Here is a 243793-nt window from a genome sequence, read left to right on the forward strand (position 1 = left end):
ACTAGTGTGATGCCCATGGGGATCCACAGGCTCTAGATTGGGTAGTGTTTATAAAATAGGTAACTGACATTTTTTGAAGGGTGGTAATAAATTATGCAAAGTTTTTATTATGATTTGGAATGGCATTGTCAACGTCCATTGTTCACTGTTGTTCCATGGTATCTGTAATTTCTTAAAAAATATTAGTTCTTTCAGTGTTCCGTTTTGGCGGTGTTCATCCTTGACCTAAAATATATAAGCGTACCAAATGTCAGCTCTCCCAGTTACTCCGCACACGCACATACACAGAGGCCGCTTCACTTTTAATATATACAACCCCTGGCAAAAATTATGGAATCACCGGCCTCGGAGGATGTTCATTCAGTTGTTTAATTTTGTAGAAAAAAATCAGATCACAGACATGACACAAAACTAAAGTCATTTCAAATGGCAATTTTCTGCCTTTAAGAAACACTATAAGAAATCAGGAAAAAAAATTGTGGCAGTCAGTAACGGTTACTTTTTTAGACCAAGCAGAGGGAAAAAAAATATGGAATCACTCAATTCTGAGGAAAAAATTCTGGAATCATGAAAAACAAAAGAACGCTCCAACACATCACTAGTATTTTGTTGCACCACCTCTGGCTTTTATAACAGCTTGCAGTCTCTGAGGCATGGACTTAATGAGTGACAAACAGTACTCTTCATCAATCTGGCTCCAACTTTCTCTGATTGCTGTTGCCAGATCAGCTTTGCAGGTTGGAGCCTTGTCATGGACCATTTTCTTCAACTTCCACCAAAGATTTTCAATTGGATTAAGATCCGGACTATTTGCAGGCCATGACATTGACCCTATGTGTCTTTTTGCAAGGAATGTTTTCACAGTTTTTGCTCTATGACAAGATGCATTATCATCTTGAAAAATGATTTCATCATCCCCAAACATCCTTTCAATTGATGGGATAAGAAAAGTGTCCAAAATATCAACGTAAACTTGTGCATTTACTGATGATGTAATGACAGCCATCTCCCCAGTGCCTTTACCTGACATGCAGCCCCATATCATCAATGACTGTGGAAATTTACATGTTCTCTTCAGGCAGTCATCTTTATAAATCTCATTGGAACGGCACCAAACAAAAGTTCCAGCATCATCACCTTGCCCAATGCAGATTCGAGATTCATCACTGAATATGACTTTCATCCAGTCATCCACAGTTCACGATTGCTTTTCTTTAGCCCATTGTAACCTTGTTTTTTTTTTCTGTTTAGGTGTTAATGATGGCTTTTGTTTAGCTTTTCTGTACGTAAATCCCATTTCCTTTAGGCGGTTTCTTACAGTTCAGTCACAGACGTTGACTCCAGTTTCCTCCCATTTGTTCCTCATTTGTTTTGTTGTACATTTCTGATTTTTGAGACATATTGCTTTAAGTTTTCTGTCTTGACGCTTTGATGTCTTCCTTGGTCTACCAGTATGTTTGCCTTTAACAACCTTCCCATGTTGTTTGTATTTGGTCCATATTTTTTTCCCTCTGCTTGGTCTAAAAAAGTAACCGTTACTGACTGCCACAATTTTTTTTTCCTGATTTCTTATACTGTTTCTTAAAGCTAGAAAGTTGCCATTTGAAATGACTTTAGCTTTGTGTCATGTCTGTGATCTGCTTTTTTTCTACAAAATTAAACAACTGAATGAACATCCTCCGAGGCCAGTGATTCCATAATTATTGCCAGGGGTTGTAGATGATTCAAGCTTCTCTACTATAGATGATCTAGCGCCCCCTGCTGGAATGGCGTGTGAGTCCGGTATGTAATTATTACAGTCCATTGTTCAGTGTTGTTAGCTAATATCCATAGTTTCTCCAAAAATATTAGTTCATAGAAACTGAGTCGGAACTCGGAAGCAATAAAAGGAGGCGTGTTCTCCATTCAAACATGCATGCCATGTGCTTCATTCAAAGAAAATTGAAAAAAAAAGAGCAAAATCACTTTTCAGGCTCACATCTTAAATACTGTTTGCCCGTCTTGTACTCCACAGGGGGTTTAAGGACAAACGACCGGGCTGCTCAAACACACATTTCTCGGCTGCAGTCTGCAGTTGAAAACAAAGTAGGCGAAATCAAAGCTTTGCATAAAGCGTATGAAAACCCCTTTTTGTGGTAATCCACAGAACCCTGTGTCTTTGAGCACTGAGTTGTGAACAGGTTTAATCAATCAGCAGCAGCGGCCATTAAGATGTGAAGAAGTTTAATCAACAGACATGTGTCCCTGTGTAAGGCAGGAAACCCAGTGTTATTGTAAGTGGCTGCATTTCCTTCTGAACAACGTCTGACTTGGTGAATTATGTCCAAAATGGTCCTTGTGTGTGCACAAGTGCGTGCACGCTGCAAATTCTATCAATGTTCCCTTTTGGTTCAGGCAAATGTCAACTCTCCCCAGTTTGTCCATGATCCACAGGTGTCAAATCCAGCTTGAGAAAGTAAAAACCCTCCCATGTGTTGCTTCTACCTGTGCACCTAAAACAGGTGATCTCAATAATTAGCTCATCCACCTGCCTGAAGAGTTGAACTAATTAAAATCAGCTGGTTTATTGGGAAGATGGAACAAATATATGGCTGGACTTTTACTTTCTCAAACTGGATTCGACACCTCTGCCATGATCAAAGTTATACACAGGCACACATGCACACACACATACACAGAGGCCACTTCGCTTTTAATATATAGCTGATATACCGCCCCCTGCTGGAATGGTGTGTGAGTCCACAGTAAATAATTGTGTCATCAGCATAAAAATGCATTTTAGCATCTAAAACGCATCATATTTACGAATGCATTTTAGACATGACATCTGATTGGACATAACCAGTGTTGTGAGAGGATGGTCCACTGACTTTATTCACAAAGTTTGAGTGGAATTGCTCTTAGCATTTTGAAAATATCACTACAGACAGACAGACATGACCATTATAGTGGCCTCGTTCTGCTTCACGGAGACACTAATAATTGAGGAGATGTGTGCAAAATGTTTTACTGCTATAATGTGAACACAGCTTTAGGCGAGTGTGGTAGCTGCCAAAATGATGTATAATAGTGACAGTGTTATTCTCAGAGAACAGGAAATGCTGTCCTTTTGAAGATATGTGCACAAAATAATCTACACGTTTCTATTATGGACTAAGCAGCAGTGTTTTATTTGTTTATTTAGTCATGCAAAGCAGAGCAGCTGGGTAAGGATGAAGTCTGCAGCCACGGGGGTAGAAGAGAAATGCAAATCTATCAGGAATTAGTCCATGTGGAAATAAATCACAAAGCACTTACATTAATCAGTGGTATTCCTGATTTTAAAGTACATTTAATTAAAATAATTTCTGTATAAGCTTCTTAACAGACAACTCACTCTAAGAAATGAAACACAGAGGTTTTGAATGTAATTAATACTATTATTTTCAATATACTTGCAACTGTTCATTTTAGGGATTTAAGTAATAATGTTTCATTTGATTTAACTAATTTCAACTGCAATATTGTTTTGCACTTAATTGACAATGTTATGTGGAAAAAGTTACCGTAACATTATCAGTTAAATTCAACCTTTTATTTCTTAGAGTGCTTAGTCTGTGCTTTCTTGTTTATTCCATTGCAATTTGAAAATTAGTCATTATGTCCGAGTAAGAAAATCCATCCATCCATCCATCCATCCAGCCTCTTCAGCTCTTGCCACACTGGAGGGGGGGGGTCACTTGAGGTCATAAAGCTTGCTTGTACAAAATGTTCCTCCTTGCGATGATTTTTCAAAGAAAATTTTTCAAATGTTTTCTAATAATTTCTCATTAAATTAAAGACTGCATCCTGATAACGATAGAAGTTCTTCACCGTGCATCCTTGTCTTTAAGAGACTACCTGAGGTGACAGACTGTTCTGGGGGAGGAGGAGGAGGACTTTTAAGCATGTCTGTGGAAACACACAGAGGTAGAAGAAATATTCTCCAAACTCTGAATGAGTTAATGAAACGCTGCAGATGTAATCGTGCAGGGATAATGTTTGTGGTCGATCTCATTAGAGATGAGCTCATATTTTCCACTCAGCACAATAGTGCCAGAAATGAAAGTGATCACAATAATGAGATATTTGGCAATTGGAAAAAATGCAACAATCTCTTCCATCAGCAGAGGGATCACACAACAAGAAGGGGCACTCACCCGATAAAACTGTTATCTGGAACAAGATCAAAGGCATGTTTAGAATCAAAGGATTCAGGACCAAAACTCAAACGCCAAAGATTAAAGATCAAAGTCTCGATCCATCCATTGATCGGTATCAAATCAGACAAATTCAAAGATCCCCTTGAACACCCCCCCCCCCCCCCCACCTTTAACCTGAATATACTCCAGAATTTAATCAGCGTTTTCTTTCCCGAGGACCTACCTCTTCTTGAAAGTCCACTGAATTCTGTTTATGTCTTTTTAAGATATCCTTCTGTTGGACAGACAAGCAGAAACAAAAACAAAACTTCCTTAGCAGAGGTACAAAAAGTGGCAGCTTTTCTTTTTGTGATATCTGAAGTGTTTGGATGTTTTTAGGAGACAGAGGGATCACACAACAAGAAGGGGCACTCAACACCCGAGCCTTGCCTTTGATACAAATCCATACTGGCTCCAAGGCCTTGGAGCTGAAGAGTTACAATCTGGACTTTGACCTTTCAATGCCACCTAGGTGAAAGGTCATGTGACCAACACAGTGTCCATATCTGAATTGATATTATTATTTAATAGTGAACATCAAAATAGTCATTCTAAATGACTTTGACCTTTTGTGGTTAACCAAAGTCAAGGTATCTTAATGGAACTATGGTACTATATATATATATTACTTTATGTTAGTGTTTAGTGGTCGGCACAGGTGTTTATTTAAACAATTTCTCAAAATGGACATTTTAAATGTTTGCTCTTTCAAGGTCACCTAAGGTCATTTGGCCAAGAGATTGGTGATAGTATGTAACTTCATATTAGTGTTTAATAGTAACCACAGATTCCTCAAATATGTAAATATGCCTGATGGGTAGGCATTGAACCAAACATCTGACCTTGACCTGTGACCTTGACTTTCCACCAATCTTATTCAAAATAAACTCACTTTCTCCTCGACTGGGCCTCAATCATTCCACTAGGTTTGGTCCAAATCAGATCAAGACTCTGAGTTATTCTGTTCAAACATGGACAAATGGAGGCTTGAACACGAGACTGAAGATGACAGAAGCAGCATGCAGTACCTGCAGTGTAATTACAGTGCTTTCACTTTGCCGTGCACATACTCTAATGACACTCACCCACATTTGTTTTTATGTTGCATTCAAGTTCACCTTAATGAAGTGGTAATCGCTGAGGTCACGTGGCGTTCAGTTCACAACCCTTACTAAGAAACATTGAAGCTCTGTGTCCACTCATTTCTTAACTTCACCTTAGATGTGAAAGTTCCGGTCTTTTTTGTTCAACAGTGTGTGGTGCAAACAGTAGAATCTCCTGTGTGGTTTTATCAGGTAAAGTCAGGTGAAGACAGCATTCCTCGGAGGAAAGCTCCCGGCATTCCCATAAACAAAGATAAACCAGCCAAGAAATTTGGTAAGAGAATGAGAGAGAGTCTAATCCACTAATTTAGAGATGAAAACACATTGTTAATCTTGCAGTAGCTTTTCATTTGCTTTCTGTCTTTGTGTCTGTCCTTTAGCCCCAGTGGTGACAACTCCTCCACCCCCTGCTGGAGAGGTGGTGAAACACTCAGCTCGTTCTGCAGAGACCATCATTCCCAGCCAAGATATCAAAGGTAGTTCATTTGAAAACCTGCTAAATGTTGCTGTTGTTTTCTGTCAAACACATTTTTGAAATACAACCCCAATTCCAGTGAAGTTGGGATGTTGTGTAAAATGTAAATAAAAACAGAATACAATGATTTGCAAATCCTCTTCAGAGGTATGTTCTCCACTGTGTTACATCACATTTCCTTCTAACAACACTCAACAAACATTTGGGATCTGAGGACACTCATGGCTGGGTATAAAAGGAACATCCCCAAAAGCCGTTCACAAGCAAAGATGGGGCGAGGATCAACACTTTGTGAAAAACTGCATGAAAAAAATAGTCCAACAGCTTAAGAACAATGTTTCTCAAAGTTCATTTGCAAGGAATTTAGGGATTCCATCATCTACAGTCCATAATACAACCAGAAAATTCAGAGAATCTGGAGAACTTTCTACACGTAGAAGGCCGAAAACCAACATTGAATGCCTGTGACCTTCATTCCCTCAGGCAGCACTGCATTAAAAAACAACATTATTGTGTAAAGGATCTTACCACGTGGGCTCAGGAACACTTCAGAAAACCATTGTCAGTTAACACAGTTCATCGCTACATCTACAAGTGCAAGTTAAAACTCTACCATGCAAAGCGAAAGCCATACATCAACAACATCCAGAAATGTCGCCTTCTTCTCTGGGCCCAAGTTCATTTGAAATGGACAGACGCAAAGTGGAAAAGTGTGCTGTGGTCTGATGAGTCCACATTTTAAATTGTTTTTGGAAATCATGGACGTCGTGTCCTCTGGACAAAAGAGGAAAAAGATCATCTAGATTATTACCAGCACAAAGTATGGTATGGGGGTGTATTAGTGCCCATGACATGGGCAACTTACACATCTGTGATGGCACCATCAATGCTGAAAGGTACATCCAGGTTTTGGAGCAACACGTGCTGCCATCCAAGCAACGTGTTTTTCAGGGACGTCCCTGCTTATTTCAGCAAGACAATGCCAAGCCACATTCTGCACGTGTTACAACAGCGTGGCTTCGTAGTAAAAGAGTGCGGGTACTAGACTGGCTTGCCTGCAGTCCAGACCTGTTTCCCATTGAAAATGTGTGGCACATTATGAAGCGCAAAATACGATTATATACGGTTATATGTTTCCTCTGTGAAAGACTACATTTTTTTCAGCTGATGTTGACTATATCCCCAAACTTATTCAGACTTAAAACTGTAAAAAAATATGACATGCAGTGAACACCTCGATTTGTTCTTTTCTTTTTTAAAGAAATCATCAGACGCTATGATACTCCACCTCCACCACCAGATCCACTGCCACCCGGCAAGAGGTGAGATTTCACATACTCACACACACACACACATACAGGAGGAGTGTGCACGGACATCATTATATAAAAGTGGAACAGCATTTTTTTATTATTCATAGAGAAATTAGGTTTAATCTCTGAAACATTTGTTGACTCTCTGTAAGGCAAAGTCAAAAATCATTAAAGGTATATAACGTGATTTTTCTTTCCCCACAAAATAACAACAGTAATTAATATGAAGGTGTAGTCACACTGTGACGGTTTGAGCAAACAAATTAGTAATGAATTGAAATAATTTGGCCAGGGACATAAATGGCCTAATCCGTTGGTCTCAGGTGGATTTGGGGCTCTGATTGAATGAGTGGACGGCGACTGAATGCAAATCTGCAGCACTTCCAAACACGAACAGAAGCGGCTACTGACCGATGACTGTTTGGGTTGGTGCACAAGTGCGGGCGTGTAATTATGCCTTTCATTTTGCTCTTAGGTCCAGATCGTTGGTCTTTGATCCTCCTGGTTGACTTTGGATCTTGATTGTACTCTTTGATCCTAAGAACGCCATCGGCCATTGAATTTTATCGAGGAGGTTGTGTTTTCATTTCGCTGCTGTACTTTTATCCTCTAATCAAGATCAAACAAATCAGGATCAAATGGCAGATTCTGAACTTTTATCCTTATTGCTGAACTTTGATCAAGCTGATTGCTTTAAAACTGTTATCTGGAACAAGATCAAAGGCATGTTTAGAATCAAAGGATTCAGGACCAAAACTCAAACGCCAAAGATTAGAGATCAAAGTCTCGATCCATCCATTGATCGGTATCAAATCAGACAAATTCAAAGATCCCCTTGAACACCCCCTCCCCACCCCCACCTTTAACCTGAATATAATCCAGAATTTAATCAGCATTTTCTTTCCCGAGGACCTACCTCTTCTTGAAAGTCCACTGAATTCTGTTTATGTCTTTTTAAGATATCCTTCTGTTGGACAGACAAGCAGAAACAAAAACATAACTTCCTTAGCAGAGGTACAAAAGTGGCAGCTTTTCTTTTTGTGATATCTGAAGTGTTTGGATGTTTTTAGGAGACAGGAGGGTAAGTTTAAGAAGACACAGACCGCTCGTGATGAAGCTTTACAGATCCTCAAACCTCAGATGGAAAACCCTCCGGCGCCACAGGTGAACACGTGCAGATCAACACAGAGCGCAATTTCAGCATTACCACATAGATTTACAAACGCATCACGGCCACATCTGTCTGTGCAGCCCAAACATCCTGCTGCCCCCTCACCTTCTGCATCCGTGGTCAAAGAGGCAGGGTTTAAACCCACCAAGACCACGAAGTCCAGAGCACGTGACCTCCCCGTTCCTCCTCCAGGTACTCACACTTAGTTCTTCATATGTCCTTACACACACGATTGCATCGGTTTCACTGTTAAAAGTTGTTCTGTGAAGACATTTCGTCATATATAGGCCCTGAGGTGCCCCTTATTGTTATTTCACATGGGGTGGGGTTGAGGAGTGGCGGGGGTGACTAGCTGCAAAGTGGCTTTAATTAAATTCCCTAAATACATGACATGATAGATTTTAGCTGAATTCACAGTGTCTCTCTGCATTGTCCTTGATGAATATACAGATCAAGTAATTAGTTTGTCAGCACCTGCTGGGCAGAAACAAGTCCTTACTGCACCATCGTCCTCTAACCCAACCAGCTTCCTGATTATTATTATTATTTTTTGGCCAGAGGGTTCATAATTCAAATATCAGAGGAATGTCTTTGAGTCTCATCACCTATTTTCTTTGAGGCTGTTGTTGTACTTCCGACCTTGTCTGGAATGTGCCTGTTGTTTTCGAACATATGCCTCCTGGATGACATTTTGCAGGAGGCCGTCGCACATTATGTGGCATCATTTCTGACTTGACATTGTCCAGAGTGACAGTTCAGCTCATTTACTCAAAAACCACTGGCGGAAAGTGTAACGCGTGTTAGATAGGGATCGACACATCCGAGATGAGGTTAAGCAGGGGCACTGATCTGAAAACAGATCTGCACTGGCACTGACACTGCATTAGCTTTCCTTCAACATTTATTGGATCATACAGTGTATTTTTCTTTTTTTATATCATCCAAGAAAGTTGTGTTTTCACTGCCATTTGTCAGTTAAATCGTTAGTTATTTAATCAGCAGGATATCCGAAAAGAATAATGAATTTAAACAAAATTTATTGCAGTCGTACACTTTGGGCTAAAGAAGTCAAGTCAAATCTGGCAACAAATGCTTGTGCCGTGTGTTGCCACATCAACCACAGCAGAGAACCACCCTGGCAGACAACTGGTCCATCCCGATGTAAAGTAAAAATTTTTCTGATCCAGGCACGTGAAATGTGGGCATCTTCTTGGCCTCCTCCATGGGGGCACCTGTGGGCTGGATCATGCCCAGGGAGGGATAATGCTAACACGTCATGGCTGACGCTCCCTCATTGGGCCTCATTCACACATGGTGCAAATCTGTGATTCGTCAATATGTTCATACCTAAATGTTTGTTTGTACACTGCAAACAATGAAGGACCAGTTTTCCCAAAATGAGCAGTATATTAAATACACTATTCATGCTTTTAAAGGTTTTATTAATAATATAATGTAATAATTTAATTTGCTGTTGCAGTGGTCAAATGTACTTGTTCAAACATATTACTTAACAATGAAATTGAAGCTTTTTCATTATCATCATTAAAACCTTCAGCTACACCACTTGAGTAAGTTTACATCATTTAGAGTGGAGTTTATAAGAATATTTATATTGCCATGTTACAGTCTTGGTCTTTGTCAAATTGTATATTGGCCTATAACTGATCGATCCCTTCTAGTAGTTCCTGACGCCATTAAATTGTGCATCTGTAGATGATTTTAAATTCTGAATTTGGAGCTTAGTCAACGGCATTTGAGGTATACAAATAATATTGTTTAGTCTAATTACTTTGCTTTTGCAAGCAGTAATGCAATTTTCTTTTAAATAGAATTATGTTCTGATTTAATTGTGCTTGTTAATTACAGCAGACACAAGCAACTGCAAATATCATCTTAACAATTATGAAATAAATTACGTCCTCTGCATGCGGATGTTCTTGAGCGAATCCCACCGAGTGATGGCTGTCCAATAACTGCTGCCAGCCTCACTATCATCCTCCTGTTATTTTTATTCTGGTCTGAGCATGAACATTGATGTCAAACCTTTTATTTAATTTATATATATATATTTTTTTCTTTTTAACTCTATCTACCACACCTTTTCTGTTTTGGGGTCCATTTTTTATTCATAACTCCAGCTTGTTACACTTTCGGTGTACAACGCTCTCATCATGAGACACCAAACGGAAATAGAGGCGTGGCAGTGTGCAGATTAACATGATTCTGACAGACATATGCGATGTGGTGAGAACAAAACTGGCTGGTACGTGCATGTCATGAATCCGGTGGTGATTTGTGCATGCGCTTATTTTGTGCAGATAATGAGGTCCATTGATACAAGTGCCAAGTGATACTCATCATCTTAGCCTCTATAAGTAATCATTCATTTGACATAAAATGGTTCCCAAAGTAGCCAAGGATTCTACAGAGGGACATGGTACAGATGTCCCCTTGGGTCACTGGTTGGTGTCCAAGACTCCCAACCATACAGTAACACATGGAGCAACAGGACCCTAAAGACCTCTCCAGCAGCTAAGGAATTACAAACTAAATTTTGATTCAGATCTTTCTTTGATCTGGATCCAAATTTGGTCTTTGATTCTGAAAACTTGAATCACAACAAGACCACATGACTGATAAGTGAAACAAAAGAAGGCAAAGAGGGTAAAGCTGAAAATTCCTGTATTCCTGTTGTTGAGGAATCGGAAACGCTGTGGGTGAGCAAGAAGTCACCAAACATGAAAAAAGATCAGCATGTTCAATTTAATTTCAATCTATTTAGATTGTATAGCACCAAATCTCAACAAAGCTGCCTCAAGGTGCTTCACAAAAGTAAATTTTAACATTTCCAAGCCCTAGAGCAAGCACACAGGTGACAGTGGTAAGGAAAAACTCCAACTGATGATACTGAGGAAGAAACCTCAAGCAGACCAGACTCAAAGCGGTGACCTCTGCTTAGGCCATTCTAAGAGCTACAAGATTTTGCAAAATTTCACAAAACAGAGTTTAACACAACAAAAGAAAGTGTATTTGATGAGAAGTTCATGCAGGTGTTCAGTCCATAGGCAGGGGTCAATCGGCAGAGCTCATGCCATTCAGTGGTCCTGTTCAGTGCGTTCCACATTCCAGAAATTATGCAGTCATCAAATCCAGCACGTGACATTGTGATGTCATCCACACCTCGGACAGAGAGACAAGTTCTGCCAAACTGTTCTACACCAGCTGACTGGATCATGAAATACACTTAATTTTGTCTGATTTGCAACAGTGATTAAAGTTTAAACTCAGATGTAACACAATGTATCTGACACAGTTTCTCGAGAGCTTCCAGTGGAGACAGAAACCACCCAGACACAACTTCATCAAAGCACCAATGAGGAGCACTACACATACACCAACGTTCCATGGAGACTGTACCTCAGGAAGGAGGTGTGTATGTAGACACACACAAACACACACACAAATCCTCAGATCCTCCCTCAAATGTATTGTTTGATTTTTTTTTTTTATGTTTTGCTTTTCCTTTTTTTTAACAGGTTTTCTACCCTAAAGATAGCTTCAACAATCCATTGGTGTTGGACCTCATTTTCAAACAGGTAAATTAATGCTCTGATTGCATGAACAAAATGAGCTTAATAGTGTATTTTACTGATTCTGTACTTTGTGGCCGTACTACTACAAACTAGTACAAGAACATGGGGTGAGTTTTGCACTTAACCATTGTACTATTTCAAGATGCTGCAGAGTTTCCTTGCTAACAGTCACCACACGGTTGGTTTTATTCATGAGCTCCTCCCTTCAATTTATAGTTGTGATCATCTGTGAAATCACCTCTTGTGGTGTTCGGTAGCAAAGACAACCTGCAATGTCTTGGCCCTTCATGTCACCCCTGAAACCAGTCCTTGTTCTACTGGCCTTTATCAGTTTAATCACATAGAACCACATCACAAAAATAAAGTCTTTAATGACCAAAGGCCAACCACAGTAGACTGTCTAAATACTGACTGCGTTAACAAGGGCTTGACAGAATCCAAGAGTAGTAATATCACATTGGTACTTCAGTGAGACCAGGAGTTGGGCTCCCAATATGTAAACCTATGTTTGATTCCCTGTTACACCACTCATGTGCCCCTTGGACAAGACATTTCATTTGCATCATCTCAGTCCACTCAGCTATAAATTGGTACCAACCTTGGGTAGGGAAGTATCCTGAGACTGACTGGTGTCCTGTCCAAGGGGAGCTGTAGACTCTCAACTGCTTCACACTGAGGAATCAGGGAATAAGCACTGGCACCAATGAGACCTGAGGTCTATATAGGACATACGTCTTCTTCTACTACTGATGATGGATGGTGGAATGATGTAAAAGGTTGTGACAGTTTTCACAGTGGAAGAGTCAGAATTTGATATAAATGCATAATGGGATGAAGATGAAATGGACTTCATGATTTATTAGTGTATCAGACCTCAAAGTTGAGTCAAAGATGACTCTTCTACTCTTAAATTCTGCCGAGTTACATTAATTCTACAGTCAGTGTACGTGATACCAGTTAAAATAGTGTTCAGCAAAGTTGATAAGCACTAATACTTCATTTGAACTATGATGAGTTGATTTAACACTCTGACATATATTATTTAAGGACCATATGCGGTCATTGCGGTGTTAATTTAACACCGCAAAGTGCCCTGTGACAGAGATGATCTGTGATTGTTATTTTTGTACGTATCCATGGAGATACAGGGTAAGGTTGTGTTGACTGAGATAACCTTACGGTATTTTTACGGTTGTTCATGTGGGTAAAATCTGTGCAGCCGACCAGATAAATGGATAAAACGGGCTGAAACCAATAAATGCTTTCAGCCTGTGTCCATGCTGTAATTTATACATTTTTGCTCATGTCAGTGTCATAAAACTAGATAAAAGGACTCTTAAAACAAAATCTAAGAAACTAATTTGGACCCCTAACACATTCTCCTCTCCTTTCTCCTGTCCTCCAGATCGTGAATGACACTCTCACAGAGTCGTGCGTTCGCATCACCCGAGAAGAAAGGCAGAAAATGAAAGCTCTATTTGGTAGTCTGTGTGTTCTTCCTGCACGTTTGACCTCCTAATTCAAACACGTCCCTTTATTTGAGTTTCTGTGTCTGTCTGTGTGACTGACAGCTAAGCACAGTGTTGAACAGAACATGGATCCAGTGGAGGATCCCGTGAAGAAAACCATCGTCACGGCAGCCAGGGAGACCTGGGAAATCTACTTTTCTCGACTATTCCCTGCTTCCGTGAGGGAGAGTGTGTTGCTTATTAGTCTTTTGGTGAAACTGTATCATTTATTCACTACTGAGTACTTTTATTTGGTGTACGTGTGTATGTGTGCGTGCGTGCAGGGGAGTGTAGGAACAGGAGTCCAGGTGTTGTCGGTGTCCCACAGCGGCATTAAGCTGTTAAAGACTGTGAAGAGCAGCGCCGCAGCTCCAGACTACTTCAGAGTCCTACGACCGTACACGTATGTTATCAGAACTGTCTGTTATAAAAGGAATTCTATGACTGCTGTGTCATATGTTTAGGAATACTAACTAGGTCAGCAAGGTAACACTGATGTCACCCATGTGTCCGTATGAAATTTATACTATATATCTATATACATAAAGGGCTACGTTTGTCTGTCTGTCTGTCTGTCTGTCTGTCTGTCTGTCCGGAATAAACTCCCAAAGTGTAATATGTTGCCCTAAAAACTATATATATTCTGAATCCTCATGACATGGAGAACAAACTGGTACCATTTTAAAAAAAAGTTGAACTGAAAATTACCCCCAAAATAGCCGGCTGTGGTTATGACCAGGCATATTCAAATTTCCAGCCCTGTATATGTGTTGGCCACCTCTGTTTATTTAATCCCTTTCTACAGCACACTCAGCACAGCACAGCCACAGCACACTCAGCAAAACAACAACATGCTTTGGCTGAGGCTGTGGGTATGACCAGGCAGATTCAAACTTCCAGCCCTGTATATGTGTTGGCCATCTCTGTTTATTTAATCCCTTTCTTCAGCTACTTTATGTTCTCAACTGTTAAGCACCTGACTGTCCTGTACAACCCAGTTTGCCTTCCTGTCTGAATACATTCATTTTATTTTTGTAAAATTGAAATGTAAATAAACAGGCATAGAGTAACACGAGAGTCCCCATTTCCCCAGAAAGATAGATTTGGATGCAAAGGTGGACATCACATAAAACTGGCAAGGTGTAAGGAGCACAGTGATTTTTAGTTAGTTCTTTATTAATGAGTAAACTGTTAATCAACATTTAAGGAAAACAATGAATTGGTTGGCTGTCACAGTTTATATTTGAAATGTTTGAGAGTTGGACTTTTTCAAACAGCTGGTAGGTAGTTTAGAAGCCGTATTCGTCATGAATCTTTGACTCTGCAGAGCATGAGAAGCATCAATAAATACAAAATTTTAGTTAAAGACAAAACTTGGAAGAATGCAAATGAAAAGTTTCCAGTCATGCATTAGAGCACCTTCACACATAGTGAGAATTTGGTTGAATTGTGCATAAAGTGTGCATGAAGCAGGAATCATATGCAAAACATGTAAATTCGTAGCTGCTTCCAACACCTCGTACATCTGTTGCTACAAATATCTGTGCACACCAGCGGCTGAAAGACAGAGTGTGCCCTGTGAGAGCCCATTGAACTCTCTCGCGGCAGGTGTCAGCTAAATTCCAGCTGACACACTCAAACATCTAACACTGCTCATTTGGCACTTAGAAAATGTTGCACTGTTAACAAGAAAATAGTCAGCAGATGATCACTGTTGAGCTGGCAGTGAAATTTGTCTAAGTGCCCCATGAGTGTGGCTTTACAAACAGACACAGTGACACGTTGGTGTGTGCGCTGAACTGACAGGAGGTCTGGCTGCAGACAGAAGTGGCTGTGGAGATCTGTAGATCTAGACGTCACAGCTGGACAACACCTACTGTGTTTGGACGGACATGTACTAACAACTGCCCACTGTGATGCGTGTGTGTCTTCATGTGTACATAAATAAAAACAAATATCGCTGTGGCAACGGGCTGCAGCGAGCTTGCACGTACACGGCACGCACATTGACAGGCAGCGCCAGGTTGAAACGGACCATCAGATCAGAACACGCAGCAGGCGATCTGACTGTCATGTCACCCATGTGAGCTCTGTTCCACATGATGTGGTGTCAGTCCTGTGGCGCGCCATCCACAAGACACACGTGTCAGGCAGGACACAGCAGATGGACATGATGAGACGAGCGCGCTCCTCTATTCATGTCATTTCTTGACTGTATGTCTGTGACCATGGGTCATCTACAACAAACAAACAGATCATATTTGTATTGTCCACTTGATAAGAGGGATTCAATAAAATGCGGTGTTTTTATATGGTGTGTAGTTTTATTTTTTAAATATGTCCATATCTTTCCTGATATCAGGCATTTTCCCACACCCTTCACAGGACAGCGATAGTAGCTCAGTGGTAAAGTTTCTGACTGGCAATTAGAGCTTTTGGAAAGTGCAGCTTCGAGTACCATGGGTGGCATGTAATTTTTATTTTTTTATTTTCACAGCAGCTGTGTTCCTGCATGCACAAAAACATCGCAGAATGTTTTTTTTTTTTTTCACAGCAGCTGCGCGATGTGTAACCTAAGATGAGTCACCCTGAGTTGTACATATTCGCACTGTGTGAAGGGGTCCTTAATAATGAGCCTTTTAATTAAACAAAAGCTTATCATCCAACCACACGCTGAAAATTTACTCGTTGTAGCCATTTAGAATTAAATCAGGCATTCTCTGTTATCCAAGCCTTTTACGTATACTTCATCATAGATAACACATTCTGGACTATTTCCACACTTACCTTTATTGCTGTATTAATATTATAATTTCATTGCTCTTTTTTATATGAGTTTTAGCTGTTTATATTGTTTATCTTTGGGATTGCTGGTTCATACTGCATTTTGTTCTACAGTGCCAAACGTCTCACCTTTTGCTGTGTTTCAAATTAAATGCTTTGAGAGTAATGGAGAGAGCAGTGGAGAGGTGAAGAAGAGTGTGCAGGTAGAGGGGAGCAGGTGGAGAAAAGTGGCTTTGTGATCAAAGGATGTCTGCAGGTGAAAGGGAAATGTTGTAAGATGGTTGTGAGATCAGATGTGTTATACGGCTTGGAGGCAGCGGTACCACTGACAAAAAATACAGGAGGCAGGGCTGAAGAGGCTATGTGTCAAATTATAATTTGAGAAATGTTTGTGTGTTTGTTTGTTCCACTACTCACACTTGATGTGTGCATGTAGGTTTGTTTTTTTTCCACTTCAGTGTCCACCAAATGTGGATATTATGATATGATACTATTATGATATTAATATTTTGATATTACTATGGTTTGATAATATGATGATTTAAAATATTTTCACCAGGTTGGGTTTGTTGAATCCAGTATATTCATTAAGCCTGTCTTTGTTTAGTCACATTGTGAGGCCGTACGCACCATCCATCTGATTTATCTCTCTGTGTGTTGCGCTCCTGTTCAGTTATGCAGACATCCTGTTTGTTACCATCCCGTCTGAGAACATGCTGGAGTTCAACCTGACCAACGAGAAGCTTATCCTCTTCTCGGCCAAAGCACCACAAGTAAAACATCTTGTCGACACCTTCATCAGTGAGATCAAAAAGGTGCAGTACACACGTGCCACCACAAGGTGTGTTTTGGTCATTCTGGGGCATTACACCGATTTTTAGCCACATTATTACCCCCCTTTTCAGCCCTTAGTCTAACTCTTACAAAAAAAACAACAACAAACTTTGTCTTAAAGCTCAAGTAACGTTTGTCCCTGCAGCATGTTTACTTCCATGGAACGAGGTCCATTTGAACTTTGACGGCTTTTCAGAAACAGTGTTACACTGTTCAACAGTCACACATTATAGGCCGTTTTTCAGATCACACCTTCAGTGTAGGTTAGACCCAAACTTTTCACCAATTTTAAAGGCCAAACAAGTCCATTCTATCTATGTTAGACAAGCCCCCCAAAAATTTTAATCAAAGTATTATGTTGACCTATCTTGCTGTTTTGTTGCTGTTTGTGTGTGTCGAATGCCTTGACTCTACCCTTTTATCCAGATATGCCCATAAATGTCAGGAATTTCTTCAGGATATGTCAGAATTAACCTTTACGCTTTAAATATTTTTGGATTTATTCATATAAGCTTGCAGTATTCTTTAAATTTTTTGGGATATGCCCTTTTTTTTTTTTTTGGAGATTCATTTTCAAAAAAAAAACTCTTTCTGGGATTAAAAATGTCACCTCCTTGATAAAGGTGTAACAAAAAAAACTATCCATGGGTGGTGCATATTTAAATTTGATGGTTTGATGGTACACTGATGCCCCCGAGACCCAACCCCGGATGAAGCGGAAGAAAATGGATGGATTGGATGGATGGTTTATTTTTTTCAAACTACAGTCAGCATGACATCATATCTGTTGTTGTCTTATGACCGCAAAAGTGTCCATATAAAAAAAATAATAATAATAATAACAACAAAATATGTTCAATAACATACTACATACATGCATTAAAGTCTGAACAGGCAACTTATGTTTACTGGACTACATAAAAAACTGTACAATTTCTCAGTCCTAATAATGGTACACTGTTATGAACTGCATTTATACAGCATTTTTATGGTCAAAACGCTTTACAGTGATGCCTCATATTCATCTATTTATGCACACACTCATACAATGTCAGGGTGCTGCCATACAAGGCGCTCACTACACACTGGGAGTAACTTGAGGATGAAGGACCGTGCCCAAGGACCCTGAGTGAATTTCCTGGTGTTATGGACCGCATTAACCACTTGACTCAACATCCCCTATATATATATATATATATATATATATATATATATATGCCAATAAAATATTACCACTTTTTGATTGTACACAAGGTTTTGAAATGAGAACTTATTCAAAAATTTTATTTACAGACTTGTAACAGAAGCATCAAATTAACGTTTGATACCAAAGTTTTCCCACTTTGTCTCTTATTTTCCACACAGTTCAATAATTGATGACATGTTCAATCCATGCTCCTCTTCTTTGGATTACAAAAGCGGTAACATTTTATTGTGTGTGTATATATATATATATATGTATATATATATATATATATATATATATATATACACATATAGTGCAAATAACTGGAGGTATAACAAAATGAGAATTTCTGGGGGTTCTTCTTTCTTGTCTCCAGGATTCAGACTACGTGATCGCAGAGCGTAATTTCGTAACAGACGACCACTCAATGCTCAGTTTCCACAAAGGTGACATCATCAGGCTGCAAGTGATGGATGGGCTGGGAAAAGGTGAGATGCTGCAGACATGAACGTCTCTTCATCGTCTTTTCAGTGAACTTGTGACCAACACGGGTGCACGTGTGTGTCTACGCCAGGTTACAGCTACGGCTCTGTGGTGAGAAAAAAAGTTGTGTTTTTGGAGGAGCTGAAGCAAGACACTCGAGACTTTGGTGAGTGTTCATTATGTTCGTATGTTTGCATCTGAAAAGTTAAGTGATTTTTGACAGCATTTCACTGACAGCTTTCATTCATTTCATTGCATCACTGCAAAAACTGATATCTATGAAAGTAAAAAAAGACTTGCTTAAAGAAAATTTGAATTAATTTTTGTCTAAATAGAAAAATAATCTTTTCAAGCATTGTGTACATAAGAAAAAAAGCCTTATTTTAGGAAAATGTATCACATTTTCTTAAGTTTTTCCAGCTAATATCAAGCTGTATTTAACCAGTAACAAGGAAAGGCACTGGATTTCAAATCATCCAAGGAAAGGAACAAGATTGTATTCCTTATTTTAAGACAGAGGCTAATCTTAAAATAAGAATTCTGTCTAGTTTTAAGGCACATTTTGATTATTCAGTGCCTGGACACTTTGTTAGTTTTGAGAATTCTAACCAAGTAAATTTTTCTTACCCCACTGGCAGATTTTTTGACAGTTTGGCTAGATTTGGGATTATTTGGTTTATTTTGAGAGGGACAGTTTTTGCATTGATAATAACTATATGTGGTCTTTGAAAAATGACTCAAAATGTTGATCAATGTAATGGAATGACTTGCTCCTCTAAATATATAATATTGATTACTCCAACATGTTTTGTGGAGATCATGTGAATATATTTGAGGAATATCAAAACATAACTTACTTCATCTCATGATGTTAAAATTTAAAAAGAAAAGTAATGGGTTCTTCTTCTTGATATGGTTGGTCACTGTTTCTTGGAGATCAGTGTGATTGTATGTTTTGATTTTATGTACTCTATGGACTGGCACCAACAGGCCTCACAGGACTTTCCTTCTTCTATTTTGTGTGCATGTGTGTGTGTTAGGTTGGAAGTTTGGGGCAGTGTTCGGCCGGTCTGGTGCTTTCCCAACAGAGTGCGTTCACCCCGTTGCACCCCCTGACTTCCTTTCCCTGCCACTTGACCGTAAAGCAGAGCCACGAGGAGGAGCGGGTCAGTTTGCTGCATCATCAGCCATTGCGGTTGCTGTGGCGTCCACCATGGCCGCGCATGAGATCGACCAAACTCTGGAGGTAACTTGTTCACACAGTCACACCTACACGTGCGGTACCATTGTATTATGTGTCAAACTGGAATTTCTTTTGTGCCACTGTCACTTGCAGAAGGTTTCACTTGATGGCTTCACTGACAGAGAGCTGGACGAGAGGACTCTGCAGGACACTAAATACGACATGCTGGAGTTTGCTAAGAAGTACTTCAGACAGAGATGCAGCGGGAAAGGGTGAGATGAAGTAATTAATGTTCATATGGAAACGTTTCATCATGTGTGCGTCTAAACTCGTCACATTTTGACTGAATGCATTCTCAGAGATTCCCTCAAGAGCAAGAACAGAGATTCCAGGGAACCTGCTGAAATGATCAAGTTCTCCAAGGTGCCACATTTGACCACATATACTCTATTTTTTGCACCTTTTGGGAGCAGCCACTTGTTTCTAACTGTTTCTGGGTGTTTTTGTCCCCTGCAGACTCCCCTGTCTGTGTCTCTGATAGATTTTACAGATACGACTATGAACAGAGTGGCAGCTGATCTCTTCCTGTGTGAGTTCAGACCTTCTGTCATCTCTCCTCTACTATTACATGATCCTGTTGCGTTGCAGGTATTACATCTGGCCTCTGACCAATCATCTGGTGAGCCTTCTCGTGTCAGACTTTAATCACCTAAAGATCCTGTTCAGCAGAAACAGAAATTTGTATGGAGATGCCTTATATAGGTTAGAAAACCAAAGGCTGCTTCTTGGAGTTTCACACCCAGCTCTGCAGAAGGACACAGTGTGAAGGACACAAAATCCCACACTTTGGAATCAGAATGAGCCCATTTATATGACCATAAATACAGCACCGCACTTGTAGTGCACAAACCTCCATCAGCACGAGTTTCCAATTCTGCAAATTTTTACCTTGGAAAAAATTTTCAAGCTCAAAGTCCTGTTTGAAGTGACTTTTGAAGCTAAAATATAATGCAAAATGTAGCTCAAAAGGCACTGTCGTGGGTTCAGTTCCCGTGGCCTTTCTGTGTGGAGTTTGCATGTTCTCCCCATGTTTGCGTGGGTAACTGGACTGAGCGGTAGAAGATGGATGTAGCTCAAAAGGGCTTTTCAATGTTAAGAAGAATCAACTATCTATTAAATTTGCAATATGGATCAGATGCAGATCAAACTTAGTCTATTCATTGAGAGTGCCAGTTTGCACCTCACTGTCACAAAGGACTCTGGCTGAGGCACTTTTGATTGAGGTAAAATGCAAAGTGTACATCAAATGGGCTTTTCAATATTAAATTCAAATGTCCACAAAATCCACCATCTGGATCAGACTTTGTCAGGCATTGATATGCCAGTCTGCACCTCACTTTCAAATATGAAAGTGATTGGGGCACATTTGATTAAGATATAATGTAAAATCTACATTTTGAAAGTTAAATTTAAATGGCCCCAAAAGCTGTAATCTGAATCAGATCCAGATCAAACTTTTTCAGTTGATAAAGGATACCATCCAACATGAAGCTCTCAAATATGAAATAAATTTGATCCTTTTTGACAGAGTTATGAATTTTTAAAAATTTGTTCAGGGATTTTTCCTGATTTTGCCCTTTCACCCGTGACCTTGAAAATTGAATGACTTCTTGCCTGTCAGGGTATTTTGGGTACAACAGCTCTGTTTAAAATGTACAAAGTGAAAATATACCACATATCTGTTAATTTTAAAATAACGCACTAATTCTGAAGATTTGAACATTAACACATACAGATGCCCAAAGGGATTATGGATAAACTCAGCCTCTGCTCACACTGATTGGTTGACTAATTCATCCTATGTAAAAACCAACACAAGTTAATGTAACGTCTGTGTGTTGGTGTTTACAAATAAGCGGGTTTTGTAAAATATGTAATTTTTGTCATTTGTTAAAAAAAAAGGCATTTGCAAAACCAAAAAGTTTGTTTGTTAAGTTCTGATTCAGGTCAACAACTGTGTGATATAACTGGGATCAAAATGCATAGAACACTGCCATTTACTGGCGCCCAGCTATATCATAACTTACCCATAATCCCTTTGGGTATCTGTGTATGTGTTCAAATCTTCAGAATTACTGCATTATTTTAAAATTAACAGATATGTGTTATATGTGTTTTGTTTTGTTTTTCAACAACTTTATTAATCCCACAAGGGGCACTTTCATTTGAGCAGTCCGTTTAAGAAAAAAATAAAATACAATAACAATATTAACAACAATAAAACTAATAAAAAAAAACAAATAAAACAGACTTAAGAAGTTAAAATGAATAGCAAGAATAAATAAATAAAAACATGGCAGACCTACGGAGCATTTAAAAGTCGAACCGCCGAAGGTATAAATGACTTTAAAAACCGGTTGGTTCTACACACCGGTGACGCATAACGGCGTCCTAAAGGAAGTAGGGAAAACTCTCCTAAAAGAACATGACCTGACATAGACAAGATGATTTCAGCCTTCCGGAGGATCTGTTGATTACAAAAAGAGTGTAAGTCTCTTTGTTTCACTATGTTATGTGTGTATAGCAAACACAAACTGTGCCACATACATACATAGATTGCCTTTTATATTTATAGATAATGTGATTTATTGTGGTTTAATACTCGAATGTAGTTCTAATAAAATGTTGACTGATGCACTCTGTTTGGGAAGTATCTGTGACTCGTATCTGTGTCTTAAATTTAATGAGGAGACCAAAAACCATTCCGGAGCCATCATTTTCACAAAATCGGTCACATGCAAAGATCTGCACAGAAAGCTTGATGGCTCTTTTTAACAGGTCAGAGAGGAATGACCAGACCAGTTCAAGCTGATTGGACAGTAACTCAAATTAACACGGCGCTCCAAGCGTGCCAGCTGGAACCACCATCACACCCTCAGCAACACCTTTGATCCTTATGCTCTGGCACCTGAGTACATTAAAACTCTGAGTACTTTTATGTAATACTCTTGGATGGACATAAATGTGTGTCTGCTCTTTAGCGGTGATGCGCTTCATGGGTGACTCTCCATTAAGAGGACTGACAGAACAGGAAGTGGTCAGCACTTTCCTCAAGGTAACAACACCCGGTCACCTTGCAGGCTGCTTCTTCGTCTGACATGACGCTAACGTGTGTTTGTGTGGTTGTGTGTTTGTGTGCCCGCCCCTCAGCTCATTGGGGAGTTCTCTTTGATGAGGGACGAGGGATATTGCCAAATCCTCAAACAGCTCACTGCGAACACCAGCTCCAAACTGTGAGTCTGCTCGCACACGTTGGCATGCGCGGCGTGCACCACATGGCTGAACCTGTGAGTGACTGCGCGCTCTCCTCTTCCACAGGGACAGCTGCCAGCGGGGCTGGAGGCTGCTGTACATCCTGACCTCTTTCCACCGCTGCTCTGAAGTCCTCAAACCCTTTCTGGTGAAATTCCTGCAGCAGGCTTCTCGCGGTGCCGGCGCGCAGTATCAGGGTTAGAACACAGAAACAAGCACGATATAAGTGGGACTGTAAGGTACACGTAGCTCACACTTCAGCTCGGTGCAGAAGTGAAGATTTGACACAGTTTGAACTGTAAGGGCACAAATTCAATACCTCCAGGAGCAACCAAAGCAACCGATCTCACAGAGTTACAGAGTGAGCTGGTGGATTAGAGACTCATATACTCAGGGATGGTGGCCAAGTGGTTAATGCGCATGGTTTCAGTTCAGAAGGTTCCGGGTTCAAATCCCACTCCTGCCACATTTCTCCATGTAATATGGAGTTGTGTCAGGAAGGGCATCCGGCGTAAAACTTGTGCCAATTCAACATGCAGATCCACCTTGGATTTGCTGTGGCGACCCCGAGTGCAAACAAGGGAGCAGCTGAAGGGACTTACTATACTGTAAGGAGCAGGTTCGAGCCCTGTCAGTAGTTACTGTTCCAGGTTGGTTGCAAGGTTGAAGAAAAAAAATACTGTTTAGCAAATAACCCTAACTTACATATTAAACTATGTTTTTAATTTCCTAGGTTTACTCCATCATTATCAAAAAAAATCCATATTTTATAGGACAGTGACTGACTTGTGATGGTTTAAAAAACCTTTTTCACCATGAAAAGTGGTTGTTTTTTATGTTTTATTTTATGTTTCTCAAATAAATGTCACATTTCATTGCTCCATCCCTTTTAGGTAATTCACCACAACCTGCCCGCCAGATTTCATGAAAATCATTTCAACAGCTTTTGACGAATCTTGCACATACTCTGACATAGGCAATAACAAACTATGACCTTTTAAATTATGACCCTTTTAAATACTTCAAAAGCAAACCCAGTGTTCTTAGTCTTTATGGGGAAGAGCGTCTATGTTGCAGTATTGAGTCTTTTTAATGAGTTTATTTTGGCATATTTTGTAACTTTTTGTTGCATTTCACATCTTTTACACACTGGTCTCATTCTCACAGCCTTGTAATGTATGCCAGAAGTCACATTATTTTAAAGAATTTGTTGTGCCGTTGTAGTTTCTCTGCTTTGTTGCACTCTTATTCACTAGGTATGTTTCGAATGAATGTCATTTAACATTTGTTTATCCTGTGTTAGGCATAGCTAAAGCATGTGAGCAAAACCTGAAGAAGACTTTCCAGTACGGTGGACGTATTGTCCCACCGAACAGTATGGAGCTCAAGGCCATGATGGTCAGTGCTTGTATTTAAGTATTAAACGTAAAAATGCTGTAAAAGAAATTAGTTTTGATGTGCTATATATATATGTGTGTGTGTGTGTGTGTGTGTTTGTGCTTCCTCAGGCGGGACGTAGTTCCAAACGCCAGCTGTTCCTGTTCCCCGGAGGCATCGAACGACATGTGAAAATCAAAACATGCACGGTAAATGTTCAATCACTACGTGTTCACCAGCGCTTAAGGAAATGTAATGATGTAGTTGTGTTTATTTTATTATTTTTTTTTTTTTGAACTTCAGGTTGCTCTGGAAGTGATTGAAGAACTGTGTTATGAGATGAGTTTGCACAGACTGGAAGCCATGGAAGAATACGCCATATTCGTGGTCACCAATAGAGGTGTGCTCCACCAACGCATATATGTGATGTCTCTCACTCGCTCACATGCACTACACATTGTGTTAATGCACGTAGGCAGTATCCTCCTCGTTGGCCGGGAAGCCAGTGTGCTCACAGATCACATATCGGGCTGCTCTCTGGATTCTCTTCTTCATGACTGTCATGACATAATTACTGAAGACAGCTCATTGTCACTTTTTAAATTCAAATTCTGGTAGTTTGATTAGAAGCTAATGCTGATCCCATTCTAGCACCTAGTTCGGCTTCATTTTCTATTATTTTAGCCAGTCACATGGACTTTAATCAAAAATGTGTTGATAACCTAAAGGGTATCTGCATATGAGCAAAACCTTTGTACATAAAACATTATGACTAAACCAAATTATTGATAAACGTGATGAAAAGAACTTAATTTCTTCATTTTCAGCAACAGTTTTGGTTGCTCTGACTCGACTCTTCGATGCTCTTTATTTTACAACTTTGTTGTGCAAATTTATATCTATATTAAAGCTACAGTGTGTAGGATTTATTGCCATCTAGTGGTGAGGTTACAGATTGCATTATGCCATTGTTGGTCATGACTTTGTTTCCTTTCACGTTTTCAGCGATGGGGATTCAGGATCTCTTACCTTCTCTTGTGATAAGCAAAATGTCTGATTGCCCATTTTAGGGCAGCACGGTAGCTTAGTGGTTAACACTGTTGCCTCACAGTGAGAAGGTCGTGGGATTGGGTCCCACCTGTGGCCTTTCTGTGTGGAGTTTGCATGTTCTCCCCGTGTTTGTGTGGTTTCCCTCCGGGTGCTCCGGCTTCCTCCCACATCTAAAGACATGCAGGTTAGATGAATTGGAAACTTTAAATTGTCCGTAGGTGTGTGTGAATGCATTTGTTTGTCTATATGTGGCCCTGTGACAGACTGGCATCCTGTCCAGGGTGTACCATGCTTCATGCCCTATGACTGCTGGGATAGGTTCCAGCCCCCTGCTAACCGATCTTGGGTAAGCGATTGAAAATGAGTGAGTGTGAGTGTGTTCCTTTTACAAAAAGGAGGGTTCTCAAGCTTGTTAGTATACAAATAATGAATGTTTATGAGTTCAATGGTACGAATATTTCATGAGGTGAAAGCTGGAACATACCACTCGGCTTCACGTCGTTGGATGGTATGTTCCAGCTTTCACCGAATGAAATATTTGTTCCATTGAAAGAATGGAAAAACATTCATTATTTGTTTTATATAATGGCAAAAATAGATCCTTGTTGATATTTTATTAATTTATAAATAACAGAAAAGGGGCTTACATTTTGGTGTTCGTCACTGCTCCTTAACAGTCCAACACAAACTTTAAATAAGAGTCCAAAATAGTTCTCAGTAGTCCACGGTGCCGTCCACTGACTTCGTGTACAGACTGCTGTCTGCTTTCCTCACTCCAGCGAAAAATCGCAAATTAGCAGCGTCAGTTAGCTTCTTCAGATCGTCATCCACCAGCAAAACAAACTCCACCTTGTTTAGCTAAACGCCGTCCCGGTAGTGTGAGAATGTGCGGTGGTCGAGGTGTGCAGTAGCACATTTCATATAGCACCAAAACTGCACGCTAACAAAGAACTATTGCACGGACAATGAAACACCACGGCAAATGGTACAAATAATCCATGTCACGTGACATACAAGCCACCAATCAAATGACAAAGATCCACTCAGCTGTTATATAATCTGTACTAGCAACCAGTTGACAGTGTACAGGGGAGCAACCGCTGATTCCTCTTCTTTTTATCTTTAGCCTTCTGGCTGTGCTGCAAAATGCAAAATACAGTGTAAATACAGGTCAGCCTCGTTAACTCGCGTAACTCGCGCTTTGGCTTTATTCATGGTCAACTTGTGGACCCTGAAAATTTAGACTATAATTGATAAGTATTTTTTTGGTCAACCTCATGAGCTCGCTGTTTCAGATAATTCACAGTATGATTTTGTGGACCCCAACTTGCGCGAGTTAACAGGGTTCACCTGTATGTCCCTTTTGGGCTACCGTATCAACATTTCGGTGCAACATGGTGGTCTCCATGAGGGGCCCCTCTCCCATGCAGATATGGAGCACTCATTCTAAGCTTATGAAAACACAATCACATATTACTGCAGGTAAATTATACACTAATGAACTCATAGTTATGAACATTACATGACAATTTTGCATTCTCTAATTTGCCTACATTTGTATTAAAAAAGAAAGCTATATGACACCAGTGACACAAGTGGCTGTATTTGTTTATGTGACATTTCCAGGTTTATGTAGCTACAGAGTCCAGTAAATGTCACTGAGAAAAAAAATTGTGTTGTTGAATAATTAACAACTTAAATCTCACTTTCAAATGTATTAATTTTAGAAAGAAAAGAATAATGAAATGAAAGTGATGAATTCAGGCTGTTAATTCTGCACATGAATTATTAACTCTGCAGCAAAATTTTACTTAAATTGCACTATCACATTTATTCATTTGTGTTCCCGAATTAATAATTCATACACACGAACCCACCTGAAATTATCACCTACATTTCTTCACTTTATTGCTTCACATTATTTTCATATTCATCCCATCCTGTTTAATTTGTATTTTGGACTACATGGCTGTAAGTCAGGTTCTGGCTCTGAACCACAAAGTTTTGTAATATTAAATGTATATCGTGCATGATGAACTGACAGTATTATCCAGTGAATGTCTTATCTTGTGCATCCCTCCAAAAGATGATGACAGCTGGTCTCAAATTAATCAGGTGGAATTATTCACTAAAACAGACACTTCATCTCTGTGAAGTTCAGGACTTTTTACAAATGTTACGAATCTAATGTCTTCTGCAATATTATGAACATTTATAAAAAATGATGTCCCATAAAATACATGGGTCTACATTAAGAACATGTGATCATATTTGCAAATAAGTTGGTTGCACTCCTCCAGCCAATGCAAAGGAGTCGGTATCGGGTTATTTGGTCACGTGACTTTTAGTCAGGATTCTGACATTTTGCTGATTGGCTGAGACACGATGCTCTCTGATTGGCTGCAGCCTTTGTTTACAACGTAGCACTGGTACTACAGTCTCTGGAGGAGTGGAACCAACTTACATTTTCGGCGGTTACACCACAGCCAATCACAGAGCGTGGCATGATAGCCAATAGCGGCCGACGTATCAGATGGACCAATCACAGCCATGTTTTCAAAAACACGCTACCAATCTCTTTGTATAAGAGACTGTGGTACCAGTGCTAATTTGCAAATAAAACGCAATGCTAAAATGCCCTCTGCCATATGAGCATTGTCTTCTTTATAATTTGCAGTTGTTTAATTAATTTTTAAGATCCTATTGTCTTACGTACAATTTGTACATGTTCAATAAATCCCCTCTATCTATTAATCAATCAATCAATCATAAACAATATTTATGTTTTAACAGCATCTGCAGGAGCAGGTATGTCTGCGTGTACATGAGCTTTTGACAAGAGCAGAAGTTAGCTTTGAGTTAGCGGAAGTTAGCAGGCATGCTGATGTCTGCGAAATGTCTTGTAAATCACTCCAAAGGTGTTATCAGGTTACACTAACAGCATTTTCAGTTTTAAAAGTGTTTGTTTCTCTCTAGCTTTTACATAATACATGACAAAGAGGTTATATTTACACACAAACAAAACAGAGTTTTGCAGCTAGCTAGACCAGCCTGTGACGTTACCATGCTAACCTGTGCGAAATGTCTTGTAAATAAGTTCAGAGGTGTTATTAGGTTTCAAAAACAGCGTTTTCAGTTTTAGAAGTGTTTATTTCTTGTGAGCTTTTAATAATATAAGAGAAACACGTATATATAATAAACACACAAAATGAAGTGGTTTTGGAAAGACCAGCCACTGATGTCATGGTGCAGCTCTACTGTGATTGGGTGTCATCCCCACTACTCAAAACAAAAAAAAAAACGGAAAAGATTGAAACAGAATGTGACTTTTTAACGCCAAAACAGCTGGTCACGCAAATAAGTCTGACGTCACTGAAAATGCTCTGTTGAATGCCAGTGGGTGATGTCCCATAGACTTTGTCCAGTGTATATATTCAGTCTATGGGAGAAACATGATGCGCTGCACCCAGCTAACAAGCTAGCAGTTGTGGGGAGAAACATGATGCCCCCTACATGGACAAATGCTGGATGAAACAAGCCACAAAAACCGAAAAGTAAAACCAAAAATCAAGAATTGATAGAATGTGGAGCCAGGGATTCTGCAGAAACCTTTTGTCACTACTGCAAATTAGTGATGGTAGATTCTCCAAAATGTTTCCAAACATTTGCAACACATATGCTTCATATGCTTTTTTCAGAATGTCTAGCAAAAGGAAAACAATGCCAGCTGTGCGAAATGGAATCTCAATGTGTCACCAACTGTTTTGAAACAAATGTTTCCAAATGTTCCATTTGATCTCCCTGATGTTGAAAGATATTGCAACACAAGTAAATGAGCAAGGATCACACTTGGAAAACGACACTTGTTTTCTTTAAAATAATAATTTCGCCCCATGTACTCATCCTAAGGCCAGTTAAGTGGTTTGTGGTGTATTGTGCAATATCATCAGATTCACTTAAATTTCAGTGCCTGTAAATCTGCAGTCTTGTCCCCCTTCTTCTTCGGTGACACACACTAATGTGGATATTTTCAACAGCAAGGCATAAATGCGTGAAGGTATTTCAGCTTGCATCAGGCCATGATTGACCACAAGAGTAATGTGCTGATCACCATGTTGCTGCTCCTCTGCTGCTTTGCAAACAGCAGAATTTACTGAAAGCTGTAAACTAAACTAAACATCCCCAGGCTATGTAGTCTGTTATCTCAGGAAAACAAAGTTTTGTTTTCGCAAGACTGCAGAAAATTATTCCATTATCTTATGAAAACAGGTGAAGGAAACATTTGCTAACTGATGCCCACTCCTGGATTTTGTACAAATTCTCTGGCTGTGTGTGTGTGTGTGTGTGTGTGTGTGTGTGTGTGTGTGTGTGTGTGTGTGTGTGTGTGTGTGTGTGTGTGTGTGTGTGTGTGTGTGTGTAGGTCAGAATGTGCGTCCTCTGAACAGGCACGAGTACATTCTAGATGTTGCCAGTGAAGCAGAGTCAGTAGACACCAGCTACAGTTTTTGGTTCAGACGGGTCGTCTGGACTCAACCGCTCAAGTTTGACAATGAGCTCTGTGTTGCTATGCACTACAACCAGGTACGCTGCGTGCGTGTGTGTTTACTGCACCTTAACTGAAACTATTCACTGTGAGCACAGTACAGCCTTGAAAGTGTGTATTTGAGTGTAACTACAGTGTGTTTGTGCATAAACAGCTCCTACCTGACTACCGTAAAGGTCTCCTAAATGTTCTTCCACAAGGCAAAGTGAGCGATCAGCAGTTCCACCAGATCTCCAAACTGGCAGCTTTACAGCACCGAGCCAACGACATCGTCTTCATCCCCAGCATGTGAGAAAACAGTTACAACGAAACAAATGGTCGACGTTCAGTTTGAGGACACAAATCACATTTGAAAAGTTAATCATTTGTGCTGCACTCCATGTGAAACATGAAGGGCTCTGTGGTCCACCTGATGCACCGTGCAGTGCTAGTTTCTAACTGATGTTGGTTGTGTTAGTCTAAAGATGTGATTCAGTGCAGAGCTGATGGATTTAAATCATCTCACCAGAAACATGCTTGTATTTATACCAAGAAAAACCTGGTTTTAACTCCAGTGAAGAGTGTCGCTAGTATTTAAAGAGCACAATAGTCCGAAAACCTCACATGGCCTCACACTGAAATAAAAGTAATAACTAATGTAAAAACAGAACTTTTAACTCATTGAGTGCCAGCCATTTTGGCCACCCATATTGGCCTCTCTTCATTGGCTTCCTGTTAATTCCAGAATAGAATTTAAAATTATTCTTCTTACTTATAAGGTTTTGAATAATCAGGTCCCATCTTATCTTAGGGACCTCATAGTACCATATCACCCCAATAGAGCGCTTCGCTCTCAGACTGCAGGCTTACTTGTAGTTCCTAGGGTTTGTAAGAGTAGAATGGGAGGCAGAGCCTTCAGCTTTCAGGCTCCTCTCCTGTGGAACCAGCTCCCAATTCAGATCAGGGAGACAGGCACCCTCTCTACTTTGTAAGATTAGCTTAAAACTTTCCTTTTTGAAAAAGCTATAGTTAGGGCTGGATCAGGTGACCCTGAACCATCCCTTAGTTATGCTGCTATAGACTTAGACTGCTGGGGGGTTCCCATGATGCACTGAGTGTTTCTTTCTCTTTTTGCTCTGTATGCACCACTCTGCATTTAATCATTAGTGATTGATCTCTGCTCCCCTCCACAGCATGTCTTTTTCCTGATTCTCTCCCTCAGCCCCAACCAGTCCCAGCAGAAGACTGCCTCTCCCTGAGCCTGGTTCTGCTGGAGGTTTCTTCCTGTTAAAAGGGAGTTTTTCCTTCCCACTGTCGCCAAGTGCTTGCTCACAGGGGGGCGTTTTGACCGTTGGGGTTTTCTGCAATTATTGTATGGCTTTGCCTTACAATATAAAGCGCCTTGGGGCGACTGTTTGTTGTGATTTGGCGCTATATAAATAAAATTGATTTGATTTGATTTGATATTTGATTTGATTTGATTTGATTTTCAAAGTTCAGAAGATCCCAGTGCCAGGATTTCTTCAGCATTTGAGTGTTTTTTCAAGATCCATAGAAAATTGAGTTCTATGTCCATGTCAACAACAAAGATACCACAAGAAAAGAAAAAGAGAAGAGAAGAAACTGGCTCGATGACGCATCTTTGGCGCGGGGCGTTACTATTGGAAAAGACGCGTTTTAGAGTCAATGGCATCGAGTGAGTTAAGAACTGAACACTCTTCTCCCTTCTTTTGAGTGGAGCGGGTGGAGCAACCAGGGGTGAGTTCTAGAGGTGGGCAATACCGGGAATTTTGGTATTGATCAGATACCAAGTAAATACAGGCCCAGTATCGCCGATATAGATACCGATACGTTTTCATATTTAAGCTTCATAGATCCAAAGGATCCAAAAGACCTAGGATAGAATTTCGCCAAACATTGTACGTGACAACAAAGTACTTTATTATCACAATCAACATTTTTGTTTAAAAAAATATCACTCAACACAACTTAAAACAAAATCTCCTGAGGTAGAGGGCTGACAAACCACAATACAAGGGTGCGCTGCTCCGTGTTGTGTGAGACAGCGAAGCACTGCTCTTACAGACAGACAGTAGACTTTGATGAATCTGCGTGCGCAGCAGTCAGTGCGTGCAGGAAAGAAAAAAAGCTTGAGTATCGATCTTTTTACACGAGGATCGTTCAATATCAATACCAGCGTTGGTATCGATATTATCGATATTAGGATCGATCCGCCCACCTCTAGTGAGTTCAATTTTTGCAGGGATTCCGGAGTTTAAACATGGTTTAAAACAAAAATATAGATTGCTGATAATACATCTTTAATAGACATAACAACCCGTGCTGTAATATATAATCAAATAACAAACACTAATTATAAATAATTATAATTATAATAATTATATAATATAATAATTATATTATAATTATAAATAATATATAAACACATAACAAACACTGAACCAAACAAAAAAAAATGCACATATAACACAAAAAGATACCTCATATTTGTCCCAAAGTGCACTGCACACATGACAGACCAAACAGTTGCTTTTCTTTTTTGTTTTTCACTTCCTTTAACAAGTACTGCAGGTGACGGGTCACAGTATTCTGATTTATTCAGGAATGTCCACGTGAGCTCAAAGACTGAAACAGCTGCACCTTGGACAGTAAACAGCAGTGGGTGACACGGGTGTTAATCACAACAGTCACTATAATTTTCATCATCATGTGTCTTCTGACTGCTAATTCCACATGCACGCATTGTGCACACAAATCCATTTGAAAACCAGTGACTTTTGCAGTCATCCTCTGAATAGAAAAGCACCACGTTCCAGTGCACGATTGGTTCAGTTCAATTCATTTTATTTATACAGTGCCAAATCACAACATACGTCACCCCAAATTAATTCACAAGGGTAAAGTCTAACCTTACTCAGCATGTCGAGCAAGAACATAGGCAATAGTGGTAAGGAAACACTCACAATGTTATTTTTCAGGAAGAAACATCAATCAGACCAGACTCAGAGGGGGTGACTCACTGCTTAGGCTGTATTGACAATAACAGAAATCAGGTGAACAAACTACAAGAAAGAATTGTCAAACATGCAAACAAAAATAATGTAGAAAGTCCCAAAGATAGAGTTCAGAGGGCACTGTGACCCACAGTTCATCCAGCAGCTCCAGTCCAGACACGACGTGGTCAGGCAGGGAACCACCATGAAGTTCAGCCATCTTTGAAGATCATCAACACCTCGAAAAAGAGAGACAGAGCAGAAATCACTCAGCTGGCACAAACGACTCAAAGTGACAAACAGACAGGATGCTAACGTGATCGCTGTCGGCTCGCCCTTTACTTCACTAACAGTCCCAGAATTTAGATATGATGAAACTGAGTCCTGCTGTATGATTAGATTTAGGGTGATTTCATGATGTACCTACAAAACTCCCCTGAATAATGAGGAACATTAAAACAGCCCCTTTGTGCCGAGCAGTGCTCCGCTCTGCATCTTGCTTTACATGATATCTCCCACCACTTAAATACCAGTGTGCGCTTAGACGCTCCTCCAAATTCATTTATACATGCACCATTAACATCGGGCCCAAAATCTGATGTGGCACATTTACTGTTATGTTACGTCACATTAAAGCACCTCAGCTTCAGTGAAGAACAGTGCAGCCTGAGGGACAAATGGATTTGTCAAGTTCAGTGCTGAAAACACCACAATACTACAGCACAGCCACAAAATTATGTATTAAACAGGACTGACTTTTTTTTTTTTCCTTTCTCAGTTGGAGAAACACTTTTGTAGTTTTTTTCTCCTCTAGCTGTGGCTATCACCACCTTTCCACCCACCCACACACACACACACACATGCACACAGCCAGCAGCAGCACAGAACGGTTCACTGAGTTGTGGAAAATCATTCTCAGAAATGTATGGAATCGGTGAAGTGGACTTATCTTCGGCCCTGTTTCTGTTCCTCTCTCCCAGACATGAGTTATCGGAGTATATCGCCGCACCTCTGTTCAAAAAGCAGCCTCCCCAACAGTGGGTTACAATGGTGACGCAGCACATGCAGCAAGTACAGACCCTGAGCCCACATCAGGCCAGAGCACAATTTCTGGGTAAGATCCCTGTTTGCACTCTGCCCATGTGGGTAAAAACAAGTAGTATTTCAGATGACGGTAACGGTGTGTGTGTGTGTGTGTGTGTGTGTGTGTGTGTGTGTGTGTGTGTGTGTGTGTGTGTGTGTGTGTGTGTGTGTGTGTGTGTGTGTGTGTGTGTGTGTGTGTGTGTGTGTGTGTGTGTGTGTGTCCCACCCCACTGCGCCCCCCATTAAATGTGAGTGTTTTCCTCCTCAGAAACAAGCGTTTAAACCTGCAGAGCGTTGAATGTTATTCTGATGTTACACTGAAAAAAATGCTACTTTGGATCAACTTTAAAAAAATTTATGTAATTTGTTACAGCTATTTTTTTTTAGTTTCTTGCAATGTATATTTATGATTTTGTAAAGTGATTCCAGCAGATTTAAACTGGAAACCACAATTTTACATTAGACTAATGTAAATAAGTACTTTGAATGAAGTGCACCGTGTTTCACTTTTTTCAGTGTATTTTGAGTGTAAAGTTGAAGCACATTTGTATGTTTTGGCTCAAAATAAATGTGAAATGACAGGACATGGAGACAGCTCATTAAAAACACATTTTTGAGGAATTATTCCGTTACATGTAATCATCTAGGGGAACTGATACGGCTGATGATGACGGGGCTTTGGAAAGGCACGCTGTAAAATGTGTTGTTTGAGCGGATAGAGAGATAAATACTTAGATGAGTCTGTTCCATCCAGTTTGTTAACATGATCATTCAAAAAGAGTTAATGCTATCATCTGGTTACAATAGCTCAAAACTCAACAGACTCAAAGGGCATATAATGAGGACAAATTCATTCAACTCTGAAGAAGAATCGGTTTCATTGAACATTTCTGTCCGTCTGTGGTCCATTCTGAAAGCGGCTCATGGATGGACAGATCTTCTTTCGAGTGCATTCCCTCTGCCGTCTAAACTGATGCTTGAGAGCTCCTGCTGCTTTGTGGTGGCTTCAAACTGTTCATTATCGTGTCTATTTTCACGGTTTGCTTCACTCCTTGTAGTTTCTGTACTCACATCAGCTTTTGTTTTATCCTGTCTGGACTTGTACCATTGTGTTGTTCTTAATATGGAGAGTTTATTGACTTTTGATAAAAGTGCACACTCCTTTCCAATGTGTCCTACCACCTTCTCTTCTGGTTTAACCTCACTTTTAACAAGCATCACTGACACCTAGTGGTCAGCGGTAAAATACCTTAATCATCACATGCCTTTTCTTTGACATGAATACTTCTACAGCACTGTGTGATGTGGAATTATTAAGAGCCTTATTAAAAAAATCTGCTTGTTTGTTTTATTAAAATAAATAAAAACTAAAATAAAAAACCATGGAGAGGCAGCTTGGACTGCAGGTTCAAGCAGATCCACTGGATTGAGTTTATTGTGCTTGCAGTTTGTTCTGTGCAAGTGTTTTATACTAGAATGCCCCATAAAAAAAAAACATGTTTATCACATGCCTAAAGGGGAAGTTTAATTTCCCCACCTCAAAATGTTACTCTGTTGTTTGTTTTCTGTTCCTAATGAAAAAAAACTGCCCTCTTCATCACTTTTTTTCTGATGTCAAGGATGATAAACTAATGTTGGCTTTTTGATGGAGCCTAATTCATGAAACTTTTGTTTGATTGTTCCCGAACTCCTCCCAGCTCATTTGGCAGATTTCCAACACACTTGATATGCAGATGACAGTCAACCGCATAACTGCCCTTAAAGGGTTTGTTTTGGAAAAGGTCAAAGTTGTTGGGGCATTGGGGGGGGGTTCAAATAGTTTTTTTTTTACTTTATTTTTCAATACTTTTGATGATTTGTATCAAACTTGGGAAGCCAGTGAAAGTTGACCCCAAATTATCCTTCAGGAATTAATTTTTTTCACAAATTCATCAATGTCAAGGAATTTGATTTTCAACCTCAATTTGGACCCAAAGTGGCGCACACTTAGGTGGTTAATGCCAGCCAGAGGTCAAATACATAAATTTAATTAATCAGAGAAATAAATTGGCATTTTCTGATTAACAGTGGTTACGAGCTTAAACTTAAGTGGCACCGTCACGTCGAACCTCGGATTCAGGAAGAGCAGTGTGGTTTTCGTCCTGGTCGCGGCACACTGGACCAGCTCTACACGCTCCATGGGTGCTCAAGGGTTCATGGGAGTTCGCCCAACCAGTCCACATGTGTTTTGTGGAACTGGAGAAGGCGTTCGACCGTGTCCCTCGGGGCACCCTGCGGGGAGTGCTCCGGGAGTATGGGGTCCGGGGTCCTTTGCTAAGGGCTATCCGGTCCCTGTACGACTGCAACAGGAGCTTGGTTCGCATTGCCGGTAGTAAGTCAAACCTGTTTCCAGTGCACGTTGGCCTCCGCCAGGGCTGCCCTTTGTCACCGGTTCTGTTCATTATTTTTATGGACAGAATTTCTAGGCGCAGCCAGGGTGCAGAGGGGATCTGGTTTGGGAACCACAGAATCTCGTCTCTGCTGTTTGCGGACGATGTGGTTCTGTTGGCTTCGTCAAATCAGGACTTTCAGTGTGCACTGGGGCGGTTTGCAGCCGAGTGTGAAGCATTTGGGATGAAAATCAGCACCTCCAAATCTGAGGCCATGGTTCTCGACCGGAAAAAGGTGCTTTGCCCTCTTCAAGTCGGTGGAGTGTCCTTACCTCAAGTGGAGGAGTTTAAGTATCTCGGGGTCTTGTTCACGAGTGAGGGACGGATGGAGCGTGAGATCGATAGACGGATCGGTGCAGCATCTGCAGTGATGCGGTCGCTGTATCGGAACGTCGTGGTGAAGAGAGAGCTGAGTAGGGGGGCAAAGCTCTCGATTTACCTATTGATCTATGTTCCGATCCTCACCTATGGTCATGAGATTTGGCTCATGACCGAAAGAACGAGATCGCGAGTACAAGCGGCCGAGATGAGTTTCCTCTGCAGGGTGGCTGGGCGCTCCCTTAGAGATAGGGTGAGGAGCTCGGCCACTTGGGAGGAGCTCGGAGTCGAGCCGCTGCTCCTCCATGTCGAAAGGAGTCAGAAGAGGTGGCTCGGGCATCTTTTCCGGATGCCCCCTGGACGCCTCGCTGGAGAGGTGTTCCGGGCACATCCCATTGGGAGGAGGCCCTGGGGAAGACCCAGGACACGCTGGAGGGACTACATCTCTCGGCTGGCTTGGGAACGCCTTGGGGTTCCCCTGGAGGAGCTGGGGGAGGTGTGTGTGGATCGGGAGGTCTGGGCAGCTTTGCTTGAGCTGCTGCCCCCGCGACCCGACTCCGGATAAAGCGGAAGAAAATGGATGGATGGATGGATGGATGGATGTCATTTCCAAACTGACATCTAAATTTTCCACCCTTTAAAGAAGCCATTGCCTTGTTTCTTTTTGCCAGTGATATTTTACAGCCATGTTACACAAAGTCTTCTTAATGATACAAAGTTTTATTCTGACAAAATGAAGAGAACTTTTGTCTTTCTGTGTGCAGGCCTGGTCAGCGTGTTCCCCATGTTTGGCTCCTCCTTCTTCTACATCCACAGCAGCAGTTCCACCACTTTCTACGCCCCATGTATTGTTGCTGTCAATCAAAATGGTCTCCATTTCCTGCACAAAAATACACACGTAAGAAACCACATAGACAAGTGCACATGTGCACGTTCATAACCAGGATTTGGTTTTGTCTCAAATTAGGCGTGGCTGAAAAATGAGCCCAGAAATGGTCATAATTCATTTCTGCTGCAACGGTTTGAGTTTTAACAGACGAGAGATTATTATGAAACTTTGATGTTCATGAGAATAACATGTTAACGTTGTTGGTGAAGAAGAGCGAGCTATAATTTTTGCACATTCTGAGACTGAACATTTTTGTCACTAACTACATTACTCTGAAGTTTGTTTCTGTCGTGACTGAGTGACTTAAAGATTTTGCACAAGTTGGCTTGGTGCCCTTCCAAAAACAGCTGGATCCAGGTCCAGACTCCAGTTCCCACAATCTGAAACCTTTTTGAGGATTCTTTAACACGAGATAACACACTGGTTTTGGTTAGACAGTCTCTTCTCTGACAAAGCAGGAACCATTTGAGGCGAGTGTCTGCATCTCTGCAGGATGAATATATGTTTTAAAATTCATCCAGCATAATGTCTTTAAAAACCGTAAAAGATTTTCATGCAAGATGAAACCCAGAAGGTAGGTTTTGCAGAAATATAGCAAGGTCCATAATTATTTCAACAGTAACACACTTTTTTTGTGGTTTTGCCTCTGTGAGCCAGCACAGGTGAAACTATCATGTTGTGCTGCTTGCAGTGCAGACTTCCGGCTTTTATTCAAAAACTATATTAAATTATCAGCAGCTCAACTATCAGGTCTGAGATGTGAAGCAGAGCAGATCATGATTTGGAGGTTTTTCTTGCCTCAAAATGAGGCTGAGGTGGTAACCCACCACGGGGGGCGATCTAGTTTATGGCACAGGTACATTTACAGCCTTAATTTTGCATATTATTTAAGGAAGTGGAAAACAAGTGAGAAATTACTTCAAATCATTTTATTTAAAAATTGAAATTGCCTTGTACAATACAGTAGATAAAGGAAAAGCCACCAGCAGTTAATTTAACTCGGTGCTAGTTTACGTGGAGTCGTTTTATATATATATATATATATATATATATATATATTACATATGGATTACATGTATGTACATACATGTAATCCACATGTATTCTTTCAAAGTAATCCTACGCAACCTTGTATATTTTATATTTATATATATATATATATATATATAAAATATACAAGGTTGGGTAGGATTACTTTGAAAGAAAACATGTGGATTACATGTATTTTTTTTCATGGCTGGCTGGCCCTTTGTCTCCACTATGTGTCCTAGTGAGGTGATACAAAGCACTGCTTCGTGAAACATTTGGGCTCATCGAATGCAAACTTCAAACACTGATTGAAAATAAAACTCAGGATTTGTGTCATGAGCTGCGTTGTTGATAAATTCGCACATATGTCCAGAGAAATCCCCTATATGCCCTGAGGGCCATTGCCACCCATCTAGGAGACGTCCTAGACTCAAAGTTCTCTGTTGCCAAAGCCAAATTTTAGCAAAAACCTCTGCTGAAGAAAATTCTGCCTTTGGTTTGGAGCCTTTATGTCAGAGAATTCTAACGTTTCTTCACCGCTTCTTCTAGTGCCTCCTGTCAACGAAATAAAGATTTTAGATAGTTAGAACATGTTTGCATTGAATGCTGTGATAATTATTTTCCTCAACTTAACTCCACCACTAAAGTATACATGGACGTACCAAAAAAAACAGTTTTCATTCATATATTTTGTCCCATTTTCTAAACAAAGGTATCAGATTTAGCAGATTACAGATTAAACGTGTTCTGCCTTTAGCCTTTGCGATACTCCACGGTACAGTGTTTGTCTTTCTGTGGAACAGGAGACCATGGCGGTGGTCCCCCTGGGGGAGGTACAGTCCAGCCGCACCCAGAGGCCCACCGCTGGCAGTAGTTACCCGTACGTAGACCTCACCCTCGGGGATGTGAACACACAACGGGTCATTCAGATGCAGTTGGAGCAGGTATGACACGGGTGCACGTGACCGTTTGGGGAGGAGTGGCAGCATTGGCAGTGTCTGTGTCTGTGCTGACCACGTTTGTCCACAGGGGCTGGAGCTGTGCCGAGTCATCGCCATGCAGGTGGAAAACATGATGTCTGCGCGGGAGAAGAGACTCACGCTGCCACCCAGTGAAATCACCATGTTATAGCACGTGCACGCTTTACTGAACACACGTGCAATTGTGCATGCAGATGCACATGAAGTAGTGTACTACCTCTTCTCACCTTCAGGTATTTGTGTGTCGGTCTTACGCACTCATATAAACTCCAACATCAGTCTCACAACACTTATTTAATTGTTTACTGCAATGACTGAAAAAAGTGTCACATGTAGACACTGACCTTCTGATATTAGATATTTCTTTTCAGGTTTTATCCTTTACACGTGCATGTTCTATCCTTAAATGTTAAAATGTAAAAACCATTTTTATCTGTACAGAAGTTGTTAATGAACAGTGAGATTTCATCACATCGTTTTGTAGGAACTTATTTTTTTTTCTAACTGACTGTAAAAAAAATGTAAAAAACTGTGTTTTTTTTTTTTTTGCTGTTGTTGATGCTGTAAATGACTTATTTTAGAAATAACATTTTGTCAAAGTAAAATGAGCAATATTAAAGAGAAAATAATGAACACCTCTCCACTGATTTGTATGGTTAAATACGTTATTCTAGTCACATGAATGAGAGAACTTTATATTAATACAAATTATTTTCTGGCCTTAGCCTTGAATAACCATAACATTTGTTGGAGCTGAAAGAAGAAACCGCACCACAAAATCTTTAAAAATGTACATTTTTGCTGCAGTGCACAACCTGCTGTCATAATCATCAACCCAGAGATTTTTGGACGTGTTAACTTTAACATCCATGTTTGCGTTCAGCTGTGATTTTTTCTGTTCTGTGAAGCACGTGGCAGACATGGGGTCAAATTCTTTGCATTGTATTTAAATACAAATGCAAATACTTTAGATTTTCAAATACAAATACAAATACTTTGTACTTTTTCAAATACAAATACTTTATATTTTCAAATTCCAAATACAAATACTTTAGATTTTCGAATTCCAAATACAAATACAAATACTTTGTACTTTTTCAAATACAAACACAAATACTTTATATTTTGAGTATTTTAAATACAAATACTTTCTATGAACTATATATAACAAATCAACACAAAAACTGATAAACCGGTGACAATTTATTGTGAAAATAGCATGACCAAGTATTATTGATAAGTAAAGGCTTGAATGTTTTATCACAAATTCACTATTATAATATCACAGGCAATAATCAAACTATCACAATATATATTCAACACGGTGTCACAGAGATTCCAAGTTTGAAAAGTATTTGAAAAAGTATTTGTAAAAGTATTTAGAAATACTTGGGATTGGCGATGTATTTGAAATACAAATACAAATACTTTGAATTCAAAATCAGAAAATACAAATACTCCGAAAAATTGTATTTAAGTATTTTCAAATACAATACTTTTGTATTTGGTCCCATGTCTGGCACGTGGTATTCAGATTTTGCAAACATCTTACGGACAGACCATCTGAAGAACAGACAGAACTGTGTCCACTGTATGTCATTTATTTGTCAGTATGTAGATTGTGCAACACTGTAGATTAAAGCTGATTCGACTTTGGTGGAGGAACACACTCAGGCACACACCCTTGTGCCAAAGTTCATTCTGTTAATGTTTGTTATTTTTACCCATCAAGGAGGAGTATTATATAATGGAGGTGAGAGGCCTCTATTACAATGTCATTAGATTGTGAGTGGAGAAGCACACACCTCTTTTTGTGAAGGATTGATTCTGAGCTAGCCTAGCGTGTAGCAGTAAACATACCATGACTTTAAAAAGTTAGATATTTTTGAAGATTTTAGTGTAATTCTAATTTGAAAAAACTGAATATTTGATTATTTAACAAGAACAATCTCATTTTTTTCCCAAGAAATTTTACTCTGTCCTAGAAAGTGGGTTAAACACATCATATATATATATATATATATATATATATATATATATATATATATATATATATATATATATATATATATATATATATATATATATATATATAAAACAGCTGAGTGGATCCTTGTTATTTGACTGGTGCTTTGTATGTCACATGACATGGATTATTCGTCCCATTTGTGTTGCATTTAGAGGGCAGTTTGGTTCCATTTAGTGCAAATTTGGTTCCATACGTTTGTACCATTGCACTCTATACACATGCACGCACACACACACACATGTCCTCGCACATGCACGCACACACAAAACAAATCCACTGTGCTGTCTGGAGGCTGTTGGAATGAAAAGCTGGACTAATTTGTGATGTGATTTTTTTTTCACTGCACTGAGGATGTACACAGTCTTTTTTTTTTTTGGTAGTACACGCGCGCACAAGCACCGACCCGGTTGCATGTGTGTGCGCGCACAGGGGACAACAACTCTACCGAGACGATGTGATTGAGCTAACTGACACTGCTAATTCTTGTAACACACACACACACAAAATCCACTCCGCTGTAAGTCGTCTGGATACATGAAGAACTGTTCGGATGAAAAGCTGACGTGATTTTTGGCTTCGCCTCGTTGAATGCTATGTTCCAGCTTTCACCTCATGAAAGAAAACGTCATGTTCTAGTTCTGCGTTTAACTCTATTCAGCCACATATTCTTCTTAGGAAGTTGGCACAAATGAAAGTTAACCCCTTTTTAATTAAGTGGTATCATTCATTTTTGACAGATCGACCACAGCAAGTGAAAATAAACCGAACACTTTCAGATACAGTGGTGAGCTGTACGGGAGCGGCGCAGGGGTATGTCAGCTTACCATTCCTGTTTACTTTTGTATACTAACGACTGTGTTAGCTCTGGGCCTGATCAGTATGTGGTGAAGTTCTCTGATGATACTGTCATTCTGAGTTTACTTTCCAGGTCACTTTATGTTTCTTCCCACAAGGCTGCTGTGAATGATTTTGTGGTTTGGTGTGACAACCATAAACTCCAGATAAATACAAACAAGACAGTGGAGATGATGCTGGATCCCAAATCAGCCGGTGACAATAGTCCTGTTGTCATAAACAACCTCACAATTAAACAGGTGACCTCTTACAAATATCTTGGTGTTTACAATGACAGTAACTTAAGCTGGCAGACACGTTACTTCTGTCAGGGTCAGAATTCACCAACGGTTGCACTTTTTGCGCAGACTCCGTTTATTCAGGGTCTGCAAGAACATTATGCTGATCTTCTATACAGCTACAATTGAGTCCATTTTTCGCTATGGTATCACCAGCTGGTCTGGGAACCTTCCAGTCAAATTGAAAGCACAGATCCATGCCCTTATAAAGACTGCAGGTAAGCTCATGGGCCACACTCCTCCCAGTTTTCAAGAACTTTCTGACAGAGCAAGCATTACACAAGCAAAAAACATCTTAATGGACAGCTCACATGTTCTGCACTCAGAGTACACCTTGTTAAACTCGGGAAAGAGATATCGTGTTCCTTTGTGCAAATGTAACCGGTACAAACACTCATTTGTTCTGTTGTCTATTTTTCAGTTGTATGGCGAGTGGTAAATGGCTGTGTGGATTTAGTAGTATATAGTGGGTTGATTACAGTGATTTTTAAGGTTATTTTTGGTTATTTATGTTATTTTATTGTTGGTGATATTTATTTTTGTGGCTTTTATTGTGTAAAGGCTGGTCCTGTTTTTATTGTCTGTGCAGGTGAGCCCCCTCATGCACCAAACTAAATTTCTCCGAAAGGAGACAACTAATAAAGAACTTTGAACTTTGAAATTTGAAATATTCTTACATTTGAACTCATAAACATTCATTATTATATAATGTATAATTTATGTTACAGCCTTATTCCTAAATGGAGTAAATTAATTTTACCTCAAAACTCTACTCACAATAATAATGACAACATGAAAAAAAGGTTTTGCCAATGTATTAAAAAAAATAAATAAATAAGAAATCACATGTACATAAATGTTCACACCCTTTGCTTATTACTTTGTTGATGCACCTTTGGCAGCAATTACAGCCTCGACTTCTTGAATATGATGCCACAAGCTTGTCGCCCCTAACTTTGGACAGTTTTGCCCATTCCTCTTTGCAGCACCTCCCAAGCTCCATCAGGGGAAGCGTCAGTGCACAGACATTCTCCAGAGATGTTCAATCAGATTCAGGTCTGGGCTCTGGTTGGGCCACTCAAGGACATTCACAAAGTTGTCCTGAAGCCACTCCTTTGATATCTTGGTTGTGTGTCTAGGGTCATTGTCCTGCTGAAAGATGAACTGTCACCCCAATCTGAGGTCAAGAGCGCTCTGGAGCAGGTTTTCATCCAGGATGTCTCTGTACTTTGCTGCATTTATCTTTCCCTCAATCCTGACTAGTCTCTCAGTTCCTGCCACTGAAAAACATCCCCACAGCATGATGCTGCCACCACCATGCTTCACCGTAAGGATGGTGCCTAGTTTCCTCCAAACATGATGCCTGGCATTCACACCAAAGAGTTCAATCTTTGTCTCTTCAGACCAGAGAATTTTGTTTCTCATGGTCTGAGAGTCCTTCAAGTGCCTTTTGGAAAATACCAGGCAGGCTGCCATGTGCCTTTTACTAAGGAGTGACTTCTGTCTGGCCACTCTACCATACAGGCCTGATTGGTGGATTGTTGCAGAGATGATTGTCCTTCTGGAAGGTTCTCCTCTCTCCACAGAGGAATGCTGGAGCTCTGACAGAGTGACCATCAGGTTCTTGGTCACCTCGCTGACTAAGGCCCTTCTTTCCCGATCGCTCAGTTTAGACAGGCAGTCAGTTCTAGGAAGACTCCTAGTGGATCCAAACTTCTTCCATTTACAGATGATGGAGGGTACTGTGCTCACTGGGACCTTCAAAGCAGCAGAAATGTTTCTGTACCTTTCCCAGATTTGTGCCTCGAGACAATCTTGTCTCAGAGGTCTACAGACAATTCCTTTGACTTCATGCTTAGTTTGTGCTCTGACTATGAACTGTGGGACCTTATATGTAGACAGGTGTGTGTCTTTCCAAATTATGTCCAATCAACTGAATTTACCACAAGTGGTCTCCATTTAAGCTGTAGAAACATCTGAAGGATGATCAGTGGAAACAGGATGCACCTGAGCTCAATTTTGAGCCTCATGGCAAAGGCTGTGAATACTTACGTACACGTGATTTCTTAGTTGTTGTTTTTTTTTTTTTTTTTTTTATAAATTTTCAAAAATCTCAAAAAAAAATTCCAATTGCCATTATGGGGTATTGTGTGTACAATTTTGAGAGAAAAATGATTAAGGAGGAATAACGCTGTAACATAGCAAAATGTGGAAAAAAAATGAACTGCTGTGAATACTTTGCAGATGCACTGTACATACGTATTCATACTTAGTCTGCAGTGGTTTGAATTAAAGTGATACCCATTCAAAAAGGTGAACTCTGTCAAGCTAACTCTGGTTTTCGGCTCCATCACATTAAACACTGCATCTGTTCCATGCAGTATGGGAACTGAGAGAAACTTTTACTTTTCTGACCACCATTTTTGGAAGGGCGCTGTGCACTCAATGATGGTGCAAAGTGCTAAACCTGACATCTCAGTTGCCTACCAACCAAGAATGACTATCTTAAATGGTTTAGGGTTAGGATTAGGAATAGTTTTAGGATAAGGCTTTGGGTTTAAATTTTCTGAAATGCATAAAAAGTTCACGCACTTGGACAATACTTCCACTTCCGAGCTACAGCTTTGTGCACTTCCTGAGGTTTTGCACTGTAGCAGAATTCCAACCTGCTCCAGGTCCGATTCCAGAATATGTGCAATTTCCAAATGTGTGAAACGCATCAATGGCAATTGTTTAAAAACTGAAACACTGCTTAGGGTGTAAAACTAGAATCCTTCAGTAAGCAAAATTGTAACAAAAAGGTTCATTTTAGACTGGAAAGACTAAATTGCTCTGCGAGACACGCCCACTGAGGCAGTATACACTGAGAAACAAGCCCACGTGATGTCTGAGATGCACAAGATGACTTGTAGCCATTGGGTGGAGCAGCTCTCACAACCAGGTCCAGTTTTTGTCCTATTGGGGAGATCGCCATGGTGCTCAGCATAGGTCAGCACAAATTGGAAAAACATGCTTTAACTCATGCACTGGCCACCTTGTGTTTTCATGATGAGCTCAAAGACTTGACGCAAGATTTCAGGAGTCGAAAAGTCCCCTTGGAGTGGCATTGGGCCATGGGTGGGGGTGTGGTGGCAGGGAGCCCACTGAGCTGTGGGTGTGAGGCGGGTGGACACGTCTCCCTACTTTTACAGAAGTATTTACTCTTTACTAGTTGATGTTTTTGGATGCATAATATGAAATTCTATGACTAAGATAAACCTATAAATAAATAAAAAGCCACCTAAGCCCGTTCTGTAGTGTGGTGGATGGTGTGAAGCACAGCACCAGTGTATGTTACCAGAACTGTCCTGACCTCACTTTTTTCCTAACAACATTTAATATCTGCTTGTGAGACCTGCCTGCTGCTCTAAATTAGCTCACAGACAACCTGCATAACATTATCTATTAATAGGTGTCGTGCTTTTTGATTTTTTTTTTATTACCATTTAAATCATAAACAGGGTTTTATTTGGCACCACAATCATTTTGTTCCTTAGTATTCAAATAAGGATGCACAGTCTTCTATCACAACTATGATCAAAATTCATCTCATTTGGAAACAATTTGGAATTTTGACCCACATATAATGGCAAGACACCACGGAATGCTTTCTGTGGTGATATAATGGAAACCATGAAGAGCTTTTCTGACCTTTGAAAGACACTGTTAAGCTATATATGCTCATGTGAAGAAAATAAACTGTAAAAATGGGTTGTGGGGCAGGGGGGCTGATGACACAGCGAATAAACAAAGGCAACCAGAGATTTTATTTGTAAAAAGTCAGGGGTCCATGAATATATTTCATGTGAAGGTTTTGCTGGATATCTGCTGGACAGGTAAGACAACACTCACACAGGTTGACTGTGTCAGTTTTCAGGACTAGCAATAGTTACAATTGCACTGGTTTTACTTGGTTTGCTAAAATGAGTCAGTGGAGAGACTATTTTATCCTTATTAGCCTCAATTTTATCTAAAGTCTGGGTCTTTTAATGAAGTTTAGGGCTAGTAGCCGGCGATCACCTTAGTGTTTCTTCTGTTTTTCTTATTACTTAATGTTGACAAATGATGCTGTATTTATTGTCTTTCTGTCGCTTGATTGTGTTTTTTCTCTCTGTTGAGTTGCAGCTCCATCCAGAGATGGGTGTGGGTGTCTTCTTCTGTGGGCCTCCTGTCCTGTGCACCAACATGGACTCCCAAAATTTCCTGTATATTTGTATTGTCAATTGTGTCAGTAGCATGGCCCAAGCAGACGGTCACCCCTTTGAGTCTGGTCTGCTTGAGGTTTCTTCCTCAAATCATCAGAGGGAGTTTTTCCTTACCACTTTCACCTGTGTGCTTGCTCTTGGGGTCGGTAAGGTTAGACCTTACTTGTGTGAAGCGCCTTGAGGCAACTTTGTTGTGATTTGGCGCTATATAAATGAAATAAATTTAATGCATTTTCCCTTGTTATAAGTAGGATATTCTAAGTTCCTGTTGTTTATAGAATGCAGCATGAACTTCCTCTTTCATCTTTATTTGCCATAGAATCCCTCAAACGACATGAATGAAAAAAAATAGCTGCAATTTTGTGATATGTCACAGAAATGAAAGCACTTGTTAATAACTTGAGTTAAACACAGTAAATTTAGTCAATTTTATGAGGGATTACATCTTTAATAGTGGATGCGACTGATGTTATGATTAGTCATGTTAGCACTTTTTATGTATATTTAGCCCACTGGTAGATTAAATATTGTACAAAAAAGCCAATGTGACTTTTAGGCATTGGTTTCTATATTTTCTATGAATAATATTATATATTCATAAAATATTGTGAGGGCTGCACAGTCAAGAAAAACAATGAGTTAATATAAATGTGTTAACTGTAATTGCAAAAATCACCATAGGTTCTTAACTATGTGTTTGAATAAAAAATGTGAGTTTTATGGCTGTAAATAAGAGGTCAGTGAGACAAAATTAGCCTGAAGTTGTCTCCTCCTCCTTTTGGGGGGGAAACGTGATAACTCCGCCCCCTGACTGGCAGGTCACCACTGCGCATGCGCAGAGCGTTGGCAGGTTACACGAGTTTGTTTCCAGCTTTTTCTTGGACTGGGTTCGGGGTGGTGTGTGGTGGAGCTTTGTTGTGTTCTCCAGGAGTGTTAGGACACGAGTGGAGACGCAGAAACAAGGTTTGGAGTTTAGTCGGGACGCGTGAGATGTTGCTGCGTGGTTTGTGCGACGGTCAATCCAAACCAGGCTAGTTTTGCTAAGAGTTAGCAGCTCGGCTAGCTGTCGTATTTACTTTTTTTTAACCACCTCTGTTTTCCCTGAATGAAGCGCGTTGTATCGACGCGAGGTTTTATCCCAAGCCTGCTTGTTTATAACCATCCGTAACCGTCGGCTGATATCGGCCGCGGCTCGGTGAGTTTTTGTGATTTCAGTGCTCGCACACGACGGCAGAGCAGCTTGGCTAATAACGTTAGCTACTTTTGTGCTGTGAGTGAGGGCTGCCACAAGCTAGCCGCATTAGCGTTCATTATTTAGAGTCGTCGAGTCACGTTTACCGTACCGGTGCTGAAATGTGGCACTAATCCGTGGCTGCCTGATTGCTAGACGTCGAGTTGTTTTGACTGATATGGCAGCCAGCGGCTACTCAGACCTGAGGGAGAAGCTGAAGTCCATGACTCCACACAGGGATGAGTACAAAAATAAATACGCGGATGGCGGCGAACGAAGTCGAAAACGAAAGTATCGGGAGTCCGATGAAGATGATGTGGACCACAGTGATGACAGCACGGAGCTCAGGGAGCAGGAGGCCCGCCGGGTGAGGAGCAGCATCCAGCAGAAGAGCATCTTCACGCCGGAGGAGTGCGTCCGCATCGAGGAGAAGATCGACGAGGTGGTCGCTAAAGCAGAGGCTGGACTCTACCGTGAGCACACAGTGGACAGAGCGCCCCTCCGCAATAAATACTTCTTCGGGGAAGGCTACACGTATGGAGCCCAGCTGGAGAAACGTGGACCTGGCCAAGAGCGGCTGTACCGCAAAGGAGAGGTGGATGACATCCCAGGCTGGGTGCATGAGCTGGTGATCAACCGGCTGGTGTCTGATGGAATCATCCCAGAAGGGTTTGTCAACAGTGCTGTCATCAATGATTATCAACCAGGCGGCTGCATTGTTTCCCATGTAGATCCTCAGCACATCTTTGCCCGGCCCATCGTCTCTGTGTCCTTCTTCAGTGACAGTGCACTCTGCTTTGGCTGCCGATTTCAGTTTAAACCTATCCGGGTGTCCGAGCCCGTGTTTGTCCTGCCTGTGAGAAGAGGCAGCGTCACAGTACTCAGGTGACTGGCTGAATTTGCTGACATGTTGATTAACTGTGAAGTCTGTGTCACTGTTGTCACTTAAAGCATTTCTCTGTCTTAGTGGCTATGCTGCAGATGACATCACTCATTGTATCCGGCCCCAAGACATCAAGCAGAGGCGTGCTGTCATCATTCTTAGGAAGTGAGTCTTTGTGAAGCTATTTTATTAAACAATACCTTCACTTTTTAGTGTACAAACTAATGCCACAGATCAACAATCCAGTCAGGTCCACAAGTAGTTGGACAAACACTCAAGATGTGCTTGTAGTGTAGTGTAGTGTAGCTTGTAGTGGCTTTCAGCTTTCATTCAGAGGGGGTTAATAAAAATCACAACTTATGGCTATTTGTTTGCACAGTCTTACAATTTTCAGGTCCCATAAGCACAAATGGATAAACTACTGTTACTGTGTCTCATCACTTTTACAGCTAATTTTCTTTAGACAAGTCAGGGATGGATATGTGAACTTAGTCATGACCGTCATCATTTAGAGATCTGTCTGGAGTAGCTAGTTCTCAAAAATGAGTGTCTTTGCATGAAGGAGACTGAAGAGGGAATCTGAAGGTAGTTGTACATACCCCTGTTCAGCTTATGGTTGGCATGTGCCAGCAAGTTGCCATTCCCCAGTAAACTCTACAGAAGAAGAAGAAACTCTTTAAGGCAAAACTAAATAAACAAAAATCTACTGTGAGGAGCAAAGCAAATTCTTAAAAACAGCACAATAATAAATTGTTTGAAGCCACTGGAGAGGCTGAAGCTAATGGGGAATGTCAGCTGCAATTGGCATCAGTTCCATTGGCATCTACTGCAGGTTAATTGGGATAAGACTCATGTTTAATAAAGCCCATACCGATCTGTCAAAGCAATGCCTTCACTGGACCCAGTGCTGACTCCTAACAACCATGCTCATATTTAATTTGACCAGTTATTTATGGCCTCTGAAAATGGAAGGATTGTGTATACAAATGACTTTAATTTCTAAACAGTTAATGCAGTGTTTTTGTTAAACACATTATGGACCTATGTCCTTAAATAAAGCACTATGAGGATCCTGGCCAGTTACTTTTTGCAAATAACTGGTTGTACAAATCACATACATTCCAACATTATCAAGCTATGCAAGTGTGTTTAGTTAAACATAGGGCTTTCCTTGGTTAATCATCTTTGTAATATCTAAGCGTCTCAGTCGTTAGGTAGAAGATATGTTGAAGTTGAATTAAAAACAACACAAAAAGATGCCACATTGGTTAGCAGTAATGCGTCCTGAAGACTTCATGGGGTGTCCAGTTGCTTTTGACTAAACAGCGAGTCATTCATCTTTTAACTTCAGCCCTGTTTGATGATTTAGTTTCTGATTAAGCTAATGGGCCACTCGACCTCTATGGTCGAGTTCAAGTTTATATTGTGTGAATATGTATCTGGTCACATGCTCCTACTTCAGCTCCTTTTGTGTTTTGTTTTGAGCAGAACCAGACCTGATGCTCCTCGACTGGATTCTAACAGTGCGTTAAGATCCTCCCATGCAGAGAGACACGTCCCTCTGAAAGCCAAACGTTCTCATCGTAAAGCAGACCCCGATGCCGCTCACAGGTATACACTCCCACAAGTCCTAGGAACTGGCAAAGAGGAAGGATGTCACGATGCATTTCGGCTCAGTTAAAAATCAGTATAAATGTGTGATGAATCAAATCGGTTGAGATGAAAATTAGAGCATTAGTAATGTGAAATTTCAAGATGTAATCCAATTTTACAGCGGTGCTCGAAAGATTGTGAACCCTTGAGCTGTTTCATGTCTGAATTTTGTAATGACATCCTGTTTAAAAAACTTAACTCAGTGGTATGCAAAAGTATGCACACCCTGAAGTATACGAACTAAATTATCACATTTCAGTCTTCTTTCAGACAAATGTATGTTGTAAAAATTAGCTTGCAGGCCATGGGTTGGAGCACTGGAGCACCATTGCATAAAGCACTTAAACTTTTCTCCTGACCTGTCATCGCCCGTTGGTTCAAAAGCATCACGTGATAAAAGGGTGTACTGTGGGGAAAATATAAATGGCAATTATATTTCTATTTTATAGAAATAATTCACTGTTTGCTGTCCTTTTTTTTTTTTTCTTTTTTTTTTTTCTTCAAAATAGTAGAATGCTGGTCGTAGTAAATGGTGTGTGCCTTTGTTACTATTTTTAATGTTTAAGAATAAAGTGATGTAGTTTAAATTAAACCACAAGATATTACAATAGTAAGTGATTGTGATTGATATATATTTGTTTTTAATTTAAGTCAGTGGTGTGGCAGCATATTCTTAATTATTTTGAAGGATTTTTTTAAGTCCAATTTTCAAAATTTTTATCTTTTCGAAAATTTCATTTTTGAAAAGCTAAAAATTTTTATTTTTATATATATATATATATATATATATATATATATATAAACTGCACCTGGAACTCAGAACATCCCCTAGCTAACATTGTACTATTTCTTCTTTGTCATGACGCAAAGTACAGTCAATCAGGATAAACTGTGACCGCTGTTTATCTGGGCGTCTCACCTTTCTCCTTCCACCAGGCCAAGGATTCTGGAGATGGATAAAGAGGAGAACAGACATCCATCACTCTCCCGCCACCATCGCCACAGCATCAGCTCAGAGAACTACTGGGGACGTGGCCATGATGACGACAACGATGATAAACACACGGAGAGTTCAGGACGCAAAGTCAAAATGAGACGTCATTGAGAACTTTGCACAGGCGTGCACACATACCTGATTTTTTGTTTTTAATATATAATTCAAATTTGCAACATGCTCTGATCAGTTGTCATTTTCTTGCTCTGATTTAAATCTGCACAGGGAGCATGCTCATCTGCAGTTACAGAATCTTACGCTGTGCAGCTTGGCGATGACGTTAAACTCTTAACATCCCTCAAACATTTGACTCTGTGGTCATAGATACTTGGATTTTTCTTTTCTTTTTTGTAAGTCTTTGAGAGGGGAAGGGGGAACCAAGATGTACAAACCTTTTGTGAGCTAAGAGCATGTATGGATTTGTACAAAAAGACAAACCCCACCTGTAATGTAACTTGTTATACTGTACAATAAGTTTGTATAGATTTTGATTGGGGGGGAATGTTAATGCAGGAAGAAATTTTAGTTTCCTAGATGGTGCCGTTTGTTCATTTAGACCTCATTGCAGTTTTAGTTGGGGCTGTCAGGTTTTTGCTGTAGTACATCGGTTTTGTGCATGTTGCAGTCTGGTCACCTGATCTGATGCTTCATGGAGTATTTAAAAAAAAAAAAATGCTGGCCTTATTAATACTAATTTTAACTTTTAAGGTTACTTTTGTGACAGGTGGTATTTGATCATGTCTGGTTCAGTTCAGAACATAATTTAAGCGTTAGTGCCCCTAATGTCTTGTCTAACTGAAGTTTAAAGTCTTGACTGAGGGGGAAAAAATAAATTTTCAGAAGTATTTGTCATCATGGGTTTCACTGTAAACACAGTTATTGATTGTCTCAGCCACTTTTTGCAGAAGCACTCATTTGTCTGGAGTTGCACATCAGCAAACTAACCTTTGGTTTGAGGGCAAATGAGTTTCTAAAAACGATTTGGATTTTTGTGTCTTTCTGGGCTTATGAGCATAAATAGGTTGACAAAAGAAATTGCTGTATTAGAGACAACTTGTGTTCTTTGGTGGATGATTTGATTTATTTTTTTATTGGAACATTCTTTAAAAGCAGGTTTATCTGCGTTGGTGGTCAAAGGTTACATAAGGAAATCAGTTCACCAAAGGGAACAAAACAACACTTGCAGTAAATAAGTCTCTTCGGCTGCTTCCTTGTTTTCACTCAGGGTCACCACAGCAGATCTTAGGTGGATCTGCATGTTGATTTGCTGTAAGTTTTATGCCGGATGCCTATATTTGGTGAGGAGTCAACTGAAGATGACACAGGGATCAAAATTTATAAAGAAGCTACAATCTATGGCCACAGATTGCAGTGTTACAGGATAAAAAAAACATGCAGAAATGGTTAGTGAGTTTCACTCTACCATTCTGTATCCTTGGATCAGGTACCATTGTATTCAAAATAATAGTAAATGTGAATAAAGCTCAATCCTTTATTATATATATATATATATATATATATATTTTTTTTTTTTTTACCCTTATTTAAGGACAAAGGCAGCAAATGTTGCATATGCTGGTTGATGTGCATTTCTCTGAAAATCTGACTAAAATGGGTTGTTCCAGACTTTACAAAGAACAGCATACTTGTGATTAAAATGTTGATTGGAGAGGGGAAATGTAGAAGTGCAGAAAATGATAGGCTGCTTAGCTAAAATGATCTCAAAGGCTTTAAAATGGCAACAAAACCAGAAAGAGGTGGAAGAAAACAGAAAACTGCCATTCAATGGTTTGAAGAATGGCCAGAATGGCAAAGACTCAGCTGATGATCAGCGCCAAGGTGATCACAGAAGGTCTGAAGTTACCTGTGAGTACTGTAACAATTAGAAGACGCCTATACGAGGCCAAGCTATGGACAAGAAGCCCCTGCAAAGTCCTGTTGTTGATAAAATGAAGTGCTGAAGAGCTTACCGTTTCTTAACACATTGAAAAAATGGGAAGTGGATGCAACATGTTATGGACTGATAAAAGCAAGATTGTTCTCTTTGGGTCTACAGGCTGCAGAGTTTGCCAGGCAGCTTATGTGACTTGGGAAAAAAAATGCAAACCAGGTCAAGATCCATTGCATTCTATGGCATAGAGTGAGGAGATTCCAGAATGTGTGCTGCTTGTTCAGTTTGCAACAAACTTAGCACACATTTTGTTGCGTTCCTGGAATGCCCAAAAAGTTGACTGCAATGTTGCCCGGGAAAGGGAAGTTTGGGGTCCCCTCCTGGAGCTGTTGCCCCTGCGACCCGATCCTGGATAAGCGGTTGAAGATGAGTGACCCATGTTTCAATGAAAATGCACGAACAGTCTATGTTGCAACTCGACTGTCCTTCAGGGGGCGGTATTGCATCCTAATGTTGAACAACCAGTATACGGACGAAGAAGAAGAAGGCAGCAGGCGCTGCTAGCTAGGTGGCTATAATAAATATCGTTTGAAAGTCATTAAATAACTGAGAAGACTTTGCTGTCAAATAATAACATAAGTGTTTTAAACCACGCCAATGGTTTGCTGCCGAGTTATTTTGTTTTTGCTGTCCCTGAGTGGTAAGTCACCAGCTGCCAAGTTACGCTAACGAGCTTCACTTTTAGCTAGCTGCTAGGCAAGAAATGACCACTTAAAAATAACTTCTTGACTGTAGCTGTAAAATAGCTAGGTTAGGTCATTTAAATAAAGTGTTTCTCTAACTGAAACACGGTTTCGAGAAGACAGTTGCATTTGTTAGAGCGCATAAGCCAAGAGCCAGCAGCTGGCACAGTCCACCTGTGACAGTTGCTTTTCCATTACGGAACTGAGCAAAATTTTTGTTCTGAATGTAGACCGATGTTCCTTATCACCGTCTGTTCAGCTGTATGATAGTGGCGTGTGAAAACTGAAAGATTTGGTGTCGATCAGTTGCAAAGTAAATACAGGGCCAGGACCTTGATGCATCATCAAATTGCTAAATCTGAATTAATTTTCATGATCTTTAAGTGTTTTGTGATTCCCCTCTGGATTATTAATTAGTTAAAACCTAGGAAAGAATTTTGGCAAAGTTTGTAGATAAATAGAAAATATTTCATAATAAGAGTTTTTGTTCAGAAACTATAACAGTAACAAAAGTTTTCCGCATACATTGTAGTGTCTTTTTTTTTTTTTTTTAACTGCATAAAATTATCACTCGAACAAATTAAAGCAAATTCCCCCCCCAAGTAGAATGTTCAGAAAGTACAATAAAAAATTACAAAATTTCCCCCTTTGTTGCACTTCTTTTATGGATTTTTTTCCTTAAATAAACGAAGTGCACAAAATGATCACTGCAATAAATGTTTCAAAACAAGTAGAATTTCAAGTAGAATGTGTGTTCAAGAAATACAATACAAAAATAAAGCAATTTCTCCCCTTCAGTGCACTTCTTTTCTGTCTTTTCTAAATGTAGCAGTGCATGCAGGAGAGAAACACAAACTAAAGTATCATCATTACACTGGAATCAATATTTGAATCAATCCACCCATCGCTAATGTCTGAAGGTGCCCTGACACGAGCATGTTTTTGATTCACGACACAGCACGATATGTGTCATGCTGGAGAGTAAACTCATGTTTAACTGATGCGACAGGATGCCAGAGGGGTGCCAGTGCATGCTATTGCGCACAGAGAATTTTGAAATGTTCAAAAAAATCTTTCACGCACAAATGTCGTGCTATGTGGTGCGATCTAATCTCCAACATGACATGCAGCTCGTCAAGTGGAGTAAACAAGAAGTGAACAGAGCGAGTGGTGACGTCAGTGGATCGCAACAGAGCGCAGGTCATCTGAAGGATTATAACAAGACGTTAAATCTGTTACAAACATAAAAATAAATACTTTAACAGCTGCACACAAGAAGGAAAAAACATGCAACTGTTTTATCAAGTCATGACAATGTAAAAAAATCAAATAATTACCTTTTAGATGGCTCAAAATGCTTGCTGCAGCTTGGAGGCTGCAGCCGGAGCCGTCCGCGCTCCGGCTGCAGCCACCACAAAATAATTATTTTATATACGTAGCATTAAACATCTATGAATTGATTACATCTCTTGTCATTCACTTTGGTATGAATTTACTGAGCAATGTGTAAAGTGTCATTTTTTTTGTTTGTGTGTTTATGTCGTGGGACGTGGAGCCAAACTCCCTTCAATAGTTTGTCAATTTTAAGTTTGTTTTACTTTTGTGCAAATGAAGGCTCTTAAATCTCATAAAACATCAATCTGTACCGATTTGAAATCATTGTATGCGGTGTCATTATTCGGTGGCCATCATCAGACGTCAACTTAAAACACACGGGCGTTTCACAGACTTTGCAACACCTGTGCTTCGAACTTTGGTCCAGAGTACATATAAAAGAAAAACATCATACAACCCCTGGCAAAAATTATGGAATCACCGGCCTCGGAGGATGTTCATTCAGTTGTTTAATTTTGTAGAAAAAAAGCAGATCACAGACATGACACAAAACTAAAGTCATTTCAAATGGCAACTTTCTGGCTTTAAGAAACACTATAAGAAATCAGGAAAAAAAATTGTGGCAGTCAGTAATGGTTACTTTTTTAGACCAAGCAGAGGGAAAAAAATATGGACTCACTCAATTCTGAGGAATAAATTATGGAATCACCCTGTAAATTTTCATCCCCAAAACTAACACCTGCATCAAATCAGATCTGCTCGTTAGTCTGCATCTAAAAAGGAGTGATCACACCTTGGAGAGCTGTTGCACCAAGTGGACTGACATGAATCATGGCTCCAACATGAGAGATGTCAACTGAAACAAAGGAGAGGATTATCAAACTCTTAAAAGAGAGTAAATCATCACGCAATGTTGCAAAAGATGTTTGTTGTTCACAGTCAGCTGTGTCTAAACTCTGGACCAAATACAAACAACATGGGAAGGTTGTTAAAGGCAAACATACTGGTAGACCAAGGAAGACATCAAAGCGTCAAGACAGAAAACTTAAAGCAATATGTCTCAAAAATCGAAAATGCGAAACAAAACAAATGAGGAACGAATGGGAGGAAACTGGAGTCAACGTCTGTGACCGAACTGTAAGATACCGCCTAAAGGAAATGGGATTTACATACAGAAAAGCTAAACGAAAGCCATCATTAACACCTAAACAGAAAAAAACAAGGTTACAATGGGCTAAGGAAAAGCAATTGTGGACTGTGGATGACTGGATGAAAGTCATATTCAGTGATGAATCTCGAAACTGCATTGGGCAAGGTGATGATGCTGGAACTTTTGTTTGGTGCCGTTCCAATGAGATTTATAAAGATGACCGCCTGAAGAGAACATGTAAATTTCCACAGTCACTGATGATATGGGGCTGCATGTCAGGTAAAGACACTGGGGAGATGGCTGTCATTACATCATCAATAAATGCACAAGTTTACGTTGATATTTTGGACACTTTTCTTATCCCATCAATTGAAAGGATGTTTGGAGATGATGAAATCATTTTTCAAGATGATAATGCATCTTGCCATAGAGCAAAAACTGTGAAAACATTCCTTGCAAAAAGACACATAGGGTCAGTGTCATGGCCTGCAAATAGTGAAGAAAATGGTCCTTGACAAGGCTCCAACCTGCAAAGCTGATCTGGCAACAGCAATCACAGAAAGTTGGAGCCAGATTGATGAAGAGTACTGTTTGTCACTCATTAAGTCCATGCCTCAGAGACTGCAAGCTGTTATAAAAGCCAGAGGTGGTGCAACAAAATACTAGTGATGTGTTGGAGCGTTCTTTTGTTTTTCATGATTCCATAATTTTTTCCTCAGAATTGAGTGATTCCATATTTTTTTTCCCCTCTGCTTGGTCTAAAAAAGTAGCCCTTACTGACTGCCACAATGTTTTTCCTGATTTCTTATAGTGTTTCTTAAAGCCAGAAAGTTGCCATTTGAAATGACTTTAGTTTTGTGTCATGTCTGTGATCTGCTTTTTTTCTATAAAATTAAACAACTGAATGAACATCCTCCGAGGCTGGTGATTCCATAATTTTTGCCAGGGGTTGTATGATGTGCCAAATGCTGCCTCATTATTTCACCAAGTTTTTCAAAATAGAAGTTTTGAAAAGTTGATTTTCCCCCTCTGGTATTTAAACATAATAAAACAAGTTAATGAACTCAGTGTTGCGATTCATAAACCATACTTAGGTAACAATGAAAAAGTAAAGTTGAATATCATATTGAAAGGCTACAGCCGGCTCAGGGTCTGTATGTGCACTAGCATGCATGTTGCTTGTGTATAATCTGTGGGTAAAATGTGAAGGTACACATTATTTTTGGAAAGTCAGTATAGTGCCATGTATATTGCCAGTCTCCATGTTTTTTTTTTTGTTTTTTTTTGTTTGGGGTTTTTTTTTGTTTTTTGGGCAATTTTAAAATGGCGCTTTCATTTCTGAGTGTCCAACATTGTTGTTTTGTGCTTTTCTCTGTCTTAAAAAGGAATTGCATTGAAATCTTTAGATTTTTATTACACTTTTTGTTGGGGAAAGTGTAGTGACACGGACCCACAACAGGGGGCGCAAATGAACGGTCAATAGATGAGCCAAAAGGTAACAATTTAATGTTGTGAATGTGCACAACGATGATACAGACAATCACAGAATCTGACAGCAGTCAATACACCAAGGTGACGTGTGGGCAGGCTTGAGGATAGAAGTCTGTCCTGATAAGAGCCGGAACCACACGATTTCCACCGCCACAGAACCCGGAGAATACTGGAGCCGCCAAGTCCCGAATTCCCAGGTGATCACCGTCCCCGACTGTCGGATCTGGTACTGCTGGCGAGGAGCACAAACAGTGAGATGTGGGTGTGTGCACACCCAGTAACAAAAACAGTCAGAAGGTGGAAAGTCACCTCCACCTCTAATCACACACACTTGCAGCTTCCTTCAACCACTTATCTGGTTGGGGTGTGAAGCGAAGCCGTTGCTGATCACACCAAAAGCCAATCCCACAGATAAGGAAACACTTACAGGAAAACGGCTGCAAAGAAGTTCAGACTGTTAGTCAATGTTTTAAGTTTAGCAGAGAATTACCTTCACAGGTAGATGATATCTCGGCAGCGAGGTGGAGATGACATCCAGCTTTTATTGAGTGATGAAATGATGGGTGACAGCTGTCATGAGTTGATGTGTGACAGCTGTCACTCCCGTTTGTGTCCGTGGCGGCAGCGCCCTCTCGTGCCTGAAGCCCGCACTTCAGGCAGGGCGCCCTCTGGTGGTGGGCCAGCAGTACCTCCTCTTCTGGCGGCCCACACAACACTTTTAAAGAGGTCGGACTGTGTAAAAAATATGATTTGTCAATGTTCTGACATTTCACAGATTACATAATAAAAAAGTAAACACTGTATTCACCAATAATTTAAATAGGTGTTTTTAAAACTGTAGACAAGTGTGACTGTGTTTTCGTATTTGTTGGCAACCAACAGCACATTGCTTAATTACTTGTATGTCTGTCACTTGCTTCAGACTGGTGTTGTTTGTGTCAGTAATTAACTCAGTCATGTTTGGTAGCATTTCTCAGCGTGGATCTTTCTTTGGCTGGCCTGTTTTTGTAGTGATGTGGGAGTAAAAACCCTGATGTGGAAAGTGGAAGCACCAGTACTATTGGTGCTGTATCTGTTTTGTTTGACTTGAAGGTTGTGTTGCATTTGCGCAGGCCAGTGTGACTCAGGCATGTTTGCCTCTCTATAAATAGACCACATCACCATTCTTGGAACTTTTGGCAGGGAGAGAGGACACATTGAAATGATCTCCTGTGTATATTTCTGGTTCTCAGGTGCCAGGAGAGTAATATACCAGTGAAGACGCACACAGTCAGTATTTGCAAACTGTGTTTAAAATCACTGTCTGTTCTGGAAACAAGAAAATCCAACCTGCACTTACGGGATGAGTTGCAAGGTTTTGGGGTTGCTGCTACCATTTTCTTTCGTTATCAGTTCTGCTGACTGATTTGTAAAAATTTGTCACAGTCCACAAAATGTCAGTTATCAGAACGCATATGTATAATTTCCCAAAGCTATATATTCACTCAAACAGTGATATAAAAACAGAGAAGCAAACTGCAGCGATTGATCCATTAATCAAATATTTCCTCACCAAAAACAGCCCCAACTACTTTGATAATCCAGTAATATTTTAATCCACCAAACCTGTAAGTGTTTCCATTGTTTTGTGGGAGGATTTCTCCTTTACTTTTCTTTTATAAAATGTAAGGAAAAAAGGCAATTATAGAGCAATACTCATGTTTTTATTCTCCAATAAGCACAAGGTTCCTGGTTTGAGACCACCCATGCCCTGTTCTCCATGTATGGCTGGAACTGCATCGGGAAGGCCATCCAGTGTAAAACATTTGCCAAATCGTCTTGTGACCTTATACTGGTCCCACTGAGCAAAAAATAAGAAACGCCCAAATAAATGACTGTCTTATTAATGTCTCAAGTTATTTCATTATTTTTAATGTTTGATAAATTTTTATTTTAAAAAATCCCAGAAAATGCTGATAAATGTTATTAATAATCTGGAGTAAGTGTCTTCAGTTGCTTTTTATTTAATTTAGTGATTTAACAGGTTTTTTTTGTGTGTGTGTGTGGGTTTTTATATATTGTAGCCTTTAGTTTTAGCACTCCTAAATACCTTGTTTAAGAAAAGGTTTCCCATTGTTAATGTTGGCAATTGCGTCATTAATAGCTGTAATTTTGAGAAAAGTACTGTTCTGTTACAGGTTTTTGTTACACCTTGTCCTGCTTGTCAGCCATTCAGGTCTTCAAAGTCATTTGTACACGTTGTTGGGAACACAGGATGAGTCCGGTTTTCTAGAAAATGACAGGACAAGAACATATTCACAAATGTACAGCCTTTAATTGTGCAAACCAGCATTTCAGCACTACTGTGGCCTTATTTGAGTCAGTGGACCAAGACATGAGGTAAACGACGTGTATAATTAACCGGCACCCGGTGTCCAGGATCACATGACCACTCAAGTGGATTGTGTCACTGAGAGACTGGAACAGAATGTTGACTTTCTCCAAACTTCAGTTGTCAGTGAGGTCATCAATCATATTTTAAGTATCAGTGGGGGTTTTTGTTGTTTGTTTAACAATTTGCAGCTTCACTGTTTCAAAAGTATTTTTAGCAGTAACAGAAATACAGCACAACTTATTATATTAATTGCTAATAATAATTAAAATGACCACATTTAATGGATTAATCATGCCTTTTATTTAAAATGTTAACATTCTGAGGTTCCAGTTTCTCAAATGCGAAGTTTTGATGATTTTGTACATTTTATACTGTAAGTTGTATAAAAATATGCTAACGTTCACTTTGGTTATGGGCATTTTTTGGTATTTTCTGGCATATTGATTATTAACTTAATATGAAAAATCAATAGATCATTGTAGCAGCTTTACAAATATTAAATATATGCTATAATGCAGCAATTCATGATGGGAACTACTGAGTTTTGTATTCTTATCTATTTTTAAAAAATCACAAGTCATTCAGCTGTAAACCTTCAAAATACTGTGTTCAAATTGGTTAATGATGATTTGCCTTTAAAACCAAGTGATTGACAAAGACTGACTGTAAATTGTCTTCACTGTTGGTTATTTGTGTCTGAATTGCATTGTTACATTTTAAAGTTGTTAAATAATGTGCAATGTGTCCACCTTGTTTTATTAAAAATGTATCTTATCCTCAGTGTTTTTATCCAATAAATTAATTGGTAATAGTAGTGATCATTTGTTGAAGGGCTTGACATGAGTTGTGCAGTGTTGCTGCTGCTGTTTGTTTGATAGAACAGCGGTTATGGTTGAACATGTGACACATTATTTGTTGGGTATGGGTGTTTTTTATTGGAGAAGAACATTATCGTTCATTTGTCATGAATGGTGAGTTTATAATGGTCAGGTTTTGTAGCTACAGAAAGTTGCAGGTGCTTATGGTGTCACTGGTTTGAGGGTGGTGTCTTACGTTCTGCTCTCCTCTGTTTGTCCATTCTCACTTCCACAGGCTAAGTGCAGAAGCGATGAATTCCCAGGGTAGTCGGAGTCGAGGAGAAGATGGTGTTGCTAAGGTGATTGACTTCTTACTGTCCAATGCCCGGCTGGTTCTGGGAGTCGGTGGGGCGGCTCTGCTTGGCATTGCTACCCTGGCAATGAAACGGGTGAGTAATTTGTTTTTTTTGTTAGCATTATATATACGGGTCGTGTCCACCAATCTGGTGAATACAGAGAGTTTGGGCCTAAATAAAGACAAGAATTGTTGTCACCGTGTTGATCTATGGGTCTAACATGTGGCATATAATAACTTTGTTTAGGCTATTCCCAAGTAAAAAAAAAATACTACTAAAGATTAGTTACATTAGTTGATAGAACATATGAAATATCAGTAACTGTTAAAGGCCTAGCATTTTTTTTAACAGCACAATTGGCAGTGCAAAATCTAAAAATATTCCATTTATATCTACAAAACATTCTGATTATTCTTGATTTCAGGTTATCCCCATAATTTCATCAGTTCCAAAAATCTACTGAAACTAAATAAATAAATGAATAAATAAAATATCATGTCTCTGCTGTAACTTATCCTGTCAACATTTATTTATTTATTTACTTACTTACTTACTTACCTTTCCGGTGAAGTCGAGCTACAATCAGATGTTCTGCCTTCATAGACTAAACAAGTGTTCAATTTGCTGTGTTCTACCAAAGTGGCCACTGTATGTACAAAGCGTTTCCCTACACGTGTGACCAGTCTTTGTCTTTAGCTTATAGAATACGCTGGCCGTGCAGCAGAGGAAGAAAAGGTGGAGCAGAAGATGACTGAGACCTGGGAGGAGTTGAGTTTAGTCTCCTCTTCACCCACACTGCTCAGGAAGGGCTTAGGGGGCGTCGTGATGAAACACATCGCCAAAGCAGCCAAACAGCAGAAAGGTAACGACTGCACCAAAGAAAGCCAATATGGTCATTTTGTACTGTCTGCACGTAGCCTGATCACAATCCCACATCACAGCTGTTTGAAAATGTTTTTTATTCAGCTGATCTGTGCCAGCCACCGCAGAAATCCATGCTCGAGGTGCAGACTGAGTCGAAGTCCAAGCAGCTCCAGCTGTGTGTTCTCAGCCTGCAGGTATTTGTGACATTTTAGTTCCTGAACAGAGATGGAATATAATGCAGCTCCTGTCTGTGCACAGTTGGCTCATGCATTTATGCAGAAGTAACGTGTTTGCACCTGCTGGGTAGCATAGTGTCCTGTGAAAGAGACATAGTGTGCGTTTGTGCACCAGCTTTAGGCTGTCCGCAGAACATGTTGGTATGTCTTCACGTTGTCACCACATCACTTGGAGCATTGTTAGTTCAGACTGAGTGCTGAACTAACACTTAAGAGGGGAATGGACAATGTTTCGCAGTTTTGGATCAGCGTTTACATACATATTGTGGATATGATTGTCATGGCGATACAGGGTTTTCAATGATTTCTTTGAACTTTTTCTGTGGTAGAATGATTTTTACTGAATATGATTGATTGCTGTGATTGTGTTCTGTTTTTTCTGGTGTGCACAGTCTAGTTGACAAAACATCTCTGGCAGTAGCACGTGGGAACAGTTGTTGGTATCATTCAGCAGCATGTTTTGCTGTTTGGTAATGACATTTGTTTGTAAGGAGCAAGACTAGATTGTATTTTATCTCTGAAGGCTGATGATTCACAAAGATATGAGAACATCAAAGTAGTGATCATGGCCATTCCCATTATGTCTGTATAGGGGGGAAAAATGGTGCACAAATTCTCATTTTTTCTGAAATCACATTAAAAAAAAAACAATCGTATATGTGATCATTGTTTGACTATCCCGTAAACTTCACTCTGATTATCCCTTTTTACCATCAACAAGCCTTTGGCAGAGTTGTGGTTGGATATTAGACCACTGATCTTGGTGGAATTTGTACAGTTGAGTTTTTAAGCACAGTACAAATATTTTCAATATGGTTGAGGTCAGAACTGTGGAAAGATCATTTCAGAAGCTTGACATTAACTTGCTTTATTTGTTCCACAGCCAGCTTTGATGTGCATTTGTGGGCATTGTCCTGTCTGAACACCCGGCTATGTACATGTTTTGACCGTCTGATGGTTTGATGTTTAGCTGAAGAGCTCTTAAGGTTGTTCACCTTCTGTATTCCATCCACTTTGTGCAACACACCAGTTCTGTTGACAATAAACAACTCCAGAGCAAGATGCTGCCACCACAATGCCAAGCAGGTTTTTACAGCATTCCTGCCATTGAATGTCTCACATTTCATCCTCCAAACATACAATGTGTGTTCACTGTGGCCAAACTGGTTTGTTTCATGTCATCGTTTTCCTTATCAGCTGCAAACTTTAATCTAGCTTGAAGGTGTGGAGGGAGCTTGTTTGACTAATTCTGATTCTTAACAGTATATTTGTCATGTGGAGGTGTTGCTTTTCTTTGCTGATCCCTCGCTGTTGCTTCAGTTGTTTTGACCTCTTTTGCACCAAATCGAACTGTTAATGCTGCATATAACTGTACACTTTACATAATTATATACTTTGTTTAGCAAGGATTTATGATGGAGTACTTTGTTTTGCCTCTTGTAAAAGTGAGATGTGATCAAGAAAAGGATTTGAAACAGTGAAGTTTACAATGACATGAAAACTAATTATTTGCATAGCACATTAATGGTTTCACCATTATTTACTTTTTTAATCCTGAATTTTTCGTACAGTGTGTCCACATTTGGCCACTTTTACTATCCAGTAGAAGGTAAGTCAGCGTGCATGCTAGGCGTGTGTGTGTGTGTGTTTGCAGGACTTGCTGATAAGCAGTGTAATCAGAGATGATTACTGACTAGAGCTAAAGTTATTTTAAGATCAGTAGCAACAGTAAAACAAACTTCGGTACATTTTACAGCGACAGTCCGTTTTGCTGCTTTCATAACTCTGCTGCTGTGATGCTTTTTCTGTTGCATTTGGTTGTAGCTCAGCTACTGTTCTGTCAAGTCACACACACACACATCAACTGTCGTTTGAGGCGAACCCTTCAAAATAAAACCAGCATTCTGATGAATAAGGCAAAAATAGTCATAAATTAAACTGATGCCTGTCTGTGCGTTTAGGAGCGTCTGCAGCAGTACTACCACACGAGGGCAGCACTGGCTCCACAAGAGGTCCTCAGGGCTCAGACCCTGGCTGTGGACATCTGCACTGAGATCCAGGGCTTTCTGCACAGCCAGCACCCTCAGATGCCGCTGGGAGAAATGAGCCTTGGGGGTTCTCTGCTGGATGACCTCCAGGTGTGCATGCAGATGTTGCTTTTTCTTATTTCCAGCGGTCAAGATACTTGTGAAGACTTTTCACCTCAGTGGTTTAATTCAGTGCCCTTTTCTTTTTTTAAGGTGGTCAGTGCAGACCACGCATGTCTGCTGGTTCCTCTTCAGTTGGAAGCGTCACTGTGGCGTCTCATCCCTGGAGAGGAGACGCTGCTCACACACCCATTGCACTGGATGGTCCGACGGATCAACCTGGAATACTTTCCCAGAGGCTGTAGCTACTGGGACAGGTGCTGACACAGATTTTTTTTTTTTTTTTTTTTCCCTTTGGGAAAGCAGCAATGTTTAAAGGTGTTGTTCTTTTTTTATAGTCCCGTTCTGTGGTGCCACTATCATTTTATTGTTTTAGCACTTAAATAATTTACACTCTTCCATTGCCAGTATGGTCAAACTTCGCCTTTGTATGGAAACAGTTTAAGGTTTTGAGCCATGTGGATTAAAATACAGTGACAAGATGCCACGACACACATTATGCGGTGTTGCAGCCCACATGTTGGTTTTTCCGACCCTCAAATAGCAAACATGGTCACCGTCAGCTAGGGCTGGGTAATGAAATGATCACAGTATTGTATCGCAAGAACATTTACATCTTAATGATCAGCTTGAGACAATTATACTAAATATGGGCAGATCTGTCAGCAAAATAAACACGAGAACATCTGTGGTTTTTAGCAAACATATGAAGGTGCACGAACTCTTCTTGCCACAGAGTTTTTTTTTACTGTGTTGAAGTTTCTAACAGAAAAATTAAGTACTTTGATGAATGTTGATCAGTGTGGAACAGATATCATTGGTATTATTTATTTATTTATTTTAAGTTGGACATATCGCCCTGCTCTCACATCAGGATTATGGAGCTGAAGAAATGTGGTAGAACCTCAGCTGCAACTGAAAGTGCCAAAAATGATTTAGAGGTGGTCACGTTTTTATTTTGGTTTTCATATTATACAGTGATTGTTTCTTTAGCTTCATCTCTTACTCTTTTTCTTCCTCTGTATCGCCTGTGAGCACATTGACTTTCAGTGTGTCTGATGCTGCCATTGCCCGTTCACATGATGTGTATAATTAGTCGGACTTGAGGAATGTTTATTAATGAAAAAGTAACTCTCACTGAGAGAGAATTTTCCTGTAGCTGTGCATCCGACAGAAATGAAACTGTGAGGTTTTGACTAAACTTTTTTTTCCGTTTGTGTAATTTGGTAGGTTCCTTGTAGGGGGTTACCTGTCATCAGAAGCTGTTGTGATGATGTTCAGCAAGGTTGTCATGGAAACCATGAACTGGCTTTCCATCAGCAGCACTCTGGACTGTAAAATCAGGCCTGTGTTAGGAGGACCGGACCTTCGACTGGAGATCAGGTGTGTGTGTGTGTTTAATCAGTTCAGTATTGATTTAGAACACAAACGCGTCCACTAAAAATGCTCGCAGTGAACCACTGCTTATCACCACTGAACAGATGTCTGGTAGCACTGAGAGGATCTGTGCGGCTCGTTCTCTCTGTGCTACCAAACACTTGTAATGCAGATTTGGAGATCTGGTCATCAGTTTGACACCTAATGGAATTATGTCCTGTTTTTGATGCCATAGGCCAATAAGAGGTGGAGCAGACGGCAGCAACCAATCCCTGTTCATCTCCATACTGCCTTTACTGAGGGAGGATGACGTGGTTTTGACGGCACAGCCTGAACTCACTGACCCCTGGGCCAACGCTTGGCACCTCTCTCTGTATCCGTGGGAGACACAGCGCCTCGCCCAACTCGACGCCGCTGACGACGGCTGCCGCAGACACGTCCTTAAAATCCTCAAAGCGGTCTGTCGGCTAAACCCCGCCCTCAGACCGCTGGAAGCCGCCCCCCTTGCTAACCTCCTCCTGCACCTCAGTGACAGCGAGACGGACTGGTCGGAGCCTAGCATAGAGGCGCGATTCCAGCAGTGCATCATGGAGTTGATCGGCTACCTCGAACAGGCAGCGCTGCACAGTTACTTCAAGCCGGCTGTCAATCTCTTGAGTGGTTTGTCAGAAGACCAGGTGGACCAGATGGGCTTCATGCTCTACTGCGCCGTGTCAGAGCCAGAAATCCTGCTCATATAAAATTGCCACATTTCCTGTTGCCTTGCCATCACAGCCTGATGTTTTCATGGTGACTGAAGGTGAAGACACACGGAAGCAATTGATCTGCAGGCTGCGAGTAACCGCTGCATAAGTGCAGTCTTTACTCCAGTAGTGTGCATGCTGCATTTTCCTTTTTATCAACTTCAAAAGTTCTGTCTATGCAGAATAATGAAGAAGCTGCTGCAAACTGTCCAACTTGAGGATAAATTCACCCCCACCCCAAAGTCCTCGTTAAATTAAATGTTTAGTGACTCCTCTTTGGCAATTCTGTTTTCCGCAAATTTGTTCGGGAAGGAATGAACGAGAGAACGGGGCAGCCGCCTTAAGAGCTCCAAATAATCTCAAACCACATTTTCCCAAACATTCCTGTCGCTTAGTGGCGTTATTCAAGTATTTTGTGGTTACTGCTGATATTAAGGTTTTATAGGAATAATTCACCCAGTGGTGGTAACATGTACTGTAAATTTTTGCTGACACTTTAAAAGTATAGTTGGGGTGGTTTGGAGTGAAGATTGGCATAACATGAGGTCTGTGCACGACATCAGCAAGAAACAAACTGGCACTTACGTCTGAGCCTGTTCAGGGTTGATATTACCTGGTTTATTAGACGCAAAAAAAAAAAAAAACTACTGCTAATATTATTTCATTGCTAGTTTGAGCATGTCTTGTAAATGTCTGGATGGCTGCCTGGTTAATGTTCATTCCTTAACTCCCACCAGGTTCATTAGTATTTGGACTAACTTTAAATAATTGTGCCTCTGTACTGCACTCCAACAAAGTTGACAAAAAACAATACAGATGTGCTTGAAGTGTATAATTACAGGTTTTAATTCTAGATGCTTAGCAGACCAATAACTCAAGGGATAGACACGAACATTTTGAAATCATTGTTTTGCACTTCATTTTCATCAATTATTAAGAAATGTGAACAGGGTGGTACTATATGGTAAATTTTATTTAACCTTTATCTGTCTGTCTGTCTATCTGTTAGAAGTGGTTCTCAAAAGCTGAGTAGCCACACATGAGGTAGACTAGTGAGGGAAGCCACCAAGAGACCCATAACAACTCTGAAGGATTTATAGGTTTCTGTTATTGTGATTGGAGAAACTGTCATAGTGCAACTTTTGTTGGTTGCCTCACCAGTTACATGTTTCATGGTGGAGTTGTACAGTAACAGATTTTCTTAAAATTAACGCTTGACGCTTCAGCTATAGTTTTCTAGAATGCACATGGCGAGTTGACCCTAGATTTGATCTGTTTTCTTGTATGAAAATCATTAATTCCACTGCACCATGTTGCTGTGTGTAAGTAGTGATGCAACACGTTAACATTAGATTATGTGCTCCAGTCACAGCCACAGAACCTTGCAGCTCCTTCAGACTTGTCACGAATGTCTTGAAGGCTCCCCTCACTGGTCTTTATGTACAGTCACTCAGGATCTGAGAACTGCCTACTCCACACAGATTTATCCTACAGTACCAACACATATTTGGTAATTTAGCAATGTTCGTGTAGCTGTTTCCTGACGCGGGCTGTAAAAGTAACTGTTTTAAAAATAATCTTCAAGTTTGGCTCTGAAAATGGAGGTCGGTTGTAATTCCTGTAATTAAAACCCTTCAATTAATGCTGAAAATCGATAGCAGAAGCACGTCTATATTGTGTTTTGACACATTGCAGTGGTGCGCAGAAGCAGATTTGCTCACAGTCACTGTTCAAATACCTGTCCTTTTTTCAGTATTTTTCCCAAAGGAAACAGTCATTATAGTTGAGTCCAGCGCTCTGAGGCTTGATTGTAATCTTGGTCATATTAAAACGTAGCTCACACACAAATAAAAAAAAAAGCTCAATGGGTCCTTAAACTTGTGCTTGTATGAAAAATAATCACGTATAATGTGATTGCATTCAGCAGTCTGGAATAAAGTGTATAAAGCCAGTAAGTTACAGTTCCTACTGAAACTCAAGTCAGTGCTGCTGGTATTTGTGTGTATTTTTTTTCTAATGTTTAATCTTTTTTGTTTTATGTGCAATCTTTAAATACAACACATACACACAGAGAAATAATCTATTTCAAAATAAGGCAGCACTACTGCATCGTGCGTAGTTATGTGGTACGGCTGTCTCAATTTCCTGGATGCTGTGTATCTTATTTTGAAGTGTTTGGTTTTGTTTGTGTTGTTTCCTTAGTTTGTGATTTAAGCTTCCTCTGCTTGAGTGAAAGTCATTTTGTTGTAGCGAGTGAAAAACCATGATCATTGATTGAACAAGAGCAATAAAAGGTAAAGGTGAATCAACACGTTGTTGTTCGGCTGTTGCTGTTATCTGACTGTCTTCTGTATTGTTGAGTTAGTAGGCGCGTTGGTGGAACCACTGTCATACTGTCACCTGGCTCAGTTGTACAGAGACTGTTGCTGGTGCTCACATGATAATGCACAAACTTGTACAAAAAAAAGTGATTAAGTACACCCCAATTAAATTTCCAAAGGGTAAAAAGAATTCCATGCACATGGTCATATATTTTATTTATAACTAAATACTAGACGTCTTTTCGCTACTTTTGAAGATGTTTTGGCATACATAATGCACATAAAACCGTTGTGCTACACTGTACATGGTTCCTCTGATTTATTTATCGGGGCGTATATTTTACTGATTTTCTTCCAATAATTAATTTTCGGGGAAAATTGTTTTACTTTCCAGCTCACGACCGGAAGCTCTTCCTAATGTAGCTGCTAACTTGACATGAATTCCCGCTCTGGGTTTTTCCTTTTTCCGCGAAGCTCCTCTTTCGCAAGAGAGGCGCGCCGATGGCGCGCGCGGGGTCGGCACGCGCCTGTCACGTGGCTTCGTGTGGAGCAGCGGCTCCACTTTTATTGTCGAAATGAAATAAAAATGTGTTATAAAGTGAGGCAGTGAGTTAAAGCAAGTGTTTGTTAGAAAGAGGAAGACGAATCCCGAGACAAAGGTTGTGGAAGCGTGTGACTGCAGCCTGACAGCGACTTTCACTTCTCACTTTTGGAGGAGAAACAGAAGTATCGGTTCATGTGTGAGACCGTGATCCGGTTTTGAAGTTTTGGAGTGTGATCGGACCCACTAGGACTGCAGTACATGGAGCTTCACAGAAGATCCTCAACATGATCGCCTCACCGGACCTTTTGGCCTTTACGGTGGCTCAGGACATTGTGGAAGCAGAAGAGGACCAGGATGGACTTTGTCTTCCTGAAGAACTCTCCGTCCCCCTCGTCCCTCCTCGGCACCCGTGGGAGTCCAACGCCTACTTCCACAGAGACTTCATCCTGGTGGCCGAGTTCTCAGAGCAGGTGTCTGTACCAGGAGACATGACCCGAACAGTTCAGATTCTCACCTGAACCACTCCAGCAGGAAATCCACCAAATTCTAAATAGAATGAACTGAACTCAAACCAAACCGCTTGCCATTTTTTCCAGAAGTGGCACAGAAATGTCGGATTTGTGAGTTGGCGTGTAGCATGTAAATGATCCGTAAACATTAACAAAGAACCAAATGATCTTTATAAATAGCCAGATTTTAAAGAGCGGGATCAGATTAGCTACAAATCTTTGTGATCTGATTTTAACTTTGCAATGGTGCCATCCAGTGGCCTGAAGGGGTACAAGCATCCCCCCCCCCCCCCCCCAATGGCTGCTTATCAAAGACTGTAACCTATGTAAAGATCTGGATCATCCCAAAATCTGATGCCTTGTTTGCACTTACAAAACCCACGTACATTTGCAAAAATATTTAAAAACTCCTTTCTAGCTGAGTGTGGATCTCAAACAATTAATCCACAGAGCATAACTGTCATTCTATATAATTTATTTGCATTTACAAAGAAAAAAGTAAGAATTTGCTTACTTTCTGTTTTGATTGGCACAAACTAATTTTAAGTTGTTATGATTGCGGACATTAAATTGGTGCACAGAAATTAACAAAAATAATCTGGCGTGTCGTAATATTCATCCACCCCTTAATTCAATCCGATGCAAAAATGAAGACTTTCTTCCTTGTTCCATTTCTCACCTTTTCACCAAATTTCCAAAAACATCACATCAGTAATTTCTATAATTGTGTTTCCAGGTGGGACCCAAACCCGTGCTGACGATACCAGACGACCCCAGAGTTGTCGGGTCATTTGACCTCAACCACTTCTCTGTCCGCATCATGTCTGTAGATTACCAGGCATCCGGCCCCGCCCACTCCACTTTTGCATTCCCCGGCCCACGCCTCAACTTCAGTGAGGACTCCAAAGTGATCCTGGGAGATTCTGCGGAAGACGCCTTTGCATACGTTCACCACCTGACTCTGTACGACCTGGAGGCTCGAGGATTGGTGCGACCGTTCTGCATGGCCTACGTGTGCTCAGATCAGGCCAAACTGATGGAGAATTTCACTGAAATCTCAACGGGCTTCTCCCTGGCATCCGACAGCCTCAAGACGGGAAACAGGCAAGCCTTTTCCGTGGAGCTGCAGAGGAAACTGCAAGAGCTCGAGTAAGATCGCACAAACACACACAGCTAAACTGCTTTTTCAGTGTCCAAATATATATGAACCCACCTGTGATGTTGTCAGTTTAAGAACACAAACATCTTGTAAGGTTGAGGTTCATGTGTCTGTAAACTTTTTTTTTTTTCTGTGCTGGCAAACTCTCAAAGGTGCACTCGCTTGACTCTGCAGCAGGAGGCGGGGCTTTTGAGGACAACCAATGGCATTACAGGATTCGAAGAAAAAGCCGAGGACTTGGAGACTGTTGAGCTCTCCATCTCTAATCACAGGGAACTCCTTCGCCAGGTCACCTCCTTTCCAAACAGAAAGCTCAAACGGCCTGACTTCCTGCCCTACGATCCAGCCGATGCCCTCTCTGATCCGGCGGAGCTCTGCGCCTTCCTCCCCGGCTCAGCCTCTTCCTGCATGTTTCAGCACCGGCTCAAGCCACTGCAGAAGCTTAGCAGTGGCTACTTCCTATCTCTGATGTTAGAGCAGCTCGCAGACACAGAGCAGCGCCTGCGTGGCGACAGAAGTACACTGCGCACTGCTCGCACCATTCATTCGCTGTCGAGGAGGCTCACGTTGACCAACTTCTTGTTTGATCTGTGGATTCCGGGTGACATGGAGGAAGAGGAGGAGAGAGAGCGCTCAGAGGCAGGACTACAAGCGGCGACAGTGAGCAAGAGAGGCGTCGGAGCTGTTCGTATGGAATCCGTGAACATGGAGTCATTCTGCTCCTGTGTAAAGGAAATCCCAATCAAAATGGAAGCAGGAAACGATGGAACAATGACCCTTGACTCTAATGGTTTCATGGAGATGATAGGGAGCGTGAGCAGTAGCGACAGCATTGAAGTGTTGGGGACGGAGAAGTCTTTTCGGACACAGCAGGTCGTTGCCGGTCCCGACACCAGAGGTATGCCCCACTGACAATCAACGGTGGTGATTAGTGAATGTTTGACGATGACATCATGCATTACGTAGAGGAATCATGAGCTGATACAACAGGATGAAACACTGTAACATCTACTGATGTCTTGTGTAGTATTTGTCCACATAGACACATAAAAATGTATCATTTTCATAACATAATCGCACCTGCAAACCTGTGATGACAGTGTTGAACTTGTTGAGACATTTGCTTATCTCAACAGTGACATTCATGTTTCTGGGTCCTCACCCTTCAAGGGCAGGAGAGTTTATGGAGTTGTGAGGTCGCTGGACAGAGGTGTTTGGTGATGACGATATCTTTGTAAAATGAAGGTCCAAGTCTTTGGGTCCTGCTGCTTCCTGTCTCACTATGTGGTTGGAAGACGTGGACACTAAGTGGTGACCAAATGTCTTGGTTATGAGATCTCTTTGGATGATCCTTGTGTATAGTTGGAATCACTTTGCTTCATGAAAGCTATTACTAAAGGCAAACCATCTAGCTATCTATCTGTTAGGTTCTTTTGTTACCGTGAGTGATCTCCAAAAGAACTGGACAAGAAACGGACTTCAAAGTTTAGATGTTGTATTGAAAAGTTCAAACACTGATAAAGAGAATCATCTCAGCGCTGGGGTCTTTTGAACAGATCACATGCAACCATCTGGACAAAGAGCCTAGATTTTTCTCCTCCACTAACTTTTATTCCCGAGCAGGGGTGGTGGCCAAGTGGTTAATGCGCTTGGTTTCAGTTCGGAAGGTTCTGGGTTCAAATTCCACCTCTGCCACATTTCTCCATGTAATGTGGAGTTGTGTCAGGAAGGGCATCCGGTGTAAAACCTGTGCCAAATCAAGATGCAGATCCACCTTGGATTTGCTGTGGCGACCCCGAGTGCAAACAAGGGAGCAGCCGAATGGACTTACTTACTAACTTTTATTCCCGAGTCAAGGTCGGCCCCGTGTGGGTGGGCGGTCCTTAGCCTGTTGTGAATCAGCAGCTATGTGAGTTGGCTGCAAAGTGAGGTGAAGTAAGTTGGTGTCTGCTCACGTTGCATTCAAGGTTGGTATGTCCGCAATATAGTGTAATGTCACGCAATAAAGTGTTCCATCATGCTGATTCTTTTCCAAATGGACATGAATACTCATTGACCTTTACCTCCGTATAGCTGCACCTCTGGAATGACTATCATACTTTTTTTTTTGGGCTATGATATACTGAGGCTGGGTTATACTGTAAGTATTGTTTGGGTATATGGCCCATGGTGTACTTGGCAGATGTAAGTATAAGTCATTATTTTATATTCTGGCCCGAATTCAACCAGAACAACATTATACTAAGTTAACAACGGCTGTGTTACGTCCGTGTGATTATCTATAATTTGTGTTTCCATGCTCATTCAGGTCTTTATCAGCTGACTGTTTACTCTTCTCAGAAATCCCTGCTGGTACCACAGACACCTGTGTCAAGCGCGTAGACCCGGGCATCAGACGTCTGCGAGCGTACGCGATACGAGCCAACAGCGAGGACAGCATCGAAGTCCTCAGCACCACTGAGTCCATCATTCCCGAAGACCTCACTGCCATCACAGAAGAAGAACCAGAGCATCAGTTTCTAGCTAGCGGCTTCCAGGCTGCGGAGGGACCACAGACACAGCGTAAATATGATGACATCACTGAAGAGGAGGAGCCGATGCAAGAGAATGAGGTCACTGTCCAAGAAGAACCTGCTGAGAGAGAGGAGACCTTAAAAACAGAAAGTAGGAGCAGCGAGGTCACGACCAGAGAGAAACCAGTACTGCAGAGTCTGAAGAGGAACCAAGTCCCCGACCACCACAGCGTGGAGAGTATGTCCACACTAGTGAAGGGTAAAAATCTGCATCAGTAAGATTGGAAGACCAATTTGGATCCAATCAAAAATTCAGGGAAAGACGTGTCTTAACCCATGATTAAAATCTTTCAGTTTTATGGTAATAACCGGATTTCTGGATGAGGAGCGTCCCACTGTTTTAAACTGGACATTGTTATGTTGACATTAGGTGTTTGACAACTGATGGACATATTAAAGAAAACACCAATCACATTATTGTTGGCCTCCAAACAATTAGCAGTTTCCTAAAGACCTCAGCAGAAGTCAAACGTGCCACAAATGTGCCACACGACTTCGAAGTGGCACGTTTGACTTCTGGTGCCACACGACTTCGGACATGGACCAGTTTCTGATTGAAACAACGGCACGCTCCGTAACCCCTAAAAACAAAAATTCACAAAAAAAAAAACTTTGTCAATGAAGTAAATATTTGCCCTTCAGGCCTCTGCTAAGCTAACAAGCTCCTGATATCATTTTTGCTTCGACTCCATTGCCAATCCAACATTTCTCCAATATTCAGAAAAACCGATGCCGTTTTTTGAATAATCAAAAAGTAAAACGTTCCTTGGCAGAAATTCCCTCCAGTCATTCATTTTGTCCAGTAAATGTTGCTTTAACTGAGTTATTAAGCACAGAATCAAACTATGACATCTTACTGCTTTATTAACATCTACTGAAAAAAGAGAATAGTTGAATTGGTAAAACCTGAATGAATTAAGTTGTTTGAACTTACGTAAACGTAAGTTGTAACAACTTAATTCATTCAGATTTTACCAGTTGTGACACTTTATAAGTTGGTTCTTTTTTCAGTGTGTAATAACAGTGTTATTATCACACAGCTGAAGCAGCGGTGGAGCTGTCGAAGCAGCGGTCCAATCATCACAGCGTTGGTACAGTACATTCAGTGCCCAGCCTTCAAATGAACTTGACTCCGCCTGTCGCCCTGGCTGAGGTCAGTCAATGGCCTCCACCCGGCGCCGTCATCCGACAGCTGAGTGCCGACGAGGCATCAGACTGCACCAGCTTCACCAGCTCCTCCGACACCTCTCCTCCCACCCGTAGGTTCCATGGCAACACCCATTTAGACAGGAGGAGAAGGAAGGGTGGGCACAGAGCCCTCAGGTTCCTGAAACAGAACTCATTTTCCCAGCATGCAGTGTTCTGTCTCCTGAGCGGTCGGCCGCTGGTGGTTGTCGGAGGCGATGAGAAGTCTGTCAGGAAGCTGGTGGACACGCTCAGTCTCTTCCTGCCTTGTCCTGGTCTCGACAGAAAGGCTGTGATACCTTGTTTGGCCACGCCCCTTCAGCTGACCGACCTCCTGACCCTGCGGCTCATTGGCTTACACCGGTAGATTCTGTTGCTCTTATAGTGTAATTGCTTTGGTGTGTTTGGTCTGTCTGACCTATGACTTGATTACTGTGTGTTTCTTTTTATGTGTGTGGTCAGATCACCTTCCACTTCTTCGTCCACCATGCTCCACTCTCTGGCTCGCTACAGTCGATATCTGGCCGTGCTGGACATGGACCAGAGGACGCTGCGCTGTCCGTCCTACACGGGTGTTCTCATCGGGCGACTGGCGGATCCTCGCTCTGGCTTTACTCGCGGCAGCACCTACTTGCTTCATCTGGAAAGCTGCCTGACCGCGTTAGCCAACCAGGCTCTGCTGCACACGTTCACTTCCGTTTTGCACCACCTCGATGTAGCTAAAGATATGGACTTATTGTCACAGGGGCTCTGCAACAGTGAGGATGACATGAAAGTGATGGATTTCCTGTCTGACCTCATCACCCAGCGACACGCAGGACGTGGACCTCCAATTTTAAGATTCTCTTATAATTCAGTGCACCTGCACAGAAATACAACTGCAACATAGCGACCGTGAGTGAACAGTCCGATTAAGTTCTGGATCATCATACAAATTTAACGACTTCTCCTGAGAACACTGGTTTGTGACACACAGAGTTTGTGTAATCACGCCAGTTTGTCTGTCTGTGGGAAACAGTTATGGACATGATGTTGACAGAGCCGGACCTCCCTACATGCTCAGTATGTACACTAGATTGGGCCCCACAAATTACGAAAGGCCTCGCTTTCCCTTTGTAAACTTCAAGATAAAAGCCTTTCAATGCAAAACCACAGCCCTATGACCAGACAAACTTTTACTGTGAAAGTCACACCATCATTGTTCAATGTATTGTTGCATCAGCTAATAGTAGAGGTGGGCGATACCCGGAATTTTGGTATTGATCCGATACCAAGTAAATACAGGCCCAGTATCACCGATATCGATACAGATACCGATACTTTTTCATATTTAAGCTTCATAGATCCAAAGGATCCAAAAGACCTAGGATAGAATTTCACTAAACATTGTACGTGAAAACAAAAACTTTATTATCACAATCAACATTTTTGTTTAAAAAAAATCACTCAACACAACTTAAAATCTCCTGAGGTGGAGGGCTGACTCGAGGAGAGCGCTGAGTGGGTGGGCCAGGCTGAGCCTACCTGCATGGCTGTTGGCTGGTGCCGCTGAGCCATGTGACGGCGCAACAACAAAAGACCAGTGGGGGGAGGGTGCGCTGCTCCATGTTGTGTGACACAGTGCAGCGCTGCTCTTACAGACAGAGAGTAGACTTTGATGAATCTGTGTGTGCAGCAGTCAGTGAGTGCTGGAGAGAAAAAAAGCTTGAGTATCGATCTTTTTGCATGAGGATTGTTCAATATCAATACCAGCATTGGTATCGATATTATCGATATTAGGATCGATCCACCCACCTCTAGCTAATAGGCTAACTGCTGTTTGGGTGTTTTATCAAATCATATTTTTGGGGGGCTAAGCAGCAGTTCGCATAACAGTTTTGCTTTGGTGCTGGCATTAAAAAGGACCCACTTAATGCCTCAGTAATGACGGATTAACAAACCTAATGTCATGAAGCTACCGATAGCCACAATATGTGCTAACACCATCAGCATCCAAAATTACATCACGGGAAAGTTTCACTCCATGCAAATACCGGCACAAATACATCTTCAATGATCTGTTCAGAGAATTAACCACACAACATGCCTAATTATTTCAGATATTTATAATACGAAAGCTCAAAATATAACACAATGCTAAAATACCTTCGGCCGTATGAGCAATGTGTTCTTTATAATTTGCAGTTGTTTAATTAATTATTAAGATCCTATTGTCTTACATACAATTTGTACATATTCAATAAAGCCCCTCTATCAGTCAGTCAACTGATAACAATATATCCGCTTAACAGCGTCTGCAGGAAGCCTTCCTTGCGTGTGTGCGATACATGAGCTTTTGATGAGAGTAGAAATTGTGCAAATAAAGGAATATTTGTAGATCACCCTCAGTGCTTTTGCAAGTATTAATGAGACAAATTTAACTCCCTAGGAAGTTAGCGTTGGGTTAGCGGAAGTTAGCGTACATGCTAACATCCACAAAATATCTTGTAAATGACTCCAGTGGCATTATCAGATTAGAAAAACTGTTTTAAGTTTTGGAAGTGTTTATTTCTTGCTAAATTTTACATACTGTATAACAAAGAGGTTATATTTACACACAAATGAAACAGAGTTTTGCAGCTAGCTACCAGCCTGTGACGTCACCATGATAACGTCAGTGAAATAATAAGTTCAGAGGTGTTATTAGGTTACAAAAACAGCATTTTCAGTTTAGAAGTGTTCATTACTCACTAGCTTTTACATAATATATGAGAAAGGTATATAAACACGAAGTGGTTTTGAGAGAGCAGCCACTGACGTCGCGGTGCAGCTCTACTCTGATTGGCTTCACCCCCGCCACTCAAAAACAAACCAAACAGATTGAAAGAGAATGTGATGTTTTAACCTTTTAAAATAGGTCAAGGTTAGAAATTTTTGACCTTGTCCAAGGTCTGTGTCCCAAGAATGTTCCCTGTGAATTTGAAAACTCTGGCAGTAGTAGGACTGGACTTATGATGAGCACAGACAGACAGATGCAAAGCCTTCGCAATACCCGATGGCTATTTTTGATGGCCCGTAGAAGGTGAAGGTTTTTAGTCATGCTAATCCTCCTCAGAAGCACTTACTGAAAATAACGTGTGAAGGACCTAAATGACATGGTCAGATGGTGAGGAGCTTCCACGCATGTGAGAGGCAAATAAAGAAAAATGCTTAAAAAGGCGGGGGGTCTGGGGGAGCGGAGCCATGCTAATGCTCCCCTGAAGATGCTGAAGAGCTTCGCTCGTTCATGTCCTCAACACGTATCATCACTTGAATTGATTTATTATGAAAAGTTGTGTAAATACATTGTATATTTTTCTGCCTATCTATTTGAGATGTTAATATATTATTATATTATATTGATTGTTTTGTTATAGTTCAATTTGCCTGAGCAATAAAAAAGATGTTATTTAATGTAGTCATCCTACATGTTGGAATTTTTTTAAAGTATTAGTTTCGGCACCATTTGAATATTATTGGTTTTGAACTGGTATCACAAAAAACAATACAATATTTAACTTGATTGTTTATAGATTGTGTGCTGTATAGAGTCTACAGTACACAGTGTAGACCAACAGATGAAACTATTTGAAAGGAGAGCAGATTGCAGTGGGAGCACTGGGGTAAACTGCTGATTGTGTGTCAATATTGCCCCAGAGAGGTTCGGACAAACTCTGGGTGTTATACGCAAAACTTGTCTATTTTGTGAAGTAAACGAAACATCTGCGCTGTCATTGAGCATGCAGTGTTTTGGGTGAAACAATATGGCGGATGGTGACTTCAGTTGTGTGTTCAGCGCCTGATGGAATCATAGCACCATCTGTTGGTTAAATAAGGGTACAGCAATAATATCCAGTTTGATCTAAAAAAAAAAAAATCATTTATGATTTTTACTGATTTTATTATGTTGTGACGAAACCACGTATTCACAAATGTAATAATACAACATAAACTATTTAAAATATGATAAAACATGTTTTGTTTTGTTTTCAAATCATGATAATTTTTTTCAAGATGATGTGCTGGCTCAATAACTATTAATAAATGCTACCAAATAGGTTTGGCTATATTCTTTCATGAGTACTGTTCCTTTGCTCACATTTTTAAAGGGTAAATTATTGATCACCTGTCAGTGACGTTTATACTGTTTTTGGTGCAAAATAAAATGTCACAGGGAGGTTCAAGTCACATCACCAACAAATAATTATATGTTCTATGATTTATACTGAAGCATACTAATTCAACTGTGTTAAAGAGCAATACGCACACGCTCACCCACAGGATGGACGAATTATGGCTTAATGTTAACTGTTGATTTGTTCCATATTCCCTTTTCCATTAAAAAAACAAATAAATGCAAATAATAATAATGTCTCACGAGTCAGACAGGAGGGCCCCTGTGCTTTGGGCCCGAAAGAAGTTAGGACGGGCACTGGAAACATTTCAATCAAAACTGCATTAATAATGAACTTAAGGAAGGTTTTGTGATCAGATGAATAATGTACTTGGAAAACATTTGTGTAATTTTTGAATCAATTCCAAACGGAAACTGGATCCAAAGGAATGATAGATATAGCAACACAGAACTCAAAAAGGTATGAATGGATCTTGATGAAATTTTTTGAGCATATTGATTAATTCTGTGGAAACCAGTTGTGATGTTTGATTCCCTGTGTAAGTGAAAATGGGTGTTTTGGTGGTGGGGAATGTGTTGGTGTAGGAATATGTGCTCTGAGTGCCTTCTAGTTTATGATATTGTCCTATAAAAACCCACAGACAGTGAAATATCAACAGTATGAGCTGTGCCAGAATGTGGGGGGGGGGGGGTCCAGAAACTGGTCTACACCTCTTCGATTCCAAGTCAGACCAGTTTAAATACGGTGAACACAAACGTAAATGAGGCTGTGACTTCACACTCTTTATGTCTGTGTGGGGATGTGGGTGTGTTTGTCTGCACACTGAATAAGCACTGGATATAAATGTGATTTTCTGCTGTGTGTCTGAGAGAGAAGCTGCAGCTGGTGGGTGGCATCACGGTGCCAAACACTCTGTTACCCATTTGGCTGTAAACATCCTTCTTTTTGCTCTGGGGAGGGGGACTGTCATCGATTTCTGCATCAGACTGTCTCCAAGCCAGATTCTTATGTAAGTACTTGGTGAAAAGAGAAAAAGGTTTTCAAGGTGAGTGTTCTGGAACATCAGAGAAGAAGACTGGCATTTTAAAAAATGATGAGGATCTATCAGCTTCATTAATGGTTTGATGCTTTACATTAAAAGGAAAGCATTAGACAAAGGTCAACTGGATTCTGTTAAAACGTGACGGGCACTCATTAGAGAGAAATCCTCAGAATGCTCTGTTTTCAGACCCAAAAACTACATAAAAACTTACACATAAAAACTACTGAATCCACTTTTCTTGGACCTTGGCAGAAGGATGGTGTGTGAGCCAACAAGGAAACCATTAACTTATCAAGCAGATCTGATTAAGGATATTTCTTCCACTTTCTTTAACTTTGTTTTTGGAGCATTTTTCAACAGATTCAACAGAGTTATGGCTTGTTATCTGGATTTGCACTAAATCTCACCTGCTTTTAGATATTAACACTCTGCATGTGTCTGTTCCTGACCAAAAAAGATCTGTGCATCATTTCTTGAGAAATTCACAGGTATTGAAAAATGGGTTGTTTTACAATGTTACAGTGGGGGGTGGGGGGGTGCACTCACTAATATTTACACAGATTTGTATAAAGATTCATTTTGAAGCAGATTCAAATTGCAGCGTGGGTCCAGGATTATGTTTTGTTGATTTGTGTTTGTTTGTTTTACTTTACAAGAAAAAACAAATTCCCAAGAGAAGGAATACCTGTTGGCACACTTCAGGTGTTGGCAGAGGCATGCACTCTATGTGTACCAGGTTGCCAGCCAGCTATACCTGCTTACTCCGATTAAAGGTCACAGGGCTAGAGCCTATCTCAGCAGTCCTAGGGCGTGAGGCGGGTTACACCCTGGGCATGAGATGGGATAGACCCTGGGCCTGAGGCGGGGTGCATACTGGGTGTGAGGCAGGTTACACCCTGGGCATGAGGCAGGGTGCACCCTGGGTGTGATGCCAGTCTGTCACAGTGAGGTGTTTGAGTTTCTTTAATAAAAATAAGTCCAAAAAACTCTGTTTTGTTCAACTTGGATGCAAATAACAGTCATGTTTCATCATCCTGTTGTTTTATTAATTTATTATTTGCTTTATTTTAAAATTAACACTTATTGATGCCCTTCTCAGCACTTTTCCCGACTCTGCTCACCTGATTGGACAAACTCAATGCCTGACAGCTCTTGATTGGATGAACACACCTGAGTTAATTTGTGTGTGTGTGTGTGTGTGTGTGCGTGTGTGTGTGTGTGTGTGGCAGGATTGAGAAACAAACCAATTAGAGAAGAGTTTAATTGTCAGCTGTCCCTCACACCTGGATGATCTGCAGACAGTCTGATGCCTGTAGAACATTTCTGTGCTCACATTTATTTATTTATTTTACACTAAATGGATTTATCATCAAACGTGGATGATTCCTTTCTGACGCCTCCGCTGTCTTTTCCACCAGGTGACACGTCTCCATCAATCTTTCTGGCATCAGCTGTCAGACTTGCTGCTTGTTTTCATGACTGAAGATTTGTTGTTGGGTTTTTTTTCTTCTTCTTCTTCTAGAAGAGAATGTGAGAATCTACCATATTCAGTTACCTTCCAGTCCTTCACCTCCTCCTCCTTCTCTTCCTGACTCCTTCTTTCCTTCAGCAACCTGCTCCAGTAAAGACCAGCTGCCTCTGTCAGGTACAACAAGCACCTTCCTCAAACCTGACATGTTTGTCCACTTTAAAAGTGTTTTTTTTTTTTTTAATTAGGCTGTAACCTATAAATATATTCATTGCTGATTATGTAACTGTCAGTTATATGTATTGATTACCTTCAGCCTGTGAAATGTCTTTATTATGGTGGCTTGTTCACTTCCCCTGGTAAAAACATCTTCTGCAGTATGGTAACGTGGACAAACTGATGGTTTTACTCTTCCAAAATGGTCAGCTATTAATGGAAGTGCCCTGTTTGCTTCTGGTTTTGGAACAAAGGTTTAATCCCTGATGCCTCAGCTGCCTAGCAACCTTGCAAATTACTTTTATTTATTGGTTTATGGCTAAAATTTTGAAAAGGTTTTGTTTTAATTCTTTTGAAATGCATAAAATGATTCTTTTGTGGGGGATCAGGGGGTTTTAATACAAAAAGTTGAAACTAGTTAATCTAAAATGTGTCCAGTTTATATCGGCTTTCCACTGGATTATAGCTGTTCTTAAACTAATAAAATGAGCAGACATTAGTTGTTGTTCAGTGGATCTCCTCCTTAATGCTCCTGTCTATTCCTGATTCTGCACAGTGTCCACTGTGTCAGTTCTGGTACCAACAGATTGATCTTCTCAGGTTGGTTGTTGTCTTGGAAGCTCTGAGTCTGACAGAACCCTGGACCTTTGGAATGTGTTCAGTAACTGGACGTGATGACAGGATACCTGCTATGTGGTCACAGTGCATGTGTGCAACTCCACATGCTGAAAGAATATGTGATGTATGCAAGTCCACACCTCCACTGAGAAAGTATCTGAACATCACTATAAACCACACTGTCATTTTTTTCTATTTGGCTTCATTAATTTCTGGGGAATCTGTTTCACTGCAGAGTAGAAAGGTTTAAAATGACTCTTTCTCAAAAAAGCAGAAATAGAGCAAACATTTTGGCTACTGTTATTGTTGAATATCTGTCAGCATTACGAGCTTTTCCGCAACTGTATGTATGGGTTGTATTTTTATTTTTTTTTTAAAGCTACAGTATGTATTGTCCTCTAGTGGTGAGCTTGCAGACTACATCTGCATCATTGCTTCCCTTCACACTTTGTTTTTTTTTTTTTTTTTTATGACAGTTTCATGCTCCTTTGCCTTCTCTTTTGATAAGCCAATATGTATGATCCTTAGCTCCACAAAAATCAGTGTTCCAAATCTTGGTAACCAACAGACAGCACATGGGCAGGAGCTGGTGGAAACCGCTGGTTCATCTTTTTTTCTTCTGGCTGGGCTGTAAAAGGCAGATGAAAGCCTAATTTAATGCTACTGTCACCACACAGAGCCCACTGTGTCATTGCGAAACCTCTCCATAGCCTGACATGGACCCCAAAAAAACTAACTACAGGTCGAAACGATGGCGATCGCATGGGCTGTGATTGGTCCAAACTCTACATCATTTCCACAATCTCACTTTTCTAGTTTCAGACTTTCATGGGATAGACCAGTCTTCAGGAAAAGGTTGCGCCCCCTACTGTTCTAGCAGTGCATTGCATTGACACACACCAACCCCGTCGGAGAACTTCGAAAGGTTCACTGCTGCATTGAAGCAATTTGTATGGCCTTAGTGTTATGGAGTAGAAGAAGCATTAAAAAGGCCTTAAGTGTCACTTTTGGTTCATCCCATGTACATATGAAGGGATCATTCTAAACCTAAGAAAAAACATCAATTTGTTGTTGCAGGTAACTAATTATGCACTAATGAACAGATGGTTATGAATGCTATATTCCATTTCTCCTAATGAACTCTATTCTTCCCACTCCCTCATGACCCTTAACTGGGGGAAGTGGGTAGAAATCAAATTCTACACACTGTGGCATCAAGGTAAATTTGAGGTTTTGTAATTTACTGTATATTTTTATCAACTGTGTCGGTAACATGGCCCAGGCTTTTCCCATGGCTGGGAAAAGCTGGGGACTCTGACAAGGGCGGTCGCATCTCCTCCACTCCCTTATCTATCTGCTTTTAACCTTCAAGTCCCTACTTCACCAGACTTGTGAATTCCTCAACTATATTGGATTCTGGATCTATTGGATTAACCATGGAATTGATCAGCTGGTCTCTGAATGCTATTGACACCATTTTTTTTTTTTTTTTTTTTTTCTACAAGAAGGTCAGGACCGGGGGAGCCTGCCTGCCCAGATGGAACGTATCCTGCGAGCTATGTTCTCGACTCCTGGAGTTCCTGGCGTGTGGCATGCTTGGCACCTTTCTCTGTGGAGGACATCGAGGACCTATTCATTTTTGGTCTTATGGTAGCAGGGCTGGTACTTTTTGGCTTATGTGCTGCCCTGATCTACCGGAAAATTGGCAAGATGGCGGCATCAAGAACCACGGGCCCTCACTTGTCCGTCATGATTAACGAGGACGGCAAGGCAGTGCATTCTCAGACTGCGTTGACTCTTGAACTCAGACGCAAATTGGATGACACCTTGGAGCTGATGCGTGCCTTGCAGTTGAAGCTGAAGGTTTGAGGCCGGTGAATATTAATACAAAATTAGGAATATTCTTAATTCATAATTGAGATTTGGCTGTGCGAGTGGAACTGTAAAAAGTGTTTTTCACTGCTCGGCTGCAACACTACAGGCATCAAGGTCAATTGCCCACTGTTTTTCCTCCAGAGGAATTTATCCAGCCTCTGGTGAGATTATTCGGCTCCATTCTTATCTCAACCCACAAGGACAATAAACTGACAGACTTACACATGGACCAAAGCATGCTCCAGTCTCTCCTCTTATCACTCTTCCTGCCCCTCCCTCCTTGCGGCAGGCCTCGTCCTCTCAAGCTGGCCTGGCGGCATGACATGACAGTTGCAGCGGCTACAAACACACTCATATTGCCTCAATTGGGAAACAGACTGTTTCAAGTTTAGTGCACATAAACAATGTCAAATGTATATGTGTTGTCCTAATTCTGTGTGCCATTATTACAGTAAACAAGTAGTAATTGTAGATCAATTGCTGTTGTGTGCGGACATCTCGTTGTAATGACAATGATAATAAAAGCTATCTATCTGAGTCTTGTCTGCTTGAGGTTACTTCCTCAATATCATCAGAGGAAGTTTTTTTCCTTACCACTGTCGCCTGTGTGTTTGCTCTAGGGGTTGGTAAGGTTAGACCTTACTTGTGTGACTCACCTTGAGGCAACTTTGTTGTGATTTGGCGCTATATAAATGAAATAAATTGAAACTGTAATCTGTTATTTTTGAAAAGCACAAAAACTGTTCTCTGTAAAATTGTCAGTGCAAGCAGCTGTTGTCAGATTTGTGCTGTTGTTGAAAGTAGAATTTAAAAATAACAGATGCCTTTCAATTTTGCATCTTTTCTCCAGAGTCCATTTCTTCTCCATCTCCCCCAAGACTGAAGTTTGTGACCTACGAGAGCGAGCTGTGCCATTCTGCAGCTCTGACATCCTGCCCCTTTTGCCAGACTCGGGTCATGACCCAGGTCGTCTACCGCGTCGGGACACACGCGTGGCTCATGTGCCTTATTTTTGTGCTCTGCGGGTGAGGAGAGACACCTTCAAATAACTGCACCTCTGCTTCATAACACTGTTCCCACACTGACTGGTGATTTCTGCTTCACAGGCTGGTCCTCGGCTGCTGCCTGATCCCGTTTTTTGTTAACCACTTTAAGGATGCGTATCACACGTGCCCTCGATGCCGACAGGTGCTGCACGTACACAAGAAGACCTGCTGGCAGTGAAGCATAATAAATCAGAAATAACAGATTTTAACAATGTGTTTTGGCTTGAGCTTCAAACTGATCGCTGTAGGGAAAATAAACCTGTGGAGGAAGCTGTCAGGCCTGAATCTAATGTGCCCAAGCCAGTACTTCAGGTTTCAGTCGTATGTATGTGCTTTTGTTTCCAACTATTTTAAACATGTCAAACCTTGTTGTGACAAAACGGAGTGGATGCAGTACCCTTAAAAACAATAAATGCACTTACACCGTCCTTTGCGCAATGATGGTCTTGAACTGGAAAGTGTGTCAGTTACGCATGGACAGTGATGTGATTAGAAAAATTTGAAATCACAGGCCAAAGTCAAAATGTGCGTCACAGTACATTGATGAAGTTTGCCATCAAGCTCCTCTCTCTAACAGCTACATGGTACTCAAACCCTGAAAGATTTGACATTTTCATTATTCCCAGAAGTACAAAAAACACTTTAAATACACAAGTATGATTTGAAAAGCTTTGAACATGTGCTTGGAATTGGTCCTATTGCTGAGTGTAGAGAGCAGCTTATTATACAATTTTTATTTATTTTTGCCCTTGAGTTCTTCAGATTGATCTGAAGATCACCTGTGCCAATTGTTTGGACAATTTGACAAAATTTGGGACCTGTGGGGAAAAATTAAGCTTTTTACATAAATCCAGGGTGATGTAAAAATGGTTATTGCAGAAACTTGTTATAGAAGGTATTGAACTAAAGTTGACCCAAGGAATCCAATGGTACCTTGTTTGTGAAAATCAGACATACAGTTCAAAAGTTAAATGTTTTCAACCTACCATTCCTGGTTCTCAAGACCAGGCACTTAAGGGGCTCCTTTTTTTTGTTGTTTTTTTAGATATACCTTAGTATACACTCGTAGAGTTCTATCTTTATAATTGGAATGTATTATACAGTAGAAGACATACCTTACTGAATTTTCATATATAGAAAAGACCTGCAAGTTTGAAATATCGTTGGTGCTAATGTGCTTGAGCAAAAACTATTTTACTTGGTGCAAAGAATTAAAGCACACTGCTGAGTAAATGTGCCAAATTAGCATTTTCCCATAAGGTTACATGGTTTGCTACAAAGTTCCATTGTAGAAGAACAGAGCAGATATCACTAACAGCCCTCCGCCGATAATAATGATGGTTTATTATCAACACTGAAAGATTTGACTTCTTTTAATCAGTCTTGAAATCTGCTAAATTTACAACTTTTGAAATGTACTATTTGAATCTTAGATATGCATCTTGCAGTATAATGTTTAGAAGCAATGACAAAATATTTTTCTAGCCTGGAGTTTTTAAGCAGATTTTGGGTAACTTGGGGGCTCTGAAATTGGTGTTAGTTTTTGCCAATCACATCACGCTTTTGAGATATGAAAACACATTTCTCGTATCAAGCATTGAAGCAAATGCTGCAGTCTTGTACACCCTTTCCACAGCATAAAAGATATTACAGCTCTTGTTCACATTTCGTGAACCTGGTACGCTTTTGAAGCTGCTTTTGTGCATGATGAGTGGTGTCAAACTCGTGAGTGAATGATAGTGGTGCAGCTTAGCTAAAATTTCAATAACAATTGTGCATTTTGTGATAAAAGCATAGCATTTGGCACAAATATTCTAAATTAACTTCTTATTTTCAGATATGGAGCCATCCTGGAGCTGACCTCTAATGAACTACAGGGGTCAAAATTTAAAAAACCTCCAATCTTATTGAAAGCTATACCACATTATTTGTGTGATCGTAATGATTCCAAAAAGGTATATTTTGGACAATCTATGACTGAATGTTATGAGGTTAAAAACAGCAAAAATGGTGACAAACGTCAGTTTCAGTTTGTACAGGGGTCAAAATTTAAAGTTCAATTTTGGTAAAAAGTGATGCAAATTATTGATTGAGCTAATGGGATTAATAAATGGAATCGGTCATGCATAGTTATCATGTTATGGTATAACATATGTGACAAAATCCAATGGATGTTGACCTTGTTTCACCTTTACTTTGGACACCATACATTCAACACAGTCAAAATTATTTCCCTTTGAAATTCAACATTTTAGTCAGAGCCACATTCTCGTTAACTGAGTAGCACCAGAATAAGAAATACTAACAAGCTCCTCTGACTCTGAATCCACAGAATGACCCTACAGGTCCTTGACATGATGTCACTACTAGAAACCACCACCACCACCACACACAGCATGGTCATCCGTGTGATCAGAGCCCATCTCACTGAGATGACACACATTTGGGCACATGTTGGACCCTGAGGAGTGATGACTGACCCAATATTTGTGTAGCGTCTCGCGCCGGCTGGTGGCTCAGCTCCAGGCCCTGAGGTCTCACAGGAAAGGGTCAGCAGGACTCAAGTTAAAAAGGGGCAGCATTTGGAAGCAAATGATTCCAAAACATACCAGTGACAGATGTTTTTATTATCATTTTATTAAAAAGGGAATATGAGAATTTCAACCTTGGTATAGATTGTGGCTACAGCTGAAATGAAGGAATACAAAAATTAAAGGAATAGATATAAATTATAACTCAATCAGTTTATCAAAAACCAAGACCAATTATGTCTGATATAAGCCCTGAGGTCCATTGGTGCAGGTGTCAATTCCTGGATAGCATGAAGCAGATGAGAGTCTATGACCCCACCCCAGACAGGACACCAATGCATCACAGGTTACATTCCCAGCTAAAACCACTCCAATATACCCATTCATGGCTCAGTGGACTGGGACCGTGCAGATCAAGTATGTGTGTGTCCAAGGACACTGACAAGTGGTGTGACCTATGGATGGACAATATAACCTAAAATTTAAGTTAAACTCTGGTTGAAAACCTTCATGAGTTAATGAATTTTACCATTTTATGTTGAACAAATCTGAAGTTGTGATTAATTACCATTTGTTAAGGCTTAAATGAGCCTGCAGCACAAACATCTGCTGTGTCATACAACAAAATCACAGTTTAACAGTATTTCCACAACTGTTTATATCATGCTTTCATGCAAAAATGACATTGTAGCCTGTAACATCTATACGAAACACCCCTGAGTGATTGGGTCTGCACAATTTCCACCTGTCTTCTTTTGAATGCTCCGTTAAGAGTCGCCACAGCAGATCATCTGTCTCCATCTCACCCTGTCCTCTGAATTTTCCTCTGTCACACCAACCAACTGCATGTCCTTCCTCACCACACCCATAAACCTCCTACCTGGACTCCCGCTTCACCTCCTGCCTGGTAGCCGCATGTGTCTAAACCATCTCAGCCTTGTTTCTCTGTGACAACTGTCTCCAAACTAGCCTAACTACACTTTCACTCTGATATGTTCATTCCTAATCCTGTTCATCCTTGTCACTCCCAAAGAAGATTGCAGCATCTTCGGCTCTGCCTCCCGGCTTTTCACAGGGAACATTGGATCGGTAACCGAACAATTCATAGACATGATGGACCATTCATAGACAAAAAAAAAAAAAAAAAGACCATTCATAGACACAATGTGCAAAATTCATAGACAAAAAAGACCATTCAAAGACAGATTTACTGAAGGAAGTCAAGTCATACTTCTGACAGATCACACCTGTTAAATTAGTGTCACACCTGTGTTATAACATATCTATTGTTATGTTGTATATAGAAATATAATATATTCATTAGTCAAAATCAAGGTACACCTTGGACAGGCCATACATACAAACTACTATACTACTAGATAAAAAGTAGAATAATAAAAATCGGATTTAAGATAAATCTCTGGTTATTAGACAGAAGTACAGTGTACATTGCATATTACCTTAAGGAGATGTCTCCTGATTTCAGCTCATTTTTGTGCTTAAACTAACAAAGCGAAGATGACTGTCATTTTCAAGTTTTCATATAATTTTATAAGTCTGCATTGAGGAAATGGAATTTTATCTGGCATCTTACAAATGCGTTAACCCATTATTCTGGTCACTTTTTTGTATTTTCCATTTCTACCACGAGAGGCGCTGTTTCGCAGCAAGTCATCGTAGTTGTGGGTGAGACGTGAAGGAGGTTGTACACTTGACTTGAATGTACCATTAGCGTGATGATGCTAAGCTAGCTGTCAGTCAGACGTCCACACGAGTTTCGCTGCCGAGTTTGCTTCCGGATGCTCCCGGTTGTATCCCGCTATCCGTCTTGACATTCCCTCAACATTCCTGGACGAATTCGTGTCGACTGACCAGAGTCCGCGAATTCGGGTCCACTCCTGATCTAACCTGTTCATTGCTAGCGTAACTTAGCTCGCCGGCTAACGTGAACGCGCACTAGGAAAACCGGACTGACGAGGTGAGTTAGCATGCGGGCTACGGGGCTAGCGGAATGTGTGGCTGTCGCTGGAGTTTGGGCTTGTCGCCTTGGAAAAAGCGCGGTGTGATTTGTGGAAGGAAGGCCTTGTGGTGACTTTGTGCGTAGTAACACTGCCGGGCGTATATGACACAAACGAATTGCTGACTGTAAAGTCAAATGTCATTATAGTAGCGTTAGAGATGTTAGCTGTCGTTAACGAATTACTCATTTGGGGCTAACCTAGCTGGATAAGTCATGCAGTACAGTAACTAACTAGCATAGTTGACTAAAATTGGTGCTAGCTACAAAACATTGCTTAACTTGGCACGAAAGATCACAATTTGTTAATGTGTATAAAATGTATTGTATGTATTTATTGGTGGGTTTTAAATGTAGCCAAGCGAACATAATCCAACTAAGATGAGAACAAAGTTAGCAAAAGTTAACTGGCTTTTGGAATTGATCAGATTCATTGCGATTATGTTATCAGAGAAATGTGAGGGCAAACTTCAGTTAAGTTATTGCTAGTTACAAAATCACTTTCTGTGTGACATTGCAGAGTCCCTCTTAAGGACCACACCCAGGCAAGATGTCCCTACATCAGTTTTTGTTGGAACCCATCACCTGCCATGCATGGAACCGCGACAGGACACGTAAGGCTCCAAGAGTTATTTCATTTTATTACTGTAATAATTTTATTTGGGCCAGTAATAGCCACAGGTGTGCCATTCTTCCCTGGAATGAGTCATACCTGGAGCATGACATTGGTGATGTACCAATTTGATTGGAATCTAATCAGAATGGAGTTATTCTGATGAGTGAATCCAGGGGTATCTTTTATATGAATGTAATAAAAATTACGCTACAGGTGCTTGGGTTTATATGTATTTCTGAAAACAAGCAGATTGGCTGTTTTGACAATGGATCCAGGTTGCTTCATTGTCGCTGCTCAAGCTGCAGCGGGAGTGTAACAGAATTCTGTTGTTTCATTGGGCATACTTATTTCCTTATCTTTCTTTGCCTTGGACCAGACTCAAAATTGATAGTTAATGTACATTATACAGAAAATAAGCTATCATCCTGTTTGTTTCTAACCAGTAAAACAGTCAAAAAATTTTAATTCTTTTAAATCTACCTGGAACTCTTTCAGGATATTTCTTAGACAGAAATGCACAAAAGCTATAGTATGCTCCTGATCTTATGTTATGAACATGTGCTGAACGTGCCTGTCTGTAGAGGACGTTTACGTGGCCTATTGGCACTATTGTTTTATTATCTACACTCACTCACTGAACTTCAACTGCTTACTCCAATTAAGGGTCATGGGCAGGCTGGAACCGATCCCGTCTGTCATAGCACATGAGGCAGGGTACACCCTGGACAGGGCCCCTGTCTGTCACAGGGCCACAGTATATACAAACAAACACATTCACACCTGCACGCACACCTACGGACAATTGTACGTTTTCATTTCACCTAACCTACATGTCTTTGGATGTGGGAGGAAGCTGGAGCATCCGTAGTAAACCCACACAAACATGGGAAGAACATGCAAAGGCCACACTGAAAGGCCACAGGTGGGAATCGATCCAATGACCTTGCTGTGAGGCAACAATGCTAACCACTCATCCACTGTGCTGCCCCATTTTATCTAACTGATTATAAAAGGATTGCACTACCATTGTCATTCCAACCGAAGTGTGATTCTTCTGGCAGAAAATGTGACACTGATAAATCCAACAGCCCTTTCAGGATAAGTGTGCAATGGTAGGAGGACTGTATTTTCATAGAACTCAAAAAATACTTTGCCTTGTGAAACAGATCATTTCATCGCTGCTGTTGTAACATATGTTCATACTGCACAGCATTGCATAACACACTGGATGCGTAGTGCAGAAGAAGATGGAAAAAGTGTTTCATGGAAGAAGTTGGTCACACACAACCTTGTCTAAATTTGAAGTTGATCATAAATGTTGCATTGAAAACATTATTTTTCATATAGGGTTTGAAGTAGCATTCAAGGGAAATAAATATTTGTGAATAAAAGTGGACATTTTTTCATGTTCCACTCATTTTCCAATGTCAAAATCACTATCCTTCCCTCAGATATTATGAGGGTTTGGAATCCTACCCTGGCCAAACCTAATAAGCACATTTTTGAGATGCCTAAAAAATTGTTAGAAATTTAAAAAACAGTTAAAGCCAAAAACATTTTCAACTTAGTTTGCAGTCAAAGCTCCTTTTGCCATTGCAGTATTATTTTTGTTTCTACTGTTCGCTCTTCTTCATAATTGTTTAGGTTGCATCTTTAGTTGATTCATATTTCTTCCACATCTGCATGTTCCAATATAAACTGATCGCAGCTGTGAGAAAACCTGTCCGCCACTATCCTCATAATACCTGCTTCATTTTACTATTGTTTTGTCCCACTCACAAATGTTTATGGTCTGCAGGAGAAAGCACGAGGATCGGTTTCCAGTCTGTGTGTCTGTACATAAGCTTGAGCTACTGTTTCTGAGATAAGGTGTTGTAGTTGCACTATCTAGGCTGAAAAATGTGAGTGGAATTGAAATGTACAGTAGTTTGTTTGTTTTTTCAGGAATTGTCTTTTTAAGAAATGTGGTTTAATGTTTTAAGACTATACTGTATTCACAAATTTCCCCCTTGTGAACAGTTTATGCTGTAGTAGTATCTATTTGCATGCCACACAGAAGTAAAGGATTCAAGTCTTGCCATTTACTACAATTAAACAATATTTATTGAGCATGTATAATTTCAGCCCAAGAAATGATACTATACAGTGTTTTTTGTTTTGTTTTGTTTTTTTCTCTCTCTCTCTGTTGGTGTTTCTCAGCTTTCACATTAAGTAACTTGGTATTGGTCAGTTCCAGGAACTGGTCTAACATGTATTTTCTCTGATACCCTGCTTCCATGGCATACAGGCTAAATCTGAAAATTTTATTTGTAGTACATATGAAAATGAGTTTGCAAGTTTTCTTGTCGGCTCCAATGTTTCAAAGCCTCACCTGTGTCCAAGTAGGCTTGCGTCATCAAAATGCTCAGGTTTCCACCCTGAAAGACAAAAGTAGTGGATTCTGGTTCATCAACTCTCAGCAAGTGTGTGGGTGTGTAAAATGTTGTCCAAGAATAGAAGGGAGCTAAAATGTTGAGGCTTTTCTTCTTATTCTGGACTTCAAGCTCAAGAGATTGTCTTCACCAAATATTTTTATGTTGTTTCTGCAGAAATTGCTATCAGTCCTAATAACCATGAAGTTCACATCTACAAGAAGAGTGGCAGCCAGTGGGTCAAGACCCATGAACTGAAGGAGCACAATGGACATATAACAGGTACTCTGTCTGGCTGTCTATGAACTTATGGCTGACTAAGTATAGATAAATGCATTAGGGTCAAATACTCATTGTAGGGTATCACTATCAAGTGATGTGGGTATTAATTTAGGCAATATTTCTGCACAGTTATCTGAATTTTCATCATCGTTGTGATATGAGCTTGCACAGTGAACTCATAGCCAAAGACTGCTTACAGCATGATAAATAAGAAAAATTGTATTTACACGCACCATGATGTGAGGCAAGATTTGACCTGGTAGTGCTTGAGTTGAGTGTCTTTTTTTTTGTTGTTGTTTGTTTGTTTGTTTGTTTGTTTTTTGTTTTGTTACAGTGAGTAAAATGGAAAGCCAGTAGAAGGAGATGAAAATTTGTGTTTTTAGACAAACTATGGCAAGTCCGGGGAAATGGAGGAGCCAGAAATTACATTGGGTGTCGTTGTTAGAAGGTGAACAATGATTATACATTTAAGGATCTCTCTCGAAAAACAAAGCCTGAAGCTGGTGGGAAGAACAAGAATCGGCTTGTCCAAAGTTTTCCGGTGAAGCAACCAACCACCAGTAGAGGTTGTGACAAAACTTTTTAATTTTAAAAAGCACAAGATTTTGTTGACTGAAGACTTGAGCCTGGTCCATATATTGGTCAGCTAATATGAGCCTTTTACGAGCATATCTGTATCTGTTATTTTTGGTGATATAGCAACTTTTGTTTTAACAAGGAAACAATGTAGTAAAACAATAACACTAGCTGTTGGAAATAGTGTCGTTTCATAGTTTGTCCAGCAGAGGGTGCATTGTTTACACCGCTGTCCAACATGGCTGGACCCAATGACTCCTTGGTCACATTAGCTACATGAGACAGAGGCAAACAGATCAGCTGCTTTTTATCGTCTATAAGTGTGAATATTTTACAGTAACAAGAGAGAGATATTTGCTATGCAGCCAGGTAGGCAGGGCCAAAAGTGATGCAACAGTGCGACTGCCAATCCGAGTGAAGGCAGGTTATATTTATAGTTCTCATAAAGTTCATGTTTAAACTGTAAATTATCAGGCCTCAATTACATTTATTTGTTATAAGGGTCTGATAATGCAATGCTAGGAATTATTGCCAGCAGATGAACTGTAAAAGAAAAATTCTAATCCAATTACATTTGTTCGGCAAATCTGATTGATTAATCATGTGAGATTTCAGACAGTAAAATATCAACTAGACGGTGGCAAAATATTTTACAGTTTCACATTTGATGTATAACTCCACGCCCTGACCGCGTTGCTGCACAGGTGTCACTAATGGCGCTATCAGCTTAGAGCAACAGAAACTTGTGCAGCGACGACAATGCTGAAATATGTGGATTTAACTGGATTGATTGATTGAATTTACCGTGGATTTAACTCAATGCAGTTGACGAGATGGAGAAATCTGTGGGTCTGCTCACAGAATTTCCAGTTTGTCATGAAGACGCTGTTGCTACAGTAAGCTTTGACAAGCCGACCACACCCTTTCAACGATTCGCCAACCGAATTACTTACAGAAAAATAAACCATGCAAACAATGGAATTGGATTAGAATGGGAATAACCCTGTTGTGTTTGATTTACGGACGTTCATGCTGGATTATGGTTGCATATATAACGCGTCATTCGTGAAACTCAATTTGCGACCGCAAAATCAAGCATTAACGTCTGTAAATCATCAAACACAACAGGGTTATTCCCTAATTTTACTCCCTAATATCGGTATCCTGTCAGCCCCCAAAAATCCTTATTGGTTGGACTCTACTGAAGATGATGGATAATTCCTGAATCCTGCAAAAAAAAACCGAACTCAAACTCTTGGACAAGTGAGAAAGAAAAGACGACTGTTTTAAAAATAAAAAAGACAAGTGAATTTTCATTCTAAACACGCACTAGCATGATCATATTAGCTACATTAGCATGTTTCTAATAATGTTTAGTAATTAAAATTTAATTTGTGAATTACATATGTGCTGTTCACACAAAATTTATATAGACATTTTCTAATGGTTTGTGTTGATTGGTGAGGTGCACGATTTTAGTGGTCGACAGATTAATCGAGCCAGTTAATGCCGTTCTTCTGTAATCAACATCAGTCAGTTAAAATGGTCAGGGGGCCAATTAAACAAAAAATGTGCACGGACTGTTTTGGAACTGAATTCACAGTATGTAAAGTCTGTCAGGCGTCACTGCCAGAGCACCGCAAGAAGCTTAGCTTCATCACAGAAGTTTGGCTGCATGTTTTTCCTGGCTGCAGCCAGAGAACAGCTCAGTCAGAGCAAGGGGAAAAAGTGATGAGACACAGAACGTGGCGCTCACCAAATGTGACTTGTCTCCATTTAAACAAAAGTATTAAAACAGACAAAATTCTATTTTGTGGTTGTTTCACAGCGCTTTAGGTGTAAACCACAAACATGGACATATGATAGCAAAAATTGTTTTCCCTTCTTTCTGCGACCTGCTGCTCAAGTCTGTGTGCACAAGTAGAAAGTAGTAAAATTTACAATTCCAATATAGAGATCAAGAAAATGAATATCTCACTGGAACAGCTTCACTTTAATTTTTAATGCATTATCCAAAAATAATGGGAATGACTTCAACTATTTTTGCTATTTGTTCCTACAGTTTCATTAAGAAAAAAAAAACACCTAAACCATCACAACTTGCATTGCAGCTTTTTTGAAAAGTTGCCACTACATCATAACAGTCCAAGACATTGCATCAGCTTATTATAAAAAAATTAATGTTGGACATCTTGCCTGTATCTCCTGCATCAGTTTTGCGAATCCATGAGCAGATGTCAATGCTGGGTAGCTACATTACCAGAGAAAAATGGTAAGGCCTAAACTCCTGGCTTTCAGAGCTCAGTATAGTTGATCTTAGTAACTTGTTTCCTGTCTATATAATTCAGTTTTCTCCATTCTTTTAGTGAGAAAATGCAAATAAAGTTGGTTTGGACTAGCAATGCACAGTTAAGTCTGTTTAATCTAAAAACGTCTTCTAAACTACTATTAGTAGGACAGAAATATCACCTTGGCCTCAGACAGATCAGTGTTTACATCATCCTGACCGTGAAAGATGGAACACGTAGGTGTCACCATTCTATAGATGGATTGGAATTCATTCGGGGGGGGGGGATTATTGACCTCCCTCCTCTCTAAATATCTGTATCGGCATCAGCCTTTGAAAAACTCATAAGGTTTAAACACTAATTTTAATCTATAACACAAACATTACATAATCTAACATAATCTATAACAGAAACATTACAACAAATGTCATGTTTGCAGTTAAAAAAAAACAATAGTTCACTGTAAAATTACTGTGACCTAAGTACAAACTGTAAATACGTAAACATCAGTATTAATTTTAACTGATAGTATTAAGAAATAGAGAGTTTTATCCGGCGTAAGTTTTATCTTAAGATCACTGCTGAAATTTCTTAAATTCCGTAGTTATATAAAGACTACCTCTGTTTTGTATAGAAGTATAAAAATGCACCCTCAAGCCAAGTTGGATCAACAGTTATGGCTGTTTTTACTCTTGAAAGGTAAACTTACTTTTTAAGCATTTGCTTCTACTGGTGCGTATGCCCGCAAAGCTTACATCAAATGACCTCTGGACAGAGGTGCTTAAACTGAACCAAACACATTTTATTTTGCCATCATTTAATCTATGTTCAGAATCATTCTATTCTATCACAATTAGCTATAGTCGGCTTTGACTAAATTGTGTTGACAAAAAATAACCAAATTTTTTAAAACATTATTATATTTTTGTTAAATCACAAAACTTTGTAAGATAGCCTATTTATTTAGTTCACAAGCTCTTCTATTTTAATGATTTATCAAAAAAAACTAAAAATTGATGGATGTGGTTCATTTTTTAATATGAATAGAAACTCTTAAGTCTTGTAAAAAAAAAAAAAAAATCTGTTTTATTTAATATATTTAAAATGAGGTTAGAATTGTGTAAAAACATTAGAAAAAAATTGAAACATGGTCCCCTTAAATAAAGTGAAGGTCTTTGTACAGTGTAATGCTACATTAGAAAACCACAGCAGTGATTAGTCATAGGTTGTCCTACTGACATGGTCTTATTAGCAGGAGTAGGGAATGCTCACTATGTGCCTTGGTCTCAGCCATTTTCATCTTCTATTACATTAAAACTTACAGGAAGCGACCGTGCAGTGGACTAAAGGGGTATGACGAAAAGGACGATGAACAGCTTTTGTTCTTGGCCTGAAATATATTTAAGTGTGAAGGGTTCTCCCCCTCACACACGCTTTAATCCCCAAATGCTGCTAACATTGACAGGTCTTCATGTAGCTAATACATCAAATGTTTCTAGAAATCATTCAAAATCAAAATTCACAACTTTTTACAAAAGCAAACAACAATTGTTTGTCAGACAGTTTGTATGTGGGGTCCTTTGTCATACTGAATGGTTTAATAGTATTACTCAACTGTTTGTACTCATGATGAATACAGGGAAACCTCATTAACTCGCGGTGTGCAAGTTAATGAGGTTCACCAAAAAACTTATAATCAGCTTACCTTGCCATATTACAATATCTTCGACCATTTGACGTGTGATTCCTTCATGGATGGTGATGAGTGTGTGTTTTCGGGGTACACAAATCGAACGCGAGTAAAGCAGAAACGCAACAAGGTTTACCTGTATTATGATTCTTAATGTCATCAATCATTAACTTCTTTTTTTTTTTTCTTTTTTTTTTTCTGTCTTCTTGTCATTCTTTGGTCTTGTTTGTAGGCATTGACTGGGCCCCTAAAAGTGACCGTATCGTGACATGTGGAGCAGATCGTAATGCTTATGTGTGGTCCCAGAAGGAGGGTGTATGGAAGCCCACATTGGTCATCCTCAGGATCAACCGAGCCGCCACCTTTGTGAAATGGTCTCCACTGGAGAACAAGTTTGCAGTTGGCAGCGGAGCTCGACTCATCTCTGTCTGCTATTTTGAGTCTGACAATGACTGGTGAGTTCCAAAGAGACTTGATACAATACAGACACATTGCAAAGTGTTTATGTTGAAATTTAAATTAGCAGTACAGACAGTAATAATCACATACTTTTTGTTAAATATTTTTATTTATTTATTTATTTGCACAAGGTAATTGTCAGCTATTGTAAAAACAGTTGATCATTAATTGGTTGATTACTGGTTTCAGAGTATTCTGTGGTTTATCAATACTATTTTTGCAAAACTACAAAAAAATAAATAAATCCTGTTCAGTGGACATCACATCACCCTCACTGCTTTGAATGAAATGTAACATTATTGTAAAATGAACTTATCAAGAACTTAGTATTATGTAGAGACCTGCATTGCCTATATATTAGTGAGAAATGTTCTAGCCTGGACAGTTGGTATGCAAACATCAGCGATGCCAGAATGCATTATGCTGTTGAATCACGAAAGACTGTCCAACCATACTGGTGGAAAGTTATTTTGGTCCAATGTGCAGTGAGTGTGTAGACCTGGTACATGAGTGAATAAGGAGCTGGTCTGCCACTAGTGGAGCAGATAAGTATGACTTTTGGCCAGAATTGTTCAGTTGGTGATACAAGCATCAGATTTGGCATGAATGTTCTTCATAAATCAGTACTTGAGAAAAAAGTGCTGGCCACTTGAAAATCCAATATGGTGGCCAGGTAGGGCTCAGTGGAAAAATTACACAGGGGTCAAAATTTAAAAATGTTCCAATCATATTGAAAAGTACAACACATTATTTGTCTATCATAAATATTCCAAAAAGGTATAGTTTGGACTATATATGATTTAATGTTGTGGAGTTATGAGGTAAAAACAGCAAAAATGGTGACAAAGGTCAGTTTCAGTTTGTATAGCGGTCAAAAGTTAAAGCTGCTTCAATTTTTGTAAAATGTGATGCAAATTATTGTTTGAGTTAATAGGGGTTTAAAAAGGAATAGTTTGCACCATGTGTCATGCTTAGTTGTCACGTTACAGGGTAACATACGACATATGCCATAGAATCCAATGTACGTCAACATTGTTTGACATTTACTCTGCAAACAAAGCATTCAACACAGTCAAAACTATTCCATTTATTAATCCTATTAGTTCAACCAATAATTTGCACCACTTTCTACCAAAATTGGAGCAACTTTAACTTTGTGCGAACTGAAACTGACCTTTCTTACCATGCTGTTTTTACTCCATAACATTCAGTCATAGATAGTCCAGACTATACCTTTTTGGAATCTGTGATCAGACACATAATTTGGTATAGCTTTCAATATGATTGGAGCATTTTTTAATTTTGACCCATGTCATTCTTCATTGACCCCTACCTGGCTGTCATATTGGATTTTCATGTGGCCAACACTTTTTTCTCAAACACTGATTTATGAAGAACCTTCATGCCAAATCTGGTGCTTGTATCGCCATGTGAAGGATTATTTCAGTTATCTGCTGCACTACAGTAAATAGACTTTGGTTCAAATCCCAATCATACTACCTGCCTGTGTTCTTGGACAAGGCACTTAATCAGAATTGTCTCAGTCTACCCAGCTGTAAATGGGTACTAGTCTTAGATGGAGATGTAACCTGCATTGGACTGACGTCCCATCCAGGGGGAGTCGTAGACTTTCATCCACTTCACGCTACAGAATCTGTAGATAGTAAGCACCACTAGTGGGTTTCCGGGCTTATACAACCCCTGGCAAAAACTATGAAATCACCGGCCTCGGAGGATGTTCATTCAGTTGTTTAATTTTGTAGAAAAAAAGCAGATCATGACACAAAACTAAAGTCATTTCAAATGGCAACTTTCTGGCTTTAAGAAACACTATAAGAAATCAGGAAAAAAAATTGTGGCAGTCAGTAACGGTTACTTTTTTAGACCAAGCAGAGGGAAAAAAATATGGAATCACTCAATTCTGAGGAAAAAATTATGGTATCATGAAAAACAAAAAAACGCTCCAACACATCACTAGTATTTTGTTGCACCACCTCTGGCTTTTATAACAGCTTGCAGTCTCTGAGGCATGGACTTAATGAGTGACAAACAGTACTCTTCATCAATCTGGCTCCAACTTTCTCTGATTGCTGTTGCCAGATCAGCTTTGCAGGTTGGAGCCTTGTCATGGACCATTTTCTTCAACTTCCACCAAAGATTTTCAGTTGGATTAAGATCCGGACTATTTGCAGGTCATGGCATCATGTCATGGCATCATCACCTTGCCCAATGCAGATTCGAGATCCATCACTGAATATGACTTTCATCCAGTCATCCACAGTACACGGTTGCTTTTCCTTAGCCCATTGTAACCTTGTTTTTTTCTGTTTAGGTGTTAAAGATGGCTTTTGTTTAGCTGTTCTGTATGTAAATCCCATTTCCTTTAGGCGGTTTCTTACAGTTCGGTCACAGACGTTGACTCCAGTTTCCTCCCATTCATTCCTTATTTGTTTTGTTGTGCATTTTCGATTTTTGAGACATATTGCTTTAAGTTTTCTGTCTTGACGCTTTGATGTCTTCCTTGGTCTACCAGTATGTTTGCCTTTAACAACCTTTCCATGTTGTTTGTATTTGGTCCAGAGTTTAGACACAGCTGACTGTGAACAACCAACATCTTTTGCAACATTGCGTGATGATTTACTCTCTTTTAAGAGTTTGATAATCCTCTCCTTTGTTTCAATTGACATCTCTTGTGTTGGAGCCATGATTCATGTCAGTCCACTTGGTGCAACAGCTCTTCAAGGTGTGATCACTCCTTTTTAGATGCATACTAACGAGCAGATCTGATTTGATGCAGGTGTTAGTTTTGGGGATGAAAATTTACAGGGTGATTCTATAATTTATTCCTCAGAATTGAGTGAGTCCATATTTTTTTTTTTCCCTCTGCTTGGTCTAAAAAAGTAACTGTTACTGACTGCCACAATTTTTTTTTCTTGATTTCTTATAGTGTTTCTTAAAGCCAGAAAGTTGCCATTTGAAATGACTTTAGTTTTGTGTCATGTCTGTGATCTGCTTTTTTTTTTCTACAAAATTAAACAACTGAATGAACATCCTCTGAGGCCGGTGATTCCATAATTTTTGCCAGGGGTTGTATATAGGATGTGCTGACAGTGAGTGAACACCCTCTTCCCCACACTGTTTAACAAAGACTTTTAATGGCCTCTATTCCGCCATCAGAAGTGTATCTGTATTGAAGTTGTTGCACTTGTAGCGGCATTCATTTACCTCATCAGTGAAGTTCATGTCTGTGATTTCTTGGCCTTTGAGATTGCGAGACAGAGAATGTGCTGGAGTAATGTGTCCACTGAGATTTGCATTGCAATGCCATTTACTACATATTTTTGCCTGAAGTTGTCATACCATCAAAAATACCATACAAGCCTGTGTCGACACTGGATATGCCAAACATGAAATTTTTACTGCGCACTTCAGTTTTGCTAGGCTCATCTCATGATGTTTTTCATATACAACAAACCTTTGCCCAGCTTAAACATTCGCTTGTTAGAAACACCTTTATTATCCACCTTCAGTTTTTACAAACATGTCTTTCTCCTTGATTAGGTGGGTCAGCAAACACATCAAAAAGCCCATCCGCTCCACCATTCTCAGTCTAGATTGGCATCCCAACAACATCCTACTGGCTGCTGGGTCATGTGACTTTAAATGCAGGTGAAAGTTCTTGACAAACTATCAAAAACCTGTCTTTATACTGCTTTTGTTGGCATTTATTTGATTCCGCTTACCTCTGCTAAATCCTTCCCTCTTTCTCCGCCAGGGTGTTCTCAGCTTATATTAAAGAGGTTGAAGAGAAACCAGGTCCCACACCCTGGGGTAGCAAAATGCCATTTGGAGCTGTCTTAGCAGAGTTTGGAGGAGCAGGTTTGTATTTGTCCATTGTGTGAAGACTAAAAATAATGTGAACTAAAACCAGATTTGCTTTTTGCACTTTGTGTGTTTTAGGTGGAGGGGGTTGGGTTCACTCCGTTTCTTTCTCAGCCTCTGGTAACCGTCTGGCCTGGGTCAGCCACGACAGCACTCTCACTGTGGTGGACAGCTCGAAGACTGCCAGGTATAGTTCTATATGTATAATTTTGCTTATCTATGAAATAAATATTCTCAAGTTAACGCAGTAATTTTCTTGAATAATTTTGTTCAGCCAACAAGAAAGAATGAAACATCCAAGATGTTACAAAAATATTAATTCAGAAAAAATGCTGTATGAGCATTCAGCTCAAAATCTAATAGTCTTTCTTGACCCAAGTAATTTGTCCAACAAATTCTATTGAAATCCATGTCTTTTGGCAGTATCCTGCCAACAGACAAATTGTGCCAAAAACTTTAGCTTTATTGTCAGAGGTAGTGAATTCAAAAATTCTGTGAGAGCATACTAATCCTAATTTTGTTGTATTTTTTACCCAACATAGTGCCTGATTGATTAATTACAAATAAGTTGTCTCCTTATGCTTAGTCTTTCACAGCTGAAGACAGAGTTCCTTCCTCTCCTCAGTGTCATTTTTATTTCAGAGAACAGTCTAGTAGCTGCGGTAAGAACGTCACATGAACAATTAGACCTTACCATTCTTTAAATATAGATATGGACTTATCTCTTTAAATCTATTTTGTGTGTGTGCGCGCGCGTGCTCCCGTGTATACAGGGCCACGACTGTTGCCCCATGCTGTTCCGTTGTGACGATGGTGGAACATTGACATTTGTGTCAAAGCTTGACCTCCCTAAGCAGAGTATTCAGAGGAACATCTCTGCCATGGAGCGCTTCAGGAACATGGACAAGAGAGCCACCACCGAGGACCGTAACACTGCCCTGGACACACTGCACCAGAACAGCATCACGTAAGTTAAAAACATGGGTCAGTGCAGGGCATGACCTGAGATTCACCTGAACAGGCCTTTCACAGATATTTTAAAGGCATATCTCACTTCAGTCAACAAAACAAAAACAAAAAACTCTATACTAGATTATAAACATTTTTTTCTGAGTCTTTAACTTGTGCTGGCCCTGATATAGCTGATAAAAATAAAAAAGACAGTGAGTCTTAAAATACAAGGCAGAGCCATAGCCATTTTGAACCAAAACTGTGATGTCACCTAGGGGACCAACTTTTAGCTGCCTGAAGCTCAGCCTGTGGACAGTTGCAGTCCACTTCATGCTCAGACTTATGCCAGTACACCCAGTCATTCCAAGTTGCTTTTTGTATACAAATGTAATAGGGCTGTCAAGTCTAATTTTTGTACTTTGCCGAGCAACATATTTCCCATCTCCGCCTCATTTGTAACCTTGTGGTGTATTCAGGAAGTTAAAAAACATGAAATATGTCTAAATAAGATTGGAAAAGCACAAAGAAGTAATAAATACATATCCTGAAAGCCAACTGCATCCTATTAATTTTACTCCTCCCATGTTTGCATGCTATAGCCATGTAGAATGTCATTCTGCTGTCTGGTGCTGCTGTAAACCAAGTCGTTATCTCCTTTCGATACATCCAAATTCTACAAGTTCCACATGACAGTCGGTAAACATCTGATAGCCATCGACACATTTGTTTTGCTTGATTCTTTTGTGTCTGTCCATAGCCAATGATCTGGTAAGCATACACATTGCCAACACGGATGGCTGGGAGCTGTTTCAAGTCCTGTGTCCACATCACAGCTCTCACGTTAAGATCGCCAACAGAGCCGTCCACTGTTGTCACCCTTTGTTGCTTTCTCCTCAACTCTTTGTGGTCATACTTCTCTAAAATCAGATAAACTTGTGCGGTTTTGTCCATGAGACTCACTGGCTGCCCACATAGCTTGTCATGGTGTAGGCAGGACAACATTTTGTCTCCGTGATGATGGCAAACACGTACTGTTCCATGCTTCAATAGAGGGAACATGCTTTGTTAGAGTTCTGCTGGCCACAAGAATTGAAGTGATGGCATCCTTGTTTAGATCCAGCTGTTTTTTTTTTTGTTTTTTTTTAAAGGCCCATTTCCCACGCTGGGCTCGGGTGCATGTCTCCAGTGTTTTCAGGTCGTGCAGACAAGATGCTCCCACTTCTTTCTCAATACCTTATCCTTAGGAAAACCGCACATCATAGTCATCAGGACTGGTATTGCTGCATCCTCCCGCAACACACCTAGTCACATTTCAACATATTCAGCGTGATACTCCACCAAATCAACATTTCTCCCAGGCTTAGAATTCTGAGCTTTTCAAAACAGCAGATGAAATATCTCATGGAGTATGACACCAAAAATAAAACACAATGCACCAATATTTTCATAATTACTTATTTATTTTGGATAGTCAGATCATTTGCCATTTCATTTACCAAAGATAGGCCCTTTTATGGTTTATAGTTAGGTACATACGTATTTGGACAGTGGCACAATTTTTATTTATTATCTATTTCTTTTGTAATTACGCCTTTGTACACCACAAAACTGTGCTTTTAGTGTAGACTTCTGGTTTTTATTCAGTGGGATTTAAGAAAAAATTGCTCTTTTAGAATTAGTTTATAAATAGTTTGTCCGTTTTGTGTTGTTAGCATGTAGTAGCTGTTTATTGAAACACTCGATATCAGGTCTTATGAGGTGTCAGTGCAAGAGAAAGAGTCCATAATTAGGATAAAAAGACAAACTTACTACACAGAAACTTGAGGTGTGGCCACATCAGCAATTTGGTGTATGTCATACTGACATCTACTGGTCAAATAATTTGTGGCACAATATTGTATGTTTAAAAGTTCATTCTTTTGGCTATTTAATATTTTAGTCATAATTAATGGTACGACATCAGCGAGTGCTCCCAGACTTGACTATAACTACTCTAAGTTAACTAGCAGTTAGTATAATTAACTGTTGTAGCCTTTTCTTTTATCTATTGAACAGGATACTTTAAATTTGTAAATAAAATGCATTCAGATCATTTCGCATAGTTTTCTTCTTAAGTAATCTGCAAAACATAAGCCTGTAAATGTGAATGTTCATGTGCCATAAACGAGACGCTCCTTGTTCCTCCATCCTGTGTTGAACTACCACCTAAGGCTCATTTTGAGCCAGGACAAACCCTGATTTTTAAATTTACGGTTTGCACCATGTTAAAGAGCATGCCAGGCAACAAGTGATGGCTGTGTATTTACGGAAAAAAAACTTAACACTGCATTTTTGAACAAATGTGGTATTATCTACAGCATGGTCAGGCAGTAGTGTGCCATTTCCTTCCTACCGCTCACCTGAGCAGGTGATTTCAATGATGATCATGTGTTTAAGTTGAGGAGAGAAGCTCGCTGTAAACCCAACTGCTGAGGTGATTGGCTGCAAGTAAAACCTGCAGTGTCTTGGTCCTTGTTGCCCACCCCAATCTAAAAAATGTCAAATATGCAGTTAGGTTCTACATCATGCTGTGCTACTGTTGTTCCTTCTCCACAATGACTTAGTCTTTCTATCTGTTTTCTAGCCAAGTGTCTATCTACGAGGGAGACAAAAGGGATTGTCGTAAATTCTGCACTACCGGCATTGATGGCGCAATGACCATTTGGGATTTCAAGGTATTGAAGTGCATATCAGCAGTGTTCTTCAGTGCTTCCGTGTTGCACGTTGAAATTGATGTCCGTACGTGTGTTTGCCTCCTCAGAGTCTAGAAGCTTCGATCCAGGGTCTCCGCATCATGTGAAGAAATTTTGAATGAAGAGACGTTGCGGCCTCACTTTACTTCCTCACACCCAGACTTAACCCCTCTTTCAAGCTCACCTTCTTCTCTCTCATGACGCAGCCAGAATTGCACATAACTGACCACCGTAACGAGTGTCTGCTGAAGCACTGATCAGAGCGGAACACACCCTTGTGGACGTGTTCATACACACACGCACGATACACATACATAAACTCACTGAGCTGACGTGTGACATCACTGTTGATTTGGGGTGTTTTTTTTCCTTGGGGGTTTTTTGTTTGTTTTTTGGTTTGCTTTGTTTTTGATTTTTGGGTTGTTTTTTAAATGAAGGTTAACCAGGTGTCAAGGTGGGAAGGTCCTCTGACACGTATTAAACGTGGCGTGAAATGTGATTTTATGTTCTCTAACCTCCTGTACCAAATGTTGAACACTAAAAGGTGCATTTTATCCAAAACTCAGACTGTACATCACCTCAGGTTAACCATAACGTGATCTCCGAATATCGCTCTTTATAGACTAGAGCACGGGCGGGGTTTACTTCCTGGAGGATGGTAAATATCTTGCAGGTAGTGAACTCATTGTTTAGTTTAGGGCCCGGGTAATGATATTCTGAGCTGACGCTGTTGGTTGACAGCAGACAGAAGGCTGAATCGGTTCTGACAGTGGAGAGACGCAGCCGTTGGCGCAGAGTCACGGCCACCACAAGGCTCTGTAGCTACAACACAACCTACACAAGATGGAGGATTTCTTTGTAACTGATCATGAGGTAGATATGAAATAAAAATGAAGTACATTTACAGTACACAACTCACCTGTCTGTCCTCTTCTTTTGTGTTTAACTTTATTATGGAAAGCAAAGCAATTTCTGAGAAAGGAATTAAGTTTACACTGGTTCTCTAAGATGAGTTTTTTTCATCCTGAAAGGCAGTGAATGTTGCCAGAAAATCTTCCCAGAACTCTTTTTTTAAAGGTTGTTAGATTATGTGATGATGTATCATGTCTAATTTGCATATGGTGGGAAGCTGAACATCCTGTTAAAAGTTGGATTTTTTTGTTTTGATTGGGAAACACGGACTATACTGGCCAGTTTGTGTGGAATAAACATTGCCAGATTTGTCATTAGTGGCTAGATAAGATTTTTAGTCTCTACAGAAGGTCAGAAATTGCGAACTCTAGTGACGGCGTCTGAAGCTTAAGCCGACATACAGATTACATTTTAATAACCGTGCTGTATCTTGATGTTATTGTACTTTATTATTACAGAATGACTTGGTGTACACATTGCAAATTCAAAGAAACTCGTTAAACCCGAGGCGCTTTTCTGCAGCTAAGGAGAGAAAAGGGGTGGGTGCTGTCCTGGAGGTTACTGAAGCCGGCTTATAGCCAGCGGATCCTTTTTGATCTCCTGTGAGACGGTTAACTCTTAACAAGGTGCACTTGAGCAAAGCACTTAATGCCAGAGTTCCTCCTGGTGTGCATCTGAGCACTTTATGTGTGTGAATGTGATGCATCTTTATAAAGCACTTTATGCATCAGATGGGAAAAGTGCAATAGAAATGCAGTCCATTTAAAGGAACTGCTGTGATTTATCCCCCCCCCCCCCACGCACTATGAATGGAGTTTGGTTTTCTCTGAAGAGTGAACGTGTATCCTCAGACTGCCATTGTAATTGTCTGTCTAGCCAAAGAAAAGTTGAGTAAATGCTCTGAAAACCGGCAAAGACCGTTTTTTCGTCGCCGCCCTCTTGTCTTGCAGTGTTTCGCTTCCTTCCCTTTTCTTCCTCTTCATGCTGAAGTGGCCATATGTACCTCCCCCTTTGCCTTGTGTTCATGCTTCAGCAGGGTTTTTTTTGCCCCCCTCCGTTTCGCAGAGCATTGTATTGCTGTCTTGCTCCTCCCCCTTTCCCCTTCTGTGTCACATTTCAGATGTTGAGCCTGTGATCTGCTTTAAACTTGTGCATGTTTCTTCCTGTGCGCCTCTCCGTCAGACACTCTGCCCAGTTTCACTGTTCCCTCCTCCACTTCCCTTTCTGGCCTCTCCCTCTCTTCAGCTTTTCTCTTCCTGAAATCACTTTTCGTCGGTGTTCGTGTTGACTGGCCAGAGTCCGCGAGCTCAGCACCCTGGTTTTTCTTTTATTTGATCCTCTGCTTCTCCCCCTCTCTTCCTCTACTGCAGCTATTCACCCATTCATCTCTGTCCTGCCCTCTGGGTAAGTAGCTGAGAAAACACTTAACGGATGGCTGTTAAGACACGGCGGTAACGCGCATACAAGCCTTTTCAGGAAGAAGGGCACCATGCACTCTGCACACTTTTGGATCACATCAGTATCTTGGCTTCGTGGCAATGAAAATGTAATTTAATTTATGGGCATGTACTTTTCTGCACACACAGTCAAAATAAGATGTGTTACCACACAAATGAACTTAGAGTAGTGTTTATGTTCATTGCATGTCCCTTTATTTTGCTTTTGGTTTGTTTTCCTTCCATTATAACAGCGTTATTACAACTTCTGCTTTCTGGATATAACTGTTAAGCTCATCCTCTGGTTTTACAGTTCTTCCTGGTTGCGTCCTAGCATCTGATTGGCCATGGCATACCACAGCTTCCTGCTGGAACCAGTTAGCTGCCACGCCTGGAACAAAGATCGAACCCGTAAGTGTCTTCTGATTGTATGAATTATCTAAGCAGCAACATGCTGCAACATCTTTCAACTGGTTTCTGCTTCCACCCACAAACAGTTGTAGGTGGTGCATTGTGATTGGTTCCCAGGTGGGAGAAACTATTTCCTGTTATTTTCCCCCCCTCTCACTAACAGCGGCAGCTGTTCTGAGAGACTCTTCTGTTCCACTAGCTTCAGGAAACTAATGCCATATTTGGTTGTTTTACTCTGGTTTCTGCAAAGCGGATGTAATAGACAGTGTTCGCTCAGACTCAGTAAAACCACACTGCTGCACTCAGACAGCTCTTATGACTCATCTGCTGACTAAAATGTGTACACAGTTTAATATGTTATGGGTCACAGTTCTCACACACTGTTTAAAGGTGGGGCGTTGTGCTGCCTACAGGCATCGATTGTATTTCACCCAGCTGTTTGTTCTTGAACTGAATCCAAAAACGTTTCTTTGCTCTAGAGATCGCCATCTGTCCCAACAACCACGAAGTCCACATCTACAAGAAAGATGGGCCTAAGTTGACCAAGATCCATGAGCTGAAGGAGCACAATGGGCATGTGACAGGTGAGACACACATCTTCACCGAGAAGGCTGTAATGTAGTTTTGCATCAGGAATGGCATCCAGCATAAAACCTGTGACCAATCAACACGAAGCTCCGCACCGGAACTTCCTATGGTGACTCAAAGCAAAACAGGAGAATCCAAAAAATTGTCTGCTTGCTTGTCAGGATATCGATGAATTCATTAAAATTTAGTTGAAAGGTCAGTGTTGGGGTCAAGGGGAACATGATTCAATTTATTTTGCAGCTCTGTATCAAGGAGTGGAACTTTCCTTTCATCATTGAAGTTTTTTATTTAATTCCTTTGCTCTTAAACCTGCCTTTGACCCATGCTCTTTCATCTCCTTGAGCTTTGATCCTTTAAGTAATAATGTGTAAGATTGCCAACTAGGTTAGTGATCTAGGTCAAATGTCAGGATTGTCTGTTGATCTTGAGTCTGATCAGAAATCAAAGGCGGGATACATAGTCCATGAGCCAGTCATGAATTTTGACCTAATCGGTACTACTTAAGGGGGGGAAAAAAAGACACTTAGAATCCAGCCTCAGTGTATCATGGCCTACACAAAAATGTATGATAGCCATCCCATGGTGGTAGCTGTAGCCAGGTAGGGGTCAATGAAGAATTACACAGAGGTCAAACTTTAAAAATGCTCCAATCATGTTGAAAACTATATCACATTACTTGTCTATCATAACAATTCCAAAAAGGTATAGTTTGGACTATCTATGATGGAATGTTCTGGAGTTATGGGGTAAAAACAGCAAAAATGGTGACAAAGGTCAATTTCAGTTTGTACAGGGGTCAAAAGTTAAAGTTGCTCCAATTTCAGCAAAAAATTATGCAAATTATTGGTTGAAATAAAAGGATCAATAAATGGAATAGTTTTGGCTGTGTTGAATGCTGTCTCCAAAGTAAAGGTCAAACATGGTCAACAGCCATTGAATTCTATGACATGTGACATATGTTACCCTGTAACATGATAACTAAGCATGACAGATGGTGCAAACTATTCCTGTTTAGAACCCTATTAACCCAAACAATAATTTGCATAATTTTTTTACTGAAATTGAAGCAACTTTAATATTTGACCTCTGTACAAAGTGAAATTGACCTTTGTCACCATTTTTGCTGTTTTGACCCCATAACCCCAGAACATTCCATCATAGATGGTCCAGACTATACCTTTTTGGAATCATTATGATCAGACAAGTAATGTGATATAGTTTTCAACATGATTGGAGCATTTTTAAAGTTTGACCTCTGTGTAATTCTTCATTGACCCCTACCTGGCTACAGCTACCACCCTGGGATGTTATCATACATTTTTGTGTAGGCCATGATACACTGAGGCTGGATTCTAAGTGTTGTTTTTTTCTCCTTAAGTGGTACTGAAAATCTGCTTGGCCCATGGACTAACAGATCAAAGGGTGGATCCTACTTTTGGTGGTTGACAGAAACTATCTAAAATGAAAACATAACGTCTTTGTTGAAGAATACAGTTTAGGGTCAAAGTTCAGCAATGAGGGTCTAATGTTAACATTAAAGATCAGTGATCACCAGTGATGCCGGTGTGGCCAAGTGGTTAATGTGCTTGGTTTCAGTACAGAAGGTTCCGGGTTCAAATCCCACCCCTGCCACATTTCTCCATGTAATGTGGAGTTGCGTCAGGAAGGGCATTTGGCGTAAAACCTATGCCAATTCAACATGCAGATCTACCTTGGATTTGCTGTGGCGACCCCGAGTACAAACAAGGGAGCAGCCGAAGGGACTTACGATCACCATTGATACAAAGACATTTTTATGCTTTATTTTCTCCTTTATTTAGAATTCTGAGCTGAGCCGCTCCGTATCTGCTCGTTAAAAACAGCTGATCCTCCGCGACGCGTCAACAACTAACACTATTTTCCACTCAAATGCACCTAAACTCTCTTTCTGAGGAGCACATGATTATGAAAACACAATAAAACTTTCTTACCTGTAAATCTGGTCATGTTTTCGGCATAAATAAATGTTATCCATTCTTTGTGCTCAAACGCCAAAGTAGGGGCGAATCCAGATGGAATGGGGATGTGGGGCAGGGATGTGTCCCCCCCACGACACCCCTAGATTAAAGGTCCAGTTTTGAAGCCTTTTTTTTACTACAACTACTAATACTACTTATAATAATCATTTTGACAAGTAAAATGTTTAGAGAGAATTTAAATGTTAGAAAATGTGAGAAAGAATTTAAGTTACATTTATAAACAATATAGGTTAGAAATTGCAAGTTTTACTGTTACAGTGCTGTCAACAGTTAAATATGAGGTCAAGAAAGAGGTCTTTATTTTACTTTTTATGAAACAAGTATTTATTTTCATTGAAGTCAAGAAAGGGTGACTAAAGTGAGTTTTGGCAAAACAAGTATCATTGTCATGTTGAGGTGGCAGAGGGTTGTTGTCTGCAGCTGGGGCAAGTCACTAAAAAAGTAACTTGTAGTCTAACTTAGTTACTTTTACAATTGAGTAATCAGTAAAGTAACTAAGTTACTTTTTCAAGGAGTAATCAGTAATTGGATTACTTTTTCAAAGTAACTGTGGCAACACTGGTGATCACGATGAAAGATTAGCAATCAATGTAATCAATCAGAGGTCAGTAATCAGGATCTAGGGCTGTTTGAAAATATCGGAGAGTAAAAATGAGAGATAAAAAGGAAAAATCTTCAGTTTACAGAAATATAACAAGTGTTTGATTTTGGCGGATCAATGAATCTGTCACTACTTTTGTAGTTATTTATGTTTGTGTCCCACAAATTTACACAAGTTTATTTCTCCTGCAGGGATTGACTGGGCTATAGAGAGTAACCGTATAGTTACATGCGGAGCTGACCGTAATGCCTATGTGTGGACCCAGAAAGACGGTGTGTGGAAGCCCACCCTGGTCATCCTCAGGATCAACCGTGCCGCGCGCTGCGTGAAATGGGCGCCACGCGAGAACAAGTTTGCTGTAGGCAGCGGTTCACGCCTCATCTCAATCTGCTACTTTGAGCAGGAAAATGATTGGTGAGGTTTTTACACGTGTCGATAGCATCCTGATTGTTCCACAGTTTGTTGGCCACAATGATGTGGTTTGTTAACTTCTAGGTGGGTGTGCAAGCACATCAAGAAACCAATCCGCTCCACTATCCTCAGCCTGGACTGGCATCCAAACAACGTCCTTTTAGCTGCAGGATCCTGTGACTTCAAGTGCAGGTATCGGTGATCTCAAAATTCTTCCAAAACTATGTGAACTTCTGTTATATTATTTCAACATTTTTCTTCAGCGTCTGCATTGTTGATTCAGTAGAATGAAAGTGAAAGTATCGGTTGATACGAGACAAACAGTATGAAAATTTAGGCCAGGCTTCAGCTATAAAACAGTTAAATTATAGTCCATAAAATCTTAACTAATTGAAGTGATAATTACATAAAACATAGAAAAATCTTGTCTTTCAAAGAGTGTTAAAGCATCCAAAGTTACTGTAGCATAAGAACCAAGTGAGTACATGTTATAACTCTGCAGGAGTGATCATGTTAGAATGTTTAATGCTCCTGATCAGTCACTTATGTTTCCTCCTTTTCCTTTTGTCTTTTCTGTAACCAATCGGCTCGTCTCACCTACAGAGTGTTTTCAGCCTACATTAAGGAGGTGGAGGAAAAACCGGGTCCCACTCCCTGGGGTAGCAAGATGCCTTTTGGGGAGCTGCTATTTGAGTCTGGAGTATCTGAAGCTGCAGCTGCGGGTCAGGCTGTAGGAGTTGGTGGTGGCTGGGTTCACAGCGTCTGCTTTTCAAACTCTGGAAACCGCCTGGCCTGGACTTCCCATGATTCCACTCTGTCTGTGGCAGAAGGTGGCAAGATCTGCACGTAAGAGAACGCAGGATAGTTTACCAGTTTGTGTCCATGCAGACTCTGACCTTTGACCTTTTTTATTGTGATTCCTGCAGGGTAAGCAGTGTGAGCTCTGCGACTCTTCCTCTGCTGTGTGTCACTTTCATTACCGAGAACAGCCTCGTAGCAGCTGTGAGTTTTCACCACACAGCACAGTCCCACAATCATCAAAATCCCAAATGAGCTCTGCTCTCATCTGTTAACGCTGCAGTGTGTAGGATTTAGAGGTGTTTATAAGCATATGTCCATGAGTGTGTTATTATCTGCAACAATGAATCGATGTGTTTTCATAAGCTCAGAATAAACCTTTCATATCATCATGGGAGCGAGCCCCCTCATGGAGGCCAGAAAGTGCAAATCCCCATAACTAACGAAATACAAACATTGTAAATGATGGTGACATAATGCCGTGTGAAACCTCACCACTCGATGAAGCTAAATCCTACACACTGTAGTTTTAGTAGTCAGCCTGACCTACCTGACTTGTTTTGTTCCCTCAGGGCCACGACTGCTACCCGATGCTCTTTGTGTACGACGGTGCCAAAAGTACCTTGACATTTGGTGGTAAGATGGATGTTCCTAAGCAGGCAGCTCAGAAGGGTATTAGTGCTAGGGAACGTTTCCAGAACCTGGACCGTCGGGCCTCAGAAACACAGCGGACCGACCAAGACCTGAGCACGCTGCACAAGAACAGCATCAGGTAGGAAACAGTAATAATATGGAGCTCTGTAAAACTTAAAAAATAAAACAAAAAAAAATCTGATAAAGTGACATTCTGGCATTTAATGTGATGTGATGTGTGAAAGTCAGTGCATTTACATAAAAAATGGCAGCAAAAATAACATTTCAGTGATTCTTTTACAACTTAATTGAATGTCATATTTTTTAAAATGAAATTTATTTATCGAAAGATTGTGTGTGTGAAATTAAATGATCAAATGCTTTCACCAGTGGAAATTAGCCAATTAAAAAAATTCTGAAGGGTCAGCCGGATCGGTTGATTGCCTGGGTGGTTGCTATCCAGGACCAAAGGTGGTTCTGTGCTGTTGTGGATGTGGAGATGCACAACACCAGGGTGTGCTCCGAGATTACACTATTGGGTAAAACGTTTTGTCAGTTATACACAGAGGAAGGTTTTTTAAAATTAAGTGTAGCGTGCCGCTATTTATATGAGATGAGCTAACCACACTTAATGCTAGTGCAGTGTTTGATGGCATATATGATCGTGCTAATCTCTAACATGACGAATATGCAAATGCTAACAGTCTAACCTTACCAACCCCCCTGAGCACATATATAGGCAGTAGAGGTAGAAGAAACCTCAGATAGACCAGACTCAGAGGAGTGACCCGCTGCTTAGGTCATTCTAACAGTAACACAAACAGCAAATATCCTGACATCTGGTAACTCCCAGCAAAATTTAATCTCTCCCAATGTAATCAATACAATGTAACCTAAAAAGTCTGACAAATATATTGAAGGTCCTACATTGACCAGCATGCACTGCACCCAGTGAGATCGAAAACCATGGTGTGGCCTCCCTCAGTCTGCTGGAGTAAATATTTTTCTGTTGGCACCATGTCTGCAGCTGCTGGTTTACTAGCTGCTACATAGAATCCTTACTAGTTAAAGTGAATTTTACGCATGACAATTAGTTGGTTTTTTTTCTCCCCCAATCTTGAGAGAACATTTTCCTCCCCCCTGACATAGTAGTGTTTGTTGTGTTACTGCCACTATATGGAGTAAGTGGTGTATTGCACATTTGCAGCCACAAGCAGGAGTCCATGACGTGATATTTAACAGGAGGCGTTTCAGGCCTGGAACATTATGACGGGTATTATTAAACTGCTGTCTGTGCTGGTAAAGGTGCTCACAAGGATCGAACAGGATTCAATCCCAGTTAGTGTGTGACACCCCAGAGCTTCATGGAGGTGGAGATGGACCAGTTGCGTGTGCGTGTGGTTGTCATGGAGAATCAAGGTGGTTTGATAGTGTGACTGATACGCATCATGCTTTACCAATGCAAGTTCCAAGCACAAAATTTCTGCTTATAACAGGAGGATTTATATGTGCACAGACATAGATTTATGGGACTTTGAGGTAAAAGCCCAAACACATTTAACTGAAAAGGTCAATTTTAAACAGAGATTGCACATTATGACCTCTTTAACTTCAAAATGTGACATCAAACTACCAGACGTTTAGTTGAAGCTGTCAGACATGTAACATCTGAGTCCTGAATCAGAGCAAATATCTACATGATGATGTAAAATTTCCTTTTCTGACTGTAGTTGAATTAAATAAATTCTGTTGCTGAATTCTCTTATGTTTTTAGTCAAATCTCAGTGCTTGATGGAGGACGTAACCAGTGTACAAAGTTCTGCACAACCGGCATGGATGGAGGAATGGCAATCTGGGATGTCAAGGTAACGATTGCAACTGGGCCGTGCTGGCATAGTTGTCCTCTTCATCACTTATTTTCAAACACAATAAAATGTTGTTTTGGAATATCTCCACAGACTCTGGAATCTGCTATGAAGAACTTGAAGATAATTTGAAGTTTACGTCATCGACCACATGTATTGTCGCTTCTCGTTAGGAAGAAAGTTGCTCCTTCTATAACAACAAAAAGCTTCTTGGCCATATTTTAATCAGATATTTTTATACACAGCAAATCAGTCAGACAAGTGTCTTAGTGTTTCTGCTCCTGAAACTGCTCTGTGGACGGAGAGACGGACCACACTCCTGCAAATGGTACTTGATAAATAAAGAGGAGAAACCCGCAAAGCTGAACGCTTACATCAGATATATTTTGTATTAATCATGCAGCACCTGTGCTGCTTATAATAACGCTTTTAATAAACTGCTGTTAAGCTATTTGGCAATGCTTGATTGATCTGTGTGAGAGAAAGAGACTTCACATATGTGTAGTTTATTTATAGTAAATACTAAAAAGCAAGAATTTCTGCTCAATTAATGTTCATTTCTAGCAGGATGTCTAAATTTTGATTTATTGAAATCCCCCCCCCCCCCCCCCCCCCCTCATTAGATCATAAACTCATTATTTTATCATCCCAACACATACACGTATCTTCAACTGCATATTCAGGATTGGACACACGTATGTATGTGGGTGCAAATATTTATTTTCATAATTGATTAATCTATTTTTTTTTTGGTTAATCGATTGTTAGGTCAATAAAATGGTGAAAGGTGTTGATCAGCATTTTGCAGTGCCCAAAGTTATACCTTCAAATGTCTTGTTTTGTTTACAACCCAGGTGTATTCAGTCTACTGCCAGACAGGAATAACATATCTAGTAAAATAAACAAGAAAGTATTCACAACTCCTCGGATCCTCGGTTGGATCCGAGGAGTTCCGGGTTATCCGAGTGTGAGCAGCGTGAGAAGAGGCAAAAGAAACTTTGAAAACTTATTTATATAATTTTTTTCTTCGGAATCGGACTAAACGGACAATGGCTATGGATAAAAATACAACGTAAAAAAAGGATATTGGACCTCGGACTTATGTAAAACAATAACTTTAAGCGCAGTTTGGGACCGGGGCTAGCGGTTAGCCACGCTGCTACCAGGCGAGGTACCGAGCAGGGTAAACAGCCGAAGACAAAATCACTACAAAATGGTACCAAAGAAAAGCTCGGTGGTGGAGGAGTCGGAGGAGGTTAAAAAGGCGCTTGAGTTAGTGTCACTGGACGTAGCTGACATAAAGAATAAGCAGAACAAGATACTCAAGCTAGTGGAGGAAGTCGCGCGACTTCTTCTTCTTCTTTGACATAGCTGGTCTCACTACTGTTTTGTAAAGTTTCCCCTTCACTCTTGCTGATATTCTTCGGTCACAAATCACTCCTGCCACCTTTCTCCACCCACTCCACCCTGCCTGCACTCTCTTCTTCACCTCTCTACCACACTCTCCATTACTTTGAACAGTTGACCTCAAATATTTAAACTCATCTACTTTCACCACTTCTACTCCTTGTAACTGCACTATTCCACTGGGCTCCCTCTCATTCACACACATGTACTCAGTCTTGCTTCTACTGACTTTCATTCCCCTTCTCTCCAAAGCATATCTCCAGTTCTCCAGACTAGACTCAACTTGCTCTCTACTCTCACTACAGATCACAATGTCATCTGCAAACATCATAGTCCATGGGGACTCCTGTCTGATCTCATCTGTCAACCTGTCCATCACCACTGCAAACAAGAAAGGACTCAGAGCTGATCCTTGGTGTAATCCCACCTCCACCTTGAATGAGTCTGTCATTCCGACTGCGCATCTCACCGCTGTCACACTATTCTTGTACATGTCCTGTACTACCCTAACATACTTCTCTGCCACTCCAGACTTCCTCATACAATGCCACAACTCTTCTCTTGGCACCCTATCATAAGCTTTTTCTAAGTCCACAAACACACAATGTAACTCTTTCTGTCCTTCTCTGTACTTTTCCAACAGTATTCTCAGAGCAAACATTGCATCTGTAGTGCTCTTTCTCGGCATGAAACCATATTGCTGCTCACAGATCTTCACCTGTTTTCTAAGCCTAGCTTCTACTACTCTTTCCCATAACTTCATGCTGTGGCTGATCAGCTTTATGCCTCTGTAGTTACTGCAGCTCTGCACATCACCCTTGTTCTTGAAAATAGGAACCAGCACACTTCGTCTCCACTCCTCAGGCATCCTCTCACTTTCCAAGATTTTATTAAACAATCTGGTTAGACACTCTACTGCCATCTCTCCTAGACATTTCCATGCCTCCATTGGAATGTCATCTGGACCAACTGCCTTTCCACTCTTCACCCTCTTCATAGCAGCCCTCACTTCTTCCTTGCTAATCTCTTTTACTTCCTGATTTACTCTCACCACATCATCCAGCCTTTTCTCTCGCTCATTTTCTTTATTCATCAACTCTTCGAAATATTCCCTCCACCTTCTCAGCACACACTCTTCACTTGTCAGCACATTACCATGTGCATCTTTTACCACCCTAACCTGCTGCACATCCTTTCCAGCTCTGTCCCTTTGTCTGGCCAATCGGTACAAGTCCTTTTCTCCTTCCTTACTATTCAACTTCTTGTACAGCTCGCTGTATGCCTTTTTCTTTGCTTTTGCCACTTCTCTTCTCGCCTTACGCTGCATCTCCTTGTACTCCTGTCTACTTTCTTCATCTCTCCGACTATCCCAAAATGTTTTCGCCAACCTCTTTCTCCTTATGCTTTCCTGGACCTCTTCATTCCACCACCAGGTCTCCTTGTCTTCCTTCCACTGTCCAGATGTCATACCCAGTACTGCCCTAGCTGTCTCCCTCACCACATCTGCAGTACTCTTCCAATTGTCCAAAATTGCTTCCCCTCCAACTAGTGCTTCTCTCACCTGCTCGCTAAATTTCACACACCAGTCTTCCTCCTTCAGCTTCCACCATCTGATCCTTTGTTGAGCTCTCACTCTCTTCTTCTTCTTTACCTCTAAAGTCATCCTACAAACAACCATCCTATGCTGTCTAGTGACACTCTCTCCTGCTACCACCTTACAGTCTGTGATTTATTTTAGCTTGCATCTCCTATAAAGAATGTAGTCCACCTGTGTGCACCTTCCTCCACTTTTATATGTTACCCTGTGCTCCTCCCTTTTCTTAAAGTAGGTATTCACCACAGCCATTTCCATCCTTTTTGCAAAATCAACTACCATCTGTCCTTCCCCATTCCTATCCTTGATACCATATCTACCCATTACTTCCTCATCACCTCTGTTCCCTTCACCAACATGCCCATTGAAGTCTGCTCCTATCACCACTCTTTCATGCTTGGGCACACTCTCCACCACCTCATCTAACACACTCCAGAAATCTTCTTTCTCCTTCATCTCACAACCTACCTGTGGGGCATATGCACTGATGATATTCATCATCACCCCTTCAATTTCCAACTTCACACTCATCACCCTGTCAGACACTCGCTTAACCTCCAACACACTTTTAACATACTCTTCCTTTAAAATGACCCCAACACCATTTCTCTTTCTGTCCTCACCATGGTACAACAACTTGTACCCACCGCTGATGCTCCTGCTCTTACTTCCCCTCCACTTGGTCTCTTGTACACACAATATGTCTCTTTCTCCTCTCCATCATATCAGCCAGCTCTCTCCCTTTACCAGTCATACTACCAACATTCAAAGTCCCCACTCTGATTTCCACCCTTCTAGTTTTCTTCTTCTCCCGCTGTTCGTGGCAACGTTTTCCTCCTCTTCTTCGTCGTCGATAAATGAGGAGGGTTGTGTCAGGAAGGGCATCCGGCGTAAAACAAGCCAACCCAACTATGCAGACTCAGGAAGTCGCGCGACTACGAGCCTTATTAGAGGACAAGGACAAGAGGATCGAGGCTCTCGAGAAGAGAGTTGAGGACTTGGAGCAGTACTCAAGGATTAACGATGTGGTTGTGACTGGTTTAAAGATTAAACCCCGCTCATATGCCCACGCAGTGGCCGCGGGCAGTGATCTCGAACCTGGCCAGATGGAGGAGAGCTCTGCGGAACAACAGGTCGCCGCGTTCCTGGCGTCCAGGGACATTGATTTGGACGTAAATTGTCTTGAAGCTTGTCACCCTCTCCCTACGAATAAAGGCGCTCCTCCTGTGCTTATCATGAAGTTTCTCAACAAAAAGGATAAGGTCACATTGTTGAGGCAAGGAAGAAAATTGAAAGGTACGAATGTTTATTTGAATGATCACTTGACAAAAACAAATGCAGACATTGCTAAAAAAAAAGCCAGATACTTAAGGAAAACAAAATTCAGAATACATGGGTCAGGAATTGTAAAGTCTTCATTAAACTGAATGGGTCTCCTGAAGTAGCTACGGTGCTGGTTATTAAGGACATAAAAGAGCTGGGAAAATATGAAATATGAGTCAATAATGTATGGAGAAATAAAGTAAAAAAAAAAAAATAGTCCTACTTCACAAACCATTGAATCAAAACCCATAATCTCTACTTCAGGAGATGAAATAATACAACAGAGCATAATAAACCAGGAATTATTGGAATTAAAAGCAACTGAGTACACCGAACATAAGATAATGGATTTGGAAAACGAAATAGACCCGGATAATATGTTTTTTTCGACTGATACCGTTCATTGCAACTACTATACGGAACAGGATTACAATAATACAGTTAAAACAGAAGGTAAATTATCAGTTATCCACTTTAACAGCAGAAGTATGTACACAAACTTTAACAGTGTCAAAGAATTTCTTCAGCAGTTTACAAAACCCTTTAGTAAAATAACAATTTCAGAAACGTGGTTCAATGCGCAAAAAGGAATACAATTTGAGTTGGATGGTTATGATCTAAACTACATCAACAGAGTGAATAAAGGAGGTGGAGGTGTTGCTATATATGTGTGGAAAAATATTAAATTTAAGGTAATAGAAAGTATGATGTTAACAATAAAAGATATGTTAGAATGTATATCAATAGAAATTTATAATGGAAACAAGAAAAACATAAGTTGTTTATATAGGGCGCCAGGCTCAAATATGGCTACATTTACAAACTGGGTGGACAGAATGTTTTCATCAATAAATAACAAAAAAATATTTATATGTGGAGATAACATTGATTTAATAAACCCCAATAGGCACACATCAACTGACAAATTTATAAACACAATGTACAGCATGAGCTTATACCCAGTTATCACCAGGCCAAGCAGAATTACATTGAATAGTGCAACTCTAATAGATAACATCTTCACAAACATAGAAACTAAAAATAGAAGTGGTTTATTGATTTGTGACATAACTGACCATCTTCCTGTGTTCACTGTGTATGACTCCAATTGTAATTTTCAGGTAAAACCCCAATACTCTGCATTTAAGAAGAAGAACCCAAAAAGCAATAGATCACCTCAATAATGACTTAACAAAACAGGACTGGCGCACTGTGTATAGGGAGAATGATGTGGATTGTGCCTTCAATAAATTTCTAGACATTTTCAATTCATTATATGAGATAAACTGTCCAATACGCCAAGTCAACAAAAACAGTACTGTCGCCAAAAGTCCATGGTTAACAAAAGGTCTACAAAATGCTTGTAAAAAGAAGAATACATTATACAGACAATTTGTTAGACTAAGGACAAAAGAATCTGAACATAGATATAAATTATATAAAAACAAACTAATATAATCAGAGCCAGCAAGAAATTATATTATACCAATCTATTAAATAATAATAAAAATGACACCAAGAGAATCTGGGAAATTCTTAACACTATAATCAAAAATAAGGTAAGAGGTAATTCTTATCTAAATTATTTTATTGATAAGAACAAGGACATCTATAATATGTATAACATAGTTAATGGTTTTAATAACTTCTTTGTTAATATTGGACCTGACTTGGCAGCAAAAATTCCAGATGGTTGTAACAAGGAGCAGGAATCACTCATAAAAATCAATCCAAACACAATGTTTCTCTCCAGTGTTACTGAAGCCGAAATAATAGATATTGTTAATAAATGTAAAAATAAAAAATCAACTGACTTATGACATAGATATAAAGCTAGTAAAAACAATAATCACAAGCATATCAAAACCCCTGACTCATATATGTAACTTGTCATTTCAAACTGGGACATTCCCGATCAAAATGAAGATGGCAAAAGTTATTCCACTATACAAAAATGGAAATAAACATATCTTCACAAACTACAGACCGGTCTCTCTACTTCCACAATTTTCCAAAATTTTAGAAAAGCTTTTTAACAACAGGTTAGGATCCTTTATAGAAAAATATAACATAATTAATGAATGTCAATATGGGTTTAGGTCTGGTAGGTCAACTTCACTTGCAATAATTGAAGCAATAGAAGAGATTACAAACACCTTAGTAAAAACTATATAGTTGGAATATTCATTGATTTAAAGAAAGCGTTTGACACAATCACTCAATTCTACTCAATAAATTGGAAAGATATGGTATCAGGGGAGTGGCTTGGAACTGGATTCAAAGCTATTTAACGGAGAGACATCAGTTTGTGCAGATGGGTGCATTTAAATCTGGGTGTTTGGGCATCCCTTGTGGGGATCCCACAGGGATCCATACTGGGTCCACATTTTTTTAATCTTTATATAAATTACATATTTAATGTGTCACAATTATTAAAATTATTATTATTTGCAGATGATACCAATATATTCTATTCCAGTGATAACTATAGCAAACTTATTAATGTGGTAAATAGTGAATTAAGCTGAAAACTTGGTTGAATATTAATAAATTATCCCTAAATATAAAAAAGACTAAAGTCATGTTTTTTGGACATCATAATGTCAATTCTAATTTACCAATAAATATAGACGGTGTCGAAATAGATAAAGTGTCAGAAGTCAAATTTTTAGGGCTAACCGTCGATAGTAAATTAAGCTGGAAGTCTCATATCAGCCACATACAAAAGTTTCCAAGAATGTCTCTTTGTACAAAGCAAAATATTTTCTGGATCATAATGCATTATATTTATTGTATTGTTCTTTAATCTCTCCTTACTTAACATATTGTATAGAAATCTGGGGTAACAATTACAAAAGTTTTCTACATCCCCTCTGTATAATCCAAAAGCGGGCAATAAGAATCATCTATAAGGTAGGATATCTTGATCACACAAATAGTCTATTTTTGCAGTCCAAATTGTTGAAAATGCCAGATCTGGTTAATTTTCACACTGCACAATTATATAAAGCCAGTAAAAACTCATTACCTAGTAATATTCTGAGTCTCTTCACCCAGAGAGAAGGAAGCTATAACTTGAGGGGATGTGGTAACTTTAAAGTCAAGGCAGTGAGAACTACCAGGAAAAGTTTCTGTGTGTCCGTGTGTGGCATTAAGCTGTGGAATAGTTTGGCACCTCAGCTCAAGCGATGTCCTAACATCCATCAATTCAAAAAAAGATACAAAGAAATGGTTCTGTTGAAATACATGAATGAGGAGAGAGGTGCGTGATCGTCTTTTTAATTTATTTCTAGTTAATTTACCTTTGCTTTTTTGCCTTGTCAGCAATAGAAGGGGTCTCGCTAGGACACACAAACTTTCATAAAATACCTGGAATTATCCTGTACATCAATTTAATTATATATATCATAGCCATAATTGTAAACTGTATTATAAAAAAAATAATAATGATAATAAAATCTTATTATATGTTTGTTAATATAATAGATGTTAACATATTTGCATAATACCTGTTATTGCCGGTGTCGTAACCATGGTCAAAAGTATTATTTTTATACATCATGATCCTGTAGTTGAAATGCTAGTTAAATAGAAGTATGGTGATGATGGTAATAACTTAGAGGGGGAAACATGTATATGTATGTATATATATGTGTGTGTATATGTGTATGTATAATATGTATGTATATGTGGGTGTGTATGCATGTATATATACATATATGTATATTTATGTTTACATTTATATAAATATGTACATATGTAAGTTTATTGATACATAAAAAGACTTTTCTTTCCTCCTTGTTTCCCCCTCTTACATCACTTACATCATTATCACCAGATCAGGGTCGGCAAGTGGGGGTCTGTTGCTCAAAGGTCTCCCCCTTCTGCCAGCAGACTCCAAAACCTTGTCTTTTAATGCAGAGCCTAGGACATTCAGCAAAGGGTGGACCTGTGTCAGGGGGCGACCCCTCTCTGGCAGCAGGTTTACAAAATACTTTGCATCTTTTAATGCACCACACACATGGCAAATGGGGAAGGAGGGGAAGGGGGAAAAAAAAGAAAATAATAATGATGATGATAAATTAATAAAAAAGTTAAGGTAATTAAATTAATAAAATAAAATGAATGTAGCATAATTGTGTATATGTATTATGTGTATACATGTGTGTATAGGTGATGTATGTGTGTATTTTGTGTATGTATGTTCGCATGTATGATGTGTGTGTGTGTATATATATATATATATATATATATATATTGAGACAGAATTACCATCAACACACACAAGAATAGTCCTTTTAAATAGTCATTTTCTGAGTAAATGTGGGGAATTTATTGACATATGAAAATGGCTTAAGGAATGACACCAGCAGTATAAATAGCAATAAAAAAAAAATGGTAGTAATAATAATAGAAATAAAAAAAAAAAAAAAAAAAATTTTTTGATTGACAATAATTATTGTCATTATTACTGTCTATTATGGTGGGAATTGTTTTTATCATTATTGTTATTATTATTATAGATAGTCATCACTATACTACTCATCATATCATATGATATCAATTACATAGTAATAAAAAAGGAATATTGGTCACACTCGGTAGTCGTAATAACGTATGGGTATTTGGGGGTGGGATTAAATAAGTTTGTCTTCATCCCACCCCTTTTCGGGTTAAGTGCGCGGGTATGTATGCGTGTATGTTTGTATCTCCTGTTCTTTTCAACCCAATGTTGGTAAATGTTGATGTCAAAGAAATGCTTATTTTGTAAAACTCAAAATAAATGATCAATCAGTCAATATGTATGTATATGTACGTATATATGTATATGCATATATGTAGTATGTGTGTGTATATATGTATATGCATATATGTAGTATGTGTGTGTATATATGTATATGCATATATGTAGTATGTGTGTGTATATATGTATATACTGTGTGTGTATGTATGTACGTATACAGGTATATATGCACGGCCCAACCAGAGGGTCACCCCCTAGAGCAGGGGTAGGCAACCTGTTCCAGAAAGAGCCATGAGGGTGCAGGTTTTCTTTGCAGCCACTGACTCCACCAGGTGATTTTACTGATTAATATCACTTTGAGCAGATGGAATCAGTTAATCAGTGAAATCACCTGGTGGAGTCAGTGGCTGCAAAGAAAACCTGCACCCTCATGGCTCTTTCTGGAACAGGTTGCCTACCCCTGCCCTAGAGCCTGGTCTGCTTGAGGTTTCTTCCTAAGAGGGAGTTTTTCCTCACCACAGTTGCCTAGTGCTTGCTCTGGGGGTCGGCAGGGTTAATATGGAGTGACTTGGGCCAAGTTTGCTGTGATTTGGTGCTTTATACATAACATACTTATACATGAGTTGAAATGTAATTAATATTGAAGTGTATGTCTGTGTTGATATGTAGTGTGTTGTGAATTTGTGTATATGTTGTTATGACTGTTATAATTGTTGGACTTATTCTAGCAGGGGTGGGCATTGATAAGCTTTGCTTCTGCCCACACCCTTTCAGACTCACAGGCTTGTTTATATAACATTCATATTATTGGTATGTTTCTGTTCTTTTGGATTTGTGTGTGTGCCCAATAAATCCATTCATTCATTCATTCATTCATTCACATTTAAATGGCTAAAACGGGTGAATTTGGATATTTTTCTTTAACAAAATGGTGCAAAACCATCAAGTATCAAAATAGCGGTCAGCTACTTTCATAATCGATGTAGAGACTGGTGGCCTGTCCAGGGTGTACCCTTTGTCTCGCCTAATGACTGCTGGGATAAGTCCCCGTCTTTGTGGAAGCTAAAAGTACAAAAAGAAAAGCATTTAAATTTACAATTACTGCCATATAGTGAGTTGACTGTCTTCGATCACTGGATCAAAGGCAAGTAGCTGAGGCTGGAGGTAGTGTACAACCTGGACACAAACTGTTGCAGGGCCAACACAGACAAACACATTCACACTCTGTCGCCAATTCCCTTAACCTGCATGTATTTGGGAGTGGGAGGAGGCCGGACCACCTGGAGGGAACCCACGCAAACTACATAGAAAGGAACAGGTCGAAAGTGAAACCTGGATCTTCTCCATGTGAGGCAACAGTGATGCCACCATGCCCAACCTTACCACTAGTGTCATCTAGTGGTCAGGTTGTAGACTGCATTATGCTGCCACCTGTCATTTTGCTTTTCGTTCCCCCTTTTTTTTTTTTTTTTTTTTTTTTGGTGATGGAGATTCATGCACTTGCCTTCTTTTGTGATAAGCAATATGAAGCCTTCATTTCACAAAAATTAAGGTTTTCAAACGTTAGTCTGCACTAGCAATTAGTAGACGGTGTTTAGGGGGCAATGACTGATTTGTCTGGCTTTCTTGAGTCTTGTGGGTGCAGTGGAAAATGTGAAAGGCGGAGTGAGAATGTCCCTTTTGGGCTACATTATCAACATGGTGTCCTACATGAGGGGTCCCACCCCCATGTAGATATGAAAGGTTTATTAAACCTTTAATTTTACTCTAATGAATGCCGTATTCCATTTCTGCTAATAAACACCCCTAAATCCTACACAATAGCATTAAGGTAGCCATAGTAAAAGTAACTAACATGCAGTACTATAGTAATGGCAAAAGTAACTGGGTTACTTGTAACTGCAACTGTCTTAACTAAAGGACCCAATTTAGGAGAAGCTGAGTTAGTAGATAAGAATAACAGCAAATACCTGTAGATGATGGTAAATGGGCTGCATTTATATAGCGCTTTTCCATCTGCATCAGACGCTCAAAGCGCTTAACAATTATGCCTCACATTCATGTCAGGGTGCTGCCATACAAGGTGCTCACTACACACAGGGAGCAATAGGGGATTAAGGACCTTTCCCAAGGGCCCTTAGTGATTTTCCAGTCAGGCGGGGATTTGAACCCATGATCTTCTGGACTCAAGCCCAACACCTTGACCACTAGACCATCACCTGTAGATGTGTAATACTCCTGTGATCTGATCTTGCGTACCTTTTGATTTTGATGATTTTTGGTCTCGATTCTGTTGATCGTGTTTATGGGGTCAGAGCAGTCGGGGCTCAATTTATCCAACAATTTAGCTCAAAAACATGATGGGCCCTTTGATCCACATTAAGGGACTGAGGACAGACAGACTCAAAACCTCACTGATGAAGTTCAAAGATCAGTTACCAGAATCAGGAATGACCCACTGTGATCAGGATCAAAGACCAGTGGTCAGGATCAAAGATGAGCAATGGGTGGGGGGAGGGGGAGACACAGATACTGAAACAGTATCAAAGTTTGTGAGTATCATGCGACGATGTAGTAGACCTAACGTATAGTTTTTGTTCTCTGGAAACGTAATCAATTTAGTTGTTTTTTTTTTTCTAAACAGAACAAACAAAGCCATAACATTTCTGAGTTTAGAACTAAATGTGATTATAAAAAAAAAAAAATAAAAACCTCAAACCTGCTGCCAACACGTTGGCAGCCTGGCTACATATCAAAGCCGCTATCTCCCCCTAGCGGCGGGAGGATGCGGCGCAGAGGATGCTATGAATCATTCGTTGGGAAAACGACATGTCAGCCGTCAGTGATGAAAACCGTCCGTCCTCATCGCGTCGTGACGAGCTGAAGCGGCTGCAGCGCAGATCCTCCTCCCGGCTCGTTTGGAGGCAGAATCGGGATCCGGACGCATCCTTCGGCCGCCGCAGCTTCGGATGAGGATCCGCGATGCTGGTTCGGTCCGCTTAGAGTTCTGCTCGCCTCTGCGCTCTCACAAGGCATTCCGTCCGTCTGCTGGCAACTGTTGCTTTATTTCCCCTGTAAATGAATCTGGTCAGGTAGGTGGCTTCACTAAAGTGAAGATGTTTTCTGATGAAGCCTGAGGAGGAGGATGAATGTTTGGGAGCAATAAAGCGCCAACATTTATACACTTTAACAGCTTTATAACCTGAAAATGGCCCTTTTTCATGTATACTCGTTCGTCTATGTTTGCAAGACTGCAGCTGATAGAATACTTTGATTATACACAGAAAATGAACTCGTTTCGAACAATGATGAAGGCTGTATAATATTTTTTAAAATATTTTTCAGTTTCGTTTGGTGACAGGATAAATGAATACATTCGTTTAATGGCAGCCTAGAAAGTGTGTAAGGAATGGAATCTTTCACAAGCATTTTCAAGAATATTTCTTTTGCCAATATTTATTTTGAATGGTAACTAGAGAGACACTCTATAAAGGGCACACTTTTGCCAAAGCAAAAGTGTTAATTTAAAGGTGCACAATCCATTATAGGTGTAGTAAATGTACATGAAGTAGTTTTGTTTTTGTGTACCTGAGATATGTCAAGATTTTGTCCTGAAAGTCATTCCTGTGCACAGCTTGACAAAGACATTGCACCAGACCCAACCCACATATTGACCGCCAGCTAGTGGAGGTACAAATTTTATTAAAAGTTTTGTCAGATTTAAATATTTATTGATGATTCAGGGCGTGCAATTTGATTTGACAAGCAAGAAGAAGAAAACGCGAATCGAACATGTGTTCATGTTTATTGTAAAGGAAATTGATGAAAACATTTTGGATGTATCCTTTATTGGAACAAGCAGGTATTGAAAATGAATGTTTGATGTAATAGTTTGATTGGTTAAAATTGCAAGACAAATTTATGGTTGTGTGTAAACTATAAAAGCTGTTTTAAAGGCAATGTTATTTTTTGGTGTTAATTAATCATGCAGTTGACACTGATCGTAAAACTTTTGTTCACTCAGCGTATTCATCGTACAGTACCATTTTCTTGCTCAGTGAAACTTATAAAAATTGTAAAAAATAAGTGCAACATGGTTATTATTTAGTAGCCTGTCAAAAACAGCTATCAAATTCATAGATTCAATTGTGTATTCATGCTTCTTGCTTGGCAGTGAAATCCTGAAACGTAACTTCAGTTTCATGTTAAGTTTGTAAGATTGTATGTCCACTCTGTTATTGTAAAATAAAAAAAATAAAAAAAAACCAACAAAAAAATAAAACACATGGACTGTTTACCAACATATCGAACCAGAACAATGTGTGGAAGGGGTAAATAAGAGATAACAAACCCATAAGTTGGGTGCTTTCACTGGAAAACCTTTGTTTTAAGCAAAAATGAACTGATAGCTGGCGAAAAGACGCATGGTGGTGAGTGTCGGAGTAGCTTGACCCATAAAAACCATAACCCATATTTGAATCCTCCAGCTACGGTAGTTAGGGTTTGGGGTTTAAGACCCTCCTCCAGAAAAAGTTTGGTTTTTATTTTTAATACTTTCAACCAAATTGAGCAGTTGTTTCAGAATTCACTGGTTTGAAATGTTTGAAACTTTAAATGAAACAATTGTCAGAAAACAAGCGTTCTTAGCATATTCAAAACAATGAAATAACAGTTTGAGAAAATTAGGGTTTTGAAATACAAACACATTAAATGTAAGAATTACCTTCGGAAATAGTTCATTGTTTGGAAGTACTGTACTTCTAAAATGACATGAAACAATTGTTTCAAATTATTGCTTCACTGTTTTTAAAATGCTAAAAGCATGAAATGAACCAATTGCTTCAACAACAATCCAAGCTTTGGAATTGCTTGAGAAATTGCACAAAACAGTTGCTTCATTAAAATCATTGGCAATTTTTTGAAGGCTCAAAACAAACTGAAGCCATTGCTTCAAAATATTGTTCGGTGTTTGAAAATACTTGAAAATCTACAAGAACCTATTGCTTTAGAAAAGTAGTGCTATTTTTGAAAATGCTTGAAACGCTACACAGATGTTTAAGGAAATGATTCAGCAGTTTGAAACGCTACATGCTAACAAATGCTTTTCACTGAGAAATGATTGAAAACAACATGAAGCAGTTGCTTCTAAAATAATTTGCTGTTTTGGAAAAAACACAAAACAATTGCTTCATAGGTTATTCACTTGTAAGTGCTCCATTTTAGTGAAGATTCACATAGTGTTAGTATGCCACATCGAGAGGTGCACATGCCACACGGAAGCACCGCAGGATTCATGCTCTCATTTCAAGATTCAAGATTCTTTATTGTCATTGCACAGTCGTACAGTGTACATTAGCACAACAAAATTGGAGAATAGTCCTCCTCCTCTGAGTAAAAGAAAAGATGAAAATAAGATATGTATTAAATAGCTAAACAAGGCAAGGCATGCATTTATCAAAGAAAGAAGGACACTATATATAAATTGAAGGGCTAAAAATTGTTCTGTAATTTGTCTCTGTAGCATGGCCTAAGCAGAGGGTCACCCCTTTGAGTCTGGTCTGCTTGGGGTTTCTTCCTCAGAGGGAGTTTTTCTTTACCACTGCTGCTCTCCAGGTTGGTAAGGTTAGACCTTACTTGTGTGAAGCGCATTGAGACAACTCTGTTGTGATTTGGCGCTATATAAATGAAATAAATTGAAATTGATTGAATTGAAATGGCTAAAAAATAGAGACAAATCTGTGACGTAAGAAAGATTAGTGCACGTTTATTGTAAAAAAAAAAAAAAAAAAAGTATTATTGTAGTATTGTATTAACAAAAAGTATTGCACTTACATTTGTTGTAAATAAAAAGGTTGTACACGCATTTATTTGCACTTATATGTTCCGTATTTTATACGTATTTCATGAATTCACACAAAAACACTTGCAAAAAAAGTGTATCAGCTTTTTTCTTTGTTGTTATTTCTTATTTTGTTTCTTGTCTCTTGCATGCAGACAGAACAGGCTATGTTCTTTTTTTGGGGGGGGGGGCTTAAGACGAGCAGACAGCCTTCCTGGTGGTTGATGTAGGCTGCAGCAAGCTTTTCTTCTGCTCTGCTCTGCTCGGCTTGGCTTGGCTCCGTCCAAGCTGCCGGGACTCTGGCCTGCTAATTATCAGCCGGCTTGATGAAGTTGGTAATGAGGCAGCCGGGGCTGCTGGGTCTGGATGTAGGCCTGACAGTCAAGATGGTGTGCAAGATGAGGAAGCCTCTAATTTGAGACAGGATAGTGTTTTTCTGGGCCGGGTCATTTCGTATTAATAGCTGAGAAGTAAAATTGCTCCAACAACAGTAGCTTTAGAGCTTTGAGAAAAGAAAAGCTGAAAATTAAATACTAAAATTTCAAACGAGGGAAATACTGGAGCACCAACATCTTTGATGGTCCGTTAGTACAACTGACCGGGTCGAGTCCACAGTGACTTGTAGGCACTGCTGGTGGGGCCCTGACTCCATCACACAGCTGTCACTCAAACGACCACGCCTGCAATTATCCATAACTTTATGTCTTAAAATAGCTTAAACTGATTATCACGCCCTGTACAGCTGCTTTGAATGGGAAAACTTGGTTTTGAAACTAAAGCCATTTTAGCACCAGGCTGGAAACATGTTTATTTCTGCTGTAAAGTTGTGGGCTTTTAACATGGACTTCTATAAGGAATGACTCACTTTTAGAGCAAGACTCAAGTGGCCATTCAAGGAACTGGAGGTTTTGGCATTTCTGCAATGGCTTCATTCTTCAGTGCCTGATTTTGCTGTTGGGTTGCTGATCATGAGGTTGTTGTGGCTTATTAGTTTAGCCATATTTTAATCTGTATAGAGAGGGGGCACGCCCTTTGCACTTGTGTGTGTGTGTGTGGGGGGGGGGGGGGGGGATTAGGTGGCCATCTTGACTATTTGGCTTGAGGCAAGTTTTTCATTTTGTCTAAGAAACTTGAAAAAGTTGGTTTGATTTAGTTGGGGTTGAAGGGTAACGTTCCTAACTCCTCTACGGTTACATTTATACAGTACGTTGAGACTAATATGTGACTAAAACTAGTAAGAATATTTGTTGGTGTATTTTGCCAAATAGTTTCCCTGAAGCTACATCAGGGGTCTGTTTCAGAAAGCAGAATTAACAAACCCTGAGTGTAAACCTAAACTCTAGGTTGACTAACGCTGAGCTGGAAATCTCGGAACAAATCCTGCCAGCGGAGCAGGTTCATGTCACTGAGTATGTTGTCATAATAACTGACTCGGAGTTCAGCTGAACTGACTTTTGAGACCAAAACACAGAATTTCCTTCAACTTGCAGGCAACTAAGTCTGAGATTTAATGAATCTGCTTTCTGAAACAAGCTCCAGGGATCACCAACCCATGTGTGATGAGATGAGTCTGATTGACTGAGCACACCTAACCTTGAGAATTAGATGTGGAGTGGAGGGAGGAGAACAGAAAACCATGCGGGGCAAGTGACTTGCAGGGGGAACAGGCTGTGCTCCATCATATGTCGCATCCAGTTTTTTTGTTTGTTTGTTTGTTTTGTTTTTTGCACCAGATCCTTATCTTTTAAACATTAAATAGTTGTCAACACGTATTTACATTTCTGCATGTTGAGGCTGCATGTGATTAGACCTGATTAACATTTTCTCAGTAAGAGGTGCCAGAAGGAACACAGCTGTGTGTGTGTGTGTGTGTGTGTGTGTGTGTGGGTGTGTGTGTGTGTGTGCGTGCGTGCGTGCGTGCGTGCGTGCGTGCGTGCGTGCGTGCGTGCGTGCGTGCGTGTGTGTGTGTGCGTGCGTGCGCGCGTGTGTGTGTGTGTGTGTAAACAAATCTCGCCCCGGAGTGAGGATTTAGCCTTTTTTCCTCTCATGAGATGACACATAATTCCACAGCTCTGTGGATTTTTGGGCGGGTGGGTGATACTGTGACGTGTTACTTTGTTCATGTCTAAAAATAGCTCGGTGCCGTCTTCTGCATGCCTCATTCATATACTCGTATGTTAATTTTTCATCGTGGCCTGTTCCTCATGATGAGACCCACCACACTGAAATCTAGGTCTCTTCTGTAGCCTGGCAGCATCCGTGCTGGGAGGGGCCGGAATTTGTGTGTGTGCACGCCTGTTATTGTCTGTTTGTCTTCCTGCGCGTTAATTGAATCACTGGGAAGCAGGCAGGAGAGGAGGAGGAGACGAGGGAAGAAAGATGAAAGAAAAGAGTTTTCTAGGGTGGAAAAAGACAATCCCTGCTCCATGGTTTCCATGACAACAGTGACATCATTGATGGAGTGCCACTGCCTGAGCAGCCGCCGTGTGTGTGTGTGTGTGTGTGTGTGTGTGTGTGTGTGTGTGTGTGTGTGTGTGTGTGTGTGTGTGTGTGTGTGTGTGTGTGTGTGTGTGTGTGTGTGTGCGCGCGCGCGCACAGGTTTGGAGATGCGATTAAAGCTAATGCATTTGCAAAGAAGTCTGTCTGGGCCAAACGGAATGTGCACTTATATCTACGGACGTGAACTGTTTCTGAAATGCATTAGTTCAAGCATTTGGTTCAATGGATATGTGGTTATCCACTGTTGCCAGGCAACAGCAGTCATGGCAACAAGTCGGAGCATGATCTGACTTGGTTATAGCTGTGTCAGGGCTGGGAAGGAATCAGATTCATGTCCAGAGCTCTTTGTCGGGAAGAGGAAAAGATATGCAACATGTTTGAAGGGGAACCCCGCAAGTTTCAACAGTCTTAAGTTTAGAAGATGATCGTGAGACCAGTGATGTTCTGAGGCTTGGAGGCAGCAGTACTGGCAAAGTGATGCAAGGAGGAGCTAAAGATGATGCGGTTTTTGTTCGGAGTTGAGCGGCTGGACAGAATTGGAAATGAGAATATCAGAGGTATATCGCAGGTCACACAGGTTGGAGACAAAGGCCGTGTCCCACTTCAGGGGCTGCACCCTCCCAAGGCCGTGTCCTGCTTCAGGGGCTGCGCCCTCCAAAACCCTGAGTCCACGTCAGGGGCTGCGCCCTCCAAACCCTGTGTCCACGTCAGGGGCTGCGCCCTCCCAAGGCCGTGTCCCGCTTCAGGGGCTGCGCCCTCCCAAGGTCGTGTCCCGCTTCAGGGGCTGCGCCTTCCCAAGCCCGTGTCCCGCTTCAGGGGCTGCGCCCTCCAAACCCTGTGTCCATGTCAGGGGCTGTGCCCTCCCAAGGCCGTGTCCCACTTCAAGGGCTGCGCCCTCCCAAGGCCGTGTCCCACTTCAGGGACTGCGCCTTCCCAAGGCCGTGTCCCGCTTCAGGGGCTGCGCCCTCCAAACCCTGTGTCCACGTCAGGGGCTGTGCCCTCCCAAGGCTGTGTCCCATGAATATCTGGCCTATAGAGACAGCAGAAGCCAAACAAACTGTTCTGAAATGACACTGTTTAGCTCACAGAGTACGAGGTCTGTGAGAAAAGTATCCAACCTTTTTATTTTATGCAAAAAATATATGGATTTGAGTCATATGTTTTTACGTCAGCCAAGCTTGAACCTTCGTGCGCATGCGTGAGTTTTTCCATACCTGTCGGTTGCGTCATTCGCCTGTGGGCAAGCTTTGAGTGAGCACTGCTCCAACCCTCTCGTCGTTGTTTCATTGCGAGGAAATGGCGGAATGATTTGGGCTTTTTTTCCATCAGAATTTTTTCAGAAACTGTTAGAGACAGGCAGCTGGAAACCATTCGAAAAATTTATCTGGCTTTCGGTGAAAATTTTACGGGTTTCAGAGAGAATAAAGAGTGTTACTACAGCTTTAAGGACGGCCCACAATGGTGCACGGCGCGCAGCGCTCCGAGCCGCCATCGAGAGGCAGAAACCACCACCACATCATTTCTAAACGGATCGCTGTGTGGAGCCGGGACCGTCGTGTGCAATTTCTCTGGTTATCACAAGAGCTGGACATCAGCCATTTTCCAGCAGATTTCACTTTTAACAAGAGATTTTGTCATGGAAAGCCGCGCGGAGGCTTCGCGCGTCACGACCGATTCGCTGATGAAGCGAGACAAAGGAAAACCTCCATTTTGGAGTGTTAGAGGACAACTTGGGACATGTTTATCTCGGCTTTCAGTGCTTACCAGTCGAGTGAGTATACGAGGTCTGTTAGAAAAGTATCGGACCTTTTTATTTTTTTCAAAAACTATATCGCTATATCGGCTGCGTCCCGATGCACGGACCCGTCTGCACGTCTTTCATTAATAAAATCTCCTTTAACAGTGGAATGTCGGATAAACTGCTGATCCCGACCACTTCTGAAAGTTCTCTGTTCTCTCACGACGTCCTGGGTCAACAGAGGCTTAAATTTGGAAGCTTTCAGCTCGAAACAGGCAGACAGCGGTGGCTCAGGGAGCGTCGCGATGTCCCGCTTGTTATGTGTCGACGCGGGTTGAGGAGCGGACCTGCGTCAGACAGGACCCAGCGCTAAAAATAACCAGAAAGCGGTTCCAAACAGAAACTATTTATTATTCACCTGTGCTTAAAAGTGTAAAAACATAAAAACAACGTCCCTCTGGTGGAGTGATTCGTGGCTCGCTCTCCAGCGCCCGCAAGGATTAAAGCCGGCGCTCCTGGACTTCCTACCACCGCCAAACACCACCCAGGTGGACACGACAAACTGATTCTCTGTGAAGCAAAGAGAAGGTGAGGTAAGTCAACAGATACAACTATATCTTCCAATAAACACACGCTATCAGCAACACACTCAGGTCAGTGTCCTTTTTTTACTTTATGCAAATGAGCAGCTTCTCACAACAAGTGGAGGATCACTTATCCTTCACGCCACAGCAGTGAGAAGCAAACTGCACAATTCTCTTCACATTCCAGTATACTGTGTAACAAAACACCAAGTTACTATCAACAATTACTTAAACACTTAATTACCTTTAGTGTGTGCTGACAGCATGTGTCCTCACCCCTCCCTGCTTCACGGGCTCGATGTGTCAAAACCCAGGCGCGGTCCTCAGCGTCTCACAAACGAACGTCACAAGGTCGAGTTCCCGGCAGTTCTGCTCAAATCACACATGACTTAAATGCAGAACGCCATCCAATTATCTGCTTCAGCTGCAAGTCGTCCAGGTTGCACGTGAGCACCAATCACAGGTGCTTTCCATGATGTTGATGAGGGTGAAGACTCTTCAGCCAGCACCTTCTTCACAGACAAATCAGCCCTCATGCCACCTGGAGAGCAAAGAAAAGAAAAGAACACCAAAACATCCAGCCACGCCCCCCCAACACACAACACCGCTCCGTGGGCAGTTCTTAAAGCGACAGCAACAGTCCATAATCTCTCATCAGCCGTTAAAATTTTCACAGAAAACCAGCTGAATTTCTCGAATGATGTCCACTTCGATGTGCCTCACAGTTTTGGAAAATATTTTGATCAAGCAAAGCGCCAGTCTCTCAGGAAGTTCTCAGACAAAGAGATTCCGACGGGAGGGGTGGACCACTCCTCACTCAAAGCCAGCCCACAGGTGAATGACGTAACCGACAGGCGTGAAAAAACTCACGTATGCGCACGAGGGTTCAAGGTTGTCTGATGTAATCGCACGTGATTCAAATCCATATAGTTTTTGAAAAAATAAAAAGGTACATTAGTTTTATCACAGACCCTCGTAAGAGAAATTGTGGAGAGCTGGGCATGTCCCAACTTGTCCTCTAACACTCCGAAACGGAGGTGTTCCTTTGTCTCGCTTCAGCAGCGAATCGGTCGTGACGCACGAAGCCTCCATGCGGCTTTCCATGACAAAATCTCTTGTTAAAAGTGAAATCTGCTGGAAAATGGCTGATGTCCAGCTCTTGTGATAACCAGAGAAATTGCACACGACGGTCCCGGCTCCACACAGCCATCCGTTTAGAAATGATGTGGTGGTTTTTGCCTCTCGATGGCGGCTCGGAGCGCGGCGAGCCGTGCGCCATTGTGGGCCGTCCTTAAAGCTGTAGTAACAGTCCTTATTCTCTGTGAAGCCCGTAAAATTTTCACCAAAAGCCAGATAAATTTTTCGAATGGTTTCCAGCTGCCTGTCTCTAACAGTTTCTGAAAAAATTCTGATGGAAAAAAAGCCCAAATCATTCCGCCATTTCCTCGCAATGAAACAACGACGAGAGGGGTGGAGCAGTGCTCACTCAAAGCCTGCCCACAGGCGAATGACGCAACCTACAGGCGTGAAAAAACTCATGCATGCGCATGAAGGTTCAAGCTTGGCTGATGTAAAAACATATGAATTAAATCCATATATTTTTTGCATAAAATAAAAGGTCGGATACTTTTCTCACAGACCTCGTATTTTGTGATTGCGTCATTAGCTTTTTCCAACCTCATGGTTTCCTGTAACCTTAACAGCTGCACACGACAATCTACTGTAGTGGGTGTAACCTGTAGTTTGGTAATCCTTTTTTAGTTAACATTACCTAAGGAAGTTGGGCGGCGGTCATGTTTTCACCCATTTGTTTGTCTGTTTGTGAACTGCATGGAACCCACAATTTTTCATTTAGCGTTATGAATTTTTTACAGAGGATTCCTGATAGCAAGAAATGATTTAGTTTTCAAGGTCAAAGGTCACAGTCAGGAAAAATCTTGGAAAGTCCCTATCCTTTAACATTAAGAAATTTTCTAAAATGCATAACTCTGTCAAAAAAGGTCCCATTTCTTTTGTATCTGAGAACCTTATGTACGATGGTATCCTTTATCGATTGACAAAGTTTGATCCAGATCTGATCCGGATTACAGATTTTGTGGTCATTGAAAACCCCATTTAATGTATATTTTACATTATATCTTAATTAAACATGCCCCCATCGTGCTCATATGTGAAACTGAGATACAGACTGGCACTGCCTCTGAGCTGACAAAGTTTGATCTGGATTTGATCCGGATTGTGGATTTTGTGGACATTTGAATTTAATATTGGAAAGCCCATTGGTTGTACATTTTGCATTATATCTCAATCAGAAGTGTCTTAATCACTCTCATTTTTCTGTTATGGATTCACCTACACCACCAAAATTGGATGGAGGTTCCAGTTTTATGTCTGTCTGTTGATCTTCCAGTTATCAGTCGGAAACCAAGTGCCAAAAAGCAATGACAAATTGTGCAGAGATAACCAATGTTCTGTGAAAATTATTTGAGAATTCAGACATCAAAAAAGTTGGAAAAAAAAAAAAATCAGGCAGAACCACAAAAAACTAACTAAATACAGTAACACGTTACTTGAGGTATCGTCACAGTAGTGACAGGACACTGTCATAACTGTTACATGACAGTCATGAATGCGTCATAAACATTATGTCAATATCATAAACGTTTATGACTGCTATCATTATGTGTCATTCATTTTTGTAATGTAATGTATTGTGGAATTATGCATGTAAACCTACAACATCATCATGTTTGTTCATTAATTCCAAAATGTGTGTACCTTCTGCAACAGTAGATTATTTTTAGCCTTTGAAATGTCAACTTTTCTTTTCTCTCACACACTCAGAAAAACCTTTTGCAGAGTACTGTGTGTGCAGATGGTTTATGGGTTTTTTTTGTTTTTTTTTTTTATAATTTTTCTGGTCTACTGTTCATGAATTAAAATGGTTATCAAGTAACTTGTGATTCCATTTTATGTTTGCTCAATAAAATGTAAGAAACAGAAGAAAATTCAGAAGAAAATTATTTTAAAATGTCTCATTTTACACATCAAAACATTCTCACATTTGAGAAGCTGCACCATTTCAATAATTGATATTTTACTCTCATAAATGTCTAAAGCCATTAAATCGATTATCAATCGAAGTCTGTTTGTGATCATTGTAGGTTCATGAACAACCGTGTTCCTCCTAACAAGAGATACCAGCCCACAGAATATGAGCACGCTGCCAACTGTGCTACACATGCGGTGAGCGTACGGACACACACACTATCATTAATGTGGCCGATCACATCATCAGTACGACTTCATCTGTAAATGCTGCAAATGAGTCAAATCCAACAACAACACAAAGCAGAAATAAGAACTCCTGTTGGGGTTTATCTTTTTAAAAGATGATGTGATGCGCCAGAGTTCAGTCCGTTCTGCACTTTCTGCCATGTCTGCCTGTGCGTCTTTATCTGATGTTTCTGTGATGTTGTAAATGGATTTAGTTATGGATAATCCCCAGCCTGCTGGGCAGCTCCCTGCTGCACTTCCACTCAGAGGACCAGTGGGAGCGGCTGTCGGCGTGGGTATACGGGGCAGGGCTGAGCTCGCTCTTCATCATCTCCACCCTGTTCCACACTGTGGCCTGGAAGAAAAGTCACCTACGGTACGTGTACAATACCAAGTTACGACTGTGACAATGATTGATTATGTTTAAATTATATATGATATTAAAAATGTATAACTGCAACATGAGCTGCTGCTGCAAAGAATGAGCAGAGTTTAACAACATTCAATACTGGGTTGAGATTTTAAAAAAAACTGTTCTGATAATGCTGGTGCCCCAGATAATATCAGATCAGGGGAGGAAATTATTTGTATTGGTGGCACATTGTTGCAAAATGCTGAATGATTTCCATGTGAAGTGTATTTTAAGTCCAATCTTTACCCATTGCTTATGTTTTTAGTGACTTACTGAAATGCAACATTTTTATATCTCTGACTGGCAATATCACCCCCCCCCCCCCCCCCCCCCACACACACACACACCAAATTTTGTTTGTACAGTCTGTGCCCAAAATGTTGACCAAAATCTTGGTTAAAAACTAGACATTAAAAAGAATTGCATAGACCCAATTGTGCTGAATTTTTTTTTCTTTAAATTTATTGTGTTTATTTTCTTGGCATCTTAGTGATTGTGAGTGCAGTGTACAGATTTAAAACAAAACAAAAATACACACACACACAAAACTACTATAATACCTAACACTTTTTTTAAATAAAAAAAAAAGTCTGTTAAATTTCTTCAGCTTATTTCACCAGAACTTGTCTTGATTTGATTTATTCCACTACAAATAACCAAGATTTTAAAAAAGAAAAGAAGAAAATAATTAAAACAAATTGGCAAGATAAAAAAATAGTCCAAGTATTGAGATTCTTAATCTATGGCTTTTATTGTGAAAAATCAATAGAGTTGGTGCATACGTTAATTTTGAAAAGCAGTGACTTACAGTATTAGTGCGTAAGAAGACTACACCTGTTTAACGCTACAGTGTGTATGATTTAGGAGTGTTTATAGCAGAAGTGGAATATAGCGTTCATAACCATGTGTTCATTTGTGTTTTTGCAATAATGAATCATTGTGCTTTCCTGAGCTTAGACTGATCCTTTCATATCTACATGGGAGTGGGCCCCCTCACGGAGGCCGCCATGTTTATGCGGTAGCCCAAAAGGCGCATACTTAGTCCACTTTTTGCAATGCGGCCAGGAGACTGATAAAAAGAAGAGGAATCAGTGGTTGCTCCCCTGTACACTGTATGCTGGTTGCTAATGCAAGCTAACAAGTTTGAGAACCCTTATTTTTGTGAAATGAGGGTTCATACATATTAATTATCTCAAGGAAAGGCAAGGGGGCATGAATCCCCATCACCAAAAACACAAAAAAACATGAAGGGGGAAGAAAACCATGACCGTTGGTGACATAATACAATCTGCAACCTCGCCAGTCACCACTAGATGACACTAAGTCCTACACACTGTAGCTTTAAGATTAAATCGCTGCTGTGAGTCAGACTTTACAAGTTAATAAATTTATGCAATGAATTATTCTGAATTAATGACAAACATTATCAACAGTAATTTTAATTAGTAACAAATAACTGAGGTTCTTATTGAAATACAGTATGTCTGGCTCATTAAAGCCCTGATTTTTTTTGCAATTAAGACAAATAAAAATCAGTATTTGTCAATTTGTGGTAAATTAATTGTTTTTAGATACAACTCAATCTCACACATTTATTCGGAAACAAATCTTTGTTCCCGTGTTTGTGACACGATGATTGCTTTCTTACGCCACAGTGATAAAATGCAGATCATGTATGAAAGGTGTCACTGATGTTTGATGAGGTTTGTGTGGTTTCAGGTCTGTGGAGCACTGTTTCCACATGTGTGACAGGATGGTGATCTATTTCTTCATCGCCGCCTCCTACGCGCCGTGGTAAATAACCCAGCCCACCCGGTGTGAGATAAATTATGGTGACACTACCGCTATCTGCTAACTTTTATGATTTAGCTTTGTTTTGCTTTTCTGGCTCTAAAAACCTGAAAAAATTACTTAAAGAGCAGAAATTTTAATATGTTGTCATTCAAATGTGGAGGTTCCCAAACAGGTTCAGCATGTCAAGATCAGATGATGACCAACATGTACATAAAGAATTAAACGAACACATGAAATTAAATTGTAGTTTTCAATACAGTTTATTCAAAGTGTATGATCTATTACACAAATACGAAATAAAATACACATAAAAATAATTTTAATAATCTAATTAATGTATTTACTGTGGCTTGACCTCCTAAAGCGTCTCCTCAAGGTGACGCTTGTTGCCTTCACGTGCACACAATGTGTCAGTTTCACTTATTGGATTTGTGTATCAGCTCTAACAGGAACAAACGTAGGATTTTCCAGTTTGCAAATGTTTTCGTTTCTTAAACTTTAGTCCAAGAAAAAGTTACTCACGTCAAGATGGGGGAACGAAGGGAATTGTCTGCTAATGTCTTGCAAAGTTAGCTGAAAAGCTAATCTGCTAAAGAAAAAGTTAGCTTTGCTAATTAGCTGCTAGCAGATTAGCTGAAATGTGCCCACCACAGGGTATTGATTAAAGGTTTTAATGAACCTATATCACTACTAAAGGACATGGATTTAAGAGGTGTTCAAAGATACACAAAGCACTCTATCAAAAAACTTAACAGATATTTGATTTAGACTGATCAATAATAAAGTGTGCACTCAGAAGTACTTAAGCCATTGAGACTCAACAGACCCGAGAGTTTAGATAATGAAGGGATGAGTAAAGTCACGAATAAAATATTTTTTCTGACCTGAAAGAGCACTTGCATTTTATCTTTGCACCATATATTTATCGGAAAACACTGGCAACGTAGCTAACTGATTCCATGGTATTCCTGCTTAACCAGGCTGAACCTGCGGGAGCTCGGCCCTTGGGCGTGCCATATGCGCTGGCTAGTGTGGGTTATGGCTTCCTTTGGAACTACCTACGTCTTCTTCTTCCATGAAAGGTCTGTTCTTATACCTCGAAAACCAAAAGTAACCGCAAACATCTGTCTTACCTTAGCCATTCGATTTATCAGTCAATAATATATAACCAACGTTTGCGTATACTGCAGGTATAAAATTATGGAGTTGATCTGCTACACCGTCATGGGAGTTTTTCCAGCTTTGGTAATCCTCTCGATGGTGAGTCCACTTTGTTCTATGAATTCTTTCTTCACTGTCAGATCTTTAAGGGGTCTTATTTCAGCAGCACCAATGCAAAATCCATTTTCAAAGCTTTCGTGCTTGAGCACAAACACCCTGTGAGTGTTTCCAGGCGTAAATTCTATTTTGGGCTACATAGGCTCACCGGACCTACTGTTGGGAAAGTGTCCATCTGCTATCCAGCAGATTCCCTTCCGACCCCGTGTCCACCAGTGCTGGGGCGTGAAGGGTTAAATCCCCACTCAGGATCGTGACTGGGATGCGTGCAGATTTATGGGGTTTCCCCACGTGAGTGTTATGACCCACCCTTAGCCCAGTCTCTAAGGGCGGGCATTGTAGTTTAACTGCTTGGGGCAATTCCTCTGTATGTGCTCACTCGAGCCACAGAAAAAACACTCCCTGCGGGCCAGCCTCCGTTGTCTGTCATCTGATTTGACTTTGGCCCTGCTCATGTCCATAGCTTCGTCAGCAGGGGGAGCTGTTGCCACACGGAGCTCTCTGGCTGTGGAGCGTGGGGACAGCGGCACCCTTTCGGACCCGGAAGGAAGAGGGACGGCTCGTGCCCGGCCATGCCCTTCACCCCGCTCCCGACAATGTTCTTCTAGTCGGTTGTCTAACCGTATAACCAGGTCGATAAGCCCATCAAAATCCCGCGGTTCGTCCTTAGCCAGCAGATGCGGAGACAGTCCGTTTACGAAGGCAGCACGGAGTGCAACAGTATTCCAGCCGGACCTCGCTGTCGCGATGCGGAAGTCGACTGCATACTCGGCTGCACTCCAACGCCCCTGTCTCATTGACAGCAGCACGTTCGAAGCCTCTATTGGGGTGATCAAACACTTGCTTGAACTCCCGCACAAACCCAGCATATGTTGTTAGGAGCCGTGAATTCTGCTCCCAGAGCGCCGTAGCCCAGGCGCGTGCCTCTCCTCGATGCAGATTTATTATATAAGCACCCGGCTTGCATCTGATGCGTACATGACGGGACGCTGTGAAAAGACGAGTGAACACTGCATTAAGAAGTCTGCACACATCTCGACACAACCCCCGTATGGCTCCGGAGGGCTTATGTATGCTTCAGGGGACTGGGGGGGGGGGGGGGGTTCGTTGAACGACCACTGGAATGTCTGTATTTGGCACTCGGTCAGCAGGAGGAGGTGCTGCAGCAGCGCCCTGTGTGTGCGCTTCCACCCAAGCGGTGAGAGCCTCCATCCTCCGATTGAGTATGACGTTCTGCTCGGTTACCAAGTCCAACCGAGCTGGTAACTCTACTGGTAGGTCTAAATCAGACCTTGGATCTGACAACACTCACATCACTAAAGATCAGCTACAAATCAGATCTAGAACCACTTATACAACATTACATTTACATTACTGGTTCAAAGTGGTGCAATTCAAGTTTTTTCCACATCCGGTTTCTTTCTTCTGACTGTCTGGCATTAATGTTTGCGTGTGAACTAACTGTTCTTACTAACAGTCACTTCACCGGATGTCAGCGACAAATCAGGTCATGGACCAAGTATGAACATACGAGGTCTAATAGAAAAGTATCCGACCTTATTATTTTTTTCAAAAACCATATGGATTTGAATCACGTGTGATTACATCAGACATGCTTGAACCCTCGTGGGCATGCGAGAGTTTTTTCATGCCTATCGGTTACGTCATTCGCCTGTGGGCAGTCTTTGAGTGAGGAGTGGCCCACCCTCTCGTCAATTTTTTCATTGTTTAGGAATGGCTCAGAGACTGCTGCTTTGTTTGATCAAAATTTTTTCAAAACTGTAAGGCACAACTGAGTGGACACCATTCAATAAATTCAGCTGGTTTTCGGTAAAAATTTTAACGGCTGATGAGAGATTTTGGTCTGGTAGTGTCACAGTAAGGACGGCCCACGGCACCTGACAGCGATCTGTGCTTCGAGGCGGCAGCGTCTCGCCGTTTCAAGTTGAAAACTTCCACATTTCAGGCTCTGTTGACCCAGGAAGTTGTTAGAGGACAGAGAACTTTCAGAAGAAGTCGGCATGAGGAGTTTATTCGGACATTCCATTAACGGACATTTTGTAATGAAAGAACGTGTGGGCAGAGTCGCATGTCGGGCCGGACCCGACCGCGGGGGGTCGCGACAGAAAAAACACCTCCGTTGGAAACCTTAACGGGCAAGTTGGAACATGCCCAAGCAATTAAACAATTTATCAGTTACTCACTTGTTGAAAGCCATCAAAAGCCCCCTGAATTTTACAAATGGTTTTCAACACGGAGGTGTTTTTCCTGTCGCGGCGCACACAGATTTGCCGAGTCGACTCGGCGATTTTGCGCGCACGTCTTTCATTAAAAAATGTCCTTAAACAGTGGAATGTCCACATAAAGTCCTCATGCCGGCCTCTTCTGAATCTTCTCTGTTCTCTCACGACGTCCTGGGTGAATTAAGCCTTAAATTAGGATGTTTTCAGGTTGAAACAGGCCGACGACGGCGCCTGGAAGCGCTGCACGACGTCCCGCTCCGTGGGAAGTCCTTACACCGACAGAAACACCCCATAATCTCTCATCAGCCGTTAAACTTTTCACCGAAAACCAGCTTAATTTCTCGAATAGTATCCACTCGGATATTCCTCACAGGTCCAGAAAAATTTTTGATAAAGCAACGCGCGCCGTCTCAAGCAGAGTGTGAAACAAAGGAATTCAGCCGAGATGGCAGGACCACATCTCACTCAAGGCCTGCCCACAGGGAAATTATGTCACCAACACGCGTGAAAAAACTCACGCATGCGCACGAGGGTTCAAGCATGATTGGTGTAATCGCACGTCATTCAAATCCATATACTTAAAAAAAATAAAAGGGTCGGTTTATTATCTAATAGACCTCGTAAGTACCTCTTCTTCCTTTTAGCAGCAGATCATCGTTCTCAATCTCACCCTGTCCCCTGCATCCTCCTCTGTCACACCAACCACCTGCATGTCTTCCCTCACCACATTCACACACCTCCACTTTGATCTCCCTCTTCTCCTGCTGCCAGGTGGCTCTATCCTCACCATCCTTCTCCACATATACCCCTCATCCTTCCTCTGCACATGACAAAGCCATCGTAGTCTCGCTTCTCCCACTCTGTCTCCAAAACTTGCCCCTGTCAGAAAACACTTTACCTCTCAGCCTGTCCATCAAACATTGATGAGGTTGATGTTTAAGGTCAACATTTAGAAGGTCCACAGTACAATAGTTACCTCATCTGGATGGAAACAAGGAGACCACACTACATTTTACTTCAATCAAATGAGTCATTCAAGTATACTGTATTCACCCTCAAATTTTGCTTGAGCAAAGTGCTACACAGCTGCAGATCAGAAAAATGACACATGACACAAAAAAGATACAAAAAAAAAAAAATCCACGTTGGTAAATTTCTCTATTACATTTCTCTCCCATACATTTCTGCCAGACATTTAGAGGAAAACAGGAGGTGATCTCAGAACTAAGTTTTGCAAGCAAAAAAAATTAATTTCTCATTTCTATTTTGTGTCAATTGTCTGAATTTATATACGTGTTTATTTTTGTATTTTGAAATACCAAATAAAATTTTGAAAAAAAAAATCATTTGTAATAACAAAACAAACAAATAAATAAAGTGTAAAACTGTTTACAAGTGTTTCATATTCATATATATATATATATATATATATATATATATATGCACATTACTACCACTGCCATCACTCTATCATTTGTGTACACTGTACACAATCAAAGTGACTTTATGGTAGAACTTTGACGCTAAAACGTGTTTTGAATTTTGAACTTTGAATTAAACTTTTGCTTGTAAGAAATAACACAGATGTATGCAGATTTCAATCTTAGTTAAATGCAAATTACAAATGCTCCAGAAAACGTGTTTCCTAAAACATAAACACAATATATTTTTATTTATTTATTTTTCTTCCCAGCCGGAGCAGTCGGGTTTGTGTGAACTGCTGTTAGGTGGCGCCTGCTACTGTCTGGGAATGGTTTTCTTCAAAAGCGACGGCATCGTCCCATTCGCTCATGCCATTTGGCACCTGTTTGTAGCTATGGGAGCAGCCATACACTACTATGCCATCTGGAAATACCTCTACGCCCAACCACCCAATCAGGTTCAAACCTCAAGATGACATCACAGCTGACCTCAAGCAGAGTAGCTCTTGGTTTTTGCTTTTTGTTTTTGTTTGTTTTTTGGTTTTTTTTGGGGGGGTTTCATAAAGTGGTCTGAGTTCAGGGGCTGCCTCTTTGCAAGACCAGTATTTAAAAAAGGCATTCTTCAGTCATTATTATCAGAGGTCATCGTGTGATCAAATGGGCACACCTTTGCACATTAATCATGCTAATGGGAGTTTCACTTTAATGGTCTATGTATCTATTGTGTACCCCCATTAAAATCACCAGTGTAAAACTAACACTGACAGTGTTAAATTAACACTGCCAGTGTACATATGGTCCCGCTGCAGTCAGAGTGGGACCATATGTACAACACTGACAGTGTTAATTTTACACACGATTTTATTGTGTTGTATCTAAATGAGTAAAAATGGGAACAATGAGCAAATCCTAGTCATAGTAAAACATTTATAACAATCAAGCTTTCGAACACTCTATTCTCATTTGCCATCATGTACAATTGACATCATTCACTAATTTGTTTAGGAATGAATATAACACGTACACTTCTCTATTTTCTTCTTATTAAAAAAAATAGCATAAAGTAGTAAGTCATTGTTATGCTGTTTATATATTGTCCATTTTTTATTAACAATATGGGTAAAACTGTTTAACATATTTTAAACACACAAATACCGAATTTTCTCTCAGAAATTGTTTATTTAAAAAAATGAATATATCTGAAGAACTTTTTTAAGCTTTAACATTTTTATTTATTTATTTATTATTTATTTTGAAGGGTTATGATACCATGATCTGTACACAATGCACATTGCCCTCTAGTGGGCTACGGCTGAATTGTCTAAGTGGACAGACGAGCACTTCTGCATTTGTGATGTCTGGAATTGTTGTGTTAACAATAGAAAAAACATAAAATGTGATTTTAAAACATACAGTTGATTTATTACATCACAGAGGAGGTGATCCTTTGAAAGGGTGAATCATAGGACTGGGGTCAGAGTCAGCAGTGATATGTCATTGGACAGGTTGTTGTTGCTCATAAGGGCTGGGTGTCTCTAGCTGACCTCTGCGGCGTTGAACAGGTCTTCAGATGTAGCTGGGGATGTACTAGTTGTTTCTCCGGATGTTGTTGAAGGTCTCCTCCACATAAGATGAGTGAAAAGGACAATTACACACCAGCAGTATGGACAACATACAAATACACCCTAGTGGAAAAGATGTCCACTTCATAGCTGTAGAAGTTCTTCAGAAAAATGTTTGGATCCATAAAGTTGGGAGTTCCACACCAACTTTGCTTCAAAGTTAACTTTGGTGGCCAAAGTTTCTTTCTCACTGAGGAAGATGTTGTCCAGTTTGAGGACTCTGCGGATGATTCTGTTGTCATGGAAATACTAGATGATTTTGAATAGCTGCATCATTAAATATCAAGACTCAGATTAAGTGACAGTGGGACAAAACTTTTACATGGAGCAGACAGACTCCTTCCAGGGACAGTTCCAGGATCACATAAACAAAGTCTGTATCTTCAGAGGAGCTGTGGAAGCCCATGATGTTCTGATGGCTAATAAGACTTTTGTGAATGGTGAACTCTGACATCACGTTTTTACAGTAATTGTATGATTGAGTGGCAGTTGTCTGTTGTTGTGTACACCTACAAATAAATCAAGTTTATTGTATTTGAAAATTAGGTTTCTAACACTTTTTTTAGTGAACTAGAGACAGTGGTACATTGAAGATGGAACCCATCAAACAATACTTTGTACTGAAACTTTTCCATATTAGTTTTTCTTCAATAACTCATGTTTAACAAGACACCCAGACTTTTATTGTAGACTTCCATCAGTTTCATCAACTATTTATTTTATGAATCTGTTTGCTGTAATGAGTGAGGCAGCCCCTGAAATGAGACATGGATTGTTTCATCAGTTCACCTAAATTTTAACATTTTGGTGTGTGTGTGTTGTTGTTGTTGTTTACTGGAGCTTTTTTAATGATCAGGGTTTAAGTCGAAGAGTTCTCCATCTGTGGTGAACCTCATGAATGCAGAATCTGAATTTAAGACATTTTTTATTGTCACGGAGGAGAGTGTTTACATTCGGCTCATCTGAATATCATAATGGAGTTTATAATTTTTAAAGTGTTTTTAAAACTTTTTATTATTATTATTCATATGTTGAAATATTGTAATTTACTCTTGTAATTCCCACATTGTTTTTGACTGTGCTGTCTGTAGAACACAATATGGTTTAACAGTGTTTACATCAGTCAGTCAGTTACTGTTGTTTGCAAATCAACCTTGACTTTTTTATTTCTTTCTTCCACCAACCATACAGACATTCATGGTTTTATTCTTGCAGACGTTTTGTGCTTCCGCTTTCTCCACACATTAGATAATCAAGCATTAATTAGTTATTCTAATAGTGCACTGTCGTTGATTAGGATTAATAGTCAAATATGTTACCAGTGCAATTTACACAATATATATATATATTATTTATATATATCTCAGTGTGTTGGCGTTATCTATATTTTGTCCTAATGTAATTATAGTGTTATCTAAATCCCCTCCATAATGAAGCATTTGAGATTGTCACTGTTGGACCTCAGAGGGGAACATTACTGTAATTCAGCACTGCCAGAAGAAACTGTAACTGCCGCGACTGATAGCACACCACTACCAACATGTTACACTTGAAAGGAAACTAAAGCTATAGTGTCATTGAACAATCTGACCCGGTATTAAGGTTTCTCAGGTGTATGTATGTATGTATGTATGTATGCATATTTTACCAACACCCGCTCTAAAGCCTTTAATCGGCTGAGTCCATGTTTACATATGAATGCATGAAAAAAATTTGAAATGTGTACTCTAAGTGTTAAATTATGTGACTATGTTGGCTTGTGTTGTATGACAAGTGTGGCTAGATGACCAAAAGGTCAAACTGGCTTGTGTTTATAGCTGTGAAAAAAAAACCCTCTTGTTTTATTCATCTTTTCATTCCTGTTTGTCTCAGGATTTGGATCATTTTGACTTAAAAGCCTGTGACGCTACATTCAGGGGCCATAAAAGGTGCTCCAGTTCTTCATGCACCGTTTGTAGCAAGAATAATGATAAAATAACAATAAAGCGGTATTTATTGGTGGCACTTCACTGTAGAGTTGGTAGAGGTTGGAAAACGTTTCAACAACTTGACATAATATTTGCAGTAATTACAGGCCAAAGCCAGAAAAAGCTTTTCAGTAATTAAAATAAGCAACAATATATAGATACTGTATAATGAACTCGGAATCACTCATGAAATACCTTCCCAAAGTGTACTCAATTGTCAGAATTGGCTGCAATTTCTTCTAAAAATGCAAACTTTAAGAACACTTTTAAAATCTGTATTGAAATGTACAATTATATATTATATACAATTATGTTGCACAAAAGGTGTATTCCTTTTGGATTTTTCATTGTACAGTTTGTCACACCATGAAATCCTGCAGACGGTATGTTGGAGAAAACACAATGTTTCAACTTTATTCTGCATTTGATTTCCAACTTACAACTAGAAAAACACATCTGATAAAACTGTTGTAAAACATTAGTATCTCAACTGACTAATTTTAGTAAACCAAGTAAAAACACTGTAGTCTTAGTACTGACATGGGACACAGTAGACCTGTGTGATTATTCCCCATCCAGCAGATTTCCAGTATAACTTTAAGTGAAATTTGTCCAGATATTATCGTGAGTTTTTCCCAAGAGGATCTTTGGTGTCTTATGTTCATGAGTTGTTTGCTGCTGTCTTTACGTCTACATTTTATTGTGTTTTTTGACGCTTTCAGTCACAGTTAAAGGTGTCTGACCCTGGAATGGCATGCTGGGAAGCTGAGTTTCCCAATGTATCTTGGAATTTTATCATTTGTCTTACATACTATTTGCAGTAATTACAGGCCAAAGCCAGAAAAAGCTTTACAGTAATTAAAATAAGCAACAATATATAGATATTGTATAATGAACTCGGAATCACTCATGAAATACCTTCCCAAAGTGTATTCAATTGTCAGAATCGGCTGCAAATTCTTCTAAAAATGCAAACTTTAAGAACACTTTTAAAATCTGTATTGAAATGTACAATTATATATTATATACAATTATGTTATGTTGCACAAAAGGTGTATTCCCTTTGGATTTTTCATTGTACAGTTTGTCACACCATGAAATCCTGCAGACGGTATGTTGGAGAAAACACAATGTTTCAACTTTATTCTGCATTTGATTTCCAACTTACAACTAGAAAAACACATCTGATAAAACTGGTAAAACATTAGTATCTCAACTGACTAATTTTAGTAAACCAAGTAAAAACACTGTAGTCTTAGTACTGACATGGGACACAGTAGACCTGTGTGATTATTCCCCATCCAGCAGATTTCCAGTATAACTTTAAGTGAAATTTGTCCAGATATTATCGTGAGTTTTTCCCAAGAGGATCTTTGGTGTCTTATGTTCATGAGTTGTTTGCTGCTGTCTTTACGTCTACATTTTATTGTGTTTTTTGACGCTTTCAGTCACAGTTAAAGGTGTCTGACCCTGGAATGGCATGCTGGGAAGCTGAGTTTCCCAATGTATCTTGGAATTTTATCATTTGTCTTACATACTATTTGCAGTAATTACAGGCCAAAGCCAGAAAAAGCTTTACAGTAATTAAAATAAGCAACAATATATAGATATTGTATAATGAACTCGGAATCACTCATGAAATACCTTCCCAAAGTGTATTCAATTGTCAGAATCGGCTGCAAATTCTTCTAAAAATGCAAACTTTAAGAACACTTTTAAAATCTGTATTGAAATGTACAATTATATATTATATACAATTATGTTATGTTGCACAAAAGGTGTATTCCCTTTGGATTTTTCATTGTACAGTTTGTCACACCATGAAATCCTGCAGACGGTATGTTGGAGAAAACACAATGTTTCAACTTTATTCTGCATTTGATTTCCAACTTACAACTAGAAAAACACATCTGATAAAACTGTTGTAAAACATTAGTATCTCAACTGACTAATTTTAGTAAACCAAGTAAAAACACTGTAGTCTTAGTACTGACATCTGACACAGTAGACCTGTGTGATTATCTTCCCCATCCAGCAGATTTCCAGTATAACTTTAAGTGAAATTTGTCCAGATATTATCGTGAGTTTTTCCCAAGAGGATCTTTGGTGTCTTATGTTCATGAGTTGTTTGCTGCTGTCTTTACGTCTACATTTTATTGTGTTTTTTGACGCTTTCAGTCACAGTTAAAGGTGTCTGACCCTGGAATGGCATGCTGGGAAGCTGAGTTTCCCAATGTATCTTGGAATTTTATCATTTGTCTTACATACTATTTGCAGTAATTACAGGCCAAAGCCAGAAAAAGCTTTACAGTAATTAAAATAAGCAACAATATATAGATATTGTATAATGAACTCGGAATCACTCATGAAATACCTTCCCAAAGTGTATTCAATTGTCAGAATCGGCTGCAAATTCTTCTAAAAATGCAAACTTTAAGAACACTTTTAAATCTGTATTGAAATGTACAATTATATATTATATACAATTATGTTATGTTGCACAAAAGGTGTATTCCCTTTGGATTTTTCATTGTACAGTTTGTCACACCATGAAATCCTGCAGACGGTATGTTGGAGAAAACACAATGTTTCAACTTTATTCTGCATTTGATTTCCAACTTACAACTAGAAAAACACATCTGATAAAACTGGTAAAACATTAGTATCTCAACTGACTAATTTTAGTAAACCAAGTAAAAACACTGTAGTCTTAGTACTGACATGGGACACAGTAGACCTGTGTGATTATTCCCCATCCAGCAGATTTCCAGTATAACTTTAAGTGAAATTTGTCCAGATATTATCGTGAGTTTTTCCCAAGAGGATCTTTGGTGTCTTATGTTCATGAGTTGTTTGCTGCTGTCTTTACGTCTACATTTTATTGTGTTTTTTGACGCTTTCAGTCACAGTTAAAGGTGTCTGACCCTGGAATGGCATGCTGGGAAGCTGAGTTTCCCAATGTATCTTGGAATTTTATCATTTGTCTTACATACTATTTGCAGTAATTACAGGCCAAAGCCAGAAAAAGCTTTACAGTAATTAAAATAAGCAACAATATATAGATATTGTATAATGAACTCGGAATCACTCATGAAATACCTTCCCAAAGTGTATTCAATTGTCAGAATCGGCTGCAAATTCTTCTAAAAATGCAAACTTTAAGAACACTTTTAAAATCTGTATTGAAATGTACAATTATATATTATATACAATTATGTTATGTTGCACAAAAGGTGTATTCCCTTTGGATTTTTCATTGTACAGTTTGTCACACCATGAAATCCTGCAGACGGTATGTTGGAGAAAACACAATGTTTCAACTTTATTCTGCATTTGATTTCCAACTTACAACTAGAAAAACACATCTGATAAAACTGTTGTAAAACATTAGTATCTCAACTGACTAATTTTAGTAAACCAAGTAAAAACACTGTAGTCTTAGTACTGACATCTGACACAGTAGACCTGTGTGATTATCTTCCCCATCCAGCAGATTTCCAGTATAACTTTAAGTGAAATTTGTCCAGATATTATCGTGAGTTTTTCCCAAGAGGATTTTTGGTGTCTTATGTTCATGAGTTGTTTGCTGCTGTCTTTATGTCTACATTTTATTGTGTTTTTTGACGCTTTCAGTCACAGTTAAAGGTGTCTGACCCTGGAATGGCATGCTGGGAAGCTGAGTTTCCCAATGTATCTTGGAATTTTGTCTTTGTATTTTAATCTATGTGGGACAAAATGCAAAACAGTTTCCAGAAATGTTGAAATTTAATTATATAGGAGATATTTGAATACTCAGAAACAAATAATAGTGGTGCCTAAGAAGATTATTTAATTACTTAAATAGTTATATAAAAAATCTAAATGGAACACACCTTTAAATGTTGGGATTTCATGTTTCCATGTACACATGTTCATACGGAATTGTATAAAATGAGTTACGTCACAACTGTGATAGCTACCGCTGTGCATTAGCATGGACATAGCTAGTGTAGTTCTTAGCCAGTAAAAAAGCTGATGTTTGATGGTATCTGGTAACTCAGATTTTTGGAACTCCAATGAGGAAAAAGCAAAGAAAATGTTGCCAGAGGTTAGATTTTCTATTTGGCAACTTAGAAGTGGGTTCTCAAAATCAACTTAAAATAGAAAAGGAATGTAATAGCAAAGAATGTATTTCCCAAAGAGAGACAAAACCAACTGCAGGCAATTTAATGCTGATGTAAGAAATGAAGGCAGACACAGATGCCGAGACCTACGTTACCACATTGGTCGTACAAGGAGGTGTGGATAAATCAACACCTGCACCATGCAGCATTGTACAGTATTACTCTGCATCCAGAAAGTATTCACAGCACTTCACTTTTTCCATATTTTGTTATGTGATCCAAAATGATCTCACCTGATCTCTCAGACGGGCGGCCAGCTCTAGGAAGAACTTCTTCCATTTATGGATGACGGAGGCCACTGTGCTCATTGGGACCTTCAAAGCAGCAGAAATGTTTCTGTACCCTTCCCCTTTGTGCCTCGAGACAATCCTGTCTTGGAGGCCTACAGACAATTCCTTTGACTTCATGCTTAATTTGTGCTCTGACATGCACTGTCAACTGTGGGACCTTATATATAGATAGGTGTGTGTCTTTCCAATTCATGTATAACGAAGTGAATTTTCCCCAGGTGGACTCAAATTAAGCTGTAGAAATGTCTCAAGGATGATGGCAAAGGCTGTGAATACTTATGTACGTGTGATTTCCAAATTGTGTTATTTTTAATGAATTTGCAAAAATCTAAAAAAACTAAACTTTTTTATGTTGTCATTATGGGGTGTAGAATTTTGAGGAAAAAATGAATTTCATCCATTTTGGAATAATGCTGTAACATAACAAAATATGGAAAAAGTGAAGTGCTGTGAATACTTTACAGACGCACTGTACATCATGTATGTGGTCCAAAAATAAAAATCGCTGAATGACAGCAGGTCCAGATTGTGATTGAAATTGATTTTCCAATCTGTAGGCATCAAAAACGATCTCACAGAGGTGCAGACAAAACCTGTTTACAGCCTGATCAGTGGGACTAAACCTTTGTAACTGTCACTGTTTGCAAGACTTTTATAGCGTAGCTTTAAAGTCAGAACAAAATCACGTCACAGCTGGATAAAAATTGTATTTTTCACACAATGTCAGTTTGCTAAGAAAATTCTAATGTGCTAAAATTCAAGTTTTGTTTTTTTTAATTTTATTTCAGTGTTCACTTCACCCTCTGAGATCAACCAAATAATTAAAAGCTTTCTGGTAATATTTCACATTTATCAGTTGTTCAGGCTGACTTTGTGTTGATCATTATGGTTTTATAATCTGTCCTGTGTACACTGTATATAGATCTGTGATTGTGGAGCTGCTGACTCTGTTCTCGGTGCTGCTGGTGTTCTTTTGTTTTTGCCCTTAGTTACTCTTCAGTCCTTCCAATCATATTACACAATCCATGATTCCTTTACTCTGGTTTTTATATTATTGTGTTTGTGGTGCTTTTGTGCTGTGAAAACCTATATGATGTAACAACGCTTTTATCTTTTGTATTTCTCTTGTAATAAACACTTTTCCAGCACTAATTCCCTGCACTTTTTTATATTGTTGTACGCTGAATGAATAAATAGCAAATCTTTTGTGGATCTGGCATATTTTTAAATGCTCCCTTTTACGTGGTTTCTGATGCTATTATAAATGTTCATGTAGATTTCTTCTCTTCAACAAAATTCTTGCTATGTCATTTAAAAAACTAACATGTTTATTTGAATGCTGCAAAAACAGAAAGTTGATAGGGCAAATATTTTTGGAGAAATTAGCAATTTTAGCTAACCAATAAACAATGGACATTGTGCTGCACCATGGGAGTTTTGGGTTTTGAGGCTTTAAATGTTATAATGGTTTATGTTAGTTTAACAGTGTTGTTGGTGTTATTGATTTATTGTGTGTTTGTAGTTCAATTGGTTTAGTCACTTTAGATAACTCTTATGTTGCTTTTACCATGGGTGTAATGTTGGCACCATAAGTGAAATGTGTTGCACTTTTAATGTCTTCTACCACATTCTCTGTCAAAGTAAAAGTACCTGCTTGCAGCAGATTACAGAAAAACAAAAAGCAGTGTGTGCGTGCGTGTATGTGCACATGCATGCGTGCAATTTTGATCACACACAAACTGTGGGGAGCTGACATTTTCCATTTGGTATGTTTATGTATTTTGGGTCAAGGATGAACAGCACCAAAACTGAGCGTTGATATGATTAATATTTTTAGAGAAGCTACATATATTAGCTAACAACACTGAACAATGGACTTTAATATTTACATTCTGGACTCGCGCGCCATTCCAGAGGGAGACAGTAAATCATCTATACATTAAAAGTGTATAGATGATTATGATTATGCACAATTTATTTAAAAAATAAAATAATAATAATAAAAGAAATAAATCCCAGAGCCCTTATCTTGATCATTATCAAACAGAATTCTTCCAGTGTAATTTATGAAGAATAAATAAATAAATATAAATAAATAATATTGTTTCTCAGCGACAAACTCAGAAACGTTTCAACTGTATGCATGTTTACACTTCAAACAGGTGGTTTCACTGATTTCACAGATTTTAAGTTTATGATTTGGATTGAAAATCTGCAGATTGGAAGCTCAGCCATGAGTGCCCACGGACGGTTCTTGATATGCTTCATCAGGAGACCTGATAAGTTTTGTCCTCTCTGGATCCGGGATCCTGCCACCAGATGTCCACCAGACGGCGCCAAACTCGGCACACTGGCCCGAGAGCAGGTGCGTGCCGAGTTGAAGTCGTGCGTTTCCGTCGGCACTCGGCGAGGAGCTGCTGTCTGTGGATGTCGGAATGCGGTTGGTCAGCGGCGGAGATGCGCGTGTGGAAGCGGCGCGTGTCAGCGGCTGGCTGTTGACTGACTTAACGGGCTGTTTGGAGGATGCGATGGTTCGGTGCCGCATGGTTCGGAGCAGCTGCGTGTTTTTACCGATGTGCCGGGTATTTTCTACACCATAGGGGGCGACGGAATGAGGGAAACGCCGAGGATTCCCCAGAACCATGGAGCCACGCATTGCAGGCAACGTGAGTATCCCGACACGAAAAAATAAAAAATAAAGAAACGCCACAGCGGAGAACCCTCAGGGGACTGGGCTCGTCACTGCTGGAAACCAACTTTACAGGATCTATTTTTCCTCCGTGTCCACGCACGTCACATTTTATTACGCTAATACTTTTAACACCTCTATATTTCAACATGTTCGTGCGATGAAACGCTGTTTGCTGGCTTGCGTGAGACGGGTAGGTGCGTGATGAGAAACACCTGCTGTCGGCTGAAGGCCGGCTGCTGCTTTTTTTAGCGCCGCCGCGGCTGACGACTCGTCGGCGGATTAATTTCGGAGGATTTTCTCCTGCCCGTCTTTTGTTGCTACGGCGGTTGCTATGGACGACCAAAGCGGCAAACAGACGGTGAAATTAACGCCGCAACTTTGGTACAATTAAAGCCCGTTGTAGTGGTGTACTTTTTAACGCAGTGTATAGTTTTTTGACCTCCAGTCGAGACAAGGACAAATGTAGTCAAACTGCGCGGAATGAAGTTGTGGTTCGTGTGATAATGGTTACTGAATGCAGACAAGGCGCACGAGCTCCTATCGACAAAGATGCGTATCTCGATGCATATGTTTTATCCTTTAGAAAAAAAAAACCGGAAAACTTATTTTACTCAGTAGTATTTAAATCCTATATTTATTTGTTTTGTACTGCTTATCCTCTAAACTGCAATGCGCAGCACATTTCCGAAAGGTTGCTGTGTTTGCGCTAAACATGATGTCTGAGCTGCCTAGCAACCTTGTAAATTTTATCTGAAATTGTGTAGAAGAGTTAGTTGTTTTTTGTTTTGTTATTTTTTTTAACGAAATGCATTAAAAAAGTTTAATTTGAACAACACTTTTGCTTGTTAATCAGTGCTTTGAACACTTTCGGTCTTGCGCAGTAGCAGAACTGCAGTATGGTCCAGTTCCAGTTCTGGAATATTTCAGACGTACATGTTGCCTATATATATATATATATATATATATATATATATATATATAAAGATAAAGATAATACTTTATTATCAGATCAGAGATCCGAAATTTATGTTACATATTCAATAGTTCCGTTACAATACAAATAAGACACAGATATTTCACAAACAATCCATAGAGTAAAAATTTGCTCGCATTGCGGCCTTCATAATGTTGTTATGGATTAAGCTCCTTATTTAGTTTAATTATCGACTGATGCACTAAAGAATGTTCCAGTCTGACCTTATTAAACTGTGGAACACTGTATTGTGTGTGTGTGTGTGTGTGTGTGTGTGTGTATATATATATATATATATATAATATATATATATATATATATATATAATATATATATATATATCAGATATAAAGAAAGTTATGATCATTTGAAGTTTGGAAGATTTTGGTAATTTACGTCAACAGAAAGCCGTGACCAGTTTCTCATAATTTACATTTCAAAATGATGGTACTCTGTCAGACCTAATTATTATCACATTTATATTTGATATTTGCAAAGATTCACGATTTAAGGCTTCGATCACCACCAAACTTCGCAGAAAGGTGGATAATTACATTAATTAAATGTTCTGTATGATTTGAAAACAGATCCCACTCACCTTCAAGGTGAATTTCTTCGACTTTTTCAATGCAAAATTTCAATCATGGAATTTTTTAACTTCTACTCATCACAGGAATGCATTTTAAACATGAGGTTGCGGGGGGTGGGCGTGGGGATTTCAACTACGCTGTCAAATAGGGGGATTCCTGATTGCCAAAAAAAATAAATGCATTCCACAAAGCACAAACTCAGCCCTACTGCCTGGAATGTCTCTCAGGCCATGTACAGCTGATACATCCACAGCAGCGGACACCATATTTAGGTCATATGCATGTTCCTAATATAATGAGGATAGCCTGTGCTGCTGAACATTGATGCTCATCAGCCCAGAAAGTCAGATTTGTAATGTCTCATGTCACCTGCTGGATGACTAATGGATGCTGGCGTAATGATGGATTAGGAGCAGGTGTGGTTGTCAGTGAGATATGGACCATTTTAACGCAGCATTATCAAGTTATGTTAGTTACTTTATAATTGTTTCACAGCACTTGTGTTCTAAAAGCACAGTCAAAAGTCCAGAAAGGACATGTTAGTTTAGACATGAAAGTAATAGTTTGCAATGAGAGGGATGGGCTGTTTTCAGACTAAAGCCCTTTTCACACCGGTGTCGCAGACCGAACGGTCTGCCCCTAAAAATCGGTCCACCTTTTGCATCTGCGCATGTGTCATTTCGGACCACAACAGCACATCTGAGACTGAGTCTCTTCACCTAAAGCAATCAAATGGATTAATGGGATTATTAACCATCAGATGATAAAGGTAAAACCTCTTAAATCATTTTAAAGTCAGTTTTAAGCAGAAACTAGGCCGTTTTAAGCAGAAACTGCGAAATTCCGTGATGCTTTGAAATGACCCATGTGCAGTGAACGCATCAGCTAGCAGCTCGTTTAGCCGCAGCACTCTGATTGCTTCCGCCGCCTTTTATGATGAAATAATGCTGAATTTATGTGGAAATGATTGTTGTACAAAAGCTTCAGATATCTGTTGCTGAGATAGTTGATGACTGGAGTCCACGGGACCAGCATAGAGTTGCATTATGCTGCGTATCTAATACGCAGGAATGTCTGCACCAGTTGTGCACAGCAGGGCAGAAAAGCTTGGCTCCAAACTGCCTGGACATGCAGATGGAGTTGATACATTGGAAAAATACAGAATACATAATTTCCAGGAGTTAATGGACTTAATTACTGATTTCTCTTATCTGACTTCTCTTCTGGTTTATCATATTTCCTGTGCCGTGCTGCAGGTGTGCGCTTTGATTTCTCTTCTAGTTTATCATTCTTCCTTTGACCGTGGAGCTGCAGCCAGCGATCACGCGCAATCCGTCTGAGAGTGGACATGGAGATGCCCTCCGTGAGGAGATGTGGAGATGTCCTCCATGAGGAGTTATACTGGATGTGGACATGTCCTCTCACTGATGATCGGTCTGTGAGCAGGAGTTAAGCAGCAGGACTTTATTTAACACAATCGTGAGAGAACTTGAGGAGGTGAGAGCGCTGAGGAGCTGCAGCCAGGCCGTAATGAGCATTTTTTTCTTTTAATTGTTCACATGCGCTCTTTGAGCTGTATAGTTTTACTGCATTGTGTTACGGTATAAAAAGTTCGACAACAATCCTGCATGATTTATAGCTCGGCAACAATGGACGTTGGGTAGCGTGGTATTGTCTGGGTGTGGTAAGTACTGTAACATTGCCTCAACTTGTGTGAAAACTACAGTAGGGAAAATAAGTATTTGACCCCCTAGAAAAACAGAGCTTTAACAGTTGGTACAGAAACATTTGTCTGCCATTACAGAGGTCAGACGTTTCCTGTAATTCTTGACCAGGTTTTCACACACTGCAACAGGGATTTTGGGCCACTTCTCCATATAGATCTTCTCCAAATCTTTCAGGTTTGGAGTTTCAGCTCCCTCCAAAGTTTTTCTATTGAGTTCAGGTCTGGAGACTAGCCAGGCCACTCCAGAACTTTGAAATGCTTCTTACGGAGCACCTCTTTAGTTGCCCTGGCTGTGTGTTTGGGGTCATTGTCATGCTGGAAGACCCTGCCATGACCCATCTTCAATGCTCTTACTGAGGGAAGGAGGTTGTTTGCCAAAATCTCGCAATACATGACCCCATCCATCCTCCCTTCAGTAAGGTGCAGTTGTCCTGTCCCCTTTGCAGAAGAGCACCCCCAGAGTATGATGTTTCCACCCCCATGCTTCACGGTTGGGATGGTTTTCTTGGGGTTGTTCTCATCCTCTAAACATGGTAAGTGGAGGTGATTCCAAAAAGCTGTATTGTGGTCTCATCTGACCACATGACCTTCTCCCATGCCTCCTCTGGATCATCCAGATGGTCACTGGTGAACTTCAAATGGGCCTGGACATGTGCTGGCTTGAGCAGGGGGACCTTGCTGCCCTGCAGGATTTTAAACCATGGCAGCATCATGTGTTACTAATGTAATCTTTGTGACTGTGGTCCCAGCTCTCTTCAGGTCAATGACCAGGTCCTCCTGTGTAGTCCTGAGCTTTCTCAGAATCATCCTTACTCCACAAAGTGAGATCTTGCATGGAATCCCAGACCGAGGGAGATTGACAGTCATCTTGTGTTTCTTCCACTTTCTAATAAATAATCATAACAGTTGTTGTCTTCTACCAAGCTGCTTGCCTGTTGTCCTGTAGTCCATCCCAGCCTTGTGCAGGTCTACAGCTTTGTCCCTGGTGTCCTTAGACAGCTCTTTGGCCTTGGCTATGGTGGACAGGTTGGAGAGTGATTGATTGAGTGTGTGAACAGGTGTCTTTTTTGCAGGTAACAAGTTCAAACAGGTGCAATTAATACAGGTAAAGAGTTCAGAATAAGAGGGCTTCTTAAAGAAAAATTAACAGGTCTGTGTGAGCAAGAATTCTTGCTGGTTGGTATGAGCGAGCAGCAGCCCCACAGCAAGCAGCGGAGTTTCTTTTTTTTGTTGTTACATGCGCGTGCGAGCGAATCGTCCGTGGAGATTATTTTACTTATTAACTACACAGATGTATAATAAAACAAATGGTGACTGGTTTCTAAACACAATTATGACAGAGTTTTTTGGGGAAGAACGAGCAGTAGCCCCACAGCAAGCAGCGGAGTTTGTCTTTTTTTTTTTTTTCTTCTTGTGCGCGCGCGAGCGAATCGTCCGTGGAGATTATTTTATTTATTAACTACACAGATGTATAATAAAGCAAATGGTGACTGGTTTCTAAACACAATTATGACAGAGTTTTTTGGGGAAGAGCGAGTAGCAGCCCTGCAGCAAGCAGCGGAGTTTTTTTTTGTTTGTTTTTTTGTTTGTTTTGTTTTTTTTTTTGTTTTTTTTGTTTACATGTGCGCGCGTGAACGGGACAGGAGGTCCTCAAACTGGGTCCTGCAGAGGCGGAAGGACCTCCTTCTGCTCCTGCTCCTCCTGCAGCAAATAATGATACTCCCTGAATTGGGAACGTCTCATGACGTTTGTCAGCTTTGCACAACAACTCGCTCCGTGTGATCAAGGTCCGTCATCTTAACTTGACTGACAACCGGAGCCGGCGAGCGGAATGGAAGCTCTTCCTATTTGATGACACACTGGGGCGATTTTCGCAGCGAAAGCAGAGCGACACACTGGGCGATGGTGGCACGTCCATCGCCATGCGACCAGCGCGAATTTGTGGCATCTGATCGCACCCGGTGTGAACGCGGCATTACAGTTGTGCATAGCTTTAAATGATTTCAGTGGCATATTATCAGTTTTCTTTCATTTCCAGTGTCACTGCTGCTTTTTTTAAAATTTTATTTACATTCATTTTTGGAGCAATAAGTCTCTTAAACTGCAAACAGTTTTTACCCGAGGCTAAAATATGGCCATTTTGTATTGCGAAGACCTTGTGTGCTTCCCTCCATCCGTCCATTTGTCTGTCTGTCTGTCTGTGCTCGGCATAAGTCCAGTCCTAGGTACTAGGTCTAGTCCAGGGTATTCAAATTTACAGCGAACATTCTTAAGACACAGACCTTGGACAAGTTCAAAGATGGCTAAACTTGACCTATTTTAAGAGGTCAAATGGTCACATTCTGTTTCCTATTGTTATGCTCATATGGCCAAGGGTATTTTAGCATTGCGTTATATTTGTAATGGACTCAATTTTTATTATCCAATCTTACAAGTATCTGGAGATAAGTTAGGCTGCACTACAGTTTTATATTCTGGGTGGGAAAATAAGATCAGGTTGGCTGTAATCTTTCTCTAACATTTTTGGGTATGTTGTTCTCAAATTTGACTTTGACATGGGAATGGTATAGTTGTCTGCCTGGGTGGTTGCCATCCAGGACCCAAGGTGGGTTTCATGGTGTCGTGGATGCAGAAAAGTGCAGCACCAGCGTATGCTCCCAGACTTGACTTGAAAGAAAGCTGCCATTGTTGAAATTACCTCTCATGGATATATTGGTGGAGATTTTGATTTATATCTCCTGGATCTGAATCTGGATCCAGATATCTCCAGTTTTCATGCCACAGAATTTGAGTTGTTATAGCAAGTCATATTTGCAATGACTAGTAGTAATGAGTTCAGTTTAAAATCCCACGAATTCGAGTGACGTTAAAGTTGGTACAAAAAGTGTTTTCCCTCTCTCGCTTTCTTTTGTTTTTCTTATTCTATATTGTTTTCACATATCAATACCAACTAGGCCTGTGTGGCGAAGTTTTCTTTAAGTTCCTAATGCAACAAATCTACCAAACTGTACTGCTAATTGGATTCATCTGGACCAGCAGACACACCCACAAAAATTATCAGTCAAATAGAACCATTTCAGAAGATTGGAATTTGCTAAAATGTCTCACCAAGTAGCATAGTATGCTAAGGTAAAAATAAATTTCCAAGAGATGAAGAAGTTGGTGACTGAAGTACATCAGTCTGGGGACAACAACAAAGCTTTTTATAAGGGTCTGGGACTCAAAGAACCAGTGAGACCCATTCTGTCCAAATGGAGACAACCTGACACAACAATGAATATCTTGACTATTCATACAAAAAATTACAATGAGTCAAGAACATTTAAAGATCTCCAGCCTTCGCTCACGTCTAAATATCTGGCTGGGCATGGCTGCATAATTGGGAAGGACCATGTGAAAATAGTAGACATGAGAGTGTAGTAAGACAAAAACCACTGTAACCCAGAAGCACCTAATGGTTCATGTGAGTTTTGTTTTAAAATTTCTTAATAATCCTCAAATCTACTGGGGAAAATGTAATAAATCAAATAAATCAGTCAATCAAATAAATCAAATTTAACCCTGAGGTGACTAGTTTTAGACATCTGTGGTGTATGTTGGAGATGGTGGCATCTGAATGTGCACTTTCTCTGTGACATGCTGACAAGGTTTTCAGGAGAGAAATGTATTGATTAGCTATTAGATTGTCCAGCTCCCCCTCCCTTTGGAAAGGGGTGTAGTGAGCAGCAGCTTCCTTTCAATTAAAGTGTGAGGCAGAGAAACTTCTTCCAGACCTGAAGATGTTTTAGTTTTGTTAGGTTTTGTTTTTGTCTTTGTGTGTGTGTAGGAACACTCACTTCACTGTCTATGTACCGTGGTAGCCATGTGGTTATTGCGATTGTGTCCACAGTGAAAGGTTGCTGGTTCAAGTCCACCCCTGCCCATTTTCCCTGTAATGTGGAGTTGTGTCAGGAAGGGCATCCGGCATAAAGCTTGTGCCACATCAACATGCCGATCCATATCGGATCTGCTGTGGTGACCCCACAGTAAAAAAAGGGATGTACTTTTATTCGCCTCAGTATCTGTCATATTTTTTGCTACAGGGAGGAAAATAAGTATTTGAACACCCTGCGATTTTGCAAGTTCTCCCACTTAGAAATTATGGAGGGGTCTGAAATTTTCATCTTAGGTGCATGTCCACTGTGAGAGACATAATCTAAAAAAAAAATCTGAAAATCACAATGTATGATTTTTTTAATAATTTATTTGTATGTTACTGCTGCAAATAAGTATTTGAACACCTGTGAAAATCAATGTTAATATTTGGTACAGTAGCCTTTGTTTTCAATTACAGAGGTCAAATGTTTCCTGTAGTTTTTCACCAGGTTTTCACATACTGCAGCAGGGATTTTGGTCCACTCCTCCATACAGATCTTCTCCAAATCTTTCAGGTTTGGAGTTTCAGCTCCCTCTAAAGATTTTCTATTGAGTTCAGGTCTGGAGACTGGCCAGGCCACTCCAGGACCTTGGAATGCTTCTTATGGAGTCCCTCCTTAGTTGCCCTGGCTGTGTGTTTGGGTCATTGTCATGCTGGAAGACCTAGCCATGGCCCATCTTCAATGCTCATACTGAGGGAAGGAGGTTGTTTGCCAAAATCTCGCAATACATGACCCCATCCATCCTCCCTTCAATACGGTGCAGTCGTCCTGTCCCCTTTGCAGAAGAGCACCCCCAGAGTATGATGTTTCCACGCCCATGCTTCATGGTTGGGATGGTTTTCTTGGGGTTGTTCTCATCCTCTAAACATGGTAAGTGGAGTTGATTCCAGAAAGCTCTATTCTGGTCTCATCTGACCACATGACCTTCTCCCATGCCTCCTCTGGATCATCCAGATAGTCACTGGTGAACTTCAAACAGGCCTGGACATGTGCTGGCTTGAGCAGGGGGACCTTGCTGCCCTGCAGGATTTTAAACCATGACAGCATCATGTGTTACTAATGTAATCTTTGTGACTGTGGTCCCAGCTCTCTTCAGGTCATTGACCAGATCTTGCTGTGTAGTTTTGAGCTTTCTCAGAATCATCCTTACCTCACAAAGTGAGATCTTGCATGGAATCCCAGGCCGAGGGAGATTGACAGTCATCTTGTGTTTCTTCCACTTTCTAATAAATAATCATAACAGTTGTTGTCTTCTACCAAGCTGCTTGCCTGTTGTCTTGTAGTCCATCCCAGCCTTGTGCAGGTCTGCAGTTTTGTCCCTGGTGTCCTTAGACAGCTCTTTGGTCTTGGCTATGGTGGATAAGTTGGAGTGTGATTGATTGAGTGTGTGAACAGGTGTCTTTTATACAGGTAACTAGTTCAAACAGGTGCAATTAATACAGGTAAAGAGTGCAGAATAAGAGGGCTTCTTAAAGAAAAATTAACAGGTCTGTGTGAGCCAGAATTCTTGCTGGTTGGTAGGTGTTCAAATACTTATTTGCAGCAGTAACATACAAATAAATTATTAAAAAAAATCATACATTGTGATTTCCGGATTTTTTATTTATTTATTTATTTATTTTTAGATTATGTCTCTCACAGTGGACATGCACCAAGATGAAAATTTCAGACCCCTCCATGATTTCTAAGTGGGAGAACTTGCAAAATCGCAGGGTGTTCAAATACTTATTTTCCTCACTGTACATACTTTAATACCTATTTTGGTCACGACAACAGCAGCTGCTTCTCAGCTGAAATGATAAATTGTCAATTAGAACAAAGGCCTTTTTTGCATAGTAAATAGTTTTCCTATGGGTAAACCAATCAAAGCTAAACTAAACAAAAACTTTTCTACAACAGTAAATACTAATATTGTTATAATAATGTAATAATAGTTTGAAGTACGTAACATAGATACATGTTTTTGCACATGCCTACAACTTGCTAGTGTTTAATGCAAAATATGTGCCTCTGTTTCCTCTTTCTTAATGTATGTGTGTATGTACGTCCACAGAATGAGTTTGTAGATCCTAGGCCTGCATTAATTCTGTCCAAGTAGCCATCCTTACGGTGCATGCCACGTCAACTACAGCAACTCTTTCTAGGCTGCTTGCCAAATATTGTCTGAGTAAGAAGTCATATTTGCACAAGTTGCAATGAAAACATAATATAAGTACTGCTTTCATCTACTAAGAACTGCTGTTGTCTGCAACTGTGTGCAGTGGGTTTCTCTTGTGTTTCATGTTCAGTTTTTGTTTTTAATGGGTCCATGCAAAGTCAGGAGAGAAGCTTGACTGGTCTGTAAGGATAACAGCCAAGTTGTTGTCCAACAGTGGCTGATTCTGCTAGAAACGTACCTGATTTTAAGGAAAATATGAATTGCGTAGATGCAAGCAGGCAGGTGAAGAGGTTTCTAGTGTTTAGTCTGTGAGATTAAGATCATATTTTTAGTAAAAGTAAGTCCCTGTGGCTGATAACCTTGTTTTCACTCTGGGTTACCACAGCAGATCCAAGGTGGATGTGCATGGTGATTTGGCACAAGTTTTACACCAGATGCCCTTCCTGATGCAATGCCACATTGCGTGGAGAAACACCATGATATTTTTAGTAAATATGAGAAATCTAAAAAAAAAATTATACAAATCAGAAAGTGGCATAAAAGAAATGTTCATTGCAGTATGTTGGGACAAATGGAAAATAGTAATCATGCTAAATATTGCTCCATCTAAATCAATGTCTGGATAGAAACTTTTTATGTATTTTTCTGTGTTAAAATTATATCATAATCACAGCATATACAGTACTTTCTTTCTCTTTTGAGGAAACAGTAAAAAGTCTTATGACATTTTTCCAGGCAATAATGGGACCTTAATGTGCTTTTTGGTGAAGAAAGATTTAAAAATTTGAAAACAGACACCGTGTGAATTTCCTTGAATGTGGGAAAACATGTTGTAATGAATCAGAACTGAATTGGAAGACTTCACTTTTGCTTTACACTCTTAATAAAATCAGTTTTAATTCTGCAGTGTGACAGCTGACAGTGAAATATGTGACACGTCTGATCCTGAGCTATAAACCTGCTGCTCCTGCATGTGGACGGGACAATACACAACAGCATCCAGGTAAAAACAAAACACACATACATTTACTATGGCTTGTTCTGTTTTGATGGAATTGTTTTATATCATTTCTAGTTGTCATTAGAATACAGAAACAGATTTACAGATTGGTTTCTTTATCTCACCCTCCAAATATGCAAGTGTTCTGCAAATAAATGTAAGATGTAGCCATATATGTATGTGACATAAGTACCTCTGTAGAGTTGGGTCCATATGTATTTAGACACTGGATTTTATTTATTTATTTATTTATTTTTTAATTTAGCTGTATGTCAGAGCATGTTGAGTTGAAATTAAATACAAATAATAAATGAGCTCAAAGTGCAGCCTGTCAGCTTCATTTAGAGGGTGATTACATTCAAATTAGGTTAACTGTGTTGAAGTCTAATTTTTTCCTTTTTCTGTGGTGTACTTGTGCTTCTGTTACTTACATTATATATATATATATATATATATATATATGAAAGCGCTGAAAGCAATGATCAAACTGACAATTATATAATGAAAAGCTAGTCTTTACTAATTGATTGCAGATCATTTTTATTCAGTTACTAACTGAACTTTGTAAGTCATAGGCTTTGTTCACACTGCCAATTCATTCCATATTTTTTGCATATCTGATTTTACTGGTTGACCATCCACAATATATAGAGCATGTGATCCGAGCCATGTGTCTGTGTCAGTCCACATTTAACTCTTATTCCCATCATCTGTTATAGTAATACAGTCACATGACTGCTGTCAGTGTCCGTATGCAGTTCATACGCTGCAACTGTCATCTTGGAGCTCTGATGGGTTTTTCTGGCTGAAGAATGGCCTTGTTTTGTTTTCTTTTGTGAGTAAGCACTGTGATTTTATTGGAGCGGGGTGAAAGTTGTCTGGAGCAGGGACAGAGCGAAGCGGTTTCACTCTGGGGTCATTTTCGATTTCAATTTTCAATTTATTTTCATTTATATAGCGCCAAATCACAACAGAGTTGCCTCATAGCACTTCACACAGATAAGGTCTAACCTTACCAACCCCCAGAGCAACAGTGGTAAGGAAAAACTCCCTCTGAGGAAGAAACCTCAAGCAGACCAGACTCAAAGGGGTGACCCTCTGCTTGGGCCATGCTACAAACATAAATTACAGAACAATTCCCAGACGAATATACAAGAAATGCTATTGTGCACAGGACAGGAGGATTGCCAACACAAATACAACTCCCATCTCTGGATGGAGCTGCACCTTAAACAGAGAGAAAAAAACAGAATCAGGCATCAGAAAGACAAAAAAATACTGTATAATTTGCCAGCATTAAACAACAAGAAAAATAGAGAAATACTAAGGTGATCGTCGGCCACTAGCCCTAAACTTCACTAAAAGACACAGAATTTAGGTAAAGTTGAGGCCGCAGCCTGCTCCAATTACTAATAAATGAATTAAAAGAGCAAAAAGCATAAAACAAAACTGTACCAGTACCAGGTACTCCACTCCATCAGAACCTCCATGACCAGTAAAAGATCGAGGACCGTGACGTCGCCCGGTATGACGGAGCCGGGGTCCCACCCTGGAGCCAGGCTTGGGGTTGGGGCTCGCGCGCGAGCGCCTGGTGGTTGGGCCTTAGCCCATGGGGCCCAGCCGGGCTCAGCCCGAAAGAGTGACGTGGGCCCGCCCTCCTGTGGGTTCACCACCTGCAGAGGGGGCCATGGGGGTCGGGTGCAGAGAGGATTGGGTGGCGGTCGAGGGCGGGTGGCCCGGCAGCCTAGTCCATGCTAACAGCCCCTGGCTGTTGGGATGTGGAATGTCACCTCGCTAGGGGGGAAGGAGCCTGAGCTTGTGCGGGAGGTTGAGAGATACCGACTAGAGATAGTCGAGCTCACCTCCACGCACAGCTTGGGCTCCGGTACCCAACTCCTGGAGAGGTGCTGGACGCTTCATTTTTCTGCCATCGCCCACGGGGAGAGGCGGAGAGCTGGGGTCGCATTGCTTATTGCTCCCCAGCTCAGTCGCCAAGTGTTGGAGTTCACTCCGGTGAACGAGAGGGTCGCGTCCCTACGCCTTCGGGTCGGGGACAGGTCTCTCACCGTTGTCTCGGCCTACGGGCCGAGCGGCAGTGCAGAGTACCCGACCTTCCTGGAGTTCCTGGGAGGGGTACTAGATAGCGCTCCGACTGGGGACTCCATTGTTCTCCTGGGGGATTTCAATGCCCACATGGGCGGCGACAGTGAGACCTGGAGGGGGGTGATCGGGAAGCACGGCCTCCCTGATCTGAACCCGAGTGGTGTTCAGTTGTTGGACTTCTGTGCTAGTCACAGTTTGTCCATCACGAACACCATGTTTGAGCACAAGGGTGTCCATAAGTGCACGTGGCACCAGGACACCCTGAGCTGGAGGTCGATGATCGACTTTGTAGTCGTATCATCCGACCTTCGGCCACGTGTCTCAGACACTCGGGTGAAGAGAGGGGCAGAGCTGTCGACTGATCACCACCTGGTGGTGAGTTGGATCCGCTGGGAGGGTAGGAAGCCGGTAAGACCTGGCAGGCCCAAACGTATCGTGAGGGTCTGCTGGGAACGACTGACAGAACTCTCTGTCAGCGAGGTCTTCAACTCCCACCTCCGGGAGAGCTTCTCCCAAATCCCGGGGGAGGTTGGAGACATGGACTCCGAGTGGACCATGTTCTCCACCTCCATTGTCGATGCGGCTGCTCGTAGCTGTGGTCGCAAGATCTCTGGTGCCTGTCGCTGCGGCAATCCCCGAACCCGGTGGTGGACACCGGAAGTAAGGGATGCCATCAAGCTGAAGAAGGAGTCCTACTTATCTTTGTTGGTAGGTGGGACCCCAGAGGCAGCTGACAGGTACCGGCAGGCCAAACGTGCCGCAGCCCGTGCGGTCGCAGAGGCAAAAACTCGGGTCTGGGAGGAGTCCGGGGAGGCTACGGAGGAGGACTATCGGTCGGCCTCGAAGAGATTCTGGCAAACCGTCCGACGCCTCAGGAGGCGGAAGCAGCTCTCCACCAGCACTGTTTACGGTGCGGGTGGGGAGCTGTTGACCCTGACTGGGGATGTTGTCAGGTGGTGGAAGGAGTACTTCGAAGATCTCCTCAGTCCCATCGTCACGTCTTCCGAAGAGGAAGCATAGACTGGGGACTCGGAGGCGGACTCATCCATTACCCAGACCGAAGTCACCGAGGTGGTTAGAAAGCACCTCGGTGGCAAGGCTCCTGGGGTGGATGAAATCCGTCCCGAGTACCTTAAGTCTCTGGATGTTGTGGGGCTGTCTTGGCTGACACGCCTCTGCAACATCGCGTGGCGATCGGGGACAGTGCCTCTGGATTGGCAGACTGGGGTGGTGGTACCTCTGTTTAAGAAGGGGGACCGGAGGGTGTGTTCCAACTATAGGGGGATCACACTCCTCAGCCTCCCCGGTAAGGTCTATTCCAGAGTACTGGAGAGGAGAATTCGACCGATGGTCGAACCTCGGATTCAGGAGGAGCAGTGTGGTTTTCGTCCTGGTCGCGGCACACTGGACCAGCTCTACACATTCCATCGGGTGCTTGAGGGTTCATGGGAGTTCGCCCAACCAGTCCACATGTGTTTTGTGGATCTGAAGAAGGCATTCGACCGTGTCCCTCGAGGCACCCTGTGGGGAGTGCTCCGGGAGTACGGGATCCGGGGTCCTTTGCTAAGGGCTATCCGGTCCCTGTACGACCGCAGCAGGAGCTTGGTTCGCATTGCCTGTAGTAAGTCAAACCTGTTTCCAGTGCACGTTGGCCTCCGCCAGGGCTGCCCTTTGTCACCCGTTCTGTTCATTATTTTTATGGACAGAATTTCTAGGCGCAGCCAGGGTGTAGAGGGGGTCTGGTTTGGGAACCACAGAATCTCGTCTCTGCTGTTTGCGGACGATGTGGTTCTGTTGGCTTCGTCAGATCAGGACCTTCAGCGTGCACTGGGGTGGTTTGCAGCCGAGTGTGAAGCGTCCGTGATGAAAATCAGCACCTCCAAATCCGAGGCCATGGTTCTCGACCGGAAAAAGGTGCTTTGCCCTCTTCAGGTCGGTGGAGTGTCCTTGCCTCAAGTGGAGGAGTTTAAGTATCTCGGGGTCTTGTTCACAAGTGAGGGATGGATGGAGTGTGAGATCGATAGACGGATCGGTGCAGCATCTGCAGTGATGCGGTCGCTGTATCGGACCGTCGTGGTGAAGAGAGAGCTGAGTAGGGGGGCAAAGCTCTCGATTTACCGATCGATCTGCGTTCCGATCCTCACCTATGGTCATGAGATTTGGCTCATGACCGAAAGAACGAGATCGCGAGTACAAGCGGCCGAGATGAGTTTCCTCCGCAGGGTGGCTGGGCGCTCCCTTAGAGATAGGGTGAGGAGCTCGGTCACTCGGGAGGAGCTCGGAGTCGAGCCGCTGCTCCTCCACGTCGAAAGGAGTCAGTTGAGGTGGCAGGGCATTTTTTCCGGATGCCCTCTGGACGCCTTGCTGGAGAGGTGTTCTGAGCACGTCCCACTGGGAGGAGGCCCCGGGGAAGACCCAGGACACGCTGGAGGGACTACATCTCTCGGCTGGCTTGGGAACGCCTTGGGGTTCCCCCGGAGGAGCTGGAGTAGGTGTGGGTGGATCGGGAGGTCTGGGCGGCTTTGCTTGAGCTGCTGCCCCCGCGACCCGACTCCGGATAAAGCGGAAGAAAGTGGATGGATGGATGGATGGATGTACCAGTATGCTAGTCATATGAAAGGGAAAATAAGTGCTTTTTAAGTCTGGACTTGAAAATCTCCACAGAATCTGACTATTTTATTGATGCAGGGAGATCATGCCACAGAACAGGGGCACGATAAGAGAAAGCTCTGTGACCCGCAGACTTCTTATTCACCTTAGGGACACAAAGTAGTCCTGCACCCTGAGAACGTAAAGCCCGGGCCGGTACATAAGGTTTAATTAGGTCAGCTAGGTAGAGAGGTGCGAGTCCATGAATAATTTTATAGGTTAGTAGCAGAACCTTAAAATCTGATCTCACTGGGTCAGGAAGCCAGTGAAGAGATGCCAAAATGGGTGTGATGTGGTCTAACTTTCTGCTTCATGTCAAAACTCTGGCTGCAGCATTTTGAACCAATTGGAGACCCCTAATGCTAGACTGCGGTAAACCAGAAAATAGAACATTGCAGTAGTCCAATCTAGAAGAGATAAATGCATGGATCAGGGTCTCAGCATCAGCCATAGACAGAATGGGACGAATCTTCGCTATATTTCGCAGGTGGAAGAAAGCAGTCCTAGTAATATTTCTAATGTGGAGGCCAAAGGACAACGAAGGATCAAAAATTACCCCAAGGTTTCTCACTTTGTCAGTGTGATGTATGACACACGAGCCGAGGCTGAGCGTTAACTGGTCAAATTGATGCTGATGTTTCACTGGACTAAGAACCATCATTTCAGTCTTATCAGAGTTTAAAAGTAGGAAGTTTCTAGACATCCAACTTCTCACTGCTGCAAGGCAATCTTCTAAGGATTTTATGTGAACGAGGTTACCAGCAGTTATCGGCATGTATAACTGAGTATCATCTGCATAGCAGTGAAAGGTAATCCCAAAACGCCGCGATATGTGCCCAAGGGGTGCTATATAAAGGGAGAAAAGCAGGGGGCCTAAGACAGACCGCTGTGGAGCCCCAAATTTCATGTCACTAAGGTTAGAGGTAGTGTTACTATACAAAACACAGTGAGAACGACTGGTCAAGTATGACGTCAGCCATGCAAGGGCACTCCCAGTAATTCCAAAATGATTTTCCAGCCTATCAAGTAGAATATGATGATCCACTGTATCAAATGTAGCACTGAGATCTAACAGCAGCAGAACTGTAGTGGTGTCCGAATCCATTGTAAGCAGAAGATCATTCACCACTTTAGTGAGAGCCGTCTCTGTGGAATGATATTTTCTAAAAGCAGACTGCAGTGGCTCAAAGAGATTATTCTCAGTAAGATAGTCTATGAGCTGCAGTGACACCACTTTTTCCAGAATGTTAGAGAAAAATGATAGATTTGATATCGGCCGATAGTTTATCAATACACTAGGGTCAAGATTAGGTTTCTTAAATAATGGTTTAAAACTGCAGATTTGAAACATTTAGGAACAGATCCAGAAGTTAAAGGAAGATTAATAATTTCCAGCGCAGTCGGCCCAAGAGTGGGTCACAGGTCCTTAAACAGTTTTGTTGGTATAGGATCAAATAAACAGGTTGTGCTTTTTGTTGACATTATGAGTTTTGTCAGCATGCCTAGTGAGATACTATCAAATTCTGTAAATCTAGGTAATACCTCAGTAGTGGCGCCCACCTTAATAGCAGGGTGTAGTGGCTGGGTTAAGGCATGCCGGGATATGTTTAACCTGATGTCTTCTATTTTCTTCCCAAAGTAATCCAGGAAATTTTGTGCTGTAAAAGGAGAGCGAACTACAGGTGGTTGTCCATGCATAAGTGTTACCACCATGTCAAACAAGAACTTTGAGTTATGCTTGTTTTTGTTGATCAAATCAGAGTAGTAAGTCCGCTTTGTAGCCAATAATGCATGCTTATAGTCTATGATAGCATCACGCCACGCAAGGTGAAATACTTCTAATTTTGAACGACGCCATTTCCGTTCTAGACCTCTTGTTTTATGCTTGAGGTCACGCAGATAATCATTGAACCAAGGTGACTTTGATTTGGGGGAGCGCGGTTTTAACACGGGTGGTGCAATCATGTCGAGTGTAGTTTTGAGCACTGAGTTTAAACTATTCACAAGTTTGTCTACTGACTGGATATTTGTCAAATGTGAAGCTAAGACATCAGGCAGTCTAGCTTCGAGTTCGGTCTTAGTTGAGGAGTTGATGCATCGCCGTAATGATATATAAGGTTGTTGTTCCACTAAACACGGCAGCGAAACTGTAAACTTAATAAGTGAGTGATCAGACACCACTGATGTAAGAGGCATGATGTCAATATTCGTGATAGCAATACCACGTGCGAGAACCAGATCCAGGATATTTCCACTAATGTGTGTTGAATCTCGAATGCATTGCCGAAATCCTAATGCATCCACAATTTCCATAAATGATTTGCAGAGGGGATCAGAAGGCTTATTTATATGAATGTTAAAGTCACCAATGATCAGAATGTTATCTACACTAGTTGACAAGTTAGAGATGAACGCACCAAATTCATCTAAGAATTCAGAATATGGGCCAGGAGGCCTATATACAGTGACAAAGTAATACGACTGATTTTTATTCTTCTGACCTTGGCAATGTGTAATATCCTGAGCAGAGCGGAGAATCAGATGCTCAAATGAGTGATATTTGTAACCCCCAACAGCTAATAAGCTAAACCTAGATTTATAAATAAGAGCAACACCCCTGCCTTGCTTCGCATCACGAGGGACGTACCTAAATGTATATGCTGGTGGGCAGGCCTCATTTAAGGGGAGGACAGCTGTACGTTTAAGCCAGGTTTCACATAGCCCAATCATATCTAATTGATGATCAGTAATAAGATCATTGATCAACAATGATTTTGAGGACAGTGATCTTATGTTAATGAGACCCAGTCTAAGGACCTCAGTGGGGTTGACAGTTGAACTGTTTGGGTTTAGGGGTGGTTCCAGAGTAGCATATATAAGATGCCTAGAAGTAGGTGTAGGTTTAAGACATTCCATGTGCATTGTAGGTAGCAGACACAAAATCTTTGCTATTGCTGGAACAACCACTGGGCCATCCTCAATTTCAACATCATCCAATATAGTAATGGGTATTAAGTTTGGAAAGCATATCCCTCTATGATTTTTATGGACACGACTACAGAAGCAGACCACAGTCTCAATTTGTTGAAATTCCCTCCCTGGCAAATAAACTGCACTATCACCATAGTGGATTTTCTGCACTAAATTCCCCACTAAGCTAATGGATTCCACAACCACATTTGTCATAAGCCTTGCAGGGTCTCTAATCACCTGCTCCGTGGCCTGCTGTAGATTCCTAATGGTACCCTCCCTGTAGAGCTCTATCTATGTTTGCAGACTAGATGGCGGTGCCTTCCCCAGTAGGGTGGAGGTCGTCTGGCATTAGCAAGCCACGGTGGCCCCAGAACGAAGGCCAGTTGTCAATAAAGCTAAAGCCTTGCTGTCTACAAAACTGCGCCAGCCACCTATTTAACGATGTCAGCCTGCTAAATGCCTCATCGGTACCCCGGGAGGGGAGGGAACCAGAGACTATTAATCGATGCCAACACATCTTTCTGGCAAGGTCACTCTATGTCCATTTTTGTGATCTCTGAGTGCTTCATCCTGATATCATTGGTGCCAACATGAGTAAATATGTGACTATATCTCATGTCATGTTCCCTCGTCTGTCTTCCCTTCTGCAGCGTCAGCACCCTAAGATGAGATGCAGTGTCGGGAGCTCTGGAGCTCTGGCCCCAGGAATACATTTAACGTCAGCTGGCGTCTGTAACCTGACTTTACGGGTGATAGAATCCCCTATCACTAAAGTCCGGTGTTTCGGCCTGGAGACAGGAGTGGAAGTCACTTGTGGGCTCAGAGAATTCACATCTGGAAAATCCAAGGGGGAGAACCGATTCACAGTTCACACTGGCGAGTGTGATCGGGGTGCCACAACCAAGCACCAAGCCCTACGGGGCTTGCTCCGCCTAGCCACAGTCTGAAAGCCGTCTTCCACAGCCGGCGTTTCTAAGCTGATGCTAATGGGCTCGCTAGCTGGCCCAACACTAACCTCATCTGGAGTGCCCATAACATCTAACTTCACTGAGCTAAGAAGCTGCTCTAACTTACGGACACGGAGAGCCACCCTATCTTCCAACATCACGCAGGATTTACGGAGGGTGTAAAGTAGGATTTGTAGTGTACTTTGTACACTAAGAAATTCAAGAATGTAGCCAAGCAAACACGAGCTGATCAATAATGGATAAGCTAACCACTCCTAAGGCTCACACAGACGCAAATAAATTTAGTAAAATTCACAGCAGTTACACTGAAAAACTAACAGAAGTATTAAACAGGTAAAAAAGCAGCAGCTATAAAATACACTAAACAGTTAATTAACTAACAGGAGTGTTAAAAAATGAAATGAAAAAATTATGACGGGGGTCCAAAATAGCTAACGCAAGCTAACCGCTAGCGAAAATGCTAGCCGCTCGTAAGATTTTACACAAGAGTAAAATAATTACTTAAAATTCACAGCAGTTCGACTGAAAAACAAACAGAAGTATTAAACGGGTAAAAAAGAAACAGCTATAAAAAGTAACAACAGCGACTAGCGATTCACAACAGGACTGTTGTTAAATAACGTTCAGAGTAGATACAATTAATAACCAGAAGAGTGCTAAACAGAAATAAAAGAAGCATATACAACCGTGTGAAGTTCAGAGTGGCATCACAGCAACAAACAATCTGTGATTCACTGAAGCAAGTTCACAGTGAATCACATGGGTCATCACAGCAGATCTGAGGTGGATCTATCTGCATGTTGATTTGACACACGTGTTTATGCCAGATGCTCACACGTGTTTATGCCAGATGGTCTTCCTTACGCAAGTCCATGTTCAATTCAATTCAATCAATTTTTTTATATAGCGCCAAATCACAACAAACAGTTGCCTCAAGGCGCTTTATATTGTAAGGCAAGGCCATACAATAATTATGTAAAACCCCAACGGTCAAAACGACCCCCTGTGAGCAAGCACTTGGCTACAGTGGGAAGGAAAAACTCCCTTTTAACAGGAAGAAACCTCCAGCAGAACCAGGCTCAGGGAGGGGCAGTCTTCTGCTGGGACTGGTTGGGGCTGAGGGAGAGAACCAAGAAAAAGACATGCTGTGGAGGGGAGCAGAGATCGATCACTAATGATTAAATGCAGAGTGGTGCATACAGAGCAAAAAGAGAAAGAAACAGTGCATCATGGGAACCCCCCAGCAGTCTACGTCTATAGCAGCATAACTAAGGGATGGTTCAGGGTCACCTGATCCAGCCCTAACTATAAGCTTTAGCAAAAAGGAAAGTTTTAAGCCTAATCTTAAAAGTAGAGAGGGTGTCTGTCTCCCTGATCTGAATTGGGAGCTGGTTCCACAGGAGAGGAGCCTGAAAGCTGAAGGCTCTGCCTCCCATTCTACTCTTACAAACCCTAGGAACTACAAGTAAGCCTGCAGTCTGAGAGCGAAGCGCTCTATTGGGTGATATGGTACTACGAGGTCCCTAAGATAAGATGGGACCTGATTATTCAAAACCTTATAAGTAAGAAGAAGAATTTTAAATTCTATTCTAGAATTAACAGGAAGCCAATGAAGAGAGGCCAATATGGGTGAGATATGCTCTCTCCTTCTAGTCCCCGTCAGTACTCTAGCTGCAGCATTTTGAATTAACTGAAGGCTTTTTAGGGAACTTTTAGGACAACCTGATAATAATGAATTACAATAGTCCAGCCTAGAGGAAATAAATGCATGAATTAGTTTTTCAGCATCACTCTGAGACAAGACCTTTCTGATTTTAGAGATATTGCGTAAATGCAAAAAAGCAGTCCTACATATTTGTTTAATATGCGCTTTGAATGACATATCCTGATCAAAAATGACTCCAAGATTTCTCACAGTATTACTAGAGGTCAGGGTAATGCCATCCAGAGTAAGGATCTGGTTAGACACCATGTTTCTAAGATTTGTGGGGCCAAGTACAATAACTTCAGTTTTATCTGAGTTTAAAAGCAGGATATTAGAGGTCATCCATGTCTTTATGTCTGTAAGACAATCCTGCAGTTTAGCTAATTGGTGTGTGTCCTCTGGCTTCATGGATAGATAAAGCTGGGTATCATCTGCGTAACAATGAAAATTTAAGCAATACCGTCTAATAATACTGCCTAAGGGAAGCATGTATAAAGTAAATAAAATTGGTCCTAGCACAGAACCTTGTGGAACTCCATAATTAACTTTAGTCTGTGAAGAAGATTCCCCATTTACATGAACAAATTGTAATCTATTAGACAAATATGATTCAAACCACCGCAGCGCAGTGCCTTTAATACCTATGGCATGCTCTAATCTCTGTAATAAAATTTTATGGTCAACAGTATCAAAAGCAGCACTGAGGTCTAACAGAACAAGCACAGAGATGAGTCCACTGTCCGAGGCCATAAGAAGATCATTTGTAACCTTCACTAATGCTGTTTCTGTACTATGATGAATTCTAAAACCTGACTGAAACTCTTCAAATAGACCATTCCTCTGCAGATGATCAGTTAGCTGTTTTACAACTACCCTTTCAAGAATTTTTGAGAGAAAAGGAAGGTTGGAGATTGGCCTATAATTAGCTAAGATAGCTGGGTCAAGTGATGGCTTTTTAAGTAATGGTTTAATTACTGCCACCTTAAAAGCCTGTGGTACATAGCCAACTAACAAAGATAGATTGATCATATTTAAGATCGAAGCATTAAATAATGGTAGGGCTTCCTTGAGCAGCCTGGTAGGAATGGGGTCTAATAAACATGTTGATGGTTTGGATGAAGTAACTAATGAGAATAACTCAGACAGAACAATCGGAGAGAAAGAGTCTAACCAAATACCGGCATCACTGAAAGCAGCCAAAGATAACGATACGTCTTTGGGATGGTTATGAGTCATTTTTTCTCTAATAGTTAAAATTTTGTTATGTTACATGGAGAATGTGCAGGGGTGGCCTTGAACCGGAAACCTTCCACACTGGAAATAAGCGCACTTACAGTGGGGTAAAAAAGTATTTAGTCAGCCCCTGATTGTGCAAGTTCTCCTACTTAGAAAGATGAGAGGGGTCTGTAATTTTCAACATAGGTGCACTTCAACTATGAGAGACAAAATGAGAAAAAAAAAATCCAGAAAATCACATTGTAAGATTTTTAAAGAATTTAATTGTAAACCATGGTGGAAAATAAGTATTTGGTCACCCACAAACGCAAGATTTCTGGCTCTCACAGACCTGTAACATCTTCTTTAAGAAGCTCTTCTGTCCTCCACCTGTTACCTGTATTAATGGCACCTGTTGGAACTCGTTATCTGTATAAAAGACACCTGTCCACAGCCTCAAACAGCCAGACTCCAAACTCAACCCATGGCCAAAACCAAAGAGCTGTCGAAAGACACCAGGAAGAAAACTGTAGATGTGCACCAGGCTGGGAAGAGTGAATCTACAATAGTCAAGTGGGTTGGTGTGAATAAATCAACTGTGGGAGAAAATGGAAAACATACAAGACCATTGATAATCTCCCTCGATCTGCGGCTCCATGCAAGATGTCATCCTGTGGGGTCACACAGAGGGGCTCAAATCCTGCAGTGGCAGGCATGTCCCCCTGCTTAAGCCAGTACATGTCCAGGTCAGTCTGAAGTTTGCCAGAGAGCATGTGGATGATCCAGAAGAGGATTGGGAGAATATCATGTGGTCAGATGAAACCAAAATAGAACTTTCTGGTAAAAACTCAACTTGCCGTGTTTGGAGGAAGAAGAATGCTGAGTTGCATTCCAAGAACACCATACCGACTGTGAAGCATGGGGGTGTAAACATCATGCTTTGGGGCTATTTTTCTGCAAAGGGGACAGGACAACTGATCTGTGTTAAGGGAAGAATGAATGGGGCCATGTATTGTGAGATTTTAAGCCAAAACCTCTTTCCATCAGTGAGAACATTGAAGATGCAACGTGGCTGGGTCTTCCAGCATGACAATGATCCCAAACACACGGCTCGGGCAATGAAGGAGTGGCTCCGTAAAAAGCATTTCAAGGTCCTGGAGTGGCCAAGCCAGTCTCCAGACCTCAACCCTATAGAAAATTTGTTGAAGGAGTTGAAAGTCCATGTTGCCCAGCGGCAGCCCCAAAACATCACTGCTCTATAGGAGATCTGCATGGAGGAATGGGCCAAGATACCAGCTACAGTGTGTGCAAACCTGGTGAAGACTTACAGGAAACGTTTGACCTCTGTCATTGCCAACAAAGATTATGTTACAAAGTATTGAGTTGAACTTTTATTATTGACCAAATGGTTATTTTCCACCATAATTTACAATTAAATTCTTTAAAAATCCTACAATTTGATTTACTGGATTTTTTTTTTCTCATTTTGTCTCTCACAGTTGAAGTGTACCTATGTTGAAAATTACAGACCTCTCTCATCTTTCTAAGTAGGAGAACTTGCACAATCAGGGACTGGCTAAATACTTTTTTACCCCACTGTAACTGCTTGCTGCCACCCCTGCAAACTCTAATAGCATTCCCATTGAAACCACCTCCATATGTGGCTTGAAACAGATTTGTAAAAATGGCATTCCTTGTTTTAGTGGGGGTTTTTTGTTTGTTTGTTTTTGCTGTTCCAAGAATTAAAAAATCTATCTTGATACAGTCCAGATATGCAAAAAAAAATCAGATTTGGGCTGTCAATCTGAACATGGCCTTGGATTTCTGCAGACACTGGGGTTCTTCCTGCTTGATGTTCTTCCACGTTCCTGTTCAGTTCTTGCTTGCATTTTAATGATTTGCCTACAGTTGTTTCCTTCAATAAGTGAAATGCATGCGTTACATTCAGGCCAGGTGAGTGTGACCATTGCAGAACATTCTACTTTTTTACCTTTAAATGCTGAGCTAATTTAGCAGTGTCCAAGGGGTTATTGGTCATAGAGTCTTAATGAGGTTTAAAGTGTTTGGCTAAATGTTAGCAGGTATTGTAGCCCTTTAAAATGTTAGAATTCATCCAGCTGCTTTTGTAAGAAGTCCAACTCCATTTTAGAACCCCTCAGATCATGAGAACTGTCTTTTATAACCCAACTTTCCAGAGCACATCTGTCCTTAATTGTACAGGCTTTCTGGTTCATATTTTTTAACAAAACCGTTTTGACCTGTTATTGGGACTTACCAGTGGTTATCTTGTGATTTAAATGTTTGCTTTGAAATCTGAGCTTAATTGCTAGCAGGTATTCTTGATATGGCCAGCCATACCACTACCAAAGTGATGTGGATTAGTTGAATAGGAAAATTTGAATTGACCATTTGTGTTAATGTCTTTGTCTGTCTAAACGTGGCCTTGCGATAGACTAGTGGCCTGTCCAGGGTGTACGCCATCTCTTGCCTAATGACCACTGGGAGAGGGTCCAGCTCCTCCTTGACCCTTAATAAGCCTGGATACAAAATGAATGAATGAATGAATAGTAGAGAGAAAGACGATGATCACTTTTTTGCCATGGTGTTCCAGATCTTTTGGGTTTCCTAATCTCATGAGTACACCATACTGTTTCAGAACATACTAAAGAGTTAATTTGGCCAAAGATTGTATTTTATTATTTAAGTTGAGGTTGTTTAATTTGTGTGTGTGCGTGTGTGTGTGTGTGTGTGTGTGTGTGTGTGTGTGTGTGTGTGTGCGCGTGCGCGCGCGTGTGTATGTGTGTGTGTGCGTGTGTTGCTCACTAGTTGTGGATTTTGCTGAGCCAAAAAGCAGCATCATGTTCTACGGTTCATCATCAGGGGCCAGTATGTCCCTACCATCTAAAAGCCGCCTGAAACGCCAGAGCAGGACCTTCACACAGGTATATATACACACACACGCACACAATCAGTTTGGTTAGGACTCCAGTGGGGCAATAACTTCAAGATCCTATTGATCCAGATTCTTAAAAAAAAAAAAAAATCATGCATAGTGTTCACTTGGGGTCACCACAGCAGATCTGAGGTAGATCTGCATGTTGATTTGGCACAAGTTTTATGGTGGATACCCTCACATAACTCCACATTATATGGAGAATGGGCAGGGGTAAGGAAAAAATGCACTTAATTGTGGACATTAAATAAAGGATTGTGCACACTAATAGTTATTTAACATGCTTTTTCTGTTTTACTAGGTAATATAATACATGTGGCCATGAAAACAGTAAGGCTTTCAACAATCTGACATTTGACCCCAATTACATTGACCTTCACCTAAATCATTGGCATCTGACTGACTTTGCCAAGGCAGTTCTGGAATCCTCCTAAGTGTGTCCCACATTTGGTCCAAATTTGGTTAAAAATCAAATCCCTCGACCATTTGCTAAAATTAATTCTTTAAGGGCAATTTCATGGTTAACCTTCACTCGCATGCCAAATTTGGTAGAAATCAGAAAGGGCCTGGAAGGAGTAGGTCAACAAACAGATGAGCAGTTATGACCTTGGCCCTAATAATTGATCTTCGGAAAATTTCATGTTGCCTGGTCAATTCCAGAACCTGCTGACATATAAGTGCCAGGTTTGGTGGACATCAGAGTGAAAAATCTCATTTTTAACCTTTGTCCCCATTGACAACCCCTTAAGGGAATTCTAGGTTGACCTTCATTCACCTACTACCTCTCTGGTGAGAATTGGACAAAGGACCTGTGAGGAGCAGTGGAACAGACAGACAGACAAACAAACATTGCTAAAATAGTGTTGTGATGTGCAATATGGATTCTGCTCTGTTTTGTCTATTTACCAGGTTCTCTATCGCACTCTGAGTTACCGAGACCGTGTCCCAGCAGAAGGAGGTACCATGACCCGTGGGGGCCGCCGCTCAGCAACTGAACCGCCTGAGTGCCCAGTGGACGATCCAGCTGAACTTTCCACCCAGAGCTCTGCCCCCGGTGTGTTGAAGATTTTTGGAGATGAAATTTGCGCTGGTGCCAACTACAAAAGTGTCCTGGCCACACCACGTTCCAGTGCGCAAGAACTGGTCAAAGAGGCGCTTGAACGTTACTCACTCAGCAAAGCTACAGCTCATTCTTATGTCCTCTGTGATGTGATTGGACGTTTGGACGGTGTGGGTGGGATGGAAGGAGGAGGTTGGCGGACAGAATGCTTGCGTGCTCTGGGTGACAATGAAAAGCCACTGTTGCTCCAAGAACTATGGAAGCCCAGAGAGGGACACGCTCGCAGGTTCGAGCTGCGCAGGAGAGCAGAGGTGGAGGAACTCAACGCAAAAGATAAGGATACCATTACAGCTGGTGAGGAAACGCAAAACAGACACACACAGATGGGTAGACAGGCACACGAAAACTCAGCAGCTACTACAATTCCCTTCTTTTCTTTGACTTTTTAAACTCAGCAGAAATGCACAACTCGTTGGCTCCTCTGCAGCAAGAGTGTCTGTCTGTAGAGAGAAGATATTATGCATGACCACAGTTTTTTAATCAGTGGTGTCGTGAATACACAACTACATATTTAGCATACATAGTTTTCTGCTGCCACCACGACCCAGATAAGTGGCATGAAATGAGTGAATGTCTGTTAAAGATGCTTATTAAATGTAGTTGTCAATTAGAAATGCATATTGAAGAGATGCAAACAGTGCAGTGGAAATGCTTGGACAGCTGCTCAGTTGACTGAGTGACAGCTGATATCTTTACAACCAGGGGCATTAATGGGTTCTGGCACTGAAAGACAGACATGTACCGCAGAGATGTGATCTGTTTGTCTTACTCCAGCACATGGGCTGACTTTTTACCTATGGCACCTGATTGAGGAGGATGGGCATTATAACATAATCATGGTCTGTTTAGTGGGTAAAATATCTTAAAAAGTAAATCATGTATTTTGACCACATTTTGAGATGGTCCACAGCCTGAAAGAGTGGATGAAATTTTGTGGCAGATGTAAAATTTTTGTACATCCAACTAATAGTATGTATCTGTTACTGTGAAATATGCAGCTGAAAGTAGTAACAGGACAGAATACACTGTATTACATCATATCGGGTGACAAACCTGCAGCCAGAAGGGCACTCTGTGTACCTCTACTAGTTTAGTAATGGCCAAAAGGTATTGCAGTTCTTCCACCAATTGTCTGATAAAGACAGTTAAAGATTTGTCCCATCATGTTTGTGACTTCATGAAGCAAAAATGCTTAACATACTATAAAAGAGGACAACCTATCTCACCAGGTTAAAGAGAAAAAACTTTCAGGTAGAATCAGATCAGTACCAAAATGTATTCACTTCCTACTTTTCCCCAGGGCCCTCTCTCCACAAAATGTTTTCCAAGTACAGAACTGTGCAGATGTTTTCGGCACCCTAAATTATTTATTTATTTAGAATCTGATGTTTTATTTATTTATTCATTTTAAAATCAGTGGGAGAACAGAAAATCAAATGTGGAGTTTGTGGACAGTGGCCCCGTTCAGCCCTGCCCATTCTCCATGTAATATGTAATATGGAGTCAGGAAGGGCATCCGGCATAGTGCCAAATCAACATGCTGGTCCACATCTGCTGTTTTCAACGACCCCAAGTGTGTGGGGGGATAGAGAAGCTGAAGGGAGCGCGTGTGCTGCTTTGTGCACCTGGAAGATCGGGTCCAAAGATGGGCACTGATGATAACTCAGGAATAATACAATAAATTGTTAAAAATCTGATTAAATACATCCCCAATTTATTATAAATTGCCAGAGAGATGATCAAAAGGAAAGTATACAATTTTATCTCATAACAGAAATGATGTATTTTTAAAGATGAAAATCAGTCATGTATGTAGTCATTTATAAATAAAAAAAAATGCAGTTGCCATATTATATTAGTCTGAGAATAAACCTTTTTAAAATGAAACTGTAAATACTGTTGCTCAATATTCAACTGAAGCAAGCTGAATAAAGGAAAACAACTTCATTTAAAATACATGTAAGATCAAAGCCAGGATTTCCGTCGAGTGACTGTATGTAATTTTGGATGCTAACAGTGTTAGCATTTGTAATGGCTATTGGTTGCTTCATAGAGTCGTTAATCCACAATACTGAAGAAGTAAGCAGGTCCTAATTTGTAATGCTTGTGCCAAAGCAAAACCATTATGAGAACCACCGCTCAGCCCCCAAATATTATTTAATAAACATCAAACCGAGGTTAGTGTGTTAGATGAGCTTGTCGGCGCTCAGGCTTCCTTTGTCCTGTTCACCAGGCTATGGACAGGGGAATGACTGATGGCCAAGTTGAAAAAGAAGGATATTGTAAGGTACAAGAAATTCTGATTGCCCAAACATCTTCATTTCCTTGTGAAAATGATCATCTTAGTCAACATAACACACCCCAAAAAGATTTTATCTCATGTTTTTGAATATTCTCCAAACTATACAACGGCATCTGAAAACCATGTAAATGGGTCAAGAAGAATAGGTTTCTAATGACAAAATACTAAACTGTACATTGTTGAGCAGTTTCCCAGTCAGCTTGGCTTCTCTTTGCTGTCAGCCAACCTGTTGTCCAAAGCCAGATTTAAAGACATTTCTTTATTTACTAATACACACTAATATATGCATTTTACATTCACACTAACCCTTTCGCTATTGTGTTTGGAGGTCTAACTATTGATTTCAGGGTTGATTCAGCTGTGTATTTTTTTTATTATGTTTTTTAGCCCTGTTAATCATTTAATCGTTTGTATAAAGTGCCAGAAAATGGTGAAAAATGCTCATCACAATTTTCAAAAAATGTGAAATCTTCATATATTTCAACTGTCTGAATATCTGTGCAAAGTCCAAAAAATCTGATTTTTATAACGATTTGAAAAAAGCATGAATGCTCATATTTGAGTGCTTGTTTTTGCCTGATAAATGACTTACACGATTATGTGATTATCAAGGCTGTTGATTAATCAATGGATTAATCAGTTTGTTTCAGTTTTAATTGTGTTGTAGAGTTTAGAAAACTTGTATAGACTTTCCCAAAGTGTCTTTCACTCTCATTGTTTGTCTCCCTTTTGTGTGAATTGTAAATTATTCAGACATTTTATTCTCAAAATGAGATCATACTTTAAAGGTTCTCTCATGTGCAGAATTTTCATTAAGTCTACAAAGACATCACAGTCAAATTGAGGGAAATATTTTCACATAGTGTGTTATACTATCATTTTATGGTGCTACAAAATCAGGCATAAAATATCAAACTTAACCCAAATTAAAGCACAATAGAGGAGACCATGGGCAACGTTTCCCCTGAAATTTAAAAAATTTAAATTAAATAAAAAACCCTGACTCATTGAAAACAATTACAGAAAAATTATATTGTATAAAAAGCAAACTGTACAGCTTATGAACTTTACAAAAATGGTACATCATGCACACAGTGAGCATGATTAGTCACTTCACTGCTAATTGTATTTTGACCTGTTTTCCCACCTCAATTGAGATGTTGTTGCTGTGTGAAGTAGCAATATTCATTATGCAAACCAAACTTCATTTTGTGGTTTTGAAATAGTGGTAATCTGGGCCATTGAGTATATGCGTAAGGGTGGTCGTTTAATATTCTAAGGTAAAATTTAAGTATATGGGGAATTTCTGTTACATATGTCACAAAAGTCTCAAAAAAGTTGAGTCAGGCACTAGTCAACTTCCTGAAATTGATTTGATTAGTCCATGATAATATAACGCCCCCAGGGGACACCTTCCCCATTAGTTCGTACTAGATGGACCAACTTAGGTGGTCCACGTACTCAAGGTGGGTGGGTTCGAGCAAATGCCCCTACTCCTTCATACTTGGCATTTTATCAAGGTTTTTTGTAACCCATTGCTATTCAGATCTACTGTCTGTTTTCTTTTTTTAAATGCTCCATTGCCCCCCCCATGACCCACCTGTTCTAAGTTCTATGTGTGGTATATTTTCTATGTTTTATTCTTCATTGTAAGATTAGAAAATTTGCATTAAAAATGAAGTTTAAAAAAAGTTGAGTCTGGCCTAAATTATGTTGATAGCTGGAGAATGTCATTTTCAAATCTGCTCCTTGAAAGATATACAAAGCAAATATGTATGACTGCTTTTTTACATTTGCGCAATATCTCTAAAATTAGAAAGGTCTTGTCTCAGAGTGATGCTGAAAAACTAATTCATGCATTTATTTCCTCTAGGCTGGATTATTGTAATTCATTATTATCAGGTTGTCCTAAAAGTTCCCTGAAAAGCCTTCAGTTAATTCAAAATGCTGCAGCTAGAGTACTGACGGGGACTAGAAGGAGAGATCATATTTCACCCATATTGGCCTCTCTTCATTGGCTTCCTGTTAATTCTAGAATAGAATTTAAAATTCTTCTTCTTACTTATAAGGTTTTGAATAATCAGGTCCCATCTTAGGGACCTCTTAGTACCATATCACCCCAATAGAGCACTTCGCTCTCAGACTGCAGGCTTACTTGTAGTTCCTAGGGTTTTTAAGAGTAGAATGGGAGGCAGAGCCTTCAGCTTTCAGGCTCCTCTCCTGTGGAACCAGCTCCCAATTCAGATCAGGGAGACAGACACCCTCTCTACTTTTAAGATTAGGCTTAAAACTTTCCTTTTTGCTAAAGCTTATAGTTAGGGCTGGATCAGGTGACCCTGAACCATCCCTTAGTTATGCTGCTATAGACTTAGACTGCTGGGGGGTTCCCATGATGCACTGAGTGTTTCTTTCTCTTTTTGCTCTGTATGCACCACTCTGCATTTAATCATTAGTGATTGATCTCTGCTCCCCTCCACAGCATGTCTTTTTCCTGATTCTCTCCCCTCAGCCCCAACCAGTCCCAGCAGAAGACTGCCCCTTCCTCAGCCTGGTTCTGCTGGAGGTTTCTTTCTGTTAAAAGGGAGTTTTTCCTTCCCACTGTCACCAAGTGCTTGCTCATAGGGGTCATTTTGACCGTTGGGGTTTTTCTGTGATTACTGTATGGCTTTTGCCTTGCAATATAAAGCGCCTTGGGGCAGCTGTTGTTGTGATTTGGCGCTATATAAATAAAATAGATTTGATTTGATATACGTACCTGGATGGAAAAACATCACAAATCAGAAAGTTTTACCCAGTTTCATATTTTACAAGTACATGGCTGTTCTTAACTCCGTCATTAAGGTAAATGAACTTGTAGCACAAAAGTCTGATGGTTCACACAAACTGAGTCACATTTTAGACCATATGTCCACGGCTGTTAAGTTATATCTTTGAAAATCACTTTAAAGTGAGTTACATAGTTATAAGCATGTTTTTGACTCTCACATGGAGCGGAAGAGTGGGGGGGGATTTCGCTTTGATCATTGCATTCTTAGTATGTCATTGCTGCTGTGAGTGCTGTGGATGCACCACAATAATTACTGATTTCCAAATTAATGGATATTTGCCATTATTTATCATTATTCTGGCCCCATATTTCTGACCTGGTGGGGTTTCTTTTGGGCCTGGTAGCCCATCAAGCTTGTTGTATTACAGGAGAAACACTGTTGGGGCCTGTAATGTGTATTCAGTAATGTGTATTTGATTCAGTTTTGACTGTGATGTGTTTGAAAATGCTGCACTCCACACCTTTCAACTATGTATCTTTCCTAAGTGATGATATGACTCACTTAAAACACACACTTTTATTTTCTGTGCATGCAGGTTTTTGATTGTGTGTGTGTGTGTGTGTGTGTGTGTGTGTGTGTGTGTGTGTGTGTGTGTGTGTGTGTGTGTGTGTGTGTGTGTGTGTGTGTGTGTGTGTGTGTGTGTGTGTGTGTGTGTTTATATGTGGGGTTATTCTGTGTTTGTTTTGGTGAGGGGGGTCTTTTCTCAGCCTCCCCTCCTCTTAATCCCTCCCACCCTGCATATAGGGATCAAACCCCCACAATTCCTGGCGGCTCTAATGGGTCGATCTGGGCTGGGCAAACACAGGAACTCCCCCCTGCGGTCTGTTCGAGTGGTACAGTCCGGCTCTAAAGGTGGGGACTGGCCTCAGGTATGGTGGCTGTCAGTCATTGCCATGGAGACCACCCTTACCTGCGTTGTCACCCACATAGCATCACCCACATTGGCAGTAAATCAAGTGTGTGCGTGTGAATCTACTGTACGTGAACCATTGCATGGCCAAAAATGTCAAAATTGCACCATAAACAAGCTGCACAGTTCACTTCTCATCAGGCTCACTGTTGTCAGCTACTTCCACTGTCATTCAGACTCATTTGACTCCAGCTGGTTTTGTTTGTTCCACACAATTGTAATGTCTTTGCTACATGATAGTCTGAAAAATTCAGTTATTCAAACATATGAATAAATGATAGAATTATCAGTTCTGTTCACTTTTATTTCCCCCTTGCAGATATTAATGCCCAGGCACGTAAGCTCCAAAGGAACAGGGCGAAGGGGACGCTGACCCTGCCCCGGTCCAGCAACTCATCCTTCTGTCGCAGTCTCAGTGAGACCAGCCTCAACCAGGTGGGAACCCAGATTTTAACATAATTGTGACTACATTAGCACTCATTAAGGCAACTGTGTGCGACTGCGTGCTTCATCACACAGTCTGTCTCTTTGTCTGTCTGTCTGCACAGGTAGGAAAAACATCCATGTGTACAGTCTTCAAATGCGTGTACTCGTAGGAGGGAAGCAAACTGCCTCTTCTTACTATTCAACTTTACTATGACAATACAAGCAAATGTTTGGTATTTTTCTTGTCATTGTGATAAGCTTTTCATTGCTGTTATGATGGATCCCCTCAAATAGTGTGAATAATGTTAACATGGATCTGGAGGGGAAAAAAATGCCAAGTTTACTGATGCCACCACTCACCCGCCAGTCAATACATAAAACTGGTGCAGCTGTTGTGTGTCAGGGTAGGAATATTAAAAAAAATTTATTGGGCAGCCACACCCCCTTTTTTAATATCAGACACTAGAATTATGACTCTGGCAGATTCTGGTGATGTGTGCAGCAAAACTTAAAGCACAAAACATTGAAGTGTGTGTGTGTGTGTGTGTGTGTGTGTGTGTGTGTGTGTGTGTGTGTGTGTGTGTGTGTGTGTGTGTGTGTGTGTGTGTGTGTGTGTGTGTGTGTGTGTGTGTGTGTGTGTGTGTGTGTGTGTGTGTGCACCTATTGTACTATATTATTTTGTTGTATTAACATGCCCCATCTCACGATTTGGAGTGCAACCAGCTATCATTTTTGTAATCAATTTTATATTCAATTTGTCATCAAAAGTATTGCACATAGTTTTGCCTCTTCCTGAGACATATAAACACACAGAAATTACAACCATAATATATTATATAGGGCTGCAACCAATTGTGTTTTCATTGCTGATTAAAGCTATAGGGCCTTTCAAATTTCACAAAACTGAAAAAATTTAGTTTCTACCAAAATCCAAGCATTATAATGTAGGTTTGTTTTTGTAACATGTAATGAAGAGAACATATTTATCTGAGGGGAATATCTCATAGTGATTATGGTCTTTTCCTTGATCTCCATCATGCAGACTAACTACAGGAGGAAGCGTGTGTGCACATGCGTGATGTTTTGAGATTACCTGTGACCTGTGTTACATTAATAACCTAAAAGATTTCTTGTAAAACACTTTGAAATCTGTCACATGTTGGTCATAGCATCTGATCCCTTGAATTTCTCCTCCTCAGGGGTTGAAATTCTAAATTGTTTTCAGACAGAATGAATTTCGGTCATATTGGCAATATCATACATGAGGAATCCCTTATCTAAACGCCATGCAATACAATTATTGTGGTGCCAAAGAAAATTCTTTTTTATGACTTGAAACTTAAAAAAAAAAAAAACAGTGGAATGATCAATTACCTGTAGTTCTTTGGTCCATAAAACATCCAACTGTGAAAAAAAATGGTGATTGGTGTTTCCCAATACTAAGATCTCTTGTTTTTTGTTTGTTTTTTAAAAAGTAAAAATTTGTAATAATTAAAATCACATTTAAGAAGCTGAAATCAGAGAACTGTGACTTAAAATGATTATACAATTATCAAAATATTTGTCAATTAATATAAATGGTAAATGGACTGCATTTATATAGCGCTTTTCCATCTGCATCAGACGCTCAAAGCCCTTTACAGTTATGCCTCACATTCACCCCAATGTCAGGGTGCTGCCATACAAGGCGCTCACTACACACCGGGAGCAATAGGGGATTAAAGGCCTTGCCCAAGGGCCCTTAGTGATTTTCCAGTCAGGTGGGGATTTGAACCCATGATCTTCTGGACTCAAGCCCAACACCTTAACCACTAGACCATCACCTCCCCAATATAGTAATTAATTCATCTTTGCAGTTCTACTCATAATTTAGGGAAAAAAGAAAGAAATCCAGACCAGACCTAAACTTCTCAACATGTTTCATCAAAATTACTTAATCAGTATAACCCCTGTATCATGCCATGTTGTAGATGTTTCACAAAAATGTCCAAATTCAATCTTTTCATTAAACATAATGGTATTGATTCCAGGGTAGGTGTTTGATGGTCTGGTTCTGTAATGCCCTGTATTAAATTAAGAAATGCTATTTTGAATATCCATTACAAAATTTTATACCGCAACGTTTTCATGTTTAGCTTTTGAGTATAAAGCAAATTCAGACTTTGGCATAAAATATAGCCTCCTTAGTTTTTATTCTTTCAGTTGTTTATCCCTCTGCTTTAGATATTGAATGCTTTTGTGTGGATGTTTTTGTCTGCAGCTGGAAGTGGGAGAGGAGTCCAAACGTTATTATTCCACTCTACCGGGGCCGGTAAGGGGTCGAGAGCGTGAGGTGACCTCCAATGGACGGAGGAAAGAGGAAGGAAGTCACGGAGGAGGAGTGAGGCACTCACTTTACCAGTCCCCTCACCTGCTGCTGCTGCAGGGCTACAATAAGCAGGTGGGGATAATCACAGTGTTTTGTTGGACACTGGAAGCATGTCTGCTGTGCTGTTGATTGTGTTGTGTGTTATAGGACTGTCTGGTGTACCTGCTGAACAGAGAGCAGCATACAGTCGGTCAGGAGACGTCATCAGCTCGTCCCAACATCTGCCTGTTTTCTCCTGATATCTTACCCCTCCACTGCCGCCTGCGCAGAGTTCCTGCCCCACGGCGTCATGCCAACAACAAGGGAGAAGATGTGGCTGATAATCAGCGGTTTTGTGTGGCTGTTGAGCCTGTGCTCAACGCCACAGTCTTGGTTAACTTTTCCCGCTGCGAGCGTTCCATCACACTGCAACACGGTGACCTCCTCTCTTTTGGGGCGCACTACATCTTCTTGTACAAGGACCCCACAGGTGCGAAACCATTGCCTGCTCAGACGCTGGCACGGCTTCGAACCCTAGGGCAGCTTTATGATGGCGGGGTGGAGGAAGGAGAAGGCGGTGCTCAGGTTTGTAAGATGTGTGGCTCTGCGCTGAAGGACAGACTACCACAGGTGTCGAGTGTTGCAGCAACTAGGCGCTGCTTCAAACCTCACCTGGTAAAGCCCCGCAGTGTGGGAACCACAGCAGTTGGACACGCTGGGTTGACAGGAGTGGAAGGAGGTGGTGGACGTGCAGGAGGAGGAGGAGCTCAGAAAAGGAGGCTGCAGCTGGAGTTTGACCAGGCTCATGAAGACCAGCTCTTGAACAGGATTATGTCCCTCATAGAACCAGGAGGTCTGTGCTCTGATTTTGGTGTTGTAGAGGATATGATTGTATAATTTAGTTAAACTGGTAACCTCTGTCTTACAGGAGATGACCATAAACTAACACCAGCATACCTGTTGTGTCTGTGCATACAACACTCTGCCTCGTCCTTCCCGCCTGGAAGTTTTGGAAAACTGCTGCTTAAAATCGTCCGTAGAATTCAGACCATTGCATGGGTCAGTGTTTGGTTCTCTAACAAGCTGTTTGTGTTCTTGTGTGTCTGCTACTGTGTGTGGTACTTTGTTTTTTGCTGAAGATGTTCTCATGAGAATGCAGGACTGCTGTGTCTGTTAAGTTAAATCAGAGGTCTCAAACTGACTTCAGAAAGGGCCAAGTGGGTGCAGGTTTTCTTTGCAACCACCCACTCCAGCAGGTGATTTCACTGATTAACATCACTTTGAGCAGATGCAAACAGTTAATCAGTGAAATCACCTGCTGGAGTGGGTGGTTGCAAAGAAAACCTGCACCCACTTGGCCCTTTCTGGAGTCAGTTTGAGACCTCTGAGTTAAATGGTTGAACATGGCTGCATATTAACTGTGTTGCACACCCATAAATAAACAGTCTGTCACACAGGCAGTGGGGCCTTATGTTGGCAGTGACATCCATGTCTCATAGTGCTCAGCCTATGAGGCTGATAGATGTCTGAGAAGAGCCTTTGTTGTCATGAAATTGCTGGACAGAAGTGTTTGTTGATGTTGGTGAGTTGGCATGAGGATGAAGGTCCAAGACATCATCTAGTGTTCAGATTTACTGTGTGGTTGTGAGACAAGGACCAATTCAAATAGAGTCAGGGTGCAGTCGCTGCTGTGGTTGCTGCATCAACCACATCAAAGAAACACTCTGGATCCTGTAAGGCAATCACCCAGGCAGATAACCTCGTTCCCTTGTAGGGGGGTGATGGTCTAATGGTTAAGCGTTGGGCTTGAGACCAGAGGATCCTCGGTTCAAACCTCAGCCAAACCAGATTATCACTAAGAGCCCTTGGGCAAATCCTTAATCCCAGAGTTGCTCCCGGTGTGTAGTGAGTGCATTGCGTGGCAGCTCCTTAAAATCAGTGTGTGCATGAATAGGTGAATGTGAAGCATCATTGTGAAGTGCTTTGAGCTTCTGATTCAGATGGAAAATCGCTATATAAATACAGACCATTTACCATTCTGTCAATACTATAAATTGCTATATCTGTCACCAGATCAACCTCTGCTGTCAGAGAAAATATTAGAGGTTCAGACAAATATGAATCATTTCATAAAGCAGCTTTTTATATTTTATAACGCACAAAGAAATAACTGATCAGTGTGGAAGATCTCACTCAGGAAAACTACTTACAAGTAGCCTAACTTAGCCAAGCTAATTCCTAAGAACTAACTAAGAATTTATTTATGCAGTGAATGGGTTTGGTTTACCGGGCTAACTTGCCAGTTAAATTTCAGTGCTGATCATTTCTCACTTCTGGAGTCCACCTCTTGGTCCTTCAGCCACGCTCTATGTCTAATGAAGAGCTCAAAGTCACAGTTATGTATGTGATAACTGCCAATATTCATGCTTGTTTTGAGTGTTACAGGTTTTGTAAATGTGATAATGGGACCCCCCCCCCCCCCCGCCCTCTCTGTAGGTTATTGATACCATCATCCATAGTTCTACACATATCCTAAAAGTTTAATGAGAACCTAATTACACTGTGTGCGTTTCAGGAAAAGACAAAGGAGCTGGCTCAGAAGCAAGCTCAGCAGTGAGTGTCGCATTTCATTTCACCTACCACCATATTTGTGTTTGCATCTCAGTATTTAGCCTAGCTGTATTTAACCCTTCGTGTGTGTGTGTGTGTGTGTGTGTGTGTGTGCGTGCGTGCGTGCGTGCGTGCGTGCGTGCGTGCGTGCGTGCGTGTGTGCGCCCTCATTTAGCCAGGACCCAGCTTCTCTGTCTCTGCTTAGTATCTCAGACCTGGTCCCAGACCTGCAGACCATATTCTTCTGGATGTCCAACTCAATAGAGATCCTCTATTTTATACAGCAAAGAGCACCAGCTTACACTCACAGCATCGATACGCTGCAAGGTACACAAACGAATGTAACAAGTGTGAACGCACCATGGAATCATTACTCACACTGACATACAGTAGGTCCTGATATAGCTAAAGCACCCCCTCTTGCTCATGCTCTCTTTCCTTTGCAGTATATTGGCTCTTAAATCTGCCTCTATCTCTGCTGTCTGTTCCTAGGGTCAAAGGAGTCCTTGCTATCAGCGACCATATCAGCCAATGAGGAGGCAATGAGTATCTTGGAAGAAGTTATCATGTACACATTCCAGCAGTGTGTCTACTATATTACAAAGGTAATCTGTCCACACAGTGACACTGCCATAATCCTAACAAGCATGTCGTTTTTATCTTGTTCTTGAGCATGCAGGTTGAATTATAAGAGGCTCTTATTCACATCAAAGGCCTAACCTAGTTGAGAAAGAACTATGATTGGCTGGACTCTGTGTAATTTCTGATCATTTCCATCACTGTGCATGTGTCTGTCCATCTGTCTCTGTGTGTGTGTCCAGGCACTTTATGTTGTGTTGCCAGGTTTGTTAGACTGTAATCCATTCCCAGTGGACAACTCTGAGCCCTGTTGGAAAGGTGTAGGGTTTCCAGAACCTATTCGCAGGGTCCTGCAGGTAAGCATTACATTTTTTTTTTTAAATTCATGGCTCTGTTCTGATTGTATATCCACCTCAAAATGTAACGGTTATGATTACAGGCCAGACCACACATTTTCACTAACTTATTTTATTATTAATTAAAAAGTACGTAAATAAGTAAGTCCTATATAGGCCCCGAGGCCCGTTGCTGGTGGTGCTTGGCTCTCCGGATTCTGTAGAGTGAAGTGGACTACATAGAGTCTACAGCTTCCCTGGATGGGATACCAGTCCCTGGTAGGTTACTTCACCAACCAAAGCCAGTACCCATTTACTGCCTGGAGGACTGAGACAATGCAGATTAAGTGTCTTGTCTAATTTCTAAATTGGCGTCACATGGTGATCAACATGCCACAGTTCAAATTGACTCTGATTTTTAAGCAAAGCAGTAAATCCTTCTGGTTAACATTAAATGATAAACTTTGTCAGCAAGATAATATAAGCCCCCACTTGTCTCAGTCAGACACTGAGATGACATCACCTGAAAATAAATGAATGTCAGGTCTCCAAGACACAATCTGTTTCTGTTCCTTTAAATGGAAAGGAATGGCTGCTTGCCACTCCCCTCTTTACAGCTTGAACAGTGAAATAGCTGAACAGACACCCCCAACCCCACCCTCCTTTGTGCCACAGACGGTGTGGGCATGTTGCATAGATCTGGGGCTGGCTCAGGTGTGATTCAGAACCAGGGGTCCAGATATATCTCTTAATTCTCAATTGTAGTAGGGACATTTTCACATGCACAGCTGTCAATGACAACCACGCATAAATAAAAATGTAAATTTCAACAAAATGTTTCTTTGAAAGGAGGAAAAAAGAGAACGTTGGCATTTTGATTTATGAATTAAGGAGTTAATTATCAGGTTTATTTAATTACTCTCATGTCAATCACGTTATTGTTTCAGAGCCATTTGGAATGTAAATACAGCATTAAAGTTATCCATGGGAAATGTGCTGTTTTGTAACCTCGGTACTTGTGTGTGCAGGTGTTCCAAAGTGCCCAGGAGCTTCTGCAGGGGTACCAGGTACACACGGAGATTCAGGCTCAGATGTTTGCTTACCTCTTCTTCTTCTCCAACGTCTCACTGTTTAACCAACTGATGGACAAAGGTAGGTCAAAACATACACACATTCACACTCCTGCTCTCTCACTCATTGGCTCCCCCTCCCGTCTGTACACTTTTTGTGTGTGTGAGAATGAGAGTGCATGTCCTTGTCAGCATTTTGACAGAATCAGATTTGTCCCTGGTGCCCTTCTCCACTCTGCATTCTGGCTCTCTCCTCCACTTCTCCTCCTCCTCCTTCCATCCATCTGGCCATCAGGGTATAAGACAAAAGAACACCAGTGATATAAAGAGGGGGAGGGGGAGTCCAGATGTTTTTGTCATGATCTAAATAAAGAAACCAGTAATTTACTGGCAGCTATAAGTATTTTTGGTGGGGGCGGGGCAGGGCAGGGGAGGCTGAATGTCGCTTCTAGCCTCTGCTCACCTTCTCTTTGTGTCTCTGGCAACATAAGCACATGCATACACGTGCACATACATGTCGTTTGTCTTCATTAGCCATGGATACTGAAGAGTGCTACCAAGAGAGGGAAAAAATACTTTTATAATCTAGCGAAGGCTTTCCTACAACCCCCCCCCCCCCCCCCCCCCGTTGCTCTTTGATATTTCTGTACTGATGGTGTCCATGGTAACAGCCAAGGGAGTTTATAGCAAGTATCGCCGACGTTTGCACTGGTTTTTCTAGTCCAGCGCACACAGACACACACTTCCCTCAGAATTCCGTAAATGCCACACATATGCACAATAATGGTTTAATACTGTGTAACACAAGAAAGACTGACTAGAGAGTTGAGATTAAGAAACGTTTTTGATTATACAAGGTGACATTAAGAAAAACGTGGATAGGGTTTTTTTTTTTAATAGCTAAGTGCACATTCTTAGGTAAATCCGTGGCAAATTTAATTTGAAATGAAGTTGTTTGGGGTTTTTTTGGGGGGGGGGGTGTTTTGTTTTTTGTAATGTTTCAAAGTTAAAAGATATTAGAAGGTTTATTAGAAATTATATTAGATTTTAGAAATTAGATATTAGAAATTACTGGTTTCTCCAACATGATGTTGGATTGTCCCCTCGAAACATCCAACATCAACTGCACTGGAATTCTAATTATTTAAAGTGTTTTTGGTTTTTTGGCTTTGTTTTTACAATGACAATGTGTCAGTTTTTGACAAATCATTGCACAGCCTGTCAAAATTTAAATTCTGCTCTTTAATCTCAAAGTGAAAAAAACTCTCCTGAGTATGATTTAAGTTGAGTAATAAAAATGTAGAACACATTGAATAAAAAAAATGGAACACAAAACAAATGAATTGCTTAAGGCCCTGTCACACCATGATGATTTAGCCAGCGTATGCCAACCGTATTAGAAAACACTGGCATAAGTCATAAGTTAAGGGTAAGGTTTTTATATATAAGTTAAGCGCGCTGAAGCACATTGAAGCACGCTGATAGACGTCCTAATACGCTGAGTTCCTTGAAAAATTTTGGACATACTGAAAATTTTCAACACATGCCAGCGTGTGACTCATACGTCTGGCACATGCGGGAAATAGGTTGTAGGTAAGTTATGCAATTGTTGGCACACGTTTCTTGTAATTTACTCATGAGTCTAAATTCATCCATTAATGCTGTCCATTGATTGGCTGAAAGCTGTAGTCCTCATGCAAACAAACTGTTTCACACACAACATAAATATAAAGTCTGACCTGTTCATTTCAGTCGAGTTCATCATCACAGTCTGATGATACGTATCCACATAAAGCTCCTGATTTTTGAAAACGACATCTGAAAATACTTTAATTCCCTGTCATCGCTGGAAACATAGCTTTTTAAAGCAAGTCCCTCAGTGGTTTTCTGCTCCAGGTGCACTTCTCAGAGGATACTGGTGTCGCGATCTGATCACACAGAAGCACTGGAATGATTTAAAATTTTAAAGTGCCAGTCGGCTGCGATCAGGTGTGATCACACCTGAATAATGCACTGTAAATCTTAAAAGTGCAATCGCTGCCGGTGTGATCATCAGACGACCTGAACGATCAAGTGTGATCAGACCCGAATGAGATGTTTTAAGTGCCGTCGCTGTCGGTATGAGCTACACCAACAGATCACACAGATCACATTCAGGTCTGAACACACCTGATCACGGTCAACTGGAGCTTTAAAAGTTTAAATTATCACAGCGTTTCATTATTCAGGTCTGTGATGACCTAATCAGGTATGATCAGCGGACCTGATCAGAAAGCACCCGGCACTTTAAAAGTTTAAAGAGTCACAGCACTCCCTTCATTCACGGCAGTGTTTACCACAGCCAGTCGACTCATCAGCATTGTGTACACAATCTAAATGGTCGACCAAGATAAAAAATAAAAAAATAAAATAATGTTAAATTGCTCTGTTTCTGACCTACACCACACTGTGCAGTACCGACCCGAACCACTCGGTGGAAACGGGGCTGTCGGCATCATAGACATCACATAATAAACAGGTATTATGGTCATGTGACCTGGAGCGCTGAGCCACCCATCTTGAAAGGTTGAAGCGCTGCAGCGGTCTCTCGCTGTCAGTGGAAAATGCATGCTTCACGCTTGTAATCACTGTCAGTTCTCTGGCTGACTTCTCCACCGTTATTTACATTTAAGACGTGACTTAACTTGTGCTTAGGTCAATTCAGATACGTAGATTCGATTTCTGAAGTCAGATTTATCATCACTGTCGATCCTTTCTCTCTATAAATCTGCAAATGGAGTGTAAAGTGGGGCTCCTGTCAATAGAAAACTCATGTCATCAGTTAACTCTCAGGCTGATTCCTCTTTTTTTTCTCTGTGCTTTGACAGCAAAGGATTAGACCAAAATCATGAGCAGAAGAGCCAAAACAGGCGGTAAAGCGAGTGCCAAGGCGAAGTCTCGCTCCTCCCGTGCTGGACTGCAGTTTCCAGTCAGCTGTGTCCACTGTCTGCTGGGGGCAACGGCTGTGCGGGGCGTGTGGGATCCGGAGCTCCCGTTTACCTGGCGGGTGTGCTTGGGTGTCTGGCCACTGGGATCCTCGAGCTGACTGGCGGCGCTGCTTGGGACAGTGGGAAGAGTCGTATCATTCCCTGTCACATGCAGCTGGCTGTCCGCAACGGTGAGGAGCTCATGAGCAGCGTTACCAGCCAGTTTGGGTATCTTGGCGCTCGGGTGCTCGAGTGCGGCCGCCAGGTAGGCGGGTGCTCCGGCACCCATGCACTCTGCGTGGTTGCCCTTCCTCGGTAGGTGGTGGGCGCGGACACCTGGGGGCTGTGGTCTAGCACGGGATGATTTTGTTCTAATCCTTCACTGTCAAAGCAGAGAGAAAACAAAGAGGAATCAGCCAGAGAGTTGACTGATGACATGAGTTTTCTATTGACAGGAGCTTCACTTTACGCTCCATACGCCTTATAGGGAGAAAGGATCAACGGTTATGATAAATCTGACTTCAGAAATCGAATCTACATATCTGAATTGACCTAAACACAAGTTTTCACATCTTAAATGTAAGTAATGGCAGAGAAGTCAGCCAGAAAATCAACAGTGATTACAAGCGCAAAGTATGCATTTTCCACTGGCAGCGAGAGACCTCTGCAGCGCTTCAACCTTTCAAGATGGCGGGGCCACGATCTGCTCGGGGCAGGCCTTTTGTACAGCTTGACCCTATCTAGTAAATCTGTGATCGGCATACGCAGGCTAATCGTCAAGGTGTGACAGCTGCATTAATTTATTAGACGTATGTTACTGTTTCAAATACAGTCGGCATACGTAGGCAGGTGTGACAGGGCCTTTAAAGTGGATATGACACTTAAAGACAACATAGTCTTATTACATGTAACAAAGGTTATATAATTCGGTCAACCTAAGCATTTTGGGAAGATGGACGTGGTTCTCCCGATATATACAACATTTGAACGTCCTGCCACTGAAAAATGTGCACGCCCCATGACCAGCTTCCTGCTGAACACCAAGCCTGAAATACGTCACTGTGTATCGGCTTGCACGCCTGGTGGCCGTTGTTTACACTTTTTTTAGCGGCAGAAACGTTGATTAAACACAGCTCTCAGGGACTTGTTTGTCGATATGCCTGACCAGTGTGTCGCAGCATATTGCACAAACACAAGGGCAAAAGGTTTTAGCCTTTTCAAGTCCAGGCAGATTGATCAAAAGCCGCGGTGTTGTGTGATGCACGAAATGTCCGGTTGCCGCTTGCTCCGCTCGCACACATGCATTTGCTGCCGACAGCAGACACTTTCCTCTTCCGTCTCCATGTTCTCGCACCGCTCACAGGAACACCTAAAATGTCAATCCCAAATAATATGTCCACAATAATCCTGAAATGGTCAAGGAACTTGTAAAATATCAGTGCAATACGTAGTAAACACGGCGGAGTCATGTTCACTGTTGTTTTCGGCGATCTTTTTCTAAACTTTCGCCGTTTATTTCCTATTCTTTCGTGAAAATAACGTAACTAAACACAGATGAATGCAATGCCAGGTACTCAAACGGAAAAAACCCGAAGGTAATGACGGTGGTCCAAAAGTAGTAGCTACACTGTCGCGGCTCCAAAACAATAACAAAGGCAGTAAACAGATGCTAGAATCGAAAATGCTATAATTATAGTGTTATAAACAGCAGCAACAAAAATCAAAGCCTCCCTTACCATTCCATATTCTGCAGCCTTTCAAAATCCATCGGAATTGGCACGTCTCTTGCCTCTACTTCGGCTCGGCCATCAGCTCCGTCAGTATTATTTTCCAGAATGCTCCTGGTTTGAATGTTCGTCTGAAAGATACAGCTCGAATCTGTAGGGTCTAATCACTGCTGCAACATCCTCAGCATCCGAGTCAGTCTCGATTTCCTCACAGAAATAATCCACACTTGAAGAGTCAAAAAAGTTCTCGATCTCGTCACTGTCCATGCTGAGGTCCATCTGTTCCTCTTGTCAATCGAAGAGACAAAGACGGGACTCTACATGTTGTGACGTCACGGCATCACGTGACAAGAAACACACTTTGAGAAGCTGTACTACTTTATTTCTCAGTGATAATGATTAAAACCACTTTCAACTTACTATACTGTATGTATGTTTTGATATTTATATCGGTTTTACCTAATTTTTTAGGTGTCATATCCACTTTAAGTACATGGTTTCCAAGGTAATTTAGCACTCACGAAGCGATGAAAAGTATTTTTTTATTTTGATCATGTGCAAGTTACATTTTTAGAAGTGGTGTAAATATTACATGGCTACAGTGAGATAAAACCTTAATATGTGAGAAATGACAGTTTCAAAAGTCTTTCTTTCAGCTTTGGATTCTCCTCCTCTCTGCCTGACCTCCTGTCTATTATCCGACCCTGCAGTGTCCAAACAGTGAACAGAAACACACACCGTATCCTAAAACCTACTGCTAGCGTTACAAACCTGGTTACTATTTAAAGACAGCAAGCTAGACAGCACAGAGAAAATACCTCAGTAGGGTAACGGGTTGGGCTGTCAACATGTAGACCTGGGTTTATTTCCTTGTCTCAGTTCACCCAGCTGTAAATGTGTACTGGTCTTTTTTGGGGAGGTAAACTGGGATGGATTGGTGTCTCAACCAAGGGGTAGTCTTAGACTGTCAGCCACTTCATACTACAGAATGTAGAAATAAGCACCAACTGTATAGCGATACTTGTTTACAAACATTGATTTCACACACATAGGCGTCCTTCACAAGAACATGTGTAAATTGGAACCGCGACAGATGGAAGGTATGGCTTCTTCAAGTTCAGGAAGCGATGGTCAGTGGTCTCTTAATATGTTCAAAACCTAGATAGTATTTCTCTAAACTAACCTACAATGAAACCAGCCACGCTAGTCAACAAACCCACATGACCAGATTCATGACATCATGGGAAGTATCGCTATTGGGCCTCAGGGTCTATATAGGTAAGTGGGCAGTGTTGTTACAGACCAGAAAAGTCAGTTAACCTTTGCACTTATGGTCCTGGTCAGAATTATTGGCAGCCCTATATGTTAGCATAAGTACACAATATAAAATCTGTTGAGAAATAAATGAAAATAAACAAACTTGGTCTAATCAGAATATTTTTTTAAATGTCCAAATTTATTGCGCTACAACAATGAAAGCTTTCATTTACTGTAGTGAAATACAGAAAAAGATAGGTGTAAAATGTACACTGGGCAGTTGTTAACACACTTGGATCAATAATCACTTTTACAATAAATCATCATTTTTACAGCCAGCACAGTAGAACTGATAACACTAGAGGAGTTGTACACTTTTGTGACAGATTGGAGAATCTGGCCATACGGTCCATCTGGAAAGTATTCACAGCACTTCGGTTTTTTCACATTTTGTTAATGTACACCCTTATTCCAAAATGGATGAAATTTTTTCCCTCAAAATTATACTCACCCCATAATAACACCTCATAATGACAATATGAAAAACTTTATTTTTCTTGCAATTTTATCAAAAATAAAAAAAACAACCAAGAAATCACTTGTACATAAGTATTCACACCTTTGCTCAATACTTTGTTGATGCACCTTTGGCAGCAATTACAGCCTCAAGTCTTCTTGAATATGATGCCACAAGCTTGGTGCACCTACACTGAAAAAAGAGAATGTTTGAAACAACTTTAAAAAAAATTACAGTTTGTAAAACCTGAATGAATTAAGTTGTTTGAACTTAAGTTTGTAAGTTAGAGTTGATTTAACTTTCAAACTTTTCAAACAACTTAATTCATTCAGGTTTTTACAAATTGTAATACTTTTTTAAGTTGGTTCAGACATTGTCTTTTTTCAGTGTATCTTTGTGCAGTTTTGTCCATTCCTCTTTGCAGCACCTCTCAAGCTCTATCAGGTTGGATAGGGAGCGTCGATGCACAGCCATTTTCAGATCTCTCCAGAGATGTTCAATCAGATTCAGGTCTGGGCTCTGGCTGGGCCACTCAAGGACATTCAGAGTTATCCTGAAGCCACTCCTTTGATATCTTGGCTGTGTGCTTGACGTCATTGTCCTGCTGAAAAATGAACTGTTGCCTCAGTCTGAGGTCAAGAGCTCTCTGGAGCAGGTTTTCATCCAGGATGTCTCTGTACATTGCTGCTTTAGTCTTTCCCTCAGTGCTGACTAGTGTCCCAGTTCTTGCAGATGGAAAAACATCCCCACAGTATGATGATGCCACCACCATGCTTCACTGTAGGCATGGTTTTCCGAACATAAAAGTGGAACCTTAATGCGTGGTTAAAAATCAATACATTTCAAAGGAATATGATGTTCGCTAGTAACTGGGTATAAACATGGATCCCGTGAGCCTCAGAGCCTGTACAGGACTTACAGTGATCCAGGAATAAATGTGAAATATCGGCAGTCAATAGTATTTCAGTGAAAAATGAGTCTTGGTTGAGATCCATCCCAAAGGTCAGGCCATTGTTTAGCAGTGCATCACTGTCCAGATCTGTTGTTTTGTCTGGAGACAGAATTTAATGTCACTCATCCTTCAGTACTTGTAAAAAAACATGAGGAAATGTTTACCGGACTAATGAAGAGAAAAATGATGTGCACGCGACATACTATATATTATCTTACAAAAATAAAGTACACTCAACAAAAATATAAATGCAACACTTTTGGTTTTGCTCCCATTTTGTATGAGATGAACTCAAAGATCTAAAACTTTTCCACATACACAATATCACCATTTCCCTCAAATATTGTTCACAAACCAGTCTAAATCTGTGATAGTGAGCACTTCTCCTTTGCTGAGATAATCCATCCCACCTCACAGGTGTGCCATATCAAGATGCTGATTAGACACCATGATTAGTGCACAGGTGTGCCTTAGACTGTCCACAATAAAAGGCCACTCTGAAAGGTGCAGTTTTGTTTTATTGGGGGGGGGATACCAGTCAGTATCTGGTATGACCACCATTTGCCTCATGCAGTGCAACACATCTCCTTCGCATAGAGTTGATCAGGTTGTCAATTGTGGCCTGTGGAATGTTGGTCCACTCCTCTTCAATGGCTGTGCGAAGTTGCTGGATATTGGCAGGAACTGGTACATGCTGTTGTATACGCCGGTCCACAGCATCCCAAACATGCTCAATGGGTGACATGTCCGGTGAGTATGCCGGCCATGCAAGAACTGGGACATTTTCAGCTTCCAAGAATTGTGTACAGATCCTTGCAACATGGGGCCGTGCATTATCCTGCTGCAACATGAAGTGATGTTCTTGGATGTATGGCACAACAATGGGCCTCAGGATCTCATCACGGTATCTCTGTGCATTCAAAATGCAATCAATAAAATGCACCTGTGTTCTTCGTCCATAACAGACGCCTGCCCATACCATAACCCCACCGCCACCATGGGCCACTCGATCCACAACATTGACATCAGAAAACCGCTCACCCACATGACGCCACACACGCTGTCTGCCATCTGCCCTGAACAGTGTGAACCAGGATTCATCCGTGAAGAGAACACCTCTCCAACGTGCCAAACGCCAGCGAATGTGAGCATTTGCCCACTCAATTTGGTTACGACAACGAACTGGAGTCAGGTCGAGACCCCGATGAGGACGACGAGCATGCAGATGAGCTTCCCTGAGATGGTTTCTGACAGTTTGTGCAGAAATTCTTTGGTTATGCAAACCGATTGTTTCAGCAGCTGTCCGAGTGGCTGGTCTCAGACGATCTTGGAGGTGAACATGCTGGATGTGGACGTCCTGGGCTGGTGTGGTTACACGTGGTCTGCGGTTGTGAGGCTGGTTGGATGTACTGCCAGCTTCTCTGAAAAGCCTTTGGAGACTGCTTATGGTAGAGACATGAACATTCAATACACGAGCAACAGCTCTGGTTGACATTCCTGCTGTCAGCATGCCAATTGCACGCTCCCTCAAATCTTGCGACATCTGTGGCATTGTGCTGTGTGATAAAACTGCACCTTTCAGAGTGGCCTTTTATTGTGGGCAGTCTAAGGCACACCTGTGCACTAATCATGGTGTCTAATCAGCATCTTGATATGGCACACCTGTGAGGTGGGATGGATTATCTCAGCAAAGGAGAAGTGCTCACTGTCACAGATTTAGACTGGTTTGTGAACAATATTTGAGGGAAATGGTGATATTGTGTATGTGGAAAAAGTTTTAGATCTTTGAGTTCATCTCATACAAAATGGGAGTAAAACCAAAAGTGTTGTGTTTATATTTTTGTTGAGTGTATGTGCAGAAATATGCTGCAGCCACTCTGATGGATTTGTTTGCTGTGATGTTGTGCATTCTGTAAACAGATTATAGGTGATAGCAACTCTTTGATGTTTGGTTTATTTTCGTTGGAAAGCATAGCAGATGATGTTTGTGTGTTTGTAGGTGAGTTTGCGTGTGTATGTGCACGTTTGCTGCTGTGAAGCATTATGACACGTTTGTTCAGAAGGTAAGAGACGTCTGGTCTGCTGTGCCTCACACATAGATTACTGTATGACAAGACATAAGCCTATTAGGGGAGGGCACAGCCAAAGCATATGGCCGACTATCTCAAGATTTATTTGGGCATTCTACAAATTTGCCAAGGACGCGTACACAAAATACATAATGGTATAATACAATAATACATACGTATGTAAATGTGTGTGTCATCGAAATGAGAAATTTTGTGTTATCATGTTTAAATATGGTCATAGGTAAGAACAACATTTGAGTGATCCAGACAAGTCCACAAAAAATTAGTGGATCACTATCAAAATAATCAATTATTTTGATAATTGATTAATTATTTCAAGTTATTTATCAACATCAAATTTTGACATTTTCTGGTTGAGCTGAGGTAAAATGATTTGACTGATTTTATTTTAAATAATGGTTTGTTCTGTTTTTAAAATGCTTGAAATATCTTCAAAACCAGATATTTTATTTTGAGCTCGTAACAGTGACATTTGACTTTAATGTGGTTAAATAGAAATACAGTTGCTTGCAAAAGTATTTGGCCTCTTGGTATTTCATGCATTTTAATTTATTTATGCCGTTTCAAATACAAAAAGTAAATCAGGTTTCTCAGCATAAAAATTTGGAAATTTATATTCCTTAAACTGAAAACAAATTTCTACAACTTGATATAAATTCATAAAAGATGATAGTTGCATAGGTAATGGGCCCCTTTGGTATAATACCTGTAAATAATCAGCTTTATTGCCAGTTTTCTTCACACAAGTCAGGGGATGGATGCATGAAAATTTCCAAGACACTGAATATGTCTTGGAATTTATTTACATAAATTATGAAGAAATACAAACAGTATGGCACTCTATGGTAAATCTGTGTGGAGTAGACAGTTCTCAAAAATTAAGTGACTGTGCAAGAACAGTGAGGAAAGACACCAAGACACTCAGAGAACTCAGAAGAAGTTATAGACTTCTCTGGCTGTGATTGGAGAATTGTGCATAGTGCAAGTTTTGCATTTTGCACCACCAGTTATACAGTTTCATGATGAAGTGGTATAGAGGATTATTTTCTTTAAAAAGACCTGAAAGTCCAGCTACAATTTGCCAAAAGGTACATCTGAGATGCAAGCCTAGACTTGATGTTTTGGTAAAAGAAAATTGTGAACACCAAGATTGGACTGGTTTAAAGTGAGTCTCTTCTTACAAGATTTAAACTAACTCAAAACAGATATGAACATTTAAATTGATTTAAATGGCAAAGTTTTTTTTTTTTTTTTTTAACAACTTGTCATCAAACAATTAACGTCTTGATTTTGGACAAGCTGTGTCTTTGGGCTTTGAGAGGTCAGGCCAGGTCTGTGAACATGCATTATCATATCACCACGCTATGGAACTGTCCTGGGTCCTGGATGGCAACCTCCGGGTAGACAACCAGTATAATCCAACCTTCTGAAAGTAATCATTCCTCAACACTGAGGTACCTATACAATAGGATCATGCTCAGAGAAATGTGCCACATGGCCAAAGTGTTGGAGCTGACATTCCCTCCCAATGCAAGTACTATGCTTCATCTGCATTTCCCTAAGTAACTATTTGTTGGACATAAAGTCACTCCAGTGGTACCTGAAGATCCCCTAATTCCAGAGAAATCGTCATCAATTCAGGTCACAAGTTAGTGTCCAGGTTTCACAACCATAGTGTAAGACAGGAAACATCAGGACCTCAAAGACTTGGGGCCTGATTAACATGCAGTTAACTGTTTAAATAGTTTTTTGTGCATTCCATCAGCAGAACGTAGCATAATTACTCACCAGTTTACTTAAATACCATAGATGGAACAATAATCAAATGTCTGAAAAATCAGATTGTTTGTTTGTAATTGCTAGCGCAGGACAGTGTTGAAGCACTGTGCCTCCTCTACGCACAGCCATGATGTCCCATTCGATGTGTGTGTGTGTGTGTGTGTGTGTGTGTGTGTGCGTGCGTGCGTGGGGGGGTCCACCTGTAACGCATGGGGACATTTTTTTTTTAAAGAATGAAAAAACATGAAATATATATTTTTTCAATTTATTTTAATTTATATAGCGCCATATCAAAACAAAGTTGCCTCAAGGCTCTAAACACAAGTAAGGTCTAACCTTACCAACCCCCAGAGCCAGCACACAGGAGACAGTGAAATAAACCGTTAACTTCCTAAATTTGTATGACATTTACAGTTAATGTTTTTTTTTTTAATTTATTTATGTATTTGTTTGGTTTTTGTTTGGTTTTTTTTAATTATGCGCAGCCTCTGTGCTGGAACAGCATTCTGGGACAACATTCTGTCAAGTGCATACATTAAAGGGAATATCCATTACATACATGTCAATAAGACAGAATAATCATGATTATATACTGTGAAAGTGGTCTCTCAGATTTCACTATTGCTGTGCTCACACACAGACAGAGCCATGTAGAATTATTGTTCTGCCATGGGTCTTTTGTCCACAGAAAAACAGTGTTTCTCCATCAGTCTTCTCCAGACTTGCCGGGTCTCCTGGTAGCGTAGCTGAACTTAGCTATCGGTTTAGCTCAGTTTGGCCAATAACACACACTGCTGGAAGCTCGTCCACGTCACGGCTCTCTTGTTAACAGCGGTCACTCCTCGTCATGTTCTGTCCGAATCCATGATCACAGAAGCGGCTTCCACAGCGAGGCTCGCCAGTGACCCGCACATGGCAGCTTAGCTTAGCATGGCGCAACACGACGTAGCCAAAAAGAGGGAAAATCTGCACACTGGTATAAGGCTCCCAACACGACGTAGCGGCACAAACAACAAACTCAAACACTGGAATGTCACTGCTGAGACGAGTGACTCCCTAGTTCCTAGAAATTTGGTACTTTCACCGCAAACGGATATACTTCTGATGGCTGAGTTTTGTAAGTCATTGAAAGTCTGAATCTTGGTATTGATCCAGGACATTCTCCATCCCAGACTTCTCACCTAGTTTTTCAAGTGATGCAATCAGGGCATCTATTGATTCCGCAAAGATAACACCATAATCTGCAAAGTCAAGATCAGTAAAACTCCTTGCTAAGTTGCTGCACTTCACAACTCTACCCAACACCCAGTCCATGCAATTAGTGAACCGAATGGAAATCAGAACACATTCCTGATGAACAGCAGCATGACCAGCAACTTATCGTGGATCCCACAAATTCTCATGATGTCCAACACAGCAGCCTGATCAACTCATTCAAAGGCTTTATGATCAACATATTTGCTCTACCGGTGCTGTCTGAAGATCCTCTGTAGTTTTTCCCCTACTCCTGCTAAATAAGGGAGAGACAGGAAGAAGAGGAGTGTCTCTCCCTTATTTAGCAGGAGTAGGGGAAAAACTACAACACAAAATCCCAGTTTACTTTAAACCGGTTAACACCTTGAGACAGAAATTAGTTCACCCTAAGGACAGGATCCCTAGTTACAAACAGAGCAATGTAGTGTACTCTATCAGATGTCAGGAAAATTGTAACGAACACTACATAGGTGAGACTAAGCAACCTTTACACAAAAGGCTATACTAGCACCACAGAGAGGGCGCCAGTGGACCTCAGTATGCAGTTCATCTCCACCTTAAAGACACTAACCACACATTTGAGGACAAGGAAGTTAAAATCTTAGCCAGAGAGAAGAAATGGTTTGAGAGAGGGGTCAAGGAGGCATTCTATGTGAAACAGTTGAAACCCAGCCTTAACCGGGGAGGGGGTCTGAGACACGCTTTGTCCCCTGTTTACAATGGGGTACTCAGGTCAAAGCAGTTTCAGTCTTTTGTTCATGGTAATGAGTCATTCACGTCATCAGGAGAGTCGTCAAGGGAGCCATCAGGAGAGGCGTCCGTTCCATCATTATGAGAGACAGCTGCCCTATCATTAGGAGGGTGCTAACTAGAGGACAATAGGTGCTAATTAGCGCTATTGTTTAGTCACTAGCCCGCAGCAGTCTGCCTCTCCTTAGGAGGGGTCTGGTTAGGTTTAAAACTCCAGCTTTTGTAGCTTCTGTTTATTCTTCTCTACAAGAGTCAAGACAGAATTCAGACTACCAGAGCAAGAATTTTAGCTGAGGAAGCTTCTGCGATTTGAAGCGAAACGTCCTTGTGTCAAGCAACCCAGTCCAGTCGAAGATTCAAGCTCTCTACTTCTGGAGTTATGGGGTAAAAACAGCAAGAATGGTGACAAAGGTCAGTTTCAGTTTGTACAGGGGTCAAAAGTTAAAGTTGCTCCAGTTTTGGTAAAACATGGTGCAAATTATTGGTTGAACTAATAGGATTAACAAATGGAATAGTTCTGACTGTGTTGAATGTTTGGTCTCCAAACTAAAGGTCAAACAATGTCAGTGTCCATTGGATTCTATGACATGTGACATATGTTACCCTGTAACATGATAACTAAGCATGACACATGGTGCAAACTTTTCCTTTTTAAAATCCTACTAACTCAACCAGTCATTTGCAACATGTTTTACCATAATTAGAGCAGCTTTAACTTTTGACCCCTGTCCAGCTGAAAGTGACCTTTGTCACCATGCTTGCTGTTTTTACCCCGTAACTCTAGAACATTCAGTCACAGATAGTCCAAACTATACCTTTTTGTAATCTTTGTGATCAGACACATAATGTGGTATAGCTTTTAATATGATTGGAACATTTTTTGACCCCTATGCAGTTCTTCAATTGACCCCTACTTGGCCCCCTATTGAAAATTCAAATGGCTAATGTTATTTTTCTAAAATATGTAGCAAAAGGTATACACAGTCAAACTTTGGTGCTTGTAACCAGATTTGAAGGATTCCTCTGCAAATATTCTGTGATCTGCTGGACTATGGATGTTTCTCTGCCCTCAGCTTTTTTACCACCTTTGTGATCTCACTGGTAGCTGACTGTGTTGAATGACTGTGATAGGACGAGGGGTCAGTTTGGAGATTCACAGTGTTTTCTTTACTCTCTAATCAGGATGAAGGTCACTAGTGTCACTTGCTAACATATTCCTCTAACACTGTGATTCTCAGTTCTGGTCCTCAGGGACGCTGAACCTGCACATTTTACATCCCTCCCTGCTCTGCTAAAAGCTGATTAGCTCATTTGGGTGTCTAGTAGTTCTTGATTGGTGGAGCACAACACACCTGAATGAGCTAATCAGCTTTGGCAAAGCAGGAGAAGATGAAAAAATGTGCAGGTTAGGGGTTACTGAGGAGAGCGGCTCACATCCCATTTCTCAGAGCATCCTCAGAGATTACAGTGCCCTCAGAATGCTGATGGCATTTATTTATTCTTAATAATTTTTAAATTGTCAGCAGAGTTCCAAATTCCCACTGAAGTAAGCATTCAGTGGGAATTCAGCATGAATTATGTTTGCACTGAGGTCATAGATTAACGTTGTGATAAACTGGCTCACCAGCTTCACACGCATGTAGAGCGATTACCTGGCTAAGTTTGTAGTGTTGTGATTGAGAGGACGTTAGTGCAAACATAAGGCAGTAAAACATGAAGCCGGTCAGCTGAGTCCCTCTGCTGTCCAACATTTGTATCCTGAGAAGAGGATGCTGGTCACTGTTTCTGTTGTTTCAGGGACTTTGACAAAAATGCAGTTATAAACTCTAAGTGTGTATACACACACAGACACACAATACATATTCTGCTACTTTGTCTGACTTGCGCACATCAATCATTAAATTTACTGCAGTATTCGTGTGTGTGTGTGTGTGTGTGGGCATGCAGGACCATCTCATGGTTGGTTCCAGCGTTCTAAGGTGTTACAGATCCAGGCATGTTTACGGATGGTTATGGAATGGGCCAACAGGTCCGGCCTGGGACATCTGGCTGACAAATTTTTCACCAAACTTAACAGCACTGTGTCAGTTTTGGCCACGCCCTCCCAACAGCTCACACAGGTAACACACACACACACACACACACACACACACAGTCTCACACAGAATCTTTGCTTTTTTTTATTGCCGAAACAGTTTAGTAACAATAATGATGATTATAATATGAACAGTTGTTATCATTTTTGTAATTAATTTAGTAATGAACAATGTCATAATTACTTACAATTAGAATTATAACTGAGGCTGCTGAGCAGAAGGCTCTGTGGGACATAGTCTGGGGGCCAATTCTGTTATTGGAAAGTCAGCTAATGGCTCTCGCAGACAACCTGTATAGCATCTTTAATGCACTCTTATAGATGTGTTCTAGGTAGGTTGTCACCTCTTAACAGGGCTTGAGAGTAATACTTTGACTGTTACAACACAGGATGCACCAGTTAAAGTATTCACAGCACTTCATTTTTTCCACATTTTGTTATGTTACAACCTTATTCCAAAATGGATGAAATTCTTTTTTTTTTCCTCAAAATTACACACAATACTCCATAATGGCAATGTGAAAATGTTTTTTTGGGGTTTTTTTTTTTAGATTTTTACAGATTTATTAAAAATAAAAAAAAACCCTAAGAAATCACACGTACATAAGTATTCACAGCCTTTGCCGTGAAACTCAGAATTGAGTTCAGGTGCATCCTGTTTCCACTGATCGTCCTTCAGATGTTTCTACAGCTTAATTGGAGTCCACCTGGGGTAAATTCATTTGATTGGACATGATTTGGAAAAGCACACACCTGTCTACATATACGGGCTCAGACAGGCTTGTCACGAGGCACAAATCTGGGGAAGGTACAGAAACATTTCTGCTGCTTCAAAGGTCTCAATGAGCACAGTGGCCTACTGGCCTCTATCATCCTTAAATGGAAGATGTTTGGATCCACCAGGACTCTTCTTAGAGCTGGCCACCTGTCTAAAATGAGTGACCAGGGATGAAGGGCCTTAGTCATGGAGGTAACCAAGAACTGGATGGTCACTCTGTCAGAGCTCCAGTATTCCTCTGCGGAGCGAGGAGAACCTTCCAGAAGATCAACCATCTCTGCAGCAATCCACCAATCAGGCCTACATGGTAGAGTGACCAGAAGGAAGCCACTCCTTAATAAAAGGCACATGGCAGCCCATCTGGAATTTGCCAAAAGGCACCTGAATGACTCTCAGACTATGAGAAACAAAATTCTGTGGTCTGATGAGATAAAGATTAAACTCTTTGGCATGAATGCCAGGTGTCATGTTTGGAGGAAACCAGGCACCATCCCTACAGTGAAGTATGGTGGTGGCAGCATCATGGTGTGGGGATGTTTTTCAGTGGCAGGAACTGGGAGACTAGTCAGGATTGAGGGAAAGATGAATGCAGTAATGTACAGAGACATCCTGGATGAAAACCTGTTCCAAAGCACTCTTGACCTTAGACTGGGGCGACGGTTCATCTTTCAGCAGGACAATGACCCAAAACACACAGCCAAGATATCAAAGGAGTGGCTTCAGGACAACTCTGTGAATGTCCTTGCGTGGCCCAGACCTGAACCCGATTCAACATCTCTGGAGAGATCTGAAAATGGCTGTGCATCAACGCTCCCCATCCAACCTGATGGAGCTTGAGAGGTGCTGCAAAGAGGGATAGACAAAACTGTCCAAAGATAGGTGCACCAAGCTTATGGCATCATATTCAAGAAGACTTGCAGCTGTAATTGCTGCCAATTGTAGCTGGCACATACTAAGTAGTCATCTAGTTCTACATCTTTGAACCACAGAACCTGTCCAGGCCCGTTGTGTGGGTTTAAGGACAGTGACAGAAACTGTGTGTGTGTGTGTGTGTGTGTGTGTGTGTGTGTGTGTGTGTGTGTGTGTGTGTGTGTGTGTGTGTGTGTGTGTGTGTGTGTGTGTGTGTGTGTGTGTGTGTGTGTGTGTGTGTGTGTGTGTGTGTGTGTGTGTGTAGAAGATGACAGCTATTTTGCACTGGGACATGGATGTCCTCATTGAACTTGGTCCAAGAACTTGATAATTACTAAGAGTATTAAAGACAACAAACAGGATTCTACGAACCTTTGTTAAGAGTGAAGTTAAAATTAAATATTTGTAAATGCATCTATGTCATGTCATATTGCTAATTCCACATACTCCAGCAGGACGTTACTGTTGTTAGTCTCAGTTGATCATTGCATATTAAAAAACTAAGACTGGTAGATGTATCTGTTTCTTAGAACCAGCATTTAAATTTATCCTACGAGATGTGGTCCATAAAAATGCCCTAAATTCTTAGCAATGTTTGCCTAATGTTTCTTTATGTAACCTTTGTGCTTTAAGCTTCAAACACCATATCAACTTTAAAATTTAATGCATTGCAGCTGTGTGATTTTTAACCAGATTGTCTGATCGACTTCACACTACAGTATCCAGCCCAATGAGTCTGTGTAGGACTGTCCGTCACTCTCTCATTCTCTTTCTTTGTGCCTGTCTTTCTTCATGTGTTTCTCTGTCTCTCCCATTCTGTCTTTTTCTTCTGTCAATCCATTTCTCTGTCTCTTCCAGTCTGTTTGTCCGTCTGTCTTTGTCTTTTTCCTGTCTCTATCTCTCTGTCTCTTTGCCTGTTTTTTTTTTCTCTCACTCTCTCTCCATGTGTGTGGTTCTTTCTTTCTTTCTCCATTTTTCTGATATCTGTGAAAAATTGAGCAATGACCAATGTGCAGTTGTCAGCACATTGTGTGACGCCCTTTGGTTTTGGGCTGAGTGGAAATAACATAAAATGACCTCTGGTGCTGCACACTCATGCGTTTGTTTATTTCACTTTGACTCTGTCCGTTTTCCTCTTGTGTTTCTGTAGCTGAGCTGGCGAGCGATATCCAGCAAACATACGACTCTGAAACCTGTCCAGCTGCACAGAATTCTCACTCAGTACCAGCTCACTGCAGAGATCGGACCTGTGGCAGCATGGCAGCCCAGCAGTGAGGACGAGGCTTACATATACAGAACAGGTAAATGCCTGTGCCAGTGTGTGACCTTTAGCCTCTTGGTATGTACTACCCTGTATTTATCACCAATTATCTATATTATAATAGCCAAGTGGCCTCTGTGTGCATGTGTGTGTGCATGTGTATGGCTTCAGTCACGCAGAAACTGGGGAGAGCTGCCATTTGCCATTTGATATGTTTATGTGTTTTGGGTCAAGGATGAACACTGCAAAAACGGAAAGTTGATAGGACAAATATTTTTGGAGAAATTAGCAATTTTAGCTAACCAGTAAACAATGGATGCTGTGCTGCAATGCATCATGGGAGTTCAGGGTTTTAAATGTTGTTATTGTGGTTCATTAGTTTAACAGTGTTGTGAGTGGTGGTGTTTTGTGTTTTTGTAGTTCAGTTGGTTTAGTCAGTTTAGTTAGTTTAGTTTTGTTGCTGGTACTATAAGTGGTTTGCTGGTACTACTGTGTTTGATGTCTTCCGCCACCATCTCTGTGTCTAAAATTAGAAGCATGCATGGGCATGTTGAAGCACTGTGCGTCCTGTGCGCAGAGCTGTGATGTCCAGTGAAGACTCTATGTGTGGTCCACCTGTTACACATGGAGACAGTTATTCTTAAAGAATAAACCACAAAATGAAGTTAAATATGCCAAACCTTTAGAATGAATTACTTCGTAAAATTGATGTATTACTATTATTATTCTAGTAATAAATACATTTTAAGAAGTAATTCATTCTAAATGTTTTAACATGGGGGGTGGCCAAGTGATTAGTGTGCTTGGTTTCAGTGCGGAAGGTTCCCGGTTCAAACCCCACCCCTGCCGCATTTCTCCATGTAATGTGGAGTTGCGTCAGGAAGGGCATTCGATGTAAAACTTGTGCCAGTTCAACATGCAGATCCACCTCAGATTTGCTGTGGCCACCCTGAGTGCAAACAAGGGAGCAGCCAAAGGGTCTTACTTTTTATTACTATTATTATTCTGTGCAGCCTATGTGCCCAAACAGCAGTTTTACAAATGCTGTAAGTCAACGGCAAGGTTTCACACTCTCAAAGTGCAGGTGCTGTCAGCGTTCCTTTTGACAAATGATATCATGTATGCAAACATCACCTATTTGCATGTTCCCTCTCAGAATGTTGCATATTCAGGTAGACAAACAATAAATTGCTTATTCTTAAAGGCCAACGTGCTAAATGGACATTGACAGATGTTGTCCTTGTTGCACACTCTTAGTAACTCAGCCTGCAGGGGTATTTCCAAGTGCAGTGGTGTTTGCGCACGTCTTTACACACTCAGACCTTCAGGAAATCAGATGTTGTAGGTGAGTTTGAACATTGCACTGATCGCACCACATGCAAACATGTTCATGGGGTTCCGGCTTTAGGTCACGGGGTGGTGGGTGCTGTGGCCTGTTGATTCCTGACTGCTGAAACTGCTTGATGACATTTAGATATAAGCGCCATAGCTGTAAAACGGTTGCACATTGTGTATGCGTGTGTGTGTTCAGTGGACCTCCTGGAGAGTTTTGAGAACCACCCCCCTATCGTGTTGCCCAGTGCTGGCTTCAGAGTGGACCTGGACAGCGAGTGCGTAGAAGACAGCATCTACAGACAGCTGCTCTACATTCGCCACTTCCTCTGGGGGCTGCGCACCAAGATGCAAACACACTGTAGCGCGCCAGCTGTGCACACACACTCTAACGGAACCAATACAGCGGACTGGCCAGAGGTTCAGGTTAGAAAAGATGCTCACACGTTAGTATTAAACACAACCATGTACTTCAGCATATCGTTGTGACTTCTTCATAATCCCATAAATGAAAGACAAAAGCCTTCTCACCAAACCACACATATGCACACATGAAAACCTAGACATGGTTAAATCATGGTTAATCTGATTAGTCTTTAGGCTGTCTAATTAGTGGGAACAGCTGACTAGACCATAATCCCCGCTCTTACTGCACCCTCGTACACTGAGAAGTGTATATACATTCTCCCATACGTCTAAATGGTATGGTTGAGTCAGTTAGAATAAAGATGTATTTATACATTGTGCTGATGTGTTGCTTGTACGACTAAGCACTGAAAGCAGATGAAAGCAGAAGACAATTCAAATGCTCAAGGTAGTCTAGAGGTTTTCACAAGTTCTTTTGATCTGACAGTCAAAGACCTGAACCAGTTGGACACAAATATTAGTCAGTCTATATGGGACTGGGTCAGTTCAGGTTGTTGCCACACAAATGAAAATGTTCTGTGCATCCAGGACTGTGGGAAAACTGATGTCTTCTTCGTGTGCTATCATTTGCATTTTCTCTACAATGTTACATAGAGTGGATGAGTTCATGAGGCATCAGTCAAAAAAATAAAATAATGTCCTGTTTTTGTCTCATTCCACACAGAGAGAGTTGTTGGCCCCAGTCCACAGCAGTCCCCGCACTGGGAGTACTGGAGATGAGGTAACAGCAGACACGTGTGAGGAGAGGGTACGGGACAGATCCTCCGGCCAATTGCATTGCAATCTGAGAAGGAATGGTGCCACCCACCATCCTAGAACAGCAAATCCAGATCCTTCTTGCCTCTTGACCCCTCCCAATACCCCACTGTACCCAGAGGGAGGTGGAGGTCCTGGTTCCATCATAGGCTCCAATACCCAGACTAACGGCTGCTCTGGCAGAACTGTGGCAGAATGTAAAAAGGCCAACGGACTCATCGCCAATGGACTCGAGGGTAAGATGAGGACAGAATAATAGAAACACCTGCTTAGTGGAATGAATTAAATACATTTTCTTTACATCATTCGACCATGAAGCTGTGACTAGAGTAGGAACAGGCAAACGATTTTTACATAGACTCCAATCCCAGCTGATGACATTTATACACCCTTCACATTGGTCATGGTGTCTTGGTGGCTTCCCTCACCAGGTTTCACTCTTGGATTTTGACACGTAGCTGTAACATGTTGCGATACACAGATTAAAAAAAGAAGCACTTTGCCATCATCCAAATATATAAGGACCCAACTGTCAAATTTTAATGATGAATTGTTTAAAGTTCTACATTCATCATGCAGAACCTGATCGGGCTGATGGTAAAGAGGAAATGAGGAGCCAAGAAAACATTTGTTCTGGCTGATGTTAAAATTCTACACAAATGTTTTCCTTGGCTCCTCATTTCCTCTTTACCATCAGCCCGATCAGGTTCTGCATGATGAATGTAGAACTTTAACAATTCATCATTAAAATTTGACAGTTGGGTCCTTATATATTTGGATGATGGCAAAGTGCTTCTTTTTTTAATCTGTGTATCGCAACATGTTACAGCTACGTGTCAAAATCCAAGAGTGAAACCTGGTGAGGGAAGCCACCAAGACACCATGACCAATGTGAAGGTGTATAAATGTCATCAGCTGGGATTGGAGTCTATGTAAAACTCGTTTGCCTGTTCCTACTCTAGTCACAGCTTCATGGTCGAATGATGTAAAGAAAATGTATTTAATTCATTCCACTAAGCAGGTGTTTCTATTATTCTGTCCTCATCTTACCCTCGAGTCCATTGGCGATGAGTCCGTTGGCCTTTTTACATTCTGCCACAGTTCTGCCAGAGCAGCCGTTAGTCTGGGTATTGGAGCCTATGATGGAACCAGGACCTCCACCTCCCTCTGGGTACAGTGGGGTATTGGGAGGGGTCAAGAGGCAAGAAGGATCTGGATTTGCTGTTCTAGGATGGTGGGTGGCACCATTCCTTCTCGATTGCAATGCAATTGGCCGGAGGATCTGTCCCGTACCCTCTCCTCACACGTGTCTGCTGTTACCTCATCTCCAGTACTCCCAGTGCGGGGACTGCTGTGGACTGGGGCCAACAACTCTCTCTGTGTGGAATGAGACAAAAACAGGACATTATTTTATTTTTTTGACTGATGCCTCATGAACTCATCCACTCTATGTAACATTGTAGAGAAAATGCAAATGATAGCACACGAAGAAGACATCAGTTTCCCACAGTCCTGGATGCACAGAACATTTTCATTTGTGTGGCAACAACCTGAACTGACCCAGTCCCATATAGACTGACTAATATTTGTGTCCAACTGGTTCAGGTCTTTGACTGTCAGATCAAAAGAACTTGTGAAAACCTCTAGACTACCTTGAGCATTTGAATTGTCTTCTGCTTTCATCTGCTTTCAGTGCTTAGTCGTACAAGCAACACATCAGCACAATGTATAAATACATCTTTATTCTAACTGACTCAACCATACCATTTAGACGTATGGGAGAATGTATATACACTTCTCAGTGTACGAGGTGCAGTAAGAGCGGGGATTATGGTCTAGTCAGCTGTTCCCACTAATTAGACAGCCTAAAGACTAATCAATTAACCATGATTTAACCATGTCTAGGTTTTCATGTGTGCATATGTGTGGTTTGGTGAGAAGGCTTTTGTCTTTCATTTATGGGATTATGAAGAAGTCACAACGATATGCTGAAGTACATGGTTGTGTTTAATACTAACGTGTGAGCATCTTTTCTAACCTGAACCTCTGGCCAGTCCGCTGTATTGGTTCCGTTAGAGTGTGTGTGCACAGCTGGCGCGCTACAGTGTGTTTGCATCTTGGTGCGCAGCCCCCAGAGGAAGTGCGAATGTAGCAGCTGTCTGTAGATGCTGTCTTCTACGCACTCGCTGTCCAGGTCCACTCTGAAGCCAGCACTGGGCAACACGATAGGGGGGTGGTTCTCAAAACTCTCCAGGAGGTCCACTGAACACACACACGCATACACAATGTGCAACCGTTTTACAGCTATGGCGCTTATATCTAAATGTCATCAAGCAGTTTCAGCAGTCAGGAATCAACAGGCCACAGCACCCACCACCCCGTGACCTAAAGCCGGAACCCCATGAACATGTTTGCATGTGGTGCGATCAGTGCAATGTTCAAAACTCACCTACAACATCTGATTTCCTGAAGGTCTGAGTGTGTAAAGACGTGCGCAAACACCACTGCACTTGAAATACCCCTGCAGGCTGAGTTACTAAGAGTGTGCAACAAGGACAACATCTGTCAATGTCCATTTAGCACGTTGGCCTTTAAGAATAAGCAATTTATGTTTGTCTACCTGAATATGCAACATTCTGAGAGGGAACATGCAAATAGGTGATGTTTGCATACATGATATCATTTGTCAAAAGGAACGCTGACAGCACCTGCACTTTGAGTGTGAAACCTTGCCGTTGACTTACAGCATTTGTAAAACTGCTGTTTGGGCACATAGGCTGCACAGAATAATATAGTAATAAAAAGTAAGACCCTTTGGCTGCTCCCTTGTTTTGCACTCAGGGTGGCCACAGCAAATCTGAGGTGGATCTGCATGTTGAACTGGCACAAGTTTTACATCGAATGCCCTTCCTGACGCAACTCCACATTACATGGAGAAATGCGGCAGGGGTGGGGTTTGAACCGGGAACCTTCCGCACTGAAACCAAGCACACTAATCACTTGGCCACCCCCCATGTTAAACATTTAGAATGAATTACTTCTTAAATGTATTTATTACTAGAATAATAATAGTAATACATCAATTTTACGAAGTAATCATTCTAAAGGTTTGGCATATTTAACTTCATTTGTGGTTTATTCTTTAAGAATAACTGTCTCCATGTGTAACAGGTGGACCACACATAGTCTTCACTGGACATCACAGCTCTGCGCACAGGACGCACAGTGCTTCAACATGCCCATGCATGCTTCTAATTTTAGACACAGAGATGGTGGCGGAAGACATCAAACACAGTAGTACCAGCAAACCACTTATAGTACCAGCAACAAAACTAAACTAACTAAACTGACTAAACCAACTGAACTACAAAAACACAAAACACCACCACTCACAACACTGTTTAAACTAATGAACCACAATAACAACATTTAAAACCCTGAACTCCCATGATGCATTGCAGCACAGCATCTTGTTTACTGGTTAGCTAAAATTGCTAATTTCTCCAAAAATATTTGTCCTATCACTTTCCGTTTTTGCAGTGTTCATCCTTGACCCAAAACACATAAACATATCAAATGGCAAATGGCAGCTCTCCCCAGTTTCTGCGTGACTGAAGCCATACACATGCACACACGCACACAGAGGCCACTTGGCTATTAAATATATAATTGTGATAAATACAGGGTAGTACATACCAAGAGGCTAAAGGTCACACACTGGCACAGGCATTTACCTGTTCTGTATATGTAAGCCTCGTCCTCACTGCTGGGCTGCCATGCTGCCACAGGTCCGATCTCTGCAGTGAGCTGGTACTGAGTGAGAATTCTGTGCAGCTGGACAGGTTTCAGATCGTATGTTTGCTGGATATCGCCGCCAGCTCAGCTACAGAAACACAAGAGGAAAACGGACAGAGTCAAAGTGAAATAAACAAACGCATGAGTGTGCAGCACCAGAGGTCATTTTATGTTATTTCCACTCAGCCCAAAACCAAAGGGCGTCACACAATGTGCTGACAACTGCACATTGGTCATTGCTCAATTTTTCACAGATATCAGAAAAATGGAGAAAGAAGAGAACCACACACATGGAGAGAGAGTGAGAGAAAAAAAAAACAGGCAAAGAGACAGAGAGATAGAGACAGGAAAAAGACAAAGACAGACGGACAACAGACTGGAAGAGACAGAGAAATGGATTGACAGAAGAAAAAGACAGAATGGGAGAGACAGAGAAACACATGAAGAAAGACAGGCACAAAGAAAGAGAATGAGAGAGTGACGGACAGTCCTACACAGACTCATTGGGCTGGATACTGTAGTGTGAAGTCGATCAGACAATCTGGTTAAAAATCACACAGCTGCAATGCATTAAATTTTAAAGTTGATATGGTGTTTGAAGCTTAAAGCACAAAGGTTACATAAAGAAACATTAGGCAAACATTGCTAAGAATTTAGGGCATTTTTATGGACCACATCTCGTAGGATAAATTTAAATGCTGGTTCTAAGAAACAGATACATCTACCAGTCTTAGTTTTTTATATGCAATGATCAACTGAGACTAACAACAGTAACGTCCTGCTGGAGTATGTGGAATTAGCATATGACTGACATAGATGCATTTACAAATATTTAATTTTAACTTCACTCTTAACAAAGGTTCGTAGAATCCTGTTTGTTGTCTTTAATACTCTTAGTAATTATCAAGTTCTTGGACCAAGTTCAATGAGGACATCCATGTCCCAGTGCAAAATAGCTGTCATCTTCTACACACACACACACACACACACCACACACACACACACACACACACACACAACACACACACACACACACACACACACACACACACACACACACACACACACACACACACCCACACACACACACACACACACACACACAGTTTCTGTCACTGTCCTTAAACCCACACAACGGGCCTGGACAGGTTCTGTGGTTCAAGATGTAAACTAGATGACTACTTAGTATGTGCCAGCTACAATTGGCAGCAATTACAGCTGCAAGTCTTCTGAATATGATGCCATAAGCTTGGTGCACCTATCTTTGGACAGTTTTGTCTATCCCTCTTGCAGCACCTCTCAAGCTCCATCAGGTTGGATGGGGCGTTGATGCACAGCCATTTTCAGATCTCTCCAGAGATGTTGAATCGGGTTCAGGTCTGGGCCACGCAAGGACATTCACAGAGTGTCCTGAAGCCACTCCTTTGATATCTTGGCTGTGTGTTTTGGGTCATTGTCCTGCTGAAAGATGAACCGTCGCCCCAGTCTAAGGTCAAGAGTGCTTTGGAACAGGTTTTCATCCAGGATGTCTCTGTACATTACTGCATTCATCTTTCCCTCAATCCTGACTAGTCTCCCAGTTCCTGCCACTGAAAAACATCCCCACACCATGATGCTGCCACCACCATACTTCACTGTAGGATGTGCCTGGTTTCCTCCAAACATGACACCTGCATTCATGCCAAGAGTTTAATCTTTATCTCATCAGACCACAGAATTTGTTTCTCATAGTCTGAGAGTCATTCAGTGCCTTTTGGCAAATTCCGATGGGCTGCCATGTGCCTTTTATTAAGGAGTGGCTTCCTTCTGGTCACTCTACCATGTAGGCCTGATTGGGGATTGCTGCAGAGATGGTTGATCTTCTGGAAGGTTCTCCTCGCTCCGCAGAGGAATACTGGAGCTCTGACAGAGTGACCATCAGTTCTTGGTTACCTCCATGACTAAGGCCCTTCATCCCTGGTCACTCATTTTAGACAGGTGGCCAGCTCTAGAAGATCCTGGTGGATCCAAACATCTTCCATTTAAGGATGATAGAGGCCAGTAGGCCACTGTGCTCATTGAGACCTTTGAAGCGCGCAGAAATGTTTCTGTACCTTCCCCATATTGTGCCTCGTTGACAAGCCTGTCTGAGCCCGTATATGTAGACAGGTGTGCTTTTCCAAATCATGTCCAATCAAATGAATTTACCCCAGGTGGACTCCAATTAAGCTGTAGAAACATCTGAAGGACGATCAGTGGAAACAGGATGCACCTGAACTCAATTCTGAGTTTCACGGCAAAGGCTGTGAATACTTATGTACGTGTGATTTCTTAGGGTTTTTTTTTATTTTTAATAAATCTGTAAAAATCTAAAAAAAAAAAACCCCAAAAAAACATTTTCACATTGCCATTATGGAGTATTGTGTGTAATTTTGAGGAAAAAAAAAAGAATTTCATCCATTTTGGAATAAGGTTGTAACATAACAAAATGTGGAAAAAATGAAGTGCTGTGAATACTTTAACTGGTGCATCCTGTGTTGTAACAGTCAAAGTATTACTCTCAAGCCCTGTTAAGAGGTGACAACCTACCTAGAACACATCTATAAGAGTGCATTAAAGATGCTATACAGGTTGTCTGCGAGAGCCATTAGCTGACTTTCCAATAACAGAATTGGCCCCCAGACTATGTCCCACAGAGCCTTCTGCTCAGCAGCCTCAGTTATAATTCTAATTGTAAGTAATTATGACATTGTTCATTACTAAATTAATTACAAAATGATAACAACTGTTCATATTATAATCATCATTATTGTTACTAAACTGTTTCGGCAATAAAAAAAAGCAAAGATTCTGTGTGAGACTGTGGGTGTGTGTGTGTGTGTGTGTGTTGTGTACCTGTGTGAGCTGTTGGAGGCGTGGCCAAACTGACACAGTGCTGTTAAGTTTGGTGAAAAATTTGTCAGCCAGATGTCCCAGGCCGGACCTGTTGGCCCATTCCCCATCCGTAAACATGCCTGGATCTGTAACACCTTAGAACGCTGGAACCAACCATGAGATGGTCCTGCATGCCCACACACACACACACCACGAATACTGCAGTAAATTTAATGATTGATGTGCCAAGTCAGACAAAGTAGCAGAATATGTTTGTGTGTCTGTGTGTGTATACACACTTAGAGTTTATAACTGCATTTTTGTCAAAGTCCCTGAAACACAGAAACAGTGACCAGCATCCTCTTCTCAGGATACAAATGTTGGACAGCAGAGGACTCAGCTGACCGGCTTCATGTTTTACTGCCTTATGTTTGCACTAACGTCCTCTCAATCACAACACTACAAACTTAGCCAGTAATCGCTCTACATGCGTGTGAAGCTGGTGAGCCAGTTTATCACAACGTTAATCTATGACCTCAGTGCAAACATAATTCATGCTGAATTCCCACTGAATGCTTACTTCAGTGGGAATTTGGAACTCTGCTGACAATTTAAAAATTATTAAGAATAAATAAATGCCATCAGCATTCTGAGGGCACTGTAATCTCTGAGGATGCTCTGAGAAATGGGATGTGAGCCGCTCTCCTCAGTAACCCCTAACCTGCACATTTTTTCATCTTCTCCTGCTTTGCCAAAGCTGATTAGCTCATTCAGGTGTTGTGCTCCACCAATCAAGAACTACTAGACACCCAAATGAGCTAATCAGCTTTTAGCAGAGCAGGGAGGGATGTAAATGTGCAGGTTCAGCGTCCCTGAGGACCAGAACTGAGAATCACAGTGTTAGAGGATATGTTAGCAAGTGACACTAGTGACCTTCATCCTGATTGAGAGTAAAGAAAACACTGTGAATCTCCAACTGACCCCTCGTCCTATCACAGTCATTCAACACAGTCAGCTACCAGTGAGATCACAAAGGTGGTAAAAAAGCTGAGGGCAGGAACATCCATAGTCCAGCAGATCACAGAATATTTGCAGAGGAATCCTTCAAATCTGGTTACAAGCACCAAAGTTTGACTGTGTATACCTTTTGCTACATATTTTAGAAAAATAACATTAGCCATTTGAATTTTCAATAGGGGGCCAAGTAGGGGTCAATTGAAGAACTGCATAGGGGTCAAAATGTTCCAATCATATTAAAAGCTATACCACATTATGTGTCTGATCACAAAGATTACAAAAGGTATAGTTTGGACTATCTGTGACTGAATGTTCTAGAGTTACGGGGTAAAAACAGCAAGCATGGTGACAAAGGTCACTTTCAGCTGGACAGGGTCAAAAGTTAAAGCTGCTCTAATTATGGTAAAACATGTTGCAAATGACTGGTTGAGTTAGTAGGATTTTAAAAGGAAAAGTTTGCACCATGTGTCATGCTAGTTATCATGTTACAGGGTAACATATGTCACATGTCATAGAATCCAATGGACACTGACATTGTTTGACCTTTAGTTTGGAGACCAAACATTCAACACAGTCAGAACTATTCCATTTGTTAATCCTATTAGTTCAACCAATAATTTGCACCATGTTTTACCATAATTGGAGCAACTTTAACTTTTGACCCCTGTACAAACTGAAAGTGACCTTTGTCACCATGCTTGCTGTTTTTACCCCATAACTCCAGAAGTAGAGAGCTTGAATCTTCGACTGGACTGGGTTGCTTGACACAAGGACGTTTCGCTTCAAATCACAGAAGCTTCCTCAGCTAAAATTCTTGCTCTGGTAGTCTGATTCTGTCTTGACTCTTGTAGAGAAGAATAAACAGAAGTACAAAAGCTGGAGTTTTAAACCTAACCAGACCCCTCCTAGGAGAGGCAGACTGCTAGGCTAGTGACTAAACAATAGCGCTAATTAGCACCTATTGTGCTCTAGTTAGCACCCTCCTAATGACAGGGCAGCTGTCTCCTAATGATGGACGGAGCCTCTCCTGATGGCTCCCTTGACGACTCCTGATGACGTGAATGACTCATTACCATGAACAAAAGACTGAAACTGCTTTGACCTGAGTACCCCATTGTAAACAGGGGACAAAGCGTGTCTCAGACCCCCTCCCCGTTAAGGCTGGGTTTCAACTGTTTCACATAGAATGCCTCCTTGACCCCTCTCTCAAACCATTTCTTCTCTCGGCTAAGATTTTAACTTCCTTGTCCTCAAACGTGTGGTTAGTGTCTTTAAGGTGGAGATGAACTGCATACTGAGGTCCACTGGCGCCCTCTCTGGTGCTAGTATAGCCTTTTGTGTAAAGGTTGCTTAGTCTCACCTATGTAGTGTTCGTTACAGTTTTCCTGACATCTGATAGTACACTACATTGCTCTGTTTGTACTAGGGATCCTGTAACTAGGGTGATAACTAGGGATTATGGGGTACTCAGGTCAAAGCAGTTTCAGTCTTTTGTTCATGGTAATGAGTCATTCACGTCATCAGGAGAGTCGTCAAGGGAGCCATCAGGAGAGGCGTCCGTTCCATCATTATGAGAGACAGCTGCCCTATCATTAGGAGGGTGCTAACTAGAGGACAATAGGTGCTAATTAGCGCTATTGTTTAGTCACTAGCCCGCAGCAGTCTGCCTCTCCTTAGGAGGGGTCTGGTTAGGTTTAAAACTCCAGCTTTTGTAGCTTCTGTTTATTCTTCTCTACAAGAGTCAAGACAGAATTCAGACTACCAGAGCAAGAATTTTAGCTGAGGAAGCTTCTGCGATTTGAAGCGAAACGTCCTTGTGTCAAGCAACCCAGTCCAGTCGAAGATTCAAGCTCTCTACTTCTGGAGTTATGGGGTAAAAACAGCAAGAATGGTGACAAAGGTCAGTTTCAGTTTGTACAGGGGTCAAAAGTTAAAGTTGCTCCAGTTTTGGTAAAACATGGTGCAAATTATTGGTTGAACTAATAGGATTAACAAATGGAATAGTTCTGACTGTGTTGAATGTTTGGTCTCCAAACTAAAGGTCAAACAATGTCAGTGTCCATTGGATTCTATGACATGTGACATATGTTACCCTGTAACATGATAACTAAGCATGACACATGGTGCAAACTTTTCCTTTTTAAAATCCTACTAACTCAACCAGTCATTTGCAACATGTTTTACCATAATTAGAGCAGCTTTAACTTTTGACCCCTGTCCAGCTGAAAGTGACCTTTGTCACCATGCTTGCTGTTTTTACCCCGTAACTCTAGAACATTCAGTCACAGATAGTCCACACTATACCTTTTTGTAATCTTTGTGATCAGACACATAATGTGGTATAGCTTTTAATATGATTGGAACATTTTTTGACCCCTATGCAGTTCTTCAATTGACCCCTACTTGGCCCCCTATTGAAAATTCAAATGGCTAATGTTATTTTTCTAAAATATGTAGCAAAAGGTATACACAGTCAAACTTTGGTGCTTGTAACCAGATTTGAAGGATTCCTCTGCAAATATTCTGTGATCTGCTGGACTATGGATGTTTCTCTGCCCTCAGCTTTTTTACCACCTTTGTGATCTCACTGGTAGCTGACTGTGTTGAATGACTGTGATAGGACGAGGGGTCAGTTTGGAGATTCACAGTGTTTTCTTTACTCTCTAATCAGGATGAAGGTCACTAGTGTCACTTGCTAACATATTCCTCTAACACTGTGATTCTCAGTTCTGGTCCTCAGGGACGCTGAACCTGCACATTTTACATCCCTCCCTGCTCTGCTAAAAGCTGATTAGCTCATTTGGGTGTCTAGTAGTTCTTGATTGGTGGAGCACAACACACCTGAATGAGCTAATCAGCTTTGGCAAAGCAGGAGAAGATGAAAAAATGTGCAGGTTAGGGGTTACTGAGGAGAGCGGCTCACATCCCATTTCTCAGAGCATCCTCAGAGATTACAGTGCCCTCAGAATGCTGATGGCATTTATTTATTCTTAATAATTTTTAAATTGTCAGCAGAGTTCCAAATTCCCACTGAAGTAAGCATTCAGTGGGAATTCAGCATGAATTATGTTTGCACTGAGGTCATAGATTAACGTTGTGATAAACTGGCTCACCAGCTTCACACGCATGTAGAGCGATTACCTGGCTAAGTTTGTAGTGTTGTGATTGAGAGGACGTTAGTGCAAACATAAGGCAGTAAAACATGAAGCCGGTCAGCTGAGTCCCTCTGCTGTCCAACATTTGTATCCTGAGAAGAGGATGCTGGTCACTGTTTCTGTTGTTTCAGGGACTTTGACAAAAATGCAGTTATAAACTCTAAGTGTGTATACACACACAGACACACAATACATATTCTGCTACTTTGTCTGACTTGCGCACATCAATCATTAAATTTACTGCAGTATTCGTGTGTGTGTGTGTGTGTGTGGGCATGCAGGACCATCTCATGGTTGGTTCCAGCGTTCTAAGGTGTTACAGATCCAGGCATGTTTACGGATGGTTATGGAATGGGCCAACAGGTCCGGCCTGGGACATCTGGCTGACAAATTTTTCACCAAACTTAACAGCACTGTGTCAGTTTTGGCCACGCCCTCCCAACAGCTCACACAGGTAACACACACACACACACACACACACACACACACACACAGTCTCACACAGAATCTTTGCTTTTTTTATTGCCGAAACAGTTTAGTAACAATAATGATGATTATAATATGAACAGTTGTTATCATTTTTGTAATTAATTTAGTAATGAACAATGTCATAATTACTTACAATTAGAATTATAACTGAGGCTGCTGAGCAGAAGGCTCTGTGGGACATAGTCTGGGGGCCAATTCTGTTATTGGAAAGTCAGCTAATGGCTCTCGCAGACAACCTGTATAGCATCTTTAATGCACTCTTATAGATGTGTTCTAGGTAGGTTGTCACCTCTTAACAGGGCTTGAGAGTAATACTTTGACTGTTACAACACAGGATGCACCAGTTAAAGTATTCACAGCACTTCATTTTTTCCACATTTTGTTATGTTACAACCTTATTCCAAAATGGATGAAATTCTTTTTTTTTTCCTCAAAATTACACACAAAACTCCATAATGGCAATGTGAAAATGTTTTTTTTGGGGGTTTTTTTTTTAGATTTTTACAGATTTATTAAAAATAAAAAAAACCCCTAAGAAATCACACGTACATAAGTATTCACAGCCTTTGCCGTGAAACTCAGAATTGAGTTCAGGTGCATCCTGTTTCCACTGATCGTCCTTCAGATGTTTCTACAGCTTAATTGGAGTCCACCTGGGGTAAATTCATTTGATTGGACATGATTTGGAAAAGCACACACCTGTCTACATATACGGGCTCAGACAGGCTTGTCACGAGGCACAAATCTGGGGAAGGTACAGAAACATTTCTGCTGCTTCAAAGGTCTCAATGAGCACAGTGGCCTACTGGCCTCTATCATCCTTAAATGGAAGATGTTTGGATCCACCAGGACTCTTCTTAGAGCTGGCCACCTGTCTAAAATGAGTGACCAGGGATGAAGGGCCTTAGTCATGGAGGTAACCAAGAACTGGATGGTCACTCTGTCAGAGCTCCAGTATTCCTCTGCGGAGCGAGGAGAACCTTCCAGAAGATCAACCATCTCTGCAGCAATCCACCAATCAGGCCTACATGGTAGAGTGACCAGAAGGAAGCCACTCCTTAATAAAAGGCACATGGCAGCCCATCTGGAATTTGCCAAAAGGCACCTGAATGACTCTCAGACTATGAGAAACAAAATTCTGTGGTCTGATGAGATAAAGATTAAACTCTTTGGCATGAATGCCAGGTGTCATGTTTGGAGGAAACCAGGCACCATCCCTACAGTGAAGTATGGTGGTGGCAGCATCATGGTGTGGGGATGTTTTTCAGTGGCAGGAACTGGGAGACTAGTCAGGATTGAGGGAAAGATGAATGCAGTAATGTACAGAGACATCCTGGATGAAAACCTGTTCCAAAGCACTCTTGACCTTAGACTGGGGCGACGGTTCATCTTTCAGCAGGACAATGACCCAAAACACACAGCCAAGATATCAAAGGAGTGGCTTCAGGACAACTCTGTGAATGTCCTTGCGTGGCCCAGACCTGAACCCGATTCAACATCTCTGGAGAGATCTGAAAATGGCTGTGCATCAACGCTCCCCATCCAACCTGATGGAGCTTGAGAGGTGCTGCAAAGAGGGATAGACAAAACTGTCCAAAGATAGGTGCACCAAGCTTATGGCATCATATTCAAGAAGACTTGCAGCTGTAATTGCTGCCAATTGTAGCTGGCACATACTAAGTAGTCATCTAGTTCTACATCTTTGAACCACAGAACCTGTCCAGGCCCGTTGTGTGGGTTTAAGGACAGTGACAGAAACTGTGTGTGTGTGTGTGTGTGTGTGTGTGTGTGTGTGTGTGTGTGTGTGTGTGTGTGTGTGTGTGTGTGTGTGTGTGTGTGTGTGTGTGTGTGTGTGTGTGTGTGTGTGTGTGTGTGTGTGTGTGTGTGTGTAGAAGATGACAGCTATTTTGCACTGGGACATGGATGTCCTCATTGAACTTGGTCCAAGAACTTGATAATTACTAAGAGTATTAAAGACAACAAACAGGATTCTACGAACCTTTGTTAAGAGTGAAGTTAAAATTAAATATTTGTAAATGCATCTATGTCATGTCATATTGCTAATTCCACATACTCCAGCAGGACGTTACTGTTGTTAGTCTCAGTTGATCATTGCATATTAAAAAACTAAGACTGGTAGATGTATCTGTTTCTTAGAACCAGCATTTAAATTTATCCTACGAGATGTGGTCCATAAAAATGCCCTAAATTCTTAGCAATGTTTGCCTAATGTTTCTTTATGTAACCTTTGTGCTTTAAGCTTCAAACACCATATCAACTTTAAAATTTAATGCATTGCAGCTGTGTGATTTTTAACCAGATTGTCTGATCGACTTCACACTACAGTATCCAGCCCAATGAGTCTGTGTAGGACTGTCCGTCACTCTCTCATTCTCTTTCTTTGTGCCTGTCTTTCTTCATGTGTTTCTCTGTCTCTCCCATTCTGTCTTTTTCTTCTGTCAATCCATTTCTCTGTCTCTTCCAGTCTGTTTGTCCGTCTGTCTTTGTCTTTTTCCTGTCTCTATCTCTCTGTCTCTTTGCCTGTTTTTTTTTCTCTCACTCTCTCTCCATGTGTGTGGTTCTTTCTTTCTTTCTCCATTTTTCTGATATCTGTGAAAAATTGAGCAATGACCAATGTGCAGTTGTCAGCACATTGTGTGACGCCCTTTGGTTTTGGGCTGAGTGGAAATAACATAAAATGACCTCTGGTGCTGCACACTCATGCGTTTGTTTATTTCACTTTGACTCTGTCCGTTTTCCTCTTGTGTTTCTGTAGCTGAGCTGGCGAGCGATATCCAGCAAACATACGACTCTGAAACCTGTCCAGCTGCACAGAATTCTCACTCAGTACCAGCTCACTGCAGAGATCGGACCTGTGGCAGCATGGCAGCCCAGCAGTGAGGACGAGGCTTACATATACAGAACAGGTAAATGCCTGTGCCAGTGTGTGACCTTTAGCCTCTTGGTATGTACTACCCTGTATTTATCACCAATTATCTATATTATAATAGCCAAGTGGCCTCTGTGTGCATGCGTGTGTGCATGTGTATGGCTTCAGTCACGCAGAAACTGGGGAGAGCTGCCATTTGCCATTTGATATGTTTATGTGTTTTGGGTCAAGGATGAACACTGCAAAAACGGAAAGTTGATAGGACAAATATTTTTGGAGAAATTAGCAATTTTAGCTAACCAGTAAACAATGGATGCTGTGCTGCAATGCATCATGGGAGTTCAGGGTTTTAAATGTTGTTATTGTGGTTCATTAGTTTAACAGTGTTGTGAGTGGTGGTGTTTTGTGTTTTTGTAGTTCAGTTGGTTTAGTCAGTTTAGTTAGTTTAGTTTTGTTGCTGGTACTATAAGTGGTTTGCTGGTACTACTGTGTTTGATGTCTTCCGCCACCATCTCTGTGTCTAAAATTAGAAGCATGCATGGGCATGTTGAAGCACTGTGCGTCCTGTGCGCAGAGCTGTGATGTCCAGTGAAGACTCTATGTGTGGTCCACCTGTTACACATGGAGACAGTTATTCTTAAAGAATAAACCACAAAATGAAGTTAAATATGCCAAACCTTTAGAATGAATTACTTCGTAAAATTGATGTATTACTATTATTATTCTAGTAATAAATACATTTTAAGAAGTAATTCATTCTAAATGTTTTAACATGGGGGGTGGCCAAGTGATTAGTGTGCTTGGTTTCAGTGCGGAAGGTTCCCGGTTCAAACCCCACCCCTGCCGCATTTCTCCATGTAATGTGGAGTTGCGTCAGGAAGGGCATTCGATGTAAAACTTGTGCCAGTTCAACATGCAGATCCACCTCAGATTTGCTGTGGCCACCCTGAGTGCAAACAAGGGAGCAGCCAAAGGGTCTTACTTTTTATTACTATTATTATTCTGTGCAGCCTATGTGCCCAAACAGCAGTTTTACAAATGCTGTAAGTCAACGGCAAGGTTTCACACTCTCAAAGTGCAGGTGCTGTCAGCGTTCCTTTTGACAAATGATATCATGTATGCAAACATCACCTATTTGCATGTTCCCTCTCAGAATGTTGCATATTCAGGTAGACAAACAATAAATTGCTTATTCTTAAAGGCCAACGTGCTAAATGGACATTGACAGATGTTGTCCTTGTTGCACACTCTTAGTAACTCAGCCTGCAGGGGTATTTCCAAGTGCAGTGGTGTTTGCGCACGTCTTTACACACTCAGACCTTCAGGAAATCAGATGTTGTAGGTGAGTTTGAACATTGCACTGATCGCACCACATGCAAACATGTTCATGGGGTTCCGGCTTTAGGTCACGGGGTGGTGGGTGCTGTGGCCTGTTGATTCCTGACTGCTGAAACTGCTTGATGACATTTAGATATAAGCGCCATAGCTGTAAAACGGTTGCACATTGTGTATGCGTGTGTGTGTTCAGTGGACCTCCTGGAGAGTTTTGAGAACCACCCCCCTATCGTGTTGCCCAGTGCTGGCTTCAGAGTGGACCTGGACAGCGAGTGCGTAGAAGACAGCATCTACAGACAGCTGCTCTACATTCGCCACTTCCTCTGGGGGCTGCGCACCAAGATGCAAACACACTGTAGCGCGCCAGCTGTGCACACACACTCTAACGGAACCAATACAGCGGACTGGCCAGAGGTTCAGGTTAGAAAAGATGCTCACACGTTAGTATTAAACACAACCATGTACTTCAGCATATCGTTGTGACTTCTTCATAATCCCATAAATGAAAGACAAAAGCCTTCTCACCAAACCACACATATGCACACATGAAAACCTAGACATGGTTAAATCATGGTTAATCTGATTAGTCTTTAGGCTGTCTAATTAGTGGGAACAGCTGACTAGACCATAATCCCCGCTCTTACTGCACCCTCGTACACTGAGAAGTGTATATACATTCTCCCATACGTCTAAATGGTATGGTTGAGTCAGTTAGAATAAAGATGTATTTATACATTGTGCTGATGTGTTGCTTGTACGACTAAGCACTGAAAGCAGATGAAAGCAGAAGACAATTCAAATGCTCAAGGTAGTCTAGAGGTTTTCACAAGTTCTTTTGATCTGACAGTCAAAGACCTGAACCAGTTGGACACAAATATTAGTCAGTCTATATGGGACTGGGTCAGTTCAGGTTGTTGCCACACAAATGAAAATGTTCTGTGCATCCAGGACTGTGGGAAAACTGATGTCTTCTTCGTGTGCTATCATTTGCATTTTCTCTACAATGTTACATAGAGTGGATGAGTTCATGAGGCATCAGTCAAAAAAATAAAATAATGTCCTGTTTTTGTCTCATTCCACACAGAGAGAGTTGTTGGCCCCAGTCCACAGCAGTCCCCGCACTGGGAGTACTGGAGATGAGGTAACAGCAGACACGTGTGAGGAGAGGGTACGGGACAGATCCTCCGGCCAATTGCATTGCAATCTGAGAAGGAATGGTGCCACCCACCATCCTAGAACAGCAAATCCAGATCCTTCTTGCCTCTTGACCCCTCCCAATACCCCACTGTACCCAGAGGGAGGTGGAGGTCCTGGTTCCATCATAGGCTCCAATACCCAGACTAACGGCTGCTCTGGCAGAACTGTGGCAGAATGTAAAAAGGCCAACGGACTCATCGCCAATGGACTCGAGGGTAAGATGAGGACAGAATAATAGAAACACCTGCTTAGTGGAATGAATTAAATACATTTTCTTTACATCATTCGACCATGAAGCTGTGACTAGAGTAGGAACAGGCAAACGATTTTTACATAGACTCCAATCCCAGCTGATGACATTTATACACCCTTCACATTCGTCATGGTGTCTTGGTGGCTTCCCTCACCAGGTTTCACTCTTGGATTTTGACACGTAGCTGTAACATGTTGCGATACACAGATTAAAAAAAGAAGCACTTTGCCATCATCCAAATATATAAGGACCCAACTGTCAAATTTTAATGATGAATTGTTTAAAGTTCTACATTCATCATGCAGAACCTGATCGGGCTGATGGTAAAGAGGAAATGAGGAGCCAAGAAAACATTTGTGTAGAATTTTAACATCAGCCAGAACAAATGTTTTTGAAATACAAAGAAAATACAGCACTAACAGACATAACAGATCAGAATGATGGTATTTTCAGTTATTTTCATAACATAGTTTAATTTTGTGGCAGCACGGTGGATTAGTGGTTAGCACTGTTGCCTCACAGCAAGAGGGTTATGGGATTGATTCCCACCTGTGGCCTTTCCGTGTGAAGTTTGTTCCCCACTTCGTGTTCTGTGACTGCTGGGATCACACTCTCACGAGTGCCACTAGCTTAGCTTATGACAAGCTAAAAGTGGACGCTCTCGTTTTGGCTGAATAACTTTCCACAGTTTCTGGGGATTCTGTGTTAGTACGCACCCGTGGCCGATGTGCTTGATGAATTCCTGCGCAAAAAGTAGTTCCCAGATAATTGTGATATATATTCCTGTGAGATAATGAGTATATCGCATCTAAATAAATTCTAAAACTTACCAGTAATAAAATTATAAAGATAACTGAGGTTTTAAGAGTGGCTGTAATAAATATTTAAGAAACTTAAAGTTTATGAGCAACTTCACCTGTTATTGCTCAAGCACATTGTAAACATTGACACGATGGAGTTTGATGTGGAAGAGTTCGGAAAAATATGATTGGAATGTTTTGATGACCATTTACAGTTGGCGATGAAATACTTGGGTGTTAATTTTGTGTTAAAGTCAAAACAAGAAGCTGCACTGAAACAGATCTATCTGGGAAGAGAGACATTTTGCGTGTTGATGCTCCAACGAGAACAGCACGCTGAGCAGGGTGGAGAAAGTAGTCCAGCGAGCTCAATCTCTGGGCGCGAGCTATCCCACAATGCCATAATAGCAGAGATGTCGGTCCAATGAGAGCGGCACTCTGAGCAGGGTGTGCTGGGATAGGCTCCAGCATCCCTGCCCCCCCATTAATTGGAGTAAGCAGTTAAAGACTGAGTGAAAATGAGTAAAACCTTCTTACCTGTCAATCAGGTCATGCCTTCCACATAAATGCATGAGTTCTTCGTTGTTCCTGGTCACACTGTGCAGGGCAGGCCAGGGGTGTAGGCAGAGGCTAAAGAGGATGGAACTCCCCCAACACCATGAAAGCATTTGTTCACTTTTGAAGATTTGTCTTTGTCTCCATTTCTTTTGTGTCACTTTGAGTAACAATGTATGAACCATGAAGCTAACACTAGCATATGTAGCTGGCAGAGCAGTTTGACTCTCAAATGACATGCTGGGAAGCTGAGTTTCCCAGTGGGTCATGGTGTGTTGCTGTAGTATTCATTCAGTCATTCTAACCCCCCCCCCCAATCCCACATTTTGATCATCCTAATCAACAAAATTATAGTGTTTACAAAAAATTATTTTCATTACTTAAATTATTTAAAAAAAAAAAACAAAAAAACAAATTCAGACTACAGCTTTATCTTTTTCCAGGAACTGTTTGAACCAAAGGAGAGTGATGCTCACAACTTTCATCATCTGACCAGGACCATCACAGTTAATAATATTAAAAAAAAATTTAAACTTAATTTGTGCGGTTCAACTGTTTTGTATCAAAATCAGAATGCTCATTTAAACCAAGCTACTAGTAAGTCCCTTCGGCTGCTCCCTTGTTTGCACTCGGGGTCGCCACAGCAAATCCAAGGTGGATCTGCATGTTGAATTGGCACAGGTTTTACACCGGATGCCCTTCCTGACACAACTCCACATTACATGGAGAAATGTGGCAGGGGTGGGATTTGAACCAGGAGCCTTCTGAACTGAAACCAAGCACGTTAACCACTTGGCCACTACCCCTGCATTTAAACCAAGCTACTATCAGCTTGATTTGACTGCCCTCTGTTGGCCAAAATTGATTGCAAAATGATTACTGGCGCATTAAACCTGCTCATGTACACACACACACACCTCGGAAGCATGTGTGTGAGATTAGATTACTTGTGTTGCTGCAGCATATATATATATATATATATATATATATATATATATATATATATATATATATATATATATATATATATATATATAATGTCTTGTCGTGTGGAACAAAAAAACTGCACTTATGTTTGTTGACCCCAAAGCGAGACCCTGTGTGTGTGTGTTGTGTGATCATGTCCTCTGCAGGGTGTATTAGTGGGTGTGACTTCCCTTTCCCTGTATCCTCCCCCGACGTCTCTTCCCTTCCTGATGACTTGTGTGTGGTGTTTGTAGTGGAACTGGACAAAGGACCTTATGGACTGGGCATGGGACTCATAGACGGTCTGGTAAGTAAAACCGCCATCTCTTCAGCAAACCCCCCCGCAGCGTTTACTGGCTTTAACAAACAGGTTACGTTCTTTTAGTATTAAAATAAACACAAACTCAATTGCATCTTAATTTTATATAAATACATCACAAGTCATGTGGCTAGTCAGTGACCACATTCCAGAGCCATATATATATATATATATATATATATATATATATATATATATATATATATATATATATATATATATATATATATATATATATATATATGCATTTTAATTGTCATCAAATTAGTAAAAACATTCTGGCTGCAGCTTCTCCACATTTTGTTTTACAGTACTGTGTCAAACTTTCAGGTTTTTTCTTCATGAATCATTTATTCATTGTTCTGAATGCTTTAAAATGTGTTTAAAGAATTGTTTCATAGGGAAGAAACAAAATCAATTAACAAATGATAAACTTGACTGAGAAAAAAATGGGCTTGTGGGTATAATAAACACAATGCCACAAACAGCTGCTGATGATCATGCAACAATATAATTATGGGAAAATATGAGTAAATACTCCCTGATAAATTAAGGAGACTGACAAAAATATGTAGTTTTTAAGGTGAAAGACTGTCACATATATGTGTGGTATTTATAGTTTGATAGCATGCTGTTTTTCATGATTTATTATAAGTCTTATCAAAAATACAAATAGTAATGATTTTGAAACTCATATGGGCTGATGTTAAAAATCTGAAGAGGTCACGTAACTTTTGACTGTAAAATGGTGGTGCCTTTTTTCTCAAAAAAAAAAAAAAAAAAGTGATGGACCAGTGAAAATGATTTTTAGTTTCAAGTCTTACTGTGTGGGATGTGTCCTAACAGATGTCAGTTGACTTGTAACGTTGTGATGCATCACTTTTTAAAGGTTTCTGTATATAAAAGTTTATTAATAACTATAAAAAATTAATAAAACTGAAAAATAGAGGCAGAAACGCAACCATGATTAAGTACAAAGAATATTTGTAGATGTAAACTACTTACTGAAAGAATAACATTAATAAAATAAATAAATAAATTGCATCACGATGTGAAGTGAACTGATCCTGGATGGAATCATCCAACCATACTGGGAAGCAGAAATACGGTTGCTATGGTTTCCTGTATTATTGTGCCAACTGCTGCACAACTTCACTGAATGTTTTCTCTGTAATAATCAGGAGCTCCAACACACAGACACACACACAGTGTCGTGTCCACGCAGTAACATGGTTTCCTCTTGCAGCACACTCCTCTCAACGCTCCAGGCATTTACATCCGGACTCTGATCCCAGACGGCCCCGCTGCATCCGATGGAAGACTGAGGATTGGAGACCGCATCCTGGCCGTAAACGGAACCAGTCTGATAGGTGCAGATTACCAGAGGTACGAACGTGTCCCGATGGTAGAGGAAATTTATACTTGTGCGTGAAGTGGATATTGATCAAGGAGTGGGTGGAGCCATCTCTCTTAGCCTGCTGAGCTGATTGATTATTCTGATTGATTTGAACCCAGACTGTGACATTCCTCCATCCCTCTGCTGAGCCTCATGTAGGCGGACTCTCTTTCTCTCTCGGCTCTTTGCTCCACAGCGCCGTGGATCTGATTCGGCTGGGAGGCGGTCGGCTGCGGTTCCTGGTAGCCAAGTCTGACCCAGAGATCTCAGAGAAGATCAGTGCCTCCTCCTGTTGACAGACTGTCAGCACTGCAGCCCTGCTGAGGAAGCCGAGATGACGAGCGGATGAAGCCGTGAGAACAATAATGCCCACATACATTACAGGACAAATGTGAAGCTGAACGTCAGCACAGAATGAAGCAGTCAAACAGGAAATGAACTGGACTCAGAAACCTGAACAGCTTCTATGAACAGAAGTTGTAACACAATGCGACATACAAGCCTGGTATAATCTGGTTAGAAACACTGTTAGGATTCATTCTCGATGTAGAACTTAAAGAAACATGAACACAAAGGACGAATGTGGGAGTTCTTCAGTGAGAAAGGAGTCACGCTCTTCAGAGGAGGAGGTGTTTCATCAGAGTGGGCACACTGAGTATCCTCCAGGGAAGTTGACGTGCACGGCTGGGTGGAAGCTGTGAGCTGTACAGGGAGTCGAGAAAACAGGCTGTCATGGTCAGGAGGGCAGGCAGGTCAGCATTTGTTTGAGGAATTTGTGAGCAGGTGATCCAAAATCTTTAGTGCTTGCAGGGAATTCAGAGCCACAACATTCCAAACCTACATCTTGTTGCATGGCAGGTGATGGCATGGTTTGGATGACTCCACTGGTCCTGGTTGCAGTACTTAAGTTGCTAAGTGATGAGTTCAAGTACCTGGCTTGCAATTGTCCTGGGTCAAGATGAAGAGTAGACTCACACGAAGCACTATGGACCATGTCCGAGCACGCTAGAGACTTAAAAGTCCAGTTTGGCTAACTTGTTTGTCTGGCCTGTAGTCCAGCTGGACTCTATCTCAGCCACATGTGTAATTACAAATGATGCTGCAACTCTAACGTCACGTAACTGGCACGACTGTTTAATTTAAAAGTTACTAGTAATATTATCATTATTACTACTTGGACCATACAGTCTTCATTTTATTCAACAAAAGATGGGTTAAAATCTGGTGTGGTTTCTCACCATATTGATGAATGTGAATCATAGCCAGTGAAGAAAGCCGCAAAATAATTCATTCATTCATTCATTTTCTGCCTCTTGTCCGGGTTGCGGTCCCACATTTCCCTATCCTCAGCCAACTCCTACACTGCTGGCAGATCATGAAGTGTTCCCGAGCCAGCTGGAAAATACAATCGCTCAAGTGTGTCCTGGGTCTTCCCCAGGGCCTCCTCCCAGTTGGATTTTCCTGGAAGACCTCCCCAGGGGTATGACCAGGAGGCATCTTCACCAGATGATAACGTTCGTGACCATAGCTGAGGATAGGGGCGTAAATCAAGTCTTGCCTTCTGGCTCAGCTCTTTCTTCACCATGACAGTCCAATACAGTGTCCGTAAAACGTCACACTCAGCACCAATCCATCTGTTGATCTCACACTCCAGCTTGACCCCCATTCATGAACAAAGACCCAGAGATACAACCCCATTTCCAATGAAGATGGGATGTTGTGTAAAATGTAAATAAAACCAGAATACAATGATTTGCAAATCCTCTTCAACCTATATTCAGTTGAATACACCACAAAGACAAGATATTTAATGTTCAAACTGATAAACTTTATTGTTTTTGTGCAAATATTTGCTCATTTTGAAATGGATGCCTGCAACATGTTTCAGAAAAGCTGGGACAGTGGTATGTTTACCACTGTGTTACTACACCTTTCCTTCTAACAACACTCAATAAGCGTTTGTGAACTGAGGACACTAATTGTTGAAGCTTTGTAGGTGGAATTCTTTCTCATTCTTGCTTGATGTACGATTTCAGTTGTTCAACAGTCCGGGGTCTCCGTTGTCGTATTTTGTGCTTCATCATGCGCCACACATTTTCATTGGGCGACAGGTCTGGACTGCAGACAGGCCAGTCTAGTACCCGCACTCTTTTACTACGAAGCCACGCTGTTGTAACACGTGCAGAATGTGGCTTGGCATTATCTTGCTGAAATAAGCAGGGACATCCCTGAAAAACACGTTGCTTGGATGGCAGCATGTGTTGCTCCAAAACCTGGATGTACCTTTCAGCATCGATGGTGCCATCACAGATGTGTAAGTTGCCCATATCATGGGCACTAACACACCCCCATACCATCACAGATGCTGGCTTTTGAACTTCGCGCTGTTAACAATCTGGATGGTCTTTTTCCTCTTTTGTCCAGAGGACACAACATCCATGATTTCCAAAAACAATTTGAAATGTGAACTCATCAGACCCTAAATCCCTAAATTCCTTGCAATTGAACATTGAGAAACATTGTTCTTAAACTGTTGGACTATTTTTTCATGCAGTTGTTCACAAAGTGGTGATCCTCGCCCCATCTTTGCTTGTGAACGGCTGAGCCTTTTGGGGATGCTCCTTTTATACCCAGTCATGACACTCACCTGTTTCCAATTAACCTATTCACCTGTGGAATGTTCCAAACAGGTGTTCTTTGAGCATTCATCACCTTAACCAGTCGTTTGTTGCCCTTGTCAAAGCTTTTTTGAAAAGTGTTGCAGGCATTCGTTTCAAATATATGTAGAAAAACAATAAAGCTCATCAGTTTGAACATTAAATAACTTGTCTTTGTGGTGTATTCAATTGAATATAGTTTGAAGAGGATTTGCACATCAATGTATTCTGTTCTTATTTACATTTCACACAACATCCCAACTTCATTGGAATTTGGGTTGTACTTATACTCTTCCACTTGGGACAATTCACTCTTCTGACCCAGGGGTCTGAGATGTGGAGGTGCTGATTCTCATCCCAGTCGCTTTACACTCTGCTTCAACCTGATACAGCCACAAAATATTTCCTCATAATCTCCACAAAAATCTTGTCATGCATGCAGTATGACTGACTGACAAATCCCTTATTGCGTAATTTATTGAGGGGAGGGGAGGTGAAATTATTATTATTACCAGAGTTCTTCAGTTTTTGTTTGCATCTGAATGTAATCACTCAGTTTTAACAGATTGCGTGCAGCTTTATCAGTAAATTTTTCAGCGCCTTTTACCTACTGTAAAATGATCCATAGAACTTGCCTCAGGTTATTAAGCAGATTCAGCTTTTTAAGGTCCTGCTGCTTTCAGTCTTAATGAATGCTTATGAAACTTTGACATCCAGTGAATTACTTCAGGAAACTCAGATGAGGTAACACGTGGTGCTGCTTTCTTGGTGTGATCCAGCCTGTGGGTATCAATCAATCAATCAATTTTATTTATATAGCGCCAAATCACAACAAACAGTTGCCCCAAGGCACTTTATATTGTAAGGCAAGGCCATACAATAATTACGTAAAAAACGTAACGTAGGTTTCATTATAGATTTGCACAAAATTTAAGTGACATTTTCAGGATGGTGACCAAATGTAACAGCAGAATGACAGCATTTCCACTGAGTGACTTTGTGAGACTTCTGGTTAGTGGAAACCTGCCTCGTGTTGAGAATCCCAGCAAATTGAAAAGGCTGAGCGGACACCCAGCGTTCACCTGCCTGAGGCCCTTCAGGAGGTGGGGATGGACCAGTTGGTTGGTTCTGCAGTGTGGTGGATGCGATCATGTGCAGCACCAGCATATGCTAATAAGTTGACATTTGAAATGGGTTAGTTAAAAATGAATAATTACAAGCCTGTATGCATTCTGTAGTTTAAAGCACAGTAGATTCTAGAGTGTTTGTCATGTATTTTAGAGTTACTTGTGATTTCAGAATTAGCATGGTTTAATTGCTTTCCCCCCCATGTATAGCAATTGAACATGTGTACAGCAGGATCACCAAGAGGAGGGTGATTAATGCCATTTTCTCATATCGCCATGTATGTGCTACAGTTTGTGTGCACAGAGAGAATTCGGAGGAAAAGTAATATACATCTTTCTAACTTGCCCACAGTTTAACTGCACCAAATGTTGATCTGAGCACTTCAGCTACGAGTTTTTCCAGTGGGCCATCAGTGCTCGTCGTTTTGCGCTTCTCTCCTTGAATCATTTTGTTGCACGTGGTAAAACCTTCTTGGAATGTGCAAAGTTGCCAATGTCTGCTTTTAAGAAACTGATAAGAAGGGAACCGTGATGATGTAACCCTTTCACAACAAAGCTTTTGACTGTGCAGCTGCCACTGCTTTGACATTAAATTACTTTGAGTTACACTTAAGACATATTGAGCTGCACACTTTTTCCTTTCTTTATGCAGCAGGAAAACTTTGAAACAGCAAGTTTTTGAGATTTGGACCATTAACGGTGCAGTCTATGAAGTGCACACAGCAGAATGTGTTCTAATTAACAGGTCCACACAAACTTTACTCTAACAAAGCTGAAAAGGCTTTTATTGTTTATTTTAAAAAGTAGCAGTGAAATCTGAATGTTTGTAATGTGCTTGTAGAATGGAAGTAATTTTTCTCTGGATGCTGAACCAATTTATATGAATGTCGACTTCTATAACAAAAAATAAAGTGGAGGAACCAGATTTGCGCAAACATCCTGGCTCAGCTTCACGGAATGTTTCCACTGTTGGTCAGTCAGGAAGTCCCGGCTAGCACCGTTTGCAGTCATACTTCACCAATTCAGATGTTTGTAAACCACCTTTGTTGTAAATATATCGAGTTGTGTAAATAGCTGTGTGTAAATATTTAACATGTGACATTTTTTTCAACACTAAAACAGATTGAGAAATAACATTTTCTTGGGTTATGTACGTAGTTTAAATGGTTGAGCCCTGTGAACACAAAATGGAACTTCATGACTGAAGGTCATTTGCTTATTTTTGCTAATAGGGTACCTAGAAGAAGAGGTCATTTTACCACAGCTGACTGGAAAATGGCATGTAAATTAGTAATATTAAGGAGCACTGTGTTGTATTTAGGTGTCAGTTTCCAGAGTGGTACAGTGGACACACCCACATACAACAAAACAAAACTCAAGGTTCCCAGTTCCATCTCTGGCTTGATCATCCCACCCCTGCAAAGTAGGGTTAAATGAGATTAAAGAGGA

The 243793-nt window shown here is 40.8% G+C and overlaps 9 protein-coding genes and 2 long non-coding RNA genes across 14 annotated transcripts in view; 10 read left to right on the top strand and 1 right to left on the bottom strand.

Annotated features, from left to right (window-relative positions):
- The window catches only part of myo15ab (myosin XVAb), a 110957-nt gene extending 70882 nt beyond the window's left edge, over nt 1–40075 (top strand). Inside the window, 29 exon segments of the mRNA XM_034187757.1 lie at nt 5516–5597; nt 5704–5799; nt 7060–7120; nt 8182–8275; nt 8363–8474; nt 11599–11714; nt 11822–11881; nt 13284–13359; nt 13450–13565; nt 13671–13789; nt 16844–16985; nt 18567–18678; nt 18765–18839; nt 19714–19919; nt 20010–20115; nt 20218–20279; nt 20373–20445; nt 22898–22971; nt 23067–23149; nt 23235–23365; nt 24472–24566; nt 24677–24754; nt 24849–24945; nt 30016–30176; nt 30293–30426; nt 34112–34245; nt 37726–37859; nt 39683–39823; nt 39909–40075. Coding sequence (XP_034043648.1) covers nt 5516–5597; nt 5704–5799; nt 7060–7120; nt 8182–8275; nt 8363–8474; nt 11599–11714; nt 11822–11881; nt 13284–13359; nt 13450–13565; nt 13671–13789; nt 16844–16985; nt 18567–18678; nt 18765–18839; nt 19714–19919; nt 20010–20115; nt 20218–20279; nt 20373–20445; nt 22898–22971; nt 23067–23149; nt 23235–23365; nt 24472–24566; nt 24677–24754; nt 24849–24945; nt 30016–30176; nt 30293–30426; nt 34112–34245; nt 37726–37859; nt 39683–39823; nt 39909–40010 — 3072 coding nt within the window. The 3' untranslated portion in view covers nt 40011–40075.
- An 8013-nt stretch (nt 40076–48088) lies between these two features.
- alkbh5 (alkB homolog 5, RNA demethylase) lies at nt 48089–52854 on the top strand. Its single transcript, XM_034188411.1, has 4 exons — nt 48089–49381; nt 49464–49544; nt 50868–50990; nt 51969–52854. Exons 1-4 carry the CDS (start codon nt 48675–48677, stop codon nt 52135–52137), a joined length of 1080 nt encoding a protein of 359 aa, XP_034044302.1. The 5' UTR covers nt 48089–48674; the 3' UTR covers nt 52138–52854.
- A 1587-nt stretch (nt 52855–54441) lies between these two features.
- Nucleotides 54442–69839, top strand: mief2 (mitochondrial elongation factor 2). 2 transcript variants are annotated; one of them, XM_034187695.1, is made up of 8 exons: nt 54442–54617; nt 62103–62256; nt 62860–63025; nt 63130–63221; nt 65225–65401; nt 65504–65667; nt 66641–66793; nt 67023–67527. In XM_034187695.1, exons 2-8 carry the CDS (start codon nt 62119–62121, stop codon nt 67525–67527), a joined length of 1395 nt encoding a protein of 464 aa, XP_034043586.1. In that variant the 5' UTR covers nt 54442–54617; nt 62103–62118. The 2 variants fall into 2 exon arrangements, with proteins under 2 accessions (XP_034043586.1, XP_034043588.1); XM_034187697.1 differs by lacking the exon at nt 54442–54617 and having other exon boundaries at nt 62119–62256; nt 67023–69839.
- Nucleotides 69840–70347: 508 nt separating this feature from the next.
- On the top strand, nt 70348–76753 carry smcr8b (Smith-Magenis syndrome chromosome region, candidate 8b). Its single transcript, XM_034187694.1, has 6 exons — nt 70348–70865; nt 71641–72053; nt 72216–72961; nt 74404–74814; nt 75677–76184; nt 76284–76753. The coding sequence occupies exons 1-6, from the start codon at nt 70680–70682 to the stop codon at nt 76708–76710; spliced, it is 2691 nt and encodes an 896-aa protein (XP_034043585.1). The 5' UTR covers nt 70348–70679; the 3' UTR covers nt 76711–76753.
- A 3585-nt stretch (nt 76754–80338) lies between these two features.
- On the top strand, nt 80339–86580 carry LOC117525828 (cell death-inducing p53-target protein 1-like). The gene is made up of 4 exons (XM_034187758.1): nt 80339–80434; nt 82503–82662; nt 86045–86219; nt 86301–86580. Exons 1-4 carry the CDS (start codon nt 80339–80341, stop codon nt 86416–86418), a joined length of 549 nt encoding a protein of 182 aa, XP_034043649.1. The 3' UTR covers nt 86419–86580.
- Nucleotides 86581–90450: 3870 nt separating this feature from the next.
- LOC117525780 (actin-related protein 2/3 complex subunit 1A) lies at nt 90451–107593 on the top strand. Its single transcript, XM_034187723.1, has 11 exons — nt 90451–90749; nt 91309–91402; nt 93993–94097; nt 98884–99106; nt 102672–102779; nt 102886–102989; nt 103071–103179; nt 103579–103654; nt 103766–103959; nt 106567–106657; nt 106744–107593. The coding sequence occupies exons 2-11, from the start codon at nt 91339–91341 to the stop codon at nt 106780–106782; spliced, it is 1113 nt and encodes a 370-aa protein (XP_034043614.1). The 5' UTR covers nt 90451–90749; nt 91309–91338; the 3' UTR covers nt 106783–107593.
- Nucleotides 107594–108650: 1057 nt separating this feature from the next.
- On the top strand, nt 108651–116795 carry LOC117525779 (actin-related protein 2/3 complex subunit 1B-A-like). Its single transcript, XM_034187722.1, has 10 exons — nt 108651–108991; nt 109337–109434; nt 109914–110018; nt 112833–113055; nt 113137–113244; nt 113656–113898; nt 113979–114054; nt 114423–114622; nt 116258–116348; nt 116442–116795. Exons 2-10 carry the CDS (start codon nt 109371–109373, stop codon nt 116478–116480), a joined length of 1149 nt encoding a protein of 382 aa, XP_034043613.1. The 5' UTR covers nt 108651–108991; nt 109337–109370; the 3' UTR covers nt 116481–116795.
- Nucleotides 116738–126373, bottom strand: LOC117525784. Its single transcript, XR_004565141.1, has 2 exons — nt 126298–126373; nt 116738–117213 (listed from the first exon to the last, which is right to left on the bottom strand). It is a non-coding gene; the product is annotated as an uncharacterized LOC117525784 (long non-coding RNA).
- Nucleotides 126374–128164: 1791 nt separating this feature from the next.
- LOC117525781 (monocyte to macrophage differentiation factor 2-like) lies at nt 128165–147196 on the top strand. The gene is made up of 7 exons (XM_034187724.1): nt 128165–128508; nt 139241–139322; nt 139568–139728; nt 141484–141558; nt 142539–142640; nt 142749–142818; nt 146773–147196. The coding sequence occupies exons 1-7, from the start codon at nt 128495–128497 to the stop codon at nt 146974–146976; spliced, it is 708 nt and encodes a 235-aa protein (XP_034043615.1). The 5' UTR covers nt 128165–128494; the 3' UTR covers nt 146977–147196.
- A 1383-nt stretch (nt 147197–148579) lies between these two features.
- LOC117525783 lies at nt 148580–149123 on the top strand. The gene is made up of 2 exons (XR_004565140.1): nt 148580–148617; nt 148648–149123. It is a non-coding gene; the product is annotated as an uncharacterized LOC117525783 (long non-coding RNA).
- A 7973-nt stretch (nt 149124–157096) lies between these two features.
- radil (Ras association and DIL domains) lies at nt 157097–240346 on the top strand. Of its 3 annotated transcripts, XM_034187721.1 has the most exons (20): nt 167511–167601; nt 182038–182153; nt 183074–183578; nt 189159–189266; nt 189644–189759; nt 192011–192190; nt 192266–192950; nt 193026–193156; nt 194673–194710; nt 194883–195034; nt 195200–195312; nt 195529–195642; nt 196650–196773; nt 211931–212103; nt 214916–215066; nt 216558–216784; nt 217449–217776; nt 237013–237152; nt 238411–238550; nt 238757–240346. In XM_034187721.1, the coding sequence occupies exons 2-20, from the start codon at nt 182070–182072 to the stop codon at nt 238854–238856; spliced, it is 3609 nt and encodes a 1202-aa protein (XP_034043612.1). In that variant the 5' UTR covers nt 167511–167601; nt 182038–182069; the 3' UTR covers nt 238857–240346. The 3 variants fall into 3 exon arrangements, with proteins under 3 accessions (XP_034043610.1, XP_034043611.1, XP_034043612.1); XM_034187719.1 differs by lacking the exons at nt 237013–237152; nt 238411–238550; nt 238757–240346 and adding an exon at nt 157097–157208 and having other exon boundaries at nt 167506–167601; nt 217449–217803; XM_034187720.1 differs by lacking the exons at nt 189159–189266; nt 237013–237152; nt 238411–238550; nt 238757–240346 and adding an exon at nt 157097–157208 and having other exon boundaries at nt 167506–167601; nt 217449–217803.
- The last annotated feature ends 3447 nt before the right edge of the window (nt 240347–243793 follow it).

The sequence above is a fragment of the Thalassophryne amazonica genome, chromosome 15 (assembly GCF_902500255.1).
Source record: "Thalassophryne amazonica chromosome 15, fThaAma1.1, whole genome shotgun sequence".
NCBI lineage: Eukaryota > Metazoa > Chordata > Actinopteri > Batrachoidiformes > Batrachoididae > Thalassophryne > Thalassophryne amazonica.

Bases quoted from the DNA above. Each gene is read 5' to 3' on its own strand.
- mief2 (XM_034187695.1), top strand. From the start codon at position 62,119: ATGAATTCCCAGGGTAGTCGGAGTCGAGGAGAAGATGGTGTTGCTAAG. The intron at 62,257-62,859 runs GTGAGTAATTTG...CTTTGTCTTTAG, and splicing joins CTACCCTGGCAATGAAACGG to CTTATAGAATACGCTGGCCG. The intron at 66,794-67,022 runs GTGTGTGTGTGT...TTGATGCCATAG, and splicing joins GACCTTCGACTGGAGATCAG to GCCAATAAGAGGTGGAGCAG.
- LOC117525828 (XM_034187758.1), top strand. From the start codon at position 80,339: ATGTACTTGGAAAACATTTGTGTAATTTTTGAATCAATTCCAAACGGA. The intron at 80,435-82,502 runs GTATGAATGGAT...TCATGACTGAAG, and splicing joins GCAACACAGAACTCAAAAAG to ATTTGTTGTTGGGTTTTTTT. The intron at 86,220-86,300 runs GTGAGGAGAGAC...TCTGCTTCACAG, and splicing joins CTTATTTTTGTGCTCTGCGG to GCTGGTCCTCGGCTGCTGCC.
- LOC117525780 (XM_034187723.1), top strand. From the start codon at position 91,339: ATGTCCCTACATCAGTTTTTGTTGGAACCCATCACCTGCCATGCATGG. The intron at 94,098-98,883 runs GTACTCTGTCTG...TCTTGTTTGTAG, and splicing joins GCACAATGGACATATAACAG to GCATTGACTGGGCCCCTAAA. The intron at 106,658-106,743 runs GTATTGAAGTGC...TTGCCTCCTCAG, and splicing joins TGACCATTTGGGATTTCAAG to AGTCTAGAAGCTTCGATCCA.
- LOC117525779 (XM_034187722.1), top strand. From the start codon at position 109,371: ATGGCATACCACAGCTTCCTGCTGGAACCAGTTAGCTGCCACGCCTGG. The intron at 113,245-113,655 runs GTATCGGTGATC...TCTCACCTACAG, and splicing joins TCCTGTGACTTCAAGTGCAG to AGTGTTTTCAGCCTACATTA. The intron at 113,899-113,978 runs GTAAGAGAACGC...TGATTCCTGCAG, and splicing joins GAAGGTGGCAAGATCTGCAC to GGTAAGCAGTGTGAGCTCTG.
- smcr8b (XM_034187694.1), top strand. From the start codon at position 70,680: ATGATCGCCTCACCGGACCTTTTGGCCTTTACGGTGGCTCAGGACATT. The intron at 72,962-74,403 runs GTATGCCCCACT...TACTCTTCTCAG, and splicing joins TGCCGGTCCCGACACCAGAG to AAATCCCTGCTGGTACCACA. The intron at 76,185-76,283 runs GTAGATTCTGTT...GTGTGTGGTCAG, and splicing joins CGGCTCATTGGCTTACACCG to ATCACCTTCCACTTCTTCGT.
- alkbh5 (XM_034188411.1), top strand. From the start codon at position 48,675: ATGGCAGCCAGCGGCTACTCAGACCTGAGGGAGAAGCTGAAGTCCATG. The intron at 49,545-50,867 runs GTGAGTCTTTGT...TGTTTTGAGCAG, and splicing joins GCTGTCATCATTCTTAGGAA to AACCAGACCTGATGCTCCTC. The intron at 50,991-51,968 runs GTATACACTCCC...TCCTTCCACCAG, and splicing joins GACCCCGATGCCGCTCACAG to GCCAAGGATTCTGGAGATGG.
- LOC117525781 (XM_034187724.1), top strand. The intron at 141,559-142,538 runs GTAAATAACCCA...CTGCTTAACCAG, and splicing joins GCCGCCTCCTACGCGCCGTG to GCTGAACCTGCGGGAGCTCG. The intron at 142,819-146,772 runs GTGAGTCCACTT...TTTTCTTCCCAG, and splicing joins CTTTGGTAATCCTCTCGATG to CCGGAGCAGTCGGGTTTGTG.
- radil (XM_034187721.1), top strand. From the start codon at position 182,070: ATGTTCTACGGTTCATCATCAGGGGCCAGTATGTCCCTACCATCTAAA. The intron at 193,157-194,672 runs GTCAGTGTTTGG...TGTGCGTTTCAG, and splicing joins GAATTCAGACCATTGCATGG to GAAAAGACAAAGGAGCTGGC. The intron at 238,551-238,756 runs GTACGAACGTGT...TTTGCTCCACAG, and splicing joins ATAGGTGCAGATTACCAGAG to CGCCGTGGATCTGATTCGGC.